The sequence below is a fragment of the Grampus griseus genome (genome assembly GCF_964374135.1).
Source record: "Grampus griseus genome assembly, chromosome: 2".
In the NCBI taxonomy this organism is placed as follows: Eukaryota; Metazoa; Chordata; class Mammalia; order Artiodactyla; family Delphinidae; genus Grampus; species Grampus griseus.
The window spans coordinates 120,356,034-120,644,391 of NC_139018.1; the positions used below are offsets into that span (position 1 = coordinate 120,356,034).

The window sequence follows — 288,358 nt, forward strand, 5'->3', positions numbered from 1 at the left end:
TTCCTTTCCAGGAAAATATTCCAGGAATATTTCCAGGAAAATATTCCTTTCCTGAGACATTGCAGCTTGGCCTCTTTGAATCACCCGGCCACTTCCTTCCTGAGTGTATCTTACACACTCTGGCTGAGGGAGGTGATGGGTTCCGTGTGTGTTGTTGTTGCTTGTTTTAAGTTTTTGTCTATGTCTCTTTCCTTTGTGAGTTGCACGCTAGGAGGGTGAGGTTGGTTCTAAGAGGCCTTTGTCACTGTAAGGGACATTGGGGATGACTTGAGTTTTCTTTGCAAGTTAAAAACCTTGATGGTGAGAATGAGAAGGAAGGTCTCCTTAGGGCCACACACAAGGACCTTCATGTGTACAGGTAAGGCAGGTGAGGAACGTGGAAGATCCGGGAAGCTGGGGTATTGGCCGTGGTCTTGGAGCCGAGGTTTCCTGCCTCTTATGTCCAAGCGCTTTCCTGGACATCCACGGGCAATGTCAACACACCCTCCAGTGCCTGTGGTGGCCAGCCACACCTCTGCTCAACCTTCAGAGCCTGCGCTAAAAACATCTGCTGCCTGTTTCCTGAAAAGCCAAGGGACCTTTGGCTTGTTAGTTTTTCTTTCTCTTTAGGTAAACAGAATAAAAGAGAGTTTCTCAAACTTTCTTGGCTGTGACTCACAGGAGATAATACAATTCACATAGCAACCCCATACACACACGAGTGTACACGTGTATATATATATGCATGTGTGTACAATGTGTGCACGTGTGTATACATTTATCTATAACGGATACAATTTTCATAAGAAACACTCTCTGTATGTGCCCCACATTCACCCTACCTGCGACACACTCACATTTTCTGTATAGATGCATGTAAACATACATAAATGTGTAACTGATGCAAATTTTAGGAAACAACATCAACTCACCCTAAGTGTGATATACTTGATGTGTGATCCAATCCATTTTCCGCTGGCCACCTCCCACTGAGCTATGTCCACACATCAGTGGGTCACAATCGATGTTTGGCAGGCACTGAAAAGGAAGGAGTTGTGTGGGGCCCCACAGTCCCGCACCCAGTCCCTGGGCACCTGCGCTCCACGCAGTCAGCTGCACGTGTGCTTTGGACCTGAGCGCAGGAAGGTTTGCCCCTGCCCATGGGGCAGGCCTGGGAGCGCTACCCCAGACTCAGGATTTCCTAGGGGGCCAAGTGTTTGGGGGGTCCAGGTAGGAGGAACTTGAGGCCACACCTCCAAAGACAGGCGCCCACGTGGCCACATGCGGCACTCGCTGCCCCTCCAAGCGAGCCCTGTTTCTTCTAAATGTGGGTGGTGGTGATAATGATCAAAGCACAGCCAGCTCACCTCGTGTGGCAGGAGGTGCTCAGGGTGGAGGTGCTTCTTCCTAATCATGTTGGGATGAGAGGCCTGGTGGCCCTGCCCACCGCAGTGGGTGGGAGGAGTTGAAGGTGAGGGCAGTGTCAGTTCACCCAGGTGCGCCCTGTGTGTGTGTGGCGGGGGTGGGGGGAGGATGGGGGGACCCAAGAGGCTGTTCAGAGAGACTTTGTCCACGGTTGCTGTGAGTGCCACGTGGCTGTGGAGCCCCTTTATTCCACGCCAGGTGACAGTCATGCCCATCTGAGAAAGTGCCCACGGCCCTTTCTGATGGGCACTTTCTTGCAGGGCTCTGTGGCCAGCGATGGAACTAGATATCCAGACACGACCCTCCCACAGCTTAGGTCCACCCGGGCTGCAGGGACCACAGATGCAAGCCTGCTGCAGGCCGGTCTCCCGGGGAGTTAAGCAACCATGGAGGGGGGTGGTGTGGGGGCTGCAGGGTGCAGGCTGCCCCCCCACCAGCTCAGCCAGACGTGTGGGCACCAGCCCTGGTTCCCAGCCATTCATGGTGTACTGGTGTTCCCCTGGGACCTGACACTGAGTGTGGGCAAGGGTGAGAGGCAGTGAATGTTTATTATCTTTCCATGGAAAGACAGTCACTGGGCCAGATTAGAGATACACCCAACCATTTAACGGCCCCCAGAGCGGCTGCGAGATTTTACACCATAATTGCCCAGAGTGACTTCATGCACGGAGAGGATCTGCTGGTCAGAGGGGCTTGGCAGGTGACCCGGGTGGGGAATGTGGGTGGGGCAGCTAGCTCCCTTCATGCTGGGGTTTGCTCTGGGTGCCTCTGCAGTCATCTCCAGCTCCCCTTGTAAGGGAAGATCCCTTGCTTTAGAGCCCGAGTATCTGTGGGATGGGGTGCAGCCCAGGAAAGAGAACTGGCAGGAGGCAAGCCTGGGGTCCTTTTTCTATGTCAGCCCTGCTCCCTGCTGGTGCTTCCTCCCACTACTGTTGCCACGTTTAGCAAATAAAAATACAAGCTGTCCAGTTATATTTGAATTTGAAATAAACAATGAATACGTTTTTAGTATCAGCATGGCCCCAATGTTGCATGGGTGTCCTGTATTTGTCAACTCTACCTCCTAGACCTTGGGCTCCATGGTAAGACCTTTGAACCCGAAGTCTGTAGGGGCTGGGGGCTGAGACTGCAGGCCTGAGGCAGCCAGGACAGCTCACCAGACAGCAGAGACCTTGTGCAAAGGGCAGATGTGGAAAGAACGGGTCAGAGGAGCGAGATCCCGAAGGCCCTGGACAGAGCCTGAGAGACAGAAGCTGTGCGTGTTCCAAGCCCACGAGCCCTCATGTGGATGGCTGTGATCTCCACCCAAGCTCACTGGAAAGGGTCTCTGTTCCCCAAACCCTGTCCCTCACCAGCCCCTGACCTTGCAGTGGGGTATTGGTCCCCAGGTGCTTCCCCTGGAGGAACAGAGAAGGCTTGCTCCGCTGGCCCCTGTGCCCCCTATATCTGAGGAGCTGGGGCTCTCTAGCAGTCCTGGGGGCACCCCACTTCCATCAGGCCCTGACCCCTGGAACCACAGGACATGAGACTGAAGAGAAAAGGGAAGATTGGGTGTGAGAGGTATGTCCCAGGGATAAACACAGCCCCAGTAGAAAGGCCTGGGTCTTTCCTGCTCCCACACCCAGGCAAGGTAACTTGCTTTTCTTTCACTAACAGCTTGGCCTTAGGGAAAAGGAGGGCCCTAGAACCCTAGCTTCTAGGAGGGAAGGAGGGATATTAGCAGTACATCCCAGCTAAGAAGAATTCTGTGTTAGGGTGTGGGGCCAAAGGCCATTTAGTAATTGTATTACTCAGGAACTTTTTTTTTTTTTTGTAATTACTTGAAGATACAGTTCAAATTAGCTTAAACAGAAAGAGGAAATTTATTGGCTGTGTAACAGGATTACTAGCTTCAGGCATAGTTGGATCCAGGTGCTCACATTGCATCCATAGTCAACATGTCAACCTCTCTGTACATAATTCTATTCTGTCCCCCATCCCCCTTTCGCTTCTTCCTGCAGCCAGCTCCCCCACATGGTCAGAGTGTCAAGCTGGCCATCAACAGCTCCATTTAGACAAGCTAGAGCCTCACAGCAGAGAACTCAAGTCCTTAAGGCCACTCTGATTGGTCCCCTTGGTTGTACCCCCAGCCCAGATGGACCCCTGTGCTAGGGAGGCAGAACTTGGCCAGCCCAGGGTCATATGCCCACTCCTGTGAGGGCAAGAGGGAAGAGTAAGTTGGTCAGACAGGGCAGTGTATTCCCCTGCTAAATTCTCTGCTCACCGTCCTAGTGCTTGTGTTTCCAGCAGGGACCTCACCTGGAGAGGAGAGGAGTGGTCCGTATGAGAGTGGATTCAGCTAACCCTAGTCATTTTACCCAAAACTTCGCTAATTTGACGTTTAACAAGCCAATCAGAAGGCTGTGCATTTATGTCGTTGACAGTTGACTCGGGCAGGGCCTGGGGAATGAGCCAGCCTCCTGCCAAAGCAGAGTGTAGGCAGAGTTGGTCCTTGGGGCTCAGGCCCTTTGGATGGAAACTTCTGTTGCCGAACATCTGGTCTCCCTCTGCTTCCAGTTTCTTGGGAGGTGACACTGCTACCTCCCTTACAGTCAAGGGTCACGTGACTGGCGGTGGCTGTGCACTGTGAGTGGAATGCTGTCTGTGACACCCAGGGCGAGGCATGATTCTCCGGGCCCTATCCCTCTTCCATACACATTGACCAGACAGGAGGTCTTGAGGGGAGACAGAGCCACAGGGTGGGTGCAGCTTGGAGGGCCACCTGCCACTTGGTTAATCGCATCCCTGAGAGTGGCCCAGATCTGAAGTGTACTGTGTGTGAGAAACAAACGTACAGAAGTGAAATAAACCTTTGCTGTGCTCAGACTCTAAGATCTGGGGCTGTTTGTTGCTGTAGCATAGGGTGACCTCTCCTGAGAGTCTTTTGGACAATTTGAGACCTTGCTTTGCTCTGAGATGGCCCCAGTCTGTTCATCCTTTCAGTCTCTCAGGATCTACACCCCTGCCTTCCTTCTTCTCTATCAAATATTCCCAGCTGGCTGATGGGGTGCTCATTTGAGCTAAGGTCTGAATGGCCTATGAGGGTTAATCTTGCCCATCCAACATTCTCTCAACCTTAAACTCTAACCAAACTGAGCATCCTCCGGAGTCCTCTCCCCGGGATCTTTGCTGTCCAGGGCCTTTCCCTCCTGTTCCTGCCATGGGGCCTCGCTGCCCGCTTGGATGGGTGCGGTCATACCAATCCCTTCACACCGGCTCATATCAGGCTCCTGGACGACCTTCCCCAGGAGGTCCATGCGGACCCCAGCCTGGACTCTCCTGCAGGCTGAGCTTGTAGCTTCATCTCGGAACCACGTCTGTGCTCGTCTGCCTCTCGACATACTGGGGCTCCTGGAGGGGAGGCGGGGTCCAGCCTGGCCCCCGGCGCCCAGGGACTTTCACCTGCGCACGGACCTCACTTCAGCAGAACTGTCGATGCGAGTCAAGGGCACTAAGACACCTCCTCCCGCCCAGCTCGCGGCTTCGTGACGGGGTCGGGGGTGGAGGTGCAGAACGCCCGGGGACACCCTGAACCCCGCCGCTCGCTCAGTCGCCGCTTCTGTGGCACTTGCGGCCGCCCACAGGCAAGGCAGCGGGTGGCCCGCGCTAACCTCGCCGACATTTCCTGTCTCGGGAAACGCCCCGCGGAGAGAGCGGAAAGCGCAAGTCTGGGCGAGCGCGGCGCCGAGGTCACGGTGACCTGCCAGGGAAGGCGGTACCTGCGGCCCTACGGGGAGACGCCCGCGCCCCCAGGCTCTCCGCCGCCCCCGCGTGCCCCTGCGCCCCAGCCAACGCGACCTTCCGCGACCCCGCGGCGCCGGCCCTGCTAGCGCACCGCCAAACCGCGCACCCGGCCTCAGCTAAACCCAGAGCCTATTTTTAAACCTGGAAGCTGGCTGGAGACCAGTTTGCAAAGACAAACCTTTAATAGAAAGAGGTCCATGAATGAAAGAAAAAGCAAGGCACGTTAGTGTGGGGACTAGTCAGTGGCCACAGAAAACCCTTGGTGTCTTTTCTGTGGTTCCAGCGACGGGGCAGCTAATTCCCACATAACACCATTTGCTGAACACTTACCTGTACTGGGAGAGGGGCGGGCGATGATAGCGATGGCCGCCGCTGTTTACTGCTTGAGTACGTGCTGTGTGCCAGGCGCGTCGCCAGCCACTTTATGTACATTGTCTCAGAGGTTACCCCAACAACAACTTTTTTTTTTTTTTTTTTTTTTTTTTGCGGTACGCGGGCCTCTCACTGTTGTGGCCTCTCCCGTTGCGGAGCACAGGCTCCAGACGCGCAGGCCCAGTGGCCATGGCTCACGGGCCCAGCCGCTCCGCGGCATGTGGGATCTTCCCAGACCGGGGCACGAACCCGTGTCCCCCGCATCAGCAGGCAGACTCTCAACCACTGCGCCACCAGGGAAGCCCCCAACAACAACTTTTTTTACTGAAGCATAAATACATCAGTCCAAGGCACTTCCGTCTTCGCACAGCAGGAGATTGACTCTTACCCGTCTTCAATTTCGACATCAATGCACTCTTCCCAGTCACTATGGTTGTGTGGCAAACCATCCCCAAACTTAGTGGCTTAACAATGACATTTATTTTGCTCATGAATCTGCAAAATAAATTCCCCTGGGGCTCAGCAGGGAGCGTTGTTTCGAAAACACCCACCTGCCCCCAGGAGGCGTTTTGCCAGGACAGAAATTTTTCTTTGGCCAGAGCCACCTAGGCTTTGCTGGAGGTGGGCAGGGGGGAGGGTGGGGGATGGATGTCACGGGCTCCCAGGGCCTGTGGAGCCACTCTCTTCCTTCATTCTGTGCCCTTAGATTGGAGAGAACAGAGATCAGGAGGTGAGATCTACAAAGAACAAAGGATCCAGTCTGGTTATCCAGAGTTACTAGGCAGTTAAATTAGGATGAATTTAATTAATTAGGCTGACTTAGAAAGGGGGACACATTGGTACCCAGGCCTTCTTCACAACGTGGCTCACAGCCGGGTCTTCCATCGCCAGTGCACTTGGCATCTCTCCTACAGGTCCCAGTCCAGGGTGTTGTGATTTACACTCAACCTCAATGACCCCAGCTGGCCTGGGGCAGATGCAGGAAGGGATGGGGCTCTGAGAGGCCCAGTTGGAGGCCCACAGCTGGGAGGAGGATGCCAGTCCCTGGCCCCTGGCCTGCAAGGATGAGTCTCATCACAGAATAGGCCTTCATTTTACTCATCAAGACTCGATATTTTTTTTTCCTCTTCTAACTCATTTACTTTTGTTTTTATCCTTGTGCATGCCCAAAACACAGTCCTCACGTCTTATTTCTCTTTTTTGAAGACATCTCATTTCTATTCATTCCTTCTTGCTTGGTTATAGAACAGGTGGTGGCCATGTCCTGGGAGTTTGGCTGGGCAGTTTTCTCATCGTTCCTGTCTGTGTTAATTGCAGTTTCCATTTCTCCTGTCATACAACATTTATCTAGGAGAGTGTTTTTTGTTTTTTTTTTTTAATTAATTTATTTATTTTTTGCGGTATGCAGGCCTCTCACTGTTGTGGCCTCTCCCGCTGCGGAGCACAGGCTCCGGACGCACAGGCTCCGGACGCGCAGGCTCAGCGGCCATGGCTCACGGGACCAGCCGCTCCGCGGCATGTGGGATCTTCCCAGACCAGGGCACGAACCCGCGTCCCCTGCATCGGCAGGCGGGCTCTCAACCACTGCGCCACCAGGGAAGTCCTAGGAGAGTGTTTTTATTTTCAGTTTCCAGTGGGTAGATTTTTAGGGTTGAGGTATGATTTGCATTTTAAAAATTAAACAAGTTATTAACTTGTACATTTATTGCACTGAGGTTTTAGGACTTCCGTACACTTTCTGCCTTTTGGTATTTATTGAGATTTTCCTCTATGACCCAATATGTAATCATTTTTTATAAATATTTCTTGACTGCTGGGAAGGAAAGTGGTCTTTTTAAAAATAAAATTTGATGTAGTTATGGCTCACGGGTCACCAGCCTATGACCACAAAGTAATAGGCAAGTCCTTCTTATACCGAAATTATACCCAAACTATGAAGACACAGTGCACCCCCATGTCCCATTGCCAAGGACACAGACCTCTGCAGAAAATGGCCTGTCTTCCCATAACAGTGGAAAGACTGATGGGGTCCATCTGTTCTAAGCCACACTTTGTCACCTGGACCAAGCAGAACTCCTCTTGGGCCCCAGTCTGACCTCCAAGACTTTGTCCTCAAAGGTTAGGTGACCTCTGACTATAACCCCATGGCTCAGACATTTTCCACATTGCTCCAGAAACATCTATTCCTCAGCTCCTGCCCTCACTCTCAACACCAAGAGCTCAAACCCAGTCCAGGCACCTGGGAAAGGGCATCTGCCATGGTGTCCCCTCTACTCCATGCACTCACCAGTCCCCCCAAAAGGTTCCTGGTCCTGAAATAAACTCCTCCATTAAAAAAAGTGAAAAGTTCACATGACCACGGATGTGTCTGAACAAAGCTTTATGGTGCTGAAGGGAGAGGTGGGGGTTGATTCAGAATCACTGCTGCTGACTTTGCAGCCTGTATCAATACTTTATTTTTATTGCCAGTTAATATTCTGTTGTGTAGATACACCAGATTTCATTTAGCTACTCTTCAATGGATGGATATTTAGTGTGTTTGCCTATTATGAATAAGGCTGTTGTGAACATCAGTGTATAAGTATTTGTGTCAGCATATGGTTTCATTTTTCTTGGGAATAGACCTAGGAGTGGAATTGTTGGGCCATACAGGATCTCTATCCTTAACCATTTTAAAAACTGCCAGACCATTTTCCAAAGTGGTAGCATGATTTTACATTCATGCCAGCAGTGTATGAGTGTTCTGATTTCTCCACATCCTTGCCAGCATTTGTTGTGATCTGACTTTCATTCTAGTCAGATCTAGTCTGGTAAGTGTGAAGTGATATCTAATTGTGGATTTGATTTGTATTTCCCTGATGGTTAATGATGTTGAGCATCTTTTTATGTCTTGTTTGTTGAAATATCTGTTTGTTTTTAATTGGGTTATTCGCCCATTTTTAGTTGGATTATTTGACTTTTTGTTGTTAGGATGTCATAGTTCTTTATGTATTCTAAATGCAAGTTCCTTATCAGATATATGATCTGCAGTTTTTCCCCTCCCGTTTTGTGGGTTGTCCTCTTACTTTTTTGTGTCCTTTGAAGCACAAAATTATTTAATTTTGTGAAGTGCAATTTATCTATTTTTTTTCTTTTGTTGTCTTTGCTTTTGGTGCCTTATCTAGCCTAACCCAAGGTCATGAAGATTTATTTCTATTTCCTATGAAAAGTTTTATAGTCTTAGGTGTTTCATTTAGTTGTATGATTCATTTTGAGTGAGTTTTTTGTATGGTGTGAAATCTCAACAACAAAAGGGCCTTCAACTGATGGGATGAGTCCCATCCATATTATGGAGGGCAATCTGCTTTACTCAGGATCTACTGATTTAAATGTTAATCACATCTAAAAGATATATTTATACACATATACATATATAAATAGATATATATATATTTGTAGATAGATAGATATAAATATCTATCTAACTATAGAGAGATATTTGTTGTAAGGTATTGACTCATGCAATTACAGAGGCTGAGAAGTTCTGTGATCTCTCATCTACAAGTTAGAGACCCAGGAAAGTAGGTCATGTAGTTTGAAGGTCCAAGAGCTAGTCCGAGGCTGAAGGCCTGGGGACCAGCAGCACTGAAGGCAAGAAAAGATCAATGCCCCAGCTCATGGAGTCAGGCAGAGAGCCAATCCAACCTTCCTCTGCCTCTTTGTTCTATCAGATCCTCACCAGATTGGATGATGCCTACCCAACTTGGGGAGGACCATCTGCTTTGCTCAGGCTCCCAATTCAAATGCTAAAAATCTCTTCCCAAAACACCCTCACAGCTACACTCAGAAGTAACGTTTAGCCAGAGATAGGAGCATCCTGTTGATCTTGGTTGGCCTCGGTCTGCAGTGGCTTGAAGGATTTCAGTTCCTGGCCAGAGATTGAACTCACAGGCCAAGGCAGTGAGAGTGCTGAATCCTAGCCACTAGACCAGTGGCCAGTGACAAGGCCCTGGCCTGTATGGCTTTGCAGAAAATGAATTTCCACAAAGAAACAGAAAGTAGTGAAACAGGTAAAGCGTTTATTAGGAGGAAAAAGCGTACTTGTGGATAGACAAATGGGAGGGCTCAGGGAGAGAGAGCTGCGCCCTCATGGTAGTTTGAATCACTTATATGGGGCACTTCTTCTGGGCTTCATTTGGCCAGTCATCTTGCTTTGCCTCATTCTGAGTCCGTATTTGGTTTATCTCAGGGTCCTCGCATGTGTGCACGTGCATCACTTAGCCAAGATGGATTCTAGTGAAGAGGCCTATGGGTAGGTTGACATCACTCTCTTTTTGACCTCTAAGGAGCCTTTCTGCGCATGTATGGTTGGGAAGGTCTCCTTGACCTTGAGAATGAGAAATATGTGGTTTCTACCTTTTATCTGGGCAAGGCTCAGCTCCTCTCTCACTCCTGCTATTTTGGAGTATCTGTCCACAGGGGACAAGCTCCAGCGGCTCAGCATGGGACCCATCTATCTCCTGCCTCACTGTGGCCAAGTCAAGGTGACACATACAGTTAATCATCACAATTTTCATTCATTTCCATGTATTTAAAACTTTCCAGTGAGATTTCTTCTTTGATGCATGGATTATTTAGAAGTGTGTTGTGTAACTTTCAGTGTTTATAGATTTTTCTGTTGTGTTTTTGGCACTGAGGTCTAGTCTGATTCCATCTTGGTCATAGGACATCCTCTGTACGACTGTCTGCAAGTTTTAAAAGAGCAGATCGTTCATCTGACCAACTCCTCGTTCTTCAAATGTGACCAGAGACGCCTGTTCTATAGGAGGAGGTTTCAGGTCCACAGGGTGGGAAGCAGCATTGTCTTCATGAGGTCCAAGAGCTGTCATTGTGTCCTTTCTAAGTGGCCTGCAGACAGTGCTGGGTGAATGCAGAACCCTGGATGGTGGGGCCCAGGTGAAGGGTCTGATCGTCCATGTGGGGCCTGAACCCACCGGTATCAGAATGGGGCTGCTATACCACACAGTGTATCAGACTCAGGCTTGGTCTACGCCACCAGCCCACACTCAGCAGTGAATTCAGGAGTGGGAGTCACTGACCTGGGACCTGGGACCCTTTGCTGCAGTGCTTGCACCTGGACAAAGGTCTCCTGGAGCAACAGAATACCAAGAAACTATAAGGGACTAAAAATAACTGTGTGCATGCGCAGTTGGGGCAAATTATGCGCAACAAGATACAAAGAGACCAAAAAAACCCCCAGCTGCCGCTTCTGAAGAGCCAGGAGCAAAAACAGGGTGTGGGGAGCAAAAGTAGGGTACTGCGCATGCCCCCTGCACACAGCACCACCAAGGGGGTGGGCAGATCACCTAAGCCAACCCTCCGGCCTGACCCTGGGCACACCCCTTCCCTCACCCCATATTAGGAATCAGCTCGCCAGTCCCCCCAGCCCCGAGGAGGGAGCTAGCAAAGGAAACTGTTACTTGTTCTCTCTCCTCCCTGCTGCAATAGGGGCCCCAGTAAAGCCTTGCCTGAATTTCTTGTCTGGCCTCTGATCAATTTCTGTTGATTAAGGAGGCCAAGAACCCTGGTCGGTAACAATTGGGTGGAGCCCACCCACAGGCCCCCAGGCAGCAGAAGGCACTCTGGGTCCTGGCTGGAGGCCTCCGCTACCCTCTAGGTCTGCAGGTGGGTCCCAGACCCCGATGGCCTAGGAATCCCACTTGTGGCCGCCTCCCGTCCTGGGTGGCTTGGCCCAGGCAGAGGTATGGAACGTGAGACACAGAAGACAGGCTTGGCTATGGGGCCAACTTTGGGAGGGATGAACCGGAGCTTGAGGGGATAAAGATGGAGGTTGACGAAATCACGCTTAAGCTGGGCCCCGCAGTGACTCTGCTTGCCTCCTAAGTGCGAGAAAACGCCGCTCTTCCCGCGCTAGTGCAGAAGCAGCTTGCCCTTGCCAGCTGCCTCCTGCTCCTCTGGCCGGCGGGTCAGCAGGGACATGGGCCCCGGTGCTCCTCTCAGCCTGGTCCTGGGTGGGGCGAGCTCGGTGGGCATCGACACCGCCTCATCTGGTGCTGAGTGTCTCTCCAGCTCCCCCCAGCCCCCGCCCCCAGGGTGGTGTGGCAACAGGTGGCACTTGTCACCTCTGGGACACCCTGGCTCTGCTCCTTTGGCCCCCACTGGGCATGTGGCTGAGGTTGGTGGCTGCATGGCTAGTGTCTGGCCACTCCTGGCTCTGCCCGCCTCCATGTGCTGGGGCACCAGCAGTGTCACTCCACATGTGTTTGCACACAACTGACTCAGTGCTTCTGCCTGGAGGATTTTATCCTGCAAAGGTACTCGAAATTGAGTGAAGACAAATGACAAAGTCGGGCTTGTGACCAAAGAAACACCTACTGCTCACGAAATGGCCCAGTTTCAGTCTAGGATTGCCCACTCACACAGTGGCCCATGTCTGCTGCCGTAAAGCGGAATTCTGCTTTCGGTGCTGACTTTGACGTGTGCACAGTCAGCTCCCACGGGTGTGGAAGCGCTTGCCCAGGCATCCTTCTCCAGGCTCACGCAGGCCTGGACACCCGGACACACATGAGCTCTGCAGGCTACGGCTGTTGCCTTGGGGTATGGGTGTCAGACCCCAACTCCCTGCATCACTGTTTCCTTTACCTAAATCAGGATTCCATCACTTTTAAGTCTGCTTTCCATGTCCTTCTATCATGCATGTTTAAAATCCATTCACAGTTTTATCAAAACATCTCTTTGGGAAAAAGTGAGCCTGGCATGAGTTGCTTGGGAATTTCCTGTTTATTTACTGAGGCTTCCAGACATACCTGGGCTCCTGTCCCACACGGCACGGCCAGCAGCCGCTTTGGCCTGAGGAGCCATCTGGACCGGAGCTAAGAGCGACTCACCTCAAACCTTCCCACCCCAGCGGCCCCTGCCCACGGTGGACCCCAGGCTGCTGCAGAGGAAGGCACCAGGTGCCTCCAGGCCAGAAGGAAACCCCCACAGGATGCCTTCCAGCAGGAAAGGGGTACCAGCAGGATCTCAGCCTGCAACGGAGCAGGCCTGTTTCCCCCTCTTAGCCTCCCTTGGGCAGAATTGGGGGGACAGCTGTGGAGGAAGAAATGTGCCCCCCATGGTCACAATGTGTGCACAGGAGACCCACAGACCCACAGACCCCTCACCTATGCAGACACGCTGCCAGGCACAGACACGCGCGTGCGCGCACACACACACACACACACACACACACACACACACAGGCACTCACTCTGCTTAGCCAAGCCCTCCTGTACACTCATCTCCTCTTCTGTGGAGGCTGCGTCAGAGCCAGGCTTGCAGCCGCCCTGCCAGGTCCGAGACCAGGGAGCTTTTTCTCTCAGGGGCCGGCAAGGCTGTCAGATGCAACAGCCTCACACCCACGTCCACGCTGGGAGCAGGGAGAGGGTTGGCGCCTTCCCCACCTGCTGCTGCTGCTCTCCTTGCAGAGGCCTCCAGAGCTCTGTCTCAGACCCTGCTGTTCTGCTGTGCCCATTGGCCCATTTCTCAGACTCGAGTAGGTGAATTCCCACAGTCAGGAAGGAGTAGCCTCCGTGTTCCAGGGCTGCGGAGGTCTGAGCACTAGATGGTCCCTCTGAACATGGAGCTGAGGGGCCCTTCAGCCAGTGCATCCTGGGCCACCCAGCCCTCTTTCCCCCAGCCCCTCCAAGCCCACTTGGCCAGCAGGTCTGTCACAAGGCCAAGCCCTCCGGTGATGGGTGACCAGGAGTGATGGGTTCCCTGCTTTCGTTTCCTTTCTCCCAGATTTGCTTCCCCCTCAAGAGCAGGTCCACGACTCAGGGGAGTCAGACATGGGATCATGAATTCTGGTGATGGAGTTTTCATGATGGTTTAATGTCAGCATAAGTGTTGAGGGCCCTTCTCCCACCTCTGTGCCCAGATAGTTGAAGGGACATCTGTCCCTCAGGAGTTGCTAGGCTGGGCTTGCCAGAGAAAATCCTTGATGCCCACATGCTGTGGACTCAAAGTTTATGTGGCAGCCCTGCTCCCCCTAATTCTTATGTTAAATCCTAATCTCCAATGTGACGGTATGAGGAGGTGGGGCCTTTGGGATGTGATTAGGTCATGAGGGTGGGACCTTCATGAATGGGATTAGTGTCCTTATAAGAGACCTCAGAGAGCTCCCTTGCACCTCCTGCCAGATGAGGACCCAGGAAGAGGTTGGCCATATATGAACCAGGAAGTGGGCTCTCACCACGCGTGAACCTGCCAGCACCTTGATTTTGGACTCCCAGCCTCCAGAACTGTGAGAAATAAACACCTGTTGTTTATAAGCCACCCAGGCCATGGTATTCTGTTGTAGCAGCCCAAACGGACTCCTACACCAATTGAATTTGAATGGAAAGTCAATGGAAAATTGTTTTTAGTGTATGTCCCAAATAGTGCATGGGACATACTTATACTAAAAATTGTATTTGTTGTTTATCAGAAATTGAAATTTAACTGGGTATCCTATATTTTATGTTTTCTTTCTAAATCTGGCCACCCTGCCCAGACCCTTCTCTCTGAGGCTCGCTTTTCCTTCACGAAGCAGCTGACTGGAGGATGCTGTGCGGGCCTCTTCCTGCAGGATCAGCCCTGAGAGGAGGTAGCTCCTGGTGGGCCCTCTCCCAGTGTCAGTCCTCCCAGCCCCGCTGGTCTTCATTCTGCCCAGGTTGCCCTCCCCACCCTGTCCCACCCTTGGCCTCCTGGGCCTTGCCTGCAGTACTCTTGAAAGGTGCCCACCCCAGGCATTCCTTCTGCCCCTGCCGGGCCTCTGGTCCTTCACCCTCTCTGTGCTTCTCCCCCAGCAGAGGTTCACTGAGTACTTTCTCAGCTCCAGGCCAGGCAGAGGGGGAAGGGGGAGGGGGGTGGGGGTAGCAGGACCACAGGGCCCTGCCCTCAGGAGCCTGAGTGCCAGGGTGGAGGCTAGGTACTGGGAAGCATTTCAGGGCTCTGCCCCTGGTGATGAGCTGCCAGCAGATATGCTTCCTGGGAAGGGCTTGCTTCGGCGTTTGCAGATGGCCATCTTCTTGCTGTGCCCTCCCTGGGGGGAGGGGGGTGCAGTGGGGGGGGAGAGAGAGGAAGAAGGAGCTCTCTGGCCTCTCCTTATAAAGACACTAATCCCATCACAAGGATCCCCCTCATGACCTAATCACCTTCCAAAGGTGCCACCTCCAAACACCATCATATTTCAACATATGAATTTTGAGGGGGACACAAATATTCTGTCTATAACCATCTATAACAGAAGGCAAAGACAGGGACTTCCCTGGTGGTCCAGTGAGTAAGAATCCGCGCTCCCAATGCAGGGGGGCCTGGGTTCGATCCCTGGTCGGGGGGAACTATATCCCGCATGCATGCCGCAACTAAGAGTTCACATGTGGCAACTAAGGAGCCCGCGTGCCACAACGAAGATCCTGCGTGCTGCAACTAAGATCCAGTGCAGCCAAAATAAATAAATAAATAATTTTAAAAAAAGGACGGAGAAGGATGTCCATTTGCAGCATCCTATGCCAAAATGAAAAAAAAAAAAGAAACTAAAGACGAAGGAGGCTTACAACTATTATCGGACAGCTTTTGCGGGACGCGGGTCACGAACAAGCGTTCCTCACAGCCAGGTCCTGCCCAGGGGCCCTCTGCCCTCTCCTTACTCACTGTTTTCTCTGTCTACTCTTCAGCATCTGGGAGCTCAGCACACCTGCAGGAGTGGGTACCCAACGGGTTTCATCCATGATCACAAAGCACCTGCAATATGGCCACCAGAATAACAACACCTGTGGCAGTGGATAATCACAGCATTAACCAAATGGGAAAGATCCTTAGCATTTTTGGGGCATTATTGTTGGTGCCTTAAAAAATATTCAATGGGATCCTAAACTTGAGACCATTAAAACCACTTTTGAAGCATTTTCCTCTGGAGGCAGTGGTTTGTGATTATATCTATTGCATCTCTCTTTGAGGCATCCAGAAAAGGATTTTTTAACACATGGTGTCAAAAAATCTAACTGATGGAATTGATTATCTTTAAATAAAAAGTTGTTTTTGAAGTGGATGTGTTTTGGTATCGTTATTCATTTCTATTTCCCAGCAGGGAAATGGATGGATTGGGCATTTCCCCAATCACTTGTCGGTGGCAAAGAGACTGGGCTTTATTTTATCATAAACAAAATGTTGTGTTGAGTCCAAACTTCTGATTTAGTTATGGTTGGGTGCACCATAGTTGTTGTCACGTGTGATCACAGATCACAAACTGCAGCAAAATCTAGAACTACAGAATCAACCGGTCTTGGATTTGAAAGGAGAAGTAAGTGGTGGGTTTGCTAAACACAATTTGCAGAGTATTTTGTCCCCTTCTGGGTAAAGGAAACAACACGATGAAAACCCTGTTGTGGGTTTCCTGGCCCTCCTGACACCTCAGGAGAGGAGAGCTTGGGAGACCATCCTTCACAGACTTCCCAGAGCCTCAGGCCCTGCGTGGAGGCCCTGACCACCAGGGGGCAGCGCTGGGCTGCTTGTGGCTCCAATGCCCCTGCTTGGTCTGTCTGCCGGCGGGGCGGGGCGCGGCGGGGCGTGGCGGCCGCAGGCAGGCTGGTTACCTTCTCTCTGCCCCAGAAGCAAATACAAAAGTCACCCGTAGTCTCCAGCTGGATTGCGTGTGAAGGGCAGAATTAATACATTTACTACTGTTGAAGTTTAAAATGATTAATCAACAGATTTAGAATTAGTCCCAGATCCAAAGGACACGTTAGTCCGCCATTTGGGTCAGTGTAGTTTACGCTGCCCAGGACGCATAGCCTTCTTCCTTTTATGGCTTCAAATCTATCTACAGAAAACAAAAAGCAGTTAAAAGCCCTCCAAGACTGAGTCGAAGGTAAAAAATTTACTCCCTGCACTTTCTTATCATCATATGGGTCTCTGTGTACAACTTAAATGCAGCTTTGCACACCGTAAGGACAAAGCCAAAAGTCCTGCGAATGCAGCAAAGCCTTTTTTTTTAGAAGCACAGGAGCCACCAACCACTCATCCAAAGACATCTCCAGATGCAGCTTTGTTGACTTTAGTATTTGTTGTGCCCAGAACGTGTGGTCTCCTCTGGCTCTGACATCCCCTTAGTAACACTGCTGTTGGCCCGTCTCACAGGGTGGACACAGTGACTGGACAGGTGTCACGGTCATCACAGGACAGCAGACCTCCTTTGATTGCACTGCACTTTACTGCATTTTTTACAGATTGAAGGTTGGTGGCAATCCTGTGTTGAGCAAGTCTATACGCACCATTTTCCCAACAGCATTTGCTCGCTTCGTGTCTCTGTCAAAGTTTGGTAATTCTGGCAATATTTCAAACTTTTTCATTATTATTATATTGTTATGATGATCTGTGATCAGGGATCTTTGATGTTGCTTTCTGAGGGTTCAGATGACGGTTAGTATTTTTTAGAAATAAAGTATTTTTAAATTAAGGTATGTATATTGTTTTTTAAAAGACATGCTATTGCACACTTAATAGATTACAGTATACTGGGAACATAACTTTTATTTTTTAATGATTTTTAAATTGAAGTATAGTAAATTTACAACATTGTGTTAGTTTCAGGTGTACAGCAAAGTGATTCAGTTATTTTATATATATATATATATATATTCCCTCAGATTCTTTTCCATTATAGGTTATTACAAGATATTGAGTATAGTTCCCTGTGCTATACAGCAGGACCTTGCTGTTAGTGTGTATCTGCTAATCCCAAACTCCAATTTAATCCCTTCCCACCCCTTTCCCCTTTGGTAAACACAAGTTTGTTTTCTATGTCTGTGAGTATATTTCTGTTTTGTAAATAAGTTCAGTTCTATCATATTTTAAATTCCACATATAAGTGATATCATATGATATTTGTCTTTGTCTGACTTACTTCACTTAGCATGATAATCTCCAGGTCCATCCATGTCCCTGCAAATGGCATTATTTTGTTCTTTTTTATGACTGAGTAATATTCCATTGTATATATATACCACCTCTTCTTTATCCATTCATCTGTCGATGGACATTTTGCTCCTTCCACGTCTTGGCTAATGTAAACTGTGCTGCAGTGAACATTGGGGTGCATGTATCTTTTCCAATTACAGTTTTCTCTGGATATATGCCCAGGATTGGGAATGCTGGATCATATGGTAGCTCTATTTTTATTTTTTTAAGGAACCTTCATACTGTTCTCCATAGTGGCTGGACCAATTTCTATTCCCACCAGCAGTGTAGGAGGGTTCCCTTTTCTCCATACCTTCTCCAGCATGGGAACATAACTTTTATATGCATTGGGAAACCAAAAAAATAGTGCAACGCTCTTTATTGTGGTCAGGAACTGACCCTGCAGATCTCCGAGGTCTGCCTTAGCCAGAAGGTTCCAGATGGAGAAGGCAGAAACAGCGGGGGGACTCAAGGGCCAGCCGTGGGTGACAGACCTCAGCCGAGTGCTGCTCCTCAGGGCGCCAGCCTCCTCACCCACATTCTCTTGTCCAGACAACATCCTCTTGGGTCCAGCACCAAGATTTCTCCTTCCTCACGAATCCAAAAACCTCTGGAGCCGGCCAGTTCCTGCTGTGTGTCCATCCTGGGAGGGTCCAGAGCTCGCTCCGGCATCGCGGGCAGCAGCCCCTCTGCTCTTCCTGCGGTGCGTCGTGGTCCAGCCCTCCCCCCAGGGGACCTGTCTGCTCCATCAGTGGACTTAGCTGTCAGCTTCTGCATTCATGTCCCCTGGTTGGGGTTTAGCCCACACCATCCCACCTGGGGAGCTTTCCTTCGGTGGTGGTCATAAAATGGCTTTCCCTCTCATGTCACTGATCGTGGCCAGCTATTTTCCAAGATCCTTGGACTGACAGGCAAGAAGCAGTTTGACCCCTTGTTTGTTCACACCCCTGCCATCCTCTGAGTTGCTTGCTTGTCCTTGGGGCTCGCCGTCCTCTCCTCGCAGCTCCCTTCCTCGGGCTGCCGGGCTTTCCAGAGGCAGAGGGCACGAGGCACGATGCTCCCAACCCAGGTCCCATGGTGAGTGCTCATTCCAGCAGCTGTGCTGCTTTTACTGAATCTGGAGGTTCAAACATTCAGACCACGCATTTGGACCTGTTGGATGTCAGGGCTCTGCCAGGGTAGAGGGGGCCTCGGGAAGGCAGGACTGTCCCCACTTCTCTGCCAGGGGGCCTTGGCCACCACCTCAGGGCTCGTTCTAGGGCACCCGTCCTGCCAGAATGAGCGTGGGTGCTGGCCTTTGGTCGAAAGCTCAGACAGCGCTGTGCACATCGTGTGTGTTCTGCTCAGACAGGCAGGGGACAGAGGCCAGGGATAGCTGAGTGCAGTGCAGGGAGGGCTGTGCTCTCTTCCTGGGGGGCAGCCTGGGCTGGGGTGGGGACTTGCCTTTGGGGCCCTGTGTGGGGTATGTGATTGACAGGGGGAGGTGAAGAGGTCAGAGAGGATGGTCTTCTTGGCCCCCTACCTCTAGGCCTGGCCAGCGCCACCAGCTGCTGGACACACGGTGTTCCTGAAACCCTCAGCTTCCCCTCTCTCCACAAGCACATCTGGGACAAGCACGAACCTCGGGGCCAGTGGTGCTGTCTGCAGCCCATCCGCTGCTTCTTTGCTGTGGGACCTGGGGAGGAGGCTCTTACTCTCTCTGGGCCATGGTTTCTTGGTCCACCAGCTGCAATGGTGATCCTCCCTGTTGGCGGGAGAGTGGCCAGGCTGTGCCAGCATGGCCCCAAGTCCCCTGCAGGGGCTCCCCAAAGCCTTCCCCAGTCCTGGGACCCAGGGCTGAAGTGGCCACGGCCATGGGGCCACTGTCCCTGTCCATCCTCTTCCCAGCAGCCTCTACACTAACCGGTTGCTGCCCCCTTTCTGCCTTCTCCCCTCCCCGCCCCCCACCTCCCGGGGGCGGGGGGGAAGGAAGCTGGTCTGTCGTATTCATGGGCCGGTCCCCAGCACTGGTGAGCCCAGCACAAAGCAGGCTCCTGATCAGTGTTTGTGTAAGGAGTGTTCACCCTGCCTGCTGGACAGTCGTTTATCCCCTTCTCTGTCTGATTCAACTCTCAGCTCTCTGAGAAGTCTCCCTTACCTGGCGATCCCTGCTTAGAGCCGAGCTCAGCCCCAGTGCCCCGCTCCCAGCTGCTACCTGGAAAATGCAGAGCAGGTAGTCGCCCCCATTCCCTGGGCGGCTGCTTGCTGGGCTCACCTGGGCACACAGGGGAGGGCTCCTCTTCTGCATGGAGGGAAAATGTGCCAGTCACACCCATGGTCTGGGCCCCCTGGGCATCGGGGAAATCAGACAACAGTTCCGATGTCCAGGAGCCGAACACCCAAGCAAGGAGATGCACGCATGTGAGTCTGGCCAGGGCAGAGGGCAGACGGAGCTCAGCCTCCCAGAGAAAGGCGTGTAAAAGCCTGTGTGTGCCGAGAGCCCACGTCCACCCAGGCTGCTCCAGGGAGGGGGGCTGTTGGAAGGCCTTGGGGCCTACTGCATGGGCACCAGAAAAGAAGGACAGGGTATGTTCATGTCTCAGGTAACCAAAACCATTTGCTGGTGGGATTGGAAAACCATACAACCTACTTGGAACACTGTTTGGAAATTTCTAATAAAGTGAAATATACACTCATTCTGTGAGCCAGCAATTTTGCTTCATTTGTATTTATCCAGAAGAAATGAAACTTTATGTCCACAGAACATTCACGAAGGCTCATAGTGACTTTATTCATAATAGCCCCAAACTGGAAGCAACCTGTCCATTAACAGGAAAGTGGATACACAAATTGTGCTACAGTCACAATGCCCAGCAATAAAAAGTTACAAATGACCAATGCCGATACCAATGTGGGTGAATCCCCCAAACCAGTGGAACAAATGAGAACTGGCACCAAACAGTACATATATTGATTCCCTTTGTATGTTTGTAAGGACAGAGCAAATCTAGAGCAGTCTGGATAAGAGCTGCTTTTGGGGGTGGGATGCACTCGGTGTGGCAGGGTGTGAGGGTGATGTTCCGCATCTCGACCATGTTGGTTGTGACCAGGGAGTAGACATTTGTCAAAACGCACCCAACTGTACGTTTGATATTTGTGCCTTTGGCTGTACATGAAATACGCCTCAATAAAACTGATGTTACAAAAAATCACTTTTGGTTTGAAAGAAAAATTCCTTGCTTAAGTAACCACCCTGTAGAGTCACAGCTGTTCATGGACTTGGCAGGTCTGAGCCACTTCACACGTCTGGAGCCCCTTGGGTCCCCCGAGAAAGCCCTGCCATATCACCCGGCTGACACTGCACATCCCTCCAGATCTCCTCCAAGGGGCCTGAGACCTTTCCCGAGGGCAGCTGTGGCCTGCAACTGACAGACGTGTTCTGACAGATGTCTCTTCCCCTGTAACCGCGGGGAGACAGGGATACTTTGAGAATTCAGGGTACTCAGCACTGGCTCTGAGTTGTCACTCATTCCTGGTGACTTCAAAATACCACCGTGGTTCCACAGTCAAAGTGGGGGCTTGTGGAGGTCAGGAGACAAAAAGAGTTTTGTCCCAGGTGCGGGTGTCCATGGCGCTGGTGGGTCTGTGGTCATCTCCCCAGCTTCCAGTGTGTGGTTGGCAGCTGGCTGAGCCCCCACATCAGTTCTCCCGCCTTGGAGTGGATGCTACTTTGGTAGAAATGGGACAAAAGGGAAAGTCCTGGCACTTCCCCTCCCTACCATGAGAGTAAATCAGAGGTGATTAATTTGCATCCTGGAGGAATTGCAGAGATTCGTGGGGCTATCAATGACTCGAGAAGGTTCCTAATGCATCCCTTTATCGTTCCACAGCATGGGCGCTGATGGGTGGCTTTGGTTCTCCCTGGGCATCTGCAAGGACCACCAGGAGCAGTTTGCTCATGTCCGGGGGTGCCTGGGACTCATCCTGTTTTCCTGCCACAGCAGAGCTGGCAGAGGCCCGGCAGAACACCACGCTGGACCCCACAATTGATGTCCTCATGCAGATTGCACCTGCCTCCCTGAGACCCAAAAGAGGGAGAACCCCCCCCCCCCACAAATATTCAGGGGCCCATCCTCTTGACCAAGCTGTGGGGAGACCATGGAGCATTTCAGGACAGCCCAATACAGTGAAAGAGACATCATTATACCTAAGAAAGGCAGGCATGACGTTTGCGGAGACTTTCTGGAGTTTGAAAGCAACATATTGGCCATGTGGGTGTACCATCCCAAAACCTTTACCAAGGAACCTGTAAGGCCACCAGGTGTGAGGGGCCCCTGGACCTCATCTCCTAATAGACCCAGTGACACTCAGTGTTTGTGGCCAACAGCAATGCTACCAGTGGGCAGACCACCGTGCAGAGCACCAGAGTTCTGGACAAGGCCATGCCCTCCTCTGCATGTGACTATTCTTCTCTCCAAGAAAGAGGTCCTGGCTGCTACTGGGTCCTGGTGGGGACTGAACAGCTGAGGGGACATCAGTGGACCACAGTCCTGAGCTCAGTGCATTATGGGTGGGGTGTGATCTGCCCCGCCCTCCCAGGAAGTCGGGTCTATGTGGCTGCAATCTGTCATCTCATGGAGATGGTGTGTGAGAGCCTAAGAAAACCCAGAAGGCGCACGCAGTTGCGTGAACAGGTGGCTCAGACCCTGCAACATGTCCTCTTGCTTGTGGTCTCCTCTCCCGCAATCGATACCTCCTGGGAAGTTCCCAGTAACCAAATGGCGGAGGAGGCTTGCTTTCCGGTGGTTCTCTGTGACATGTTGGCTCCAGCTGAGAGCAGGCTATGAGGGCATTACAGCCCCAGTCTCAAGTGTCCCTGGAAGACGGTGGGGAAGGGAAATCATCCCAGTGGACAGAGCTTGAGCAGAACAAATGGTTATCACTTTTCTGGAATGAAAGACAGCCAGAAGAATTCACCTACACCAGTGATTCTTCCCCTCCCCCCACCGCCTTGGGGATATTTGGCAATGTCTGGAGACATTTTTGACTGTCACATCCAGGTGGAGAGAGCTACTGGCATCTAGTGAGTAGAGGTCAGCCAGGGACTTGCTGCACATCTTACCATGCACACAGGACTGCCAAAAAGAACGATCTGGCCCCAAACATCATTAGCGCCACTGTCGAGGAATCCCAATCCACACTGATTTATGGGCAGGGACAAATAGTTGACTGGACAGTCAGGAACTTGGGAAGAAGAGGATTCAAAGATCGGTGACAAGGAGGTGTGGTGACGAAGGAAGATGTCTGGGGACGGCTCTCCTAGAGCATGGAGATATCATGTCCCATGTTTATGCTCATTAAATATACCCTGTGCAGAGGAGGCTCTCAGGAATCGGTTGGACAAGATGGCAGGTCCTGTGATGTCAGCCAACCCTTTCTCCAGGCTCAATCGGCCCCAGTACAGAGGGACCCATTTGCAGCGATGCAGGCTGGGGATGAGCGAGACTACACGATTTCCCCTCCTCAAGGCCAGCCTGGAGGCCACCCCTGCTGAGCGCGAGTGACATTTGGCAGTGGGGAATGGTGCAGAGCCTCCGTATGGTTCCCTCCCTAGGGTGGCCAGTCAGACGTGGCTGGCTGATTGCGCTGGACCCTTTCCATTATGAAGTAAGGCCATTTCTCTCACTGGAATACATGTATTCTGGATTCAGGTGTGCCTTCCCTGCCTGCAACACTTCTGCCAAAAACTACCATTCATGGGTTCAAAGGATGCCTTGCTCACCATGATGGAGCTCCACACAGTGTTGCTTCTGCAGAAGAATTTCAGCTTCACGGCTATGGGATCACACACAGGGGCTTCACTCACTGAGTATCCAGCTGACCCGGGAGCAGCTGGCCTGATGGAGCCGGGAACAGCCCGCTGGAGATTGAGCGATGGTGCCAGCAGGGAGGCAGCTCCTGCAAAGGCAGGAGCTCAGTCTTACAGATGGACCTCATGATTTGAATCAGCCATGGCCGTACGGTGGGGTCTGTCCCATGGCCAGAACACACGGTCTGGGAGTGGGAGTGGCTCTTGTCACCATTTTGCCTCGTAACCAAGAACCTGTGCTTTCCCGCCCCCACCCCGTTCCCAGGGAGGGAGGGCCTCCTCCAGGAGCCATTCAGAGTGTCACTGGTCTGGAGGCTGAGACCCAGCCATGGGGGCTTCTCAGGCCACCGCCTCAAAGCAGAGGAGGGCGCTATTATTTGGCTGGTGACGAACTTTAATCATCAAGGCAACATGGAGCCGCTGCTACACAGAGGGGTTGATCTGTGACATTCAGGGGACTCTTGGGGGTGCCTTTTATTACATCCACGCCCCCAATAAAAGTTAATGGTCAACTACAGCATCCAACAGGGGACTTGTGATGATTCAGACCTCTCGGGAATGAAAGTTTGGGTTATTTCATCAGAAATGAAAGATCCCAACAAGCTGAGGTCCTGGCTGAGGGCAAAGGAAACCAGACTCATTCTGGAAGGAGGAGGTCAGGAATGTCAGCCATGGTCCCCGGCTGGTGACAGACACGCGGCTTGTCTATTCTCATTTTCCTCCTTGCTTGGGGTGTGTGTGTGTTTGTGCGTGTGTGTGTATACAGACAATACGTGTATATGTACACACATACATATGCATACATGCACATGGGCGTGCATGCACGCACATGTGCACGCATGCGGGCACACACACACACACACACACACACACACACACACAGGACTTGCTCTTTTCTTTTACTTCCAGTATCTCTCAGCGTTGTCCTGGCAACAGTTCGCTACTTGCCAGCTGCAGTTTGTTCTAATTATGTTTTCCCCCACACGGAAGGTCCTGCCGAACCGTGTCCCCCTCAGAGACACCAGCTCTTCCTCCTCAGAGGCCTGCTTCCAGCCCTGGGTGCCCCCCACCCCTCATGCTTGTAGCTCATAACCACCTGGCCCCTGAGCTTTGCCCCCAGCCCTGGGATTAGCTTCACTTTCTCCATGCTGCCTCCATGGGCCCTTTTTGTTCTTTTCAGTCTTCTGATCCCTGTTCAACCAAGTCCCCATATTAAATTCTCTCTGTTAAAATAACTGATATGACTTCTGTTTTCCTAAATGATACACGGATTCCATGACTTGTTGGGGATTTAGAGATCCTTCCCTCAAGTCCCTCATTTTACAGAATCCTTCCCTCAAGTCCCTCATTTTACAAAATTTCAGAATATACTGAAATTTTATAGAAAACTGGGACCTGGAAAGGGGAGATGCCTTTCTCAAGGTCACTGTAATTTAGGGGCCAGAATTTCCTTCTTCCTGTGCAGGGCTCCCACCACCATCCTGTAAAGCCTTTTAAGCACCTCTCAAAGCTGCTGGTGGAGGAGTGTGCCTTTCATGTGGGATTCTCCACCTGTCCTGCAAGAACTAAGTACAGTCTCCTATTTTCTAGTGGAGAAGAACGTCCGAACCAGAAATGGAAGGTGGAGCCCTGGCCGGACGCTGTCCCCAGGGCCACAGTGCATCCCACAGGCCAGCTGAGCATCTTTCCTCTCCCTCTCCTTCTCCTTGTGTGTCAAGTCCACCCACTGGACAGGCTGGGAGTTGCTCCTGGGTGGCCCTGCAGCTGGGAGCGCGGGTTCTTCCATCAGGCAAACTAGAGCTGCAATCTTGGTTTCACCACTTACCTTGCCAAACTTCCCTCCTTGTCTACACAACAGGGATTTTGACATCTAACTCGCAGGGTTGTTGCCCGGATAGAATCCCACGGTGTCCACGATGTGCCTGAGGCAGAGCACAGCACGTGGTGGCCGCCACCACCACCACCACCGCCCCTGCCCCAGCTCCTGGGAGGTGCTCGGCTCTGACTGTGCTGGAGCCCATCGCCTGCCTGGGACAGGCCCGCTGCCCACAGGGAAACAACTTGCTTTCTTTTACAGACACCATGCCTCTCCTGCACAGAAAAACATGTGCAAATAAAAAGCCACAGGAAAATCCTCTTATTCTCTGTGGCCTCCCAGTTGCCGTCTTGCTGACCTCTGGCGAACACACGTCAAGGGAAGCTCTATTGTTTTCATTTTGACAGAAAGTGTCCTGACCATTTAAAAAGGACAGAAACTCTTGTCTCACATAATAAAACTGTGATACCTCGGTTTACATCTCATCTGATTGGAAGAACACTTAAAATAAAAATGGGTAAGGATGGACACCTGTTAGAATCCTCTTCCTCCGTGCCATAAAACTTTTCTTAGATGGTGTTTTACCAGGGACACTGGAGTGGGTAAATAATTGGACTAGCCAGTGCTTTACAAACATGTTAATTTATTGAGTAGGCATCAAAGCTTCTCTCCATGTCAAGTAATGGAGAAGCCGTATCACACGGATTACAGAGCTATTGTTACTTGAAATAATCTTTCATAAAAGAAAGAAATGAAATACAGTTCTTCTATAAAAAGTGCAGTAGTAGTCATTACTGGAAGTTTTCCAAAATGAAAGCAAGATTTACTACATATTGCAAAAATCGGTTTAGTGCTTTAATACTTTACAAAGTAACAACCCAACCACCAAAGACAAGCTCTTACAATGGGTTCCTTCTCCAAGGATAGACCAGATGGAAAAGAATATTTGCATTGAATCAGAAAAGGGTTCTGGACAACTTGGTTGAAGCAACAGGGATTTCTGACCCCTTTCTGACTCAATGTTTTCCTTCGTCCATGGTAACAAGTAAACTGGGGAAACAAAGTCATGTATTTCATCCCAAATCAGTCAAATGAACCAGTAAAAGAAAAAAGAAAGGGAAAGAAACAGAGGAACTACATTCACTTGCCAATGCGTGTTGGAAGGAACCAAGCAAGTACACATCAGCAATCATCAGTTAAAACGAGACACACTGGTCAAAGCTGAGGGTGAACGGGGTTCAGGTTCTGAGTGCAGACTCAGGGGAGCCCCCTGTGGCTCTAAGGGCCCTGTGGGTGGTGGAGGGCCCCGGGCTTCCTCGGGGTGTTGAATGATGACTGGCTCTGGGAGGTGGCGTTTGCCTCGTGTACAGGGGCTCTGGGCCACTTGCCCGTCTCCAACTGTGCTCACGGTGGCTTTACTAGTTTTGGTCACAAGTCAGTGGGGACAAGCTGCCCCACTCCCACCTACCAAATCATCACTCCAGGGCAGGCGTTTGGATTCCATTCCAGGCAAGCAGGAAAAACTGGACGGGCTGCAGGGCTCCTGCCTTGGAGGAAGTTTTGCGAGGGCCCAGGAAGCAGCCCTGGAAAGGTCGCCCTCTCTGAGCACTGGCCAGGAGCATGTCTGCCACACCCGCGTGTGTCAGGGCAGCAATGAAAGGGGCCTTGTGTATTTGGCAATTCAAGCGAAGGGACACACACGTGTGGGCTCACTCACTGTCTGCAGCTGCCGAGGGAGCGCTACGAGGGAGCTCCTGGCCCCCCAAATGGGGGACCCTAAAATATGGCACCCAGAGAAGTGACATCAGAACCACGGAAAGGGAACAAGAGAAGGACAAAGGCTTTTAACCAGGCCACAGTAGGACAAGGGTCCTATAAGAAGCTTGTAACAGTATTTTGCCAACAACTGGTAGAGGAAAACACATATGGCCAAAGGACCTAGAAGTAAACACCAAGGTTAGGTAGTTGGGAAGATCATCCCGCAGGGGTAGGAAGTTCAGAGGGGGAAGCATCCCTCCCCTGCTGGTGGGCGAGGCCACCAGAGGGCCTGGCCGAGGAGGTTGTGTTGTTTGGCTCTGCTATGTCCAGGCTCTGCCCCTGCAGTACACACACACCTGTGACCAAGGGGCGACAGGAGGCCTCCAACTTTGTCAACGCAGTCCCCCCACACCTGTGTTAGCAGCTCCCCTTCCCTGAAGGCCTGCTTTTGGTGACATAAGAACGGGTCCTGCTAGGGGTCAGGCTGATGCCCTTTCCTGGGCAGGGTCATCTGCTGCCACTGAGTTTGCTCTAGGAAGGAAGGCCTATCTCCCTGGAGACACTGTGAAGGCACAGCGTCCTAAGGACCCATTATAAGGGACTCTCCAGAATGGTCCAGGCCCATGACGACCTCATGGAGGGGGTGTGATCACGAGAGGTGCCCTGGAGGAAACTGTCCCCACCTCATCCTGTCCCAGAGGGCCCTCTGTAAACAGCGGAGTACCTTCTCTATGAGGGAGGGCCCCAGGGCAGGCGTTTACGCAGGAGACCCGCCACCATCAGGTCTGGTGCTCACTGCCGCATCCGGCCTTCGTAAACCACAGGCTGGAGAAGCAGCCAGGCTGCTGTATCAGCTAAAATTCTCCCCATTTAGGGGCGAGAGTAGAATCTCGACTTGATAAAGGCTGCAACTGATACTTTTAGGCTTCTTAATAGCTATCAAATTATTGATTTCATTTTCTTTTTTCAACAAGTGTTTATCCAGCACCTAATATATGTCAGGCGCTGTTGTAGGCACCAGAAGTACAGCAGTGAGCAAAACATACAAAAATTCCTGCCCGCGTGGAGCTTACATTCTATGGGGGCTGGAGGGAGGCATACAATGAATGAATGAATGAATAATTCACACGCAGCCCTCAGGTGGCGATAAATGCACAAGAGGAAGACGCGCAGGGAGGCGGCAGGGAGGGTGGGATGTGTTGGCTTATTAAATAAAGAAGTCAGGGACAGCCTCATTGAGAGGTGACATTGGAACAAAGACTGGCAGGTAGTGAAGGGTGGCTGAGGGTGGGTGTTGGGAGAGGACATTCCAGGCAGAGGGCATGTGCAAAGGCCCTGGGCCAGGCTTGTGTCACTGGGGCAGAGGTTGGAGAAGTACAGGGGTGGGAGTGGTCTTTGTCAGAACCTAGTTGTTTCTTTGAAGTCATCCTGCAGTGTCTGCTCTATCACAGATGTTCTCAAGGAGCTGGCTCCACTAATTTACCCTCTTTAAAATAATGGGTTGCTTTGGTCTTGAGCATATTCAGCCTATATTTAAAAAGCCAGTGGTACCTCTCATCTTACATTAAAGAACTGATTGTGCGTGTGTGTGTGTGTGTGTGTGTGTGTGTGTGTGTGTGTATTCTTGAGATGCTCTCTTGGAGGAATAAAAAAGGATAAGCAATGGCCATCATTTTGTACATACATAATTAGGGTGGGACTCTTTTTGCAAGCATCAAACAGCAAAAATTGAAATTTCAGCAAATTATTTTGCAAAATAAAATGGAAATAGTAATATTTTAGCCTTGTTTGGAGATTCTGGTTTCTGTGCTGTTCCTGCAGTGATGTGTGTATTAAGTCAGCCGGTGGGGGGTGGGGGTGGGGGTGGAGGAGCACGGCATCTTGACACAGCACAGACTACACACTTGCTCCCGAGAGGTCTGTGCAGGGCAGCCCCCTCTCTATTCTCTGCTGGGGGTGGGCATGGAGCGAAGAGGAAGGACCGGTTTTGGGGAACAAAGTTACCCACGTGACTGCGAACAGACCATCTCGCACATTGCTCGGAGCAATCATGAAAGTCTTCCTGATCAGGGTGCCTCGGAGCGCTCCCTGCAGCCTCCAGGCCTCCTGAGGGGAGTGTGGGGCCCCTCGTCATCATGTGTGCCCTGTGGGTCTCCTGGGGATGAAGCGCCCTGGGCCCAACCCCGTGTCAGCAGATCCACCGTTAGAATCACGCTCTGGGCCGCTGGGACCTGTGCTGGAGAGTGGATCTGGGCACTGGGGGGACGAGACAGAAACAAGAATGAAGCTGGGCACCTCTCCCCACCCTGGAGCCCCATACCAAAGCGGCCCAGTTCCAGTAGCAAGGAGAACTTATAGTTAGGACTGAAGGGCAAGGTGGGGCCCGGAGGTCTCCAGAGAGCCACCGCTTTAAGGCTTTTTGGAAGGGGGTGACTGCTCCCTGGTGCCAGGGGTGCCAGCCACTGTGGGGCCCTTTCTTGGATGTGCTTGTGCTCGGATGACAGCAGAACCAGACTCTGGACAGAGGCAATGTCACAGCGGCCGGGGTCTGACAAGGCAGGGTCCGCTCAACCACGACACACGTTTTCTTCTTATTTATTATAACCGTTGGAACAAAGAAAAAGAAAAAAGCACTCGAGGAACTTAATTTGTAAAGTCCACACCACAATGAGGAAAACTGAATCGTGTCCTAAAGAAAGAAACCCTCCCAAACGTGCATTACTCCACGTCTCTTAGTAAACATGAAAGACACAGCGAATGGAACACATGGTTTGGCAAAGCCTTTTTTTTTTTTCCTCACACAAATTTCCCACCACTGATGGGTACAGCCCTTTTTTCTTAACCAACGTGAAATATATTTTGATCGGTTAAGTTTATTTCTGCAAAGTAGAGTAGTTCGCAAAATAAGCTTGAAGTCGCTAAGCGAGGAGGTGAGAGCCACGTAGCCACGGCCCTGCCCCAGAGGCGGTGGGCACTGCCTGGAGGATTTCACACCTCGAGGTGTGCCCCCTGCTATCTTGAGTCACTAAATTCCTGACGGTAAGCTACCAGAATTAATAAATCAAATCACTTTGGAAAACATAAAGTTTGTAAAGTAACAGATCCCAACTTTTCAGAACACCACTGGAGCCACTGGGTGGTGATAGGCAAGAAAAAGGTCCACAGTAACTTAGTGAATAGAAAGTATTCATTTAAGAGGAAAGATGCAGTACCAAAATCCAGGAGCAGAAAACAAATCAAGCTTTCCATGGAAAAAGAGGAGACATTTACACAGTTCCACCTTCAGAGGGGATTTGAACAAAGAGCAGAAATCATTTCACCCCCAAGAGCCCACAGCGGAGCCCCACCCAACCTAAAGTTAGCCCCCCAAGGGGGTAACCCTGTGACAATATAAGGGTGTAAAATATTGCTCTCTGGCATATTCTGAAAATAATATAAAAATAATTTCTATAGTACAGTTTAAACTTGGCTTGTAAAATCTCAACATAACAGCATAAAATCTACAAACAGAATACACTTAAAAACGCCTTCCTTTCACAATATATTATTTTTTAAAAAGTCATATACCCAGGTAACGCAGTTGCAGGAAGTGTGAAGCAAATGACTGAAATAACCTCCACTGGGGTTTAGAAGTATCTGGGATCCTTCTGGAAACTTGCTGTCACTTAAGAGACATCTGACCTTTCCAGAAAGGGAAGTTTGGCCAGGTCAGACCGGCTGGGGAAGGCGGCCCACAGGTGGGGCAGCTGCTCAGCCCGTGTCCAGGACCTGTGCCTAGGTGGGGCTCATGTCCTTTCTAGAATCGGAACTGGCCGTCTTCCTTTTCTCTAGCACCCCCAATCCACTTCCTTTTCCTCCTACTCCACAAAGGGCCCCCAAGTCACAGAAGGACATTAGAGGACCTCTTGACCCACACGTGAGAAACACAGCAGTTTCTAATAGTTCCCGTCCAGCCTGATGAACTCATTTCGCCTGAGAGATGTCTGGCTTGGGACCAGGGCTAAAGGTCTCTTGTGAACACTGGGGTGGGGTGGGGTGGGTGGCTGGACCAGCACATTTAAGGGAACAGTGGGCTCTCTCAGTTTTTAACATTGTTTTTAGAGGAAGGATGGATCCAGATCTCTCACAAGAGGAGACGTCTATTTGTAAACGATGTGGACGGAGGGCATCGTACCAGATGGGAGTGACACCCACAGGCGCCCTGCACATGGAGCGGCCGGTGCAGGGGTCTTCCATGTTGTGGGGGGGAGGGGAGGAGCCTGGGGTGGGGTCTGGGGTTGGATCTCAGGCTCTTATTTATGGCATATATGTCAGATGTGGGTGTGGTGGTGGTGACCCTGAAATCCGAGGAGCTAGAACAGGTCACTGTTTTTTGATATTACCTACAAATAACACTGCCTGGCTTTAAAGGTTTTCCTTTTTCCTCTGGTACTACAAATGGACCATTTTTATTCTCAGTTTGCCTTTTTTTTTTTTTTTTTTAACCTGGCAGAGAGCATGAGAAAGATAAAATATTTGCACAGCCAGTTTTGGAAATTTCTGGTTGGCTGTTTTCATGTTAAAAAAATTAAAAAACAAACACGAGATTACTTTCTGCCTCCTTGACTTCTTGTGCGTGTGTGTTTGGTTTCTGAATGGGCAGGGGAGCATTTTCCAGGCTGGCTGTTCCACCTTCTGTGAGATGCAGGGCAGGAACTGGCGTCTACACGTGAAGCCATATTTATTTCCTGTGACCTCACAGCTTTGGATGGCAAAGCAGCTGGTCAGCATGACGTGAAGAATCAGTCCAAAAAGCTGCCACAAACCCTCTTGAGGAGAGAATTTTTAAAAACTACTTTTTTTTTTTTAACAAAAGAAACCCCAGTAATATGAAGGACATGAATGTTAGTAATTACCACACACCGAAAGTATCGTTTAGCACGAAAAGTAAAACTTTCGAAAAATTTAAGACCCTATTTAATAAATCATTTTAAGGAACCACTTATGTAAACCTTGAATAAATTACTGAAAACTCCACGTGCTGTGGACAATTAAAAACAAAAAGAAATTACTCACAGGAGATACTCAAATTAGTTTATTATATCAATAATTCTTCAAACAAGTAAAAACAAAAATCCCCTTCCGTATTTTTTTTTTTTTTTCTGCTCTTTATCTCGGGGGAAAGCATCCTTTCTGGAGAAGGAGAAGCTGGCGCCAATGAAGAGATGGTCTACCTCCTGTGTTTTCTGAAGATACACCCACGGAGAAGCTGGGTGCTTTCTCCTCTCTTTCTTGGGATTATTAGAGGCTATTCTAAGGCTCTCACAGGTTTTAAAGGATTCTTTTGCTAGTGAGGATTTTACCCATCGTATCTGTATTTCTTGGAAACGAGATCTTTCCTTAGTGAGGCAGGTTTAACGCCTCAGTGTCCTTGGCCAAGAACGGTATTCTCCAGAGGTAATCTTGGAAGGAAGACGCTGCATATTGCTGCTCAGAACAGGGTAGCTAAGGACACATTATTTTTTCCTCAAGAAATGTAAGGAGGCACCAAAATAGGGACTGCTCAGGGATGGGGCTGCCCCTCATGTGCTCTGGAGCCACAGTCAGGGTTACCCGCACCCTGCAGAGGGGACCCCGATGGGAGCGGTGCCCCTCCACCTGGCTGATCCCAGACAGATGCGGGTGGAGGTGGAGGTGGGGGTGGGCTTCCTTCCCGGCGGCCCTCAGCCCCTCCCCTCTGGAAAGAGGCGCAGGCCGGGTTTCAGGGCGGCCTAGAGGGGGCTTACACAGTGACCGCAGGGTCAAGTTCTCGCCTCGCTCCTGGGGCACCGATGGTCGCTTCCTAGGGGCCACTCTGGTGACAGAGCATTGAGGAAGTGTCTTCGAAGGAGAAATGTGAGCAGGCTGTCATCTTTGCTCATATATGGTCAACTCCAAATTGTGAGTTCGGAACCTTGCCTTTGGGCCCCAAGGTGTCTTTGGAAAGCTCCTGTCGCCTGAGCTGCCCGGCACCGGGAGTGATCGCTACACCTCACCGCGCCCTGCGAGGTAGGTTGTCCGGTGCCCATCCTACAGACGCCCGCGACTTTGATGGCAGTGTGAATGTCGCTCGAGCCGGGGACTGTGGGAGGAGGTTTTGCTTATGAGATGGAGCCGTGTATTCCTAAAGGGTCACAGGGACCACCAGGGCGCCAGTGGGAGGCCAACCGCCCTGTCCTCCAGGGACCCGGGAGGGGCACAGGTGGGAGCCCGAGGCAGAGCCGCCACCGCGGTCCCGGGGCCGCGCGTTTGCTTCGAAACCCTAGGTGGCAACAATCGCACGCAGGTGACCGCTACATGGAAGAGGTCAGTCGCCGGGTTAGGGAAAAAAGAAAAAAAAAAAAAAAGGCATGTAAAACACTCCCTTCTAAAAACAAAGGGCTGCAAATTTCTTTATTTCTCTTATTGAAGAACAAAAATACCCTTGCAATGGCTATTGAGTTTCCACAGGTACGAGGCAGATGCTAGCTAGCACACCCACTTCCAACAGTATGACTTGTTTCCTATCCGTCTACTACCTGAGTGGCGTCAGTGTAGGTTCAGGCACCATTAGGAACGTTTGACCAAACACGTACACAGCACGGACAGAGGATCGCCGGCCTCCCGGTGGACCAGGGCGCGGAGGAGACACCAACAGCGTGGAGAGGACAGCCCAGCCGGCGGGGCCGCGGCGCGCGCTCAGGGCCGGGCCGCGCGCGCCTCGCGCCGCCGCCGCAGCTCCTCGCGGTAGCAGTACGAGCAGTAGTGCTCGGTCTCTGCGCGTCCATAGAACGCGCAGTTCTCGCGCTGGCAGCGCCGCTGCGCCGGCCCCGCGCCGGGGCCGCCCCGGCCGCCCTCACCGTTCGATCGCGCGGCCGGCGCGTCGGCGTCGGCAAACTCCAGGCCGTCGCGCGCCGCGCCGAAGCCGTTGGTGTAGGTCTGCGACTTGGGCTCGGCCGCGCCCGCCGCCCCCGCCGCGCCGGGCAGGGTTATTGGGACGGCGCGCGCCAGCGACTCGACCGTGTTGACGGTGCGCAGGGCAGCGGCGCGAGCCGGGCTGTAGCTCTGCGACGACAGCGAGCGGTTCTGCTGCGGGTACGTGGCGCACGGCCGCAGCGCGCCCACGGCCGGGGCGCACGCCTCGTCCCGCGCGCCCGCCGCCTGCACGTGGATGACGCTCTGGCGCCCCGGCGCCGGGGGGCTGCGGCCCGGGACCGGTCCGCTGGCACCCGCGCGTCGCGCGCCGCCGCCGGGGCCCGGGGAGGCCGCGCCGCCCGCCGCTGCCCGCGCCGCCCGCGCGCCCGCCGCTGGCCCGGGGCTCGGGCGCTCCTTGAGCTTGAGCACCAGCTGCGTGGGAGGCCCGACCGGCGGGCCCGGCGAGGCGCGCTCCGGGCCCGGCGCGCCCTCGGCCTCTGGCCTGCGCGGCGGCCGCTTGGCCGTGGAGGCGGCGGCGGCGGCGGCGGCATCGCGGCGCCGCTGCTCCTGCTCGGCGCTGAAGCGCTCCTGCGCGCTGGTCAGGTAATAGCCGATCATCTCCTCGTGGAACTGGTGCCGGTGGCTGGTGAGCAGCAGGCCGGCGAATATGAACTTGCGCTCGCCCTGCATGGCGGCGCGCAGGATGTTGAGGCTCAGCTTCACGTCCGTGCTGTACTTCCAGGCATCGCCGCGGGGCCCGCCGCCCTTGTCGGCCGGCGACGCGCCCGCCGTCTTGTCCGTGGGCGACGGCGTGGTCTTCTCCGAGGGCGACGTGCTGGCCGAGGCGCCCGACTCCTCCTTGCTGCCCTTGCGCGCCTTGGCCTTCTTCTCCTTGCCGCGCTCGGGCGGGTCGCTGTGCTTGCCGTTGGCGGAGTTGGCGCGGCTCATCTTGCCGTGCACCAGGCCGCCCAGGCCGCCCATGTTCTTCTTCAGCTTGATGCCCAGCGTCTTGCTGAAGCTGCCCAGCTTGTTGGCCACAGAGTCCGCGCGGGTCTTGTCCTTGTCCTTGCGCTGCTTCTCCTTCTCCTTGTCCTTGCCATTCTTGCCGTTATTGCTGTTGGAGTTGCTGCACACCGAGTCGCGGTCCGAGTCCAGCGAGTCGGGCAGGGACTGCACGTCCTCCCCCGCCGAGGCCGTCGGGGACTCCGGCTGCGCCAGAGGGGCCTGCAGGGGAGAGGGAGGGCAGGGACGGGAGGAGGTTAGAGATCAGTTGGCCCCACGCGGCCGGTGGAGGCAGACCCCGCCGCCGCGGTGTGGCTTCCGGCCTCACTGCCCGAAACCCGAGCTGTGTCCCAGCTTGAGAGTCTCCTGATTCTCGATCTAGAGCCGCTGCCTTCACAGCCCTCGTGGGGGTGAGAAAAGAACACCCACAGCCACGTCATGACATACTCCAAGCAGCTGGACTCTGGAGCCAGACTGCCATCCACTGTCACTCGTGCCATCAGTAACATGGGGTATCGGGACCTGCCTCAGGGAGCCCTGTGAAGTTTAGATACACGTAAACGCTGGAGTACAAAGCACTCTGAGCAGTGCCAGTTTGTCCTGGGTACTGTGTGCCAGGCACTGTCCTCCTTGCTTTTCTCATGAAACTTAAAAAATATTCGTTACGAGCTCCACTTTATGGGTAAGTAAATTTATGTCTGGGGAGGGCCAATTATTTTTAATTTTTGTTTTTTAAACAAATCCCTTTTCCTGGGACTTTACTACTGAGATCACAAAAACGTCAGTCAGATACTTAAAGCGAATCCCTCTTAGCATCTGGAGGCAGGGCCAGCATGGGTCCTCCCTGGGGGAGGGGGCCAAGTGGGGCGCCAGTCCCCTGTCTCACAGCCCTCCCCTCATGGAGGGGAGAACAAGAGGGGAGAGAAGAAGAAAAGGAGGGGGTGCCGAGGAATCGCGCCCTCGGTTCCCTGCCTTTTCCAAGGACCCACACACAGTTTTATAGTTAATTCCGCTCCGTGGCAGCACATCGTGTTCCCATCTCGGCAAGAGAGAGTTTTGTGTTGTGAGTTGCCTACGGTTTGTTTTCTGAGTGGGCGTGTTTATTCCTGTCGGTCTGGATAAAGTAAGGGGACAAAAACTCCCCTAGCCGGAGCGCGCGCCTACGTCCAGACTCGCAGGCACAGGCGCACAGAGGCACGCGTTGCAGCCCAGCCGGGGCGGCAGGGCGGCGGGGCCGCGGGCAAGGCTGGGATGCACTTCGCCTGCCCGACCCGGGCCGAGTGCGCCTGCCGTCCGTCCCGGCGCGCGCCAGGCTCACCCGGGTCTCAGAGGGGATCCGGATCCACGTCACATTCATGTAGCTGTGCAGAAGGTTCAGCTTGGCTTCTAGCGACAGGATCAGGCTATCGAGAGAGGAACACCGAGTGAGATGCGCCCCAGCTCGCCCTCGCGCACCCCGCCAGTGCAGCCAGCCAGCCCTGAGGAGCAGGGGCGCCGTGTCCAGCCCCTCCCTGGGAAGCCCGGAGACAGACCGCCCCGTAGGGCGCCAGGGGAGGGGACACAGGGTAGGGTCTTACTGGGCCAGCCGGGCGTTATCATTGTCGTCTTTCCCCCACTCCCAGTCCTTCCCGGGGTCCACCGCAAAGTGCAGAGGCAGCAGCTTGTGCTCTGAATCCGTCAGGGGGATCACGGCTGGAACGCAAAAGAGAGAGACCCGTGCCAGGTGGCTCGGGGGCGGGGACGGGAGGCTCGAAGTCCCCGTGACCCCCAGGGAAGACAGGAAAAGGCCACCGAGACCAGGTGTCTCCATGATTGAGGAAACCGAATGGAGTTGTACACAGGACCTCTACGCCCAGAGGGGTGTTAAGGCCGGAGGTTTCAAACGCACCATGAACAGTTTAAAAAGTTCCCTCTTTATTGTGGAGGCTGAAGAGCATTTGGAGACCTGGGCTTGACCTGGGTCAAAAGACAGGTGCCGTCCTTGGGCAGCAGACAAAAAACAGCTATTACTGCTTCTGTGGTTTCTAACGAACGACCCAGGCCAGGCCAGACAGCGCAGTGAGCAAGGTCACCTGGGAGGGGGCTTGGGGCCAGGCCCGCCCATCTCCTCCCAGAGAAGGGGAGCGAGGGCTGCCTGCGCGTCTGCTCTGTGTTGCTGCGGGACCCACGGACCCTGTGGCTCTTGCCACAGGGAGCTCACATCCTGTACTAGGTACAGGATGAACAGGTGACATACAGCTCAGGCTGAGGGTGAACAGCAGGCTGAGGGAGCTTTGGCAAGCTTTTCTAGGGCTGACCAGTGAGCCTTCTGGGGAGGGAACGCGTAGGTGGACAAGGCAGTGAGGAGAGATGGGCTCCACACTGCACCCAGGGATGGATTCATCAAAACACACCCCTGCCCTGGGGGAACCTGGGCCCTCCTCAGAAAGGCTGGGCTGGAGGCTGCTGTTTACAGGTTTGTCTGGGATCTGCTGGGAGCTTCTGAGCCTGGTGGGATCAGCTCCCTAGTGACGGGCTTACTCTTGTTGTCAGGGGCAGAAAGAATGCGGGGAGAGGACAGGAGCCATTCCGTTTCTGCCCTCTGGGCAGCAGCGTTGCGTGGGGACTGCACTAAGCTCCCCTGCAGGCCTCACCTGAGCATCAGGCCCCAGCAGAGTAGCACAGCCTGGGGCTCGGCCAGGCCAGCTGCTATGTTTGCTGGAGCTGGGCTCCACGCCAGTGGCTGGTGGAGAGAGCACTGGGTGCTGCCCTGAGTGCTGCCTGGGGAACCAGCCTGCCCAAACGCTGGGGCTGGCACGTGTGGGGGCAGGGCCTGGTGCACCTTCAGGTGTGACACTCAGACCCTGCTGCGGCCTCCACAGGGAGGTCTCGCCTCCGCTGTCGCACCGGCTTAGGAGGCAGTTGTGGCCGGGCCCCTTTCTAGCGGGGGAAGTGGGCTAGGAGCTGAAAGCTCATGGATGGGGGCCTCCCTGTTTCAGGCTTATCCTTGCCTATTCAGGCCCTGGAGCACCTCTTTCCTGCTCCTGTGCTGGCGGCCAGATGTTGCCTGTGCCTGATTGAACACATGGGGCCTCCCACACGCTGCTTTCCTTTGGCACCGAGAGCCCCATCTTTGGGGACACTGAGCCCCCCAGGCACCACTCCAGGATGCACGGGGCCTTGCTCCTTCCTGGGGTTTACCTTACCTTCTCCTTACTTCCCCCCCTCCCCCACCCCATGCTGGTCATGAACCTGGTGTCACTTCCCCAAGATTCATGACAAGGGAATCATGGCAAAAACAGAAAAGACAAATCAATAAACAATAAATACATAAAATCTATGATTGAATACCGTTAATAATTGATTTTCTGGTAAGAAATCAGAAACATTGACTCAGTGCTGCCCTCCAGTTGCTAAAGACACACAAATAATCCTCTTCCTCTACCCCAGCCCCTAACCCCTCATATAAGGGAAACACAGCTTTGCTCCAGAATTTCCTTTTCATCTCGATGTGGCTGGGTGGCACTGTGCTCAGGTTTGGGAGGTCAGGGGCCACTTGGTCTGCCTAGGCCACAAACTGCTCAGTCCAGCCTTGATGTGGCTGTGACACACAGGCTGCCCCTCCCCAGGCTGAGCTGCAGGGTAGTCACACCCAGGGAGGGCTGCAGGATAGCTCAGGACCAGCCTCCCTTGGGCCATACCCAGGAGCTAGTCCCATAGTTCCAAGGGTCACCACGACAACAGAGAGAGGGTTGCCCCGGCTTCCCACCCATGGGTGTGGGCAGGGGGTAGAGGCTCCCTCTGTAGACAGGGCAGCATGGCTCCCTGGAGGGCTTGGTAAAGGCACCCACTCCAGGCGCCATGCAGATGGCCATGCAGATGGCCAAACCAGTGTCCAGGAAACGGGCTCAAGGACTCTTTTAAATAAGCATCCCCTGTGGGTCTTAAAATCAAGCAAATCTGGGAAACATTGTTCTAGAATAATCTGTTAGGAGCAGTTTCTGTGGGTGCAACGTGGGCGATTTGGGGTCTGGCTGTCCACCTTCCCAGGGGAGAGGTGCCTTGAGGGCGCCTGCCCAGGCCCCCACCCTAGCATTAGGAAAGAGCACATGCTTACTCGCACCCATGGGGCGTGAGCAGAAGTGCTGGGGGAAGCCCTGGGCGATGTGGTTGTGGGGTGGGTGCGCCTTCTCCCCTTCACCCCTTCCCACCGTGATGCCTTCTGATCATGGCGGCCCTACAAGATATCAGGGATGCGCTCCTGACTCCCCACTTGGAGGGGACCTGCCCACCCGTCAGGAACACCTGTTTTAGACTTTATCTGCAGGAGAACCAAACTCCTATCACATGAAGCCACTGTGATTTTGGTTTATTTGTTTCAGACAAACCAGCTAAAGTAGTACAGCTGTACAGCCCCCCTCAGCCTCCCTACCAAAGGGCTCCTGGAAATTCCTACACTCAGTAGCTGGGCTGGAACGGACTTCCTGGACTCCCCACCCTGACCCCCCCCCCCAGCTCCCCCGCCCCAACACACAAAGCAGAAGGTTGGAATCACCTGCAGGTGCTAGAGCCTGACCACCCAGCAGGCTCCTGGCAGCCTCTCAGCCTGGATGTCAGAAGGCGTCTTCTGTGCAGAGGGCACAGCTGTGGCCTGCTGGTCAGGGCTGGGGCTGCAGGGCCCAGGAGCCCCACCTGTAGCTGTACAGCCTAGAGCGGCCTCGAAAACAGGCCTCTGTGAGCCTCGGGTACTTTCGTTCGTTGCCTCTGCCTCTCACTTTACACGCTTACTTTTCCCTGTTGGAAACCTGGCCTCACCCAGTGAGAGGGGGAGTGATGCGGTGACTTGCCCTCTGGTGGGAAATGTCAGGAACAGCAAATACTTTTCAAAATAAACCTGCAACCTTTTTTTTCCCCTTTGAAAAAACTCTCTTCTCTCTTTTAACCTGGAAACATATAGGCATCATCTCAAACTAGCCTGGACAAAGGATAACCGAAGCAGCAACCAATTTTCAGTACTTATTTTCCAAAAAAGAGTGGAGACCTGTGGTTTCTGTTTGGGATGTAAAAAGCCAAAGGAGCAATGTCCCACCAGTATAATAACAACAAGCTGGACGAACTGCAGATTCACAACTTTCCTTTAACCCGTCTGAGAGCTGAAGTCACAGGCAACTGGCCAGCCACAGGTGGAAAGACAGGTGCCTTTGAGGAGGGATGGACATGAGCTTAATTGGACCCCACTAAGCTGGACCCCACTAAGAAGAATTCAGCTAAAATTGTTAACAAGTTGGTAAAGGAAGGGTGTAGCCTAGTGAAAGAATACAGAACCTTGGGGGCCACAGACATAAGGGAAATTCACAAGAACTTGCAGGCCCCTCTCCATGGGACCTGACCTGGTGCTCACAAAAAGACTGGCCAGAATTCTGAGAAAGTGTCCTTCACGGACCTTTCCCATCTGCTAAGGAAGGAACTGCAGAGAGCAGGGCAACACACACTGTTGGTCTTAGGGCACTGGGCCTTTCCAGTCACTCCCTCCCCCCAGATCCAGGGACACAGCACCCACCTAAGATAGAGGCTTAATCAGAACAACAGAAACATTACCCTTCTGGGCTCTGCCTCCTGCACCCAGGCTAACAAGCTGCTAGAAAAGGGGCAAGAATATGGAGAGAGACCCTCACCGAGGTGAGGCTCAGCACAAAGGTATAGCAGACAATGAGAAATACCAGCCCCACCATAAACACAAGATACAACTAGAAGGATTTGAAGGCTGGATAACCAGGGCAGCATCAGATCCTGACTAGGCTGATCCAAACCCCGTGCAGCAAAAGGGAAGGAATCAGAACGATATGCCTTAGTCTTTATTGCCCTACTCAAGATGGCTAGCTTTCAACGAAACATTTTCGGCATAAGACAAGACAGGAGAAAACCAACACATTGACAAGAGAAAAGACAGGTGACAGAACAAGACGGTTATGACACAGGTATCGAAACTATAGGGTGTGATTTAAAATAACTGATTAGGGACTTCCCTGGTGGCCCAGTGGTTAAGACTTTGCCTTCCCATGCAGGGGGTGCGGGTTTGATCCCTGCTCAGGGAGCTAAGATCCCACATGCCTTGTGGCCAAAAAGCCAAAAAACATAAAATAGAAGCAATATTGTAACAAAGTTAATAAAGATTAAATAAAACAACTGATTGATATCAACAATAAAACAATATTGTAACAAAGTTAATAAAGATTAAAAAATAAAACAACTGATTAAAAAAATAAAACAACTAATTAAAAACAATTTTCTAATAGAAAAAGTAGATACCATGCAGAATTTGATGGTTAATTTCAGCAGAGAGTAAGAAAGAGTCAAATCGAAATGCTAGAAATAAAAAAACACAATAATAGAAGGAAAGAATGACTTTGAGGGGCTGATCAGTAGACTTTACACACCTGAGGAGAGCAGCTGTGAACAGTAAGATAGGTCAATAGACATTAATCAGATTGAAACAGAAAGAGAAAAAAGTGGGGGGAGGGTTGCAGAACAGAATACCCAAGATCGGCGGGGCAGTATCAGATAGCACCAGATCTGTGTAAGTGTAATCCCAGAAGGAAAAGAGAGACAGAAAAAAACCAGGAGAGATATTTAAATAAATAATGGCTGACATTATTTATCTAAATATTTCCAAAATGAATGACAAACTCTACCACAGATCAAAGAGGCTAAGAAAAAAACAAGCAGGAAAAACAACAGCGACAAATCTGTATACACAGTATATTCAAACTGCTAAAAACCAAAGACAAAGAGAAAATCTTGAAGGCAGCAGGGGAAGAAGACACACTACATACAGAGAAACAATTCTAAGGATCACAGCAGACCTCTCGTAATAAAACAGGTAAGACAGAAGACAATGGAGTTATATCTTTAAAGTGCTGGATGAAAAAACCCTGCTAATCCAGAATTCTATACACAGCAAAAATAGCTCTGAAGCACGAAGGAGAACTTTCTCAGACAAAAATGAGAAAACTCGTCCTCTGTATACCTGCACTAAGAAATGTTAAACGAAATTCTTTAAGGGGAAGAATATGTTCCCAGTAGAAACTTGGATTTACACAAAGAAATGAAAAGTGATAGAAATAAAATAAATGAATTTGAAAATAAAATTCAGCTTTCTTCCTTTTAATTACTCTGAGAAGTAAGGCAAAGAGAGCAATAGTGTATTACATGTTTACAGCACATGTAAAAGAAAAGAGCTTGATAATAATAGCCCAGAGGATGGGAGGGAGGGGTTGGGAATACATTGTCATGAGATCTGTATACAACACATGAAGTAGAATGTTACTTGAAAACAGTCTCAGTAATTAAAGATGGTCACTGTAAACCCTAGGGAAATCACTAATAATTAAAAATACAGGTATAATAGTAAATCAATAGTGGAGATAAATGGAACCATTAAGAAGCTCAATTAACACCAATGAAAGAAGCGAAAGAGCCTTAAAAAACTAAAAATAGAACTATTGGGTTGGCCAAAACGTTTGTTTGGGTTTTTTCCATAAGATGTTTGGAAAAACCCAAACGAACTTTTTGGCCCACCCAATACCATATGATCCAGCAATCCCACTCCTGGGCATATATCCAGAGAAAACCATAATTCAAAAAGATACATGCATCTCAATGTTCACTGCGGCACTATTTGCAATAGCTAAGACATAGAAGCACCCAAAATGTCTATCAACAGAAAAATGGATAAAGAAGATGTGGTGCATATATACAATGGAATATTAGCCATAAAAAAGAACTAAATAATGCCATTTGCAGCAATATGATGGACCTAGAGATTGTCATACTGAGTGAAGTAAGTCAGACAGAGAAAGACAAATACCATATGATATCACTTATATGTGAAATCTAAAAGAAGGGTACAAATGAACTTATGTACAAAACAGAAATAGAGTTACAGATGTAGAAAACAAATCTGTGGTTACCAGGGGGTAAGGGCAGGGGAGGGATAAATTGGGAGATTGGGATTGACATATACACAGTACTATATATAAAACAGATAACTAATAAGGACCTACTGTACAGCATAGGGAACTCTACTCAATACTCTGTAATGGCTTATATGGGAAAAGAGTCTAAAAAAGAGTGGATGTATGTATATGTATAACTGATTCACTTTGCTGTACACCTGAACCTAACACAACATTGTAAGTTAACTATACTCCAATAAAAATTAAATAAAAAAGTAAGCAAAAGGAGACAGGGAAAGAGAAAAAAAGAACAAAAAACAGATGGAACAAATAGAAAAGAGCTACCATTAAATGTAAATAGTTAAAATGTACCAATTAATAAGTGACATTGTCAGATTGGATATAAAAGCAAAACTCAAGTATATACTGACTGTAAGAAATCCATTTTAAATATGAAGACATACATAGGTTAAAAGATACTAATAAAAAAAAAACTGGAGTGGCTCCAGTGCACGGCCAGTTGCCAAAGATATAGAAGAACATTACAGTTCTCCATGAAGCTATCACAATCCTACATGTGTGCATGGGCTTCAGAGTACATGAAGCAAATACTAACAAAAATGAAAGGAGAAAGACACATTCATTGTGGATGGAGACTGCCACTTTTCCCTTAGGAAACGACAGAACAATTAGAAAATCAGCAAAGATATAGAAAACTGAACTATGTCATCAGAGACCTTGAATTAATGGACATTTATGGAACCCAACAACAGCAGAACACACATTCTTTTCAAGACCCCATGGAATATTCACCAAGGTGGAACATATTCTTAGCCAACCTTCACAGATTTAAAAGAATAGAAATCGTAAAAAGTTTGTTCTCAGACCATAACTAAATAAAACTATGTACCCATAACCAAGAAAGATATTTGGAGAATCCTCAACTATTTGCAATTTAAACAGTGTGCTTCTAAATAATCCTATCGGTCCCTAATCCCTGTCCACCACTGTGAAGGTTAATGTTATGTATCAACGTGCCTGGGCTAGGGGATGTCCAGAGAGCTGGTACACATAATGTCTGGGTGTGTCTGGGAGGTGGTCCTGGTAAAGATTAGCATTGGAATTGATAGACTGGGTACAGAGAACTGCCCTCACCAACATGGGCAGGCAGCATCCATTCCATGGAGGGATCGAATAGCACAAAAGAGCCAAGGAAGGAGGAATTTGCTCTCTTTGAGCTGGGACATTGATCTTCTCCTGCCCGCAGACATCGGTGCTACTGGTTCTTGGGCGTTTGGACTCAGACTGAATTACACCACTGGCTTTCCTGGTTCTTCAGCTCGCAGTTGGCAGATGGTAGAACTTGGCCTCCATAATTATGTGAACAAATTCCTATAATAAATCTCCTCTTATATATGTATCTGTATGTATCCCATAGGTTCTGTTTCTCTGGACATCCCTGACTAAGAGAACCACTCATCTGTTTTCCATCTCTATAATTTTGTCATTTCAAGAATGCTATAGATCTAGAATTAAACAGAATGCAGTCTTTGGGAATTGGTTTTTTCCCTTCAGCATAATTCCCTTGAGATCCACCCAAGTAATTGCATGAGTCATAGTCATTCATTTTTATTGCTGAGTAGGATTCTGTGGCATAGACGGTATGTTGAACCATGCAGCCGGGAAAGACATTTGGGTTGTTTCCAGTTTTTGGATATTACAGATAAAGCGGCTATAAACATTTGTGTACAGGCTTTTGTGTGACCATAACTTTTCATTTTTCTGGGATAAATGCCCAGGATTACAATTGCTAGGTTATATGGTAAGTGATGTTTCCTTTTATAAGAAGCTGCCAAACTGTTTTCCAGAGTCACTGAACCATTTTTACATTCTCACCAGCAATACAGGAGCAATCTGGTTATTCCACATCCTCTCCAGCATTTGGTGTCGTCAGTTTTTAAGATTTTAGTCATTCTGACAGGTGTGTAGGGACGTCTTACAGTGGTTCTAATGTTGACCATCTTTTCATGTGCTTATTTGCCATCCATATATCCTCTTTGGTAAAATGTCTGTTCATGTCTTTTCCCATTTTTTATTTGGATGGTTTGGAGATTTTTTTTGCTATTGAGTTTTGAGGGGTCTTTGTATATTTTAGATGTAAGTCCTTTGTTGATAGGTGGTTTTCAGATATTTTCTCCCAGTCTATAACTTGTCTTTCCTTCTTTCTTCCTTCCCTCCCTTCCTGTCCCCCCCCCTTTTTCTCTTTGCAGAGCAGAGGTCCAAGTTATTAATTTCATCTTTTTTGGGGGATCATTCCAATCCCAAAAGACTGCATTCTCTGTATGATTCCAGTTATGCAACATGCTGGAAATGACAAAATTCTAGAGATGAACAACAGATTTGTGGTTCTATTAGTCAGGGATCTCCAGAGACACAGAACAAACAGGAGACATATATAAGAACTCTTGGGGCTTCCCTGGTGGCGCAATGGTTGAGAATCTGCCTGACAATGCAGGGGACACGGGTTCGATCCCTGGTCCGGGAAGATCCCACCTGCCACGGAGCAACAAAGCCCATGTGCCACAACTACTGAGCCTGTGCTGTAGAGCCTGCGAGCCACAACTACTGAGCCTGCATGCCACAACTACTGAAGCCTGCAGGCCTAGAGCCTGTGCTCCGCAACAAGAGAAGCCACCGCAATGAGAAGCCCGCACACTGCAATGAAGAGTAGCCCCCCCTGTGCCGCAACTAGAGAAAGCCCGTGTGCAGCAACGAAGACCCAATGCAGCCAAAAATAAATGAATAAAAAAAAATAAATTTATATTAAAAAAACCCAACTCTTCACCTACCTCTAGGTCCATAGTTGTGCATTTTACATTTACTTTATGGTTAATTTTGAGTTAATTTTTGTATAAATGAGGTTTGGGTTTAAGTTTTTGTTTTTTTTTTTTGCTTATGGATGTCCAATCACTTCATCACCATTTGTTTGAAAAGACTATCCATCCTCTATTGAATTTATTTTGTTTCTCTGTCAAAATCATATTTTGTGGGGTTATTCCTGGGTTCCATATTCTGTTCCATTGATCTCTGTGTCTAACTCTCCGTCAATACCAGGTACTGTGTCAGGAGCTCTACATTCATTACTTACAAGTCTTACACCAGCTACAGGATTTTTGTTCCAACTTTACAGAAGAGGAGGTGAAACTCTGGTACCTAAGTGACTCCAAGCCAAAGCTGGAGCTGTGATTGAAAAGCAGGTCTGCCTTCCTCCACACTGTGTACTTTGTCTTCCACTACTGTGTCACCCTGCCTTTTTTTGAATTATCTGAAATTAGTAGATCGTGAGCATCTAATCTCGTTCATTCATTCATTTATTCATTCAACATTTAATTGCCTCCCAGGTGTCTTGGTGCTGGAGACACAAAGATGAGAAAGACAGGACATCTGGCTTCAAGACATCCAGGATCTGGCCAGTGAAGAACAGGAGCCTCCGAAGGGTGGTCCTTGTCATCCTTCTCCTCTCCCTGCTCCCACCCCCACGGCAGCCTTGGCTGTGGCTCACCAGTGCCTGAGAACAACCTCCAGCGGGCCTGACGTAGAGTCCCTGGCTGCGCGAGAACCTTGCATCCTTGCGCCTCTGGGAAAGATCAGACTTGCTTTATGAGGATTTGCTTCATGAGACCTCGAGGTGCAAAGCAATGGCAGCCCTGTCCCCTCCACAAACGCAAGGAAAGTGGTGAGTTCCTGCTCGATGAGCTGCCCATGGCCTCACGCCCCAGACCACCCACTAGGCTCTGATCAGGATGCTTTCTTTCCCACAGACCCTTTCCCCACAAAAACGTCCCGAGAGACAAGACTCTGAGCGGACTCAGGTTATCAGGAAGCCGGCCATTTCTTCTGGATACGTGTCCTCTCATGCATCAGACTCAGCCCTGGGGGACGGTGTTGAGGGGGGCTTCTCGGAGAGCAGAAGCAGGCTGTCACGCTGGCTGACCAAGAGGTTCCCTCCCCATGTCCAGGGGGCAGGACAGGTGCCTGGGGCTTTGTTTTCCTTTTCTTCTGCAGGAGGATCGATGAAGGCCGTGTCCTGTTCTGACACCACCCATCAGAAGCCTGCAGGTCCACAGGGAGCCTGGGGCAGCCTGAGGGAGAGACGGCACTTCATATGGAGATGGGGGCTGGGCTGATTCAGGAGTGGGGGAGATGGCGGCTGGGGGTGCTCCTGGGGCCACTCTTTCTGTGGCTTAGACACCCTGGGGAGGCCTGGGGGAGCCTGTGTCTGTGCCTCCTGCTCCCTCATCTCTCCAGGCCCCGATTTCCTCGTGAAAGACACTTGGCCAGTTCTTTCCGTGTAGCTGAGCACAGCTGGCATCTCTCTGGAACTGAGTCTCAGGCTCCAGAGCTGATGGTCCTTGGGGTGACGCAGGTGTTGGTGGACAACTGGACTCTTGGGCATTTGATCAGCAAGACCCAGCTCTCTGAATTCGCGTCCCCCTGCAAGGCCAGGACAGAGCTCACGGCCTTGAAGTTCCACACATGGCTCCTGGTCACGTAGGGGCCCTTCGAGATATTCTTGGGTCAAGAACCAACAATGTCAAAGATGACACCCCTCGTCTGGTCCCTGGGCCCTGGGGTGCAGGGTCTGAGCTAAGAGTTTGGATGCCCCCAGAGACTCTTCCTCTTCTCCAACAGTGAGGGGCCTTTGCAGGTGTGGCCCAGGCCTCCAGGGGCCATGCTCGAGGCTACAGCAGGAGCAGCAAAGGAACGGGGCGAGCGGTTCAGCAAGGCTGCCTGCAGACCACGCGGGGAGGCAAGTTGGCTCTGCACGCCCAGGCCGAGTGTGTCTTTTAGTGGCAAGCTGCAAGCCTAGAAGGTGGCTGAAGAGGAAGGAGGCTGATTGCAAAGACAATGCAGGGAATTTGCATTTTTTAGGCACTTTCTGGTTTCTACAAGCCTTCTTGCTACCATGAGTTCATCTGATTCTTATAATGTCCAGTAACAGGTGGGTTGGTACGAAATTCCTCCCATTGTTGTATTCAGACAGGTCCACAGATGGGCCAGTTTGATTAGAATATGACGAAGAAGTGATTTTTAAGTAAAAATCACTTTATTTTAGATGGCTATATTAACAAAATTATATTATAAAATCCATTTAAATGGAATATTTAATAATATTCATAGCCTAAGACCAATTTCTACTTAATAGGAGACAGGTGCTGTTTATTATAAATCAGTCCTGTAAGAAAGAGCACAGTTTGTCGTCAAATAGACTGGAAATGAAATGTCACATTATATATGGTTCGAGAAATCATAAAATATAGATTGGCATTTAATTTAACTATGAGCTGTGCATAAAATACAGATTGAAGACAGAGTTCATGTCCTGTGTGTGGGGTTATTCTGTTTGGCTCCACAAAATTCCCAAATTGCTCAGTTTTGTAAACGTGGGGTGTTGTTTCTAAGTGGCAAGAGATAAAGTTTCAGGCTGCTCTTGCAAAAACTTTTTTTTTTTTTCAAATATCACATTTTGGGTGTGTTGAGTCTGTTTCCAGTAAATAAACTACAAACTCTGGTGTGATCATCCGTGGATGTCAGTCTCAGCCTTCAGAGCTGTCTGACAGCTGCGTGGGCATCACTGTCCAAGCCCCTTGTTCACATCAGCATCCCCTCCTCTGTCTGGCTCCTTAGAGGCAGCAGAACGCAGCTCTCTGGGTCACCTAAGCGGGAACCCCTAGGGAAGGCACAGGGACACCGTGAGGGCACCCTGACCCCCACGTGGCCCCTGGATGTGCCCCAGAGGCTCTCAGGCTGTTTGCATTTAGGAGGAAAAACTATTGAAATAATTACTATATATATATATATATTTATTTAAAAAGAATAGAAACAGATGGTATTAACATCTCCCAGGAAGCGAGGCACCCCTCCCCCACCTTCTCCCATCCTGAAGGTCCCTAAGTCACCAGGTGTGAGTTGCCTTTATATCCCAAGCAAACTTTGGCTTGGGTACCACTTCCCGGACCTTGTCTCTGGGAGATGCCTGTTCCCTGATTATCACCCTGTTTGGCCAAGTCTGCTTTTTGGAAGTCGCACCATCCACCCTACTAACCTGCCCTAGTGACCCTTCACCGGCTGTGACCATTCCCTGGGGATGGCCCTCCTTCCTCAGTGTCCTCCTCTGTCAGGTGGGCACAGAACATGCAGAGGGTCAAGTGTTGCCCTTGGAAAGGACCTAGACCAGGCCTGCACACAGGAAGTGCCTGCAAGTACTGGCGTGACTGTGGGGTGCAGACTCAGCCCAGGTCTGAGTTTTGCAGAGCCATCTGAGGACGTGGCACAGGGAGGCCACGGGCACCATGCTGTGGGCATGGGAGGATCCTTCCTGCAAGCTGCAGAACTAGGGTGCAGGTGTCCTGGGGGCAAAGGACTAACATCCTCCCCATGGAGAAAGCAGGGGACCATCAATCATCTGTGGAAGTTACCACGAAAGTACGGGTAACTGTTATTTACAAAAAGTCCCAAAATGCGCTGGCAAAGCCTTGGCCACTCAGCTTGCCCACACCTGACCAATCCCTCCAGCCCAAGCTTGCCCACTGCAAGGAAGCCCTGCCTTCTCCCCACGGGAACCCCAGCCTGCAGGACACAGCGGGGTTCTTCCTAGAAGCCGGCCAACCTCAGCAGCGGTAGAGGCAGGGCGGCGGGGGAGGCAGAAAGAGCTGTAAGGGAGCAGTGGATTCTTTCCCAACATAGTTTCAACACAGGGAAGGACGAGAGGTTTACAGGACACCTCATGGAATTTTTAAGCCGCCAGGAGCTTGGACACATTCAGATGAGACGCACTGGGCCAAGCAGAAGGAAGGGAGTGGCGGGAAGAAGGCAGTCCCATGTCACATCCTACAACACGTTTTGTCTCATTCTCAGGCTCCCAGAACATCGTTCCTCAGACGCAAGAACAAGACAGCTGCTCTCTCTGGGCCTGTGATGACTGTACCTGTCAGCCTCCATCCCAGGGTGCTGGGAGGTCCGGGGTGGGGGGCGCCCTCCACAAGGTGTCCTTTGCTTGGGGCAGGGCGACAGCTCTGCTCGGCAGTGGGAGACCAGCAGGTGCCCTGGACCTTGATGCTCTGTGTCCTACACCCTTGCCTCCTCCCCAGGCTCCGAGACCACAGGCCTGGTGGCTCGGTCCTGAGCCTGGGCCCAGCTGTGGTCTGAGAGTCTCTTATCTTGGCTTCAGAGAATGATGCCCGGTTCCATCCTAGAAACTGGTGTTACTGTGCTTTCTTAGTCCCTCTCCTAGCCGAGCTGAGGGCACAGGCTGGGACTCTGTTTTTTTGTCTGCCACACTGAAGGAGGGCTGCAGGCAAGAGAACCGATGGGGCCAGCAGGTGCATGACAAAGAGCCCCACCGCCCCCCGGCCCTCCTTCCTAAGGCCTCCAATCTGAGGACACCAGCCCCTGAGTTTGGGGCACCTGGTAGTGGAGCTTGTTATGGCCACTTATGAGCTGTCTCTGGGGCCCAGCTCACCTGGTGAGGCTCAGCTCTGCTCAGACCCATGCCTGAGGCCTGGCTGACCCCGGGATGGAAGGAATTCAACTCCAAGCTCTTACCATGCCAGGTGTGGGCTGTCTGGTACTGTCACTGTCACAAGTGTGCTGTCACACTGAACACTTGTTGAATGAAGCTCCCCGTGGCTCAGGCCCGTGCGGCTGTACACGAGAGAGCTGGAGCCCGCCCACAGCCTGTCCCCTGGACCACGGCCAGCTGCTCATCCCCAGACCCAGACCTTGCTCTCAGAGCAGCTGGCGCCCACGGCAGGTTTTGGGGGCTCTCGACCATGCATACAGTGGGCCTGCTCTTTGTTCTGCTGGGCCTCCCAGTGGGACCACCCCTTCCCCTGGAGAGGAGTCGAGAGACTAGTCATGTTCCAAACATCTGCTGGGACCTGGATCTACAGAGCTTGCAGAATATTACTTTGTAAAAAGTCCGCCACCAGCTACAACAGGTCCCAGGACCCCCACGCATGAGCTGCTGAGGGGTGGGGAGCTCACACACTCTGACCAGGCCCCTGATGGATCTGAACGCAGCATCCGCTGGTCAAGAAGGTGACAGTGATGAACTGAGCCAGAAATAATGAGAAACATGGCAGTTTCTCATTCATTCCCATGGGCTTGAATAACCTGGTATTCTCATTCTGTCTGAATTGGTTTGCTCGGGTGGCCATAACAGTGGAACACAGAGGGGCTTAAAGAGCAGACATTTATTCTCTCACAGTCTGGAGGCTGGAAGTCCAAGGACAAGGTGTCAGCAGAGTTGTTTCTTTTTGAGGCCTCTCTCCTTGGCTTGCAGGTGACTGTCTTCTCTGTGTCCTCCTGCAATCTCCTCTCTCTGTGTGTCTGTGTCCTAACCTCCTCTTCTTATAAGACCACCAGTCACAGTGGATGAGGGTCCACCCTGATCACCTCACTGTATTTTAATTACTCCTCTGAAGACCCCATCTCCAAATACAGTCGCAGCCTGAGGCCTGGGGGTTAGCTCTTCAACACATGAATTCAGCCCTTACCAACACCTCTCCCTTCATGACAAGCCAGGGTACCTGAACTCAGAGGAAGGTCCCGTCACTAGTTCACCAAGGAAACGCAGGATCTCGCCTGATACTTTCCTGCTTTTTATGTTTCCAAGGTGGTGGACCTGAGCTTCCTGGAGAGCTGATGAGGGAGGCTTTCCCCGAGCATCATCATGAATTCCTGGACCGAAGCGACTTCATCATGTTTCTACTCTTTCCAGTGGTGGTCCTCACTGTCCCTCTCGTCCTGTAGGAGCCTCGTCCATCAGCCCAGAAGCCCTTCTGACACTACCCTCGCGGTCTTTGAAGATGCCTTGTTTCTTCCAGGACAAGATGCGATAGGATCTTTGTGCATACTTCCTGCCCCAGATCTGGCCATGCTCTTAGACACCGGAGTTTGGGGGCGAACAGGACCTGCTTGCAGCAGGGGATGGCGGCAGGGCCTTGCCTGGAACAGAAGGTGAGGAGGCTGCAGGCAGGATGGAGGGGCCTGGTCATCTCCAACATTCCTGAAACGCCCCACCTACCCCGGGGGGCCTGCCTGCCCCACAATGTTGAGAGTGTGGTGTGTGTGACAACCAGCCCTCTTCCTGTCTGAGCCATGTCGGGTTTTGGTGACCTGCGGTCGAAGGGGCTCTAACCTGCAACCAGGAAACCCTGTGAACGGACGGAAGCCCCGCACGGCAGGGAAGGGCAGGAAGGAAGAGGATGGTTTCCCACTATCTTTCCTCTCACTGAGCATCCTTGGTCCTCGTAGGCAAGGATGCTATGGGGGTGGTGACCTTAGTGTCTGTAAAGAGCTTCCTGGGAGGCTCCCTGGGGGCAGAGTGCAACGCAGCTTGAAGGCACAGAGCTGGAGACTTTCTGGAAGGCGGAGTGAAAAGCCCCGGGCCAGGCCGAGGTCTCAGTTCAGCAGGGTCAGAAGGCTCCTGCCAGCTTTGGGGTGGGGGGGTTCTGGCACAGAACCAGGGCTCTAGGAGAGAAAGCCTCTGGGCATGAAACTTCCTGGTGGCATTTAGATGGGGGGGGGGGGACAGCAGCGTGCCATCAAGTCAGCCGCGTGGCGCCAGGTCTGTCTCTCAGCAGGACCGCCCCCGCCCCGGCTCTTCCTCCTGTGGGGGCGTGGCCACGGCCAGGACCGCCAGACGCATGCGCCACCCTCACCCAGGCAGCCCGGAACCTGACATCCACGGGCGGTACACAGGGGCCCTGGGAGCAAGGCTGCTTCTCTCTCTGCGTTGAAAGAGAATGGATTTTCTCCTAAGGAGCACAGCACTGACAGCCTCACGCACCACCGCTTTTTAGGGAATTAAGAACCTAACAGCTAACGTGGTTTATTTCCAGATGAGGACCCAAGTTGGTAAAGAACTCATTTTTGCACTTTTGCTCTTCCCCAGATGAGTGGTCATTGCTGGTGAAATAAAGAGGAGAGTCCAGATGGAACTGCCTGGAAACATCACATCCTCTCCCTGATTCAGAGCTGGCTCACTGAACCCCCACCCATCATCTCACCCCCTTCTTCCTCCACTGCACTCATTTCTCAGGCTGCTCTGAAGCCGGGAAACTGCAAGTATAGAGCTCAGCCTTAGTAAGATGCCAGCACGTGTCGAGGGAAGGTGTTCTTCCCAACTGAAATGACAAAGTTTCAAGAAGAGAGGCATTTGGTCCAGCCTGGAATATGGATGTGATGCCTGGAGCTGCAGCACCTATTCTATGACCATAAGGCTGAAACCACACAATAAGGATGGTGGAGCAGGGAGAGGCTGGAGCCTGAGTACCTGAGAATGCCTAGAGCTGATGCACCAGCCCTGGACCACCTACCTCAGGACTCCCTGTTAGAGAAGCAGCTGCAGCAGCCATTTTCTCCTTTGAGCCCCTTGCATCCCAATGCTATTCTGAACTATCTTCTTTTGGGGGCTAATATCATGGCCTTCTGTGGTTGCTTCCATTTTCTTGGCATCATAATGGCTGAGAAGAGAGACTGAGTCTGTTCCCTGAGCAGGTTCCTGACGTCTTCTCAGCTTCTCCCCACCATCCTCAACCACTGGGTAACAATGGCAGAATTGCTAGGATCTGGTATTTGCAGAAAGCCCCTGACAGCCTCTACTGTCGGGCTGGAAGGTAGGACAGTGCCCCACAGGAACCCTGGGGTAGGCTTCCTCTGGTGATGGCTCCCCGGACAATGTCTGCTCTGTTCCTCCTGCCCATGGCAGGTCCTTTCAGGGAGATGCTGGGCACTAATGGTGGCCAGGAAGGGAGCCAGTCAAGGCCTTTAGGTTTATCTTAGAAGCAACATTTAAGGATCAGGGGACAGGCCTGGCTTTGGGACAGGCAATGTCATTTTCAGGGGTGACTGAGGACTTCAGTGTGTGGAAGTGACCATGGTGGTCACTTCATAATTAAGTGGTGATGTCCTTACATGTGTCAAATGAAAAGAGACCAAATGGGAGAGTGGGCGGAAAGGAAGAGGAAGGGCAGAGGACAGGGGAGGGGGGAGGGAATGAGGGTGAGGAAGGGGAGGAGAAAGCTTTCATTTCCAGGGAGATGGGTGTTATTGTACCGGCAACAGATAAGGGGACAGGCTGGGAGGGCACATGGCGCCCCTCGGGCAACGCGGTGAGGATACGGCAGCACCCAGGCCCAACACCATCACGCTCCTATGACATGTGCTTGCTGGGCCACACCACCAACATGCCAGCCACCCACCAGCAACATCCCTGCATCAGCCCAGCACTTCTGCTCAGGTCTATCTGTCTGTTCTTCCCAATTAGAGTAATTGCTCCCCTGCTGAATGGAGCTCGTGACTGCTCGGGAAACCTCCTGCCTTGTGTAGTATGTGGCTTGATGGGGGTGCCTGTCTCCCCTACAAGGTGGTAAGGGCCCCAAGGCAAGGACACTGTCATCTTTGGGTCCCCAAACCTGGATGCAACAGGTGCTTCACTGAATGGGCCCTCGGCCCCCCAAACAAATACTGCATGCAGGACCACTGGACTTCAGGCCAGTGGGAGGAGCAGGAAGCAGGGTTGCGCCTACCAGCACCCACCAGCTCAGTGAGGGTGGCACAGGGGATGTGTCGGTAGCAGTACTTAAAGCCTCAAAGTCTGCAGAGCATCTGTATCCTTTCCCAATGTGTGAGGGCCTGACATGTAGCACAGAGGTTACCCAGCCAGTGGGAGCCGCTTACATGTGCTTTGCTTCTGCTTGTGCGATGGTCGTGAGGACTGAATGGGTCAACGTGCAGCCCTGCACATTGGTCACGTGAGGGCTGTGGAGGCAGGGACCACACTGCTATTAGGAGCAAGCCAGCAGGCGGAGCTGCAGGAGCCCACGACACAGCTGCTCAGAACCCACACTGGGACCAGAATCCACTTATGGGAAAAAAAGTCTTTAGAGGTGAAACCACCTGCACCTCTGCAACGCTCCCTTGCTCGGCGGTAACCCCTCCACATTTGTCCTTTTATTGAAGAGCACCTTCATAATGGCCTTGAAAGCATCCATAAGCAGTATCTGGAAGGCCTGAAAGAAAGCTCAGTGCCTCTGTGAGGAGGGAGCCGGGCTCTGAAGGCCCTGCTCAGCAACTGGAGATGCCAGCCCTGGGACTTTGATCTCTCCCTGACCACAGAGTCTCTGGGAGACTGGATGAGAGGCCCCGCACCTGGCCTGGATCCCTGGTCCTGAGAAGGGCCCTCTTTTTAAAATTTTCTAAATGAAACACAGCCAATTTTATTCAAATTCTCCAAAATTTATACTCGATATGTTAATTGTTTCTAAAATGTTTCACCTTTAAATCATGGATTTATTATTTCACCTTTCTTTTAGAGTTTTTTTTCATTTTTTTCTGTACAGTTCTTCTATAGAAGTCAAAGTCCTGAGTTGCCCAGTTAGGAGCCTCTGACCTACTATCCTGATTAAGTTTCTTCTTAATATTCATGGCCAACATCTGGCTTCTAAATGAAAGGCTTTTGGTCTTTTCAATCACTTGCTGATAGGGTGAGGCTGCAGAGAAAGGGCCCTCCCGTCTCTCCAGAGCCACGGTGAGCTTTGAGAAGAGCTGGAAGCCATGAGGGAGGTGCCAGCTCTCACTGGCCAACACGCAGAGAGACAACAGAAAAGGCAAATGGCACCTAGGCCTTAATGACGAAACATGTCTTCCTATGGCTAAAGTGAGATGTCTGTAACTAGCACAGGAAAAGGACGTGATAGTCCCCTTACAGCCAGTGGCAGCCCTGCTCCCTCTCCTTCTGGACTCACATCACCACAGGATGAGCCACCATGGATTTCCTGGGACCACATCCTATGGCAGGGACCCTGAAACTGGTCAGTCTTTCCTTCTTTTAGTATCCTGGGAGTTCTCTGTCTAACCAGACACAGAAGTGAAAAAGGAAGAGTTTCCCTCTATTTGCTCAGTTAGTCACACATCCGTCAGCAGTTAACATTCCAAACAAAATCCCGCCATTTCCACAGCAGACCCATAATGCATTGACTGAAGACAGGCCCCACATGAGTCTACGTGACTGGTGGTTGGAGTTGTGCAGTGCACAGCCTGTGGGCCCAGCCCGGCAAGCCTCTCTGCAGCACTGAAATGGCTCCTGGCAGGAAACTCCCATGTAATGATTTGAATGGAAGAATCCATCTTTTGATTCAAAAGCTTACTTTAGAGCAGAGGCTGGCAAACATTTTCCGTAAAGCGCTCATTAGTAAATATTTTAGTCTTTGCAGGCCACACAGCCTCTGGGGTTGCTTCTCAACTCTGCTGTTAGGGCACAAAAGCAGTAGCCACAGACAATACGTCTTTGAACAAGTGTGGCTGTGTTCCGATAAAACTTTATTTACAAACAGGCAGTGGGCTGTAATTTGCTGACTCTCTGCACTAGACGGGCTTTTAATTAATTAATTATTTATTTGTTTATTAAGTGTAAGTTTATTACTAGTCCAGAGTTTTAATATTTTGATCGTCTGGTTGGTCTACCAAAGTAGACGGGCTTTTAAAAATTACATCTGAGGGCTTCCCCAGTGGCACAGTGGTTGAGAGTCCTCCTGCTGATGCAGGGGACACAGGTTCGTGCCCCGGTCCGGGAAGATCCCACATGCCGCGGAGCGGCTGGGCCCATGAGCCATGGCCACTGAGCCTGCGTGTCTGCAGCCTGTGCTCCGCAACAGGAGAGGCCACAACAGTGAGAGAGGCCCGCGTACCGCAAAAAAAAAAGAAAAAAAATTACATCTGAGATTAATTACATCCATATAGTATATGCGTACATGTGAAAGGGAACCACAGTGAAAGTTATTTAAGGGTGGCTTGATTATTAATTTGCTTCATAATTTAAATTAAAAGTTGACTGTGGCATTATTTTCTTTTTTAAAAAACTGAAGCATAGTTGATTTACAATGTTGTGTTAGTTTCAGGTGTACAAGCAAAGTGATTCAGTTATACATATATATTCTTTTTCAGATTCTTTTTCCTTAGAGGTTATTAGAAAATATTGAGTATAGTGGTATATAGTAGTTTCTTGTTATTCATCTATTTTATATATAATAGTGTGTATATGTTAATCCCAAACTCCTAATTTTTCCCTCCTCCCCTTTCCCCTTTGGTGACCATAAGTTTGTTTTCTGTCTGAGTCTGTTTCTGTTTTGTAAATAAGTTCAGTTGTATCATTTTTTTTTAGATTCCACATATAAGTGATATCGTATGATATTTGTCTTTGTCTGACATCACTTACTATAATAATCTAAGTTTCTTAGTATGATAATCTATGATAATGATAATCTAACTCCATTCCATCCATGCTGCTGCAAATGGCATTATTTTCAATGATATTTTTTTGCATGCATATGGTAGTTTTAGGCAAAACCTATCATTGCTGAGTGCGCTTCCCAGGGAGGTCTCCATATTCCACCTCCTGCCCCTCCCGGCCCACCCCTTCCCCACCTTGCACTGTTAGGTGGCGGCGGGTGTACCTTGTTCTCTCTGCTGGTCTCTCTGCTCCATGGACACAAGGGCAGAGAAATGCGCTTGGTCGTAGGCAAGAACCAGAGGTGAGCAGTGGCATCTGTTGGGAGGCACCTCCAAGGGCAGGTAAATCCCTCCGAAGGGGATTGGAGCAAATGCTGCAGACACAAACAAGGGTGAGGGCATGTGGATCTGGAGGGGGCGTGGACAGCATCCCTCACCATCCTGGGGGAGGTGACAGGGTGGAGGGAAGGGAGGGCAGGCTCAGGCTGCAGCCCCGTGTGTTGTCATCTGTCACCTACTCCACAGCAGAGGGGCCTCCACCCACCTGGCAGGAGCTCCCTGAGAGCTAGGTGATGCTTGCCACCGATGGATAGGGAAGCCCAGGCTCGCAGGGGCCAGGCCCATTAGACCCCAAGTCCTGTACCTGACCAGGGCACCCTGCTCCACCTGCCTCCTTGGGCAGAGTCCTCCTGGCTCGTTTGTCCCTGCGCCCTGTCAAGCTGCACCCTAGGAACAAGCAGGGCTGAGGGGATTCTGCTGTGACCTGCCGGGCCTGCCTGCTGCCCTGAGTCCGGCCAAGGTGATCAAAACGCCCACCCCAGATGGTCAGCCAGGACGTGTGCTGATGGCCACCTAGAAACCCGTGTTTTCCTGAACGTACTTATTCCTCTCCTGTGTTCACAAAAGCATCTGCACACAGAACAACGTATGTGCTGCTTGAGAGCTTATTTGTTCTAGGTTTTGAGAAGCTCAGTGAGAGCACTCCAGGCCCAAGTCGTGAGTCAGATGGGAAATGAGGGACGGGGATCAGCTCCTTTAGCAACTGGGACACAGTCTTGTTCATTTCCTTACCAAAAGGGGGAAAAAGCCTAAATCCTCACTGAAATACATAACTACTGGAAATACCTGCCCTGACATGGCATCTGTTTTTTAATTACAAAGAACCTTGCCTCTTGGCCTCAGACTCAGTGACTCACTGCCCTTCTGTGGAAGGAAAAGACAGTCGACATCAGGGATGTCTTTGATGAGCTCAGGAATCCTCCCCACCCTTGCTTTGTCTATATCAGTGACCATGGTTCTGCCTCCCTCTCTGCTGAGAGGCAGGGTGGGTCCGCCTTTGAGAGGGCTGCACCCTCCAGGACAGGTGCAAAGGAAGGAAGTGTGGACCCAGCTCTGTGGGATCTGATGAGTACAGGGACCCCGATGGGAGGCCGGGCTCTGCACCCAGAGAGCTGCAGACCCCGGCAGGCCTGTGTCACTGGGAGTGACCAAGGTACTCCCAGCTCCCTGCTTTCTGTGGTAACCACAGCCACGAGAGGCAGGACACTTACACTAGGGTGACCTTCCTGGTCCATCCACCATCCTGGCCCCTCCTGTGTCCCTCCTTTTCAGAGAGCATGGTGCCCTGTGGGCTCCAGCAGAAAGGCTAGAGGGAGGACACCCGTGGAGCCCTCCCTGCCTGGGTCGACCCTGCTTCCTCAAGGCCTCAGCTGAAGGCGGGGGCACATTGTGTGGCCTCTCTGAGCGTCGGGCTCCTCGTCTGTAAAGCGGGAGGCAATGTCTACCCTGGGAGGTAGTGGCCTGGCCGAGGGAGAGGGTGCACATGATTGGCAGTGCAGTGGGTACCGGCCTTGGGAAGTCCTCCATCCCTTCCTCCTTCTCCCCCAGCCCTGGTCCCATCACAGCCTTGCGGATGACTTTGCATTTTCTGCCTTCCTTGTTTCTTCTTTAAGACACATGCGAGGGGCAGGAGGGGACTGGAGTGGCTGAGTGGACAAGTGGCCCTGGGATGAGGCCGGCACTGCTGGAGGGTGTGGGCAATGGGTGGGGCCCGGAGCCCCTCGGGGTTCATCCCCACCCCCACTCAGCCACATTTCTCCTGCCGTGGACACACAGGGTGGATGGACGGCCAAGAGTAATCTCTCCTGGGAATTCCCTGGCTGTCCAGGGGTTAGGACTCTGCACTTTTCGCTGCTGAGGGCCCGGGTCCAATCCCTCGTCGGGGAACTAAGATCCCACAAGCCGTGTGGCACGGCCCAAAAAAAATATTAAACAAATAAAAAAGAGTAATCCCTTCTCTACTGGGAGGAGCCAGAAACATGTGGAGTCGAGGAGAAACGAGGAGAAATAAGACCTTTGTCCAGGCAGAGTAAGGCTCTGTGTCCTTCTGGAGGCTCAGCCATTATGTTGGACTGTCCCTTCCTTACTCGGGATGTTACGCTTTCTGGGTGATGAATAAAATACATCTGTTTCATTATGAGTAAACTTACCTTCCCCGCCTGAGTCCCTCAGCATCGTATCTGCTACAACGACGATGGGCCTCCTTAATATGTGGGCAAGGACGAAAACGTGGAACTCCTCCAGACTCTCGTACACAGGGTCCTCGGCGTTGTCCATGCTGGGGACACAGTGAAGCAAGCCCGTCACTGGAGCGAGTCGGGACAAGGAGTGGAGGACAAAACACCTCCCTGTGGCCCTTCCCTGCGTGGACCCTGGCCGTCGTGGCCAGCTGAGGCCACGGTCCCCCTCCACGCCACTCGATGTTGGCAAGCACACTGAACCCAGCTCTCCACTCTGACCCTGGGGTGGGTGGTCTCAGGAGAGAAGCCGAAGCAGAGAACCTGGCAACGTGGGCAGCCAGCTCCCTTTAAGATGCAGTCTCCCTGGGGGCAGAGGCGCCCAGAGTGTGTGACAACATGGGGGCTGGTTCTCTGGGCGGGTTGACGGGGATGCAGTTGGGGCAAGAGGCATGGACGTTCCCCCTTGGGTTCATGCTCACAACCAGCAGCTTAGGCTGAAGCTTTACCCTCAGGGGGTCAGGTATGCCTGGGCACGTCTGATGGGCCGGTGGGTCCACTGCTACCAAGATCTGTGGGCCTTTCTAAGGGATACCCCGACTGAAGATGGTGGTAAGAAGGCTGCCTTGAGTGGTAGCGGAGGGAGTGACAGAATGCCCAACCCAGGCCACTCGGACCCTCCCCAGCCAGCCCCTGGCTCTTCTCCGAGGCTCAGGGGAAGAGTGGGCTCCAAAACCTGCATCACTCATGACTCTAGGACATGGGCAGAGAACTGTAGCCTAGATGTCTCTCAACAAACAGGCCAGTCCAAAGCGAAGAAGCATGGAGAGAGGAAGGCCAGTGCCCCGAGGTTGATGGGGCCTCTTGGGCACTCCAATGGGGCGGGGCACCCAGAATTAACTGAGGGCGGTCTCTAAGCAGGTGGGGCAGAGTTAGCAAGTGTGGCCCCGCTTGAGAATTTTGGGGTGGGGTGGCCTGGGGAAAGGGTTCTAGGTACATAGCCTGCAGCCAACTGCTTGTGTGGCTTCTAAAACAAAGGCTCTGCATCCTTGGGGATGCCTCATAATCACCTGGGGAGTTTTGTTGTTATTGTACCAATAGTTTTTTCTTGTTCTTTTTCTGGTGACTCAACATACCTTATTTTAAGACTTAAAAAAAATTGGCAGCACCTAAAAGCTCACAAAAAATTTGCAGAGTATAAGTAGCTTTTTTTCCCTTCTGAACCATTTGAAAGTAAATTGCCAACCTGAAATCCCATCACCCGGCAGAACTTCGTGTGCATTTCCTGTGAGTGGGGTTACGTTCCTGCAGATATATTCTCCTACATCACCATCAGAACTGGTAATTCGTCTAATCATGAAGGCAACAATGCATCTGTCACCGTGAAAAACCCCAGTCACCACGTGCCATCTGCCCCAGTTCTGGATGGTGTACTGCATTCAGCTGCGGTGTCTCTTTAGCCGTCCTCAGTCTGGAACATTCCTCAGGGTACTTGACGTTCAAGACCTAGGCCGTTTTGAAGACCACAGGCCCAGTATTGTGTAGAATGTCCATGGTCTGGGTGTGTGTTTCCTCACAATCAGAGCAGATTGGGTTACACTGCATCCTTCTCGTGGTGTCCAGTTGGGTGGATCTCTCTCGTGGCCGTCAGCCAGGCTCCCCCTTGCAGAGCTGCTCCCTTCCTCTCCGTAATTAATAAGCATTTTATGGGGAGGAACTTGGAATCTACAGACATATTCCACTCCTCACCAAGCCTTGATACATTTACTGATTCCAGGCTTCTATTTGAGTCACTGTGTTATAATCCATCCATGTGATTATTTTGATGCTCAGATACCCGCCCTGGTCAGTGGGGCTTGTTCAAGTGGGATCTGTGTCTGTGTGACAGCCCCCGTCATTTTTTAGAGCACATCCTTGCTTTCCAGCACAAGAAGATGGTCAAGGTTGTGAACTAAAAACGCCGCCTGCCATTTCAGTAAACAAAGGCTGTTGCAGCCATCAGCCACTACAGGTGCCCTAATGGTGAGCCCTGAGGGAACTCAGGATGGAAGCAGGATGCCCCCCGCCCCCCCGCAACATCTAGCAGTCAGCTGCGGCAGCCGCCCCCGACGGTGCACACTGAGAGGACTCAGGATGAGAAAACACAGAATACTGGCCACAGAGAGCTGAGGTACATATTGATAGGAATGATTTCAGTGAGCCCAGACTCTTGCATCTTCCCATACACAGAACAGTACTAAATTCCTTAACTTGAGATGTCTGGTTTTCTTTAATTAACAGTAATCTTTTGATGTTCTGACCACCTGGTCTTTGTTACAAAAATGCCTATGTATCCTGGTTCCCCTCCTTACCTCTTTGGAGCAGTCCCTCAGAGTCACCTGACAGTCTGTGTCCCAGGCTTAAGTTCTCAGTTCTGTCCATCGAGTAAAACATAACTTTCAACTTTTAGGCTGTGCATTTTTTTTTCCAGTCAACAAGATTCATCTTGTATCTCTTCTGCTTCAGCCCTGGATTCAGCCATTTCTCCTGTTTTTTTTTTTTTTTTTTTTTTTAAGGTAGTGGATAATGGTGTTTAGAAGCCAAAATATGATTATTGCTGATGTCATTGCTCCTAGACTCAGTAAGTAGAGCTGGGGAACATATGTGTGCATGCGTGTGTACACATCCACATGTGTACACAGACATTTTCATCTGTCATCTATCTATCCATCCATCTATTATCTATCTATCTACCTATCATCTATCTATCTGAAACTCTGAGTCCCCTGATACTCCCAATTCCAATCTAACACCCCAGAGTTCATTCTACTTGTAACTCCTTTCTCCGAAAGTGAGAAACCTGGTTTCTACCAATCTTAAGCTATTTCCTTATTTGATCCTGGTATGTAAACAGCCCCCAACCAATGCTGCTTCCCTTCCCCTGAGTTGCCCTCTTCACTCTGTCTGGCTCTGACACCCTGACCTTGGTCTCTGTGTCCTCTAGGTCCTGAGCTGGGGAGAAAGTGGGGAAGATTTGGGTGTGCATATGCCCCCGGAACTGTCCCGGCTCCTTCCATAGTAAAAGTATTTGTATTCTGAGAAGTGTCCTTCCCACCTTGGTCATCCAGAGAGACTTCTCTGGTCTTTCTGGGGTCTGTATGGCCTCATCCAAAACCTGGCCCAGCTGCCAAAAGGAGTTGGGGAGAAGGAGGTGGGAGGGCCAGACTCAGTGCTGCTCTGGGGCTAGATGTTTCCCTTCTCTGCAAGGGTGGACTGACCTCTAATCCAAGTTGAGTGCAATTGAAAGGTTCTTCCAGAGTTTTGTTTTTTTCCCCTTTTAACGACGTCACTTAGCGTTAACACTGTTTCTGCAAAGTCTCTGAGGTGCAAAGAATGCCCTTTTCCCCTTGGGGCCCTGGGTTTGCCTTTTCTGCCAGGCAGTTACCATACTTCCCTGCCCCAGCCTGTTTCTTTTGGCCTCGTTTGGACCACAGTCTTCTGCTACCCGAGATTTTAGAGCCCCCTGCTCTAGAAAACAGTTGTCAGTTTAAGAAATCATTGGCCCCTTCCCAGCACATCAAGTGGGGAAGATAGAGCTGTGATTTAGTCACCCAGCACTAACTCCACCTCAGTTCTCCCTGGAGAACAGCCTCTCCCTCCAGCCCCTTGCTCTAGGATGACACAATGAATAGCACCTAGTCATAGAAATCAGTCTCTTTGGTTTGTTTTGTATTATGTTGTACAGCATTAAAGATCTAAATACAAAGGATATACAGTCTTGATGAATCTAAAGGAATTTGCTAACTATTTTGATTTTTCAGAGAGAACTACTAATAAAAATCTAAAAGGTAAAAAACCCCACAAAACACCACTCTGCCCACTGCAGGTGCCCACCTTGCTTTGATGAACCTATGGATTTAGGACTGAATTTTTCAGGGAGGGAAGGGAAGTGGAAGGGGAGTGTGTTAAATACACACACACATGCTGAGTCTAACACAATGCTCTCGGGTGTACATTTCCAAACATCCTGGGTAGTTATCCTGTCCAGCCACGGGTATGTGAGGTCAAGGGCCCTGAGCGGGTGCTCGCTCACCCCTGTCACACAGTGAGCGCTCACAGGCAGGTGTATGGCTGAACGAGACAAGCAGCAGCACGGAGAAGACAGAACACAGACTTACAGCCTGTGTACTCAAGAGAAAAATACCCGACCAGCTACGCAGAGGGGACCCACAACAACCACGGTGCAACGTCTGACTATTAGGCACCACTGTAGTGGCGTGGCTTTCTGCTCATGCAAAACTCAAAGCAGGGCCATTGTATTTCAAATGGAAAAAACAGCACATATTTATTGAGTACTTGCTACAAGCTGGCACCATGAAAGGCACTGCAGAGGCCCCCAGGTAACATCTGTCCATCCAGCCATCTTTTATCCCTCCATCCACTCATCCACCCACCATCCATCTGTTCACCTGTCCATCCATCCATCCAAGCATCCATTTGTCTATCTATTCGCCCATCCATCCATCCATCTACCCATATATCCATCCGTCCAATCATCCATTTGTCCATTAATTCACCCATCTACCCATCTACCCATCCACTTATCCATCCATCCACCCATCCATTTGTCCATCCATCCATCCATCCATCCACCCATCCACCTGCCCACCTGTCTGTCTGTCCATCCATCCCAGATCTGTGCTAGGGCTGGAGCATGCAGTTTCACCACATACATCAGGAGGCCTCATGGCCAGACATGGGCAGCAGTGATGGGGGTATAGGCCCAACTGGGAGGGGGTTATGGAGACGAGCCTGGAGCAGAGCGACCTTTCTTCACTCCTGTTTTGGTGTTGAACATGAGAGCCAAAAGTCAACTGTGACTCTGCTCAGTGGCCCAGGAGGTTGCAGAGAGGGTCCCAGCTCTACCCTGGGCATAGCTGGAGAATCCCAATATCCTTCCCTACTTGCTCCAGCTCCTTGTTCCCAGGGTGCAGGGAGCAAATTTGAACTGGGGGTGGGTCCTGGTTCTGTGCTCTCCCTTCAAAACCATGGCCATGCCCTTGTGCTTCAAAAGCCTCAGTGACTATTCCTGTTCATTAAACGCAGGCTGGAACATTGGCTCGACAACTCCTCAGGCTCCTCTGCGGGGCAAATGGGCTCATGACTGGGATGACGCTTTGGAACAGTGACCTGCGCATGTGAGTTACTGTGATGGAGCCCGTTGGTAGAAATCAGCTCCAGCAAAACCAGTCCTGAATATTAACGTCCACTTCTCATCCCAAGGCTTCACATCATCTTCCTGTGAGTTTACTGAGCAAATGCTAGATGCGGGATTGTAAGTAGGATCTCGCCTCTGGGAAAAAACACTTAAAATCCCTAAAATACAACACCTAATTGGTGTTGACTGTTAAGAAGACTAACACGCAATATAACTGCTTCATCCTCACATCTGGGTGTGTCTGAGAGCTTCCTCACATGCTCTAGGCCACAGCACACCTGTTCCCTCTTCTTCAGTGTGTACCTGGGGAGGGGGAGTCAGGAGCATAGGGATACCCCACCCACCCAGTGAAAACCCCCTGAGGAAGACAAGGGGTGACCTGGACAGAGGCTGGGCCAGACCCCCCCTCCTGGTGGGACCAAGAAGCAAGAGCGGTGGAGTGAGGTCCAGATGGCATGGAAGTCGGTGGCAGGAATGAAAAGGCACAGTGCAGATTTGGGGGTGTCCTGGCTTAAACGGCAGCCACAGCCTTAGCGGCCACCCCAGCAAGAGCCCATGTCATGGACAAGGAAACCAGTCTGGGCAGCCGGTGGGGTCTTGCCCAAAGGCAGTCACCCGGCCGCACAGAGGCGCAGCTTGGGTGCAGGCCCCCCAGGACACTTCCCCTGTCCCCCTCCCCAAGGTGAGGTGACCACACCTCCTGTTTTGCTTAGGAAAGTCCTGCTTTATGGGTCACCAATGGCCAGTGGCCACTCTCCCTCCTCCAAATGTACCAATTTGGATAAATTGTACAGTCGTCATCCATGGTGATTATCTATGGTGACATAGTTATCAGTTTCTGGTGTACCCTCCCATCCAAACGTATAAGCACACATGGATGGACCTAGAGATTATCATACTAAGTGAAGTAAGTCAGAGAAAGATAAATATCATATGATATCACTTATGTGTGGAATCTAAAAAATGATACAAACGAACTTATTTACAAAACAGAAACAGATCCACAGACATAGAAAACAAACTTATGGTTACCAAAGGGGGAAAGGGGGAGTGATAAATTCGGAGTTTGGAATTAGCATATACACACTACTATATATAAAATCAATAAGCAATAAGGACCTACTGTATAGCACAGGGAACTATACTCAATATCTTGTAATAACCTATAATGGAAAAGAATCTGAAAAAGAATATATATATACATACAACTGAATCACTTTGCTGTACACCTGAAACTAACACAACATTGTAAATCAACTATACTTCAATAAAAATTTTAAAAATATAAGTACATATGTGTTTGTGTGTGTGTGTGCATACGCGCACATATATAGGAATATGAATGTATGTGCATATTTAGATTCTATACACATACCCTCCCCCTACCTCTAGGTGAAAGGCAGGGCACTACATGGGCTATTCTGACCCTTGATTTTCCTAACAGTACATCCCAGAGAGGCCTCCGTCATAGTATGTGGGTCTCCTCCCCTCTCACAGCTGCACGGCAGCATTTCTGCTAGTGGTGGGACTCGACCTCTTCTCCCAGGCAGGGTTTGGAGCCATGACGACATCTTTGATGAGCTGGCACATAGGTGCAGAGGAGGGCTGGAGAGTCACCCTGAGGGGCTCACAGGGGCTGAGGCCAGCCGGTGCCCTGCTGTGGGCCTTTGTATCCAGTCAGGAACTGTGTCTGCCCAGACGGGAAGCTTTTCCAAAAGATTTCCTAAGGCACAGTGTAGGCTGCTGGGGCCTTACTAAACGCTATGGCCTGGGGATCCAGGACGGAAGGAGGGTGGCACCCCTGGCACTTTGAGGGGACCAAGAGGGTCTCGGGCTCTGACAGGAGCTTCTCAACTGTGGCCAGGGTAGCCTGGGGGTGAGGACTCATTTCACTGCCTAAAATGAATACGCTGGGGTCATTTGTGTGACAAATATTTACTGAGTATCTGCTCTGGGTATAGCACTGTTGCTAGGGGTGTGTGTGTGTGTGTGTGTGTGTGTGTGTGCATGTGTGCACATGTATGCAGGTCTAAGCGGTAGAGACAATTAACAGATGATCAAACAAATAACTATCAGGTGTTAATAAGCACAGTGGTTAAAAAGGGGCTGCTTTATACAGGAAGGTCAGGGAAGGCTCCTGACAGATGAAGAGTTTGGCTTCAATCATATTTTCAATTAGCAATGTCTTTAAAAATTTGACCTGGATTCCACATTTGCAAATGTGAGAACTCGTTAGGTGAACAAACATTCTTCCTGCTTGGTTCACTGGTAAAAGTCACAGCACCTTGAGGAATATTTGTAAGAAAGCCTCCTTTTCCACAAGGGGCCAAGCCCTGACCCTGCGGGGTGGGCACCTCCCAGCAGTGGCATGCCACTCACCTTTCCTTAAAAGACTGACTTAAGTTCATACCTCTGAGACTGTACATCAGGTAACCATTTAGGATTCTAGTAATTTCTGAAAAAGTCCAATAAAATAGAAAGGCAGCAAACATATTATGAAATTATGTAGACACAGCAAGGAAATTATGGAAAGTCAGTTACAAAATGAGCAGCACACAAGAGAAATAGGGGCCTGGGGTGTCAGTCACTCTGTGGGGGCTGCCCAAGAGTCCTTGAAATGGCCCCACTCTCTCAGCCTCTTTTTCTCTTTGTTCAAACAGCCTCTCAGCCTCCATAACCTGTCTCATCTAATGGTGAGCAAGTAAGCTTTTCTTTTATAAAAGGTTAAAGAACAAAATTGATTACTTTCATCACAAATCTCAGGATAAGTTCTTGATTCTTGCTTTTCATGCCTGTTTTGCATTTGATAAGAGCATGGGTTTATGTTTGTGGTCAGTTCCAAGTTCAGATCCTGGCTCTGTCTCTTCTGGGCTGTGGGATGCTGGGAACTGACTTAATTTTCTGAAACTCAGGTTTCTGTCATTGGCCATGATAAGGACAGCTTTGCAGCCCTGCTTGACGCAGAACATAACACATGTGCTCAGTAGACGACATGGCTCTAATTCCTGCCTGATGATGCTATTCTTCCCCATCTCTAGGGAATCCTTATCCTCTAAGAAGGCCAGCCCTCCCTGCACGAGTGTGGGAAAATGGTGTGAGCACTCAACCCACAAGGGCTGGCCTTTGCTCCCCGCCTGCTAATGGCTCAGGTCTGGGCACTGGTGTCATGGGCTCCAGGCAGGAATGCCTCCCCTGGGGGTGTGTGGAGGCACAAGTGCTTAGCTCCGTGCCTGCTGCTCCTGGATCTGGCTCTGTAGGTACACACAGCCCCAAGTGGCCAGCACTGAGCTAGGGTTTGGAAAAGAATCAAAAAGAAGCATTGGGTTGGCTGCACCAACAGGATACTGCAGTCTGAAGGGGAGACAATATAAAACATACACAAGTCCTGCATGAGCAGGGTGCAGGACACGGCTATGTGCACAGTGGTGCATTCTGGCTGGAGGACAGAAAAGGGAGTCCCAGGGAACCAAAAAGTACCTGGAAGATTATAAAAAGAGGGCTTCAGAAAACAATCCCATGAGGTTGTTTATGAACTCCTGGACTCCCCTCTCCCCAACTGTGAGCTGTGCATGCGTGGATCTGTCCTAATCAGTACACCAAAGGCTCTGAGGACTTACTGAAGAGACCCCCACCCAGGTCACAGACTGCATAATGTGAAGCTTAGCCAAATAGGACAGCAAAGGCTTTGAAAACCACAGCCCAGAGAAGGCAGGTTGAAATTTACAGTATGAACCTACCTGATAGAATTAAAAAGTCAACATTTTTCTTAGATTATAAACAAGACTCAGAGTCTCATAAGACCCAAAATGTCCAGGATGCAATCCAAATGTACTCGACATATGAAGAACCACAAAAATCTCAATGCCCAAGGAAGAGAACAATCAAAAGACACCAACTCTGAGTTGGTAGATATCGCAATTATCTGACAAAGATTTTAAAGAAGTCATTATGAAAATGCTCCAATAAGTGATGGAAATTTTAGAACCTAAATATACAACAATTGGAAGAAAAAATTCACTGAGTGGACTCAACAGCCGATTGGAGATGAGAAAGAAAAAGGGTCAGTAAATCTGAAGATGGATCAACAGATGACCCAATCTGAAGAAGAGGGAGAAGAAAAGATTGACAAAATGAGGATTTCAGTGACTTGTCAGTCAACGCCAAAGGTGTAATACTCATGTCATGAGGGTCCAATAAGGAGAAAGAGTACAGTGCCTCTAAAAAGAAAAAAAAAATTTAAATAAATAATGACTGAAAGCTTCCTAAGCTGTGCAAAGATACAAACCTGTAGATTTAAGAAGCTCAGAGAACTAAAGAGGATAAACCTAAAGAAATCCATGGCCAGACACAACAAAATCAAATTGCTGAAACCTAAGGACAGATGAAAAATGTTGAAAGCAGCCAGATAAAAGTGACACTCTCAACAGGGGAACAATAATTCGAATGACTGTAGATTTCTCATCAGGAACCACTGGAAGCCAGAAGAAGGAGAAACAAGATTTTTAAAGGATGTTAAACTAGAATTCAATATCCAGTAAAAATATCCTTCAGGTATAAAGGTGAAATAAACATATTCTCAGATGAAGAAAAGGGGATTCATAACCACCAAATCTCCCTAAAAAAATTAAAGGAAAATGTTCAGATTGAAAGAAAATGATACAAGAAGAAATGTTGGAATATCAGAAATGAAGGAAGCACAACAGAAACAGTCATGATCTGCATACATATTAACAGACTATCCTTTTCCTCTTGAGTTCTTTAATATATATTTGAAGACTCACATTAAAATTATTATATTGGCTGGTGGGGTATTTAAAGTATGTAGATGCAATACATAAGAAAATTAAAACATAAAGGAGAAGATAAGGGACCCATATAGTGACAAGGACTTTGAATTTCACTTGAATTCCAAAAGGGATTGCTTAAAGTATGTATATTGTAATTACTAGAGCCACCACTTTTTTTTTTTTTTTCGGTACGTGGGCCTCTCGCTGTTGTGGCCCCTCCCGTTGCGGAGCACAGCCTCGGGACCCGCAGGCTCAGTGGCCATGGCTCACGGGCCTAGCCGTTCCGTGGCATGTGGGATCTTCCCGGACTGGGGCACGAACCCGTGTCCCCTGCATCGGCAGGCGGACTCTCAACCACTGCGCCTCCAGGGAAGCCCTAGAGCCACCACTTAAAAATTATATGAAGAGATGTTAAAATCACAAAAGTTAAATTAAAATAGAAACTTAAAAAATTCAAATAATTGAAACAAGGAAAGGGGAACATAGGAACAAAAAAAAACACAAAAAGAAAAAGAGAACAAATAATAAAACGAAAAAGCTAAATTCAAGCATGTCAATCATTACATTAAATACAGATTGTTTAAATGCAGCAGTTAAAAGATAGAAATTGTTAGAATCAATAAAAACTATTTGCTGTGTTGAAGAAACTCACTTCAAATATAATGATATAGGTAGGTTAAAGGTAAAAGGATGGAAAATTACAGATCATGGAAATTTTAATCAAGAGAAAACTAGAGAAACTTTATCAATATCAAGCAAAGTAGACTTCAGAGCAAAGAAAATTGCCCCAGATAAAAAGAAATACTACATAATGATAAAAGGATAAGATTCAGTAAGAAGATAGAATAGTCCTAAATGAACGTGGATTTAACAATAAGACTTCAAAATACTTAGAAGAAAAAACTGACAAAACTGAAAGGAGAAACAGAAACAGCCACAAGTATAATTGTAGGGCTACAAACTTCTCTCTTGGTAACTGAAAGAACAAGTAGACAGAAAATCATCAAGTGTATAGAAAATTTGAACAAAACCATCAGTCGATTGGATCTAACTGACATCAACAGAATACTCCATCTAACAAGTACAGAATACACATCTTTTTAAAATGCACATGGAATATTCACAAAGATAGACAATATGCTTACTCCTTAACAAAACTGAACACATTTTAAGTAATTTAAATCATACCAATTATGTTGTCAGACCATAATGCAATTAAACTAGAATTAGTAAAGAAAGACAACAAAAACATATTACACAATACACTTTTAAATAATTCAGTGGTAAAAGAGAAAGTCTCAAGGGAAATTAGAAAATATTTTAAACAGAATGAAAATAAAAATGCAACGTATCAAAATTTGTTGTATGCAGCTAAGCAGTTCTTAGAGGGAAATTTATAGCCCCAAAATGTATACATTACAAAAAAGAAAGATCTCAAATCAATAATCTAAGCTTTCACCTGAACAAAGTAGAAAAATCAGTGTAAAATAAACACAAAGCAAGCAGAAGGAGGGAAACTCTAAAGATAAGAGCAGAAACCAATGAAATTAAAATCTAAAAGTCAATAGGGATAATCAATTGAGACAAAACTGGTTCTTTTAAAAGAACTTTAATAAAATTGATAGAACTTTAGCAAGGTTGACCAAAAAAAAAAAAAGAGAAAGACACTAATTGCTGAATCTGAAAAGAAAGGGAATATCACTAAAGTCCCTCCAAGATATTTATAAGTTAAAAAAGGGAAAATTACAAACAATATTATGCACATAAATTCAACAACTTAGAGGAAATGGAACAATTTCTCAAAAACAACAAGCTACCCAAACCTACTTATTTGTTTTCTGTAACTATTAAAAAAATTGAATTTATAGTTAATAAACTTCTGAAAAGGAAATGTTTGGTTGCAGATGATTTCATAGGTTCAGTGAAGTCTACCAAACATTTAAAGAATAAATATTACCAGTCCTATACAATCTCTTCTAGAAAATAGAAGAGGAGGTAATAGTTCCCAACTTGTTTTATGAGACTAGCATTACTCTGATACCAAAACTAGACAAAGACAGTAGTATATAAAAAGAAAACTACATTCCAATAACCTCCATGGTCACAGATGCAAAAATTCTCAACATAATATTGCCAAATTGAATGAACAAAATAAAAAGTTCAGTACACCAAGAGAAAGTGGAATTAATCCCTGGAATTCAAGGATTCCCTGCAATGGAATCCCTGGTTCAATATTCAAATATCATTCAATGCAACCCACCACATTAATGGTCTAAAGACAAAAAAAATCCACATGATCATATTAATTGATGTAGAAATGTATTTGATAAAATTCAGCTTTCATTAATGACAGAAACTCTTGACAAAAGGAATAGAAAGAAACTTCCTCAACCTGATAAAAGATACCTACTAAAAACCTATAACAAACATCATATTGATAAAAGATTTCTGACTAAGACTGATAACCAGGGAAGGGTGTCCTCTCTCACCATGTCCACTCAACATCATACTAGAAATCCTAGTTAGTGCGATAAGTCAAGAAAAAGAAATAAAAGGCATAGAGATTGGAAAGGAAGAAATAAAACTATCCCTGCCCATAGATGATATGAATGTCTATGTGGAAAATCCCAGGGAATCGACAAAAAACCTCTTATAGCTGATAAATGAGTTTCGTGACATCACAGAATACAAAGTCAAAACAAACATCAAATCACATTTCTATAACTAGCAATGAATAATTGCAGACCCAAATGAAAACACATACACATGTGCATGTACACACACACACACACACACACACATTTACAATAGCTCCAAATGAAATATTCAGGTATAAATCTAATAAAACATGTATGGAACTTGTGTGATGAAAATTATAAAATGCTAATGAAACAAATCAAAGAAGATCTAAATAAATGAAGAGACATATAGTGTCTCCCTAATACATGGAAAAAGATGTGTAAGTAGACTCAACATTTTAAAGATTTCAATCCTCCCCAAATTCACGTATAGATTTAATGCAATACCAAAAAAAATCCTAGCAGGATAGTTTTCAGATATAGATAAGGTGATTCTATAAATTTGTATGGGAAAGCAAGAAAAAAAAAAGACCAGAAATATTGAAAAAAGAGAATAAAGTTGGAGGAATGATGCTACCCAATTTTAAGACTTATTATAAAGTGACAGTATTCAAGAGGGTGATATTGTCAAAAGCATTGACACATATTTCAATGGAACATAATAGAGAAACTCCCCTCAAAACCCATATAAATATTGCCTATTTGTTTCTGAAAAAGGTAAAAGCAATTCAGTGATGAAAGAATAGTCTTTTCAAGAAATGATATTGGAAAGTCGGACATTCATGTGTAAGTAAATGGAACCCTGATCTGTTCTCCATCACTATAGTTTTGCCTTTTGGATAATGTCATATAAATGACATCATACATACAACATATAACTTTTTGAGACTTGATCCTTTCATGCAAGTTGTTGCATGTATCAATAGTTTGTTTTTAATTCATGAATAGTATTCCATAATATTGATGTACTCCAATTTGTTTATCAATGGACATTTGAGTTATTTCCAGTTTTTGGCAATTATGAGTAGAATTTCTATAAACATTTTACATAGAACTTTGTGTGAATGTACATTTTCATTTCTTTGGGGCAGATTTTCTCAATCTTGGCACTACTGAAATTTTGGACCAGATAATTCTTTGTTTTGGGGGGCTGTTCTGTGCATTTCAGAAGGTTTAGCAGCATCCCCGGCTTCTGCTCATTAGATTCTAGCAGTATCCAGCCCACCCTCCAGTTGTGACAACCAAAATATCTCTAGACCTTGCCAAATGTCCCATGGGGGCAAAATCATCCCTGGTTGAGAACCACAGCTCTAGGGTAAATACTTAGGAGTAGGACTGCTGGGTCATATGGCAAACGTATTTTTAAATTTACAAGAATCTGTCAAACTGTATTCCAGAGTTGTTGTGTCATTTTACATAACCAACAATGTGATGTAAAATTTGCTTTGCATTCTCACCACCACCTGGTATTGCCAGTATATTTTCTTTTCGACCTTCTTACAGGTATGTAGTGGTTTTAATTTTCATTTCCCTAATGGGGTCTACATTGTATTCTTCAAACTGAGAGGGTCCTGGTTTTCTCCCTGCCTCCCAGGAGTATAGTGATTGTTGGATATTGCTTGGTAATTTAAAATAATTCCTCTCATTAATTCATCATAGAACTAATGCTTACAAAGGTTTTCAATATTTGGCAAGGAGGAAAGGGAGACTCAGGGAGGCTGAGTTGGAAAACGCCTTTCTGTATGTACATTCACAGAGAAAGACAACTGATGGTAGGTAAAGGTTTAGTCTGTTGTTAATGAAGGCTGGGATCTGAAATGATACTCCCTTGAAACACATCCTGGAATTGGACTAGAAAACAAAGAGGCCTTATTCTATCACTCACAGAAAAGAGCAAGAACCCAATTCTCTATAAACAGAGACAGAGGCTTCTGAGCCAAGGGGTAGGAGGAAAAGCAGGGACCAGGGAACCTGGGAGGCAGAATACCTGAATTTGAACTATGGCTTTTCCACCCTGTAGATTACCCTGGACAAATCATTTTTATCCTGAATCCAAGTTTCCTCATACTTTAAATGAGAGTTACAATCCTTATCTCACAGGGTTACTGTGATGGCAGAATGAGATAGTGTGTGTGCAAATGCACAGCACATAGCAGGCAATTAATACATGTTGAGTTAATGAATAAATCTTTTTCACAGCCTATAAAGACAAAGTAAGAAGTTGAATATATTTAGTCTTTGATTTTATATAATTGTTTTATTTCAAATTAGCCAACCTGGACTGAGTGCCAGGAAGCTGATAGCTTTCTGTCTGATTTATTTCCTTTGATGACATCATTCATGCCATGAATTTAAAGTTAGAATTTTATACCCAGACAAACTATCCACCAAGGGTGAGACAGAATAAAGACAGATTCAGATACGCAAGGACCCAAAAAAGTCTATTTGTAAGTACACTCTTTCTTGAGAAGCTATAAAGCTTGTCACAGTGTATGCTCTGGGAAACTGCAGGGTTCTGGACTCAGGTCTGGCTCTGCATTCCAGCCCCAGCAGTTACAAACTGGAGGTAAGTCAATTAATCTCTCAGAGCATTAGTTTTCCAATGTACAAAGGAGGATGATGCCTAATTTATAAAGTGGAGATAAAGGGTGTAAGGTGGTGACACTTAGGTAGTATGTAAGGCAGGTAGGTGCCCAGTAGAGGTTCATGCCTTCCTCTCTCCAATCCTCACTGTGTCCAGTGCAATCCTATAAGCTGTTTTTGTGTTCCATTCCCAGAGGTCCAGGCTCTGGAGGTCAGGCTGCAGAGTATACAGTGACATATAAGCTCATAGGAAGGATCTGCTCTACAGTCAGAGACTCCTGAAAGCCCCTAAAAGCTCCAACGTTTTCAAGACTCAAAGGAATGAACTTCTAAGGGTGGAATATCAGACACTGAGATGAGCGAGTGTGAGGCGAATGTGATAACCACTACACTATGGACAGTGAGATGAACCAGTGGATAGTCAGGGAAAAGGAACACATTTCAAGTATTTGGGATGGGCCTTTACAACATACCATATAGGCAGCAGGCAGGCCAGCTCACAGGCTGAGTGTGACAATGTCTTAATAAACATTATTTTTACAGTTGTATAAACTTCTTTCCAAACACTTTCAAACCCATGATTTCACCGCCTCATTCCAACAGCATCAGAGAATGTGACTGATTGCTTTCATGGCCACAGAGCCTTCTTACTGCTGTGTGCTTGTCTATTTGCAATGTGACCTTGCCCCTCCTCTTATTAAGGATGGAGTCTCTTTCTCTGCCCAGAGGCTGGCTCAGCCATGGGACTTGCTTTGGCAAGTGGGACATTAGTAAACACGATGCAAGCAGAGAGTTGAGCCGCACCTCCACAATGGGGGCTGCCTCCTCTTCCTGCTCTGATCCATGTTGTAAAGAGCCTGAGCCTTCTCAAGGATGAAAGCCCATCTGGACAGAGGCCCAGCGAGAGCCAGAGCTGTGAACCAGGCCATCCTGGACTATGCAGCCCCACCCACACCAACTGCCAGATGCTGCAGCCCCAGGAGCAGCTCCAGGCAATTCCAGACCAGACTGCTGGCCCCCAGCATACAAGCAAATCCAGTGGGTCTGCTTTAAGCCACCCAGTTTTGGTGTGGTTTTCTCCACAACCATCAAAAACCGATACAGCCTGGCAGGGACGTCATTACCAAGTGCATTTTACATCTGAACAACACGGACGTTCAGAGAGCTTGGGAGACGGGCCTGAGATCACACGCCCAGCCTGGGACTCTAACCCAGGTCATCTGAGTCTGGGCCTCTGGTCGGGGTCCACCAGGCATCCCCCCTTCCTAGTTCTCAGTTGCCTTGAAACCAGATGAAGCACCCAGAGGCCACCACTAACTAACTGCTTTCAGAGATTTTACCGGTTTGGGAACAAGTAATGGATTCCTCCCGTTGCACACACCCCCTCTTCCCGCAGTGTCCAGCATGGGGGGGCAGCGCTGCACGTGCCAGCCAGTGACGGACAACTTCACCTCAGCACTGCTTTCCCTGCAGACCTGCATGACTTAGGCTGGACTTATTTTCTTCTCTCCTCCATGTCTTCCTTTTCCTTCTGGGGAGCAGCCCTCTTCTCCATGGTCCCACTTGCAGCCCTGGTGACGGGCGAGCCTAGTTCACCTTTGGTGGAGGGGCTGTAAACCCCAGCAGCAGTGTGAAGGAGGTCACACTTCACACGTCGTGCCTCAGAGGGTCTCTGGAGGAGCAGCAGCACAGAACGTCTGATTTCTCATTTTAGCCACAGAGAAACATACACGTTTTGATTTGCAAGTAGGAGCAGCAGAGACAACGGGTCCTGTAGTTCTGAGTGCGCCTGCGTGGAAGCCCCCGCCTCTGCCTGCTTCGGCTCTCACCATGTTTGCCGCGTCTGCGGGTGCAGGTGCCACCCCATCTTTCTCACGCATCTGAACTCAGCAGGGAGCTCACACTGGCCTTGCCTTCCTGAGGTCTTGGAGGGCATCCCGCTCTGTGGTCACCAGTCCTGAGCAGCCTGTCCACGGTGGCTCTCTGGCTGGTGGCCCGCCCTGCCCAGACCCCAGCCTGGTCTCCACCCTTCTCCGTGGTCAAGTTGTGGACAGGCATCCCTGCCTCCAGGGTCTCCTGCTGGGGCTTGGCCAGTGAGCCTGGGGACCGGCCACTGTGAGTCGTGCAGGAGGAAGGCAGGAAGCAGGCCAAGCGCATCCCTGGGTCTGGCCCTTGGTCCCTTCCGGCCTCTTCAGATACTTAATCTGGTTGCTTTCTGGAAAAAAAAATGATACTGGGCCAGTGTCCATGCTGGGAGCCGCAGTGTGGTGTCTGTCTCCATCTGTCTCAGGGCCAGGCGGCCAGGGGCTGGCTGGGCAGGAGCAGTGCTTGCACTTGTCACTCACCATGGTGGCCAGGTTCCCAGGGCGTGGGGGGAACACGAGGAAAGCCATTGTAGTTTTTCTCGCCATTGTACCTGCAAATGCACTCATTTGCCCAGCTCTCTCCTTTCCTCAGGATAAACTCTGTGTGGCCTTTCTGGTCACTTTTCCTAGTTCTGTTCAGGGGGCTATCACATCAGCCCTGAGCCCAGCCCACTGCAGGCCTGGCCGGTTCTTCTCTGTTTCTCGCTTCACCTCCTCCCCATTCTCTGGCAGCACCTGTGCCCCCTGAGGGGCCAGCGCAGGCCAGACAGGAGAGGCCAGAGGGCAGCCAAGGCCATCTTGGCTCTCCTCCTTTGGGTGCCCGCTGGGCTTGGGGGAGGTCCTAATGCTGACTCCATTTCCAAGGATGTGCTTTTGCAGGTCTTCAGACCTCCCCCCAGCTGAGGGTCTCTGCCCTCCATTCCCTGGACAGAGGTAGTGGTGCCCCAAGCCAATGGCTGTGCCCGCCCTTCAGGCCTGGCCTCTGGGCTTCTCCCTCACAGGCAGAGTCCTGAAGACAGCGTGGCCCAGGCCTCCTCCCAGGATTCGCGCTCAGTCTCCGCAACCCTGGAGCCCCAGGGATGCTCCCCGTCCCTCCGCTCAGCACGAGGAGGGGACCCTCTTCCCTTTGCCAAGAGAAGACAGAGGCAAAATGCAAAGATGCTGACAACTTGCTCAAGAAAAGTCTCTCTTTTGGACTTTTGCACCCCAAGAGAAGGTGGACCCCCCAGCAGGGGTACACCTCCTAGAAGGAGGAAACAGTCCTGTTCTCTGTGGTGTGACCGCATAAGAGCTCTCCAGGGAGGAGGATGTGGGGAGGTCCCGTGAGAGTGACTAAAAGCCTCTGTGAGGTCTCTCTCACAGAGCTCAAATGTTACCATAGTAACGTGTCAGAACCAAAACAGCCTTGGTTCTAGAAGCTCCCCACCTGTGTCTGGGATCTACCTGCTGCTGTGGGTCCAGGTGACTGTCTGGAGCCCACACACAGCCCTGCAGACTGCAGTTATTGGGCCAGAAAACCCTGCGCCCTCCACATATATACAATGGAATATTACTCAGCCGTAAAAAGAAACAAAACTGAGTTATTTGTAGTGAGGTGGATGGACCTAGAGTCTGTCATACAGAGTGAAGTAAGTCAGAAAGAGAAAAACAAATACCGTATGCTAACATATATATATGGAATCTAAGAAAAAAAAGAAAATGGTCATGAAGAACCTAGGGGCAAGATGAGAATAAAGACACAGACCTACTAGAGAATGGACTTGAGGATACGGGGAGGGCGAAGGGTAAGCTGTGACAAAGTGAGAGAGTGGCATGGACATATATACACTACCAAACGTAAGGTAGATAGCTAGTGGGAAGCAGCCGCATAGCACAGGGAGATCAGCTCAGTGCTTTGTGACCACCTAGAGGGGTGGGATAGGGAATGTGGGAGGGAGGGAGATGCAAGAGGGAAGAGATATGGGAACATATGCATATGTATAACTGATTTACTTTGTTATAAAGCAGAAACTAATACACCATTGTAAAGCACTTATACTCCAATAAAGATGTTAAAAAACAAACAAACAAAACAAAAAAACCCTGTGCCCTGGCTTGGGAGGGCATGGGGTGGGGGAGGATTGGAGCCCCTGGGACCATTTAAAATCCAGCAGAAACCAGACATGGGGCTGGGACACCACCTGCAGAGCATTTCTGTGCCATGATCTGTGCAGAGCGACAGGCAAAGGGATCCTCCCGAGGCCCTGGCACGTGTCAGAATCCTGCCTGCACCTGGGGTTGCCCACCCAGCACCTCTCACAGAAGAGGACACTAGTGACCAGTATGATGCTTACCTGCTCCTCAAACCTTCTGGTCCAAGTTCCATGGAGGGAACTTAAAAAGACCAGGGCGGGAGTTCCCTGGCGGCCTAGTGGTTAGGATTACAGGCTTTCATTGCCGTGACCTGGGTTCAATCCCTGGTCAGAGTTGCGTGTTGTGGCCAAAAACACTTCCATCTTTACAACTGAAACCAAACTAATGGTGAAGGGGTCCTGCGAGGAGGGGGGCATTTGGAGGCACAGGGCAGCTACCATCGGGTTGGCAGGTCTCAGCAATGCCTGAGCGGCGGGCGAGTGGTCAGCTGGTCCAGCATCTTCTCCCCCGACCCCATATCCTCAGGGCGTAAGGAGTGGGAGAAAGAGGAGGGGACAGTAGGGGACACAGACGCTGCCCATCACCTAGGGGCCTCCATGTGGTGGTCCTGCCTCGACCTTGGCAAACCCGAGTCCCTGTGAGGGGCGACAGGGACAAACAGATGTCGTCTGCTGCCTGCCCCCACTCTCCTGCTCTGAGTCCTCTGGGGTCCCAGGGAGCAGCAGCAGTGCCCAGGCCATGGCCTTAGGAGTCAGATGACCCGAACCAGCCATGTGACTGTCCGTCAAGTGCCTCCTGGATGGGAGGACTCGGGGGGGGGGACACAGTATGTGGTGACTGTGACCTGTTATTCTTATCATTACTGCTGTCATTCCCCACATCTTCCCCACCCTGGAAGAGTCACCAAGCAGGATCCAATGTACCAGCGTCTACAGAGCAGCAGGGACTAGAGGGACAATGGGGAAAAGGATGGCGAGTAACCCTTTAGACGCATCCCAGGCAAGACTCAGCAGTGTGGGAAAGTAGAGAGCAGGCCTTCAGGAGTGGATTGAGTCTTTAGGATATTTGTCCCCAAATGTCCTCAACAAGACAGACTTTTGGTGTTGACAAGTCTCCCGATTAAAACAAAGTGACAGGGAATTCCCTGGCTGTCCAGTGATTGAGACTTTCGCCTTCTAATGCAGGGGGTGCGGGTTCAATTCCTGGTCGGGGAATTAAGATCCCACATGCTTCAGGGCCAATAAAACAAAATGTAAAACAGAAGCAATATTGTAACAAATTCAATACAGACTTTAAAAGTGGTCCGCATAAAAAAACACGAAAAAACAAAGTGACAAAACAACCCTGTAGGAATAGTGTTTACAGGTTCCCTTATCATCTCTAAGCCTTGTCTTTGAAGGGCCTCTGTCTGGTGCCGGCCTGGAAAGCGCTAGGTCCTGCTGCAGAGGCTGAGGACCCAGATGCAGAGATGCGTGGGGGCAGGGTAGGGCCTGGGATGCACTGCCTGCAGGGGCTGTCTAGAGCCTCTGATCCTTTCTTGGGTCTCCCGGCTGTCAACAAGCATCCTCTCTTGTGTTTGGCTGAGACTTTTTCTGGGGGGTGACAACCTGGCCCTCGGTTTCAAAAAGCTGGGGCCAAAGGGGCTGCAGCTGCCCTGTTGGCTGCACCTTCATTCCCACGTGGGGACGGTCCAGCCATGTCTGCAGGAAGAACAGCCGCTGCCCACGTGTGCAGGGCAGTAGAGCCTGGGTGCCAGGAACACGCAGGATGTCCCTGGAGCCCGTCTGGGAGACGCTGGGCTCGCCTAACTATCTTTTGTTTCACTGGGACTTCTTAAAGCCAGAAATTAGATGTTCAGATGAAAAAACCCAAATCAGCAGCCTGAGGCTTCAGAGCCTGGTGAGTGCGTGGGCAGTGTGGGCCCTCCCGAGGCTGGCTGGGCGGTGAGTCCCTCCCTGCTGTGGTGTCGGGGGGCACATGTGAGCTCATGAGATGCACATGGGGACTGTGCACACTTTTGCCCAAACATCTGGCAGGGTCCTGCTGTCCCGCCCGCCCCCCCCACCACCTGCCCTGCATCCTTGGTAGAATCTAAGGTCTGAAGGTGGGAGTCGTTCTCATGTCGCCCCCAGCTTGGGGGTCCCGCGTCCTCCCAAACTTCCTGTGCCGCTGGGGGTGGGGGCACGGCCGGGGCAGCACTTACCCCCCGCCCGAGCCGCCGTGCTTGCTGATGTGCGTGCGTGGCTCGCTGGAGGCCAGCTTCAGCAGCTCTGTCCACTCTCGCTCCCACTCTTCCTCCGTGTACACCAGCCCTGACTGGCGCAAAGGGGGGCGGGCTCAGGAGGGGACGGCCACCCCTTACCCCCCACCCAGGTGATCCTGGCCGAGAGCCTCACCTCCCGGTTTCATCGGCCCCTGGGCCTGGGGCACCTGTTAGTGGCCGAGGACCATCCCCATTTGCTCTGACAGAATTTGTTCTGAACCCCCAATCTCCAACCTCCATGCCGTTGGGAGTCCACCCAGCAATAGGGGTCATTCCCAGGGTGAGAATGACCAGTGTAACCTGTACGCGCACCGGGCAGGGCACCGACCACTGACACGTGCGTAGGGACCCGGGCAGACCCATCTTCAAGGGCTTCCAGGCCAGCGAAGGGCCAGTCCTCACCGAGGTTCAGGGATGAGGATTCCCTTTGGACTGAGCACACACACTGGGGCTGGGGCCGTGGGCCATGCCAGGGCCAATCTGTGGCTGCACTGGCAGTGACCTGACGGGTGACCATCTCATTCACCATTCAGGTCGGGACAGCCTTGCAAGTGAAGGCGATTGGTTTTCATAATTACACCAGGACGGGTGGGGGAAATGGACGTCTGGTCGCTGTGGGCGGGGCCTGACTGTTGCAATGGGCTCCTCTTTAGTGGGTCTGAGTGGGGGACGGAGCCATTGCTGCTGATCTCACAAGACATACTTGGCCTCGGGGCCCAGATCCGGACCCTACCCTGGCTTTGGCCACGCATGGCGTGGTCCCGGCTCTGCCACGCCGACAGGTACCTACCTCCTTGTTCTGCTGCGTCTGCTGCCACCTCCATCTTCGCTTCAGGGCCTCCCTCTCGGCCCCCGTCCTCATCATGGTGTAGAGAGCTTTCCGCAAAACCAGGTCCCGGTCGTGAAAGCCCCACATGCCTGCAGCCGGGAGGCCCGTGAGGGGCAGAGGAGAGAGGAGGGACGTGAGGAGGAGGGGGGCAGGCCGGCAGGCGCTGAGACCACCACCGCCTTCCAGCCTTGGCCCCCGCAGCTGTGTGAGCAGACTAGCTCAGTAGCCAGCTGTTCAGTTCTGACAATTAGCAAGCAGCTGCCCTCTGTGCTCCCTTGTGATGTTTCCCGTGGATGCAGGCAGCGGTGAAGGAGCACGGCCCCTCCTTAGAGCAACAACAGTTTCGCTAAGTGCTGCCTGTCTCAGGGGCCCTTGGCAGGCTGCCCTCAACCGCTCAGGTTTGCTCTGAGGGATATAATGTTTGTGGTTCGGGCCTTGTGTTCGAGTGGGAGAGAGCCTGTGGGGACAATCGGTGATGTGCCCTCACACAGGGCCCAGAGCCAGGATGGCAGTCAGACTCCGGCTTCTTCGGGGGTCTGCTGCATCTGATGTCTGTAGCCCTGAGGCATCTCAGCACACATCTGGGGCCCCCGGAGAGCACCTGCTTCTGAAGGAAGTGCCCCTCCCGGCCTGTGCCGGGTGCCCAGGGGTCAATAAAGACAAACCAGCATCTCTGAGTACGCCTTTGGCACAGCTCAGAAGTGGCCAAGAAACCCAACCAATGGAAGAAGCATCGTGAAAGAGAGATGCAGCTCTGGCTACAGGCAGAGAGTGGGGGAATTCATTCATTCATTCATTTGTTTAATTGAATCCCATTAATTCCATACTTATTTCACAATAGGGGTGAGGCACCATTCTGAGTGCTGGGAATATCCACAGCAGCAACCAGGACAGACTGAATTCCTAAAATCCCACGGAGCCCACATTGAGGGGAGGAGAGGCAGGCATCGAATTAGCATGGAACACCCTATGTTGCAGGCAGCAGCACCGTCGGGGGGATGAAGCAGGCCAAGAGGGCAGAGTGGTGGGTGGTTTGGTCACGGCATGAGTGGAGACATTGCAGCAAAGACTTGAGTGGTGAAGGATGGGGCTGAGTCACAGGAAGAGGCCAGGGCTGGCCCCGAGGAGGCCCACGTGGCATACTAGGGAGGGAAAGGTGTCTGGAGCTGGGATGGAGGGGAAGAGGTGGAGACTGGAAGGGTGGACTTGAAGTGAGCTGGGACCCCCCCTGGAGAGCTTTCAGAGAGCAGTGACCCGCACTGACTGCTGATCAAAAGCCCAAACTGGCTGTACATCCTTTAGTGCAAAGACACGCGGATAACCTTGGGCTGCTGCGGGCTTTCTGTCCAGGGAGGCTTTGGTCTTTTTCTGCAGCACAGGCGGAGGGAGGTGGCTATCAACACTCCTTTTATGAACAGGCTGAGCTGAGCTTTCTCATCCCTCAGACCTGCCTGCAGCCTCCTCCCAGGCAGGGCAAGTCCCGGGTCCAGTCTACAGGCCATGGCTCCTTGTTTGGGTCTCTTTTGCAAAGAGGGTCTCCTTGTCCCATACATGTTTGCCCACAAGCCTGACCCCAGGATTACCGTCATTTCTATGTGTGCCCCACACCCTAGGTCAATGCCAGGGCTGGTCAGCAGGTCCATTAAGCACTGCTGGTGAGTGTGGCATGGCCACTTCGGGCAGTCCTGCTCCTGTGGGGTTCAGCAATTTAAGTACAAAAGGGGAACAAAGTACTGGGAGAAAAGAAACAACAGGCCACGAGTCCCAGGCTGAGTCTTGGCCTAGCCTCTCTTGCAGCTGGAGTGAGGGCCACCTGCAGAAGGCTTTCTCTTCCCAGGCAGACCTGGAGGGCCTGCTGTGCTCATGGGGAAACACATGCCATCAGACAGGACCACAGTGGCGTGTGGCCAGCTGGTTTGTGGCCTTATCCACCCATGATCATGCCGGGGACAGTGCCTCTGCATGCTGCAGTTTCAGAAGGACAAAGGCATTTCCATGCCTGAAACTTTGTTAAGAGGCTGCTGGTTGACACAGAGGAGAGATCTCTTCTTTCATTTTCCTTCTCCAGGTTTTATACAGAACAAGATGAAATAAGTTCCATAAGAGGGAGATAGTGAATACATTACGATGGAATAGGACACAAAATGTGTGTGTGCAAAAATATGTTTTTGAAGAACAGCATGGAAAATTCTCAATACAATTTTAAGGGAAAAATGTTGGATTCCAAACTGTGAGCACCGTGAGGTCCTAATTTCACTGGAAGAATAGACAAAAGTGTGGAAGACAATATACCAAAATGTTAAAAGCAGCCATCGCTGGGCAGTGAGATTGCTGATTGTTATTTTACTATGATGAATGTGGAGTCAACAGACAGAAATGCGTTAGTTTTGAAAGGGAGGAGGTGGGTGGGTACCCTTGTCTTCCCCATCACTCCTTGTCAAGTCCATGGAATGTGGGATGTTCCCTTTGCTCTTGGGCTCCATCCTCCTCTGGGCATCTCGGGGCCCTTTCCAGGTCCCCTCATTACCCTCTAAGCCTTTTCAGGCTCATCTCAGCCCACCTCTTACAGAATAGGCCTCACTACAGGTCTGAAGCAAGGTCTGGGGCGTCCTTGCTCTGGGACACAGCATCGGGTTAAGGTCATGTTTACCTGGGGAGGCGAGTTTGACCAACAAGGACCATACTCTCGTCGGAGGGGCCCACCCCTGGAGAGGGTCCTCATACTGCAGGACTGATAAGGCGCCACTGGCACTGATACTGGGGTCCCCGGCACAAATTCAGTTCTGCCTGTGTTGTAAGCCTGGGTCCAGAGGGGTTAAGTGAGCTTCCAGAAAGTCTACCGTGACCTTCCATCATCCAAATATTGCCACCCACACTTGTGCATTTGCTGGTGTCGCTTTTTGTAACCAGGAAGCTCGCATCTCCGTTGGAGGAGGTTGCTGACCTCTCTGTGGTGTATTCTGACTGTGCCGTGTTATTTACCCAAGCAGTACCTATGTCTGTCTTTTTGTCAGTCTGAGTGCATCAGCTGCAGTCAGTGTGGTGGCCCCAGACCTACCCAGCCTCATGCGCTGCTCCCCAGACTTCCTGCTCGAGCCCAACAGGGCTTAGCCCCGACCCCAAACACCATGTTAATTTCTGCCTTTCTGCTTTATCTATGTGGTCTCCCTGCCTGGAAGGTCCTTTTTTATAGTCTTTCAAGTTCTTCAAGTCTCAGTAAAATCTCACCTCCTCCAGGAAGTCCTCTTTGATTGCTCTAGATCACGATGTCTAATGCCCATCCCTGCAGCTCTGCTCAGGCCTCCTTCTATCAGGACAGGTCTTTTCTCGTGTGTGCTCTATGTCCCCACCAAGCCTGCCAGCTGCTTGACAAGAAGGGCAGGAATTGTTGGCTCCATCCCTTGGGGATTCTTCCAGATGACAGTAATGCACGTGGCTCTACTTAGTATATGATTGTCCTTTAATGACGCACAGAGCAGGCCTGGGCACTGCCACCCTCTGTCTATACTGTGGGGCTTACCCAGTGAGGCAGCGTGTAAAAGGCAGTTCCCGTCCCCTGTCGTGGCCAAAGGAAGAAGCCGTTTACAGCTCGTGCACACGGTGGACCACCAGTTCAGGCGACCTGGAACAGAAGCTCACGTTTAGAATCCCAGGACAGGCAGGGATGTTTGCTGAGTAAGCCACAACATTGGCGGATGATTTTCTAGAGGATTCTAGAGAACTTCATTGGTAAGGTGGAGGGTTATGGTTACTTATTCTCAAAAAATATATAGATTTTTTTCCTAAGATAAAAAACGGCCAAATTCTCCCATCAACTAGCAAGAAACTCAAGACTAAAGCCTTCTCTCCTTGAATCTGGGAACACATTTTACACAAAATGTAAAATTTTCCTTTGTGTAATTTCCTTGAACACAGTTTCCCCTCCCAAAAGTTGTTTTTCTAAAAAAATACCATCCTTCTTTGTTGATGCATACACACCTTTGAGAGTATGGTTTATATTTAATTTTTTTAATTGACGTATAGTTGATGTACAATGTTCCAGGTGTACAGCAAGGTGGTTCAGTTATACATACATGTGTGTATATATATATATATATATATATATATATATATATATATATATATATATAAAATTTTTCAGATTCTTTTCCATTATAGGTTATTACAAGATATTGAATATATTTCCCTGTGCTATAGAGTAGGCCCTTGTTGTTTATCTGTTTTATATATAGTAATGTGTATCTGTTAATCCCAGACTCCTAATTTATCCCCCCTTTCCCCTTTGGTAACCATAAGTTTGTTTTCTGTGTCTGTGGGTCTATTTCTGTTTTGTAAATAAGTTCATTTGTATTATTATTTTTTTAAGATTCTACATATAAGTGATGTCATGTTATATTTGTCTTTGTCTGACATTGTAGCTATTTTGGTAAGTCATGTTAAATTTCATCAACACATCTCGAGACTTCTGCTTGCAGGAAGACAGAGTAGACATCCTCTCCACTACCCTTTCTACTAACTACAACTAAAACCCCTGGACATTACGTATAAAACAACATGGGAAGACTGAAAGGTGGAGAGAAGAAGGCAGACTGGCTAGGAACCTCAGGACTTGAGGCACAACCTGGTGGTAGGTGCCCTGGGTTCCTCTTTGCCTCACAAACCCCAGAGTAGATGATAGAGAAGGTTACAATCTGGAAGTAATGGAGGCTGTCAAAAAAATCATGCTCTCTCTAGTCAGAACACCAGGAGAGGGGCCTCTTAACCAGACAGCCACTGCTTAGAAAACAGCTGTTCTATTCCAGCCACACCCACAGAACAAACTGTAGCCCTCCCACCACTCTTCTAGCAGAGGCCAAGTGGGGAGCTGAGATGTCATCCTTGCCAGGCTGCCATGAATCACTCTCTACCCCTCCCCCACTGCCAGGTGGTGCGGAGTCAGCACTTGAACTCTGCTGGATGGTAATGAGGATTCCACCCTTACCAAATGGAGAACATATGGGGAGCCTGGACTTTCACCCCAATCTGATGGTGATGAGGTTCGCCCACTACCGCCCAGCAGTACCAAGAAGCCCATGCCACATTAGGTTCCAGCAGAGGCAGTGTGGAAAACCTGTACGTCCACCCCCATCTGATGGCTGTGAATCAATGGTGTCCTACACCTAATGGAATGGTGTCAGAGAAGGTCTGCTAAAACACAAGATTTAAATGATTCAGAGTCTTATAACTTAATACTCAAAATATACAATTTTCAACTGAAAATTATTTACACCAAGAACCAGGAAGACCTCAAATGGAATGAGGAAAGACAACTAACCAACACCAACACAGATGACACAGATGTTAGAATTATCTGACAGAGATTTTGAAGCAGGCATCATAAAAAATGTCTCAACGAGCAATTACAAACAGGCTTGAAACAAATGAAAAAAAAAAAAGAAAAATGTCAGCCAAAAAAAGTTTCAACAACAACAACAAAAGAAGATACAAAGAAAAGCCAAATTAGGATTTTGGAACTAAAATAATCCAACAATTGGTTAAAAAAATTCAATGGATGTGCTCGATAACAGAATGGAGAGAATAGAAGAAAGAATATGTGGATGACAAGGTATAACATAGAAATTACAGAAACTGAATAATGGAGAGAAAATAAACTAAAAAAGATCACGTGACCATAGTCCCATAGGAGAGGAGAAATAGGGTAGAGCTGAGAAAAGTATTCAAAGAAATAATCACTGAAAACTTCCCAATTTTTGTAAACAAACAAACCTATAAATATATGAATTCAAGAAGCTGAGAAAATTCTAAATGGGAAAAACCCATGGAAATTCATGCCAAAACACATCATAGTCCAATTTCTGTAAACTAAAGACAAAGAAAAAGCCTTGAAAGCTTCTAAAGAGAAACAACTCCTTACCTATATGGGAAAAACAATTGTAATGACAGTGAATTTCTTATCAGAAACCATGGAGATCAGAAAGAAGTGGAACAATGTTTTTCAAGTGCTAAAAGAAAAGAGCCATCAGTCCAGAATTCTATGTACAACAGAAGTATCCTTCAGAAATAAAGGGGAAATCAACACATTCTTAGATGAAGGAAAACTAAGAGAATTTAGGTTTCCAGTAGACCTAATTTAAAAGAATGGCTAAAGGAAGTTCTCCAGACAGAAAGGAAATGACAAAAGAGGAAATCTTCAAACATTAGGAAGGAACAACATGGAAAGAGCAAAAATATGAATGAATACAGAGACTTTCCTTCTCCTCTTGAATTTTCTAAATTACGTCTGACAGTTGAAGAAAAAATTATAACATTGTCTCAATGTGTGTATAAGAAATATTTAAGACAATTATAGATGGTGGAGGATAAAGGAGCATAAAGGCAGGTAAGGTTTCTATGCTTCATAAAAGTGGTAAAGTGTCAGCACTTTATGTGTATGCTTTGATAAATTATGTATATAACATAATATCTAGAGCAACCACTAAAGCCTATACAAATAGACATACTCAACAAATTCTATACAAACTCCTGCAGAAAATGGCCAGTATTACCTTGATACCAAAACCAGACAAAGAAAATACAAAAAAGAGAGAAGTACAGATCAATACCTCTCATGAATATGATACACAATTCTTAACAAAATAAAAACAAGTAGAACTCAGCATTTTATAGAAAAATTACACACTACATTTAAGTGGGGTTTATTACTGGGATGCAAGGCTAGTTTAATATTTGAAAATCAATCAATTAATATAATTCACCATATTAACAGTTTACAGAAGAAAAATCACTTGATCATATCATCAATGCAGAAAAAGCATTTGACAAAATTTGATACTCATTCATGACAAAAACTCCCGTTAAAAGTAGGAACAGAGGGGAACTTTCTCAACTTGGTAAAGAACATCTACAAAAACCATACAGCTAACATCATACTTAAATGTTAAAGACTGAATTCTTTCCCCTTAAGACTGGGAAAAGGTGAGGATGCTCTCTCTCTACCTGCTCTTCAACATAGTACTGGAAGTCCTAGCCAGTGAAATAAGTCAAGAAAAAGAAATAAAAGTAACACATATCAGAAAGAAAGACCTAGCACTGTCCTTATTTGCAGATGACAGGATGGTTTATGTAGAAAATCAGAAGGAAGCTACAAAAAATACTATAACTCATAAATGATTTTGTCAAGGTCACAGAATACATGATCAACATACACAAATCAATGGCATTTTGACATATTAACTCTGAACACATGGGCCTCAAATTTTTAAATATCATACTATTTACAATAGCTCAAAAATTAAATACTGAAGTATAGGTATAAAATAACATCTTCAGTACTTGTATGCTAAAAACTATAAAATGCTGATGAAAGAAATCAAAGAAGATCTAAACAACTGGAGAGACATACCATATTCATGAACTGGAAGACTCTCAACACAGTAAAGATGTGAATTCTCTCTAAATTGATGCATAGATTAAATGCAATTTCTATCGTAATCTCAGCAAGGTGTTTTGAAGAAAGGCAATTATTACCAATTTAGAATTCTATACCCCAGAAAAATAGAAAGAAAAAATTCATCACCAGCACACCTGCAGTAAAGAATTCTAAAGGGAGATCTCCAGACAGAAGGAAAATGACTCTATGGGAGGCAGGGTATACAAAAGGAATAAAGAGACTTGAAAGGGCAAATATGTTGGTAAATATTGATTGTTTAAAGCAATACTAGTAATGGCTTTTGGGGATCAAATTATATGTAGAATTAAAACACATGACAGCAACAACTCAAAATATGGGAGCCTGTAACAAATGACATAAATTCTAAGGTTCATACATTGACCAGAAAGAGGTAAAAGTGCTAACTTAAGATAAATTCCAATAACTCAAAAATGCATGTTGTAAACTCTAATGTAACCACGAAAAGAATAAGAAATGTATAACTAACAAGATAGTAGAGGGGAAAACAGAATGATAAACATCCTTAAATAATTCAAAAGAGTACAAGAAAGAGAAAAAAGAAACACAATAACAAAAAACAAACAGCAAGATAACAGATTTAAACCAAAAGAGCATTTATATTAAATGTGGATGGACTAAATATTCCAATTAAAAGACACTGTCAGCCCTCCTTAGAAACCAACTATATACTGTTGACAAAAGAAACCATAAATATAATGACACAGAAATTTGACAGTAAGTAGGTAGAGAAAGATATATCATTCAAAAATAAGCAAAAGTAAAGCTGGTAAACTTTTACTGCTATCAGATGAAGTAGACATCATTAAGACATGAGATAAAGAGGGATATTTCATTGTGTGGTCCGAGCACATACTCTGAATGATTTCAAATCCTTTGAAATTTATTGATATAATCTTTATGTCCCACCATGTAGTCAATTTGGAAAATTGTTTACTTGAAAAGAATATATATTTATTCTGCAATTGGTAGGTGCCATGTGGTATATATGTAAATTAGGTTAAGCTCTTTATTTATGTTCATCTGATCCCTACTGATTTTTTTGAATATTGATTCTATCATTTATCAAGAGAATTCTGTTAAAAATCTCCAGTTTTGATTTTAGATTTGTCTATTTCTCTTTCGAGTCTGTCAATTTTTGCTTTATATATATTTTAGGCTAAATCTTAGGTGTATACACATTTAATACTGTTATGTTTTGAACTGACTTGACTGTGTTGGAGTTTCCTAAGCTATGGGCTCTGAGCTTTGACACAAATCCACTGTGTGCACAGTATCCCCCCATCCCTGCTTCTGCAACACCCATGGGGTTTGGAGGGCAAGGGAAACTGACATAAACATGGAACTCGTGCTGCTTGCTATGCTGTGAGTGATGAAGTCCTCTGTCTCTGACCCAGGAGTCTCATGTCTTTTGCCAGCATCCTTGAACCTGTGTTGGGCTGACTAGCTAGCTTGCAAGCAGAGTAGGATCTTCACAGTTCTGGACAGTTTTTGAAGATGGGGATGAGATTCCAACAGACACCGGGCTTTCTAAAAGAGAGAGGACATGGGGCCTCTTGGGCTAGGTTAGGAGATGGGAAAAGATGCCCTAGGATCCTGTAGGGAACTCTCTTACCCAGGTGATAGGCAAAGGGCCAGTGACTAAGGGCCTAACAGTCCTATCAACAACTGTTTAGAGGTGAAGCAGTGAGAGGTAGCGCTGAATGGGGGCCGATGCTCACTCCCTTCCTGTGTGACTCCAAGGAGCCCCCAAAGTTGATACAGGGCTTCTGGTGGACCAGACCATGGGAAGTTCATTTGGCTGAACTGCAAAAGTGCTCAGATGTGAAAGTAACTGCACCTGGTTCTCTCCCTCTGTACTTCCTGGCCCCTCCCTACTTCTCTACCCTGGCATCAGCTGCTTTCATGAAAGGTCGTAGGGATGGGGCCCAGGTCTCCCTGCCCCAGAGGAGGACCAGAGGTCACATGTACCTGTCCAAGTGAGCTGGGACACCTCATGGAGGAGAGGAGCTCAAACTTTTATGGCTATGTTGGAGAAAGGTGCCAAAGTCACCATCCCACACAGTCACAGGGGGAAGGGGCATCTGAGTTCAGCTGATGGGGGTTGGGTATGCTCATAGTGGGGAACAGAAGCTCGCGGGATCCTGTGAGCGGTAGCGCCCTTGGGTCTAATCCAGGGCAATCTTGTTGCTGCTTCTACACTTGAATGTACCACAGGGATTAAGTCCACATGCATGGACATCCCATCCCATAAGTGCCAGAGGGGATTCTCCTGATCAGAAGAGCCAAAGGTAGAGAAGGGCCAATGGGGAAAATGCTCCTGCCATTTACTCCTCATGGATGGGTCAGGGTTGCATGTAAGGGCTCTACCCACTGTGTCCGAGCTTTCACCTTGTAGATGGTGACTGCTGGCCTGCACGTCAGAAGCTCAGCCTCGGGGCCTGGACTGTGTGATATCACACCTCAGCCAGCTGGGTTGCTGATAAGTCCCCAAAAAATTCAGGGGCCTCCTTGCCAAGTCAAGTTCCTTGGGATGCTGTTGGGGATTCACAATGCTCAATCCCTCTGGCAGTCAAGGAAAACTGCTGTATCTTCAGCCCCCACACCCCACTGCCAAAAGAAGGCTCCTCCTTAGGCTCTGGGATGAAGATGCAATGTGCCTCAGCTGGGCATTCTAGTTGGTCTTTTTTGACCTCCAACTTGCAAATCAGCCTCCTGTGAGTGGAGCCAGCCTATCAGGCTATGTTGAAAGTGGTCCAGCAAACTCTTGGCATATTTGCTACTTCTGGGGGCCCTTTGAGTGCCAAGTGTCTGTGGCCAGTGCTCTCGCTGACCAGAACCTCTGGCAAGGGGAGGCGGCATCCATCCAGAAGTGCCCCTTGGGGTTTCAGACTTGTCACATCCCTGACATGGCTACCATGTTCATCCCTTTGGGAAAGCTGCAATTAACCTGCTACTGGACTCCAGCCAAAACTGGACATCTCCCCCGTGGAGGCCCGGTGACCCTGGCCTGATATTCCCATTTTGGGGTGGTCAACTCAGCTTCAGTGCAAAACAAGGTGAGAAGTGCCCGGTGAGCATCACTCGTCAGATGCAAATGGTGTATTCAATCACACAGCAGGCCTGGTCACAGCAGCCTCTGGGTTTTACATGAAAAAGTAGCAGCTGCCCCTCTGGAAGAAACTATCCCCCACCCTGAGCCTGAAGCAGAGCTGCTGGCTCAGCAGGGCCCTGGACGCAAGGAAGCCCCTGAACGCCTAGGCTGTGCACTGATGCATCAGCTAAGCTGAGCCTGGTAGTGGTGGCTGGACCATGGTGGCTGTGTGGCCCCAGTGCCAGCTCTGCAGATACCAAAGTGGACTTGGTCATTCTGTCCAGTGGGCAGGGCTCAAGGCTGTTCTCATAGCTCTGGCCAGCACTCCCTGGAGGAAGTTTGCTATGTCTTTACTGACCCTTGGGCTGTTTGGCCTACTGGTTTGGTCTGTTACTTGGAAAACTACAGACTGGTAGATTAAAGACACACTTTTTTGGAGCCAGGAAATGTGATGAGAAATCACACATGCTGATCAAACTATCTGGGTCAGTCTTGTCCACGGGCATGGTGAGGGCCTGTCCTCTGATGAGACTAACTGGAATCAAGCTGCTTGTTGAGGCTGCACCTCTCAGACCACCACCACTGCTGCCTGGACCCCTTGCTGCACTGCACATGGTGACTGCCACCACACAGGGCCAATGAAGGAAGGACTCCTAGGTCTGATGCAGAGGCTGCCACTGCACGCCACACCTGGGACTCCTGCCAAGAGTCAACCCGTTTGTCTTGTGGTGGAGGAGGATGCCCTGCCCCTGCCTGTTCCTGGCGGGCTGACTGTCAGCTTCGCCTCACCGCTGTTGACACTTTTAACAGAGTTAACTCAGGCCACACCATTGTGACCCTTGAAACTAATCCATGTTATGCTTTTGGCTTTCCAGACCACGTTCAGTCTGACAATGAGAAAAGGGAACACTCTTGCACTGCTGGTGGGAATGTGAATTGGTACAGCCACTATGGAGAACAGTATGGAGGTTCCTTAAAAAACTACAAATAGAACTACCATATAACCCAGCAATCCCACTACTGGGCATACACCCTGAGAAAACCATAATTCAAAAAGAGTCATGTACCACAATGTTCATTGCAGCTCCATTTACAATAGCCAGGACATGGAAGCAACCTATGTGTCCATCATCGGATGAATGGATAAAGAAGATGTGGCACATATATACAATGGAATATTACTCAGCCATAAAAAGAAACGAAATTGAGTTATTTGTAGTGAGGTGGATGGACCTAGAGTCTGTCATACAGAGCGAGGTAAGTCAGAAAGAGAAAGACAAATACTGTATGCTAACACATATATATGGAATCTAAGGAAAAAAAAATGTCATGAAGAGCCTAGGGGTAAGACGGGAATAAAGACACACACCTACTAGAGAATGGACTTGAGGTTATGGGGAGGGAGAAGGATAAGCTGTGACAAAGTGAGAGAGTGGCATGGACATATATACACTACCAAACGTAAATTAGATAGTTAGTGGGAAGCAGCTGCATAGCACAGGGAGATCAACTTGGTGTTTTGTGACTGCCTAGAGGGGTGGGATAGGGAGGGTGGGAGGGAGGGAGATGCAAGAGGGAAGAGATATGGGAACATATGTATATGTATAACTGACTCACTTTGTTATAAAACAGAAACTAACACACCAGTGTAAAGCAATTATACTCCAATAAAGATGTTAAAAAAAAAAAGAATGAGATGGGTTTCCATGTGCTGACAATAAGAAATCTTCAAGATATATTAAGCAAAAAATAATAATAATAATAAATAAAAAGGGCACTCAGTGATGGGCTGATAGTCGAGATATGCAATGAGCTTTCCACATTCCCTACCACCCCCAGGCATACGGTTCAGCTGAATATTGGGTTGCCCTCTAAAAAAGAGACTCAAATGATTTCTGGCTCTCCCTCTCTCCTCTTCTGGGTGTGTACCTGTTTTAGTCAGCTCATGCTGCTATAACAAAATACCATAGACTGGGAGGACTAAACAGTGGAAATATATTGATCACAGTTCTGGAGGCTGGAAGTCCAAGAGCAAGGTGCTGGCAAGGGCTCTCTTTCTGGTTTGCAGACAGCCGCCTTCTCACTGTGTCCTCATATGGCAGGAAGAGAGCAAACTCTGGTTTCTCTTTCTCTTCTTAGAAGGACACTAATTCCATCATGGGGCCCCACCCTCCTGCCATCATCTAAACTTAATTACCTCTCCAAGGCCCCATCTATAAATAACATCACATGGAGTGGGGTGTTAGGGCTTCAACATGTGGATTTGGGGGAGACACAAACATCCCATCCATAATGGTGCCTTAGTATGGCAGTTTGTTCACTGTATGTCTGCCCTAGAAAGGGATCATCCTCATTCAGCTCTTCCCTAGTAATGATCAAGATGAACAGTTAGGGGGTTACACAGAGCTGGCCAGCAAATTTAATTCCATCCTGACCATTTCTGGGTTATATTAAAATTGCTTGTAAAATTGTTTCCAGTTTATGAATGGTTTTATCTTATATTTCTAATGTTATGTGAAATTACTAGTGACATATTTGGGAATGAAATCTAATGGTCACCTCTTAGGGCCTTCAACTCTTTGTGAAATTTCAATCAAGTGAGAATGTTTTTTTTGTTGTTGTTGTTTTTTGCAGTACGCGGGCCTCTCACTGTTGTGGCCTCTCCCATTGCGGAGCACAGGCTCCAGAGGCGCAGACTCAGCGGCCATGGCTCACGGGCCCAGCCGCTCTGCGGCATGTGGAATCCTCCCGGACCGGGGCACAAACCCATGTCCCCTGCATCGGCAGGCGGACTCTCAACCGCTGCGCCACCAGGGAAGCCCGTGAAAATGTTTACGATACCTATTTCCAACAAGTTGTGCAAGTACTTAATTAAAACTTTTTTTTTTTTTTAGGAAAGAATAATACTAAGAGGATTGGAACAGTTGGAGGGGCATCGCATTATTTAATAAACCATCTGTCATTATTAAGAATACATTTTAATAAAGGGTGTTATTGTTTCAGTAAATAAATAAGGAAACATGAAGGATAAGAATTGCAAGTAATACTAGAAAATTAAGGCCCTCAAAAGTACATTTAGTTCAGAGTCAGAGAGAGAGTCAGAGCCTAATAGATTACCACATTAACCAAGTTTAATATAATAAATCTTGACAGGGTTTCATTTAAATGGGGTACTTATCAGCTCTACAGTGCTTTTTTGACTAAGATTCAGAAATTGCATTTTAATGATAAGTGAGTTTATTAATATAAAATAATGGTACCCTTATTTCTGAATGAGAACGTATTAACATTACAAAATTAAATAGACCAGCATCTATTACATGAAGACACTGATGCTTATGCTAACAAATTGGTAAATTCTCGCCATGCGCAAGTCATCTTATTAAGGCTAAATGAGAAATGCAATCAAGGGCCTCACGTGACAGTGCCCCTGGATGGCTGGTTGGAGACGTAATTAGAAACAACATGTCTGCACTTAGTAATTTTGTTTTTCCAGACTGCGAATTAGCAACCTGTCTCACCTTACTTTTACAAAGCCCTTTTATAAACAACCAGGCTGGGAGAAATGAAAACTGGGTTGCCACAAAGTGAAAGAAAATGACAAGATTCTTGCTTATAAGGTATGAAACTCAACAGAGTGGCTGTCACACCTAAGAGCCCGACACATCAAATATGAAAGTGGCTGGACCCCATCCATCCTCTGAATGGGATCTGAGTTGGCGGTGGCCACTCGCAAGAGACAGTAGGTGCAGCGGACGGGGTGGGGTTGGGGGCCTGTCATGGAAATGGGGGGAGCGGGAGGGAACATGCTAAGAGGCCTGTGGTCTGCATTTATGACTGACCTCCCATTCTTACTCACAAACCCCTGATCTGTCTGGTGTTTCTCAGGTGAGAGGAGGTTCCCTGCCTGGCCCTGTGGAGAGCCAAGTTTGATGTGTTCAAGACAATCTGTGCAGCTCCATGCCCCTTGGCAGGGATGGGCGTTGGTGTGGCCACAGGCTGCCACTTGGCCCATGAGATGTAACAGGCAATGTGCTGGGCAGCTACTGGGAAATTGTTGGTCACCCTTCAAAAGGGAACATGGGGCCTCTCCCTTGCGGCCCTGGATGATGCTGGGTGAGGATGTGTCACTGGGTGCATCTACAGCCACACTATACCCGAGCGGAGGCAGCACTGACCTGCCAGCCGAGGACAGGAGGGAGGAGCAGAAAGGTGGGTGTGCCTGGGTTCCCCACTCCCCCTCACCCAGGACACTGCGGAGCTGCCAGCCCTGCCCCCAGACTTACTGTGTGTGGGGTATAAAAATGTGGGATGGAAAGGTGGAACTCCCGCAGGCTGTGTTAGGGTCTCTCCTGCTCACAGCAGGACCCACGGTACACCCACCAGCTCTGTGTGGGGTGCATGTTCCCATTTTACAGACAAGGAAACAGACTCAGGGAGAGAAATAAACCTGCCCAGGGTGCACTGACTCTTAAAGGAGCCCTCTCACCCAGGGCAAAATCAGATCATGAACAAAGCTGGTCTAATTCAGTCGGACATGGTTGAGTTTGGGGCAAGCAGTTTTAACTTCTCTGAGCCGCTATCATTTCAAAAAACAGATTCTTCACCAACTAGCAGAGCTGCAGCTCAAGTGAAGTAAGATTCCGCATGCCGTGCAGCGGGGCCAAAGTGTGTGTGTGTGTGTGTGTGTGTGTGTGTGTGTGTGTGTGTGTGTGTGTGTGTGTGTGTGTGTGTGTGAGGTCGCAGACCATTCTACCAGGTTTCTGTGGAGAGACCAGGGGCACCCAGTCCCCCTTTCCGGTATGCTCTTGCTCTCTTGCTGGTTTCTCTCATTCTATTTTTTCTTTGAAAGTTTTAAAAAGGGCTGAGAGCAATACTCCCATCCCTCAGGACCAAGCAAATGCCAACTCTCTGTCATAATCTGCTTCAGCTCATGCCTTTCAATGTATTGAATAAAAGAAAACAACACTAAAGATCAAGTTTAAGTTCCCTTTATGTGCCTCCCCAATTTTCATTCTCATTCCTCCCTCCCCAGAGGGACCACCACATGAATTTGGTAACTTTTTCATTATATAACACGAAGATAATGTCTTTTAAGTCATATCATAAGCAACATTAATATGCCATTAAATGTTGAAAAATGTGTGCTGTGCACAAGGCTCTGCCTCTAGTTTCTACATCAAAACCATGTTATCTTTTTCTCTCCCATGTTTCTTCCCCTGTGGTCTCTGTCTCCCTCCCACCCCCACTCTCTGGGCTCACCAGTGTCCAGGCAGAGCAAGCTTATAGAGGAATGGAATATGGAATAATTGGCTGGGACTCAAAAAATTATTATCACAAAAAACAAAAGAAAAGAAAAGATATGGGACATTCTTGTAGAGAGGTTAAAGAGCCATAATCAAATGCAACGTAGAAACTTTGTGTCTTGAATGAAAAACAAATTAGAAATGAGATTTGGGGGCTAATTGGGAAAATATGAATATGAGCTCTGTATTACATAGCATATTAAGTGAATGCTATTTTTCTTAGGAGTGATAGTGTTCTGGTTTTATAGGAGAATTTTCAGAAGATACATGTTTGCAATACAGAGTCAAATGGCTCAGGAAAAGTTTTATATACTTATTTATAAGTTTTTTATATATATATGTGTATGTTTATATATATATATATATATTTATATATATATATATATATATATAGAGAGAGAGAGAGAGAGAAATAAAGCAAATGTGACAAAACTGAAAATTGGTGATTCTTGGTGCAAGATTTATAGATACTAATCTTCCAACTTTCCGTAGATTTGAAAATGAATGCCATGTGAGTCTGTCCCGCAGTTTTACATGTATGAGTGGAGACATTCTATTCTGGTGCCAAAGACAATTCCTCACTTGTAAAGGAATTGACTCACTTGTCTTAAGTTTTAAAGGATTGGTTGAATTCAGTTAAACATATTTGGGGGGAACCTAACTGATGCTTGTTGGACTGAACCTAACTGATACTTGTTGGACTGAAATTTTCTCCTCTTCAATAGATGAGCTGGAATTTTAACAGTTTGGTTATAATGTTTTACTTTTTCAGAGGCACAGAGCCCTGAAGCTTACAGGTGATTCCTCTGACACATATCATGTCCATGCCCTTTCACACCCATGCAGACAACATTCATAAATCACCATCCTTTTCAAGGCAGACATGCTAATCAATCATCACTCTTCCCACAAAGGAGACAGAAGACCTGCTCATCCTTGATTCAGAGCTTTATGCAATAATGGCCAAAGTTGATGATGATGCTGGAATGAATTATTCACCCATAAAGTGGGCTTTGGAAAATCTGTATTTGAAGAACTGAGACCAAAGGGTCTAAGATAGTGAAGGGCTTGGAGAGGCAGCTGTCAGAGTGGTCAAGTGCAGGAACTCTGGGGGTAGACTCCATGAGTTCAAATCTCAGTTCCACTGTTTCTTAGTGGTGTGACCTTGGGCAAGTTACTAACCTCTCTGTGTCTTGGTCCCCTCTTCTGAAAAATGGGGATAGTAACAGTATTGACCTAATAGAGTTTTTATGAATAATATATTATTTAACATTTGGAAATCACTTAAAACAGGGCTTGACGTATAGAAAGCATCGTATATGTGTTTTTGTTAAAACAGGTTCAAAACCCTTGGTTAAATCAAGGAGTGTATTTACAAATAAACCAATGGTAAATGACTGAATGAACCAATACCCTTTGGCTTAAAAAGTACCTTCACATACTAAGGTCCTTTTGGGGGTAAGCAGGGTTGCTTTCGCATTCACAGAGGAAACATCTAAGAAAAGGAAGCTCTTTTTGTGCAGACTGCCTGGTACTGCTCAGTAAGGTCCACTGGTGCACAAGGAGGTGAGGAGCCATCTAGGAGCTTCTACTGGGCTTTGCTGCAGTATTTTTTTTTTAGAGGTTTTGCTTGTTTCCTTGTTTCACCTCATTGCTTCATCCAAAGCTTCACATAATGGTGTATGGCCATCTGATTCTGAGAGGTGAGTGCCAGAAAGAGAAGACAGTCCACCACTACTTTGGGTGTGAACATAGGTGAACCTTGTTCATTTTCTGACTGACTTACAACTTTGTTCACTTTTGGTTAATTCTTCCCTCCTCCAACCCAAGAGTGACCCTGCCTCATCACCCTCCTTGCACCATCAAACTTCACCCAGGCGACAGTACCATTGGCCATTTAAAATTACTGCCTGTTTGTTTTTTAATTTTATTTCGCTGCAGTACTTTTATTGAATTTTATAGAAGTATCAGTTCATAGCACATTGGGAATTTTAAAAAAAGTGGCCCTTCGGTACACATGGCTTGAGAAGCACTGTCTAGAGGTCATTGGAAATGCAAATTACACTCTTGAATCAAGTAGGTGCCTGCAAATAGCATGACAATTTTTTGGTCTACCTTCATTGTTTAGGTTGTGGTATTTGGAGAAAGAGACTTTAAAGAAAAAAGTTGAGTAGGTGTAAGGGGAAAGGAATCCTGTTAGGAATATAAGGGAGGAATAGGAGCTCAGCTAGCCTTATAGGTACCAAGTCCAAGGGACCAAAGAAAATGACTTTAAACACTCTGAACTATTTCTTACATCCCTACAACCTCCCATGATATTTACTTTTGTTATTCTCTATTTAATTATTCTCAATTTCTCTGTAAGGCTTAACAAAAAGTAATTTAAAATAATAAATTATTTTAAATTGTGTGCATGTGTGTAGAACAGCAAAGACAGTGGGAGAGGAAGGCTTTGTCGTCGAACGTTAGAAGAGAGAAGCTCCCATCTCTGAGACAAAGGGGAGGACACAGGTTTAAAGAGAAAAAAGGATCAGAGAAAATAAAAGTCCTCTGCATCAACAATCCTTTGAAACGTATATCTAAGATTGAAATAAAGTTTGGTAAATCCCTAATGACCAAAAGATAAATATGGAATGGAAATTAGAAATATGCTCTTAACCTGCAACTACCTGTGGGTGGAGACATTTTGCCCATTTAATCACTACACAAGAACCAGAAAAAAGGCCTTGAGGCCTGTGATGTGGGGAATTGGGATTGAGGACCCCTTCCCTACTCCCCCAGACATAAAGTTAGGACCCTCAAACACTATTCCTTGAGTCCAAGGATTAGAAGTAATTTTCCTACTGGCAAAGGAAGCTGAGAAGTACATTTGTCTCTTCTAGACTGGGATTAGCACAGGAGAAAAAAAAAGAAAGCCCAAAACAACTTCTCCCAGAAATGTTGTAATTATTGACTTGGCTCTGATTTGAGCTAAAATTGATTTGTGGCTTGGAACCCCTTGAAACCCCTAATTTCTAAGCCAAGAAATTACCATAAAAGTTGATTATAGGATGGTAATTTCCCTTGGGAGTCTGGCAAAAACGATCAAACAAATATATTGCTCAACGTCACTGAGTACACTCTCAACACAGGCCATACAAGATTCCCACAGATGAATGTCCTGCTCACAACCCCAAATTACAAACCTAACAGGAAACAAGCTATGTAAGAGCCACAGACACAATATCAGCTATTCATAGATATCTATGAACTTGAGGTTAAGAATTGTCAGCTAGAGACTATAAACAAGTATATTTAATATGTTAAAGATATAAAAGAATGAAACAGAACACGACCAAAGAATAGGAGGTAGGTTTGGAAAACAAAAATAGAAGTTAAAAATGGAAGATGACCATTAAGATAAAAAACTCAGAATCAGTTTAATAACAGATTAGACATCACTGAAGAAAAAAATTAATATACTTGAAGATAAGTCAGAAGACATTACCCAGAATGCAATTAAGAGGGGAAAAAAGAGAGAGAGAGAGAATACAAAAAAGAGGTTATGAGACAAGAAGAACAGACTGAAAAGTTCTAACACTACCTAACTGAAATTTGGAAAAAAATGAGGCAAGGCAATAGTGAAGAGATCCTGACTGAGGATTTTCCAAAAGAAATATATAGAAATAAATTCACAGATTTAATAAGGCTAAGACATTTCAAGTAAAACAAACAAAAATAATATGTTCCTTAGCAAATCCTTGTGAAACTGCAGAATATTAAAGACAAAGAAAAGATCTTAGAGCAGAGTTTAAAAAGATTATTCTCAAAGGAGTGGCAGACTGACAGCTAGTGTCTCAAAAGAAACAATGGAAAACAGAAGTCAATAGAATAATATCTTCAATGTGCTGAATGAAAATAACTGGCAACCTAGGATACTATTTCTAAGAAAAATGTTTTTCAAAAATGGGGGTAAAACAAACACATTTTAAAACTAATAAAAACTGAGAGAGTAACACAGAAGACACTCATCCAAGAAAATTCTAAAGGATGAACTTCAAATAGAAGGAGGATCTGATATGTAAGAAGAAATGAAGAGAAACAGAAATGGTAAATATATGGGTAACGCTAAATGAACACTGACTGCATAAAACAATAATAATAATGTCTGATGAGATTAAAAACACAGAACTAAAGTATTGATAAATGACACTAACTTATAAATCAGGAGGGGTGGTGAATAAAATGAATCCAGTGTAAGGTCCCGGTATTATCTGGGCATAGGTTAAGATGTTGATTAACCTGAGATGTGATTCATATGCATGTTAGATTTTTTAAGGCAACCTCTCAATAACAGATAGAGAGTGTATACCTTCAAAACTAGTAGAGGAAAAGAATAAAATGATTAAAAAATAATCAGAAGATTTAAAAGAGGGCTTGTAAAGGGAGAAAAAAACCCACATAGAACAGGGATAAATAGTGGTTACACTAAAAATTACTGCATTCACTAAAAGATAAAAGTTGTCAAACTGATTTTAAGAATAAAGCAACCACATGCTGTTTACAAAAGACACATGTAAAACATAGGCATCCAAAGTGCTAAAGGTTAAAGTATGACAAATGGTGCAAATTTTAACATAAAGAAAGCTAGGATAACTGTATTAATATCAAAGGTAAAAAGCATGACTAGAGTTAAATAGGCACTTCACAATGTTAAGCAACTCAATTCATAAATATGTAAATTTAGTTGCTCTATCTAATAACATATCTTCAGATTTAGATATGATTAAGTATCTATAAAAATAAAAGAAGATACAGACAAGTGTACAATCACAATGGGAGATTTTAACGCATCTCTCGCAGTGATTAAAAGAACAAGTATAAAAAATAGATATATAAATTTGAAAAACACAATTAATGACAAAATGGACATATGCAAAACATATGTTGGGACAATGCAGTCCCAACAGAAGACTATATTCTTTTCAAACACACATGGAAAATTAAAAAATGAACCATATTTTGGGCTATAAAGCAAAAGTATGTACACATATAGACCATGTGCGCTGACCACAGAGCAAATAAGCTAGAAGTCAATAATAACAGTAACTAGGAATATTTCAAAGATTTTCCATATATTTAGAAATTGAGAAACAGTTCCAATAATTCATGGGTCAAAGAATAAATCAAAGTGAAAATCAGAAAAATTTGGGGGGCTGTATAATAGTGAAAACATTACATTTCAAAACTTGTGGGATGTAGCTAGAATAATCAGAGAGAATTAATAACTTTCAATGCTTATAAGAGAAAAGAAGAGGGGCTAAGAATTAATGAATTAAGCATTCATCTCAGGAAGTTAGAAAAGAAACATTAAAAATGTAGAGAGAGGGCTTCCCTGGTGGCGCAGTGGTTGCGAGTCTGCCTGCCGATGCAGGGGACACGGGTTCGTGCCCCGGTCTGGGAAGATCCCACATGCCGCGGAGCGGCTAGGCCCGTGAGCCATGGCCGCTGAGCCTGCACGTCCGGAGCCTGTGCTCCGCAACGGGAGAGGCCACAACAGTGAGAGGCCTGCATACCGCAAAAAAAAAAAAAAAAAAAAAAAAAGTAGAGAAAGACCTTCAAGATGGTGGAGGAGTAAGAAGTGGAGATCACCTTCCTCCCCACAAATACATCAGAAATACATCTACATGTGGAACAATTCCTACAGAACACCTACTGAATGCTGGCAGAAGATCTCAGACTTCCCAAAAGGCAAGAAACTCCCCAGGTACCTGGGTAGGGCAAAAGAAAAAAGAAAAAAACAGAGACAAAAGAATAGGGACGGGACCTGCACCTCTGGGAGGGAGCTGTGAAGGAGGAAAAGTTTCCACTCACTAGGAAGCCCCTTCACTGGGGTAGACGGGGGGTGGCAGGGGGAAGCTTCGGAGCCACAGAGAAGAGCGCAGCAACAGGGGTGCAGAGGGAAAAGCGGAGAGATTCCCACACAGAGGATCGGTGCCGACCAGCACTCACCAACCTGAGAGGCTTCTCTGCTCACCCACCGGGGTGGATGGGGGTTGGGAGCTGAGGCTCAGGCTTTGGAGGTCAGATCCCAGGGAGAGGACTGGGGTTGGCTGCTTGAACACAGCCTGAAGGGGGCTAGTGTGCCACAGCTGGCCAGGAGGGAGTCTGGGAAAAAGTCTGGAACTGACTAAGAGGCAAGAGTCCATTGTTTCGGGGTGCGCGAGGAGAGGGAATTCAGAGCACTGCCTAAATAAGCTCCAGAGACAGGCATGAGCCGTGGCTATCAGCGTGGACATCAGGAGGGGCATGAGACACTAAAGCTGCTGCTGCAGCCACCAAGAAGCCTGTGTGCAAGCACAGGTCACTATCCACACCTCCCCTCCTGGGAGCCCACCACTGCCAGGGTCCCGTGATCCAGGGACAACTTCCCCAGGAGAACACACGGCACGCCTCAGGCTGGTGCAATGTCATGCTGGTCTCTGCCGCTGCAGGCTTGCCCCACATTCCGTACCCCTCCCTCCCCAACCCGGCCAGGTGAGCCAGAGCCCCCTAATCAGCTGCTACTTTAACCCTGTCCTTTCTGAGCAAAGAACAGACGCCCTCAGGCGACCTACATGCAGAGACAGGGCTATATCCAAAGTTGAATCCTGGGAGCTGTGTGAACAAAGAGGAGGATCCCACAGGAGCAGCAGATTAAACCTCCACAATCAACTTGATGTATGCAGCATCTGTGGAATACGTGAATAGACAATGAATCATCCCAAAATTGAGGTGGTGGACGTTGGGAGCAACTGTAGACTTTGGGTTTGCTTTCTGAAAATAATTTGTTTCTGGTTTTATGTTTATCTTAGTTTAGTACTTAGAGTTTATTATCATTGGTAGATTTGTTTATTGATTTGGTTGCTCTCTTCTTTTTTTAAATATATATATATATATATATATTTCCTTTTTCTGAGTGTGTATGTGTATGCTTCTTTCTGTGAGTCTGTCTATATAGCTTTGCTTTTACCATTTGTCCTAGGGTTCTGTCTGTCCGTGTTTTTGTTTTGTTTCTAGCATAGTTTTTAGCACTTGTTATCATTGGTGGATTTGTTCTTTGGTTTGGTTGCTCTCTTCTTTCTTTCTCTTTTTAATTACTTTTTAATTATTATATTTTTAATAATTTTTTAATTTTTTATTTTAATAACTTTCTTTTCTTTTCTTCTCCCTTTTCTCCTGAGCCATGTGGCTAACAGGGTCTTCGTGCTCCAGCCAGGTTTCAGGCCTATGCCTCTGAGGTGGGAGAGCCAAGTTCAGGACACTGGTCCAACAGAGACCCCCTGGCTCCACGTAATATCAAATGGCTAAAGCACTCCCAGAGATCTCCATCTCAACGCTAAGATGCAGCTCCACTCAACAATAAGCAAGCTAGAGTGCTAGACACACTATGTCAAACAACTATCAAGACAGGAACACAAACCCTCCCAATAGCAGAGAGGATGCCTAAAATCAAATAAGGTCACAGACACCCCAAAATACACCACCAGACGTGGTGCTGCCCACCAGAAAGACAAGATCCAGCCTCATCCACCAGAACACAGGCACCAGTCCCCTCCACAAGGAATCCTACACAACGCAGTGAACCGACCTTAGCCACTGGGTGGAGACACCAAAAACAATGGGAACTACGAACATGCAGCCTGTGAAAAGGAGACCTCAAACAAAGTAAGTTAAGCAAAATGAGAAGACAGAGAAACACACAGCAGATGAAGGAGAAAGGCAAAAACCCACCAGACCAAACAAATGAAGAGGAAATAGGCAGTCTACCTGAAAAAGAATTCAGAATAATGATAGTAAAGATGACCCAAAATCTTGGAAATAGAATAGAGAAAATACAAGAAACATTTGACAAGGACCTAGAAGAACTAAAGAGAAAACAAACAATGATGAACACCACAATAAATGAAATTAAAAATACTCTAGAAGGAATCAATAGCAGAAAAACTGAGGCAGAAGAACAGATAAGTGACCTGGAAGATAAAATAGTGGAAATAACTACCACAGAGCAGAAGAAAGAAAAAAGAATGAAAAGAATTGAGGACAGTCTCAGAGACCTCTGGGACAACATTAAACGCACCAACATTTGAATTATAGGGGTCCCAGAAGACAAACAGGAAAAGAAAGGGACTGAGAAAATATTTGAAGCGATTATAGTTGAAAACTTCCTTAATATGGGAAAGGAAACAGTCAATGAAGTCCAGGAAGTGCAGAGAGTCCCATACAGGATAAATCCAAGGAGAAACACGCCAAGACACATATTAATCAAACTATCAAAAATTAAATAAAAAGAAAACATATTAAAAGCAGCAAGGGAAAAACAACAAATACACACAAGGGAATCCCCATAAGGTTAACAGCTGATCTTTCAGCAGAAACTCCACAAGTCAGAAGGGAGTGGCAGGACATATTTAAAGTGATGAAAGGGAAAAACCTACAACCAAGATTACTCTACTGAGGAAGGATCTCATTCAGATTCGATGGAGAAATTAAAAGCTTTACAGACAAGCAAAAGCTAAGAGAATTCAGCACCACCACACCAGCTTTACAACAAATGCTAAAGGAACTTCTCTAGGCAGGAAATACAAGAGAAGGAAAAGACCTACAATAACAAACCCAAAACAATTAAGAAAATGGTAATAGGAACATACATATCGATAACGACCTTAAATGTAAATGGATTAAATCCTCCAACCAAAAGTCATAGTAGAGTGGCTGAATGGATGCAAAAACAAGACCTGTATATATGCTGTCTACAAGAGACCCATTTCAGACCTAGGGACATATACAGACAGAAAGTGAGGGGACGGAAAAAGATATTCCATTCAAATGGAAATCAAAAGAGAGCTGGAGTAGCAATTCTCATATCATGCAAAATCGACTTTAAAATAAAGACTATTACAAGAGACAAAGAATGACACTACATAATGATCAAGGGATCAATCCAAGAAGAAGACATAACAATTGTAACTATTTATGCACCCAGCACAGGAGCACCTCAATACATAAGGCAAATGCTAACAGCAATAAAAGGGGAAATCAACAGCAACACAATCATAGTAGGGGACTTTAACACCCCATTTTCACCAATGGACAGATCATCCAAAATGACAATAAATAAGGAAACACAAGCTTTCAATGATACATTAAACAAGATGGATTTAATTGATATTTATTGGACATTCCATACAAAAACAACAGAATACACTTTCTTCTCAACTGCTCATAGAACATTCTCCAGGACAGATCATATCTTGGGTCACAAAACAAGCCCCAGTAAATTTAAGAAAATTGAAATCATATCAAGTATCTTTTCCGACCACAATGCTATGAGACTAGATATCAACTACAGGAAAAAATCTGTAAAAAATACAAACACAGGGAGGCTAAACAATACACTATTAAATAACCAAGAGATCACTGAAGAAATCAAAGAGGAAATCAAAAAATACCTAGAAACAAATGACAATGAAAACATGATGACCCAAAACCTATGGGATGCAACAAAAGCAGTTCTAAGAGGGAAGTTTATAGCAATACAATTATACCTAAAGAAACAAGAAACATCTCAAATAAACAACTTAACCTTACACCTAAAGCTATTAGAGAAAGAAGAATAAAAAACCCCCTAAAGGTAGCAAAAGGAAAGAAATCATAAAGATCAGATCAGAAATAAATGAAAAAGAATTGAAGGAAACAATAGCAAAGATCAATAAAACTAAAAGCTGGTTCTTTGAAAAGATAAACAAAATTGATAAACCATTAGCCAGACTCATCAAGAGAAAAAGGGAGAAGGCTCAAATCAATACAACTAGAAAGGAAAAAGGAGAAGTTGCAACTGACACTGCAGAAATACAAAGGATCATGAGAGATTACTACAAGCAACTATATGCCAATAAAATGGACAACCTGGAAGAAATGGACAAATTCTTAGGAAAGCACAACCTTCTGAGACAGAACCAGAAAGAAATAGAAAATATAAACAGACCAATCACAAGCACTGAAATTGAGACTGTGATGAAAAATTTTCCAACAAACAAAAGCCCAGGACCAGATGGCTTCACAGGCAAATTCTATCAAACATTTAGAGAAGAGCTAACACCAAACCTTCTCAAAGTCTTCCAAAATATAGCAGGGGGAGGAACACTCCCAAACTCATTCTATGAGGCCACCATAACCCTGATACTGAAACCAGACAAAGGTGTCACAAAGAAAGAAAACTACAGGCCAATATCACTGATGAACATAGATGCAAAAATCCTCAACAAAATACTAGCAAACAGAATCCAACAGCACATTAAAAGAATCATACACCATGATCAAGTGGGGTTTAACCCAGGAATGCAAGGATTCTTCAATATATGCAAATCAGTCAATGTGATACACCATATTAACAAATTGAAGGAAAAAAACCATATGATTATCTCAACAGATGTAGAAAAAACTTTCGACAAAATTCAACACCCATTTATGATAAAAACCCTCCAGAAAGCAGGCATAGAGAGAACTTACCTCAACATAATAAAGGTCATATATGACAAACCCACAGCTAACATCGTTCTCAATGGTGAAAAACAGAAAACATTTCCTCTAAGATTAGGAACAAGACAAGGTTGCCCACTCTCAAAACTATTATTCAACAAAGTTTTGGAAGTTTTAGCCACAGCCATCAGAGAAGAAAAAGAAATAAAAGGAATCAAAAGCAGAAAAGAAGAAGTAAAGCTGTCACTGTTTGCAGATGACATGATACTATACATAGAGAATCCTAAGGATGCTACCAGAAAACTACTGGAGTTAATTGATGAATTTGGTAAAGTAGCAGGATACAAAATTAATGCACAGAAATCCCTTGCATTCCTATACACTAATGATGAAAACTCTGAAAGAGAAATTAAGGAAACACTCCCATTTAGCACTGCAACAAAATGAATAAAATACCTAGGAATAAACCTACCTAAGGAGAAAAAAGACCTATATGGAGAAAACTATAAGATACTTATGAAAGAAGTTAAAGATGATACAAACAGATAGAGAGATATACCATGTTTTTGGATTGGAAGAATCAACACTGTGAAAATGACTCTACTACCGAAAGCAATCTATAGATTCAATGCAATCCCTATAGAACTATCAATGGCATTTTTCACAGAAGTAGAACAAAAAATTTCACAGTTTGTATGGAACCATAAAAGACACCAAATAGCCAAAGCCATGTTGAGAAAGAAAAATGGAGCTGGAGGAATCAGGCTCCCTGACTTCAGACTATTCTACAAAGCTACTGTAATCAAGACAGTTTGGTACTGGCACAAAAACAGAAATATAGATCAATGGAACAGGATAGAAAACCCAGAGATAAATCCACACACATATAGTCACCTTATTTTTGATAAAGGAGGCAAGAATATACAATGGAGAAAAGACAGCCTCTTCAATAGGTGGTGCTGAGAAAACTGGACAGCTATAAGTAAAAGAATGAAATTAGAACACTCCCTAACACCATAGACAAAAATAAACTCAAAATGGATTAAAGACCTAAATGTAAGGCCAAACACTATAAAACTTTTAGAGGAAAATATAGGCAGAACCCTCTATGACATAAATCACAGTAAGATCTTTTTTGACCCACGTCCTTGAGAAATATAAATGCAAAGAAAAATAAACAAATGGGATCTAATGAAACTTAAAAGCTTTTGCACAGCAAAGGAAACTATAAACAAAAGAGAACTCTCAGAATGGGAGAAAATATTTGCAAACGAAGCAACTGACAAAGGATTAATCTCCAAAATTTACAAGCAGCTCATGCAGCTCAATATCAAAAAAACAAACAACCCAATCCAAAAATGGGCAGAAGACCTAAATAGACATTTCTTCAAAGAAGATATACAGATTGCCAAGAAATACATGAAGGATACGCAACATTACTAATCATTAGAGAAATGCAAATCAAACCTGCAATGAGTTATCACCTCACACCGGTCAGAATGGCCATCATCAAAAAATCTACAAACAATAAACGTTGGAATGGGTGTGGAGAAATGGGAACCCTCTTGCACTGTTGGTGCGAATGTAAATTGATACAGCCACTATGGAGAACAGTATGGAGGTTCCTTAAAAAAACTAAAAATAGAAGTACCATATGACCCAGCAATCCCAGTACTGGGCATATACCCTGAGAAAACCATAATTCAAAAAGAGTCATGTACCACAATGTTCACTGTAGCACTATTTACAATAGCCAGGAAATGGAAGCAACCTAAGTGTCTATCGACAGATGAATGGATAAAGAAGATGTGGCACATATACAGAATGGAATATTATTCAGTCATAAAAAGAAATGAAATTGAGTTATTTGTAGTGAGGTGGATGGACCTGGAGTCTGTCATACATAGTGAAGTAAGTGAGAAAGAGAAAAACAAATACCCTATGCTAACACATATATATGGAATCTAAAAAAAAAAAAAAGGTCAGAAGAACCTAAGGGCAAGACAGGAATAAAGATGCAGACCTACTAGAGAATGGTCTTGAGGATATGGGGAAGGGGAAGGGTAAGCTGGGACAAAGTGAGAGAGTGGCATGGACATATATACACTACCAAATATAAAACAGATAGCTAGTGGGAAACAGCCACATAGCAGAGGGAGATCAGCTCGGTGCTTTGTGACCACCTAGAGGGGTGGGATAGGGAGGGTGGGAAGGAGGGAGATGCAAGAGGAAAGATACATGGGGCCATACGTATATGTATAACTGATTCACTTTGTTATAAAGCAGAAACTAACACATCATTGTAAACCAATTATACTCTAATAAAGATGTTAAAAAAGGTTAACTTATACTAGAATAAAGTATTAGTTGTTTATCTGAAATGCAAAAGAAAAAATAAAACCTAATGAGAACATTACAGGAGATGAAAGATCAATATTTCTCATGAACATCGATGTCAAAATTCTAATCAAAACACTAGCAAATCATATTTAATGATATACAAAAGGCATGATATCATAACTAAATGAGGTTTACTCCAGGAATGTACAAGTGGGTAAACATTTGAAAATCAACAATATAATCCACCAGTGTACTGAAAAAAAGGAGGAAAATCATATGATCACTTCAATAGATGAAGAAAAAGCATTTGATAACTTTCAACATCATTTATGAATGATAAAAACATAGCAAACCAGGAATGGAAGGTGACTGCCTTAATCTGATATGTAGTATCTACAAAAATGCTACAGCTAACATCATATTTAATGGTGAAATAGTACAAATTTCACTCTGAGACTGGAAACTAGCCAAGGATATCTGGTATTAACTCTCCAATTCAAAAATTTCCTGGAGGGTCTACCTAATGCAACAAGACAAAAAGAACCACCCCCTACCAACTGGAAAGGAAAAAATAAAACTATCATTCTTTGCGGTTTATAGGTCAGGAACCTAGAAAGTCCAAAAGATTCTACAAATTACTAGAATTTATAAGTAAATTTAGAAAGTTTCCAGAATACAAGATCAATAAATAAGAAGAAATTGTATTTCTATATCTCAGCTGTTGCTGGCATTTGAAAGATGTGTTTTACAATTAAAAAATACATAAAATGCATAGAGATAATCTAATGAATAACATTCAAGTCCTTCACTTTGAAAACTAAAAAATATTTATGAGAGAATTAAGGAACATACCATGACCATGACTAGGAGATTTAACATTGCAGAGATATCAATTTTCTCTCAATTGATCTATAGATTAATTTATATGTAATTAACTTACATAGGTTCCATATTAAATATATAGTTATTCTACATAGAGTTCATATACATTAATTTATATAGAAATGCAAAGGCTGTGAATAGCAAAGACAAATCATAAGAAGAAAAACGAAGCTGGAGCACTTACACTGCATGGTAAGACTTAAACTGTGGTCATTTTGTTCCAAGGACAGAAACACCAGTGGAACAAAATAAAGTCTGAGTCAGACCACACATATACAATCACCTGCTTTATTGTCAAAGTTTACCTTGCAGCATAATAGAGAAAGAATTGTTTCAACAATGGTACCAGGGCAGGTGTGTAAACATATGGGAAAACGGACTTTCACCACATGTCACACAATATATAAAACTTATTTTTAGGTGGGTTGTAGATTTAAATGTGAAAGGCAGGAGTTTTTATGTTCAGAAACCTGGGGTAGGCAAAGATTTCTTAAACCAAAATAAAAGTTCTCAAAGTAAAGAAAAAAAGGTAAATTTTACTACTTTAGTATTAAGATCATCTGTTCATTAAAGTGTATCAGTCAGAGAGTAAAAGCGCAGCCCATAGAGTGGGTGGAGTCCGTGATACACATCTGATAAAGGACTCATATTCAGAATGTGTAAGGAATTCCCACAAATCAATCAAAAAGACAAAGGTAAAAATGGGCAAAATCCTGAAAAGGCACCCAACAAAAGAGGATATTCAAATGGCCAGTAACATGAAAAGGTACTCAACTTTATCAGCCATAAGAAAATAGAAATTAAAGCCACTATGGGACTACCACACTTCCAACACAGTGACTGAAATGGAAAGACAAAAAATGTGGGCTATCCAGAACCCTCAACAGTGGAAGAGTGAATTGGTACATCCACACTTCAGAAAACTATTTGAAAAACTGTTATAAAGCTGAATATATGTAAATCCTATAATCCAGCAATATTGTAATAGGGAAGAAACTTGTATTCTATTACAAATGAATCACTAAAGGGATGTTTCCTCTAAGCTTAAATTATACATAATGGCCCATCTCTGCGAACCCTGCCTCCCAGGTAATGAGCATTAAGCTAAAATACCTCTGTTTAGCTCACAGGAAACATCCTGACCAGTCCCACCTGTGAATAACTGCTGGAGGAAGAAATTAACACCTCCCCTCCGGAGACTGATGGGAACCAGGAAGTGTTTGACTTCACTCCCTCCCCTTTTAGTATAAAAGAAGCCTGAATTCTAACTCAGGCAAGATGATTTTTGGGACGCAAGTCCACCATCTTCTTGGTTAGCTGGCTTTCCAAATAAAGTTGTTATCCCTTGCAGCTGGCTTTCCAAATAAAGTTGTTATCCCTTGCCCCAACAATTCATCTTTCGATTTACTGGCCTATTGTGCTGAGAGCAGTACAAGCTTGGACTCCATAACAATACCACTCCTAGGTATGTATCTTCAGAAAGATATTCATGTGTTCATTGAAAACATGTACAAGAATTCCATAATGACCCTCTTTACAATAATCAAAAATTGGAAACAACCCAACTGTTACGGACTGAATGCATCCCCCCATATTCGTATGTTGAAGCCCTAACCCTGGTGTGGCTATATTTGGAGATGGGGCCTCTAAGGGAGTAATTAACGTTAAATGAGGTCAGAAGGGTGGGGCCCTGATCTGAACAGGATCAGTGTCCTTGTAAGAGGCACCAGAGAGCTCATTCTGCCTCCCTTTCTCCCCCGAGGGTCTTTCACAGGAAAGACCACATGAAGACAAGAAGGTGTTTGTATACAAGCTGGGAGGAAAGCCCTCACCAGAAACAGGATCAGTTGGCACCTTGACCTGGGACTTCCAGCCTCCAGGACTGATAGAAAATATATTTCTGTTGTTTAAGCCACCCAGTCTGTGGTGTTTTATTATGGCAGCCCAGACTGACCGTGACACCAAATGTCCATCATAATATGATGGATAAATAATTTGTAGTATGTGCACATAGGCACATCTTGTTCTATTGCACTTGGCTTTAGTGAGCTTTTTACAAACTGAAGGTTTGTGGCAACCTGCATCAAGCAAGTCTGTCAGCATCATATTCCAGCAGCATTTTCTCTAACTGTGTCTCTGGGTCACATTTTGGTAATTCTCACAATATATCAAACTTTTTCATTATTATTATATTATTACAGTGATCAGTGATCTTTGATGTTACTACTATGACTCACGAAGACTCAGATGATGGTTAGCATTTCTTTAGCAATAAAGTATTTTTTAATTAAGGTATGTACATTGGTTTATTAAATGTGCTGTTGCACGATATAGTATAAACATAACTGTTATACACACTGGAAAACCAAAAAATTTGTGAGACTTTCTTTGTTGCATTATTTGCTTTACTGTGGTGGTCTGGAACCAGACCCAAAAAATCAGAGGTCTGCCTGTACATTGCAACATTAATTATGAGAAAAAATAAACTATAATTACACTTAACAACATGGATTCACCTCTCATACCCCTCAGGGACCAGGAGCGCCCCTGCTCCCCCTGTCACTTCTGAGCCATCTCTCCTCCCTCCAGACTTGCACCCTCCCTCTAGGGACCCACACCAGCGACATGCTGGGCATACTTAGCAGCATCAACTTTCTGTCACTGCCCCTCAGTCCTGGAGATGTGGGACCTTGGTGCAGGGACTGCCGGCCACCTCATCCCCAGTCACTTCCAGGGATTTGAACGAGTACTTCTTTTCAGTGGTGTCCCCAAGCACGCTTAATCCTTGCCCCCAGGTTGCTGTATGTCTGTACTGCATCATGTACTCCACGGGCTCTCTGCAGGTGTGTCTACCTCTGGCAGAACTGCATCTCTGTGCCGGGCTTGGGCTCAGGGTGGCTGATACACACTGGGAGATGGGGTCTGGGGCCCCCAGGCCTCCCGTGTGCTGGTGGGAGGACAGAGAGAAAGTGTGACCTGAGCTTGAGGGAGACAGCGCCATTACACGAGGCCAGGCATGGGGCTGTCCTGCCCAGAGGGAAGGGAACGCACTCCCTTAACTCACAGAAGCCGCTTTATCTGATCTCACTCTCATCCTCTAGACCATAGATTTCTTCTTTTCCTTCCCGTTCACCTCATGATCTGAGATACTAATGTAACTAGCGCTGTCTCCCCACAATGATTCAAGGCTCTCCCTGGGGCTTCTGAGAAATCAGGGAAAGCACGTACATTTTGGGGTGGAAATGCCACCTGAAAAGGTGCCCCTTTGATACAATTCAGTGTTCTTGCCCAAATTCTCCTTCTAAGGCCCCTCCTCTTCACCACCACGCTCACCTTCTAGAAAATATATCCCAGGGTTGATCACCAATGTGTTCCCAGGTCAGGGAGAGGATGCCTTGGAAATTAGCATGTGTGTCAGATGACGCTTCATTATCTTCAAAAACTTAAGCACTAATTAACTGCTCATATATGTCAAATAGGGCACCCCATGAAGCCAGGCTTAACCAGACAGAATCTGCTCCCATAAGACCCTGCTCCTCCAGGGGGGCTGTTTCCCCACCGTGCCCAGGACTCTGGACACAGGAGGGGAAGTACGGTGGTGTGAATTCACCAGCACCGCATGTTTCATCTCGAAGTAATCTTGCACACTAGAAGTCATCCTTCATCTAGAAGGAATCTCCTACACCTAGAATTAACCTTTTGTGATCTGAGAATTAATGCCATCTTCAACAAGGCATCTTCCCTAGACATGCTACCTTTCATTCACATTTCTTATGGGAAATTTATCATTTTCTAAATATCAATTCAGCCCACATATTCAGTCACACTTTTCACATAACTGAATCACAACAAGACTTAGTTATGTGGCTAGGGGATGGAAGGCAAGATTTTAGTGGTTTGATTTAAGTTTGGTCCTGGAAGTTAAGACTCTTACCCAGTTGAGAGCATTCCTGGGGCTGTTAGTCAGCTGTGGCTACTATGGAAGATCACCCAGCTATGGTAAATGCCAGCACCTTCCAGCCTCTGGAGAACCAAAAATGGCCCAGTGCTATTCTAACATCTCCAGCTGGATCCAGAACGGGATGCCCAAGATAAAGGATTTTTTGCAGGAGCAGTGGGATTGAGAATATGGTTCAAAGTTCCTACTCCAAGCTTGGACAGGGTGGTAGTTCACATCTCCCCACACAATGACTTCATTTAAGAACAGAAAAAAAAAAAACATGGGAATGAATACTGTGAATGTTAAAAAACAAGAAAGAAATCTTGAGCTCCTGCAGAGACGAAAATCAGATGAACATCACTAAGGGAAGGCTGTAGTATTACGTAGTGGTGAGGGGCCATTAATCACTTATTCTGCCTTTTCCAAGTAACATGATAACAGGACCACTTAATTTGGGTGGTTACTGCATAGTTTAAAATAAGATGTCATATGTATCACAATGTTCATTGCAGCACTATTTACAATAGCCATGACATGGAAGCAACCTAAGTGTCCATTGACAGATGAATGGATAAAGAAGATGTGGTACATATATACAATGGAATATTACTCAGCCATAAAAAGAAATGAAATTGAGTTATTTGTAGTAAGGTGGATGGACCTAGAGTCTGTCATACAGAGTGAAGGAAGTCAGAAAGAGAAAAACAAATACCGTATGCTAACACATACATATGGAATCTAAAAAAAGAAAGAAAAAGGTTCTGAAGAACCTAGGGGCAGGACAGGAATAAAGACACAGACATAGAGAATGGACTTGAGGACACGGGGAGGGGGAAGGGTAAGCTGGGACAAAGTGAGAGAGTGGCATGGACATATATACACTACCAAATGTAAAATAGATAGCTAGTGAGAAGCAGCCGCATAGCACAGGGAGATCAGCTTGGTGCTTTGTGTCCACCTAGAGGGGTGGGATAAGGAGGGTGGGAGGGAGACACAAGAGGGAGGGGATATGGGAATATATGTAAACGTACAGCTGATTCACTTTGCTGTACAGCAGAAACTAATGCACCATTGTAAAGCAATTATACTCTAATGAAGATGCTAAAAAAGAAAAGATGTCATTTTGCCTGTCACCCATGAAGACACTTAGATGAAAGAAAACAATGGGACAATTCTCTAGCAGAAAGACGAGCACATTTTTGCCCTAAATATGACCCTGTGATTCCCTTTAATATCCCTGCCCTTCTGCAGCCACCCCACACACCCAGGGCCACTGACCTCCCTTCTCTGGGCATCACTGTGCTGTGCACGTGCTTCTGAGATTTCCTCCAATGGGACTATGATGATTTGCTCCTGGTCTGTCTCCCTTATGTTTCTGCCCATGCTCCAGACTCCCTCATCCACCTGGTACCCAACAGTGCACAGGGCTGTGTCAGGGGTGCTGTGGGAGGCCCCTACGATGGGCATATCCCTCCTGCAGATTTCATCCCACACTAACTCCCATATTTGCATCCTTAGCCCAGACTGTTCCTGAGCTCCACACCCACATTTTCAACTGGACAGCAATTTTCCAAGTCTCACCAGGATCTCAGACTTTGCTTCTCCATCCCCCCCCCTCCAAGGGTCTGCATCTCTGCACAGCACCACCATCTACCCATGTGCTAAAGGCAACATTTTCAGGGTCACGCTCGACTCCTCTCTTTCTGCCATTGCCCCATCCAATCCATCAGCGAGACACGCAGGTCTTTCCTCAAAACAGATCCTGCCTTCACATCTAGCTGCTTCTTATCACCTCCACTGCTGCCCCCATGGCGCTGGGCTAACGCAGCAGCTGCCCGCCTCGCTGTTTCTGCTCCTTTTTCCTCTGCAGAGTCCACTCTCAACACGGCAGCCAGGACGTGTCGGTGTGAATCCAAACATGTCACCACCCCTTCTCAAAGCCCTTCTGGGGCTGCACAGCCTCCTTACTGTGAACCCCAAGGCTCAGGAGTGTTCCCTGGCCCCTGCTACCATTCTCTCACCTTCCTTTCCAACCCCTCCAGCCCTCACTCCATCCGCTCCCGTGTCCCGCCTTACTTAAATGTGCCAAGGCTTTGACGGTGTCCATGGCTCATTCCTCCCTGCCCTCAAGAGCCCTGCCTCGTGCTCCCTCCCTCCACTTCAGAGCCCCTACCTCGTGGCCTCACGCCATATTGAGGGCCTACCTTATCACCTTTCTTCCCCACTAGAACTTCACCTCCATGAGGGCAGCAATTTCACCTGCGTTGTTCGCAGCGATGGGACACCCAGCACCTGGATGGGGTGTCTGTGGGAGCGCAGGTCAAGCTTGCCTTTGAATCTGTCTTGGCAGCTGTCCTGCCTACGACTTTAAGATGGAAGGAAGTGAGGCTCCAGGGGGCCTCTCAGCTGATTTGGGATAAGGCGGGGCTGGGCTGACTCACGTGAAAACCTGCACATCTTAGGGCTTCTCTGCCAGATTTGCTCCAATCCAACTCTACTCCCGTGGAGACAGACTCAACACCACAACTCAGAGGTGTCCCCACACTTTCTGACGTCTAGACCTCAGTGTCCCGTGTGTGCAGTAACTGCTGTATGCAGACATCCCTCTGCCTTTGGATCCACGAACTCACTGGAGCATGACACCATCTCATCCTCACTGTGGGGGTGTCCCAAAGGGCTGCCAGATGCTACTTTCCAAACTGAGAGACCCATGATCTCTGCATCTTCTTACGTGTGAATGCAGCAGGATAACCCGGTTGAGAAACAAATGCTTTCTTGCATTCTCATCTTCCTTCCTCTCTCAGGAGGTCAGCGGTTTTATGTCCTGAAAATGTGGCCCTCCTGTTGTCCCCGACTGTCATGGGGTGGGAGTATGTCATGCCCTCCGGGGTTTTAAGGCCCGAGGAGAATGGCACTCCCTCTCCTGTGGGTTCTGTGGGAGGTGAAGCTTCACTGCTCGATACACAGACTCCTCAAACAGGTGGGGCTGCCCACGTGCCTTGGGGAGCTGGAGGACCATTCTGGATACCCACTCTACGCTGGGCTCTGAGGGAGTGGAGCTGGGTCCCTGGGAGGGACAGCTGGACCATAGGCAACACAGGCCATCTTCTTGGCCCATTTTCTTTCTTTTTTAAAAATTTGTTTATTTTATTTTGTTTTTGGCTGTGTTGGGTCTTTGTTGCTGCATGTGTACTTTCTCTAGTTGTGGTGAGTGGGGGCTACTCTCCGTTGCTGTGCGCGGGCTTCTCTTTGTGGTGGCTTCTCTTGTTGAGGAGCACAGGCTCTAGGCGCGTGGGCTTCAGTAGTTGCAGCATGTGGGCTCAGTAGCTGTGGCATGCGGGCTCTAGAGTGCAGGCTCAGTAGTTGTGGTGCACGGGCTTAGTTGCTCCACAACATGTGGGATATTCCCGGACCAGGGCTCGAACCCGTGTCCCCTGCACTGGCAGGCGGATTCTTAACCACTGTGCCACCAGGGAAGTCCTTGGCCCATTTTCTGGACCACATGAGCCCTGGGTTCCCGTCCAGCCCCCGGGGAGGGGGACGTCCCCCACCCTGAGGCCCTAGGACAGAGTTTACATTTCCTTCCAAACACAACTTGAATTATGTCTTGAACAAGTAGATATTTTTCTCTAAAATTTTTTTGACATCTGTATTTCCATCTCCCATGAACACAGTAAATAATATTGATTATCAATGGTTGATTCACAGCGATCCGAGCACTAATTACTGGACGGAGGAATGGACACGCTACACCTGGCCACAGCGAGCAGCTTTTTCCCTACTGTTCCTCGGTGGAGTTCTGTCTGCCCCACGGAGAGTGACAGCAGGGCCCAAGGGGCGCAGCCTGGGCCACCTCCCAGCGCCTGGCCTCCTCACCCAGCTGGGGTGGGGGGCTGAGAGGGACTCGCCGGCCTCAGCCAGTATCTCCACCAGGATCCGGCACGGAAAGAGCCTGAAGGATGATCGGGTCTCCTGCTTAAAGCGTTCAGAGAAGTTGATGGACAGTGGTGGTGGCGGGGGGAGAGGAATGAACGTGTATTCTGCCCTCTGTGATTTTCCAGTCCTCACCTTCCTGCCCTCGTTGAACCCTGACGTTCAGACCCTCCCTGCCCAGGATCACATTCCTGAAGGCCGGGGCACCAGTTGGCCTCCCCAAGGCCTCTTGCGGCACTGACGGGGTGCTGTCCGCAGCCCCGGGTGGGCCACCCTGCTGTCCCTTCTCTCCATCCTCTTGGCACGTGACGGAAATAAGGTACTGTGGGTGAATGTAGCATCTTAACTCCTTAAGTTTGGGTTTGTAAAAGGTGTTTTCCAAAATTGGATAGTTAGGGTAAAATAGCACCCTTTGAAAATGCTGGTCTGGAAGGTCAAATGTAAGTGATAAAAACTAATATGTGATTTATGGAAAAAAACACACAAGAGACCTTCCAAAGGAGCAAGGGCTCCTGCTGAGCATGACAAAGCTGGAGGAAAAGGCTGGCACGGTGGACTCCATGCCCTTTACCAGGACTCGAGCTTTATTTTTTATTTTTTTAATATTTATTTATTTATTTGGCTGCATCAGGTCTTAGTTGAGGCATGCAGGATCTTTTGTTGTGGCGTCTGGGCTTCTCTCTAGCTGTGGTGCGTGGGCTCCACAGCGTGTGGGCTCTGTAGTTGTGGTGCGTGGGCTTAGTTGCCCCGTGGCATGTGGGATCTTAGTTCCCCCACCAGGGATGGAACCCGCGCCCCGTTCATTGGAAGGCGTATTCTTAACCACTGGACCACCAGGGAAGTCCCAGGACGCAGCTTAAATGAGGCAGCAATTATTGCTACTGGCAACGCTTGGGGCTGAACTTTGTCAAGGGCTCGGCTGCCGTACCCTTCAAGAGAAATTAGCTCATGAAATTTTTTCTTTCTTAACCTATACCAATTTTCCCTTCTCTATGAATAGTGACTCTTTGGTTTAAAATATCTCATCTGATTTACTCTCAAAGAGTCATCTTTAAAATAACCAGCCTCCAGAAGGAGGGCTTTAAGATTGCAGGTAATCTAGAGAGGCTGTTTTATGTGTGTCGATCAGTAAAAGACCTGGAGGTAAGACAGAGCCAGGTGTGGGTGTCGGTCTCTGGGTGGCTTCTGGCAGCTGTGCAGCAGCCGAGAAAATGATTTTTCCGTGGTCACAACATCAGATCCAACACAGTTATCAGGATTGCAGATCCTGTTGTCAAAGCAAACACGCCACGGGTGAGGCCCCCGAGCCCTGCGCTGAGACCTGACCGCCAGGTTGCCTAGCACAAGTAAGGCCCCACTAACCACCATCCCCTCTTTACCGGTGTGGATTTTGTGCCCCCATGGGAGATGCACAGGGGCCTGAGAGGAAGGGCGTAGAATCCTCTACATGCATGTCTGAGAACCCCCTGAACGTGTGACTGTGCAAAGATTTACAATGCAAATGATTATGAGCGAGAAAGGGGCCGCGCTTCTCAGGAAGAACCAACATCTGTTGCAGAATTTGTTTGGAACTAGTTATTTTATCCTTAGGCACTCCAAAGAAGACAAGTTTTGGTTTGCTCCCTGAATCTCATCCTCATCAGGATGTCAGAGAAACATTAAGGAGAGGGAAGAAACCAAAGTCAAATTTTATGTTTCCTTAACCTGGAGGCTGGGGTGCCGGTGAGGGTGGGAGAGAAGCAGCTCGGTAGGGCACGTGCCATCTAACAGCTCAGCCTCACCAGGCCGGCATCCGTCTTCTCCACGTCTTTGCAGACTGGAGCACTGAGGCTCAAACAGGTCACCTAACTTGCCTGTGTCCACAGGAATTGACAGGGTCTCTTATTTCTCTCCAAGCACAGGGTCTTTCTTATCTTTTGTTCCACACTCAACTGGGGGCCAGGGATTGGATGGGAAAGGAGAGAAGTAAGGCAAAGCAGCCTACGGTTCTCTTTGTAGGGGTGCTGACCTGGCCAGGCTGTATTAGCGACAAAGGGAACACTCAGGAGATCTGGGCACCACGTGGTCCTTGCTCCACATCCACCGGCTCCAGGCTAGGGCCGGGCAGGGCCCGCAGGCACCGAAGCCTGACAGCGTGTGGAGCTGGATCGCGCATCCCTCTCGCCCCTGCCCCTCCTCCCGACCAGGCGGACCTGCCTGGGGGGTACTTACCCGCCTGCTCCAGAGCCACCATTGTCGCCTGCTCGATCAAGTCTCGCTCCACGAAGCTCCGGAAGTCCTCGCTGTACACGCTCAGGTCCGGCAGCTGGAACGTGTAGATGGGCATCTCCAGTGGAAACTGCTCGCTGCTGCACTCGCTCGCCACGTGGGACCGCGCCAGGGACACGATGGCTGAGCTGGCGTGGGAGATCCCGCGCGAGAGTCGCTTCTCTGTGGGGGTGGGGGGAGGGAGACAAGGGGGGTTGAGAGATGCGGGCCTCTGCATGAGCACTCGACACATCCCACACGTGTGCACACGACACACGCGCACACATGCTCACACACGTGGATGTACACATGACACACATCCCACATGTGACCATATACACATGACACCCCCACCCGTGTGCACACATACACGTGCACACACGACACGCACATGTAAACACACATGACACACTCATGCGGCACACATACACATGTACACACACACACACCACACACAGAGGCACACCCATGGACACCCATACACCCATTACCCGCTGCACCAGCCCTGCCACCCTCCCAGTGTTCTCTGCAGGCCTCCCTCATGCTGGGCTAACATCACCACAACCTGGCACATGGCACTTAGTCATGAAACCACTTAGAAGGAGGCTAAGGGTAAGTCCACCACACAAATACTCAGCATCCTTAAAGATAACCAGACTTGCTTCCTGGGTCTTAAGTTACATGGAATTCAGCTCAACAGAGCTGCCCTCCTCTGGAATGAAATGCTACACGGGAGACTGCCTTTGTTTTTATGCATTTATATATATATATATATATATATATATATATATATATATTTTTTTTTTTTTTTTGCGGTACACGGGCCTCTCACTGTTGTGGCCCTCTCCCGTTGCGGAGCACAGGCTCCGGACGCACAGGCTCAGAGGCCATGGCTCACGGGCCCAGCCGCTCTGCAGCATGTGGGATCTTCCCGGACCGGGGCATGAACCCATGCCCCCTGCATCAGCAGACGGACTCTCAACCACTGCACCACCAGGGAAGTCCACATTTATATTTTTAAAGTGAGAAGCAATCCACTCGGCTTCCTCCACTGAGGCTTGTATTTTAAGATAGGTCATCTTTATTAAAGTTACTCTGGGAGACAGGAGAAGATGGCGGAGGAGTAGGACGCGGAGATCACCTTCCTCCCCATAAATACATCAGAAATACGTCTACACGTGGAACTGCTCCTATAGAACACCCACTGGACGCTGGCAGAAGACCTCAGACCTCCCAAAAGGCAAGAAACTCCCCACGTACCTGGGTAGGGCAAAAGAAAAAAACAGAGACAAAAGAATAGGGACTGAACCTGCACCAGTGGGAGGGAGCTGTGAAGGAGGAAAGGTTGCCACACACTACGAAGCCCCTTCGTGGGCGGAGACTGCGGGTGGCAGAGGGGCGAAGCGTCAGAGTCATGGAGGAGAGCACAGCAACAGGGGTGCGGAGCGCAAAGCGGAAAGATTCCCGCACAGAGGATCGGTGCCGACCAGCACTCACCAGCCCGAGAGGCTTGTCTGCTCACCCACCGGGGCGGGTGGGGGCTGGGAACTAAGGCTCTGGCTTCGGAGGTCAGATCCCAGGGAGAACACTGGGGTTGGCTGCGTGAACACAGCCTGAAGGGGGCTAGTGCGCCACGGCTAGCCGGGAGGGAGTCCGGGAAAAGTCTGGAGCTGCCGAAGAGACAAGAGACTCTTTCTTCCCTCTTTGTTTCCTGTTGCGCGAGGAGAGGGGATTAAGAGCGCCGCTTAAAGGAGCTCCAGAGACGGGCACGAGCCGCGGCTATCAGCATGGACCCAGCATGAGACGCTAAGGCTGCTGCTGCTGCCACCTAGAAGCCTGTGTGCAAGCACAGGTCACTATCCACACCTCCCCTCCCGGGAGCCTGTGCAGCTCACCACTGCCAGGGTCCCGTGATCCAGGGACAACTTCCCCGGGAGAACGCACAGCGTGCCTCAGACTGGTGCAACGTCATGCTGGCCTCTGCTGCCACAGGCTCGCCCGGCTCTGTACCCCTCCCTCCCCATGGCCTGAGTGAGCCAGAGCCCCCGAATTAGCGGCTCCTTTAACCCCGTCCTGTCTGAGCGAAGAACAGATGCCCTCAGGCGACCTACATGCAGAGGCGGGGCCAAATCCAAAGCTGAACCCCAGGAGCTGTGTGAACAAAGAAGAGAAAAGGAAATTTCTCCCAGCAGCCTCAGAAGCAGCGGATTAAAGCTCCACAATCAACTTGATGTACCCTGCATCTGTGGAATACATGAATAGACAACGAATCATCCCAAATTGAGGAGGTGGACTTTGGGAGCAAGATTTATGATTTTTTCCCCTTTTCCTCTTTTTGTGAGTGTGTATGTGTATGCTTCTGTGTGAGATTTTGTCTGTATAGCTTTGCTTTCACCATTTGTCCTAGGGCTCTGTCCGTCCATTTTTTTTTTCCACTTAAAATTTTTTTTCTTAATAATTATTTTATATTTTAATAACTTATCTTACTTTATTTTATTCTTTCTTTTCTTTCTTTCTTTCTTTCTTTCTTTCTTTCTTTCTTTCTTTCTTTCCTTCTTTCTTTCTTTCTTTATTTTCTTTCATTCTTTCTTACTTTTTCTCCTTTTTATTCTGAGCCGTGTGGAGGACAGTCTCTTGGTGCTCCATCCAGGAGTCAGTGCTGTGCCTCTCGGGTCCAGCCAGGAGTCAGTGCTGTGCCTCTGAGGTGGGAGAGCCAACTTCAGGACACTGGTCCACAAGAGACCTCCCAGCTCCATGTAATATCAAACAGTGAAAATCTCCCTGAGATCTCCATGTCAACACCACCACCCAGCTTCACTCAACGACCAAAAGCTACAGTGCTGGACACCCTATGCCAAACAACTAGCAAGACAGGAACACAGCCCCATCCATTAGCAGAGAGGCTGCCTAAAATCATAATAAGGCCACAGACACCCCAAAACACAGCACCAGACGTGGACCTGCCCACCAGAAAGACAAGATCCAGCCTCATACACCAGAAAACAGGCACTAGGCCCCTCCACCAGGAAACCTACACACCCCAATGAACCAACCTTAGCCACTGAGGACAGACACCAAAAACAACGGGAACTACGAACGTGCAGCCTGCGAACAGGAGAACCCAAACACAGTAAGATAAGCAAAATGAAAAGACAGAAAAACACACAGCAGATTAAGGAGCAATGTAAAAACACACCAGACCTAACAAATGAAGAGGAAATAGGCAATCTACCTGAAAAAGAATTCAGAATAATGATAGTAAAGATGATACAAAATCTTGGAAATAGAATAGACAAAATGCAAGAAACATTTAACAAGGACCTAGAAGAACTAAAGAGGAAACAAGCAATGATGAACAACACAATAAATGAAACTAAAAGTACTCTAGAAGGGATCAATAGCACAATAACTGGGGCAGAAGAACGGATAAGTGACCTGGAAGATAAAATAGTGGAAATAACTACTGCAGAGCAGAATAAAGATATAAGAATGAAAAGAACTGAGGACAGTCTCAGAGACCTCTGGGACAACATTAAACGCACCAACATTCGAATTATAGGGATCCCAGAAGAAGAAGAGAAAAAGAAAGGGACTGAGAAAATATTTGAAGAGATTATAGTTGAAAAGTTCCCTAATATGGGAAAGGAAATTGTCATTCAAGTCCAGGAAGCACAGAGAGTCCCATAGAGGGTAAATCCAAGGAGAAATACGCCAAGACACATATTAATCAAACTGTCAAAAATTAAATAAAAAGAAAACATATTAAAAGCAGCAAGGGAAAAACAACAAATACACACAAGGGAATCCCATTAGGTTAACAGCTGATCTTTCAGCAGAAACTCTGCAAGCCAGAAGGGAGTAGCAGGTCATATTTAAAGTGATGAAGGAGAAAACCCTACAACCAAGATTACTCTGCCCAGCAAGGATCTCATTCAGATTTGATGGAGAAATTAAAACCTTTACAGACAAGCAAAAGCTGAGAGAGTTCAGCACCACCAAACCAGCTTTACAACAAATGCTAAAGGAACTTCTCTAGGCAAAAAAGACAAGAGAAGGAAAAGGCCTACAATAACAAACCCAAAACAATTAAGAAAATGCAAATAGGAACATACATATTGATGATTACCTTAAATGTAAATGGATTAAATGCTCCCACCAAAGGACACAGACTGGCTGAATGGATATAAAAACAAGACCCGTATATATGCTGTCTACAAGAGACCCACTTCAGACCTAGGGACACATACAGAATGAAAGTGAGGGGATGGAAAAAGATATTCTATGCAAATGGAAATCAGAAGAAAGCTGGAGTAGCAATTCTCATATCAGACAAAATAGACTTTAAAATAAAGACTATTACAAGAGACAAAGAAGGACCCTACATAATGATCAAGGGATCGATCCAGGAAGAAGATATAACAATTGTAAATATTTATGCACCCAACATAGGAGCACCTCAATACATAAGGCAAATGCTAAAAGCCATAAAAGGGGAAATTGACAGTAACACAATTATAGTAGGGGACTTTAACACCCCGCTTTCACCAATGGACAGATCATCCAAAATGACAATAAATAAGGAAACACAAGCTTTAAATGATACATTAAACAAGATGGACTTGATTGATATTTATAGGTCATTCCATCCAAAAACAACAGAATACACACTTTTCTCAGGTGCTCATGGAATATTCTCCAGGATAGATCATATCTTGGGTCACAAATCTAACCTTAGTAAATTTAAGAAAATTGAAATCGTACCAAGTATCTTTTCCGAACACAACACTATGAGACTAGATATCAATTACAGGAAGAGATCTGTAAAAAATACAAACACATGGAGGCTAATCAATACACTACTTAATAATGAAGTGATCATTGAAGAAATCAAAAAAGAAATCAAAAAATACCTAGAAACAAATGACAATGGAGACATGACGACCCAAAACCTATGGGATGCAGCAAAAGCAGTTCTAAGAGGGAAGTCTATAGCAATACAAACCTACCTTAAGAAACAGGAAACATCTCAAATAAACAACTTAACCTTGCACCTAAAGCAATTAGAGAAAGAAGAACAAAAAAACTCCAAAGTTAGCAGAAGGAAAGAAATCATAAAGATTAGATCAGAAATAAATGAAAAAGAAATGAAGGAAACGATAGCAAAGATCAATAAAACTAAAAGCTGGTTCTTTGAGAAGATAAACAAAATGGATACACCATTAGCCAGACTCATCAAGAGAAAAAGGGAGACGACTCAAATCAATACATCTAGAAATGAAAAAGGAGAAGTTGCAACTGACACTGCAGAAATACAAAGGATCATGAGAGATTACTACAAGCAACTATATGCCAATAAAATGGACAACCTGGAAGAAATGGACAAATTCTTAGAAATGCACAACCTGCGGAGACTGAATCAGGAAGAAACAGAAAATATGAACAGACCAGTCACAAGCACTGAAATTGAAACGGTGATTAAAAATCTTCCAGAAGACAAAAGCCCATGACCAGATGGCTTCACAGGCAAATTCTATCAAACACTTAGAGAAGCGCTAACACCAAACCTTCTCAAACTCTTCCAAAATATAGCAGAGGGAGGAACACTCCCAAACTCATTCTATGAGGCCACCATCACCCTGATATCAAAACCAGATTAAGATGTCACAAAGAAAGAAAACTACAGGCCAATATCACTGATGAACATAGATGCAAAAATCCTCAACAAAATACTAGCAAACAGAATCCAACAGCACATTAAAAGGATCATACACCATGATCAAGTGGGGTTTATTCCAGGAATGCAAGGATTCTTCAATATATGCAAATCAATCAAAGAGATACACCATATTAACAAATTGAAGGAGAAAAACCATATGATCATCTCAATAGATGCAGAGAAAGCTTTCAACAAAATTCAACACCAATTTATGATAAAAACCCTGCAGAAAGTAGGCATAGAGGGAACTTTCCTCAAGATAATAAAAGCCATATATGACAAACCCACAGCCAACATCGTCCTCAATGGTGAAAAACTGAAACCATTCCCACTAAGATCAGGAACAAGACAAGGTTGCCCACTCTCACCACTCTTATTCAACATAGTTTTGGAAGTTTTAGCCACAGCAATCAGAGAAGAAAAAGAAATAAAAGGAATCCAAATCGGAAAAGAAGTAAAGCTGTCACTGTTTGCAGATGATATGATACTATACACAGAGAATCCTAAAGATGCTACCAGAAAACTACCAGATCTAATCAATGAATTTGGTAAAGTAGCAGGATACAAAATTAATGCACAGAAATCTCTGGCATTCTTATCCACTAGTGATGAAAAATCTGAAAGTGAAATTAAGAAAACACTCCCATTTACCACTGCAACAAAAAGAATAAAATAGCAAGGAATAAACCTACCTAAGGAGACAAAAGACCTGTATGCAGAAAATTATAAGACACTGATGAAAGAAATTAAAGATGATACAAATAGATGGAGAGATATACCATGTTCTTGGATTGGAAGAATCAACATTGTGAAAATGACTCTACTACCCAAAGCAATCTACAGATTCAATGCAATCCCTATCAAACTACCACTGGCATTTTCCACAGAACTAGAACAAAAAATTTCACAATTTATATGGAAACACAAAAGATCCCGAATAGCCGAAGCAATCTTGAGAATTCAAAATGGAGCTGGAGGAATCAGGCTCCCTGACTTCAGACTATACTACAAAGCTACAGTAATCAAGAAAGTATTGTACTGGCACAAAAACAGAAATATAGATCAATGGAACAGGATAGAAAGCCCAGATATAAACCCACGCACATATGGTCACCTTATCTTTGATAAAGGAGGCAAGAATATACAGTGGAGAAAAGATAGGCTCTTCAATAAGTGGTCCTGGGAAAACTGGACAGGTACCTGTAAAAGAATGAAATTAGAACACTCCCTAACACCATACACAAAAATAAGCTCAAAATGGATTAAAGACCTAAATGTAAAGCCAGACACTATCAAAGTCTTAGAGGAAAACATAGGCAGAACACTCTATGACATAAATCACAGCAAGATCCCTTTTGACCCCCTCCTAGAGAAATGGAAATAAAAACAAAAATAAACAAATGGGACCTAATGAAACTTCAAAGCTTTTACACAGCAAAGGAAACCATAAACAAGACCAAAAGACAACCCTCAGAATGGGAGAAAATATTTGCAAGTGAAGCAACTGACAAAGGATTAATCTCCAAAATTTACAAGCAGCTCATGCAGCTCAATAACAAAAAAACAAACAACCCAATCCAAAAATGGGCAGAAGACTTAAATAGACATTTCTCCAAAGAAAATATACAGATTGCCAACAAACACATGAAAGAATGCTGAACATCATTAATCATTAGAGAAATGCAAATCAAAACTATAATGAGATATCATCTCACACTGGTCAGAATGGCCATCATCAAAAAATCTAGAAACAATAAATGCTGGAGAGGGTGTGGAGAAAAGGGAACCCTCTTGCACTGCTGGTGGGAATGTAAATTGATACAGCCACAATGGAGAACAGTACGGAGGTTCCTTAAAAAACTATAAATAGAAGTACCATACGACCCAGCAATCCCAGTACTGGGTATATACCCTGAGAAAACCATAATTCAAAAAGAGTCATGTACCAAAATGTTCACTGCAGCTCTATTTACAATAGCCAGGACATGGAAGTAACCTAAGTGTCCATCAACAGATGAATGGATAAAGAAGATGTGGCACATATATACAATGGAATATTACTCAGCCACGAAAAGAAACAAAATTGAGTTATTTGTAGTAAGGTAGATGGACCTAGAGTCTGTCATACAGAGTGAAGGAAGTCAGAAAGAGAAAAACAAATACCGTATGCTAACACATATATATGGAATCTAAGAAGAAAAAAAAAGGTCATGAAGAACCTAGGGGTAAGATGGGAATAAAGACACAGACCTACTAGAGAATGGACTTGTGGATATGGGGAGGGGGAAGGGTATGGTGTGACAAAGCGAGAGAGAGGCATGGACATATATACACTACCAAACGTAAGGTAGATAGCTAGTGGGAAGCAGCTGCATAGCACAGGGAGATCAGCTCGGTGCTTTGTGACCGCCTGGAGTGGTGGGATAGGGAATGTGGGAGGGAGGGAGATGCAAGAGGGAAGAGATATGGGAACATATGTATATGTATAACTGATTCACTTTGTTATAAAGCAGAAACTAACACACCATTGTAAAGCCATTATACTCCAATAAAGAGGTTAAAAAAATTACTCTGATAAACACATCCCACATGAAGATTCCCAGGACACAAATATTAAGCCATTACATGCTTCTCTGCCTGGATTTTCTGTTGTCATGGCAATCTCAAAAAATGATGGTCTTATTCTTCACAGTACATCTCAGAGACAGTGTCTGTCTATCAAACGGATAGTTTTGATTCACCTTCAATTTCATTCTGAGATGAATTCAAGGTGTTTAAGTATGTTGTATTTTGAAGAAGGACGAGAAGAAACAGCAGACCAAAGAGGCCATGTGGTAGAGGATCCGCAGAGCACGTGGGCCAGCCGCTTGTCCTGTGCCTGGTCCAGTTCCCCCAGCGCGGGATCAGAGGAGATCCCCTGCCCCTCTCCCCCTCACAAGCCTTGCTGAGGTCACATCTCTTGCCTTCTGGAATCTGGGAAAGTAGGAACTGCCCCATCCTTCGGGACCCGATGGGTTGCTCAAACACCTGAGGTGACGTGAACCCGCACTTCTCCCAACAGAGGGAATGTGCTGGGCGGGGTCATCCATACGCCTTCTTGGCTTATCAATCAGCACCTATTGCCAATTGATGAGGACCTTGGAAACGTTGTGACTCACAGTGTAATATGATGCTATTAAGCCGTTCCAAATATTAAATATTTGGAGTCTTCACATGAAGACTTCACATGAAGGGAAAAATCTTTTTGAACTAAAAGTAAATTATGTTAAAGATCATATAACAAGAGACATACACTCCTAATTCTAACTCCTCCCAACTACCACGTCCATGAATGCATATATGTAATCACACACACACAGACACACACACAGACACACTCACAAACTGATTCTTTAAACATGAACGCAGCAATCCTTCCTTTGGAAGTATAAATAAAATAAATAAAACAGGAATTACCATGTTCAAAGTTATGCCCCAGAGAAATACAGAGAGCTTTTAAAACAATAGTGAGGGAATTAGAGAATTTCCCATCCCTTGACAAAGCCAACTCAAACATCTATGATTTCGTGTAGCAGAGGGAACTATACTCAGTATCCTGTGATGAACGATAATGGAAAAGAATATAAAAAAGATGTATACATATGTGTAGCTGAATCACTCTGCTGTATAGCAGAAATTAACACATTATAAATCAACTATACTTCAATTAAAAAAATAAATTAAAAAAACCCCAAACAAAGAATCAAACAAAAAAAAACACCATCTATGATTTAGGCCAGGGGATGTGTCTTAACTCTGTTTTCTTATTTTCTGTATTCTTGAGGCTCTGGCATCCAGGGCCTCCGTGAATGGGGAGAGGATTTCCCTACAGAAGTAGCCAGTTCTTAGAGATACCAAAGGACTCACGCAGGAGCACATCTTTCCTATGCAAACCAACCAACTCAGAGCCCATACTCTGGATCACCTTCTTTATCTGGTTCTTACACCAGCAAGCCATGTTCCTGCCCTAATTACCCCAGGCCCAGGTGCCAGACAACGAGAGATGGCCCCTATGCCCCAGAGAGCTGCAGAAATTACTCAAACTGGCCAGTCCTAAGTCTGTTTACCCTGCCTTATCTTTCCCACAGAAACACAATACAGGCTCCTGCCCTTGTTTTCCTCTGTCCCCTTGGCCTCCTGATCAACCCTGGTGCTTCCCCGTGTGTCCCTTCAGGGTGTGCCATGCCTCCTGTTTCTAGGGAACTGTGAGTATAAGAATCTCTTCCCCTAAGATAGCCATGTCCATGTCTGTGTGTCTCACTATACCTGAGTAAAACAAATCCTGGGTATATTTTAAAGCAGGTAGACAAAACTTTTCTAAAAGGGACAGATATAAATATTTTAGGCTTTATGGGCCATACAAGTCGCAGTCACAACTACTCAACTCTGTCTTTGTAGTATTAAAGCAGCCATAGACAGTGAATAAATAATAAATAAATAAAGCAGACATAGACAGCAAATAAATAAATAAAGTTTTATGGGTTCCATTAAAACTTTATTAAAAAAAACAGGCAGTGGCCAGATTTGGTTCATGAGTCATTGTTGCTGATTTAGAATTTAGAATATGGAGGACTGTATTTTCCATTTTAGGGCACTGTGATTTCAGGAAGAATTCAATTAAAGGATATATAGATCTAATGCAGAAATTACAATTTCTATTTTATTAAAAATACATATGTTTGTTCACAAGGCTCAGTTAATGAAATTATCTTATGATAGACTTCTCCTTTTTTTCCCCTTAAATAATATCTGATAAAAATCAGATAGCAGCAGGTATCAGTATAAGGCCCTGATTCTGGAATCTGTGTGAAAACAGAGAGAAGGATCCTTCTAGACCCTTTCCTGGGAGGGTGAGATAATGGTTTAGATTGTTTGCCACTCGAAAAGGGCAGGAACTGCCAAGTTGTCAGCTCTCTGGATTTCCACTGCATGAGAGATGTCAGGAGGCGGTCCTGTGTGGTTCTGAAGGAACACACAGTCACAGAAGGCCTGGGGGAAAGACTGAACCAAATGGTTAGAAGAGGTGGTTCCACCAGAGTCAGAGCTAAGGGCAGAATGAAGGAGAACTTAAGAACAATACAACAAGATCGACAAGTCAGTGACCGCACCTCAGCACCCTCTTCCTAACCCACCCAGGAAGCCCACAGGAGCAGAACAGTGGGAATGGGCTGGGTTCCATGGGTGGGGGCTGAGGGCAGGTGTTCTGGCTGTGCCTTTCCTCTCCCCAGCTAGCCCTTGGTGGCTCACTGCCTGAACCATCACCACCACAGCGTGGGCCAGCCCCACCTTGGCCAAAGCCAGCTGGAAGAGCGTCAGGGCAATGCTCATGCTCAGCTGGGACGGAGCTCCAACCACGATGGGAACAGGTGGGCTGGCCAGGCCTGGAGCCTTCCCTCTTCTCTCCTACACCCCCTGTGAGCTGACAGTTAGAATAGAAGGTGGTAGCCCCTGCAAATGAGCAATTTCTAGAACAGATGAGCTGAGAGGTTCCCTAAGGAATAAAGCCAACTGTGGGGAAGAGAGCCAGTGGAGAACATTTTGAGCCCATATTAAAGCATTCAGAACTCGCCAACTTGAGTGTGCTTCCCCCCATGCTCTCATTCACAGGAAGGCAAACCAGAGCCCATGCCTTTGTCCCTTTCCCCTGATACCATGAGCTAAGATGGCTGGTAACTGCAAGGTGCTGTGTGTTCACAGGGAAAACTCAGGAAACATCTGAGCAGTGCAAACACAGTTACAGAAAGTCCACAAAGTACCCGGGGCTGGAATGCACAGGAGGACATGATTTTAAAGTAAGCCTAGTAGATGGGACTTCCCTGGCAGTCCAATGGTTAAGACTTCACCTTCCAATGCAGGGGGTGCAGGTTCAAGCCCTGGTCAGGGAGCTAAGATCTCACATGCCTTGTGGCCAAAAAACCAAAACATAAGACAGAAGCAATATTGTAACAAATTCAATAAAGACTTTTTAAAAAAATAAAGTAAGCCTAGTAAATATGTTCAAAGAGGGAGAATATGAGAATGTGAAATAGTAATAATAATGAGAAAGGCTAATTTGGAATGAAATAATGTGAATGCTGATTAACAGAATGGATTCATGTGAAGAATAAATTAGGATGTTAGAAGAGCAAGTAAAGGAAATCTCTTAGAAGATGTGAAATTAAGATGCAAGAAGACAATGGAGGAATGGAATGGTTTTAAAGGAAAATAATTTGGACCCAGAATTCTTATTCCACTAAACAAAAATTTAAGTATGTCATGTAAACTCTTCTAGGTACTGACAGCGTTAGGAGACTGATCATGCAAAAATTCTTTTAGAAAATAGTCTTTGAAAAAGTATTCTTTCAGCAAAAGATAAATGTGAGTAAATAAAGAAGTTGATTGTGGTCTAAGCAAGCAACAGAAAGAACCTAAATATGTTTGAGGGCACATGGAGGCAGGAGGGAGAAGATAAAAACAAAGACACATGTCTTTTTCAGGGTAAAATATAGTTGTTGATAAGTTTTAAAAATTAATAGGGAGAAAACCTAAATATAGGTTTTAATAGAACAGGGTTAAGTATAACATAAGGAGAATGTATAACTTTCAAACCAGTTGAAAAATTTAATTAGCCAGAAAAGATAGAAAAGGAGAAAGATGCATACAAAAAGCATGGTGAATAAAACACACAACATAAAGCAGCACAGATACGACAATAATAAAAATAAAGTAAGTGGATTAAATTCACTGCTTAAAAGACAGACTCGTATTGGATAATAAAATAATACCTGATGATAAATTACTTCCAAGAATCACATTTGATATAAAAGGATGAGGAAAGGTTGAAATAACGGCTGAAAAAATGTTATTCCAAATATGAACCAACAGAAAGGCAGAGTAGAGGCTTAACATCAACTAAAACAGATTTAAAGATAAAAACAGGGACTTCCCTGGTGGTCCAGTGGTATGGAATCCGCCTTCCAATGCAGGGGACACGGGTTCAATCCTTGGTTGGGGAACAAAGATCCCACATGCCGTGGGGCAACTAAGCCCGCGCACCACAACTACTGAGCTCATGAGCCTCAATGAGAGCCCGCATGCCTCAAACTACAGAGCCCACGTGCTCTGGAGTCTGCATGCCACAACTAGAGAAGAGAAAACCCCCATGCCACAACTAGAGAGAAGCCTGCTTGCCACAACGAAGAGCCTGCACGTTGCAATGAAAGATCCCGCATGCCTCAGTGAAGATCCAGCATGCTGCAACTAAGACTCAATGCAGCCAAAAATTAAAAAAAAAAAAAAGATAAAAACAATTATGTGGGACAAAGAGACACTCTATATATTGGTAACAAAGCATATTAGAGCCAGATGACCTAACAATTATGGATACATATGCACCTACCAATACAGCCCCAAAGCGTAGTGGAAGGGATGAAGCTAAGAGAAGAAACAGGTCATGAGTATTAAACTTTCTAACTCAAGTGTGGCTTTTCTAGACAACAGAGTAAGCACAGAAGAATAATCCAGGATAGAGATTCCAATGTAGTTTGAATAAGAAGGCTGAGCTAAAAGAAACAGACAACATTGACTCACAACAGTTTGGGAGGGTTGACCTAATGCAATAGGAGAAGTGGAATTCATTGTGTAAATATTAAGAGGAATATTAAATTATTTCAGATCCTATGATTATATATTTAGAAAACCCAAGATATTCTCTGAGAACAAACAATTAGTATTAATAAGAGAACTTATGTAATGACTGGATAAAAGATAAATATACAAAAAGTAAGTTGCTTTTCTCTGTGCCTAAACTCTTAACAGAATGTGAATAAATGCAGAGGTATATGCAATGTTCTTGAATGGAAAAACAATATTACAATATGCTAATTATTCCTAAAATAAAATAAAAATCCAATCCAATTCCAATCAGAATTCCAATTTTAAGGTTACTATGGCAGAATAAATATCCAAAAATAGTGAAAAAGTTTTGGAAAAGAACAGCAGTAAAGGAACTTGCCTTTGCAGAAAGTAATACTATATGAAACTACAAGAGTCAAGTGTAACAGGCTGGGTGGGCACACAAACAGACAGAGTCCAGAAACAGAGCCAAATACATTTTGGGGAAGTTAATGTACAGCAAAGTTGGCATTTTAGTTCAGTGGGAAAGGAATGCTTTATTCAATAAATGTGCTAGAATACCTCATTCTCAATCCAGAGAAGCAAAACTAGATCCTTAGCTATTATTCGTAAAAATTTCAAATTGATTATAAGACCTAAGAACAAAATTTAAAAACAAATATGGGAACATATGCTAGTAACTTGGCACTCCAGGAGAACTTTTAAAGTGAAAAAGGACACTCATTAGCCATGAATGTATAGTAATGTAAACATTCTGTAAGGCAGAATACCCTGTGAAGAGTCATAAGGCAAAAAATGCAGTGGGATGTATATATAGACATGAGTATACATATATATGTACACAAAATGTTTTTAGTCTTCATTATAAAGAATGCTACAAATTGATAAGAAAAATGCAAACAAATCAATGGAGAAATGGGCAAAGTATGTGAACAAGCATGTCACAGAGGGGGAAATCCAACTTGGCTAACAAGCAAATGACAAGATGAAAGTTAAAATACACTATTTTTTGCCCTTCGGAGTAGAAAAACAATGTAAAACCATCATGAGAACACCCAGTCCTGGAAGAATGAAGGGAAACACCCAGTTTCACACATGGTGAACAGAAATGTGTTTGGGAACGAAGTCTTGAAGTTATCAAATAAAAAAACACATATGTTGGCACAGCAAATCCACCTTGGAAATGCCAACCTATAGAAATAACAGCACTAGTACATACAAATTACAGGTATAAACTTTATTTTAGCAGTGCCTATAGTGTCAAAAACCACCACCAACAACAAAATCCAAGAAAAAACAGAATCACGATGAGCAGGCATGGTTTAAAAATGATCATATGCTGTGGAATAAAATATTTAGAGAGAATGTTTGTGATTTATTTTTCAATGAAACAAGCACTCTGCCAAGTGCATTATGTGCATTCGACTCTGATGCGTTTGCACTTTGAACAAGCAAAGTAAGAAGGAGCAGAGAAGACAGAACAAGCTGGGGCCACTGGTCAGTCTCCCTGAGGTTTGGGAGGTGTGGAGAAGAAAACTCTTATGTTTCTTTTATAGATCTTCGCACTGTTTCCTTTGTTACAATGAGCTTTTCTCATTTCTGTAATTAAGACATAGAAAACGAAGCACATCGGATGATGAACGTCAATCTCGAACAGGTTTGGAGGCTTCTATGCTACTTGAGAAATAATTGCAGGGGGCTTCCCTGGTGGTGCAGTGGTTGAGAATCTGCCTGCTAATGCAGGGGACATGGGTTCGAGCCCTGGTCTGGGAAGATCCCACATGCCACGGAGCAACTGGGCCCGTGAGCCACAACTACTGAGCCTGCGCGTCTGGAGCCTGTGCTCCGCACCAAGAGAGGCCGCGATACTGAGAGGCCCGCGCGCCGCGATGAAGAGTGGCCCCCGCTTGCCACAACTAGAGAAAGCCCTCGCACAGAAACGGAGACCCAACACAGCCAAAAATAAAAATAAATAAATAAATAAATAAGAAGACCCCAAGATCACTATTAAAAAAAAAAAAAAGAAAAGAAATAATTGCAGGGAGCAGAGATGTTGGATCTGGAAAAACCAGGACTCCAGGAGGAATGTGGGGTCCCAGAAAAGTGGACACACTCTCCAATTTTTCTGAGGCGGGAACGGAAGCTGTAAAGGAGTATGAGGTGTGGTGCCCAGAGAGCGCCATCTGCCTGCAGCTGGGAGGCGATGACCTCGCCCTTCTGTGTACCCCCACCCCAGCCCCCTCGCAAGCCAGGGCGGGTCCCTCAGCTGGTACCTTGGGCGATGTCGTCCTGCCTGGGCGGGCAGGGACGTTCGGCCGTGTGCGCAGGTGGGGGGTGCTCTCGCTCGGGCTGCTTGGGGCACCTGCCCTCGTTGAACACAGGCGGCAGGTTGGCTGTGTGCACCTGTCGGAGCTGCTCATAGTCACTCAGAGCGGCCGTCAGGTCCCAGTTTTTGCCTGGAGACGAGAAATGACAAGACATTACAATACTGATGCATGAACAATGGTCACATTTTAGGAAAGAATCACGCAAAGAAGGGTCTCTGTTAGCACGTGTTCACTCATGAACTCCCCACCAGTGGTTCTCATTTTTCTTTTTGTTCTTTTCTGTTTTTGGTTTTTCACTCAATGCTTTCTAGTATACTCACAGAGTTGTGCAACCATCCACACTATACGATCCCAGAACACTTTTCATTACCCTGAAAAGAAACTTTTTTTAAAAATTGAAATATAGTTGATTACAATGCTTCAGGTGTATAGCAAAGAGATTCAGTTATACATACACATACACAGATCTATTCTTTTTCAGATTCTTTTCCATTGTAGGTTATTATAAGATATTGAATATAGTTCCCTGTGCTATACAGTAGGCCTGTGTAGTTTTAGTTCTCAGCTTTCGAAGGAGTAAAATGGCCTGACGCGTACTCTCTAAGAGTAGAATTTCACACCCACGCCTGAGATCCATCCCTCTGAAGTACGTGATGTACCTACAGTAGTACATCATGTAGTATCTAAGGATGCTAGCCTTAGATTCACACACCCTGCAGAACATTCCACGCCTCTGAAAACTAAGTCATAGAGCTTAATTTCCAAGGGGAGCAAAACATTGAGTGCAAAAAAAAAAAATAAAAAATGGAAAAGAAGTTCCCAGTGGAAAAAAAAAAAGGAATGAAAGGAATTCTCATGTTTTCTTTGGGCTTTTGCTCAGTATTTCACCTTTTTCTTGAAGCTTAGCTTGGAGAGGGCAGAGCCTCCAGGGGGCTGTGTGGGAGGCTCGGTGGGAGGCAACCTCAGAGCTCAGGTGCTGAACTGGGTGAGACTCCAGGCGGGACAGCTGTGCCCGTCCCAGGCAGCGCTCAGCAGGGATGGGTGCTGGGGGTTCACAGAATGAGGGGGAGCTCATGGTGGGCTGGACTCAGTGTGGAGGCTCTAATCCCTGACTCTAAGACTTAGTGGACTTCTAACAGAAGGAAGGAGGTGGCACACACCGCATCTGATTCCATTAGGCAACCATTTGCTTCTTAAAGATTTTTTTTTTTTGATATGGACCACTTTTTAAAGTCTTTATTGAATTTGTTACAGTTTTGCTTCTGTTTTATGTTTTGGTTTTTTGGCCAGGAGGCACGTGGGATCTTAGCTCCCTGACCAGGGATTGAACCCACACCCCCTGCATTGGAAGGCGAAGTCTTAACCATTGGACCCCCAGGGAAGTCCCAACCATATGCTTTTTAAAGGCAAAGAATTAAAAGCTTAGCTCTAATTTTAAAGAGCGAATAAAATCTTATCCTCTCCCGATTAACTTCAAATTGCAGTATTCACTATATTGACTAACAATACGATGAATTATGCGGTGTAGACAACAGAATGAGGCTTTGAACGTCTAAAATAATATCTGAACATCTTCCTCTGGTCTTTCTACTTTTTTCTGCTGCAGACTTGATACTATCAATCAGAATGTTTAAATTCTATCACATGGACATGTACAATTTAATCATATTTTTTTCCTCCACAGTCAGCTAACAAAGACACCACTGAAGCATCTTTGCACATCTCAGTGGGGAAGAAAAGGAAACGAAACCATCCGGGTTATTCAACAAAACCCTAGCAGGGTCTGGGGGCACTTTTGTAAGTGGTGACAGGTGGGGACATGGGTGGAATGCAGCCCCACTACTGTTAGTAGCTGTATCGTGCAACGTGGCGGTGATGAGAAAGTCGTTTTAGGGGAACCAGCTGAAGCAGAAATGCAAGCATGCACTTTCACTCTTACACACGACTAACAATCACAGTGTACACACACTGCCTGTCTAAGTGCTTTCGAGTCTAAGTGCTTGTGTCTATCAAATGGACATCCTCGTTCCAGGGTGCAGTCCAAGAAGGGCAAGACAAGGCCCTGCCTTAGGGACATTATTCCTTAGCAGGGGCAATGACCTGGGTGGGCACCTTGCCCTAAAGTAGGGCCAAGGGTGGCAGGTGCCCCAGGGAGGGCCAAACCTGTGTCCGGGAGGAAAGTCAAGGAGAGGGGAGGTGGAGGAGAGGCACCCGGATTGTGATCCTATCACGAAATGCAAACACGTTAAATATGGGAGTGTGTATTAGCAATGACACCAGCCCCACAAATCCTGGTTGTGAAGGGAAAGAACCTGCATGGAGAACCCAGGTGTAGCCGGGGGTGTCATCGTCCCTGAGCCCCACAAGGAGTAGGCACTGTCCTGGCTCCTCACAAACAGAAAGTGAGGCTTAGAGGATTGCTACACCATAGTGTTTGCATATGAACCCTCCATTCTGGATCTGTCCACCAAGCTGCATCTCCCCTGCAGGGCTGCCATGGACATAAGACCCAGTCCTGAAAGAGCTGTGGCCCCCCAGCTCCTGCTCTCAGGAGCCAGCCCACTGTGCTTCTTCCACCAACTGGAAAGAGCCTGTTCTGCTGTTCCTGTCTGTTCCCAACAGGAGACCCTTTCGGAGCCCCCTGATCCACGTTCCATCACAGGTGATCAGACCCGAGTATGAAGGCAGGACCACAGCGCTCATGCGTGGCTTCTGTGGACCAGAACTCCAGGGTGGGGGTGTGTTCCCACTGTGTGCCTCTGTTAGAGCATCAGCTGGGGCAACGCCGAGAAGCACGTGTCCAGCCATCAGCAAAGGCCGGTCCGCTCTTCTCTCCCACCCGGGGACCTCTCACTCGCTGATTTTTCCCACTTGCTCTTGCCTACACTGTCTTCTCCCATCACTGCCCTGGACTCCTGTTCACTTTGCTACACACCTGCCCGTATCCTTAACCAGCAAGCATCCTGGTTCTAACCTGGGTCGCACCTCTTAGCAAACGGGGATCCAGTGTCAGGTGAGAGCGAAGATGGAGGAGGGGGTGGCACTGTCCACAAAGCCCAGCTCCCAAACGATCCCCAAATGCTCGATTTCAGATTTTAGAGAACTCCTCAAGGATCCAGGACTCCAGGGTCTGTGCACTTGAAAAGGGTCCAAGAGGCCACTGAGAGGGAAGCAAGCAAGACGGAAGGAAGACAGACACACTCATCAGATGTTTAGGGGGTCAGAGCCCCTCGAGATCTGCTTCCTGCTCTGCCCAGTCCCAAAGACTGCAGCTCCAGACAACCAGGAATGCCAGTGGTGACTGATGTGTGGACAGGGGACACCCAAGGGATGAGCTTGACACTGGAGGGTTGTACAGGTTGTATCTAAAAGCACGAAACCTAGAGGAGAGGGACAGGAGTGGGCCCCTGGTGGCCTGGGAGCAGGGTTTGGTGCTCAGAGAGCATACATTTCAAGATCCCCTTTCATCTTCTCCACTGTAAGTCTTGGAGGGTCCCAAAAGGTGTCGCATGGAGGGAGGATGAGGTGGAAGGGCACACAAGCCCACCATGGTGACACCACCACAGTGATGCAATGGGCTGAGGCCAGAAGGAATCCATAGCCAGGTGACTGGGGTGGCCACAGGCTGTGAGCCCTGAAGCCAGCACACTCATTAGAGGGGGGGATCAGTCCAGCAGAGCAGTAAAGAGCTCAGGCTTTGGGCCTGGACCTGCCTCCTGGCTACTTCTGTGACAGTGAATACAGAATACCACCACGTGAAACCTTGGGTTACATTTCTGAACAATTGGGATAATAAAATCCACCTGATGAAAATTCCTAGGAGGAGTAAGTGAGGTGAGGAGACTACATTTGTAAAGTTCTTAGCACACGGAAAGCAATTAGTGTTACAACCATTTATGATAAGTTTTCACTTATGCCTAACTTCTGTCACTTATGGTTGAGATCCAGCTGGTAAGTGACAGAAGTGAGATTCAAATCCAGGTCTGTCTTGATCAAAACCTAAGCTTTTGGGGCTACAGTTCCTTTGAACCTGACTTTGTTTTGGGAGTCACGGCTCCTGGCTGCTGACCACCCTTGAAACCTCCCTCTCCCGTGGCCGCCCATCATGACTCCATAACAGGACTTGCCCTACTTCCCAGATCCCTCCATCCCCACCTTGCCACTGTTTTCACCTGCTGGGTCCTTGCTCTGTTCCCCACAGACTCACCTGTACTATGTGAAATTCTCATTCAGGTGTCACTTGTGCCATCTCCCAAACACCAGCAAGCCACCAGGCTGCTGGGAGGACACCAGAAGGCCTCTCTCCAACACGACATCTTAACAGACCCCTTTACTATGACTCTAAACACTCCATGTCCCCTTTTCTGGCTGCTTTGCCTTTCCCTGTCCTTAAAGCACATGGATTCCCTCCACTTTTCTTCTTGTTTTTCTTTTCTTCTCTTAATTTATAATATATTCTCTTTTGAAGATTAAGTCCATCTCTATGGGAATAATCATAAATCTAGTTACAGTTTGTATCCTAAGCTTCAAGGCCAAATGTTCAAAGATGGCAGATACTAGTCAACTATCCAATCTCTATTCCTGTCTGATTCTATATGCACAGAATCCTAATTTATTTGCAAGAGCAATTTGCACAGTTAGAAATATTCATTTTTCTCCTGCAGCCAACCTGAGGGTTTCCAGTGATGTTCCAACAGTATTTCTCCAAGGAGAGTATTTCTGGTAGGACAGTATCACTGTCTGGAAGACCTCAAGGAGATGGAGACAGTTGCCTGATAAATGTTTCCTTCCGGGTGCTGCCTCAGTTTTTTATTGTCATATACAGCAGGTGACTGGGGTACCAGCAGGTACAGGTTTTACCCTCTAGCACAGTTTACTGGTGATGTGCTTGTGCTTTAAACTTTTAATTCATTTTATTTTTTATTGTCTTAAGAGGAACATCAAGCAGGGTCTGATCTCAGGTTAAACAGCTTATTTTGTTTTGTCTCTAAAGCTTCACATCCATTAAGGAAAATGATGAAGCAGAGATATATGAGCCCACAGGAAGATGTGAAACAGGAACTGACTAAACTCAGGGAAAAAAGAAAAGAGTTAATTTCAGAGAGGAAGTCCAGTTATAAGGGACCAGACAGAAAACAAGTACAGATAGCATAGTAAGGACCATAAAAATGAAAATTAGTAAAGTGAGCAAAATGAAATAGAAATAAGGAAACAAAGGGTTACAGGGAAATGGTAGATAGAGATTATAGGTGAAGGAAATGCCACGTACACATCACTGGAGCCCAAAGTAAGAAATCTAAAACAATGGAAAAGAAAAAATAATTTAAAAACTATGATTAAAAGAGAAAACTTTTTTTTTTTACCATATGGAGGTACTTTATTATTTCCTTATAATCAGGCAATCTCAACAAAATGGTATGCTAATTAAATTTGTAAAATGCTGCGGTAATAAAGTTTCATGAAATTTTAAGACAAGGAAGAGCATTTGTCACATGAAACCACATCACATTGGACAGGCACTGTGGTTCACATTCTGGGTACTTGTGATTCCCTCTTTTGCTGATTCTCAAAAAGAGAAATTAAAAAAATACATGGTACCATGCATATATATTCTACTTTATCTCATCATTTCAGAAAAACTTATTTGCACACAAATGTAAATACTAAAACAATTTAAAACATATAGTCTTCTCAATATCCTTTCATTAATTAAGAAGAAACAAAAATGGATAGCCATCATAGAGTGATCTTGGGTATCCAATCAGGGAAAAGTGGAGGAAAATCAGGAGCAGAGGAGATGGTAGTTTTTGGAGAGAAATCTAAGACCAGCAATCACAGATTTAGCCTTTCAAAAGAGAGAACTTCTGACATAAATACTTGATCCTACACACTGAAAGGGCACATTGTATATAAGGAAACTGTCCTAGTATAATCAATACAATGATATAGCCTTATAATATTATTATGTTTTAAAGATAAAGAGAATTATTTGAATATTTCAACAAAAAGGAAAAACAATCAGGCTGGTAACATACTTCTTGGCAGCCAAATTCAATGCCTGAAGATAATGGGCCACATTTACAAGATACTGAAAGAAGTAAAGAAGTGCGAGCTAAGAATGTTTATACCCATATAGGCCATTCCTTCATGGATAAAGGCTACAGACAAATCATTTAAAACACGTCTGAGTTCAGGAAATATTAGTCAAATGGATCTTTCTTGAGAAAACTACTAGAAGATGAGTTCCAGCCAATCAAGAATGAATGGAGGTTTGGCAAAGGGAAACTGAGGTAGCACTAAATGTATTTAACTGTACAGCTAAGTAAAAGCAAAGGTACAGATACAAATGACAGAGAAGAACATTCTGCCAAAACAAAAATGGTAGAAAGAGGCTTCCCTGATGGCGCAGTGGTTGAGAGTCCGCCTGCCAATGCAGGGGACACGGGTTCATGCCCCGGTCCGGGAAGATCCCACATGCCGCAGAGAGGCTAGGCCCGTGAGCCATGGCCGCTGAGCCTGTGCGTCCAGAGCCTGTGCTCTGCAACGGGAGAGGCCACAACAGTGAGAGGCCTGCATACCACACACACACACAAAAATGGTAGAAAGTAGAAAGTAAAGTCCACTTACAGTTGCTTCAGCTGTACTACATGGGAGTACAAAATAGTACTTAAAGTCAGCAGATCAAATATAAATATGTGAACATACATAATAGTACAAAGGTAAACACTAGAAACATGTGAACGACATACTACTAACTAAACTGGATGGTAGAAGAGAGAGAGGGAGGAGGAAGAAGATATAAACTAGTTTTATTGAGGCAGATCATTGGAACCAACTATAAGGAAAAGGGAAAGAGGATAGTACATCAAGGTAGCAGTTTTAAAAGTAACCACTAGATAAAAATATAACTTTTAAAAATAAAAAGCTAACTGATTCCATTGATCTATATGTCTGTTTTTGTGCCAGTACCATACTGTTTTGATGACTGTGGCTTTGTAGTATGGTCTGAAGTCAGGGAGTATGCTACCTCCAACTCTGTTCTTTCTTAAGATTGTTTTGGCTATTTGGGGTCTTTTGTGTTTCCATACAAAGTTAAAAAGTTTTTGTTCTTGTTCTGTGAAAAATGCCATTGGTAATTTTATAGGGATTGCATTGAATCTGTAGATTGCTTTGGGGTATATGGTCATTTTAACAATATTGATTTTTCAAATCAAAGAACATAGTATATATTTCCATCTGTTTGTGTCATCTTCAGTTTCTTTCATCAGTGTCTTATAGTTTTCATAGTACAGGTCTTTTGCCTCCTTAGGTAAGTTCATTCCTAGGTATTTTTTTTTATGCAACGGTAAATGCGATTGTTTCCTTAATTTTTCTTTCTGACCTTTTGTTGTTAGTGTATAGAAATGCAAAAAATTTCTGTGTATTAATTTTGTATCCAGCAACATTACCAAATTCGTTGATGAGCTCTAGTAGCTTTCTGGTAGCATCTTTTTCTATATATAGCATCATGTCATCTGCAAACAGTAACAGTTTTACTTCTTCTTTTCCAATTTGGATTCCTTTTACTTCTTTTTATTCTCTGATTGCTATGGCTAGGATGTCCAAAGCCAAGAAATAAACACAGGCACTTACGGTCAATTAAACTATGGCAAAGGAGGCAAGAAACAAGGGAGAAAAGACAGTCTCTTCAATAAGTGATGCTGGGAAAATTAGACAGCTACATGTAAAAAAATGAAATTAGAACATTCTCTAACACCATATACAAAAATAAACTCAAAATGGATTAAAGACCTAAATGTAAGACCAGATACTATAAAACTCCTAGAGGAAAATATAGGCAGTACACTCTTTGACATAAATCTCAGCAATATTTTTTTGGATCCATCCCCTAGAGTAACAGAAATAAAACCAAAAATAAATAAATGGGATCAAACTAAACTTAAAATCTTTTTCACAGCAAAGGAAACAATAAATGAAACAAAAAGACAACTTATGGAATGGGAGAAAATAGTTGCAAATGATGTGACTGACAAGGGCTTAACTTCCAAATAATACAAACAGCTCATATAGCTTAATATAAAAAAAAAAAAAAATCAAAAAATGGCAGAAGAAGCATAAGCCTCTTAGATAGCCTCATCCACCAGAGGGCAGACAGCAGAAGCAAGAAGAACTACAATTCTGCAGCCTGTGGAACAAAAACCACACTCACAGAAAGATAGACAGGATGAAAAGGCAGAGGGCTATGTACCAGATGAAGGAACAAGATAAAACCCCAGAATAACAACTAAGTGAAGTGGAGATAGGCAACCTTCCAGGAAAAGAATCCAGAATAACGATAATGAAGATGATCCAGGACCTTGAAAAAGGAATGGAGGCAAAGATCAAGAAGATGCAAGAAATGTTTAACAAACACCTAGAAGAATTAAAGAACAAACAAACAGAGATGAACAATACAATAACTGAAATGAAAAATACACTAGAAGGAACCAATAGCAGAATAACTGAGGCAGAAGAACGGATAAGTGACCTGGAAGACAGAATGGTGGAATTCATTGCTGTGGAATAGAATAAAGAAAAAAGAATGAAAAGAAATGAAGACAGCCTAAGAGACCTCTGGGACAACATTAGACACAACAACATTCACATTATAGGGGTCCAAGAAGGAGAAGAGAGAGAGAAAGGACCAGAGAAAATATTTGAAGGATTATAGTCGAAAATTTCCCTAACATGGGAAAGGAAATAGCCACCCAAGTCCAGGAAGCGCAGAGAGTCCCATACAGGATAAACCCAAGGAGAAACATGCTGAGACACACAGCAATCAAATTGGCAAAGATTAAAGACAAAGAAAAATTATTAAAAGCAGCAAGGGAAAAATGACAAATAACATACAAGGGAACTCCCATAAGGTTAACAGCTGATTTCTCAGCAGAAACTCTACAAGCCAGAAGGGAGTGGCATGATATACGTAAAGTGATGAAAGGGAAGAACCTACAACCAAGATTACTCTACCCGGCAAGGATCTCATTCAGATTCAATGGAGAAATCAAAAGCTTTACAGACAAGCAAAGGCTAAGAGAATTCAGCACCACCAAACCAGCTCTACAACAAATGTTAAAGGAACTTCTCTAAGTGGGAAACACAAGAGAAGAAAAGGACCTACAAAAACAAACCCAAAACAATTAAGAAAATGGTAATAGGAACATACATATTGATAATTACCTTAAATGTGAATGGATTAAATGCTCCAACCAAAAGACACAGGCTAGCTGAATGGACACAAAAACAAGACCCATATATATGCTGTCTACAAGAGACCCACTTTAGATCTAAGGACACATTCAGACTGAAAGTGAGGGGATGGAAAAAGATATTCCATGCAAACGGAAATCAAAAGAAAGCTGGAGTAGCTATACTCATATCAGATAAAATAGACTTTAAAATAAAGAATGTTACCAGAGACAAGGAAGGACACTACATAATGATCAGGGAATCAATCCAAGAAGAAGATATAACAATTATAAATATATATGCACCCAACATAGGAGCACCTCAATACATAAGGCAACTGCTAACACCTATAAAAGAGGAAGTCGACAGTAACACAATAATAGGGGACTTTAACACCTCACTACACCAATGGACAGATCATCCAAAATGAAAATAAATAAGGAAACAGAAGCTTTACATGACACAGTAGACCAGATAGATTTAATTGATATTTATAGGACATTCCATCCAAAAACAGCAGATTACACTTTCTTCTCAAGTGCACACGGAACATTCTCCAGGATAAATCACATCTTGGGTCACAAATCAAGTCTCAGTAAATTTAAGAAAATTGAAATCATATCAAGCATCTTTTCTGACCACAGCGCTATGAGACTAGAAATCAATAACAGGGAAAAAACTGTAAAAAACACAAACACATGGAGGCTAAACAATACGTTACTAAATAACCAAGAGATCACTGAAGAAATCAAAGAGGAAATCAAAAAATACCTAGAGACAAATGCCAATGAAAACACGACGATCCAAAACCTATGGGATGCAGCAAAAGCAGTTCTAAGAGGAAGTTTATAGCTATACAAGCCTACCTCAAGAAACAAGAAAAATCTCAAATAAACAATCTAACCTTACACCTAAAGGAACTAGAGAAAGAAGAACAAACAAAACCCAAATTTAGCAGAAGGAAAGAAATCATCAAGATCAGAGCAGAAATAAATGAAATAGAAACAAAGAAAACAATAGCAAAGATCAATAAAACTAAAAGCTGGTTCTTTGAGAAGATAAACAAAATTGATAAACCATTAGCCAGACTCATCAAGAAAAAGAGGGAGAGGACTCAAATCAATAAATTAGAAATGAAAAAGGAGAAGTTACAACAGACACCACAGAAATACAAAGCATCCTAAGAGACTACTACAAGCAACTCCATGCCAATAAAATGGACAACCTGGAAGAAATGGACAAATTCTAAGAAAGGTATAACCTTCCAAGACTAAACCAGGAAGAAATAGAAAATATGAACAGACCAATCACAAGCACTGAAATTGAAACTGATTAAAAATCTTCCAACAAACAAAAGTCCAGGACCAGATGGCTTTACAGGTGAATTATATCAAACATTTAGAAAAGAGCTAACACCCATTCTTCTCAAACTCTTCCAAAAAATTGCAGAAGAAAGAAAACTCCCAAACTCATTCTATGAGGCCACCATCACCCTGATATCAGAACCAGAAAAAGATACTACAAAAAAAAATTACAGACCAATATCACTGATGAATATAGATGCAAAAATCCACAACAAAATACTAGCAAACATAATCCAGCAACACATTAAAAGGATCATACACCATGACCAAGTGGGATTTATCCCAGGGATGCAAGGATTCTTAAGTATATGCAAATCAATCAATGTGATACACCAAATTAACAAATTGAAGAATTAAAAACCATATGATCATCTCAATAGATGCAGAAAAAGCTTTTGACAAAATTCAAAACCCATTTATGATAAAGAACTCTCCAGAAAGTAGGCATAGAGGGAACCTACCTCAACGTAATAAAGGCCATATATGACAAACCCACAGCAAGCATCATTCTCAATGGTGAAAACCTGAAATCATTTCCTCTAAGATCAGGAACAGACAAGGATGTCCACTCTCACCAATATTATTCAACACAGTTTTGGAAGTCCTAGCCATGGCAATCAGAGAAGAAAAAGAAATCCAAATTAGAAAAGAAGAAGTAAAACTGTCACTGTTTGGAGATGACATGATACTATACATAGAATCCTAAAGATGCCACCAGAAAACTACTAGAGCTAATCAATGAATTTGGTAAAGTTGCAGGATACAAAATTAATGCACAGAAATCTCTGACATTCTTATGCACTAGTGATAAAAAATCTGAAAGAGAAATTAAGGAAACACTCCCATCTACCATTGCTACAAAAAGAATAAAATACCTAGGAATAAACCTACCTAGGGAGACAAAAGACTTGTATGCAGAAAACTATAAGACACTGATGAAAGAAATTAAAGATGATACCAACAGATGGAGAGACATACCATGTTCTTGGATTGGAAGAATCAGTATTGTGAAAATGGCTATACTACCCAAAGCAAAATACAGATTCAGTGCAATCCCTAAAAATTACCAATGGCATTTTTTACGGAAGTAGAACAAAAAATCTTAAAATTTGTATGGAGACACCAAAGACCCCGAACAGCCAAAGCAGTCTTGAGGGAAAAAAACGGAGCTGGTGGGCTTCCCTGGTGGCGCAATGGTTGAGAGTCTGCCTGCCGATGCAGGGGACACGGGTTTGTGCCCCGGTCTGGGAAGATCCCACATGCCGCGTAGCAGCTGGGCCCATGAGCCATGGCCACTGAGCCTGCGTGGTGAAAGGCTCGCGTACCAAAAAAAGAAAAAAATAAAAAACAAAAAACAAAACGGAGCTGGAGGAATCAGACTCCCTGACTTCAGACTATACTAGAAAGCTACAGTAATCAAGACAATATGGTACTGGCACAAAAACAGAAACATAGATCAATGGAACAAGATAGAAAGCCCAGAGATAAACCCACGCACCTATGGTCAACTAGTCTATGACAAAGGAGGCAAGGATACACAATGGGGAAAAGACAGTCTCTTCAATAAGTGGTGCTGGGAAAATTGGACAGCTACATGTAAAAGAATGAAATTAGAACACTCCCTAACACCATACACAAAAATAAACACAAAATGGATTAGAGACCTAAATATAAGACCGGACACTATAAAACTCTTATAGGAAAAAAGAGGAAGAACACTCTGTGACATAAATCACAACAAGATCTTTTTTGATCCACCTCCTAGAGTAATGGAAATAAAAAAAAAAATAAACTAATGGGACCTAATGAAACTTAAAAGCTTTTGCACAGTAAAGGAAACCATAAACAAGACGAAAAGACAACCCTCAGAATGGAAGAAAATATTTGCAAACGAATCAACGGACAAAGGATTAATCTCCAAAATATATTAACAGCTCATGCAGCTCAATATTAAAAAAACAAAAAACTCAATCCAAAAATGGGCAGAAGGTCTAAATAGACATTTCTCCAAAGAAGACATACAGATGGCCAAGAAGCACATGAAAATCTGCTCCACATCACTAATTATTTGAGAAATGCAAATCAAAACTATAATGAGGTATCACCTCACACCAGTTAGAATGGGCACCATCAGAAAATCTACAAACAACAAATGCTGGAGAGGCTGTGGAGAAAAGGGAACCCTCTTGCACTGTTGGTGGGAATGTAAATTGATACAGCCACAGTGGAGAACAGTATGGAGGTTCATTAAAAATCAAAAATTAGAATTACCATATGATCCAGCAATCCCACTACTGGGCATATATCCAGAGAAAACCATAATTCAAAAAGACACATGCACCCCAATGTTCATTGCAGCACTATTTACAATAGCCAGGTCATGGAAGCAACCTAAATGCCCACTGACATACGAATGGATAAAGAAGATGTGGTACCTGTATACAATGGAATATTACTCAGCCATAAAAAGGAATGAAATTGGGTCATCTGTTGAGACATGGATGGATCTAGAGACTGTCATACAGAGTGAAGTAAGTCAGAAAGAGAAAAACAAATATCGTATATTAACACGTATATGTGGAGCCTAGAAAAATGGTACAGATGAACTGGTTTGCAGGGCAGAAATTGTGATACAGATGCAGGGAACAAACGTATGGATACCAAGGGGGGAAAGTGGCGGGGTGGTGGGGGTGGTGGTGTGACGAATTGGGTGATTGGGATTGACATGTATACAGTGATGTGTATAAAATTGTGTATAAAATTGATGACTTATAAGAACATGCTATATAAAAAAATATATATTATTCAAGTCAAAAATAAAATGTAATAAAATAAAATGAACATATTGTTCGAAAAGAAATGGCTGAAGAAATAGATATTTCTCTAAGGAAAACATATAGATGGCCAACAGGCACATGAAAAGATGCTCAGTATCACTAATTATTAGAGAAATGCAAATCAAAACTACAATGAGGGGCTTCCCTTGTGGCGCAGTGGTTGAGAGTCCGCCTGCCGATGCAGGGGACACGGGTTCGTGCCCCGGTCCGGGAAGATCCCACATGCTGTGGAGCGGCTGGGCCCGTGAGCCATGGCTGCTGAGCCTGCGCGTCCGGAGCCTGTGCTCCACAACGGGAGAGGCCACAACAGTGAGAGGCCCGCGTACCGCAAAAAAAAAAAAAAAAACTACAATGAGGTATTTCCTCACACCCGTCAGAATGGCCATCATCAAAAAAATCTACAAACAATAAATGCTGGAAAGGATTTGGAGAAAAGGGAACCCTCCTACACTGTTGGTGGGAAATAAATTGGTATAGCCACTATGGAGAACAGTATGGAGGTTCCTTAAACAACTAAAAATAGAGTTGCCATATGATCCTACAATCCCACTCTGGGCATATATCTGAAGAAAAGTCTAATTTGAAAAGATACATGCAACCCAGTGTTCACTGCAGCACTATTTACAATAGCCAGGACATGGAAGCAACCTAAATGCCCATCGACAGATGAATGGATAAAGAAGATGTGGTATATATAATACAATGGAACATTACTCAGCCATAAAAGGAATGAAATAATGCCATTTGCAGCAACGTGGATGGACCTAGAGATTATCATACTAAGTGAAGTAAGTGAGAGGAAGACAAATACCATATTATACCACTTATATGTGGAATCTAAAAACATGATACAAATGAACTTATTTACAAAACAGAAATAGACTCACAGACATAGAAAACAAACTTATCGTTACCAAAGGTGACAGCAGGTTAGGTGGGGAGAGATAAACTAGAAATTTGGGATTAACATGGGATTAACATATACTACTATCTATAAAATAGGTAAACAATGACCTACTGTATAGCACAGGGAACTATACACAATATCTTATAGTAACCTATAATGGAAAAGAAACTGAAAAAGAATACATATATATGTATAACTGAATCACTTTGCTATATACTTGAAACTAACACGACATTGTAATTAACTATACTTCAATAAAAAATAATTACATTAAAAAAAGGAAAAAGGGAAAGAGGATAGTACATAAAGGTAGAATTTTAAAAAGTAACCACTAGATAAAAAACATAACTTTCCTAAATATCAGAAAAACATTTAAAAATAAAAAGCTAATAAAATACAGTGAAAGTCATTTAAATATTTATATATTAATAGTAAATATAATACGACAGAATTAAGACCAACCATATCTGTCATAGCAATAAGTTTAAACAGGTTTAATGCAGCTATTTAAAGATAAGAATTTTCATATTACCTCAAAAACAAAGATCAACTTGTGCTGTATATGGGAGATATATTCAGAAAAGTGATTCAGAAAGGTTATAACTAAAGGGGAGGAACCATGGTTTATCAGGCAAAGATAAAACAATAGCAACAATAATAACAAAAGGCAATATAGGGATCATAATCTTATATCAAACAAATAGAATTTAGGTCAAAAGGCATTAAGTAAGATGCGGAAGGCCACTTTATAATGCTAAAGGGTTCAGTCCACAGTGGAGATGAATTAATCCTACTTTTTTATTTTCTGTAGTTTTGAGGTCTTGCTGACCCGGGAGAAATCGCCCTTCTCAGAACGCTCTAATTCTTGGTGATGGCAAATGACTCCCTGCAAGCATGCCTTTCATATGAAGAAGGAGCCAATCCAGAGTCCACACCCCCAACCACCTCCTCTGTCAGGCCCTCATGCTCTGGGCCAATGTCCCCTTTGTGCTAAACACCCAAGGCCAGAGACAGCATATGGCAGCCCCTCCACCCTGGAACCTACTGCAATGATTCACACCAGCCGATACTAAATCCGCCTACCCCACCTTGCCCATTCCTTCTTGCAGAAACCATAGTAAATCCTAGCCCACGTGTTCTCCTCAGCCCCTTTGCCTTCCGACCCTGGTGCTTCTCCAGGTGGCCCTGGGTGCCATGCCTCCTGCCTCTAGGGAACTGGGAGTAAAACTTTCTTGCTTCATGACAGTCATTTCTGTGTGTGTGTCTTACCAGACCCGGTTAAAACAAATCCCCAGCACATATTAAAACAAGACATAAGAAATACAAATATATGCATATTAAATAAAAAGTAGAAACCATATAAAACAGAAGTTACCATGAGACGCTAAGATAAACACACGGACATGGACTAGTAACAAAAGAACACCTGCTGTTTATGGCAATAGCTTCTAAACCCGTGAGACAACCACAACAAAGGTTTGCTTTTTGCTCAGCCCACGAGTCTGCTGTGGGTCCGCCCCAGATCTGTGTCACACCTTCTCACTTCAGGATTCAGGCTGACAGAGCAGCTGCTCTTAAAAACCGCCCATCAGTGTGGCAGAAGGACAGAGATCCCTGGAGCATCTCCAACTAAGGATCAAACACTGGCTCAGAAGTGACACCTCATTTGTGTTCATAACCCCGTGGCCGGAACTAGTCAAAGGGACCATCCAACTACAGGGGCCAGGAGGGGCAATGCACTCATGTCCCCACTAGGGGGAGGCAGAGAGCCAGACATAGTCTGTGAACAGCCTTGATGAAAAACTGACATACATGAAAAATAGCCTTCTTATATAAACAAAAATAAAGTTAGAAGACATAATGGAAGAGAACATTACATTTATGATGGCAACTAAAAGAAAAAATACCAAGAAATGAACTTAAAAGAGATGTGTAAAACATAGGTGTTTATACATAGATGTGTAAACACATAGATGTGTTTCCATAGGTGGAAACATTATAATATCCCTGAAAGGCACAAAAGTAGAACCGCACACACTATGTTCCTAACTTGGAAGACTCAGTATCATCATTTCTTCCTAAGCTAATTTGTAAATTTAATATGATCCTGTAAGAAATATAAGCACTTTTTTTTTCTTCTTGGAATCAGACAAACTGAGTTTAAAGTTCATTTGGAAAACTAAGCAAGAATAACTAGAGAGGCTCTGAAACATAAGAGCAGTAAGGAGGGAGGGGCACTTGCAGTCACCAAACCCACTCCACTGCCTCAACAATTGGTATATGAACAATCAGACAAAACCATGGAATGTAAGGGGAAGTCCTGGAGAGACTTAAATACATACAAAATGTCAAAAGGCAAATGTCAATCTGGGAAAATGTTCGCAACTCCTATCACATACAAGGCGTCATCTCTGAGGCAGTTCTGTTCCCAAGAAAATCTGAGGAGGGGGCACGCTGTGGGGGATGAGGCGGCAGGACTGGGTGGGAGCAGCAGCTGACCCATCAAGAAGGTTCAGTAGGGCCTTGGCTGAATTGGCAGGTGGCATGGGAGTGGGGGTGGCCCTTCAGAGGTGTCCGCAGTGTGGTAAGGGGCCAGGCCATTATACTCAGACATAAAGAAGGCACCACATGGAGGCGCCCCCAGGAGGGGGAGAGTCTTGGGTGAGGTGATATTCTCTGGCTGGGATGTCACCTGCAGAGGCCTCAGCTGTGAGCCCCAAGCAGCTGCGGCTCCCCATCTGGGCACACAGAGCAGATATGACACCCTCTGTTTTCTCCTGTGTGGTGTGTGTGCATGCATGTGCATGTGTGTATGTGTATGTGTTTTGCCCAGAAACCAATAAGAAAAAAAAAATGATTAACTACTCAAAAGACACACAGGCAAAGGACATGAACAGACAGTTCACACAGAAAAAGAATTTCATATGTCCATGAAACATACGGAAAGATGCTTGATTTTATTCACAAAAGAAATGCAATTTACAAATATACTAGAAAAAAATCTGAGAAGTTATTTCACACATATCAGAGGGGCAAAATGAAAAGTTGGCAACCACCTGGTTACCAAGTTAGTGTGCAAACCATCTTGCTCAGCTGCTGGCTGGTGGAAGTATGGAATGATATATCCCCCAAGCAAGACAATTTCCCAGGATTCACCAAAATTACAACACCCTTATCCTGTGATTCAGCCAACCCACTTCTGGGAATTTATCCTATAGAAATAGCTATACACATAAATATGAGGCATGTACAATATGGTCACTGCAGCATTGTTTACAACAGCAAAATAATGGAAACAAGCTAAGTGTCCATCTATAGAAGAATATTTAAGTAAACCACAGTCCACTCCCCTGACATAATGTTCTGTTGTTACATGAAGGAATGATGTGGGTCCACGGGAAGGTCTCCAGCATACACCAGGTGTGAAATAAGCAAGGTGTCAAATATTCATAATGCCACCTTTTGAGTAAGGATAGAAAAATACATATATGAATGTTTACTTGCATCTGCTTACACAAAAACTGGAAGGCTAAATAAGAAACTAATACAAGTGGTGACCCAGGAGTCAGGGAGGAGTCGGGTAGAGGGCACAGAAGGGCGTACACTTCCTCTTTTAAGTTTTGAACTGTTTGAATACATTAGTTATCTAAAACAAACAGTAAATAAAATTTAAAAAGGATTTAAAGTAAATTACCCAGTATTTTAAGTATTTTAGAGTGAGAACTTTTCCATAATGTTTCATCTGCCATATTGCTATAAGTGGAAGATCTTATTTACGTTTGCAGGAAACAATGTCAAATTTCCGAGCCATTAAATGCAGACAGAAATAGAACCAATTGAAATAACCAGTCCTCTAAGCTAGCTGGTAATTATAAGATCAGTTTTAGTTAGTTTATTTTTATAGAAATGTGTAGAAGGAAATTAGTCCAAAGGCTGCCTCAACTAATCTTCCAAGAGGTCATAGTTCACCAGATGCTTGTCCAAATACAAAAAAATCATAATATAACCAAATTATATGACTGATATTTTGCATATAGAAAACTTAAAAAACATTAGTATTATTTTGTATTCCATTGCCAACTATACAGAGGCTAGTACGTGCAGACAATTTAAACAAAGGTTGAAGGACAAGAGATGTTATATTTGTGAAACTTCATTCTCTGACTCGCTGCAGGATGGCTTTTGTGATCACTGCTCTATGAAGCAGCTCTTTTCAAAATGACCAATGACTTTGATGTAGACAAATCCAAGGTCACTGATCTGCCCCCATTCATATAGCTGACCTCTCAGCCTCCTTCTTGATTCACTCTCTTTTTTGGGGTGGTGGGGGAAGCAGTATCTAATGCACAGCATGGTGTCTGTCACTCTCACTTCTTTCAAGACACTACATTCTCTTACTCCAATGGCTGCTCTATTCCTCTCCTTTAACAGCGTCTCTTCCTCCTTCACTAAATCTCTAGATGTTGTCATTCCTCAGTGCTCAAATCTGGGCCAAACTCTGTTGGGAGGTGTCGGAAAAGAATTTTTATTTCTGATTTAAAGGAATGTAGACTTAAGAGGAGGGTTGCCTTGTGCTGTTACTCCCCATTCTTACTGACTGGAACACAGATGTGAGACCTGGGGCTGTGGCAATCATCTTGCAAACATGAGGTAACAAGCATGAACATGAAAAGGACAAGAGCTAAGAATAGCTGAGTGAGGGGAAAAAAAGAAGCTGAATAAGAGTTTGGATAGATTACTGCCAGCAACCAGCTAACTAATATAGAGAAAAGAGTCAGGAGGCCAGAGGACTACAACGAGACCTAAGTGTTGTGCATGAGTACAGGGTCTGACATAGGAGGACGTCTAACTCAGACTTGGAGGATGATCAGAGGTGCTCTCTGGAGGATGTCTCATTTGGCTGAGACCTCACAGCAGAGTAAAAGCTATTTTGGCAAAAAGTCAGGAGCAGGTGAGCAGAGAGAGGATAGCACGTGAGTAAACCTGGAATTATCATCACCTGGCACATTCAAACACTGAAGGCAGTTATGTGTTAGTGAAGCCCAGAGGGGAGAAGACAGGAGAGGCCTGGTTAGGGAAACTGAAGGATGCAGGGAGACGGAGATGCTGAGATAGCACATTCCCTGAAGGGTCTTGTGAAGTTTGCCATGAAGTCTGGCCTTTATCCCAGGGCAAAGACCAGTCACTGAAGCATTCCCCAACAGGAGTGGGGCTGGATCAAATTTTTATTGTAGAAAAATTAAGTATTTGCATTTAAGAACAATCACTCTGATGAAACAGCAGACTGCATTAGAACTGGGCCAAGCTAAAGGCAGAAGGAACGTTAGGGGGTGACTGTAGCAGCACAGATGAGAGATGAGATGCCCCCCCCCACCGGCGACAGTGAGGACGGAGAGGTGGGGGTTCTCCCAGTGTTTGACCCTCAGGGAGGGAGTGGGGAGGCAGGCGTCCAGGGCCAAGCTGACTGGTCGAATGGCTGGCTGAATTACGGTAATCCACAGGTGGAGATGACTCAGCCACTGAAGAGAATGAATGTGCACATACAACTGATGTGAGGGGGTTTCAGTGAAGGATTGTTGACTGAGAAAAGCACTACGATGAAAGTGTGTTCTATACAATCACCTTTGGTGACAGAAGGACCGGCCCTGCCTGGTCCATGCCCAGCATCCACGTGCTTTCCTGCCCCCGCTGTCTTTGCACACCCTGCCTGCAATGCAGGAGAGGAACCCACGGAGCTGTTCCCAGAATCCCCTTCCTGGTTATTGTTCTGGGACGGCCTCCAGTGATAGGTATTCATGCAAGATTTGCAGGAGCACCTCAGGCCAGTTTTCTACAGAGGGTTGCGAGCAGATGCCTGGGCAGAGAGCAGGCGTGAGACTGGCTGGAGGTTTGGGGCCATGCCCCGAGAAGCTCCTGCTTTGGTGATCCAGTCACTGGGTGGGTGGTGGTGGAGGTGCCTGGGACCCCTGAGGCTGCGAGGACTCCCAGTGAGTGCCGGCGACCGCCCTGCACAGCAACCTGTCCTGAGCACAATTTCCTCCAAGGGTACACACTTCTGTGGCTTCCTAACCCTCTAGCTCCCATCCCCCCGGGAATACTGGAGTGGCTTCCATCTTCCCCACCCAATGCTGATGGATACAGGTGGTACTGGATGCGGTGCCAAGAATGCAGAAGTACAGAGATGAGACTGGTTCTCTGCCACTGTGGGAGAGCCAACAGGACTGTGGTGGGCTCCCCTTCCCACTGCACCGGCCAGCATGCTGGACAAAAAGGCGCGAGGGGCTTGGCTCCAGGCACGGCTGTGGAATCAGAGCCCTCACGACCTCCCTTTAGGAACTTCTGAGCTCATATAGCTATGCTGTTGATTCCAAATCTAGACCTTTTTGATGCTGCAAGTGGCTGAGTTGTGCAAGCTTAATTCAAAGCCTTGCCAGGTTTCCCATGAACAAGGTAGGACAGTGAGCAGGAAGGATGAGGGCTTGACAGCTGCATGGGGTCCTGAGAACATTGAGGTGGGTTCTAATGAACGTGGGGGCCTTGAGTCTCCTGAGCCAGCAGAAGCACCCTTCCTCCCTTGACTGAGGCTAGCCCCCTGCTGTCTGAAGACCCAGCAATGACCTTGTCTGTGCAGATGCCCTACAGGGAGATGCCCAGCTCTTTTTAGTTTTCAGATTTGTAACTAGGAAGATGGCCTGGGAAGAGGTCTCACACACATCAAAAGAGCTGCAAGAATTTCACCAGCAGAAATTTGAAGGAAGTGCAGAGGAGTAGATTTTACAACTGTTAAACCAGGACTTGCCCAGCATGTGAACGGCAGAAAAGGATCCTGAGTTGATGGCACAGACTCTGGATATGAAGGTCTGGGAGCTGGGTGAGGACAAGTAGAGCAGGGCAAGTGCCCTGGGGAAGGCATTACAAACACCCAAACCAGAGCCGGCCAGGGGCCAGGTTCAAGACCACAACGGTTTGCAGATTTTCCCCCTTACTTTGTTATTTATCTATCGGTAAGATGAACCGAGTACCCTTCTCCCTTCCATGTCATAGAATATAAGGAAGGCTAAGCGTAAGCTCTTAATTCAGTCCTCAAGTTACAGTTTATCAGAGATGGTCACAATCCAACCAGGTGAGGGATGAGCAAAATTCAAGATGGGTCCAGTGCCTCGTGGACTTCCTGTCTCCACGGTTGGTGGGAAGTGAAGCATTTTTACCTGCATGATGGACGGTGACATTAATGTGCTGCTTGCTCATTTAGATATGCGTCAAAGGATGTATATGGATGGGGATTGGACAAAGGGGTGAGTGCCGGAGAGCCCACTGCCAACTCAATGGCTGCCTCCCCTGCACCCTTCTTTTTCATTCTCTGGAAATGGGGAAGAAGCCTGCAATGACACTTCCCAGATTGTTTTCCTGACAGGTTCCAAGAAGCACTCATGCAAGGTTTGCAAGGCTGCAAGAGGAGCAGCAGGGACACACAACTCCCGGGGTCGGGGGGCTCTGGGGAGTCCTGTCCTCAATAGCCCGTGAGTCACAGCTGCTTCCAGAGGAAGCCCTCCAAGGAGGGCTTTGGTGCTTTGATGCAGGAGATGGTGACAGCAGCCCGACCCCGGTGACATCCCTGAGGTTGAGGGTGACTCCCTTCTCACCTGCTTCTCTCCGTGGTTTCCCTGGCCTTCACTCTCCCAACCCTTCAGTGGTGATGTGAGCATCTAGGTGCCTGTATTAAAATCCATCACACTTGCAAAGCTCAAGATTTCCTGACAGATTCTGACTGTATTCATATGTGTGTGCACACATACATGTACATAAATATGTGTGTATGTATATATTATACATATATATTACATACATATCTGTAGATAATTATTTGAGCTTGGAGAAAAATACAGAAGTATACATATAAGGTTGCTAATATGGGTTTCTAGCAGTTGAGAAGAAGAAGGTATGGGGAACCAAGCAGAAAAGAAATAAATGATATGTATGTTATAATCTATTAATGCAATATTACACATGTATGCATATATGGATGGACATAATAAAATACAGAAAAAATAGAGAACGGTAGGTGGGGTCTGGGTGGATGCTTGGCAGACATTCTGAAGGGCAAGGACATACTGGTCCACCCTGTGCTGTCCCTGGGGGGAGGCTCCTGGCCAGTTACTATTAGGTGCCTGTCATCCAACCCTTAATATTACTCTAGGAGCAAATGCATTTATCCAGCTTCTTTCCTCTAAGATAGAAGGACCATGGAGACATGGGGCTATGGATACAGACCACAAAGGCCACACAGAGAGGGGAGATTGATAACTGGGACCCATCAGCCTCAGCTGAGACAGTCCGTTTCTCTAAAATTAACTAACTTTTAACTTGAATGAATGTCTATATCCTAGACAAACAATGTGAATGAGTCAAATATCTCTAAATTCGAAACACAGCTCTGCTGCGGTAACTGGCAAGCCCTCCAATGACTGGGAGCTGGGATTTCTACATGAGAGCCTCCCAGGGCCGTGAGGAGCACAGGTGTTTGCCCTGGGTGTCCTGCATACTAGCCCGTGTGAGTCCAAGGCCCGTGGGAAAAGCAGCCAGCATTGGGCACCATGTTCTCGTCACAGGCCTGCCTTGACTTTGCTCTGTGACCTTGGGAATCTCTGTCTCCTCTCTGAGCCCCAGTCTTGGCAACCTTAAGGAGAGATGGTTGAAAGTCTAAGGAGTACTCTAAGTCTTAAGATTCTAAAAGTTAGGAAACAATGTAGTGTAGAGGCTTCTGCTGTTTACAGGCGTGGCTGGAAACAAGATAAAGGCACTGGAAGCAGGTGCTCAGTGGATTTGGAAGCAGGAACGAAATCCACACTTTTTACCATCTATTAGAGCTGTTTAAAGAAACTTGACAATACCAAGTGCAGGAGGGGATGTGGGTCAACTGGAAATTCCATACATTGTCATGAGAATGCAACAGGATATGGCCTTTGAAACCGGTTTGTCTGTTCCTTATAAAGTTGAACATACATTTACTCCATGATTTAGCAATCTCCTTCCTACGTTTTCACCCAAGAGAAATGAAGACCTATGTTCACATGAAATTCTGTGATTGTATTCATAAATACCAAAATGGGCAACTGCTCATAAAAAACCCCCGTGGTTCACCCATACAGTGGATACTCCTCAGTAAGGATGAACAAACCACTGATTCATGGAAAAACATAAACAGATCTCAAATGCATTATGCTAAGTAATTGAAGCTCTATACTGTAAAAAGGAAAAAACAAGATAAAAGTGCTAACAACATATACACTATGAATTTCAGACACAAGAGACCAAATCGACACTATTATGGGAAACACTGGCCACAGAGACAAAGGAGTGGGGGATCTGGAATGACCCCAGGGACACAGGCACCTGAGGCTGGACTCTAGACTTGTTCTCTGCACTCACTGTTGTGACCCGTTCCCCTCCCATCACTGCCTGAGCCCTGGTCCCCCATTCCCACCCCCCACTGATGCTACCCTTGTGACCTGTACCCATGGCTCCCACAGACCCTCAGAGGCAATCACTCCCTTCTTTGATCACATCCTGTGTATGGCACTGGGACAGGACACCACGCTCCGTTTGGCCTCCTTCCCACTCATGGTCCTCCTGGGTCTCCTTCTGGATCCTTCTCAGACTCCCGACCTCTGCCTGCTGACAGGCCTCCAGCCCTGGGGCCCCTTCCCTTCCCCATCCATACTCGCTCTCTGGTTGTCCTGTCAGCCTCCTCCCTCTGTGTACTGACTTCCCCTGGATTTTTGTCCCTGGGTCAACTCCTGACTCAGCATCTCACCTTGGAGGTTGCTGTGCACCAAACTGTGTCCCTCCAAAATTCATATATTGAAGCCCTAACACCCAGGGTGACTGCATTTGGAGAGAGAAATGAAGGTTATATTAGGTCATAAAGGTTGGGACCCTAACCTAATAGGGCTCGTGTCCTTATAAGAAGAGATAGCAACCTCAGAGAGCTCTCCCTTTTCACCCCATGAGGGCACAGAGGTAAGGCCATGTGAGGACACAGCCAGAAGTCTGCCAGCCAGGATGAGAGCCTTCACCAGAGGCCGCATCGGCCTCTGCCCAGTCCTGGGACCTACCAGCCTCCAGAATGATGAGAATAAGTGTCTTGTTTAAGCTGCCCAGTCTGTGGCCCTCGGTTACAGCAGCTCAGGCAAATGAATCCAGGCATCCAAGGGCAGCCCAGGCCTGACGTAGCCCAAGCCCAAGGCTTGAGCTTCCTCTGGCCTCTGGCCTCACAGAGATTGACTTTGACATGAAAATCCATGCTGTCAACTTTCAGTCTGTTCTCACTCTCACAGCCCACATCAGCCAATCCTTTAGGCTTTACTTTAAAATATATTCTCTCGATCTAACCCCCTCTCAAAATCTCCACCCTTCCTACCGTAGGTCAGCTGCACCTCTTACCTGGCTTATTGCAAGAGGCTCCTGGCCCCTGCTGCTCCTTTGTGCCCTGCTCACCGGGCAGCCAGAGTGGCCCTTTGAAAATGGAAACCTTGTCATATTCCTCTCCTTTTAAACCCCAGAGACTTCCAATAACTTTCCAAATAACTCCTCTCTGTCACCCCCAGGTTCTTTGCTCTCTGGCCCCGGGGCACCTGTGACAACCCTGTGATGTCACCTCCTCCTCTTGGGGATGTGGCTGCTCTGGTCCCCTAGCTAGGACTGTCTGGCCACAGGGCCCTGGAACTTGCTCTTCCTTCTGCTTGGAATACTCATGTCCCAAACACCAGCACTGTTTTCTCCTTTAGCTCCTTGAGGTCTCTCCTGAGGTACCACCTCAACAGCGAGGCTGTTCTCGGCCATTCCCTCTAAAATGCCATAGACTCTGGGCCCCATGGTCCATATATAGGAATTCCTATATCGAGAGATGCCTCTGCACCCACCACATGCCCAAGGAGCCTGTAAAAAGCGTGCATGGCGGCCTGGGTCATAACAGCAGAAACAAGAAACAGCCCAAATGTCTATTGAAAGTAGAATGAACCAATGAACATTTCGGTCTCTTCAGACAATGGAGTGCTATGCAGCAAGGAAAAGTCAATTAAACTTCATATAACAGCCCAGAGGGATCTCAGAGGCATACTGTTGCAGGAAAGAAGCAAGTCCCTAAAGATTCATATAGTCTCAGTCTATTTATGTAAAGTTCAAAACGTGCAACTTGAAACAGAGTATCGACTAGAGATACAGACACAGTGGGTAAAACCCTGAAGATGCACAAGCGATGCAAGTGAACCCACAACCCAGGTGGTGGGGACTGTGGTGGGGAGGGGCAATGAGATGCAGTTGGGGAGAAACCCACAGAGGGCTTCCAAGTTCATGACAAATTCCACTCCCCCATTTTCAAAGCTGGGTGCTTTAAAAGTGCATTCTTTTTATAATTAATTCTGATAAATATGATTATGTATTGTCTCAGTATTTAATAAAAATAACGTACTAGTTAGTGTAGGTTAAGCTACGGTAATCGGCAGCCCCCCAACCCCGCCCCTGTTCAGTAGCTCACAGCGGAAGGTGTGTTCCCTTCACACGCAGACTCCATATGGTCCCCCTGAGATCCAGGGGCCGCCTGTAACACGTGGCCCCCAAGGCTACCCTGGGGACCCTAGCCCCTCAGTCAGAGGGGGTAGAGTCCAGAAGCTCACACATTTGTCCCCTGCTCCACTGCGGTCGCCCCTCAAGCCTCATCCCCTCAGATGGGCTGTGCTGGCCATGACTGTCATTGTCATGGCCCTTACATGGTGGGAACCAATCACATGACTGGTCCAAGTCCAGGGGCCTGGGGGATGGAGGTCCCTCTCAGGGAGAAGGGGGCGGATTTTGGCAAACCACAAGATGTCCCTACTGCAAACATTTGAAAAAATATGTCTATATATACAACAAATCCTGGGCATGTATATGTGTGCATTACATCTGCACATACGTGTATGCATACATATGTATAAGAAGAACTGAAAGAGGAGATGGCCAAACATCGCTGGGATTCTCTTTAAAGGGTATGATCATGAGTGATCTTATTTCCTCATTTTGTTGTATTTTCTTAATTTTCTTTGAGGAATTCATACTAATGTTTGAATTAATTTAATTAGCATTAAAATGCAGGCTTCAGTTTACCTGAATGCTGGGTAAACATGACTTGTTTGTCTAGGTAATTAATTGGCTCCCTTTTGGTTTGTTTTGAACAAATATGCACATGTTCAAAAACCAAAATGAATTTTGAACTCAACCACTTTGGGCAACTGGTTAAATAATATAGAAAAGTAAATGAAAACATTCAATTTTAGCATCGAGTGATGAGTATTTTGTGTTAGCCTGTAAAGTAAGTGATAAGTATTTTGTGTTAGCCTGTTAAGTAAGTATTGAAACTACCAATGTCACAGTGATGTGAAATATAATCTAGTTAGTATATTTTAAAACATACTAATAAAATAATTCTGAAAAGACAACCTTCAATTGGGTCATGCATATACAGCAACTGAATGAAAGAAAGACAATTTCTATATACACAGCAGATTTGTTGAATTACTCCACAAACGAAATTATTACATTGTTGTGTGAATACATAAATGACTACGAACTTACAGTCCGAGAAGTTCTGTTCTGGGGTCTCACACACTCCAGAGCTTATAAACAAAGCATAACTTTCTAGCATTTCCTGGGCTCTGTACACTCAGGACACAATTAATCTAAACAATGATGCAAGTGCATGATGAAACAGCTTCAGAGAAGCTGAAGCAACATCTAAACCAAACAGCCAGAAGCTCAGGACAGGGACTGCCCCGATGCTGCACTACGAGGAGTCTTCAGCAGACCCCCAGCTCCTGAGACATCCCGAGGTGCTGATGATATAAATGTAAGGACCCATGTGTACCTTTTTTTTTTTTTTTTTTTTTTGGCTGCGTTGGGTCTTTGTCGCTGTGCACAGGCTTTCTCTAGTTGCGGCGAGCGGGGGTTACTCTTTGTTGCAGTACACAGGCTTCTCATTGAGGTGGCTTCTCTTGCTGCAGAGCATGGGCTCTAGGCACACGGGCTTCGGTAGTTGCAGCATGTGGGCTCAGTAGTTGTGGCACGCGGGCTCAGTAGCTGTGGTTTGCGGGCCTAGAGCGCAGGCTCAGTAGCTGTGGCGCATGGGCTTAGTTGCTCCACGGCATGTGGGATCTTCCTGGACCAGAGCTCGAACCCGTGTTCCCTGCATGTTGGCAGGCGGGTTCTTAACCACTGCACCATCAGGGAAGTCCCCTCATGTATGCTTTTAAGAGGCCAACAGGGCAAAGGTAAGACAGACGTGAGCTGATGCTGTGGACTGGAATGGCTGAGAGGTGTGGACAAAGAGCCAGAGGGGGGTCTGCACAGAGGCCGACACACCCATTATTCAAGAGCGGGGAGTGCAGACTTCCCAGAAAAAGAGGAACAGCATATATGAAGGCTCAGAGGCTTGTAAAATCACCCTCTGCCAGAGAATTGCAGAGGTGTTGGGGGCTCCAGAGATGTGGGGGCTGATCAAGGGAAAAAGATATGAGCAGCAGGCAGCCGGGGCACAGGCGAGCTTTCCTGGGCAATGCTCTGACATGTGTGCAACTCCCAGCAGGAGACCGTCCAGAGGCTACCTGGGAGTCTCTACTCAGAAGAGGAGGAGCGCAAGGGGACTCCCAGGGAGACAGGGATGGAGCGGAGGCTTCGGTGTCGGGTGATATTGCTCAGCAGCCCGGGGAGTCTCGAGGTCAGGGAGGTCTGAAGGACAGCAGTGGCTTGGGGTCTTACAGCCACAGGCTCAGTCTTATCAACAGTGAGCAGATGCTGGGGGAAGGTCTGCAGGGAATGCAAAGCAGGCAGGCTCTCAACGGCTAACGGTGTGCTCAATGGGGCTGTGTTTAAAACAACTGGATGTGTAAAAACATGAGTTAGGGCGGGCAGGCTTTGGAGCTCCGCGGTCTCAGCCTGCAGTGAAGAACCAACCAACCTCGGAGGCCGTCCTTGGCTCACTGATACAACAGGGGTCAGCGGGGCTGGGCTGGGCTGCAGGCTGTGACCAGAGAGGACCAAAATGATACTCTCCGGTGAAGTTTAAAAAATGCATAATTTGATTTCAGTCTCAGAAGGATTATTTTAAGGATCACTTGATTTGGAAGACAAACAAATGAATTCCGTGGGCATCTTGTACCCAGTCACACACCCCGCCTGCCATTCTGCTTGGTGTCTAAGCCACACCGTCCCTACTATCACTTCAGTTAAGATGGAGACCTGGCCAGCTAAAACCTCATGCTGCAGACAGCATCCTTGGGGCTCAGGCTTCTCACCTTGTCTGCAGCCAGTCTCATGCTTCTTACTGAAATCAGCAGCAGCAGCTTCATCAACTAAAGTAAGATTTCCTGGCCTTTAATCTTTTTTTAAAAAAACATGTATTTTATTGAAGTATACTTGATTTACAATGTTGTGTTAATTTCTGCTGTACAGCAAAGTGATTCAGTTATACATATACATATATCCTTTTTCAGATTCTTTTCCATCATAGATTACTAGAGGATATTGAATATAGTTCCCTGTGCTATACAGTAGGACCTTGTTGCTTCTGGCCTTTGATCTTGAAATCAAACTCTTAGAGGAAAACATAGGCAGAACACTCTACGACATAAATCACAGCAAGATCCTTTTTGACCCACCTCCTAGAGAAATGGAAATAAAAACAAAAATAAACAAATGGGACCTAAGGAAACTTAAAAGCTTTTGCACAGCAAAGGAAACCATAAAGAAAACCAAAAGACAACCCTCAGAATGGGAGAAAATATTTGCAAATGAAGCAACTGACAAAGGATTAATCTCCAAAATTTACAAGCAGCTCATGCAGCTCAATAACAAAAAAACAAACAACCCAATCCCAAAATGGGCAGAAGAACTAAATAGACATTTCTTCAAAGAAGGTATACAGATTGCCAAGAAATACATGAAGGATACTCAACACTACTAATCATTAGAGAAATGCAAATCAAACCTGCAATGAGTTATCACCTCACACCGGTCAGAATGGCCATCATCAAAAAATCTACAAACAATAAATGCTGGAGAGGGTGTGGAGAAAAGGGAACCCTCTTGCACTGTTGGTGGGAATGTAAATTGATACAGCTACTATGGAGAACAGTATGGAGGTTCCTTAAAAAAATACAAATAGAAGTACCCTATGACCCAGCAATCCCACTACTGGGCATATACCCTGAGAAAACCATAATTCAAAAAGAGTCATGTACCAAAACGTTCATTGCAGCTCTATTTATAATAGCCAGCACATGGAAGCAACCTAAGTGTCCAACAACAGATGAATGCATAAAGAAGATGTGGCACATATATACAATGGAATATTACTCAGCCATAAAAAGAAACGAAATTGAGTTATTTGTAGTGAGGTGGATGGACCTAGAGTCTGTCATACAGAGTGAAGTCAGAAAGAGAAAAACAAATACCGTATGCTAACACATATATATGGAATCTAAGAAAAAAAAGTCATGAAGAACCTAGGGGGTAAGATGGGAATAAAGACACAGACCTACTAGAGAATGGACTTGAGGATATGGGGAGGGGGAAGGGTTAGCTGTGACAAAGTGAGAGAGTGGCATGGACATATATACACTACCAAACGTAAGGTAGATAGCTAGTGGGTAACAGCTGCCTAGCACAGGCAGATCAGCTCGGTGGTTTGTGACCACCTAGAGGGGTGGGATAGGGAGGGCGGGAGGGAGGGAGACCCAAGAGGGAAGAGATATGGGAACATATGTAGATGTATAACTGATTCACTTTGTTATAAAGCAGAAACTAACACACCATTGTAAAGCAATTATACTCCAATAAAGATGTAAAAAAAAAAAAGAATCTGGATACTGATATTCATAAAATCAAAGACAGTCGAGTCAACTGTCCAAAGGAAAGATTCAGTCCTGAAAATTCCAGTCTGCTTCGCTGACCTTCTAATGTTGGTGCCTGTCCACCCTGAGTGAGGTCCCGGCTCTGTGTTCTGTGCCCTGGAGCTGCACAGTCGTTAAGAAACAAATTTACAAAAAAAAATAAGAAGAAGAAGAAAGAAAGAAATTTACTCCTTTTGGTTTAATTGTTTCTGTTAAAAATTCCAGAGGTAGCAGTTTAAAACTGAAATCAAACTGAATCCTGGAGAGCTAAGAAGTAAATCACTTTATGTCTCTTGGATGTTTGCCAACCTAGCCTCCAGAAGTCTTAATCTGTGGTTTCTAAGAAAGCCTTCTAGCTTTTTCCATCCAATCCTACCAGGAGGTCCACCAGCTCCCTCCCACAGTGTATATGTACCCCAAGGCTGGAAACGGAGTCTGCCTCAGCCACCGGGGTCCAGGCGTCACACCCCAGCCAGGTTCTTCCCTGGGGAGCGAGGGCCCTTGAGGAGGACTGGCCCCTCAAAGTGAGCCATTGAGAGCACATTTAAACAGCTGCCCCGGGCAATCAGCCGTCTGCACGGCTGAGAGAGGAAGCCTGCTTGGCCTCCTAGGATATTCTCTGCTTATGCAGATTAATAGTCAAGTTATAACCATGTAGGGACTGGGATTCGGAAGTGCAGTGGCTTCACCCTTCTCAGGTTCCCTGGTGGAGAAGGCAGGGCGTCCAGGAGAAGCAGGTGAGGGTGATGGCAGAGTTGGGTTCAGGGTGGGGACCCATGGGCTCTGTAAGGCCTGAGGGCCAGGATACCACACCTGCCCAGCAGGCCCGTGCGTGTACTCTACGGGATTCAGGAGGCACCTACTCTGTGCTGCTTAAGCATTCTGGCACCAAAGAATTCCCTAATACAGTGAGAGATCCAAAGAAATAAGGAAGGAGTCCTGAGGCCCTTTGGAGGACGGCATTCTCAGTCATTGTAACAGCGAGGTCAGCCCCTGCCATGGGCCTGCGTGGCTGCCGTGTGTCCACAGAGGAGCGAGGCAGCCCAAGCATGGAGTGGGTGCCGCAGAGCCGCAGGATTTTGTTTTGGGAGTGATGAGACCATTGGCAGACTGGCAGCTGCAGAAAGAATGTTCTGACATTCTTGACTCTTTTAACATATTCGTGGCATCTATATACACTGTGGAATGAATGCCCAGATTCATGTTGAGTTTAATGGTTTTAAGTGCCCACGTGTGTCACCACGGCCACAGCAAGACCTAGACCACGTCCATCACACCAGGAAGGGGGCACATCCTTTCTCAGTCCCTCAGTGGTAGCTTCCTATCGCTTCGTAACAAATGATCACACACTTCGTGGTTTAGGCCAGCATCTACTGATGATCTCAGGGTCAAGGTGTGGGCAGGGCTACATCCACTCCCAGGCTCCTCCGCATTGCGGTGGGATTCAGTTCTGCACGGAAGCAGCATGGAGTCCCTCTCAGGAGGTCACCGTCAGCTCCCAGAGGCTCCCTTGTTCCCTGGCTTGGGGCCCCTCCTCCTTCTTCAAGCCAGCGATGGTGGGTGGCGTCCTCTACACACTTCAGATTTCTCTGACCTTTTCTCCCTCATCGAACTCACTGCCTCATAATTCTGCTTTCAAGCGCCCTTGAGATGACCTTGTGCCCGCCCAGAAAATCCAGGAAATCTCTCTATTTTAAAGTCAGATGATGAGCAACCTGAGTTCGACTTGCGAAGTCCATTCCCAGCAGCACCTGGATCCCTGTCTGACTGCAGAGCAGGGAACGGGAATTGTGGGGGCATCTTTAGAACTTTGTCTATCACATAGCTACTGTGTTGAGCTTCATCTAAATGGAATCCCGCAATAGGAACTCTTCTGTGTCTGGCCTCTTCGCTCAGATTAAGGTCTCTAGGATTTATTCATGTTGTAGCATCAACAGTTTATTTCTTTTTTATTGCTGAGCAGTATTCTGTTTTGTATAGGTATATCATGCTTGGTCCATCCACTCACTTTTGGAGGGGCATTTAGTGGTTTCTAGATTTAGGTGATTATGAATAAAGCTGCTATGAACATTCAAGTACAGGCTGTTTTGTGGACATCTGTTTCCATTTTTCTGCAGTAAACACCCAAGAGTAGAGTTGCTGGATCAAGGGGAAGGTGTATTCCTAATTTAATAAGAAATCACCAAACTGTTTTCCAAAGTGGTTTATCACTTTGCTCTCCTACCAGCAACACAAGACAGTTCCATTATTCTGCATCCTCCTACCACTTGGTATTTTTTTTTTTTTTAAAGATATTCACCACATATTTCTTCTTTAGGTCTTTTTTTTAAAAAATTATTTATTTATTTTTATATTTATTTTTGGCTGTGTTGGGTCTTCGTTTCTGTGCGAGGGCTTTCTCTAGTTGCGGCAAGCAGGGGCCACTCTTCATCGCGGTGCGCAGGCCTCTCACTATCGTGGCCTCTCTTGTTGCGGAGCACAGGCTCCAGACGCACAGGCTCAGTAGTTGTGGCGCATGGGCCTAGTTGCTCCGCGGCACGTGGGATCTTCCCAGACCAGGGCTCGAACCCATGTCCCCTGCATTGGCAGGCAGACTCTCAACCACTGCGCTACCAGGGAATCCCACCACTTGGTATTCTTAGTCTTCTTAAATTTAGCCATTTTGGTGGCTGTGTAGTGATACTACACTCTCTGTGTAGTATTTCTATCACTACACAGATAGAAATCACTGTGTAGTGATTTCAAGTGACTGACTTGAAAATCTTGCCATGTGCTTACTGGTCATTCACATATCTTCTTTTTTGAAAGTCTTTTGCTCACATATTTATTGGGTTATTTTTATAGTTAATCTTCAGTTGCTGTTTATATATTATTGATATTTATAAATTATATATTATTTTATACATTTATACATTACTAATAATTTGCAGTTCTTATATGTATACAAGTGCTTTATCAGATATGTTTCATGAATGTTATTTCCCAGCTTGTGACTTTGACATTTAACAGTGACTTTTGATGCACAGACTTCTGATTTTGATGAAATTCAATTTATCCTTTGTTCTCCCCTTTACCATTAGTACCTTTTTTGGCCTCTCTGAAGCATGTTTGCTAACTCTAGGGTCATGAAGATTTTCTCCCCCATGCCTTCTTCTAGAAGCTTCATAGGTTTTGCTTCATGTTTAGTCTACAACCTACCTTGAAGTAATGTACGTATATGGTATGAGGCAGAGGGTCAAGGTTCTTTTTTCTTTCTTTACTTTTAAACATAGTATTGTATAGGTGTTCCTGAACCTATTGTTGAAAAGACTTTCCTTTCCTTTCCCGTGGTGACTTTTCTAAAAACACATCAGTTGACAATGTTGTGGGTCCACTTCCGGACTCTATCCTCTCCTGTGATACATGGCTCATCTCTCCTCGCGGTCCCTCACTGCAGCTGGAAGGCAGGTACTCAAAGTCCTCCAGCTCTCTTCTCCACTGCAGGGCTGTCCTACCTCAGGTCCTCACAGACTCAATGCCATCTCAATCAAATTCCAGACAATTGTTTTCATTTGGGAACCTGACAAGCTGAACCTAAAATTTTTATGTAAATGACTCATATTTTACATTTTACCCTGAAGAGAAGAGCAGAGAGAAGGAGACAGAGGCTCAAAGGGCTTGGATTGTGGTCCTAGCGGAAGGGCTAGGGCTTCTTGAAGGGAATTCAGCAGGATTTCCTGATGGATGGTTGGATGGTGGGGGGTCAGGAAAAGTAGAGGAGCTCTCAGGCTTTCAGAAAAGCATGACGATTGTCTGCTCTGCCACGGCCTGAGCTCGGATGGGCTGGGTGAACCCTGGAGGTTCCAAGGGAGCCAGAATGGGTTTGCCGGGGACGTGGTTGTCGGGGACCCAGTGAGCTTAGTGGTTCTGCAGCAGTGATGCTGTCCCTAAGGGAGGCTCAGGCACTTGGCCCTTGTGGCAGCCAGAGCAGCTCCACCCATCTGACCTGTGGGCATTCCCTAAGATTTTAGTCAAAACCACATTCAGAGACCTTCAAGATGGTGGAGGAGTAAGACGTGGAGATCACCTTCCTCCCCACAAATACATCAGAAATACATCTACATGTGGAACAACTCCTACAGAACACCTGCTGAACGCTGGCAGAAGACCTCAGACTTCCCAAAAGGCAAGAAACTCCCCATGAACCTGGGTAGGGCAAAAGATAAAAGAAAATATAGAGACAAAAGAATAAGGACGGGACCAGCACCTTGGGGAGGGAGCTGTGAAGGAGGAAAAGTTTCTATACACTAGGAAGCCCCTTCACTGGCAGAGATGGGGGGCGGCGGGTGGGAAGCTTCGGAGCCATGGAGGAGAGCGCAGCAACAGGGGTGCAGAGGGCAAAGCGGAGAGATTCCCGCACAGAGGATCGGTGCCGACCAGCACTCACCAGCCTGAGAGGCTTGTCTGCTCACCCGCCGGGGTGGATGGGGGTTGGGAGCTGAGGCTCAGGCTTTGGAGGTCAGATCCCAGGGAGAGGACTGAGGTTGGCTGCGTGAACACAGCCTGAAGGGGGCTAGTGTGCCACAGCTAGCCGGGAGGGAGTCTGGAAAAAAGTCTGGAACTGCCTAAGAGGCAAGAGACCATTGTTCCGGGGTGCGCGAGGAGAGGATTCACAGCACCGCCTAAACGAGCCCCAGAGACAGGCGTGAGCCGCGACTATCAGTGTGGACACCAGAGAGGGCATGAAATGCTAAGGCTGATACTGCAGCCACCAAGAAGCCTGTGTGCAAGCACAGGTCACTATCCAGGATCCTGTGATCCAGGGACAACTTCCCCGGGAGAACACACAGTGTGCCTCAGGCTGTTGCAATGTCATGTTGGCCTCTGCCACCTCAGGCTCGCCCTGCATTCCATACACCTCCCTTCCCCCCCGCCCCCCCGGCTGAGTGAGCCAGAGACCCCTAAAGAGCCGTTACTTTAACCCCATCCTGTCTGAGAGGCAACAGACACCCTCAGGCGACCTACATGTAGAGGCAGGGCCTATCCAAAGCTGAACCCCCGGAGCTGTGAGAACAAAGAAGAGAAAGGGAAACTTCTCCCAGCAGCCTCAGGAGCAGCGGATTAAATCTCCACAATCAACTTGATGTACCCTGCATCTGTGGAATACCTGAATAGACAACGAATCATCCCAAAATTGAGGCAGTGGACTTTGGGAGCAACTGTAGACTAGGGGTTTGCTGTATGTGACTGACTGGTTTCTGGTTTTATGTTTATCTTAGTTTAGTATTTAGAGTTTATTATCATTGGTAGATTTGTTTATTGATTTGGTTGCTCACTTCTTTTTTTCTTTCTTTTTTCTCTATTTTTATTACTTTTCACTTTTTTATTTTAATAACTTTATTTCTTTATATTTTCTTTCTTTCTTTCCCTCCCTCCCTCCCTCTTGCCCTCTCCCTTTCTTTCCTTCCTTCCTTCCTTCCTTCCTTCCTTCCTTCCTTCCTTTTTCTTTCTTTCTTTCTCCCTTTCTTCTGAGCCATGTGGCTGACAGGGTCTTGGTGCTCTGGCTGGGTGTCAGGTCTGTGCCTCTGAGGTGGGAGAGCCGAGTTCAGGATATTGGTCCACCAGAGACCTCCAGGCTCTATGTAATATCAAACAGCAAAAGCTCTCCCAGACATCTCTATCTCAACGCTAAGACCCAGCTCCACTAACAACCAGCAAGCTACAGTGCCGGACACCCTATGACAAATAACTAGTAAGAAAGGAACACAACACCACCCATTATCAGAGAGGCTGCCTCAAATAATAATAAGGTCACAGACATCCCAAACCACACCACCGGACACGTTCCTGCCCACCAGATAGACAAGATCCAGCCTCATCCACCAGAACACAGGCAGCAGTCCCCTCCACCAGGAAGCCTAAACAACTCACTGAACCAACTTTAGCCACTGGGGGCAGACACCAAAAACAACGGGAACAACAAACCTGCAGCCTGCAAAAAGGAGACGCCAAACACAGTATGTTAAGCAACATGAGAAGACAGAGAAACACACAGCAGATGAAGGAGCAGGGTAAAAACCCACCGGACCAAACAAATGAAGAGGAAATAGGCAGTCTACCTGAAAAAGAATTCAGAGTAATGATAATAAAGATGATCTAAAATCTTGGAAATAGAATGGAGAAAATAAAAGAAACGTTTAACAAGGACATAGAAGAACTAAAGAGCAGACAGACAACGATGAACAACACAATAAATGAAATTAAAGATACTCTAGGGCTTCCCTTGTGGCGCAGTGGTTGAGAGTCTGCCTGCGATGCAGGGGACACAGGTTCGTGCCCAAGTCCAGGAAGATCCCACATGTCGTGGAGTAGCTGGGCCCGTGAGCCATGGCTGCTGAGCCTGCACGTCCAGAGCCTGTGCTAGGCAATGGGAGAGGCCACAACAGTGAGAGGCCCATGTACCGCCAAAAAAAAAAAAAAAAAACGAACAAACAAACAAACAAAAAACCTCTAGAAGGAATCAATAGCAGGATAACTGAGGCAGAAGAACAGATATGTGATCTGAAAGATAAAATAGTGGAAATAACTATCACAGAGCAGAAGAAAGAAAAAAGAATGAAAAGAATTGAGGACAGTCTCAGAGACCTCTGGGACAACATTAAGCACACCAACATTCGAATTATAGGGGTCCCAGAAGAAAAAGAGAAAAGAAAGCGACTGAGAAAATATTTGAAGAGATTATACTTGAAAACTTCCCTCTATGTGAAAGGAAATAGTCAATCAAGTCCAGGAAGTGCAGAGAGTCCCATACAGGATAAATCCAAGGAGAAACATGCCAAGACACATATTAATCAAACTATCAAAAATTAAATACAAAGAAAAATTATTAAAAGCAGCAAGGGAAAGACAACAAATAATATACAAGGGAATCCCCGTAAGGTTAACAGCTGATCTTTCAGCAGAAACTCTGCAAGCCAGAAGGGAGTGGCAAGACATATTTAAAATGATGAACGGGAAAAACCTACCACCAAGATTACTCTACCCAGCAAGGATCTCATTCAGATTCGATGGAGAAATTAAAAGCTTTACAGACAAGCAAAAGCTAAGAGAATTCAGCACCACCAAACCAGCTTTGCAACAAATGCTAAAGGAACTTCTCTAGGCAAAAACAGAAGAGAAGGAAAAGGCCTACAATAACAAACCCAAAACAATTAGGAAAATGGTAATAGGAACATACATATCGATAATTACCTTAAATGTAAATGGATTAAATGCTCCCACCAAAGGACATAGACTGGCTGAATGGATACAAAAATAAGACCCATATATATGCTGTCTACAAGAGACCCATTTCAGACCCAGGGACATATACAGACTGAAAATGAGGGGATGGAAAAAGATATTCCATGCAAATGGAAATCAAAAGAAAGCTGGAGTAGCAATTCTTATATCAGACAAAATAGACTTTAAAATAAAAACTGTTACAAGAGATAAAGAAGGACACTATATAATGATCAAGGGATCAATCCAAGAAGAAGATATAACAATTATAAATATTTATGCACCCAACATAGGAGCACCTCAATACATAAGGCAAATGCTAACAGCCATAAAAGGGGAAATCGACAGTAACACAATCATAGTAGGGGACTTTAACATCCCACTTTCACCAATGGACAGATCACCCAAAATGAAAATAAATAAGGAAACACAAGCTTTAAATGACACATTTAAGAAGATGGGCTTAATTGATATTTATAGGACACTCCATACAAAAACAACAGAATACACTTTCTTCTCAAGTGCTCATGGAACATTCGCCAACATAGATCATATCTTGGGTCACAAATCAAGCCTTAGCAAATTAACGAAAATTGAAATCATATCAAGTATCTTTTCTGACCACAATGTTATTAGACTAGATAGCAATTACAGGAAAAAAATCTGTAAAAAGTACAAACACATGAAGGCTAAACAATACACTACTTAATAACCAAGAGATCACTGAAGAAATCAAAGAGGAAAAAAAAATACCTAGAAACAAATGACAATGAAAACACGACGAGCCATAACCCATGGGATGCAGCAAAAGCAGTTCTAAGAGGGAAGTTTATAGCAATACATTCCTACAACAAGAAACAAGAAACATCTCAAATAAACAACCTAAACTTACACCTAAAGCAATTAGAGAAAGAAGAACAAAAAAATCCCAAAGTTAGCAGAAGGAAAGAAATAATAAAGATCATATCAGAAATAAATGAAAAAGAAATGAAGGAAACGATAGCAAAGATCAATAAAACTAAAAGCTGATTTTTTGAGAAGATAAACAAAATTCATAAACAATTAGCCAGACTCATCAAGAAAAAAAGGGAGAAGAGTCAAATCAATGGAATTAGAAATGCAAAGGAGAAGTAACAACTGACACTGCAGAAATACAAAGGATCATGTGAGATTATTACAAGCAACTATATGCCAATAAAATGGAAAACCTGGAAGAAGTGGACAAATTCTTAGAAAAGCACAACCTTCTGAGACTGAACCAGGAAGAAATAGAAAATATAAACAGACCAATCACAAGCACTGAAATTGAGACTGTGATGAAAAATCTTCCAGAAAACAAAAGCCCAGGACCAGATGGCTTCACAGGCAAATTCTATCAAACATTTAGAGAAGAGCTAACACTCATCCTTCTCAAACTCTTCCAAAATATAGCAGAGGGAGGAACACTACCAAACTCATTCTACGAGGCCACCATAACCCTGATACCAAAACCAGACGAAGATGTAACAAAGAAAGAAAACTACAGGCCAATATCACTGATGAACATAGGTGCAAAAATCCTCAACAAAATACTAGCAAACAGAATCCAACAACACATTAAAAAGATCATACACCATAATCAAGTGGGGGTTTATCCAAGGGATGCAAGCATTCTTCAGTATATGCAAATCAATCAATGTGATAAAGCATATTAACAAATTGAAGGATAAAAACCATATGATCATCTCAATAGATGCAGAAAAAGCTTTTGACAAAATTTAACACACATTTATGATAAAAACCCTGCAGAAAGTAGGCATAGAGGGAACTTTCCTCAACACAATAAAGGCCATATATGACAAACCCATAGCCAACATCATTCTCAATGGTGAAAAACTGAAACCATTTCCTCTTAGATCAGGAACAAGACAAGGTTGTCCACTCTCACCACTATTATTCAACATAGTTTTGGAAGTTTTAGCCACAGCAATCAGAAAAGAAAAAGAAATAAAAGGAATCCAAATCGGAAAAGAAGAAGTAAGGCTGTCACTCTTTGCAGATGACATGATAGTATACATAGAGAATCCTAAAGATGCAACCAGTAAACTATTAGAGCTAATCAATGAATTTGGTAAAGTAGCAGGATACAAAATTAATGCACAGAAATCTCTTGCAGTCCTATACACTAATGATGAAAAATTTGAAAGAGAAATTAAGGAAACACTCCCATTTACCATTGCAACAAAAAGAATAAAATAGCAAGGAATAAACCTACCTAAGGAGACAAAAGACCTGTATGCAGAAAACTGTAAGACACTGATGAAAGAAATTAAAGATGAAACCAACAGATGGAGAGATATACCATGTACTTGGATTGCAAGAATCAACACTGAAAATGACTATACTACCCAAAGCAATCTACAGATTCAATGCCATCCCTATCAAACTACCAATGGCATTTTTCACAGAACTAGAACAAAAAATTTTACAATTTGTATGGAAGCACAAAAGCGCCCAAATAGCGAAAGCAATCTTGAGAAAGAAAAATGGAGCTGGAGGAATCAGTCTCCCGGATTTCAGACTATGCTACAAAGCTACTGTAATCAAGACAGTATGGTACTGGCATAAAAACAGAAAGGTAGATCAATGGAACAGGATAGAAAGCCCAGAGATAAACCCATGCACATATAGTCACCTTATTTTTGACAAAGGAGGCAAGAATATACAATGGAGAAAAGACTGCCTCTTCAATAAGTGGTGCTGGGAAAACTGGACAGCTACTTGTAAAAGAATGAAATTAGAACACTCCCTAACACCATACACAAAAATAAACTCAAAATGGATTAAAGGTCTAAATGTAAGGCTAGACACTATAAAACTCTTAGAGGAAAACATAGGCCGAACACTCTATGACATACATCACAGAAAGATCCTTTTTGACCCACCTCCTAGAGAAATGGAAGTAAAAACAAAAATAAACAAATGGGACCTAATGAAACTTAAAAGCTTTTGCACAGCAAAGGAAACCATAAACAAGATGAAAAGACAACCCTCAGAATGGGAGAAAATATTTGCAAATAAAACAACTGATAAAGGATTAATCTCCAAAACTTAAAAGCAGCTCATGCAGCTCAATATCAAAAAAACCAAACAACCCAATGCAAAAATGGGCAGAAGACCTAAATAGACATTTCTCCAAAGAAAATATACAGATTGCCAACAAACACATGAAAGGATGCTCAACATCACTAATCATTAGAGAAATGCAAATCAAAACTACAATGAGGTATCACCTCACACCAGTTAGAATGGCCATCATCCAAAAATCTACTAACAGTAAATGCTGGAGAGGCTGTGGAGAAAAGGGAACCCTCTTGCACTGTTGGTGGGAATATAAATTGGTACAGCCACTGTGGAGAACAGTATGGAGGTTCCTGAAAAAACTAAAAATAGAGTTACCATATGATCCAGTAATCCCACTTCTGGGCGTATATCCAGAGAAAACTGTAAGTTGAAAAGATACATGCACCCCAATGTTCGTTGCAGCACTATTTACAATAGCCAAGATATCGAAGCAACCTAAATGTCCAACAACAGATTAATAGATACAAAATATGTGGTATATATAGACAATGGAATATTCACCATAAAAAAGAATGAAATAATGCCATTTGCAGCAACATGTATGGACCTAGAGATAATCATACTAAGTGAAGTAAGTCAGACAGAGAAAGACAAATATCATATGATATCATTTATATGTGGAATCTAAAATATGATACAAATGAACTTATTTACAAAACAGAAACAGACTCACAGACATAGAAAACAAACTTATGGTTACCAAAGGGGAAAAGGAGTGGAGGAGGGATAAATTAGGAGTTTGGGATTAGCAGATACCAACTACTATGTACAAAATAGATAAACAACACTGTCCTACTATATAGCACAGGGAACTCTATTCAATATCCTGTAATAAATCACAATGGAAAAGAATTTAAAAAAAGAAAAAAGAAAAAAGCTTGCAAACAACTGCCAGGGCAGCACGTAAAGGAGAGCTTTACCTAAGGTGCACGGAGTCAGGAACTGGCTCATGCAGGTGGCCAGAAACATGGGTTGGGAGAACAACGTGTGGCTCCCACTGGGGAATCCAGGGGAGGGCGCCCAGGGCCGGGTCAAGCACCAAGCCCAGGCAGACAAAGCCTCGCCCCTCACCTCCACTCGTTGGGCTTTAGATGGGCTGGTGGACTGGAAAGCAGGTCCTGCCTGAGACTGTCAGGCCCAAGTGAGCCTTCGAAGCAGCCAGAAGCTTCTGTGAGCAAGACCATGAGGAGCAGGTTAGGGAGGCAGCTGAGGAGGGATGCAGGGCAGCACAGGAGGGAGGCAGCTGAGGAGGGATGCAGGGCAGCACAGGAGGGAGGCAGCTGAGGAGGGATGCAGGGCAGCACAGGAGGGAGGCAGCTGAGGAGGGATGCAGGGCAGCACAGGAGGGAGGCAGCTGAGGAGTGCTGAGGACGGGGCTCCGGCCTGGGGGTTCAGTGTGGCTAGAATGTACGAGCCACAGGAGAAGGCCCAGTCTTCTATATTTGTCTGTTTCTTTGCTTTTGAGTTTGTTTGTGATGGGAGGGATTTGCATATACCTACTATGTGTCAGGAATTGTGCTACTTTACACCTGACATCTCCTTGAATACTCATGACAGTCCCGCTGTAGACAGGATGATGATGGTGATGTCTGCTTTGGCTTTGAAGAAAACCAAACAGCTTAAAGAAATCAAGCAGCATGGTAAGCTCACACAGGTGCAAGGAATGTAGCCCCACCTGGAACCCAGGTGTGTAAAATGCTCACTCTCTGGACCACAACTTCCTGTTGCCTGGGAAGTGAGAAGGAAGACAAATGGGGCCCCAGGGGCCCAAGAACAAGAGCCAGTGTGGACAAGATTTATGTACATATTACATTCAGATTTTATATTCTATGTTCTGTGTGTTTCCCAAATTACCTGTCACTATGGTAGAGAGACACAAATTGAATTCTTAAGGTCCAGAAACAGCAAATTGTACATAAGCACAAAAGTTATGTGTGTGTATCATTTTAAAATATACATATGTATACATTATATATTTATAATATATATACATGTTTTCAATCCCAACTGAAACATTTACAACCTATTCTTTTCCTCTTTCTGTCCAGATGAGGCCCTTACTCTGCTCTTGTTCACACAGGGCCCTCGGGGAGTGGTCAGAGGGGACAGGGAGGGGCCAGGACACAGGATCAAAGGCAGAGGCAGAGAAAGGGCTGACAGATTCATGGTGCAGAGTACGCTCGTGTGTCCTGTGTGTGTGTTGTGTGCATGGGGTGTATTGTGCATGTGCGAGTTATTTGTCGGGTGGGGGTGGAGTGGGTATGGGTTTCTGTCTATGGCATGTGCATGTGCAGTGAGTGTATGCCATGTGTTGTGCTGTGTGGCATGTGTGAGGTCTGTGTGTAGACTCTGCATGCATTTGTGGTGGGGGTGAGGGGGTGTTTTGCATGTGTGGTATGTATGGCTTGTATGGTGTGTGTGGTGTATTATGTCCCAGATTGCATAGCATGTGTGGTGTGACTGGTGCATGATACGTATGTTGTATGTTGTGTGTGCACATTGTGTGTGGTGTGCATGTGAGATCTGAGTGCACAGTGTGTGTGCACAAAGGGGCATGCGCACCCATGTAAAGTGTGCATGCATGTGAGATATATGTATGCACATGAGATGTGTGCATGTGTCATGTGTGTGTGATGTGTATTATGTGATTAGCGTGTGTGCTGTCTGGCAGGGGTTGAACAGTGGGTGTGCAGGGTGAATATGTTGTGTGGTGTGTGTGTGTGTGTGTGTGTGTGTGTGGTGGGTATGGATGGTGACTGTGCAGTGCGTGTGTGTGTGTGTACTGTTGCATGTACACACTTAGCCTCCTGGGGGGCAGCTATTACTCTGTCTCCCTCAGGGCAGCCACAGACATGAAGGGTCGCTGAATCGTGAAGGATGTGGGGGATGCACTGGATGCACAGGGGTGCGCTGGGGACTGCAGCCACGCATGCATTCAGTCGCGTGGGGCTGCCTGCATTTGAAACCCAAGCTGCCCTCCTCTGAGTGCCCCACCCAGGCCCAGATGAGCAGATGACTGATGCTCCTCGGTAGCCTCTGAGCCTGCATCCTGAAGGGGCGGGGCCGGAGGCAGTTCTAAATGTGCACACACACCAGCAGTGTGGACCCTGCACGGCTGGGGCACCTTCATGCTCACCCACCCCCATCACAAATCTGCTGGGAACTGAGGCCTGAAATCACGGAATGAACTGTTGAAAGTGGAGAACGATCAGTTAGTTTTTCAGACTCGTTTTCTGGAAGGGCTTAATCTATGCCTCGGGCCAAACATTCCATTACTTAAGTCAGGAACTCCGATAGCTACACTCCCGTGTGGTTGCCCCAGTGCTGCATGAAGAGTCTGCCAGCCTTGGTTCTGGAGTAGGGCCCTCCTCCCACCCCACTGCCTTTCTCCAACCACGAGAAAGACTGTGCTGGTTGCACATGGGCAGGAAGTGATGAAGGATGAGGCTCACGCCCCCAGTACTGAGCTATCTCCGTGGCGGCTATGGGGAACCCATGAATGTCACACCATGGGAGCAGCGCCAGTATCAACATCAGTGGGCCTTTCTGGATATTCTTAGAGTCCAGTCTCCATTACAGAAGAACATTATTAAGAACACAGTTCATTTATCTCAACCAAAGTTAAACATCTAGATAAGCCTCCACCAAAATCACCGGTTTGAATCCAGTGGTCCACATACATCCTAATATTCCAGTCATGGATGCTCTTGGCTTGCAATGTTTGGCCCAAGCAAATGCAGAATAACCTAGATTTCACATCAGCACCTCTTGCTAGATCCACAGAGTTATTGTGAAACTTTACTATTTTATCATCTTCACTTGCAAAGCCCTGGCAAGTTGATTTTAGCCTCAGGGAGATACAAAGTGCTGCAGACCTGGGGTAGGCTTTTAGAGGCGTCCAGTTATAAACACACACACACACAAACACACAGAAGTAGAGAGTTGGAAACGTGTCAAATTCCTCTCAACATGGGAAGTCACTTAGTACTGTTGGTACATGGAGTTCTTTAAAATAAATTGGTCAGAATGCAGATGGCTAACAAAATGAACTGAATTTTCTAACATTACTTGTAAAATGTAAACCATGGCAGACAATCTGTGTTCGTGGTTTTGAAAAGTTCCCTTTACTGCCAAAATGTATGACATCTAACAACAATGGAATTATACATCCTGTACACAATTCATCTGTGTAAACAACAATCCTGTAAAGCTACATAGCTGATGTTGACATCTGTCACATTAACTGTCTAGTGTACAACTTCTGTTTTGGAAGGCAGTAGTCCATCTGGAGATTAAACAGGTAATATTTACAACCACCCTTTTCCACATGTGAGTTAAGTAATACTATTCTATTTCAAGAATAGCTATATAATGCTGACATCAGCCAGTTTGGGATTCTTTGATTAAAAAATATCATATACAAAACTACTGCATGCTTATTCTAATACTGAAGCATTGATCAGTGATATCACAGTAAACAAACTCAAACCATACTTGGGAGTTTTGTTTCTGGCAATGGAGGACTAGGTTGTTTCAGACCAACACTCACATTGGAATAACTAGAAAACGTGGCAAAATGTAAGAAAGAAGGCTGTTAGGTGACATCAGAGAATACAAGGGCAGTGAAGAATTTTAAGGCTAAGATCTGGGAGGAGGCTGAAGATAGGAGAGGTGAGCCTTGCACTGAAAGCCACTTTCCCCACTGCGGGTATCACCAATGATGAGAGCAGTGGCGAAGAGGCTGAAAAGGTGAGCAGAACTTTCAACAAATCTGGATCTGGGAAGACAAAAACTAGAATTCAGGGCCCATGGAGAAGAACAGACCTTGGTCAACACCCTGGGCTTTCAGCTGGGAACTGAAAGGATGGTATCCCAAGAGTCAGAGTGAACTAGAAGTAGAGCAGTCATAGTATAGAAATAAGTCCAACTTCAGATCACTTAAATCTCTGATTCTCTCATTAAAGTGGTCTTGCATTGCTAATATCCCCATCCAAACTGCCTGAAATAAACAAGTTGAATCACCTCTGGAAAATGATAAACCAGAGCCTAAATTTGTATCGCAAATTTTAATATCTAATCCAATATCCAGCATTTGTTAAAATGATCAGGATTATGAGAAATTAAGACAGGACAGAAAAATAACAGAAAATCAAACAGCAGGAACAGAAAAACAGGAGATCTAGACAAACATATATTTTAAAATAATTATAACAAATATGTTGAAATTAAAGAATTTTGGCAGAGAACTGGGAAATACAAAATAAGCCAAGTGGACCCTCTGGAACTGAAAAATAGAATAACTAAAAATAAGAGCTCAATGGGTATGTTTGAGAGCTGACTTGGTACACACATAAAGAGAATTAATAAACTGGAAGACAGGTCAGAAGGAAAACTCCAGTCTGAAGCTTGTGTGTGCATGTGTACGTACAGACACACACATACACATATGCATGCACAGTCAAAGTGGGAGTGGGAGGGTGGTGGATGAGAAATATAAGTGTAAGTGCATAAGCATAAGCACAGACAAGGAGCATCAGATCCAAAATACATATAATTGAGTCCTAGAAAGAAAGAATACAGTATAGAGGATGGGACAGAAGCAATATTTTTAAAAAGATAATGACAGAATTTTCTGAAATTAATGAAAGATACCAAGCCACAGATTCAGAAGCGGTATGAACCCCAAGGAGGAAAAACAGAAGGAAAACACAAGTAGGCACATTTTAATAGAACTGCTGGAAACCTAAGATGAAGAACAGAATTTTACAACCAGGAAGAGAAAAAAGACACATTACCTTCAAATGAGCAATAAGGAGATAGACATTGACTTCTCAATGGAATAATGAAGTCCAGAAGAAGATGGAATGATATATTCAAAGGGCTGAAAGAAAACAAATGCCAGTCTAGATCCTTATATCTTGTAAAAATTATCTTCCAAAAGTAAAAGCAAAATTTAAAAAAATCCAGGTAAACAAAGTCTGAGAGCATTTATTGCTAGTGGACCACAGTAAGGAAAATACTTAAGGGTGTTCTTTAGACAGAAGGAAATGATCCCAGATTGAAGCCCAGAGGTACAGGAAAGAATAAAGAGCAGTGGAAAGTTTCTAAATGTCTAAATGAGTACTGACTCCATAGAGAATAATGTTTGCTTTATGGGGTTTAAAATAGAATCAAATTACGGGACAGCATTAGCATGAAAGACAGGAGGGGGTAAATGGAGTTAAATTCTAAATTCCTTGAACTATCTGAAGTGTCATAGAGGCACTAATTTAAGGGGAACTCTGTTGTCGAGGATGCATGTTATAATCTCTATAGTAACTGCTAAAAGAATAGGAAGGGATGCATGGCTAATAAACTAGAAGGGGAAAATTGATAATAAACATTTTGATTTATACAAAATAAGCCAAGAAGGATGGAAAAAGGGAACAAAGAACAGATTGGAAAAACAGAAAAAGTGCAATGTTAGATCTATAACCAAATATATCACATCCAGTGTAGGTAAACGAAATACTCCATGTTATAGATAGATTATCAGACTGGATGAAAAAAAAACCCTAATTATATATTGCTTAGAAGAGCTACATCTTAAATACAAGGTGTCAGGAAGGTTGAAAGTAAAAAGATAGAAAAACATATGTGCAAACACTAACCAAATGAAAGCTAACGTAGAAATACTCATTTTGGAAAAGTAGATTTTAAGGAAAATAAAATTTTAATAAAGTTAGAAGAAAAAGTGTTTATCATTCTAAAGGAGTCAGTCCAATAGGAAGATGTGACAAGACTGAATGTACTTAATCTCAAAGTATACAAAGCAAAAGCCAACAGGAAATAAAGGAGAAATATACACGTCCACAATCACAGTTGGAGGTTTGAACAAAGTGCTTCTTCAGAACAAGACGATGAAATTAGTATAGATTTAAATGCAGCCTATAGTCGGCTCCTCAGCCATGGGAATCCCATGCCTCACACTGCAGACATGTGGCTCCAGCGTTTCGGTGTTGCCCTTTTTGGTGTGAGCGATGAGGACCTAGGGCCTGGCACCTCTGGCTACTCTTCCTTTCACTGTCTATGTAAGTAATAAACTGAATCCAAAGGTGGTTTGTTGTATCTTTACCAGATGAGTCAGTCAGTGCTTGCCCTTGTCTTGTTTTGTGTGTGTGTTAGAAATCAACGACAAAAAGATAAATAGAAAATTTTCAAAAGCTGGGGAATTTAGCAGAAATGTCTAGCCTTCAATATAAATACATGAAAAGAAGAGGTTGAACTGAACATCAATAACCTAAGTTGGGGGTTGGCAAATTATGGCCCGTAGGCCAATTCCAGCCTGCCTGTTTTTGTGCGATGCACGGGGTAAGAACAGCTTTTACATTTTTAAACAGTTAAAAAAGAATGTGACAGAGACCATACATGGCTTGCAAAGCCTAGTGTGTTTACTATCTGTCCTTTTGCAGAAAAATTTGCCAATCCCTGATGGAAGTATCCATGTTAATTAGTTTAAAAGAATAGCAATTTAAACCAAAAGATAACAAAGGAAGGAGAAAAAGGAAAAAAAATGGTTAAAACAAAGAAAAATCAGTGAGTTGATAGAACTATAACCAAATATAGTAAGCATTTATAAAGATAAGACCAGAACTTCAAGAAATAGACAACTAACAATAGAAATAATTAATAAAGCCAAAAGGTTGTTCTTTGGAAAGACTTAACATAATCAATAACCCTGGAAAGACGGATCTATCTCTCTCTCTCTGTCTCTCTCTCTATCTTCATCTATATGCAAAAGAAGCCAGACACACAAGAATATATATTGTATGATTCCACGTATACAAAGTTCAAGAACAGAAAAAAACTAATCTAAGGTATTAGAAGCCATGGTTGTGGTTACCTGTGGGGAGAAGGAAGGTTAGTGACAGGAAGAGGGAAAGAAAGGGACTTACGGGCTACTGATAATGTCATAGTTTTTGATTTGTTATCAGTGATGGTTATCAGTGATGAAGTATGAGAATTCATTAGACTGTATACTTATAATTTTTGTAATTTCTATGTGCATACAATACTTCAATAAGAACCTTTAAAACATTATTTTTTTGGTTTTAAATTGCAAATCCTTTGTAACTGACTTTGTACCAGGTTTTGCACAATGTGACATGTTAGGTGGCTACTTAGAATACATTTGATTTTAAAAGCGTCTGGGGATAGAAACTAGAAGAATGGGAGCAAGGGGAGATGGAGACGCTTTCCACTGAACAGCATTTTGTCCCTGTTAGGGTTTGTATTATGTGCATGCTTTACTTATTAAAAAGAAATGAACTATTAAAAAGCGGGGGAAAAGTTATTAATATGCAACAAAATATAAATAGCATATTTATAAATATAAAAATATAAATAAGTATGTAGTTTTATACACTTGTACCTTTTAAATTAGTCTATTATGATTCATTCTTAGTCCAAATTTAATACCAAATTAAAAGCAATGGTCTTTATTCTTATAGGCCTGATTATTATCACCAAAATAATTCTGGCAAGAAGAAGAGGGAAGTATGCTAATAGCTCCAAAATCATGACATAAACATTAACAGTTCACAACAAACTGTTAGAGGAACAACCATGACTAATAAGGCAAATGATACACAGTGATAGAATAAAACTTCCTAAATATCAGGAAATAAAAAGAAAATGAATCTGAAACTGGTCTTTTCCAAGGGCTTATCAGTAGTCCATTGGGATCTTTCCAGATGGACTTTGGCACATCTAGTCCTCAACACTGAAATGAAATAAAATTACATTGTGTGAAGGGCATGAAACTGCCATGTGTATGAAGTATTGATAATTGCCCTCTACTGGGACCCTTTTATGTGCTTGGTGCTGTACATACATGATTTCATTTAATCACACCACCATTTTACATCTGTAGAAACTGAGGCTCAGATTTAAACTCCTTTGTCCAGTGATCCTAGCAGGCCAGGAAGTGGTGGACTAGAACTTGGATACAGGATAGTCTAACCAACTTCAGCAAATGTCACAGAAACACTTCAGCTGATTGATATTCCAATCAGCCCTGACAACAATTTCCCTCCCCTGCCAGTAGCTGTTTCTATCTTCTTCCATGTATGGTAGCAAGACTCCAAGACAGCCCCCCAGAGATCCTACCTACTGTTACTTACACCTTTGTGCCATCCCCTCCACATTCTACCAGGGTTGGTTTGTGTACCCAGATATGGCAGAAGTGATGGGATGTCTCATCCAAGATTACATTGTGAAATACTGTGGTTTCCACCTTGGGGTCCCTCTATCCCTCTCCCTCTGTCTCTCTTTCTAAATCAACTCACATCTTCTGAGGATACTCAGGCATGTAGTGAGACACTGATGTCCCCCAATAAGCGCCAGTGAAGAGTGGAGACCTGCCGGCTACCATGTGAGGAGCCTGGAGCAGATCCCCCAGCCTGTCAAGCTTCAGATGACATAACCCCAACTTGACTGCAACCTCATGAAAGACAGAGCCAGGACTACACAGCTAAGCCATGCCTGGGTTCTTAGTCCTCACAAATGGTGTGAGAAGATATATGATTGCTGGTTTAAGCTGCTAAATTTTGGGATTATTCAGTATGTAGCAATGCATAACAAATACACCATGAAACTAGACTTTGATGACATAAACATTCCTAATTTTAAGAAGAAGTGCTGCAGGATATCATTACATGTGCACCAGAATGGCTGAAGTAAAGAAGACAACAGTACCAAGTGTTGGCAAAATTATGGAGCAACTGGAACTCTCATGCACCATTACAGTGGGAGTGTAAAACAGTACAAACATTATATGAAAAGGTCCTGCAGTTTCTCTAAAACTGAACACATACCCACCTATGATCCAGCTATATCTACCTATGATCCTAGATAGCTACTCCTATGTATTTATCCAAGAAAAATGAAATCACATATCCATAAAAAGACTTGTACAAGAATGTTTGTAGCAGTTTTATTCATAATAGCCAGATCTGGAAACCACTCAGATGCCCATCAAACAGTGAACAAATAAATGAACTGTGGTATATACACATAATTGCAAGACCGCTCAGCAATGAAATGAACTACATGAATGCACAACACAAATGAATCTCAAAATCATTCTCAGTGAGATTAACAGACACAAAAACAGCACATACTGATGATTTGATTTTTGTGAGGTTATGGAACAAGCAAAACCAATCAAGATGGAAAAAAGTTGGAACAATGGTCACTGGGGGTTGAGGAGATGTGGGGATGAGTTTTGACTAGGAAAAGGAGTGAGGGAACTTTCTGAAACCATGGTAGTACTTTATATTTTGTTAACAGTTTGGGTCACACAAGTGTGTGCATTTTGCAAAATTTGTTAGTGGTACACATAAGGTTTGTGCATTTATTGCATGGATTTTACTTAAAAAAGAAGCATAAACAAATATTGCACCCTAGTCAATGGTATTTAAGGTAAAATGTAAGTGACATATCTGCAACTTATTTCAAAATACATGAAAAATTAGATGGATTGATGGGTAGAGAGAAGAATGGAGAGAAAATACATGTGATAAAGCAAGTAGAATAAGACGGGTAGTTTTATTTTTAATTGAGTTTTGAGAGTTCCATACACACATTTTAGAAACAAAACCTTTATTAGATCTATGGTTTGCAAGTACTGTCTTCCAACGTGTGGTTTATCTTTTAGTTTTCTTAACACTATAAAAAGAAGTTTTTAATTATGATGAAGTCCAATTTATCATTTTTTCTGTTATGAATCATGTTTTTGGTTTTGGTCATATCTAAAAAAATCTTTGCCTAGGTGAGTTAACTAAGATGGCAACACAGGAGTCTTTGGAGCACCCCCCCCCCTTCCACAGATGCACTGAAAGTACAACTAAACACAGAGCAATGCCCTCTGAGAGAGATCCAGAAATAAGTCATGTGACTCACATATCCAGTGAACAAGAAAATACCCACATTGAAACAGGAAAAAAAGGCTAAGACACAATCCTGCCATAAACCCTACCTTAGCACTGTGTCATACATTTGGGAGGGGAATCCCTAACCCCCAGCTTCTTCCTGAGAAGCAAAGGGTTTGGACCCCACATTTAGCTCCTCAAATTTTAATACTCCCATCTGAGAAATGGACCCCCCCAAACACCTAGATGTGAAAGCCAGTGGGGCTTGTATCCAGGAGACCCACAAGACTATAGCAAACAAAGAAGCAGTTCTTAATGGGCACCTCACTGTATATATCCCCTCACCACCAGGACTCAGTGCAGAGGGAGAAGCAAAAACGTCCATCTCCCAGTCTTTGCCTGAAAGGGGTCTGTTTATCTGTGTACTTTAAAAGCTGCTGCCTGAGGGCCAGGCTTCTAATTTAGCATGCATCTAGGGGCCAGCTATGATGCTTCCTGAAGACCTAGGAAGCTGGCACACACCCTATCCATCTTCTCCCTCCAGCCCACTCCAAGTCACCAGTATCTCCGTGGAGGAGCTTGTAGCCTCATCTGCACCCCAGCTTCTATGGCTGCCACCTGAGGGATAGGTCCCTGGATTGTCTGGATCTGAGAGCCAACAGGGCTTCCACTCATGAATTTCATAGGACTAGAGAACGTGAAGTAGTTCTTAACAGGTTATCATCCCAAGGCCCGGTACAGAGGGAACAAAGCTAAAATGCCACTCTCTCAGTCTTTCCCTGAAAGGGGTTTATCTGCATATTTTATTAATTTTTTTTTTAATTTTTATTTTTTTGTGGTACATGGGCCTCTCACTGTTGTGGCCTCTCCCATTGCGGAGCACAGGCTCCGGATACGCAGGCTCGGTGGCCATGGTTCACGGGCCTAGCTGCTCTGCGGCATGTGGGATCTTCCTGGACCAGGGCACGAACCCGTGTCCCCTGCATCGGCAGGTGGACTCTCAACCACTGCACCACCAGGGAAGCCCTATCTGAGTATTTTAAAAGCTGCTACTTGAGGGAGAGAAGGTATCTAGGGGTTGGAAGTAATCTTCCCCAGAGACTGGGAAACTGATGGACACCTCCCCCACCTTCTTCCTCCAGCCGGCTCCAACAATAAAACCAAGACACCAATATTTCCCTGAAAGGGACTTGTACACATGCCTAGAGCCCCATATTTTGTGGCTGCTGAATGAGGAATGGACCCCAGGATCTCCTCACTCTGATAGCCAATAGGACTTACATTCATAAGTCCCACAGGACTGTAGCAAATGAAGAAACAGTTCTTAATGGGTACAGGAGCACCCCCCACCTCCACCCCACCCCAACACACACACACACACACACACACACACACCATAGCTACATACCCAGGCTTGGCACAGAGGGAGCAGGAAAAAATGGCTCTTCTCTAAGTTTGTCTCTGGAAGGACCTTAACTATATACTTCCCCAGCAGGTGCCTGTGGGTCCAGCTTCTAATTGGCCTGCATCTAGGTGCTAACTATGATCCTTCCCTTGGAACACTGACAGGTCTTGGCACATTCTCAACTTCTGGGAGCCACTAAGAACAAAAAGGCAGCTTGGAAAAATCACCAAGTTTTGAGAGACAATTAAAAGCTTAGGCTGGGCTGAATGGTAAGATTCATCTAACTACACAAGACCACCCTGCCAAGACTGGGGGAGGTGGTTGTTTTATCTAATGCACAGAAACTAACACAGAGAGTCAAGGAAGATGAATAAATAGAAGAATATGTTTCAAACAGAAGAACAACATAAATCTCCAGAAAGAGATCTTAATGAAATGGAGATAAGTGATTTACATCATAGAGAATTCCAAATAATGGCCATAAAGTTGCTCACCGAGGTCAAGAGAGCAACACCTGAACAAAGTAAGAATTTCAACAAAGAGAAAATATAAAAAAGTACCAAGCAGAAATCACAGATCTAAAGAATACAGTAACTGAACTGAAAAATTCAGTAGAGAGGGTCAACATCAGACTACATCAAATAGAAGAAAGGATCAATGAACCAGAAGACAGAGCAGGGCATTCATCAAATCAGAGGAGCAAAAAGAAAAAAGAATGAAAAAGAGTGAAGAGATTTTTGGGGGATACAATCAAGAGGATCAATTACACATTACAGGGGTTTGAGAAGAAGGAAGAGAAAGGGGCAGAAAGTTTATTCAAAGAAATAATGGCTGAAAACTACCCTAATGTAGGGAAAAGAACATCCAGATCCAGGAAGCCCAGAGAGTTCTAAACAAGCTCAATCCAAATAGACCCACACTGAGACATATTATAATGAAACTGTTAAAAGTTAAAGACAAGGAGAGAATCTTAAGAGCAGCAAGAGAAAAGCAATGTGTTACGTACAAGGGAATCTCTATAAGACTATCAGCAAATTTTTCAGCAGAAACTTGCAGGCCAGAAAGGGGTGGGATGCTATTCAAAGAGCTGAGAGGCAAAAACTGCCATCCAAAAATACTCTACCCAGCAAAGTTGTCCTTCAGAATTGAAGGAGAGATAAAGAGTTTTCCAGACAAACAAAAGTTGAACACTTTCATTACCATTTGACCAGCTTTACAAGAAATGTTAAAGGGAATTCTTCAAGATGAAACAAAAGAATGCTAATTAGTAACATAAAATATATGAAGGATAAAACTCACTAGTAGAGGTAAATATAAAGTTAAATTTTGAATATGCTAATTTTGTAATGGTGGTAGGTAAATCACGTATAATTCTATCATAAAGGTTTAAAGACAAAAGTATTAAAAATAACTACAACTATAATAATTTGTTAATGGATACAGAAGTATAAAGAAATTTTGACAAAAAATATGAAATGTGGAGGAGTGTAAAAATGTAGAGCTTTTGCATGTGTTCAAAGTTAAGTTGTTTGAGCTTAAAATAGACTATTATAAATACAATAAGTTTTATGTAACCCTCATGGTAACCACAAGGCAAAAGCCTACAGTAGATATGCAAAAAGATAAAGTAAAAAAAAAAAGAATACCATTATAGAAAATCATCAAATCATAATGGAAGCCAGAAAAAGAGGAAGAAAGGAACAAAGGAATTTTTTTTAAGAAACCAGAGAACAATGAACAAAATGGCAAAAGTCTCTATCTATCAATGATTACTTTGAATGTAAATGGACTAAGTTCTCCAATCCAAAGAGTAGTTGAATGGATGAAAAAACAACACCCAACTATACATTGCCTATAAGAGATTCACTTCAGTTTTAAGGACATACATAGTCTGAAAATGAAGGGATAAAGAAGATATGCCATTCAAGTGGAAACCAAAAGAAAGCTGGGGTAGCCATACTTAGACAAAAACCACTTTAAGTCAAAAATGGTAACAAAAGACAAAGAAGGTTATTATATGATGATAAAGGGGTCAATTCATCAAGAGGACATAACATTTGTAAATAACTATGTACCCAACATAGGAGGACCTAAATATATAAAGCAAATATTAACAGATCTGAAGGGAGAAAAATACACAGCAAAACAATAATTGCAGGGCACTTCAGGATCACACTTTTAACAATGGATAAATCATCTAGATAAAAAACAATAAAGGAACATCTGGATTTAAACATACTTTAGAACACATAAGCCTAACAGACATACACAGAACATCCCATCCAACAGCAACAGATCACACATTCTTCTCAAGTGCACATGGAACATTCTCCAGGATAGATCATACGTTAGGCCACAAAAGAAGTCTTAAAAAATTAAAAAAGACTGAAATCATGCTACGTATCATTTGTGACCACATTGGTATGAAACTAGAAATCAATTACAAGAAAACTGGAAAATTCACAAATATGTGGAGATTTAAAAACATGTTCCTGAACAACCAATGAGTCAAAGAAGAAATCAAAAGAGAAATAAAGAAAATCTTGAAACAAATGAAAATGGAAACACAACACACCAAAACTTATGATTTGCTGTAAAAGCAGTTCTATGAGGGACCTTTTTAACGATAAATGCTTAAATTAAGAAAAAAGAAAGATCTCAATTAAATAACCTAACTCTACACCTCAAGGAACTAGAAAAGGACTAAAAGTAAGCCCATAGTAGAAGGAAAGAAATAACAAATATCAGAGTGGAAATAAATAAAATAGAAACCAGAAAAACAATAGAAAAAAATAAAGGTAATTTAGAGCTGTTTTTTAAAAAGATAAACAAAACAGAGAAATCTTTAGCTAGACTTAAGAAAGAGAAGACTCAAATAAATAAAATTTTAAGTTAAAGAGGACACATTACAACTGAGACCACAGAAATGCAAAGGATCATAAGAGGCTGCTATGAACAATTATATGCCAACAAATTGGACAACCTAGAAGAAATGGAAAAATTCCTAGAAACAAAACTTATCAAGACTCAATCATGAAGAAATAGAGAACCTGAACAGACTAATTACTAGCAATGAGACTGAATCAATAATCAAAAACCTCCCAACAAAGAAAAGTCCAAGACTAGATGGCCTCATTCATGAATTCTAGCAAACATTTAAAGCAGAACTAATGCCAATCCTTCTCAAACTCTTCCAAAAAAAACAGAAGAGAAGGAACACTTTCAAAATCCTTTTATCAGGCCAGCATTACCCTGATACCAAAGCCAGACAAGGACACTACAAGAAAAGAATATTTTTGACCAATATCCCTGATAAACATAGATGCAAAATTCCTCAACAAAATACTAGAAAATTGAATTCAATAATACATTAAAAGGATCATACACCATGATCAAGTGGGATTTATTCCAGGGATGCAAAGATGTTTCAACACCCACAAGTCAATCAATGTGATACATCACATTGATGCAATGGAGAATAAATATCATAACATGGATATCTATATCACCAATGGATCATCTCAATAGATGCAGAAAAAGCATTTGACAGAAGTTAACTTCATTTCATGACACAAACTCTCAACAAAATTGGTATAAAGGAAACATACCTCAACATAATAAAGGCCACATAGGGCAAGCCCACAGCTAACATCATACTCAATGGTGAAAAGCTGAAAGATTTTCCTCTAAGATCAGGAACAAGACAAGGATGCCCACTTTCACCACTTTTATTCTGCATAGTACTGGATGTCCTAGCAAGGGCAATTAGACAAGAAAGAGAAATAAAAGGCATCAAAATCAGAAGGAAGAAGCAAAATTGTCTCTATTTGCAGATGACGTGATCTTATATATAAAAAATATTATATTTATAAAGATTGCACCAAAATGCTGTTGGACCTAGTAAACAAATTGAGTAAATTTTCAGGATACAAAATTAATATACAAAATCATTTGCATTTCTATACACCAACAACAAATCATCAGAAAGGAAAATTACAATAGCATTTATTTAGGAATAAATTTAACCACAGAAGTGAAAGATCTGTACACTTAAAACTATAAGAATTTGATGAAAGAAACTGTAGAAGTCACAAATAAATGGAAAGAGATTCCATTAAGTTGGGAGAATTAATATTGTTAAAATGTCTATACTACCCAAAGCCATTTATAGATTCAATGCCATCCCTATCAAAATTACAAAGGTATTTTCTACAGAAGTAGAAAAAAATCCTAAAATGTGTATGGAATCACAAAAGACCCTGAATAGCCAAAGCAATCCTGAGAAAGAACAAAGCTAGAGGCATCCCACTTTCTGATTTCAAACTATATTACAAAGTGACAGTATTAAAAACAGTATGGTGCTGGCATAAATGCATACACATAGGTCAATGGAACAGAATAGAGAGCCCAGAACTAAACCTGCATTGTATAAGGTCAACTAATTTCAACAGGGGTGCCAAGAATACACAATGGGGAAAGAATAGTTTCTTCAATAAATAGTGTTGTGAAAACTGGACAGCCACATGCAAAAGTATGAAACTGGACCACTATCTTACACCATATACAAAAATCAACCGGAATGGATTTAAGACTGGAACCTAAGACCTCTCAGGAGAAAATTAGAGAGTTGGATCTTTGACATTTGTCTTGGCAACGATTTTTAGATTTGGCATGAAAATAAAAAATAAACAAGTGGGACTACATCAAACTAAAAAACATTTGCACAGCAAAGGAAACCATCAGCAAAATAAAAAAGCAACCTATTGGAATGGGAGAAAATATTTGTAAACTGCATATCTGATAAGGAGTTAATATTCAAAATATACAAAGAACTCCTATAACTCAGGAGCAAATCCCCCAAATAATCCAATTAAAAAATGTACAAAGGGCCTGAATAGACATTTTTCCAAAGAAGACATACAAATGGCCAACAAATATACGAAAAGGTGCTTGACATCACTAATCATCAGGGAAATGCAAATCAAAATCATGATGAGATATCACCTCACACCTGTTAGGATGTCTATTTTAAAAAAGACAAGAGATAACAAATGCTGGCAAGGATATGGAAAAAAGAGAACACTTGTGAGCTGTTGGTGGGAATGTAAATTAGTATAGTCACTATGGAAAACAGTATGGAGGTTCCTCAAAAAATTAAAAATTGAACTACCATATCCGGCAGTTCAATGGGATCCGGCAATCCCATTCCTGAGTATTTATCCTATGGAGACAAAATCATTATCTCCAAGAGACACCTGTACTCCCATGTTCATTGCAGCATTATTCACAATAGCCAAGATATGGAAACAACATAAATGTCCACTGATGGATGAAAGGATAAAGAAAATATATATACACAATAGAATATTATTCAGCCTTAAAAATGGAGGAAATCCTGTCATTTGCAACAGCATGGATGAACCTGGAGGGCATTATGCTAAGTGATATAAGCCAGACAAAGACAAATAATGTATGATCTCACTTATATGTGGAATCTTAAAAAAAAATTTGAACTCATAGAAACGGAAAGTAGAGAAGTGGTTTTCATGGGGTTGGGAGGTGGGGGAAATGGGGAGAGGTTGGTAAAAGGGTACAAACTTTCTGTTATAAGATGAAAAAGGTCTGAGGGGTTAATGTATTATGTGGTTCCTATAGTTGATAACACTGTATTGTATAACTGAAATGTGCTAAGAGGGTAGAGCTTAAATTTTCTTACAAAAAAAGGAAAAAGGCAAACAGTTGATGGATGTGTTAATTAACTTGGTAAGGAAATCCTTTCACAGTGTATACGTATATCAAATTATCATGTGTGCACTTTAAATATCTTGCAATTTTATTTTTCAATTAGATCTCAATAAAGCTGGAAAAAAAACTTTGCCTAACCTAAGGCCATTAAGATTTTCTCCTATGCTTTTTTCTAAAATATTTTTGAGTTTTAGGTGTTACATTTAGGTCTATCATCCATTTTGAGGTAATTTTTGTATATGCGTGAGGTATAGCTCAAAGTGGGTTTTTTGGTACATGAATATCCAATTATTTCACCGTCATTTATTGAAAAGATTATTTTTTCTGCACTGAATTGCCTTCGTTTCTTTACTGGATTTCAGGAGTCAATATAAATGAGCTATTTCTTGACTTACCAATGTTTCATTGATCTATTTCTCTATCTGTATGCCAATTCCACACTCTTTGGATTATGGACCTTCATAATGATTCTTTTTTTTTTTTTGCGGTACGCAGGCCTCTCACTGTTGTGGCCTCTCCCGTTGCGGAGCACAGGCTCCGGACGCGCAGGCTCAGCGGCCATGGCTCACTGGTCCAGCCGCTCTGCGGCATGTGGGATCTTCCCGGACCGGGGCATGAACCCGTGTCCCCTGCATCGGCAGGCGGACTCTCAACCACTGCGCCACCAGGGAAGCCCCATAATGATTCTTAATAACAGATATTGTTAGCCTGCAACTTTGCTCTAATTTTTCAAAGTTCTTTTGTTTATTCTAGGTTTTTGCATTTCTCTTTGAATATTAAAGTAGCTTGTCAATTTTTACAAGAAAATGCCTGCTGAGATTTTGACTGGAATTGTGTTGAGCTTAAAGATCAATTTGGGGAGAATGACATCTCAACAATATTGAGGTGTCATGGATGTGCAACAACCCTCCTTTCATTTAGGTCTTTAATTCTCTAAGCAATGCATTCTAGTTTCAGTGTATAGGTCTTACACACTGTTGTCAGATTTATCCCTAGTATTTCATATCTTTTGATGCTATTGAAAAAGTTATATTTTGAAATTTCAATTTCCATTATTCATTGCAGATATATAGAAATGGAATTGACATCTGCATATTAATCTTGTATCCTGTAACACTGCTGAACTCACTTATTGGTTCCAATAACTTTTTGTAAATTCCACTGGATCTTATACATAGGTCATTATGCCTTCTGTGACTAGAGATAGCTTACTCTTTTCAATCTGGATGGTTTTTGAAATTATATTTTCTTGCTTGACTACACTGGCTAGAATCTCCAGGGAAATGATGTATACAGTGGTGAGGGTTGGCATCCTTGTCTTGTTCCTGGTCTTAGCGCGAAAGCATTCTTTCTTTCACCAGTAAGTATCTTGGTAGCTGTAGGGCTTTTTGTTTGCTTATTTGTTTGTTCTGTAAATGCTCTACATTAGATTGAGAAAGTACCCTTCTATTCCTAGTTTTCTGAGAGTTTTTATTTATTTTTTAAATCAGGAATGAATGTTGGATTTTGTCAGACTCTTTACATTCCTATTGAGGAGATCATACAGTTTTCTGTGTTTTGGTTTGTCAATATGGTAAATTACATTGATTGATTTTTGAATGTTAAATTAGTTTTGCTTTCTTGGGATAAAACCCACTTGGTCATGATGTATTATACTTTTTATATATTACTGAATTCCACTTGCTAAAAATTTGTTTAGCGTTTTCATATTGATCTTCACGAGGAACATCTGCTCTGGACCGTTTGGTTTTGTATTAGGTACTACGGCCTCACAGCATCAATTGGGAAGTATAGCTCTTCTTTGATTTTCTGGAAGAGTTTGTGTAAAACTGCTATAATTTCTTCTGTGTGTGGTAGAATTTACCAGTGAAGTGTCTGTGCCTGCAGCTTTCTTTGAGTGAAGGCTTTTAACTCCAACTTAAATCACTTTAAGAGATAGAGAGATATCCAGGTTATTTACTTTTTCTTGCATCGGCTTTGGTAGTTTGCACCTTTCAAGGAATTTGTCAAGTTCATCTAAGTTGTTGTAATTATTAATATAAACTTGTCCATAATATTCCCTTATAATACTTTTAGTGTCTATACAATCTGTACTAAGGTAATTTCTCATTCTTTATATTGTTAATTTATCTTCTTTTCCCCTGATTATCTGGCTAGAGGTTTATCAGTTTTATTGATCTCAATGAATTTACTCTTGAGTTCATTGAGTTGTCTATTATTTTTCTCTGTTCTGTTTCATTACTTCTGATATTTATTGTTTCATTGTTTCTGCTTACTTTGGGTTTAATTTGCTCTTCTTTTTCTAGTTTTTAAGGTGGAAACTGAGGTCATTGATTTGAGGCCTTTCTTTTTTTCTAACAAGGTTAGTGATAGAAATTTCCCCTATGTACTGCTCATTTCTTCAGTTATTTTTTTCTGTCCCTCACGCCCCTTTTCAGGAATTTCAATTACACATATTTTAGGTTAACTGCACTTCTTCCACAACTCACTGACATGTTTTAAATTTCTGTAATTTTATTTTCTCTGTCTCATTTTGGATAGTTTCTATTGTTATGCTTCTATGTTTATTAATCTTTGTTTTTCTGTAATATTCAATCTGCTCTTAATCCCATTGAGTTAATTTTTAAACTCATGTAGTTTTCATATCTGGAAGTTTGATGTGGGTCTTTAAAAATATCTTCTACATCCTTACTTAGATTTTTGAACATACAGAATACAATTTATTCAACTCTGCTGTTTTTACAACTTTTAATAACTCTTAACGTCCTTGTCTGATAATACTACCATCTATGTCAGTTCTAGGTTGGTTTTGATTGAATAATTTCTCCTCATTATGGGTCATACTTTCCCACATCTTTGCATTCCTGCTAACTTTTGATTGGATGACAGACAATGTGAATTTTATATTGTTTGGTGCTGGACGAGTTTATATTCCAATCACTATTACTCAGCTGTGTTCTGGAATGTAGTTACATTTCTTGGAAACAATTTAATCCTTTTGGGTCTTGCTTCTATGGTTTTAGGTGTGACCAGGGCAGTTTTTATTCCAGGGTTAATTATTTGCCATTACTGAGGCAACACCCTTCTAGAAATCACACTTGGTGCTTTTGCTATTTGATGGGTGGGCACAGACACTGTACTTAGCTCTGTGTTGCTGGTGGGCACTGTTCCCTCTAATCTTAGTTGGTTCTTTCCCCAGCTGCACATAACTTCCTTACACACATGCCAAGTAGCAGAGGCAAACCCTTGGTACATCGCTGGCGTTCTTCCTGTGCATCTCTCTCCTCTCTGCTCTGATCTCCTTCACTCCCCGACTCTCAGCTCTGACTCATGACAGGCAGTCTGCTGGGCTCCATCTCGGATCCTTCTCTCCACACCACATCCTGGAAACACTCTCAAGGCCATGAGCTCGGCAACCACAGGACTACCCTTGTATGCTTCCCATCTTTCAGGGATAACTGTCCTTCATTGTCTATAGTTCAGTGGCTTGTTTCTTACACACTGCTCTCTTCTCTTTTCTCAAGCATGAGGGTAAGCCCATTTCCTAATGCTCCATCTTGGCTGGAAGCAAAAGTTTCCTGATGCTGTTTTTAAACTATTGTTATGGAAAGTTGTATAAGCATCCAGAAATATATAGAAGATTATTATGAACACTTGTGCATCCATCACCCAGTTTTAATAAATAATCAGCTCATGGCTGATCTTGTTTCATTTCTAATCTCACCCATTCCCCCACCTCCCAAATCCCAGAGTGATATCATTTCATCCATCACTATTTCAGTGTGTGTATATTTCTTAGCATAACCTCAGTAACAATATCACACCTAAAACTAACTGACAATAATTCTTTAATATCATCAGGTATTGAGCAGTGAGCTGCTTGACTAGGGGGCAGGAAGAGGCTGGGAGAGTGGCAGTGAAGACACTTGGAGGGGGTTAAAGGGACACAGATCCTACTAACTGCATCACATACTCCATTAAGAAGTCCACCCACAAGCTGCTGGGGATGCCTCGTCAATGAAATTCCATTTAGTCTGCGTTACTGAGTACACAGGACTAGGAGCCCTGGAGGAACATGCCTATCAGGGGAGCAAGGTAGAAGAACACAAAAAGGTGGGTAGCTCAGGTGGAGACATCCTCCAGAAAGAGCGACATGGATGTGGTTGGCTTTCCAGAGAGGAAGCATTTAATTTCAAGCAGCCAGTGATGGTACCTGGGGTTACAATCTTCCCTAAGGGAAAGGAAACGAGGGATCTACTTAATTGATTAGCGTGCCAGAACAGAACTACCACACATAGTCCTAATGGTCTCAGTTTGTTTTCACAAGTATTTAAATACACTCACCCGTCTAAGGAGAAAATGTTTCCTCCTGAATGGGACCATGCCAGAGGAGGTGTCTTGGAAATTGGATCCTGGAGAGGACTTTTTTTTTTGGTTATTTCAAATACGACTAATCTGGGGACAGGACAGTAGGGGGAGGAACCTGTGGTTTCATTTCAGTAATCATTTCTAGATTCAAAAGTAATCCCGGCTCTGGCCAGAGGCCATCCGACCTTCTCCTCTAATTCCCACTCAGGATTCACAGTCACCAGGCTGCTTTTTTCTTCCCACTCAGGGACGTGGGACTTGCTCACAGCAGCCCTCTAATCATGCAAATTTGAAAAAAGTTAGAGCAGTGAATTCTCCTGGTAAATCAGGTGACGTGTGTTCAAGACTGGGCTTCAGATCTAGCTTGACTGCAGAGAAAGGATGCTCTGGGTAAAACATGTGGTGAATCTGGCCTTGGGACACTTTTATTTCTCACTGTAATTAAAAGTGTGACCATTCTGGCGCCCACTTTGGTTTCCTGGGTGTTTAATAAGTTAGCGTGGCTCTTGGAGCCAAAGCATCCTGGGTCAGCCACGGCGACTGGCCAGGCTCCAGGCAGAGGGCCTTTGGGCTCCTCCCACCTGTGAAATGTTCCATGGCAGCCTTGTGGGTTTGCTGGGAGTGGATGATCAGCTGTCAGGCTAAGGAGAGACTTCTGCTAAACACATGCTCCCCTGAGTTGCCTCCATCTCTCCCCCATTTCTTGGGTGTATGCTTTGGAGCATTACTGCATTTATCCAAGCCAGCAGCTGCTGTCCCTGTATCATAGGAACATTTTCAAAGGCCAAACGTAAAGGTTAATGGAATTACCTGTCAGTATGACTGGCAAGTGATTGGGAGTTGCCTCTCCATACGAGCTGGACCACCATTTGCATATTTCCAAACTAAATATACTTCAAACCCGAGGAACCCAGTACTGGAAAAGGGTATATTTCCTCATAAACAACTTTAGAAACTTTGGTTATCAAGTTACCAACTCAACTGGTAAACATACATGCATTTTAAAATACGTGGACAGCTTCCCTACGTGCATATATAGTTTTGAGAATACGATTTAACTCACTTGTCACCATGGTCCTTAATTTTGAAAATTCCACAAAGATTCTGAAAAATTAGACTAGGGACAGGTGAGATGTTAATTTCCAGTTAATGTTTTTTCTAAAGGCAGCCTGGTTTCTTTGCTCAAGGATGTTTGTCCCCCATGGATAGCAACATAAGTGAGGCATGGAAAGAATACCTTGGTAAAGCTGCAAGGCCTGAAATTCACAGTTATTGTAAAAGTGTAAGAGTCGCTTTCTCTTTAAGTAGGGAACTGACACTTCAAGAACCCACGTGTTTGGCCTCCCACTCGAAAATCTTTTTAACCAACTTTTAATATATGTCAAGTGGCCAGACAGTGCCTGGCACATGAATGTTAGCTATTAGTTCTAGTTTTTGAAGAGTCTTTGTGGTCTCTTGAAGTGGTATTTTATTTGAAAAGTTAATTAGTCACATCATAAAATGGGTTACTCAAACATTCCTCCAGTGATTCATTAAAATTCTTCCGAATGGACATAGCATGCGAAATGCTGCTATACTCTACAAGGACACAGTGGGTACAGGAATCAATGGTAGGTGATCCGGTTTTGCAGGAAAAAACCTGGTATTTAGTGTCACAAGTGGATTCACATGTGGTTCTGCTACGTCCTGACTGTAAATTCAAGGAATTTTCTTGGCCTCGGTTTTCTTGCCTACAATGGGAAAGCTAAGACTTTGTTAATGTGTTGCAAGGATTAAATAAGACATCACATTTAAAGAGCCTAGTGTCTGATATAGAACAATGCCTCATAAATGCTAACTGCTGTCATCAATGCTACTGTCCTTGTTTTTAAGAACTTCTTTTTCTTTATATTTTATATATCCCTTTAATTTAATCAGGAAAACTCCCTTTAGATTGGTTCCATTATTATCTTTTTTAAAAAACTGAAGTATAGTTAATTTACAATGTTGTGTTAATTTCAAATGTATAGCAAAGTGATTCAGTTATACGTACATACACACATATATATATATATGTATTTTTTCTTTTTCAGATTATTTTCCAAAGAACTTCTAATTTAATGAGGAAAAAAAGTATGTGATCAATTATCAAATAAGACACAACCAAATATCTGTTGTAATAGAAGTCTACAAAGTTCTGAGGAATGGCAAGGAATGACCAACTCATTCCAACTGTTCCTAGAAACTTCTTTCCCGGGTATCCACTCTCTCATACCTCAAATCTTTGTTCAGATTCCATTTTTTTTAGTGAGGCCTTCTCTGACAACCTTAACTTAAAATTGCACCCATACCCACACCCAATACCTGCTCCCCTTATACGGGTTTCGTCATGGCATTAACCATTAAAATACCATCTAACTCATTTATGCTGTTTATTGTTTGTCTCCATGCATATGAGGATTTCCTTCTGGTTGCTTGTTCCTGCTTCCCAGCAGCCAGATCACACTACTGAGGGGCTAGCATGTGCCAATGGTGGGGGGACAAAGTGGGCAAAACCTGGAAGGGTCCTTGCTGTCATGGAGCTTGTGGTCTAACTTGGAAGAGGAGTAGAATAAAGAGTGAGACAGAGTGTGTGTGCGGGGGAGTGGGCAGCACTAGACATGAGCTTAAACACAAGCACAGAGGTGTATGGTGTGTCTGGGGAGAAGGATGGTGAAGGGATGCAGTGGGAGATGAGGTAGAAGGGATGGAGCAGGGCTGGATGCTGAAGGGACCTGAGTGGCTTGTGAAGGAGTTTATTCTGCAGGTAGAGGGGATATCAGAGGAATCTGGGAAACAAAGTCACCCAACCTGACCTTTGTTTCAGAAGGACCACTTGACCAACTGGCAAAGGGAAGCCAGCGGCCAGGTAAGGACACACCCTTTCACCCAGAGGCTGATTGTTGTTCACTTCCTCTGCCTTTGTCTCTGCTTATCCCGTTGTCCCTATCCTGCCTTTTTTGCCAGATTTCTATCAGCCTCTGCTACTCTTTCTTCTCATTGGCCTTCCTCTGCTGTACTGTGATTCCCATCACTGTGTGTTTTTAACTTTTTATTTTTTAAAAAAATTAATTAATTAAAAACACAATTTTTTTTACTTTACTCTTTTTAAAAATTGAAGTATAGTTGTTTTACAATGTTGTGTTAGTTTCAGATGTATAGCAAAGTGATTCAGTTATACATACACACACACATATATGTGTAGGTATATATACATTTTTTCAGACTCTTTTCCCTTATAGGTTATTACAAAATATTGAGTATAGTTCCCTGTACTATACAGTAGATCCTCGTTGGTTATCTGTTTTATGTATAGTAGTGTGTATCTGTTAATCCCAAACTCCTAATTTATCCCCTCCCACCTTTCCCCTTTGGTAACTGTAAGTTTGTTTTCCATGTCTGCGGGTCTTTTTCTGTTTTGTAAATAAGTTCATCTGTATCATTTTTTAAGATTCCACATGTAAGTGATATCATATGATAATTGTCTTTCTCTGTCTGGCTTACTTCACTCAGTATGATAATCTCTAGGTCCATCCATGTTGCTGCAAATGGCATTATTTCATTCTTTTTTATATGAATAATTGAGTAGTATTCTATTGTGTGTATATATATACCACGTCTTCTTTATCTGTTCATCTGTCGATGGACATTTAGGTTGCTTCCATAAAAACACACAAATAGTTTAAAAAACACTACAGAGAGGGTCCATGTACCTTTCACCCAGCTTCTGCCATCACTGAAATTTTTTTACCCTTAGAAAGATCTGAGACCTCACAATGAAAATAGTTTGTTCTTTGAAACACTAACTTTTAGAAAAATCTTGACCCAAATACCTTTGACAATTTAAAGAACCCACCATACGTAGGTAACCATGGCCTTCCCACTTGTAAAAACAGAAGACAGGTTCCAGGGTATATGAAGGAAGGACATCCCACTGCGTCTCTCCTACTGAAAGCATCTATTCACCTGCTACTATTACTTCGTTATTACTTCACCTATTACTTCATTATTCAGAGAAGTAATGAGAGCAGGCAGACTGAGGAAGAAGACCACAGAACTGGTGGTGAGTTTATCATTTTTTATTTCCAGTCTCTCTGACGTGAACTCAGTGCAGCCCAGAACTCAGAAGTGGGCATTGGTTCCAAGAGGAGACCTCTCCTCTGGCTCAAGAAGCAGGAAGGGGGTCTACAATGTTCAGAGAGAGTGTAGAAGTCCCTTATTTATCTTTTTTTTTCTTAAATTTTTTTCCTCAGTTCTCTTGTGCCCCAGACCTCAAGCAATCCTGTGGCAGCAATGGGAGATGGCAGGAAATCAGAACAGGAAGGCAGAGAACCTTCCTCTCTAATCAGAGGAGCTGTGGATCCCAGCGGGTGTGGCGAGCCCCACTGCTGTTGCTCTCTCTCTGGCCTCTGCTCAGCTCTGAGGTGGGTGCAGTCAAATCAAGTGTGCAGGAGTGCGGGGCACACACAGCCTCAGGGTGCTGGCTGAAGGGCTGGAGAGCAGAGTCCCAGGGACGCAGAACTATCGAGGCAATTATGGTAAGGCAGGAGCTTGGGAAAGCAACCCCTTAAAGTTGTTTATGAACTCTTGGGCTTACCCCTGAACTGCACATGTATGGATCTGACCCTAAATAGACTCCAGAGACTTGGAGCAGTAAAATATGGGACAGACGACTTGCCTAAGTCCCAGACTGGCCAGTAGGTGGTACATACACCAGACAGATCCAACAGCACTTCTCAAAGACTTGAAGTCGAAACCACGATCCACAGAAGTCTTGGGGAACTGAGGACTTGTGGTCTGAACCCTACTGGGTTAATTACTTCCTAAAACAAAAATAACAATATCTGCCATAAGATTTAAAAAACAACCAAAGTCTCAAAACATAATATTCAAAATATCTAGGATACAATAGAAATTTACTCACTATACCAAAAAACCCAGGGAAATCTCAATAGCAATGCTGGGATGCCATAGATATTGAAATTATCTGACCAAGACTTTAAAGCAGTTATTATATTTTCTAACCAGTAAGAGAGAGCAAACACTCTTGAAAAATACAGAAAGTCTCAGCAAAGAAACAGAAGATATAAAGAAGAATCAAGTGGATATGTTAGAAATGAAAAAATTCAACAACTAAAATAAAAAGTCATTGGATGGGCTCAGTAACAGAATGGAGATGACAGGGGATTCAGTAAATTTATAAGTAGATTAACAGAAGTTATCCAATCTGAAAAATTGACGGAGAAATGACTGGAAAACAAATTGTGTAGAACTGTAGGGACCTGTAAGACAATAACAAAAGGTCTAACCTTTATATCATCCAAGTCCCATTAAGAGAGGAGAAAAATGTGCAGCAGAAAGAATCTTTAAAGAAATAATGGCTGAAAGGCTGGTTTACTACTAGAAGGCAATCAATGCAATACATTACATTAGCAGTTTAAAGAATAGAAACAACTCAATCATATCAGCTGATGTAGAAGATGCATTTGGAAAAAACTTAACAACTATTCATGATAAAACTTTCAGCAAACTAGGACCAGAAAGGTATTTCCTTCACCTGACAAAGAACATCAACAAAAACCCATTCTATATAAAGCTGAAAGACTGAAAGCTTTCCCTCTAAGATCAAGAACAAGGCAAGGATGTTCCCTTTCACCACTCTTAATTCAACCTCTAACTGGAAGTCTTAGCCAGTGCAATAAACAGGAATAAGTGAAGAATAAGAGTAAGGTAAGAAATATAAATAAAAGGCATACACATTGGAAAGGAAACAACATAATTGTCTACATAGAAAATTTCAAGGAATACACACACAGACACACACTCTTGAACAAATAATTGAGTTTAGTAAGATTGCAGGATATGAGGACACCATGGAAAAATCAACTGCATGTTGATTATATACGAGCAATGAACAATTAGAAACCGAACTTAAAAAAAATACCATCTACAGAAGTTCAATTCCTCCCTAGATATAGATCTTACAAAATACGTACAGGATCTGATATGCTAAAAACTACAAAATGTTCATGAAAGCACTGAAATAAGGCCTAAATAAATGGAAAATATAGCTACACTGACTTCATGGGTTGGAAGATGTAACATAGTTAGCATTGATTTATAGATTTAACATAATTCCAATAAAAATTCCAGCAGGAAACTTTATAGATAGAGGTAACCCAATCTTCAAGTTTATATGGAGAGGCAAAAAATAGGATACTTGAAACACTTTTGAAAAAGAAGAATAAAATTGGAAGAATCATGCTGATTTTAAGACTCACTATAAAGCTATGGTAATCAAGACGGTGGAGTATTGGCTAAGGAATGGACATATCCATCAGTGGAACTGAACTGGCATCAATAAATAGTTTCCTACAAATATGCTCAGTTGGTTTGTGACATATGTGCAAAGGCAATTCAAAGGACGAAGGATAAGCTTTTCAAAAACTGGTTTGAACAACCGGTCATCTATATGCATAAAAATGAACCTTACCCTAAATCTCACACGTTATACAAAAATCAACTCAAGATGAGTCAGAAATCTAAATGAAAGCATGAAAGTATAAAACTTTTAAGAGTTCACACAGGAGAAAATCTTCATGACCTGGTTATGCAAAGGTTCTTAGACATGTCATCCAAAGCATGATCCATAAAAGAAAAAAAAATGATAAATTGGACTTTATCAAAGTTAAAAACTTCTGCTCTGCCAAGGGCACTGCTCAGAGAGTGACAAGTCAGGCACAGACTGGGAGAAAATATTTGCAAATCAAGTATCTGACAAAGGATTTATACTCAGAATATATAATGAACTCTCAAAACTCAACTATAAAAAAAATAGCAACCTAATTTTGCTGAGAAATAGGAAAAAGGCTTGAACAGATATTTTGCCAGGGAAAATACATAGATGAAAAATTATAACATGAAAAAAACTCAGCATCATTAGTCACTAGGGAAATGATAACGAAAATGATGAGGAAATACCATTCTAAACCTACTACAATGGCTAAATTCTTTTTTAAAGAAGCCAAGAGCTGGTGAGGATGTGGGGCAGCTGGCACTCTCACACGTTTCTGGTGGAAATGCAAAACGGTATTGTACTCTGGAAAACAGTTTGGCAACTTCTTTTAAAGTTAAACATATACTTACCATGTGAACCAGCAACCCCTCCCCTGTGTTTACCCTAGAAAAATTAAAACTGTGTTCACAAAACCCCTGTTCTCAAGTGTATCGCAGTTCTAGTCTAACTGTAAAAACTGGAAACAACTGAATGCCCCCTACAGGTGAATGGCTAAACAGTCCATGGTCCATCTCTACAATGGGTACCACTCAGTAGAACAAAGGAACAAACTATGGATACGCACAACAGCTCAAATGAATCTCAAAATAATTATGCTGAGTGAAAGGAAGCCCGTTTAAAAAGATTAGGTTCTGCGTGACTCCATGTATACAAAGTTCTCGAAAGAGACAAAGCCAAAGTGATAAAAAAAACAGAGCAGGGGTTGCCAGTGCCCAGGGTTGGGGAAGGCACAGCGTTAAAGAGAGCAGGAGGGGTACTTGGGGGTGATGCGACAGTTCTGTGTTCTGAGAGCGGTCATAATAACACAAATCTATACACATGCTTGAATTCTTAGAACTGTACACAAAAAGTCATTTTCCTGTATTTTCCCTTAAAAAATAAGATTAAAGAAAAAAGAAAAGAGTTGACAACTCTTGCTTCCAATTGAAGCCTAACCAGATCTCAGCAGCGAGGTCAGCACCAGTTGCAAAGAGGGCAACCACGGACAAGATCTTCTGCTACTGTCTGAGCATCTCTACACGCTGCTCACTCCACCGGAGCATTTACATCACAACTCCTAATGTTTACGATCGCCCTGGAAAGTGGGTTAGGCTTACTGTATAGAAAAAAAAATTGAGGCTTAAGGGAAATGAAATAATTTGCCCTGCATCTCATAGCCAGTAAATGTTGAGTCTGGACTTGACCCCAGCCCTTGTTGCCAATCTCACTGTAAACCTACTTCTCCATATGACTGCTCACTGAAATTAAGAAAAGCAGTGAAAGCTATCAGGGAGACATTGGAACAGCACTTTGATTCACATATATCACAGATATTCTCTAAGCATATTTTATTGTAAACCTCGAGTTTGTTTGAAATTCTGGGAGGTTCAGGGAAATTTAAAAACTACTGCCATTTAATCAGAAACCCCCAATAAGTGGCTAATTTTCAATAGGCTTGAATAGTTACCTCCAGTCATACAAATCTACAGTAATTCATATTTTTCCCTAAGTGAATGAAGGAATCATTGTGACTTAACACGACTTGGCCAAGTATTTGCTAATTTCACAAGCAGGAATTTATACATATGAAGCAAAGATTAATTGTTTAAAAATTTTTCCCTTTCACACACAGGACTCTCCTAAGAAGCTGTCATTGGTTCTTCCCACTTCTTCCCTTCACCCCACCACGAAAAAAGAAATTTCAAAAATACACAAAGTAAATCCATTTTAGAGACTGAAACTAAACATTACTTTTTATTTCATTATGATTATAGCTGAATAACTATCTCAAAACATTCTAAATATGGACTATGCACATTTTTCATGTAGTGAATGATACCTACTCTAAAAGCTTGAGGATGAATTTGCCTTCTTGTTTGTGAATTATTTTCAACTATTTTATTGGCTATTAGTTGTTTTTTCACCAAAAACTTTGGCCTAAAGTATTTTTGTCTCAGCTAAGACAAAGATAAGAAGCTATGGTCTCCAATAAAAGTGTCTTTTTGAATGTTCTCTAATTTCTGCTTTACTAAATATCTTTTCTTTAAAAAATAGGTATTGGTAGATTTTGACTCGGTATGTGTAAGCTTTAATGCAAAGCAAAGCTTAGCTAATGCCTTCTGCTCTTTTACTGTAGAGAGTTGGGTGATCTGTTCCATTCCCCAAAGAAAAACAAGAATAACAAAAGTGATTTCATCATCCACACCTCCTTTTGCTTTTTTAGGAGTCTAAGTACCACCCTCGTCAGGTAAGAGAAACCTTCTTATCTTTTGTCACTGGGTTGGGGGGTGGGCTGGAGGAGGCCTACCTTCCAGCAGGTCTCTGGCCAGACCAGGTTCTGCCCCCGTGGACCGAACAAAGTCTGACAGGACTGCGTCCATATCAAGAGTCATAGGATCGTGTAGAAGGGCCGCCCAACACTCAGCCGAGGTGGGGTTTGGAAGCAGGCTAGAAACCATCCATCTGCAGGAGAGAACAGAGAGGCAAACATGATGGAGAGAAGAAACCAGTTCTGCTTGCTGTGCCACATGTTTGAGCCAATGTGGGACATTGCCTGATTGCCTGATGTGTGACAATAAATAATAAAAGTCAGACTCAAATGTCTTCCCTTTGTAGCTGCCACAGGAGAGAGGGGGCATTCCCAGCTCAGTGCTTCCTACTTTGCGTTCTATTTCAGTGACTACCGATTGGAAAGGTTGGTCTAGGTTGGTCTAGAAAAATTAAACATCGGATCTTAAGATTCATTTGGAGTCGCTAGATTTCTAATCCCCTTCCAAGTTATGCAGACGTGTAACACTTCCACAAATGTAATTGTGTTGCCACTATATCCCACCTACGCCTTTATCACTGACCCATCCCTGTGCCCACCTCAGCCCTCCCCCTCACTTGGCTCTCAGGAAAGATTCCACATCAATCCAGAGTCGACAGAAATACTACACTTGCTGAAGAGGACAAACCGTTCGCCAACTTTCCAAGAGTTGTCATTCTCACAACGACAATCCAACAAAATTCATAAAGCTCTCAGATTTCCTAGGCAGAATAATCCCAGGTAGGGGGATAAAACAATGCCCTGCAGCTTGACCACAGGCCGACGGTGCCAGCCGGCTGCTGGGGAAAACCAACCAGCACACAGCATGTGAGGGTGACTCCCACCAGTGAACCAGGGCCACCAGTGGTAATACAGACATGCTTGATAAAGCACAAATGCACCCTCTGTCTCCTTCAATAAGGGGTTGGTCCACCACTTGACTTTGTGAATAAAGTTGTATTGGAACCAGCCACGCCCACTCGTTGTACTGTCTGTGGTCGCTTGTGCACGTGGCTGAGTCGAGCAGTTAAAACAGAGAAGACCACAAGGCCCACAAAACCAAACATACTGGACTTCCCTGGAGGTCCAGTGGTTAAGAATCTGCGCTTCCACTGCAGAGGGCATGGGTTTGATCCTTGGTCGGGAAACTAAGATCCAGCATGCCATGCAGTGTGGCCATAAATAAATAAATAAAATAAACAGATCAAATTAAAATTAAAAAACTAAACATATTTACTATTTGGACCTTCACAGAAAGTTTGCTGAGTAAAGATGATGGAAAATGTTATCCTAATGAATATGTAATTAACTTTACATGTCGTGGGGTGAGTTTAAATCCCATGCTATTGATGAGTGTCCCGTTCCTTTTTCAAGATAAGCACTTGGATGGGCCCTGCTCAGAGGGCTAGGTCTGTGCCGACTGCTGCTGCTTTAGAGCCAGAAATGCTGGCCTAAACTCAGCCCCAGCTCTGCCCCTGTGATGAGCTGTGTCATGCTGTGTAACTTCTCTGAGCCCACCTGAGCATTTGTAAGAGTTGGAGAAATACGCTCGTCGAAGGTGCCAGGATGGAGGAACGAGACAGTGGGGCCTGTGACCTCAGAGACATTCACTGTTACTACACCAGCTTGCACATGGCTCTGACTGGGGTGTGATTTTTGAGTTGGTGTGGCTCGAAAATAAGAAAATGCTTTGACCTAATGTATATGGCTCCAATTAGAAGATTGCTGTCTTCCTTCTCTCCATGTACCGGGGCCTCGGCCAGGAGAGCCTCTTCTTTGGTCACTGCCACCTGGGGGACAAAGCAGAAGATAAGAGCATGTTACTCTCCTGACAGTCAGCCAGAGGCTGAGGCTTTGCTTCGTGTCACAGGAGGTGCACCTGGGGCTCGGCTGACTGCCTGCATCAAGCCCGCTGCCTTCCTGGGCCCTACAGGCACCTACTTACTGGGTGGCCATCACCTCCCACGTCTGGGGGCTTCTGCAAGGGGGGTGGTGTCTCAAATTTCTTCCTTGTAGCAAGTACTTACATTTCAGTGAGGATCCCTTTCCCATTACAGAGCTGTTTTCAACCTTAATAGTAAGCACCCCATCAATACATTGAATCTTGCATGTTTTTTATTGTTGTAACACATACATAACATGAAGTTGACCATTTTAACCATTTGAAGTGTGCAGTTCAGTGGTATTAAGTACATTCTGCATTATTGTGCATCATCGTCACCACCATCATCTTCAGAACTTTTTCATCTTCCCCAACAGAAACTCTGTCCACATTAAACAATAACTCCCATTTCCCCCCTCCCCCAGCCCCTGGAAACCACCACTCTACTTTCTGTTTCTGAATTTGACGGCTTCAGGAGCCTCCTGTCAGTAAATCACATAATATCCGTCCTTCGGTGACTGGTTTATTTTGCTTGGCATGGTGTCTTCAAGGTGCATCTGTGTTGTAATAGGTGTTGGGACTTCTTTCCTTTTTAAGGCTCATCTTAGTTCAGGATGCTGTCACAAAATGCCACAGACCGGATGGCTCAAACAAGGGACATTGATTTCTCACAGTTCTGGAGGCTGGCAAGTCCGAGATCAAGGTGCCAGCAGCTCCGGTGTCTGGTGGGAGCCCACATCCTGGCTTGTAGATGCCACCTTCTCCCTGGGTCCTCACGTGGCAGAGTGAGCAAGAGCTCTGGTATCTTCTCAAAAGGGCACTAACTGTATCATGGGGGCTCCATCCTCATGACTTCGCCTAAGCCCTATCACCTCCTGCAGGCCCCACCTCCTAATACTATCACATTGGGGGTTAGGGCTTCAAAATATGAATTTTGGGAGGTCACAGAATGCAGGCCACAACAAGGCTGAATAATAATCCACCATATGGATGGATCACACCTTGTTTAGCCATTCATCTGTAGCTGGACCCTTGGTTGTTTCCAACTTTTGGCTGTTGCGCATAACTCAACCTAAATCATTTCTACACTTACACCAGGTTGCCAACCTGGGACCAAGACCGGCTTTCACCAACGCTGCAATGCAGATTCATGCTCACACCTCCTCCTCTGTGCCTTGTCCTCCACACAGACAGAAATTAAAGGGTGGGCTTCAAATTACCTTTTCGCCACATTCAAGTACAAACATTTGCGCGCAAGAGGCTAATGTGCACGTCCCCTTGAAGACTTATTTCTTAAACCTAATGCCACTGAGGCCACACATTCACGCACTGTGATGACACAGGAGGAGCCAGGCCAGTGGGGACACGGGCTCCCGGCCACCTTGGCCGTCCTCACCCCCACTGCCCCATGCCAGCCCTCCAGAGAGCACTGCTAGGCCCCTCGACCTGCCTTGCATGGCCAAGGCACCCGGGCCCATTCTAGCCCTGTGAGGGCCTGGGTGGCCATATATCTTGGCCCTTGGACAGAACTTCTCTGAGGGTCTTGCCTCCTGCCCTGGGGACAGGGGTGTGTCAAGCTGTTCCCGCTGTGGCTTTGCCTTAGGAGACGCAGTGCAGTCTGGGGATGGGGCTTGGCCCTGGAATCAGTCTCTCGGTGCCAAAGTGGCTCCACCACCACTGCCTGTGTGGCCTCAGGTACACTGTTTAAGTTTACTCATTGGTGGATTAAAATCATAATAGTACCTCTTAGCCGATCTAAAGTTTGAAGGAGTTAGTGCATGAAACACACCGGCCCACAGCACATGCTCAGTAAAAGTGAGCTATTCTCCAACTGGTGATGATAAGGACAACACTCTCCTGCCCAGGTCTCCACTGAGGAACCGAATTGCTGCCTCTGGAAGCACTGAAGAGCTAGCCTGGATGATAGAGGGGATGCATGTGTTCTCACTGCTCTCGCCCAGTCCCGCTGGAAATACCAGCAGGTTTGCTAATTGATTATGTGTAGGCATGGATGCAGACAGGCAGGTGCTCATTCCCGAGAGCACCAGAGGCACGGTGTGCCCCTACCTTGCTGAGTATCACTGTTCAGACACAGGCAGGATGACAGGCACCCTCCTTCCTGGCTGTGCCCCAGTCCCTGAGTCCAGGGCAGATGGATGTGGAGGCCTGGAAATGCACAGTGGGACTCTGTGGGGAGCCCAGGCAGGGGGGTCAGGGGAGTTGCTTCTGCACCCACCATCCAAGCTCATCCTGGAGCCTCCGGCCCCTTCCCTGCAAAATACAGCGCTTTGGTTAAGTGAGCTAAGGACACTTTCTGTTGTAACATCCTGTGGTTTGAATGTCTCAAAAAAGAGAGAAGAGCAGAAGTTTCTGGTTGTTATGTGAAAATTGATAAAAAATGAACCCGAGAGTCCTTCCTTCCATTTCTACATAGCCATGAACTTGCCCTTCTCCTGCTCCCGGCCGCCCTGTGAGGACGACTCCACGTGGGCGGGGGTGTCTCTGTGGCTTATGCAGCAGGTACAGTGAACACAGCATTGTTCCCTTGAGGCCATCCATGGTGGGGGGCCGCCAGCTGCCAGCTCCCTTCCCGAGGGCCACCTATGTGCCTACAAGGGGGCTGTACCCTTGGCTCTAGTCACAAACCACCAGCATGGGGGCAACTCTCTGAGAATCAGAAGAGTCACTAACCATGTCCTGAGGACCAGGCCCCTGGCTAGGCATTTTCCTAAAAACATTTTGGGGGACACGCTCTTTATCCTTGAGTAGGTATTTTAAAAAATAATTTATGTGCTCTTTAAAAATATATGTTATATATTTTAATAAATGATTTTATTTATTTTTTTAAATTGAAGTATAGTTGATTTACAACGTTGTGTTAGTTTCATACGTGTGTATAGCAAAGTGATTCAGTTTTACATATATAAATATATACATATGTATATTCTTTTCCAGATTCTTTTCCCTTATAGGTTATTATAAGATACTGAGTTTAGTTCCCTGTTCTACACAGTAGGTCCTTGCTGGTTATCTATTGAGAAGGTATTTGCATGATTCCTCTGTGTGTGTGAGGTGATGGAGGTTTGAGAAGGGAGAGCTGGGTGGCGCTGAAGGGATGTGTCCTGGTCTTCCTCTTGGGACAAGAGCTGTCCTCGGCCTTTTACCTTCCCCTCAACAGGCAGTGAGACTGAGGTGGCCGTTCTTCTGCTGGGAGCCCTGCGAGGGTCACCCGGGAGCCCAGAGCACAGAGGTCCTTCCCATGCCCTTCTGTCTGGGCAACTGTAGCCTGGCCTAGCCTGTCACAACCCCTGGCTCCCTCACTCCCTCCCAGGCCCCTGATTCCCTGAGGCCACAGTCCTTGGGAGGGTGTCCTGCACACTCACAGGTGCTCTGGTCTGTCTGTCACATCGAGGATGTCTCTTGTGCGGCTCCCCTCAGCGTCCTGCCTGACTCCTGACCAACCAACCACAGTCGTGCTCGGTCCCAGCGGTGCTACCCTATAACCCCTGTGACAGTGTAAACTCTGTCACGCTACACACGCAGGGATCCCAACTAGATAGGACAAAAGCTATTGCCACGGAGACACCCTCTTAACACGCAGATCTCTCTTGCGTGCGCACACACACACACACAGAGGACTGTGCACGTCACATGTGGAAGCTGGGGGCCAGGCTTATCCACAGGCTGGGCTATTCCACACTTTGGGAAATATTGCTAAAATGGAAATAATGCTAAAAATGCACTTCCCTCACATTTTATTATGCATTAGGCTTTTGTTCCTTATTAAATCAGCAAGTTGATGTCAAGTTTAAATGATAAGCTCCTTAAATGATAAGGTTTATATAACCAAATAGAGTAAAGAACCATCCAACTTCCTAGAAAGCACTCCACACATTTATTTGTTTGCTTCTTTCCTTAGGTAAGTTAGTTTCATTAAATATGAGAACGTGGGCCAGTTTGGGATTTCTCCCTGAGAACTCCCAAGGTTTCGAACCAACAAATGCACAACACCAAGAGTGAACCCTGATGTACATTATGAACCCTGGTTGATGAGGATGTACCAGTGTAAGTTCATTGATTGTAACACATGTATCACTTTGGTGTGGGATGCTGACAGCGGTGGAGGCTCCGTGTGTGGGGACAGGAGTTATATGGGAACTGTCCATACTTTCTGCTCAACTCTGCTGTGTACTTAAAACTGTTCTAAAATGTGTCTGTTAAAACTAGTTTATATATAGTTTTCTATCTTTTCCTTTATGCTTCTGGATTCTGACTCTTAATCTGAAAAAAATATTCCCATTACCAGATTATAGAGGAATTCACTCATGTTTCCTGCTACTAACTGAAGGGTTTTATTTTTTTATATTGAAAGTGCTGATGCAGTTGGACTTGATCTTGGTGGATCAAGTGAGGAATGGATCCAATTTTATCATTTTCCCTGTCTATCCAGCTATTCTAATACCACTTAGGAGAAAAAAACCCATCAGTGGGGAAGCCCCTCTGATTTCAGATGTCTTCATCGCTATATGGTAGGTTTGCATATGCAATTGGGTCTATTTCTGTATTTTCCTGTTATACTTATGCCTAGGTATCCATAAAAGGTATCTTTTCTCCCATTATGTGTGTTAACTGGTTATCATATTTATAAACAATGTTATTGACTTCTGGCTGTTAAATTTATATCCTGCTCTTTTACTAAATTCTTAATTAATGTTTGTAGAAATTTATCCATAGGGTCTTTTTTTTCACTTATTTTTGGTTTGCTAGATATACAATCACGTCATATGCAAATAGAGATTGTTACTCTGAATTTTCAGTTCTTAAGCCTCTGTTTTCTCTTACCTGATCAAATTGACTAATTCAATATAATATTAACTATTCATAGAGGTAATGGGCATCTTTGTTTTGCTCCTAACTTTAGTGGTATTGCCACACTGAGTAAGATGCTGGCTGCTGGCTTTTGGGCTATACACACATGTGTACATATGTTTAGAAAGTACCCATATACCTTACTGAATAGTTTTATCATGGATGGATGTTGATTTTCACATGATATTTTTCTTAAGATCTATTAATAAACTTCTAATAGTAAACCTTACTCATACTTCTGGACTAAATCTCCTTTAATCATTCATTGGTATTTCTTTTCTTGTGTGTTTTTTTCTTTAGCTTGCTAGTTTTTATTTAAAATTCCTATGTTGATATTAATGCATTAGCTTGATACACGGTTTTTATTTTTATGTGCAATCTTTGTCAAGTTTCACAGTCAACATCCTACACACAGAGCAAAATCAGATGTTTATCTTCCTTCTCAATTCTCTTGCAATAACCTAAGTAGCATTGGAGTCACCTAATATTTGAATGTTTGGCAGATATTCCCTGTGAATCAATCTGTTACAGATGCTTCTTTTGGAGGGAACCCTTTACAACTTCCTCTACTTTTTTTCTATGGAAATTACCCTGTTTAGACTTTCTATTTCTATAGGATTCAGTTGCGTTAGACTGTACTTTCCTACAGATTTATTCCATTTCATCTTAGCTTCCAAATTTATTTGAAAGGAGTTGGACAATGATAAACATTCTTCCCATGGGTATAAATCCTCTCTATAGCTAAATGAGGAAAATAACTACGATTTGCCAAGGGCCCAGGATGATGTTGAGTATACCAAGGGCTTTATGGGTGGGTTAACTCTCATTCAGACAACAACTCCGCGAAGCAGGTGGCTCTGTTCCATTTTACTGAAGATCAGAGAGCCCAGTAGCAGAGTAATGATTCCCACAAAGACCCACTTACACCTAAGGTTGCCATTCACCAACCCTTTATAATGGTATGGGGTCTTCAAATGTTCTCATGTCCAAATGTATGGTGCCTTTGAAACACAGTATGTGCATCGATGTATGATCAGAAGTAAAACATTTCCTTAGTAGACACTCAATCACACCTTTTAATGATTTTTCTCCCAGGATGGAAAGATGGAAAAAAGTCTCTCCGAAAATTTATACTTTTGGTAATAGTACTGAGTGTAGGATCTACTGCGGTTTTCTATTGTGTGCATGGAAATGACATGTTAATAAGTGAAATCTCTAATTCTTCAACAGTTCTTAACATGAGAACAGACGTACAGCTGTCATCACATTCAAGGCTCAAGATCCCCAAAGAGTTACAGACTGCTTTTTCCATGCTGCTTCCCACACTGAACTCAAATTAAAGACAAGACGATTCTTAGAGAAGCCACAAGAAATAATAATCACTAATTTTGAAGATAATACTTGAACGTGGAAGAACATTTTTAAGGCCATGAGACATGGTGGTACTTATTCTGACCTGTAGAGGACAGCGACATCCCTGCAACTGTGGAAGGTGCCCACACCCAGGAATGATCGCCTTCCAAGGGCACTTGGATGTAAGAGCATATCTGCATCCTTGCAAATCTCCAGCAGAGCTTCCCTGCACAATTCAAGCCTCCAGCACTGGAATGCTTGCAAGACTCCCTTGCTTTGAAGGATTTATGCTTTTATTCTCCAGCCTCACAAATCTAGCTGTTACACAGGCATAAAATCTATGTCTGAACCAGACTAACGTGGCATCAACAAGCGTTTAAAAAGATCCAAACAACTCACTAATCAGGTTTATACTTCTAATATTGATTTCAATCATTTTATTCAGGTCTTCTGGGAAACGATGTACTTGCTATCGAGTTAAAAGAGTCTAAAAAAAAGCCTAAAGGGTCAGGCTCCTTCCATGGCCTCATGACAGGAGAGGAACACTTCAAGCAGGTGTATAGGTCCTGGGCTGCCACTGCTGACCTACTTGCCTCCTTCTCTCTCTGAGCGTTGTCCTGGAGGGCAGGGTTCCTATCTTTTGCATTAACATCACCATGAGCTGGAATATATCAGATGTTAAATAAATCTGCTGAGTGAACAAACAAAATAAAAACATTAAATCCAAGTTCCTACTCCATTCTGATGGGTAGACTCGAAAATAACCATAATTCAACTCAGACTAGTATAAATACCATAATATGATTTATAAGCAAAATCATTAGGGTACTAGAAAAGGGGCAGTTCCTTCTGCCTGGCAGAATGAAAAAGGCCAAATGTAAGATGAGTTTTTGAGGAGGATTTAGGAAGGCTGAAAAGAAGACATTCCAAGCTCGGTGAGCACCATGAGCACAGGCCAAGAGGCAAAAACACACTTGTATGTCCCCAGATCCAGGAATACCATGAGTAGGAGAGCTGTGGGCATGGTGACTGCAGGTAAAGGTCAGGGTCAGACCTACTGGCTGTCAGGATGAGTATCTGGACTCTAACATGAGGCCAGTGGGAAACTGCTGGGAGTTTCTGAGTAGAGAATGGATAGGTGCTGTGCTAGGAAAACAAAGACACAAAAATTTGGTAACAGAGTGAAAAATGGATCAAGAGTGTAGAAAGAAATGGAAAGGTACTCATTCATTTTCTTAGTAGACTTTGTACCAGCCTACTGCTGGAAAAGTCTTGGTTTATCAGGTCGCAGTGGAGAACCCTTGAGTTTTGGAGACTGACAACATTCCTAGTACCAGGGGATGAATCAAAATGGGTCAAAGCCCGTTGCTGGTAATCTCTCCCCCTTGAGCTGGGATCCACCAATCTGGGTGCAGCCACACTGAACGATTCTGGTCTATGTGATGGAGACAGGAGTCAACCGGGTTGAGTTTATCGGAAAGATTTTGCTTCCCTAATAGAAGGGGTCAGGCTTAACTGATAGTCCTTTCCCACTTGCCTTTCCTCCTCCTTTCTGCCTTAAGCAAGGAAATACCATCTCCAAGAATACCTGCCATCTTGGGTCTATGAGGTATTGTAGAAAGTCAGAGGACAAGACGCAAAGTGCAAGGTTGGTGGAGTTACAAGTCCATCCCTGATGGTATCACTGAACATTTGCCCAGGCCCTAGACCTTACCCCTCTGGACTTCCCATCATTCTTCTCATATGAATACCTATTTGTTCAAGCCAAATAAGTCAAATACTTGGTGATTTATAGTGGAACTTATTCCTAGTTGCTACATGAAGAGAAAATGATTCAGACGTCAGAATTAGAAAAGAAGCAACAGAAAAGAGAAAGTCACAGGCCAATGTCATTTATAAACATAGATGAAAACCTTAAAAGATTAGCAACTGAATCCAACTGTAGAAAAAGACATAAAAAGACAAAGAAGGGCCCTGGAGTCCCAGCCCCATCGAGGGTCTTTGATATTGGAGTAAGGGTACAGGGAGATTCAGTTGGCAGGAAGGCAGTCCTGGGGATTTGTGGAGTTGCCATCCCTGAAATGCTCACTCCAGACTCACGAGAGAGAAGCAAATTCCCCTCTTATTAAATCCCCTATTATTTTGTCTCTCTGTTACTAACAGCCAAACATATTAGCCAAATGCTAATATGCTATATTAACACTTTCCAGAAGAAAAACCATATGGTCATCTCAAAAGATGCTGAAAAGCTCACATCCTTCATTATACTAACTCGAAACAAACCAGGAATAGAAGAAAACTTCCTTTACTTATTAAAGGCTATTCCAAACTTATAACAATGATCCTACCTAATAATGCAAACTTTAGAAGCAATGCCATCAAAGTTCAGAACAAACCCATGACCAAGTCTTAGAACAAACGAGAACATTTTAAATGGCTGGAACGAGACCAACACACAAAAATCAATACCTTTTTTACATACTAACATTAGCCAGTTAATCATTTTTGTAAAAAACAAAAAAGATCCATTTCATTAAAATTTCTATAATTAACTAGGGATCACACAACAAACATGAGAGAAACTTTTTTTTTGGACAAAAAACAACCTTTATTGAAGGAAAGAAAGAAAAATAAATGGACGGGAAGACTATATTTTTAAGATTCTAATTCTTACAATAAATTCAATGCCATCACAACAGAATTTTTATGGAATTTGACAGTTTCTAAAACTTAGAAGAATAAAGAAGCAAGAAATTCCAAAGAGCTTTTGATAAAGTTCAAAGTGGATGCAGAAGTGTGTTCCACCACACATCAAACATAAAGTACTTGATTAAAGTAGTGTGGGAAGGGGCAGACAGAGATCAATGAGAGAGGATGGAAAATGTGTGTGTGTGTGAGAGAGAGACAGAGACAGAGACAGAGAGAGAGAGAATGGGAGAGAGAGCTCTCCATGCTACCCACACTGGGCTGACATATGGCAAAAAATAAAACTGTACTTTGTTAAAGCACCAGGATTTGAAGAATGTTTGTCGTAGCATTTAGCCTACCCTGACTCATACAGAAAGCCTTCTTAAGATACAAACAGCCCATCACAGAAAAATTTGATAAAATGAATAACAGCAAAAATGCCAAATCAATAAACTTCTGAATGACAAAAAAATCCTGTAAAAACTTCAAAATTAGATAGAACAGGAGAAAATTTTGGAAAATATATAATAAACAAGGGATTGACATTCAGAATAGATAATGAACATATCCGAATAATTAAAGACACACAGAACAAGAAAAATTTGGCAAATTTTATGAAATGTGCAGTTTACAGGAAGCTCACATGACAAATCAGTATACGGAAAGATAAGCAACCTTAGTAATAATGAGGGGAATACAAATTAAACAGTAAGATAACCATTAACCATGCCTGCCCAACCCCTACCCCACCAGAATGGCCCCTCAAAAAATTAAGTTTGAAAAGATCAGCTCTGGTGAGGTGAAATGGGTCCTTTTTTTCCACTGCTAGGGGGAATATATGGGGCTCATGGTGAGGTCAGTAGAGGGCATTTTGTTCAGTATATAATTTTTTAAATGTGAATAACCTGTAGCTCTGTACTTCTGCCTTTTGGTATCTTCCATAGAGTCAGCCTTGCTCAAGTGCACACGGATGTGTGAATAAGGATGTTCTTTGCAGCACGGCTGGAAATATCCAAAATGATTGTCAAAGGGGAACGGCTGCATCACCTATGGCACCAGGACATGACCTGCCTCAGAGGTGTCAATATGAAAATTTCTCTAAGGCACATGAGAATGTCCATGTATTATAGAGTAATTAAAAGTAGTGAAGGGAAAAAGAATCTCATGTGTAGGAAAATGTCTGAAGGAGGCACAGCCCTCCTTTTACTTTCTGGCCTTCTGAGCTCTCTGCCCTTGTGCTCATATAATACACATTACTTGAAGCACTATTTTCCATGGAAACTATTCAATTAGGTAAGCAAGAAATGACAGGTGGGCTCAAGTATGCAAGCAGAAGGGAACAAGAGAAAGGAAAGGCTCAGATTGGTCAGGCAGTGATGGGAACTGGAGAAGCAAAGAAGAAAGGCCGGGCCGATTGGACCTGGGTGCTGCCATTCTCTGCAAGAATGACCTCTGGACGGTCACTAAAGCCCCTTGAATCTACTTCCTCATCTATACAGGCGGGAATATACCACACCTTCCTTAGAATTTTGTTAAGATTAGCTAAAATAAAAATATTACCCCTTCCTCCCTCCCTTCCTTCCTTCTCTATTTCTACCCACCTACATATCTGCCTACTCACCTATCTACCTACCTGTCTACCTTTCAATCTCTCTCATTTTCTGTTTGGCTACCTATCTGATTATATGTTTATCTATCTCACTATATATTCATATAAATATCTGTCTTTCTCACTGTCAGTCTACCTCCCCTTTTCCTGATTTTCTATCTATCTTACTACTATCTGTCTATCTGACTATTTATCTAATCTAGTAACTGTCTGTCTATCTGCTGGTCTCTATGTCTGTCTGTCTTTCAACCCATTTGTCTATCTACATATATATGTCTGTCGACGTATTCATCTGATTTTCTGCTTTTATCTGTCTGTCTGAATGTCTGTCTGTCTGTCCACCTTCTTCTATCTTTCTCTCTCTCTCTACATGTTTATGTCTATCTGTTTTACTGTCTTTCTGTCGATCTAATTTTTCTGTATCAATCAATCTATTTATCTATCTCTGCCCTGCACAGTGATTGACACAGACTAGCGCCTCATTAACTGTTAGTTTATCTTCCCCCTTCATTTCCCTTCATATCTTTATTTCTACATTTCCATAATCAACTGCTGTTAACTGAGCCCTTTCTCTGTGTTGTGTGCCAGGCATACAATCCAAAATCAGGCCTGGGCTCTGCCTTCAAAGAGTATTCAGGCTGGTGGCTGAAAGGAACAAATTAAAGAAGCAGTGACATTATGTGGTGCTTAGTGCTATGAGAGAGACAAGCCTGACCTACGTTGGCATGGAGGAGAGAATTAGCGGGGGCTGAGGAAGCCACCTCTCATCTGCAAACCACAGAAGAACTAGGAATTCTGCAACTGAAGAGGAAGAGACCTGGTCTTCATGTGAGTGTGGGTGGAGGAAGTATGGACAGAGCCAGAAAGATAGAACAGGATGTTTACAGGCCTGGAGATCAACAGAGCAAGTACATATTCCAGGAACAAAACTGTAGGGAGCTCACAAAACTCAGACAACAAAAGAGACCAACCATGGCCAAAATAAATGGTGAGATGTACTGTTTGCATGGATTGTAAAATACAATACAGTTGTCAATTACCCTCAAATCATCTACAAATTTAATGCAATCCCATTCAACATCCCAGCAGGATTCTTTGTAGACATGGACAAGCTGATTCTAAAACTTATATGGAAAGATGAAGGAACCAGATTAGCCAAAACAATTTTGAAAAAAGAGAAGTTGGAGGATTCATGCTACCCATTTAAAAATGCATTATAAACCTACTGTGGTCAAGACAGCATGGTATTTGGGAAAGGATAGATACACAGTTCAATGGAACAGAACACAGACAACTGAGATTTTGTATGGGGATGGGGAGTGATGGGGAGGGATGGGGAGCGATGAGGAGGGATGGGGAGGGATGGGGAAGGATGGGGAGCGATGGAGAGGGATGAGGAGGGATGGGGAGGGATGGGGAGCGATGGGGAGGGATGGAGAGGGATGGGGAGTGATAAGGAGCGATGGGGAGGTATGGGGAGGGATGGGGAGCGATGGGGAGGGATAGGGAGGGATGAGGAGGGATGGGGAGCGATGGGGAGCAATGGGGAGTGATGGGGAGCGATGGGGAGGGATGGGGAGGGATGCGGAGGGATGGGGAGGGATGAGGAGGGATGGGGAAGGATGAGAAGGGATGGGGAGCGATGGGGAGGGATGGGGAGGGATGGGGAGGGATGGGGAGCGATGGGGAGCGATGGGGAGCAGCAGATGAAGTTTGCTTGCTCGCCGCTCACCTCCTGCTGTGCGGCCCAGCTCCTAACAGGCTGCAGACGGTTAACAGTCGGTGGCCCAGGGGTTGGGGACCCCTGGTCTAAGGGACATTTAGATAGAAGTTCCAGTGAGCTGGACATTTACACTTGGAAGTTTCCAGCATACTTACAGTAAGTGAAACAAAGGGAATAGATGTCATCGTTCTTTTCCATTAAAACATAATTAAATTTCACAAGCACAGGAGAATTTCAGCTTTTGGGCTTTTTAACAGGCTCCTATTAGCTGAATATTCACGTGTTAGTGACCAGTAAAATTCAGTCTTATCTAAGTTTCTATCTCTCCAAACAGAACAAGCCAGTTTACCTAAACAAAGGAACAAATAAATAAAAAGGAAAAAGACATTTATAGACATCCATCAACCTGGATGGCTCTGAACATTTTATAATACCTGACATTGAGATAGGTAATTTTTAAGAACCCAACCAGCTTCCTATACTAACCTGACAAATTTATGACCTGAATGTGTTTAAGCTACCAACTGTGTTCTTTGGATACCTGAGTTCCAATCTTTAGTCACTACGAACACTTACCTTAAAATACAAATGCACACAGCCCTGCAAATAAACTGGGACAATCAATTTGGTCCCCGGCTCTCACTGCTTCACCTTTGAAATGAAATGAGGATAGCAATTCCTGTTTTACACGGTGATTCAGTTATACATATATATATCCTTTTTCAGATTCTTTCCCCTTATAGGTCATTATAAGATATTGAGTATTGTTCCCTGTGCTACACAGTAGGTCCTTGTCATCTATTTTACATACAGTTGTGTGTATATGTTAATCCCAAACTCCTGATTTTATCCCCCACCCCCTTTCCCCGGTTGTAACTGTAAGTTTGTTTTCTATGTCTGTGGGTCTATTTCTGTTTTGTAAATAAAAAAGAACTCGTAATTTTTAAAAGGTTGTTTCTATACTTAAATGGATGCATACGAAGTTAAAGATATGGGATCAACTGTTTGAGTTAAGAAAGAAATGGCATTTTTAAGCAGAAAATATATATGTCCAACTCCCCCGAGGAAAGAATGGTGAAACCAGTTTCACTCAAACACGAAGCGTTGGATCAAGACCAAATAAGAAGCATCGCAGCTTTGGAGGAAATGTCAGAGCAAGTTTGAGGCAACTGATTTCAATAATTCTTTTTCTTTTTGCTGGGAGGACAATCCCCCAGGCACTGCTGACCATCCCCCCGCACCCCGGGCAGCCTGGGGGTCGTGGCCACCCTGCTAGAGAGTGGGAGTGAACACCTGACCCTGAGACCCTGGAACCTCGGAGCCCACAGGCTTACGCTTCACATGGGTGGAGCACAGCATCCCCACCCCACGGCCCTACAGTTTGGCACCCGTGGGCAGAGCCTGGTCCCCCAAGTGGACCTCAGGCCCCCTGCTCCGCCGCCCTTCCTCATGGTCCGGATATGCCAGCTAGCCCGGGGCTGTTGCAGGGTCTGTCCTTCCTGGGGAGGTGTGGGTGTGTGTGACACAGACAAATACAGTGCCCTGCTCACACTTGCCCCAGAAAAACGTGAGCTCCTATAGGACTCAGGCAAGCAGCTGCAGGAGAGGACTCCCCCTGCCACCCCAACCACCGCAGCTCCTGTCAGGGACGAGGAAGAGGAAAAAAGGGAGTGGGAAGAGAGGGACTCAGGGTCCCGGCCCAGGGCTGCCAGGGAGGCCCCCCGCGAGGCCCAGGACCTGCCAAGCTCTGGGAGGAGGCTTCTCCAAGAGGGGCTTCTCCTTGGCTTCAAGCCGCATCCTCAAGCACACTGGCTGGGAGTGTGCCTCTTACACAAAACCAGGTAACTCAGGTTTCCAAGTGGGCAGAAATTCCCCAGAGTGCACTTTGGGAAATGGAAAAAAGGCAGCCCTGATATTTCTATCCATGTGTTCAAATGAAACTCAAGTAACCAACAAGGACCTCCTGTATAGCACAGGGAACTGTATTCAATGTCTTGTAATAACCTATAATGGACGAGAACGTAAAAAAAGAATATATTTATTTATATATATATATGTATAAGTGAATCACTGTGCTGTAACCTGAATCTAACACAACGTTGTAAATCAACTATATTTCAAAAAAACAAAGAAACCCAAGTGATTTCTTCTGTGTTTCTGTAGAAGCAGAGATTTGATTTTCGAATGAGCTTCACCCATCCCATCAAGAATTATGTCACACCTGCACCCTAGTCCCTTCCCCAAGGAGCTCATCCCAAGGGGACACAGAGACAGGCAGAGGGTCCCCGGCTCGTGAACGGCTAAGAAGGAGGAAAATGGAAGGAGGAGTTGGGAGACTTCAGGGGAGCTTTGGGCGGGGGTCCATGCCCCACACAGAGGTGTCACCCCCGGGTCTGTAGGACCTAGCCTTTGCCCTGGCTAACCATGGGCCAGCCAGGCTGGCATCACCCCAGGAGGCAGGAGAAGAGGTGACACCACAGAGACATCCCACAAGCTCAGCCTGACAAGCAGGAAGCACACTGGACGCAGCCACAGGCATCCTTTATCAGAGCAGCCCTCGTCTGCTTTTAAGAATTGTGGGGAAGGGTGCCAAGGGGGAGAACTGGTAAACAACAAGGTCCTACTGTATAGCACAGGGAACTATATTCAACAGCCTGTGACAAACCATAATGGAAAAGAATATAAAAAAAGAAGGTATATATATGTATAACTGAATCACTTTGCTGTACAGCAGTAATTAACAAAACAGTGTAAATCAACTATACTTTAATCAAAAAAAAAAAAAGAAAACAAAAGCATTGCAGGGAAGAGAACAAGACAAGTAAAATGTACAGAGGAAGCATTCTGAAGATACTCTAGCTAGAAGTGTTCTCCAACAGCAATCTTTTTTTCCCTCCTTAAGACCCAGTCTAATCCATGTCCATGTGTAGCTTGTAAATCACATGTATATTCCTAAGCTATTTCCTTGGTAAAATTTCTAAAACATTCTCAAGGAAGATTCCATGGCCAGAGAGCTCAATAAAACCATGGGGACTTAATCTAAACAGAAAGAAATCTAATAACCTTCAGACAAGAAGTCCAATTAGTAACCTGTGACTGAAACGCAAACAGACAGCAGGCCAGGGAGGTCCAGGCATGGGGCAGGGAGGAGGGGAGTGTGATGGAGAGCGTGAGGAGTAACCAGAACAGTGGTGGAGGCACCTCACTGGGACATTGTTCGCTGGTGGATGCTTCCTGCCATGCTGAGTTTGCTTCTCTATGCAACCTCCTAACCGCAGGGACTTACGATTATGAGCACTTATGAGCGCTCAGACCAGGGGGATCCTCTGCTCTGTTGTTCAGGTTCATCAGCCTTTTGGCCAAAGGTCTTAATCAGCTTTCATGGCTTACAAACCATCTCAGGGGTGGTGCAGTACCCAATGGGCACTTAGCCATCCTCCCTGCCTCTGTAATAATACCCGGTGAGCACCAACCATGGCTCCAGACCTGCCGGACACCTCTCGCAGGACTTACTCTTGTCTCCAGAATTAACGACAAGGGCACTGAGGGTTTATGAGGTGAAGCCTTTGCCCAAGGTCATCGGGTCAGTGTATGACAGAGACAAGGGGCACACCTTAGATGGTCTGATTTCAGAGTCCTTCTCTTGACCACCCAGATACTCCCTTGTGTGATATCTCACAGCCGTGGAAAAAGCGAAAAATGAAGGACTATGTGACAGGAAAGAGAGTCTGATGCACTGATTGAGCGATTGGGTGAAAATTATCTGGGAAAGGGAATATTCCCATGGCCTGAAAAATCATAATACAACCAGCAATGGATGCTAAAGCCATTGGGTGAAAATTATCTGGGAAAGAGAATATTCCCATGGTCTCAAAGCTCACCCCACAGACTACTTATTAATTAGAAAAGAATAAATACGGCAACATCATAAAGGAGAGCTCTGGCAGAAATCACCTTAGCCAGGTGAACCGTTCACTACCAATACCAGGTCACGATGAGGTGGTGGGACCACTGATGTGAGGCAAATACACGAGATGTCTACCTGGAGCTAAGCATGAGGGCAACAGTCAGACAACTGTGAGATACTCTACAAAACAAATGGCTTAGATTCTTAAAAAAAAAGTCAGCATCACAAAAAACAGTTTTGGTTCAGGTTTAAAGAGACATAACCAGATTCAGTGCATGTCATGTAATTGAATTCTAGATAATGGAAAACAGCTATAAAGAGTACTTTGGGCAACCAGGGGTATTTGAATTGGGACTATATATTAGATAATATTACTTTATCAGTGTTGACTTCCACAGTGATAATGGTATCATAGTATACCTTTAAAGAAGACAATCTATGAACTTAGGAGATATATACAAAGTATGTCATGATGTCTGCAACTTACTTTCCCATGATTCACATGATTCAGAGACAAAAGCTGAACACACATCCATAACACACAAATCCATATTTACAATCTCTCCATGTGTGTATGTATCTGTTCACGTGTGTATTTGGGTAAACATCTGGTAACTCTGAGTGAAGATTATATGTATTCACTATACTATTTTTCCATTTTCCTATAAATCTGAAGTTTATCAAAAGAAAAGTAGCCAAAATAGTAAGTGAAGATATTTGTTTGAAGAGTCATAAGGCAAAAGAATTGCTATGCTCTGATATCAGCTAGATAAAAATTCTATTTTTGGACAAGAACAAAGAACATTAAAAATAAAAGCAATTAATATGTTAAGATGAGATTTTTGTCTTTTGTTTAAATGACTCGTAATATTTTAAAAATCAATCATGATAGCTACAGATGGCAACAAAGTTGCTTAATAAATTTTGCATTAGTGTAAATCAAATCACCTGTTGGTCATTCACCACAGCCACATTCTTTTTAAGGGTAATGTTTACTATTCTAAACACAAATCCTAATGCAACACGAAATTCATTTCACAATTTCCTCTTGATGGACTTTAGTGGATAAATTAACATACCATTCCTCCCTGGATTTAAACCTGATTTTCAGGTCATTTGTTCCCAGGACCACTACAAGCTCTGTTGTTGGAGATGTTGACTGCACTTGGTCCCCCAGCACGGTCCCAAGGGACCCCATGAACACGGGACTTACTTTTCAGACACTGAGATTCTCTGGAGGTGGGTGGCAGTTAGGCACCGGGGGCAACGCGGCATCGTCCCTGCTGGAAATGGCCCATTATTGCCCCAGTGAATGGCGTGAGATCACAGCCCCTGAGAACTCTGGAAAAGACAAGAATAAAAGAGAATATTCACATTCCATTAAAAGTGAGAATTTGAAATTTAAGAATTTTTAAAATATTTTTAAATTTGTATATTTCAAATTTTAAAATGATTTAAAATATTTGGTATGAACTTGAAATGCTCTTTTAAAAATTTTTAATTAACTTTATTGAGAAATAATTACATACAATAAAATACATGTATTTTAACAAAATGTGTACAACTGTGTAACCACCACCACAATCAAGATAGAATTTGAACTTGAAATGGTCTTGATAGTGAATCTCCCTTCTTCACACACCATCCCACCCTTTAATTTTTAAATAAATACAGGCATTGGGAGGTAGGTCAGGATAAATGGAAAAGTATCCCAGGCAGGTGTCAACTCACAGAAGTGACTGTGAGGTCAGAGCCATGAGAAGTTCACAGGCTATGCTGATGTTCCAGGGCAGGTGCACAGAGGCGCTCACAGACAGAACCCCGACTTCTGACATCCCAGGAGAACCTCAGGTGGCACAGTCCACGGGGAATCGCAAAGTTAGGAAGCTGTTCATCATCCTTGCCAGGATCGTGGTGTGATCCTCAGGGAATTTGAGAGGTCAGGCTGATGACCACTCCTCATTCCTGGTGGGGTGCACCAGGATCCAGTGTGGGGTCAAAGTGTTATTGATAGCATCCTGAGTCAGGAGGGTCCCTGTGGACCATACCTCAGTCCAGGTGAGTGCAAGGTGATCCCCAGTGGTGATGGGGTGGTGTTATGAACAGCATCTTGACGCCTGAGATCCATTTGCTTATCTGCAATGTGGGGTTTTCTTTCAGGCATCAGACCCCCAGGATGCTTGTGAGCTAGGAGGGCCATGACTGCACAGGTGAGGAGAAGGAGCTGGGTCACCTCTGTGCACCCTAAAGAGACTACATCACATGGGGTACAGGGATGGGGAGGGATGGGGAGACTATACCACATGGGGAGGGATGCTTTCCTCCATGTTAACACCTAGGTTCTGGGTGAAGTCTGAGGATCTCACCTGCATCTAGGGATTGCCCCTGTCAGGGGGTGTGCCCAGAGCCTGGGGATGGCCTATCCTTTCCCTGCAGGTCCTGAGCCTCCAGACTCCCAGCTGGTTTCTCCTTTCACCTTTCCCATCCACATGGATAAATCACACATCTTCATAAACCTAGCTGAATTCTTAAACAGACATGGGAAGACACTAAATGCAAAAGAATGAGAATCAGTAGCCAAAACAATCTTGATAAAGAAGAACAAAGTTGAAGGTCTCACATTTCCTGATTTTGAAACTTACTATGAAGCTATAATCATCAAAACAGTGTGGTCTGGGCATAAAGACAGCTATATAGACAGATCAATGGGATAAAATAGAGAGTCCAGAAATAAACCCTTGCATATATGGTCAAGTAATTTTTGACAAGGGTGTCAAGACCATTCAATGAGGAAAGGACAGTCTTTCAATTAACCGTGTTGGGAAAACTTGGATATCCACATACAAAAGAATGAAGTTGGACCCTTACCTTACACCATATATAAAAATTACCTCAAATGGATCAAAAACCCTTTATGTAAGGTCTAAAAGTATAAAACTTTTGGAAGAAAACATAGAGGAAAATCTTCATGACGTTGGATTTGGCAATGATATCTCGGGTATGTCACCAAAAGCACAAGCAACAAAAAAATTGGACCTCATCAAAATTAAAACCTTCGTATCAAATGATACCAACAACAGAGTGAAAAGGCAACCCATGAGATGGGAGAAAATATTTGCAAATCATATATCTGATAAGTGATTAATATCCAGAATATATAAAGAACTCCTACAACTCAACAGAAAACCCAAACAACCCAGTTTAAAAATGGGTAAAGAACTTTAATAGCCATTTCTCCAAAGAAGATATACAAATGGCCAATAAGCACATGAAAAGATGCTCAACATCAGTAATCACTAGAGAAATGCAAACTGAAACCACAATGAGATACCACTTCATAGCCATTAGGATGATTATTAAAAAAGCAAACAAATAGAAAATCACAAGTGTTGGTAGGGATGTAGGGAAATTGGAACCCTTTTCCATTGCTGGTGGGAATGTAAAATGGTACAGCCTCTATAGAAAACAATATAGTGGTCCCTCAAAAACGTAAACAAAGAATTACCATATGATATAGCAATTCTACTTCTGGGTTTATCTGTTCAAGCAGAGACTTGAACAAATATTTGTACAGCCTTGTTGATAGCAGAATTATTCACAATAGCAAAAAGGTGGAAGTAACTCAAGTACCCATCAATGAGTGAACACATAAACAAAATAAGGTCTATCCATACAATGAAGGAAATTCATTTAAGCGCTATCATATGATATTTGTCTTTCTCTGTCTGACTTACTTCACTCAGTATGACAATCTCTAGGTCCATCCATGTTGCTGCAAATGGCATTATTACATTTTTTAAAATATTTATTTGGATGCACTGGCTGTTAGTTGCCGCAGGTGGGCTCCTTAGTTGTGGCTCCAGGGCTCCTTAGTTGAGGCTTATGGGCTCTTTAGCTGTGGCATGTGAACTCTTAGTTACGGCATGCATGTGGGATCTAGTTCCCTGACCAGGGATTGAAGCTGGGCCCCCTGCATTAGGAGCGCGGCGGCTTATCCACTGTGCCACCAGAGAAGTCCCCTCGTTCCTTTTTTATGGCTGAGTAATATTCCATTGTATATATGAACCACATCTTCTTTATCCATTCCTCTGTTGATGGACATTTAGGTTGCTTCCATGTTCTGGCTAAAGTAAATAGTGCTGCAATGAACGTTGGGGTGCACGTATCTTTTCAAATTATGTTTTCTCTGAATCTATACCTAGGAGTGGGACTGCTGGATCACATGGTAGTTCTATTTTTAGTTTCTTAAGGAACCTCCATATTGTTCTCCATGGCGCTGTACCAGCTTACATTCACACCAACAGTGTAGGAAGGTTCCCTTTTCTCCACACCCTTTCCAGCATTTATTGTTTGTAGATTTTTTGGTGATGGCCATTCTGACCAGTGTGAGGTGATACCTCATTGTAGTTTTGATTTACATTTCTCTAATCATTAGTGATATTGAGCATCTTTTCATGTGCTTTTTAGCCATCTATATGTCTTCTTTGGAGAAGTGTCTATTTAGATCTTCCAAAATGTAGAAAACAAACTTATGGTTACCAGGAGGTAAGGAGGGGGAGGGATAAATTGGAAGATTGGGATTAACATATACACACTACTATATATAAAATAGATAACTAATAAGGACCTACTGTATAGCACAGGGAACTCTACTCAATACTCTGTAATGGTCTATATGGGAAAATAATCTAAAAATGAGTGGATACATGTATACATATAACTGATTCACTTTGCTGTACACCTGAAACTAACACAACATTGGAAATCAACTATACTCCAATAAAAACTTTTTAAAAAAGGAAGGAAATTCTTACACTTGTTACAATATGTATGAACCTTGAGGACATTATAAGTGAAATAAGCTAGTAATAAAAGGACAAACATTGTATGATTCCACTTATGTGAAGTAGCCAGAGTAGTTAAATTCTTAGGGGCAGAAAGCAGAATGGAAGTTGCCAGGGGCTGGGAGATGAGGAATTGTGAGTTAGGATTTAATGGATAAAGAGTTTCAATGGGGTAAGATGAAAAAGTTCTAGGAAGGGATGGTGGTGATGGTTGCACAACAATGTGAATGTACTTAATACTACTGAATGGACACTTAAAAGTGGTTAAAATGGTACATTTTATCTTATGTATATTTTCCCACAATAAAATAGTTTCAAAATAAACAAACACACAAAAGAATGAGAATCAAATTAAAGATTGTTCCATTGGCCACACAGCATTCAAAGAAGTATATTTTAAGACTGGGTGTGAGGGGAGTAAAATTTGGAACCTAGGACTATGTAGACAAAAGGTGATGTATGTATGCAGGCACACAGAGGCTCAGAAAATTCATTGTCCACAGACTCCTGAAAACATTTACAGAGAAAATACTCAAATAAAAAGAAAAATAAATCCAACAGGAGAAGGTGAGATACAATAGCAATGGTGAGTTAAAAGAAATGGTAAGTTAGTATTTATTTAGATTAATCAACTGATTTTTATTAAAAACTAAAGGTTAAAAATAAAAGGACAAAGTGAGTTATCTTATTCTAAGATTAAAACTGTAAATCTTAAAGTAATATTAATAGTCAACAAAATAAAATCAATGTGTAAGGCTAGTTTGACTTTATACATTTACCACATTATAAATTAAAGAGAAAAATCAGATGACCATTTCAAAAGATATACACTGATATAATTCAACATTTATTCATGATAAAAGAAAATATCTCTTAGCAAAGTAGGAATAGAAAAGAAGCTCTTTAACCTAATATAGGATATAGTTCAAAAAACGACTACAATATTACACTTAATGGTGAAATGTTGAATAATGCTAACTGCCTTTCCTTTAAGATCAGGAATAAGATAAGGTCACACTATCACCACTGAAGGTCACCAATCTCCTGGAAGTCTTAGTCAGTGCAGTAAGGACACATAAATAAGTTAATTAATTAAAATAAAAGGTATGAGAAGTTTAAAAGAAAGGAGAAACCTGTCATTATTTGTGGATAATATGACTTTATACATAGAAAATAATCTTGCTGATAAATCATTAGAGTTAATAAAAGCTTTCAGATATAAAATTAATACACAAAATCAATTGTGTGTATGAACCAAAAAGATTTGAAAATCAAGTAAAAAATGCCAATTATAATAGCATCAATATAAAGTATGCAGGACTGAATGCAACAAAAAGTGTACAGAAACCTCATGGAGATAAAGTATGTCTGAATAAGTGGAGATATAGATTAGGAAACATTATACTTCTATAGGTTCAATATAATTACATTCAATATCTTAAAGGGCATGTGTGTAGGAGGGTATGGGGGGTGTGCACATGCGTATGACTTGCAAATTAATTCCAAAGTGCATTTAGAAGCTCTAAGTCCAATGCACATCGAAGAAAAAGAGTGAGGTGGAGAAAGGCCCTACAGGGTAACCAGACTCATCACAAAATGACAGAAGTTAAGACAGTGTGTCATTGGTACAGGGATAGACACATAGAGAAGCAGCCCAGAATAGAAAACCTGAAAAAGGATCACATATATATGGACATTTAATACATGACAGATGATTTTACAGATCAGTTGGAAAAGAACAGACTTTGCACAATACAATGTTAAGACAAGTTATTATGCAAACTGAAATAATGAAATTGGACCCCCACCATACCAAAAATAAATTTCTAAGTTAAGGCTAAACTACATAAATTCTAGAAGAGAATATAGGAAATTTCTTATGACTTAGAGGAAGAATTTTTTAAATAAGACTAAAATAGCTGGGCTTCCCTGGTGGCGCAGTGGTTGAGAGTCCGCCTGCCAATGCAGGGGACACGGGTTCGTGCCCCGGTCCGGGAAGATCCCACATGCCGCGAAGCGGCTGGGCCCGTGAGCCATGGCCGCTGAGCCTGCGTGTCCGGAGCCTGTGCTCCGCAATGGGAGCGGCCGCGACGGTGAGAGGCCCGCGTACCGCAAAAAAAAAAAAAAAAAAGACTAAAATGGCTAAAATAAATTATTAACTGCTTCGCGTGAAAAGTATTAAAACTGTTAAGAAAGTGAGTAGACAGACCACATACTGTGAGGAGATATTTACCAAACATATCACTGATTGAGGAATGGTACTCAGATGATTTAAAGCATTCCTAAGATGTAATAAGAAAAGACAAACAACCCAATGGAAAAATGGGCCATCGAAATAAGTAGAAATTTTGCAGAAATGCCAAGAACAAAAAAGTGATAGACACGGACAAAATTCTGACAATCTAATTTTTATGAAAATAAATGAAAAATAAGACCGCATAGAGATAATAGCTTATACCTATCAGACTGGGAAAAAATTTTAAATGAACAACGCCACGTATGGACAATAATATGGAGAAAATGTAACTTTCTTTTGATGCTGGTCAAAGGCAAACGTTGTGCAATTGTTTGTGGCGCAAACTGCACGTCCTGACCTAGATGTAATGCACTTGCATCCCAGGAACTCTCCCACATCCTTTGATCCTCACACGCATGCACCAGAGGGCAGACACAAGCTCCTATGAGCACAGAAACCACCAGATGCTCATCAACTGCCGAATGGAATCCGAATTTCAGGGAAAATGAGTGCATGACGGCTACAAGTATCAACATGGCTGGATAGATAAGCTGTATTAAGGGAAAGAAGCAAGCCACAGAAGGATGCACACAATCCACTTATATAAAGTGCAAACAGCAGGCAGATCCAGGCACTGTTTAGCTGGGCAAGCTAGACGGTCCCGGACTTACAATGGTTCCACTTACATTTTTTCGACTTTAAGATGGTGTGACATTTATATGCATTCAGTAGAAACCATACTTCAAAATAAAAAAAAAATTGATTTTATACTGAAGTATAGTTGATTAACAATGTTGTGTTAGTTTCAGGTGTACAACAGAGTGATTCAGTTATACATATACATGTATCTATTCTTTTTCAAATTCTTTTTCCATTTATGTTATTACAGAGTACTGAGAAGAGTTCCCTGTGCTATACAGTAGGTCCTTGTTAGTTATCCATTTTAAATATAGCAGTGTGTACATGTCAATCCCAAACTCTCAATCTGTCCCTCCCCCCATCCTTTCCCCTGGGTAACTGTAAGTTCGTTCTGTAAGTCTGTGAGTCTGTTTCTGTTTTGTAAATAAGTTTGTATCTTTTTTTTTAGATTCCCCATATAAACGATATCATATGATTTTTGCCTTTCTCTGTCTGACTTACTTCACTTAGTATGATAATCTCCAGGTCCATCCATGTTGCTGCAAATGGCATTATTTCATTCTTTTTTATGGCTGAGTAATATTCCATTGTATACATGTACCACATCTTCTTTATCCATTCCTCTGTTGATGGACACTTAGGTTGCTTCCTTGTCTTGGCTATTGTAAACAGCACTGCAATGAACATTGGGGTGCATGTATCCTTTTGAACCACGTTTTTCTCTGGATATATACCCAGGAGTGGGATTGCAGGATCATATGGTAGCTCTTGAATTTCGATCTTTTCTCAGGCTAGCGATAAGCAGTACAATCCTCTCTCGAGATGCTGGGCAGTGGCAGTGAACCACCCCATCCCAAGGGTAAACAACCGATATACTTACAACCATCTTGGACCCAGACAGCCATTCTGTTTTTTTGATTTAAGTACAGTATTCAATAGATTACATGAGATATTCAACCCTTTATTATAAAATAGGCTTTGTGTTAGAGGATTTCGCCCAACTATAGGCTAATATAAGTGTTTTGCGTATGTTTCAAGGAAGCTGGGCTAAACTATGATTTTTGGTAGGTTAGGTGTATTAAATGCATTATTTATTTGTTTATTTATTTTTGGCTGCTTTGGGTCTTTGTTGCTGTGCACAGGCTTTCTCTAGTTGTAATGAGTGGGGGGGCTACTCTTCATTGCAGTACATGGGCTTCTCATTGCGGTGGCTTCTCTTGCTGTGGAGCATGGGCTCTAGGCATGCAAGCTTCAGTAGTTGTGGCACATGGGCTCAGTAGCTGTGGCTCATGGGCTCTAGAGCGCAGGCTCAGTAGTTGTGGCACATGGGCTTAGTTGCTCCGCAGCATGTGGGATCTTCCCGGACCAGGGTTCGAACCCGTGTCCCCTGTATTGGCAGGCGGATTCTTAACCACTGCACCACCAGGGAAGTCCTTACATGCATTTTTTTTTTTTTTTTTTTTTTTTTTTTGCGGTTCGCAGCCCTCTCACTGTTGTGGCCCTCTCCCGTTGCAGAGCACAGGCTCCGGACACACAGGCTCAGCAGCCATGGCTCACAGGCCCAGCCACTCTGCAGCATGTGGGATCTTCCCGGACCGGGGCACGAACCCGTGTCCCCTGCATCGGCAGGCGGACTCTCAACCACTGTGCTACCAGGGAAGCCCCTTACATGCATTTTTGACTCGGGATATTTTCCATTTACGATGGGTTTATTGGGATGTAACCGCATCATAAGTTGAGGGAGATCTGTGTAAACATAGGTGATTTAGGACAGGGGTGACCTCTGTGGGTTGGGGACGGGGGACATCCATGAATTCTGGGGTACAATCGTGCTCCTCCTGTGTGATGGGTGCATGGCTGTGTATTTTGTTCTTTAAACCATTCCCATAGTTTTCAATGCATTTTCTTTGTCCATATGCTATTGTTTATAATAAAAAAAAGACGGAAAGAAAACAGTCATATGCAGAGGAAAAAATCCTAAAAGGTCCTTATGAAAAAGACTAATAACAAAGGTATAGGAATCATCTGAAAAACCTATAGAACTTCAATGAAAAACATGAATGGACACCCAATAAAGGGAGAATATTTCCTGGACAAGTAGACAGTACTGCAATATCAATTAGTCTGTAATTAGTCTTTAAAACCAGTAGAATCTCAACAAATTTCGCAGCAATCTTACAAAGCCACTTCTAAGATTCCTAGAGAAGGAATGTCAAGGCCAGGTGAAAGAGAAGAGGGCTAGTTGTACCAAATTTTAATTTTACTGACTTGCTTCGGACCACGAACCTGTCAGTGTAAAACACCCAGTGGTCTGGACAAACAACCAATTTGTTTCTCAATACATTTGGGCCCAAGACGAAAGGGGAAGTAACTAGGCACTAAACTGAGTTGCAGAGGCAGATCCGCTAGCAGACAGCCTGGGCACAGCCCTGGCATCCTTGGCGCTGGGTCCTGGAGCCTACAGAAGCCTGTGCCAGGCATGGAGGTGGGTGGAAAGGGACCCACAGAAGCGGGACCACATGGGGCTGATCAATTCTGCTCTCAAGCCTCCACAGAGAGAGGTGCCTTTGTCTGAAGTGCCAGGTGGGATAAAAAGTCTCCCACAATAATATTTCAGAATCACGTAGGCAAACTACTGAGTACTATTGAGTATTATATATAGAATGGATAAACAATAAGGTCCTACTGTATAGCACAGGGAACTATATTCAATATCCTGTGATAAACCATAATTGATTGAAAGAAAATATATATATATATATAAATGAATCACTCTGCTATACAGTAGAAATTAACACAGCATTGTAAATCAACTATACTTCAATAAAATAAATTTTAAATAATTTATCCCCCAGGTTCATCATCCACTTCATGCTAGTGGATGGCATAGAAACTCTAGCAGAGGTGATGATTATGATTTTTCACTGCAGCTCCTATTTACTGAGCACGTACTACATATAAGGCACCAGGCTGGATGCATCACAGGATTTCTTTTAATCCCACAAGAACCCGGAGAGGGAGGTCTCCCGTCCCAGCTTGAATGTCTGTTCTTCATGAAGCTTCTCTGTTCCTCCCAGCATCTCCTGGGCTCCCAGAGCCTGTGCTCCTCGGATGCCTGGCTCGCTTGCTGTAAAAACGCAGGGCCCTCCTCCACACATAACCTTCACCCACATGTATTGGGACAGGCTTTATTTCTTAGCCTTCCTCAGAGCTTTAAAAGAAAAGTGAATTTCTATGAAATGGGCTTTAATTCACACACTGACCACTCAGTTCTTCTGCCACTCAGGAAGGCACAGAAAAAATGTGGAGGCATCAGTCCTCCTGGAACCCAGTTTGATTTCCAGTTCTCTAAGGGAATCAAAACTTGCAGCATGTCCTGGCTAAAGTTTCAAGAAATTTAAATTCAGGAAAAGTCTGTAACAACTTCTGGAAACAAAAGGGAGATTCTCTTTTTGTACCGTAAGATATTGCAAGCACAAAATATGTCTGTAATAAATTATGTAAAGATTTGGGAGGCTGAAGTACTTTTCAACATGCAAGTTCCTCTAGAGAGAAATGCAAGAACATTGCAGTGACTTAAAAGCAAGTTTAGATCAAGAACACAGTGAGGGGAGAGAAACGCTATCAGCCAAAAGGAAGGGTGTTGATGCTTTGCATGCACTTTAGTCCTGGAAGACAAGTTTCTAAAATCAAATAGCCATTTTAGACCCGTATTGCTGTCTTGAAAGGCAGGATGTGGCTGGCTTGGACACCGTGATGGTGAGGCCCTGGGAAGCCACTTCAACTCTGCTTCATCTATTACCATGGGCTTGCGCTGTCCCAAGGGTCCTGGTAGAGACCGATAGGGAGGGCCCTCTGAAAATACTCCGGGGACGGAAGGGGGCTCACAGCTGTAAGGTGACATTATTCTAAAGTAAAAATATATGCACAGAGAGGGGCTAAAGATGAAAGAAGACCAGGCACGCTCCCAGGCCTGACTGCTGGCAAACAGCAGGTGAAAAGGAGCTGCGGTCACCCAGTAGGGTAGCCAGGCTGCCAGCTGCCCAGAGGCTGCCCGATACACTCCAGGTGGCCCCAGGCAGGTCACCACACACAGGGGCTCTCTGGCCTCCCTGGGGGTGGCCTCTTCCCTCAGACCACCCAGACCCTGGTGCTTCCCACTCCCACCTAAGTTCTGCTGTGTTTTTCCATTGGGTTTCCCTCTACCTATCCTAACACCCCTCTGCCCTTCACAAGCCAGGGTCCCTTCAAGTCCCTTATCCTGCAAGAAATGTTTGCTGATCATTCAACCAGCAAACTTTCACTGACCACCTACTTTGCGAGGAGCCATGGGAGGTGGGGTATAAGCAGGTTGGATATTTTCCCTGAAGACCCTATGCCTTGAAACAGGAGAGCGGCTGGGAGAGCAAAGCCTGCAGGGCAGTCTGCTCCCTGCTGAGCCTCAGGGGCCCAGAGAAGAGAGAGGAGATGCTGAGCTTGGAACCTACACCCTCAGGAATTCCCAAGAGAAGGGGCAAGGATGTGGTATTTACTGAGTGACTGCTCTGTGCACCTGGACTAGGTGTTCATGAGTTCCCTCAGGGCATTCTCACGGCTGCAGCTGAGGAGGGGGCTGGCGGGGGGCACAGACCTCTCCTTCCACTTCACCCTGGAGGAGAATTCTCAGCAGCGTGAACTGTGCCTGCAAAGACGATGCCCTGCATGCTTCCTGACCCCCCTGCCAACCCCACACTCAGCTCTGAGATGGATAATACTTTTTCTTTCAGCTTTTCCCCCCTACTTGCTTTAAATTGCCTAAGCACACTCACCATGTGGACTTCACACCAACCTTGAGGCCCACTGGTGGTTCAAGGTGACAGCAGAATGCCAGAGAGGCCCCCTTCCCTCTGCCCTGCCTGTTTCCCAAGGCAGCTTCTCCTCATCCTTTGGCTTTAATGTTCCCTCCTCAGAGAGGCCTCCCAGGACCACTCTTTATAAAGAATTCGCCCCGACCTTTATCCTCAATGACTCACCCTCTCTATTTTCTGTGGATAATCTACAATGACCCTGTTTATCAGTTTACTCATACGTGGGTCAGCGACGATCACTAGGTGGGTGTCCCAGGAGGGCCGTGACACGGGTCACCACACGGGGACACTGCATGCAGGCCAGAGGGCTTGCTCTGGGCCTAGGACTCCATCCAGGATGCCAGCTGCTTTCCTGGTGGGCTCTGCCGGGCTGGAAGGCATCAGGACAACCCATGGGCACCCATCTCTGTAGGATTTGAAATGACTCTCTCGGCTCGGCAGAATCACTCCTACACCCTGCTCACGCTGCACCAGGTTCACGAAACTGGCCCTGAGCAATCTGCCCTTGACAGTTTTCCTTTCCTTTAACAATCTAAAGCATTTCCAGTGGGTGCATCTCAATTTCACATTTCCACTGTTTATTACCTTGAAATTTCCCCTTTTTTCTAAAGTCGAAGCCTTGCTTTTTCAACTCAGAGCCAGAGTTTCATCCTTGTAGGAAGGGTACAGGAGGTGCTCAGTGAATGGCAATGAAGAAACCCTCCAACCTCTAACAAGATGTGTCAGCAACCTTTACATGGGTCCCACTCCAGTGGAAGCCACTCTGCTCCACCAACCTGGCTGTCAAAGCAGTGATATTGATGCAGCTGCCGGGAGACTGTACTCACCCGTGTTCCCCAGCTCTGCTCCCTGCAGCATCGCAGCACTCCACCCAATGGTCCAGAAGCCAGGCCAGTCAGCTTGCTCAGGACCACACAGCAAAGCACCCAGCTGTGCCCAGCCACTCACTCCGTTCCTGCCCTTCCAGCTCTGTCATCCCTGGGGCATTGTTTTTTGTTTGTTTGTTTGAAATTGGCAACCTACAAGCATTTTATTATCAAAAGGAACAAAACGGGTGCAGCATGGGAAAAAGAGGGGGTCCTTCTGTCCCCTCAAGGGTGGTGGGCAAAGGAGACCCCAGGGTCTCAAGCAGGTTGGAATCAGACAGAAGTACAAAAGTGGTCACTGTCCAGGCAATATTGACCTGCCAGACATTTACCTCCTCACACACATCTAGGGCCACCTGGAATTGGGCATGCATGGGGCTGCAGGGCATGCAGTGCCGCTCTGCCCTGGAAAACCTGACACGGGGCCCTCTGAGAGCAACTCACAGACAGAGGCAAATGTCACACCTGCTGGTCTCTGGGTCCTAGCTGTTGCCTCTTGTCGCCTAGAAGTGAGCCCTTCAGCCCCTAATTGCTTCCCCCACGCCTGGATCTGGGAGCAGGACAGGGTCCGCGAAGGGAAAATGCCAGGCCAACCCTGTCGGGAGGAGCCCGCTAGACCAGCCTGTGCCTCCACGTGGCCACAGAGGCCCAGGGTCTGTGATTTTAGGGCCTCGGGGGTGACTGCAGACCAGGTTTTGAGAAAATCAGACACAGAGCTGCTTGAAATGGAAGAGTCTTCTGTTTGACCTTGAAGCAGAAAAGGGACTTTTTGAGCATCTCCAACATGCCAGCCACAGTCCATTTGCTCCATCCTTATATTTGACCATAATTCTGTGCCACAGAGGCTAGCATGCCTACTCTAATGACCACCTCTCCTGGGCCTAGAGGAGTTAAGTAACCTGACCAGGGTCACACAGCAGTAAGTCACCTAGAATCTGAATGCAAGTCAAAGCTTTGACATTGTGCCTCTTCTTGAGATGCTCTGAGATGCTAATGATATTTTATCCTGCTGTTGGAAGGCCATGGTCAGCTCATCCCCATGTTCCTGGAGCCCCAGAGGTGTTTTGCCTGCCTGAAGGTCCTTCTGTGATAATCAAGCCCACAGGCCTGTTACTGCTCCTCCAGAGAGGGCTTTGCTTCTCTCCCAACAATAGCAGCCAAACGTTCTTCTTTCCTAACCTCTCCCTTCTCCACCGGGGATATTTTCTATTTCAAAATGGTTGAAATTACACTGTGACAATTACATTTCTTATTCAAGATGAAAATTTTTTTCACATCAGGAATGAAAATGGTTATTCTCCTGTTCTTTATTAAACTGGGACATTTTCACATGGAAGCTAAGCAGCGGAAACACTTTTTATTCTAACATCTTGACCTTTAGCAACCTTTGATACCTTTAATTTATGTTGTTTCCCTGGTATCGTGACCTCTGCTGGGAGACAGGCAAGAGCGGTGAGGCTCCCCGTTGTGGCTGTCCCAGAGGAGGTGACCCTCCTTCAGGACCCCACCCTCCCACCCCAGCTCCTCTGCTTCCAAGATGACCCGACCCACCTGCACGGAGCAGTGGTTCCCAAAGTGGGTGCCTGGACCACCGCATCAGCATCACCTGGAGATTTGTTAGAAATTAACGTTCTCAGGCTCCACCCAGAACCTGCTGAATCAGAAACCCCAGGGGGGCTGCCTATCGGTGTTTTCACAAGCCTTCCGGTTGGAGAACCACTGAGCTAGCCACTGCAGACCCCCTGGGCCTGGCCTCCACATATTCCATCCCCTCTCTCTTCTCACGCAGTCTCAGGAACTCATCCTTTTTTGGTTCCCAAGAGACCCACCTTCTGCAATTATCCCTTTGCCCCTCCCTTCCCAATACCTTCAAGCTCCTCCTCTGTGCTAGTTTTTTTCCTCAGCTTGTTTCAAACATAATGGGGGGTGGGGTGGGGGCTCTTCTTGAAAAGGCATCTTTTATTTGACCTCCTGTCCCATAGAGACAACTCCCTCCTTGCTGTATTACCTTGGCAACTTATTTATTCTTTTTATGCATCACGTTTTCCTTTCTAAAAGTAGGAGTAATAGTACCTGTCAAACAGATAAGGTTGTAAGAGTTTAATGAGATAACATTAATAGAGGGGATGTGCTATGGGGATTAATTCCACTGTCTTGGAATCAGCCTCAGCGGTTTTGCTGATGTAAGAGGTGTATTTAATGCAGCGATGAATATTGGTACATTTTTTTGATCCATGGCTCCAAGGTGAATTTCAGGGTGGGTTGGGCCAGCTTGTCAGCATTGTTTATGGATAACAGTGAGATGGATGGTTTTTATCTAGTTTCAGTGAGGTGGAGGGAGGGCTGTGATGCTGAAGCTGGTCTTGTAGCAATAATGTGCCTATGTGACTGGCGGGGTATAAGAAGTCCCAGCTGAGACTCCATTTGGGCTGCCTCATTTTGAGGCGTTCCTTGCAACCACCTATTATTCCAAGAGAGGAGTTACATCTGGCCTCCGCTGCAGGGGAGGCCAGTTGGAGGGAGCCTCTTCCTGGTAGGCAGCCTTTGGCTCCAAAGCAGTCCTGACCTTCATATTTGTTGCTGTATTACATCCTTTCTCAGCAATAACCTGTGGACTCGTAAGTGTTGTCGTTTGGGGCCTTACGAGTCTTCTTCAGCAACAGAGTGCTGTCTGGCTGCCACTGTTAGTATAGGTGACATTACAGTTATTTTTCCTTCTGCCACATTATCAAACACAATTCCTTGTCAAACTGCTCACAAGAATTGTTGTACATTGCTTTCTTCATCCTTTCCTCCATTCTCTGCTCTCCCATCTCCCCTACCCAACTCTGGATCTTGTCCCTACTACCCAACCGAAACCAGAGTCACAAAAGTCACCAAGTCACTAACCTTTCAGCTCTTAGTTTACACAACAGAACACAGCTGCCATCTGGAACTATTCTTTATACACAATACCATCATCCTTCATGATCTGATCCCTCCTCATCTCCCCTCTACTTCAGTTTCTCTCAAATCCCTTTTTCCAACAAACTATGCGTGTTCTCCCAAATCTGTCCCTGGCTCAGCTCTCCCCTTCAGATAACTGATTCATTCAGATGACTCCCAAGTTTCTTGTCTTGTTTTCTTTTCTACCCTTCAATTCACAACTCCCTGAAAGTATGTCCACCTGTACACCTCACTGGTACCTCAAAGTCAAGAGAACTTATCTTCCTTGTAAAACGTGCCTGTTGACCAGATCAATCAAGATTTAAAAACTGGATTCTCCCTTCCCTTCTCCCTCTCCATCTCCATGGGCCCTTTAGGTGTCTCTCTTTCTCTATGAGTTAGTCTTTCCTATCTTCTCTCTTTTCTTCTTTGTCTCTCACCTCTCCTCTTTTCTCCCCAACCTGGGCAACCATAAAATCCTGACACTGATAGAGAATGGCCTTCTTCCATTTTCCCTGCTTATTCTCTTGACACCACCATCACTGGGCTACCCGACTTCATGCAGTGGTGTAACAGGGTGGCTTGAAGAGTTGCCTCTGAGACCTCACACCTTGCCAACCTGAAGGTATAATGAGAAAGAAGATATCTCCATTGTAGTCTCAAATGTCTCCAGGAAGATGTTTATTAATTACAAATGGTAACTTTATACTAGAGACACTTGGCAGATACAAACTTAATCAAATGATCAAGGTTAATGCAATGGACTAAATGTTCACGTTCTGCCCCAAATCATATGTTGAAAATCTAACCCCCAAGGTTATGAGGAGGTGAGGCCTTTGGGAGGTGACTAGGTCATAAGGGTGGAACCCTCATGAATGGAATTAGTGCCTTATAAGAGAACCCAGGGAGCTCTCTCACTCTCTTTCGGCCATGTGAGGATACAAGGAGAAGCTGGAGTCTGCAAAATCTCTCATGAATTTAGATGCAAAAATCCTTAACAACATATTAGCCAACAGATCAAGCATATATAAAAATAACTATACACCATGATCAAGCAGGGTTTATTTTAGGGATGCAATGCTGGTTCAGTATTTGACAGTCAAGTAATGCAGTCCACCATATTAACAGACTAAGAAGGAAAATTACATGATCATATAAAGTGATGCATAAAAAATTTGACAAAATTCAACACCCCTTCAAGGTAAAAATTCTGAGAGAAATAGGAATACAAGGTAACTTCCTCAATTTAAGAAAGAGTATCTACAAAAAACTACAACTAACATACTTAATGGTGAAAGTCAGAATGCTTTTCTGCTAAATTGGGAACAAAACAATGACACCTACTTTCATCACTCTTATTCAATACAGTGCTAGGTGCTCTAGCCAGTTTAACAGGTAGGAGAAGGAAATAAACAGTGTACATTGGCAGGAAGGAAAGAAAACTTCTGCTACTTCTGGATGACATGATGTTCTATGTAGAAAATCTCAAGGAATCTACAAAAACTCCTAGAACAAAGAAGTGCAGAAGGCAAGGTCCCATGATACAAAATCAACATACAAAAATCTAGTGTATTTCTCTATGTTATCAATGAACATGTGGACACTGAAATTAAAAATACAATATTATTTACAATTACTCATTTAAAAATGAATATTTAGTTTATGTATAGGACTTGTAATTTGAACACTACAAAATAATGATGAAAGAAATCGAAGATCTAAATAAATGAAGAAACACAATGTGTCCATAGCTTGGAAGACTCAACATGCTAATACTAATGCACTAATATGAAGGTGCTAATACTCTTCAGATTGTTATACAGATTTAGTGCAATTCCCGTCAAAATGCAGCAAGATTTTAGATATAGGTAAGATTATCATAATACTTATGTGGAAAGGCAATGGAATGTGAATAGTTAAAACTATTTTGAAAAAGATGAATAAAGTGGGAGCAATCAACCTACACAATATTAAGGTTTACCATACAGATACATGGTGAGAGAGACATAGAGACTGATGGAAAGAATAGAGAGCCCAGAAATAGACCTACACAAATACACCCAATGGATTTTTATCATGGATAAGAGAACATGCAGTAGTTTTCCTTTCCATTTCTAACAGAATCTCCCAGGTATCAGGAGATTACTTCCTTCTAGATCTTCCTTTCTCAGGTCAAGAACCCTTCAGACATGGTCTGGCCCACAGGATTGAGAAGTCCAGGTCAAGAACCCTTCAGACATGATCTGGCCCACAGGATAGAGAAGCCCACTGCCTTGACTAGTTGGGACCCATTTCTCCCATTCTGTTTACTGTAGCTTCAGAAATTGTCATGAAGCTACTGGTTATGAGACTGCTCTTCTTAAAAAATTTATTTATTTAAACATTTTTTTATTTTAAATTTTTAAGGATTTATTTTATTTTATTTTTGTTGAATAGCTGATTTACAATATTATATTAGTTTCAGGTGTACAACATAGTGATTCAATATTTTTATAGATTATACTCCATTTGAAGTTATTATAAAATAATGGCTGTATTTCCCTATGCTATGCAATATGTCCTTGTTGCTTATTTATTTTATATATAGTAGCCTGTATATCTTAATCCCTTACCCTTATCTTGTTCCTCTTCCCTTCCCTCTCCCACCGGTAAACACTAGGTTGTTCTCTATATTTGTTTCTGTTTTGTTATGTTCATTTGTTTGTTTTATTTTTATATTACATATAAGTGAGAACAAAGAATATTTGTCTTTCTCTGTCTGACTTATTTCACCAAGCATAATCCCTCTAGGTCTATCCAAGTTGTTGCAAACGGCAGAATTTCATTCTTTTTTATGGCTGAGTAATATTCCATTGTGTGTGTGTGTGTGTGTGTGTGTATACACACAATGAGTAATATTCATATATATATATATATATACACACACACACACACACACACACATACACCCCGCATCTTCTTTATCCATTCATCTGTTGATGGACACTTAAGTTGCTTCCATATCTTGCATATTGTATACAATGCTGCTAAGAACACTGGGGTGCATGTACAGTATATTTTCAAATTACAGTTTTCTTTTTCTTTGGATATTTACCCAGGAGTGCAATTGCTTGATCATATGGTAGTTCTATTTTTAGTTTTTTGAGGAACCTCCATACTGTTTTCCATAGAAGCTGAACCAATTTACATTACCACCAACAGTGAAAGGGTTTCCTTTTCTCTACTTGTTTTTTAATTGTTATTCTTTTTTTTTAACATCTTTATTAGAGTATAATAGCTTTACAATGGTGTGTTAGTTTCTGCTTCATAACAAAGTGAATCAGCTATACATATATCCCCATATCTCCTCTTGTGTTAAATAGCTGTTCTTTGTTTCTTTGATTTTATCTTTCAACCTAAATTTACTGTTCCATTATCATCAGTATTGAATTTCATTGGATTAGATTTAGCACACCACAACTCCTGTCTATCAGAAGTCATCTGGACTCCTTTTGGTTCCACTTGTTGGCCTAACTCTGCATGTTTGCCCACCCCTGCTCCATAGCATTTACGAAACAGCTAGACAGGAAGGAAAACATGGCCTTACAGCAAACTACTAAAGACCAATTTCTAGGCTTAACTAAATGACTAACAGAAAATGTGTTCTTTGGTCATGGCAATGGTAAATCAAGGTTACATTTTTCCATCATTATCATAGGACTGCCATGAGGCATTTACAAGAGCAGAGAGTTACAGCTTGAAGGGACCCTAGAAGTAACCTAAAATCCAACACCTTCATTTTACAAATGGAAAACTTGACCTCAGAGGTAAAGTGACTTCTCCACAATTAACAACAGGTAGTTGACAGTTTAGGGATTTGAACCCAAATCTCCTGAGTGCAGTTTTTTGTTTGTTGTTTGTGTGTGTTTTTATTTAATTTAGTTACATTATGCTACATCTTTACTAAGTGCACTGCAAAAATTCAGATGTATGATGTCTAGCATCTCCCCACAAAAACTCTATCCAGAGAGAAAATGAAGTAGGAACCTACACTCACCTGTAGTAACACCACTTCAAGCTGCCCTCCTTCCTTCTGGTCATCTGTCCCAGAACATTATGTTACTTGGACATCACTGCCATAATTTTGAAGAATCAAATTTTTAAAATAAATTTATTTATTTTATTTACTTTTGGCTGCGTTGGGTCTTTGTTGCTGTGTGTGGGCTTTCTCTAGTTGCAGCGAGCAGGGGGCTACTCTTTGTTGCAGTGCGCGGGCTTCTCATTGCGGTGGCTTCTCTTGTTGCAGAGCACAGGCTCTAGGTGTGCAGGCTACAGCAATTTCGGCACATGGTCTCAGTAGTTGCAGCTCGCGGGCTCTAGAGCACAGGCTCAGTAGTTTGTGGCACCTGGGCTTAGTTCCTCTGTGGCATGTGGGATCTTCCTGGACCAGGGATGGAACTTGTGTCCTCTGCACTGGCAGGCAGATTCTTAATCATTGCGCCACCAGCAAAGTCCCCAGAATCAAATTTTTATTCTTCCTCTTAAAACTCCTAAAAATTCTTAGGGTACTATCAGAGGAAAATCTCCTGGATACCTTGTTGATTTCACACATTAATTTCCACATATCTGTAATCAGCACCTGGTCCTTGGATAGTGTACTCCAGCTTCTACTTATCTGTAGGTACGGTATAGAGAGAGGGCCTAGTAATTTTCTTCCTTATTTATAACAAATGATGCTAACAACTCATTAAACATTGTTTTCCCACAGGAGTGTGAGAGCACAGGATCTAGTTTGGCATATGGCACCCAACTGCCTCATCCTAAGAGTTGGCACCCCTGGATGCCATGTGTCTTCTATGTCAAATTTCAATTCAAGAGGTTATAGAATGTGTTTTCTAGTTTTGAAACATAATTTCAAGGAATTGTGACTTTTGTTCAAAAACTTTAAGTTCTAAATAAACGAGAGCACATGCATAAAATAGAATATTGAGACACTGAAATTGAATTTTTGAAGTTTTAAATGCCATGGGGAAACAACAAGGAAGTAAAAAAAGTTACAAGAAAATCATATATAGCATCACCTCAAGAATGTAAAAGTGCAGATATAAAAGACCAAAAGAAAATATGCTAAAGGCTTATCATGTAGCCAAATCTGCCAGTCTATTTCTTTATCATTCTGGGATTTCTGTCTGACTTAAGAAGGCCTTTCTGGATAGCCTTCCTAATATTTATTTGTATGATGTGACTTTTTACCCAACATTCAGATTTAAAACCCATCTGAAATTTACTCCTCTATAAGGCATATTGTTGGCATCCAATTCTATATTCATCCAACAACATCGATTAGGGCAAGATATTTATTAAATATGCCATCTTTTCCCATTGAGTTAAAATACATCTATGCTTCAATCTGTTTGCAAAATTGCCCATCTCTTTCAGTGATTTTTATTATTTTTTCATTTTGTGTCAATACTATACTATTTGGACTAGTATAGTTACATAATACTTTTAGGATATGACACAACTCTCCTCTTACTATTCTTTTCCAAGCATCTCTTGCCAATATTTATGGGTTTGGGCTCAGCTAAAACAAAAATCTAAGGTACTGATTGAAACTGTATATTGCATTTATATATTAACATCAAAAGGACTGATGTCTTCAAATATAGTTTCCCCATCTATGCACATAGTATATTTCTCCGTTAGTTAGATTTTAAGTCCGTTATTAAAAATTTATATTTCCATACTTGTTGCCTTTGGCATGCATTCCTAGGGCAAAATAAAAATACAATATACACAAAGTAAAAAAGAGTCAGATAGATTATTTTCAACACTCAGCCCAAAAATTAGACTTCCTGATGTACAAAGAGCTTACATAGTTGATAAAGAACAACAATCATAATTATAAACTGGTGCAGCCACTATGGAAAGCAGTATGGATGTTCCTCAAAAAATTAAAAATAGAACTACCATATGACCCAGAAATTCCACTTCTGGGAATATATCCCAAAGAAATGAAAACACTATGCTGAAGAGATATATGCACCCCCATGTTCACAGCATCATTATACACAATAGCCAAGACATGGAAATAACTAAGTGTCCAAAGAAGCTGTTAGTTGTGTATACACACACACACACACACACACACACACACACATCCTCACAATATATACAATGGAATTTTATTCAGCCATAAGAAAGAAAGAAATTCTGCCAATTGGGACAACACAGAAGGACCTTAGGACCTTGAGGGCATTATGCTAAGTGAAATAACCCAGATGGAGAAAGACAAATACTGTATGATCTCACTTATATGTAGAATCTAAAAAACAAACAAACAAAGAAACCCAACCAAACTCATAGAAAAAGCGATTAGATTTGTGGTTTCCGGAGTTGGGGGTGATGGGTGGGAGGATTAGGGAAAGGTGGTTAGAAGGTACAAACTTTTGGTTACAAGATAAATAATTACTGAGGTTGTAATGTATGATATATTTGAAAGTTGTTGAGAGTAGATCCTAAGAGTTCGCACCACAAGGGTGATATTTTTATCTGTGTGAGGTGCTGAATGTTAACTAAATTAATTGTGGTAACCATTTCACAATATATATAAGCCAAATCATTATGATGCACACCTTAAACTTATACAGTGTTGTATGTCAATTATATCTCAATAAAACTGAAGGAAGAAAAGAACAACAGTCATAGAGGATAATGGGCAAAAGCCATTCTTGTAAAAGAGGGATTGGGGACAGCTGATGAGAGTATGAAAGAAGACACCACCTAACACACCTCACAAGCAATCAAGGAGATGCAAAGCAAAACACAATACTTTCGTTTACTAATCTGATGAGATTTGCAAAACAATAACAACAAAAAACTCTAATTTCCAGTGGTGGTGAAGATGTGCATCTCACACATTACTGCTGGGAGTGTAAATTGTAAAAGGATGTGCCAGCATAGGCTAAACATTAAAATGCACACATCCCTTGAATGACACTATTAAGATATTATCTTACAAAAGTAAAGAGTTCTAGTACAGAAAAAAGCTGTATATAAAAGGCTCTCCCCATCCTGTGCCCCCAGCATCATTTGTGATAGCAAAAGTCTGATCAAAGATAAAGGATGGGCTTCCCTGGTGGCGCAGTGGTTGAGAGTCCGCCTGCCGATGCAGGGGACACGGGTTCGTGTCCCAGTCCGGGAAGATCCCACATGCCACGGAGCAGCTGGGCCCGTGAGCCATGGCCGCTGGGCCTGCGCGTCAGGAGCCTGTGCCCCGCAATGGGAGAGGCCACAACAGTTGAGAGGCCCATGTACCGCAAAAAAAATAAATAAATAAAAATAAATAAAGGATGTATAGTTATCCCTATAAAATCCTTTGTTTACTTCTTTGATCTAATTAACATGGGGAAATAGGGTTTAAAATGAGAAAGCATGCAAACGAAACAGGACCTCAGATGAAGACATGTGACCCTCATACTTGCTGCAAGGTATTGGTCAGTGAGTGAAGTCTTCAGTCTCAGACCAACACAAGGTATAGATTAGAACAATATGGCTCCTCTCAAGCACACCCAGCTTGTAAGAATGGAATAAAATAATTTAACAAGGTGAATCTCTAGTTCCAGGACAAGATAGAGTAGAAAAAAAAAAACCTGGTGGTGAAAAAGTATTTGAAGAAATAGTGTCTAAAAATTTCCCCAATTTGGCAGAAGACATAAATCTGCAGATTTAAGAAGTTGAGCAAACCTGAAACATTATAAATCCAAAGAAATCTATGCCAAACACAAAATAATCAAATTCCTGAAAATTAAAGACAAAGAAAAAACCTTGAAAGCAGAGTAAGAGAAATGACATCTTACCTATAGGGGAGTATAATTCAAGTGAATGGATTTCTCATCTGAAACCATAAAGACAAGAAGCAAGTGGAATAACATTTTTCAAGTGCTGAAAGAAAAGAACAGTGAACCCAGAATTCTATATCAGCAAATGTATCCATCAAGAATGAAGGGAGAATTAGGGCATTATCAAAGGAAGGAAATCTAAGAGAATTTGTCACTAGCAGACCTACCTTAAAAGAATGGCTAAGAAAGTTCTTAAAATGGGAAGAAATGATAAAAGAAGGAATCTCAGAACATCAGGAACAGAGAAAAAAACACTGGAAAAAACAAAAGTTTGAGTGATATATGAAATTTTTCTTCTCCTTTTTAAAATTATTTTTGATAGTTAAAGCAAAAATTATAACACTGCTTGATGTACTTCTCAAAGTTCTATATAGAGGAAATATTTAAAATAATTATAAATAGGAGACAGTAAAGGGACTTAAACGGTGGTAAAGTATCTACATTTCATTCAAGCTGGTAAAATATCAACACTAGTAGACTGTGGTAAGTTATGTATACATAATGCAACACCTAGAGAAACCACTAAAATTCAAATAATTGAACTTATACAGAAGGTGTTCTCTAATCACAATGGAATCAAAATTGGAAGTCAATAATAGAAAGATAAAAGGAAAATATCCAAACACTTGGAAAACTGAACAACACACTTGTAAATAATCCATGGGTCAAAGAGGAAGTCTGAAGAGTAGTTTTAAAAAAATGAATTAAAAGAATACTAAAATACAACATATCAACATTCGTAAGACACAGTTAACACACTGCTGAGAGGAAAATTTACAGCACTAAATGCTTACATTAGAAAAGAGTAAAAATCTCCACTTACTAATCTAAGCTCTTGGTTTACGAAACGAACAAAATAAACCCACAGCCAGCAAAAGGAAGAAAAGAATAAATATAATAGAAGTCAATGGAATTGAAAAGAGCACAATAGAGAGAAATCAATGAAACAAAAAGCTGGTTCTTTGAAAATATCAATAAAATTGGCAAGACTCTAGCAAGACTGACAAAAAAGAGAAGACATAAATTACCTATAAAAAGAATGAAATGAAACATTGCTACAGATTCTCAGACACCAAAAGCATAATAAGGGGATATTAAAAAAACTCTATACACATAAACTTGGTCACTTAGATGAAATGGACCAATTCTTTGAAAAGCACAAGCTACCACAACTTACTCAAAATGAAGGAGATAATTTGAATATTCCTATAACTATTAAATAAATTTCATTTGTAATTTCAACTCTCCCCAAAGAGAAATCTCCAGGCTCACTTTGTTCCTGAAGAAGTTTAAAGGTTACTACCACACATTTACAGAAGAATTAATACCAATTCTACACAATATTGAGTATAGTTCCCCGTGCTATACAATAGGTCCTTGTCGGTTATCTATTTTATATGTAGTGGTGTGCACATGTTAATCCCAAACTCCTAATTTATCCCATAATTAAAATAAAAAAATAAAATAACTAATAAATAAAAGAAAAAATGAAATTAATAATGAAATAATAATAAAATGATAACCAAATTTGCCATTTTAACTGTTAAGCTTCCAATTCAGTAACATTAAAAAAAATATGAAATACTTCACAAATTTGCATGTCATCTTTGCACAGGGCCCATGGTAATTTTCTCTGAATCACTCCAATTTTAGTGCTACCAAAGTGAGTGCTGGCCAACTGACTTTTGATAAAGGTGAAAAAGTAATTCAATGGAGGAAGGAGAGTCTTTTCAAAACATGGATATGTTTGCAAATTGGATATCCATCAGCAAAAAGACAATAAAATAAGCAAAAACCCCTCAACCTCACATTTTATACAAAAATTAAGTCAACGGAGCATAGATTTATATGTAAAACAAACCTATAAAATCTTTAGAAGACATAGGAGAAAAATCATTGGGACCTGGGGCTTGGCAACATCAAAAGCAAAATCAATAAATCGGACTTCATCAAAATTTAAACCTTTTTGGTCTGAGAAAGACCCTTAATGTTAAGAAGATAAAATGACAAGCTACAGAGAAAATACTGGGAGAAAATACTTGTAAACCACATACCTGACAAAAGACTCATATCTAGAATATATAAAGAACTCTCATAATTCAACACTATAAGAAAAACATTACAGTTGGAGCATGGGCTAAAGCCCTGAAGAGACTAGATATAAAGAAGGGCTCCAAAGAAGACGAACAGATGGCCAAAAAGCACATGAATAGATGCTCAATACTGCTAATTATTAGAGAAATGCAAATCAAAACTACAATGAGGTATCACTTCACAGTAGTCAGAATGGCCATCATCAAAAAGTCTACAAACAATAAATGCCAGAGAGGGTGTGGAGAAAAGGGAACCTTCTTGCACTGTTGGTGGGAATGTAAATTGATACAGCCACTATGGAGAACAGTGTGGAGGTTCCTTAAAAAACTAAAAATAGAGCTACCATATGACCCAGCAATCCCACTCCTGGGCATATATCCAGAGAAAACCATAATTTGAAAAGATACACGCACCCCAGTGTTCACTGTGGCACTATTTACAACAGCCAAGACATGGAAGCAACCTAAATGTCCATTGACAGATGAATGGATAAAGGAGAGGTGGTACATATATACAATGGAATATTGCTCAGCCATTAAGAAGAATGAAATAATGCCACTTGCAGCAACATGGATGGACCTAGAGATTATCGTACTAAGTGAAGTAAGTCAGACACAGAAAGACAAATATCTATATCACTTATATGTGGAATCTAAAATATGACAAAAATGAACTTATTTACAAAACAGAAACAGACTCACAGACTTAGAAAACAAATGTATGGTTACCAAACGGGAAGGGGGCGGGCGGGGAGGGATAAATTAGGAGTTTGGGATTAACATAGCCACACTATTATACATAAAATAACTAACAAGGACCTACTGTAGAGCACAGGGAACTCTACTCAATATTCTGTAATAACCTATATGGGACAAGAATCCAAAAAACACAATGGATATATGTATAACTGAATCACTTGCTATACACCTGAAACTAACACAACATTGGAAATCAGCTATACTCCAATACAAAATGAAAATTAAATTGAAAAAGCCAACAATTAGAGCTAATTAATGAAAAAATAAAAAAGTAAAATAAAGGCTTTTATGTTTAGAACCAGCACTGCTACTGCAGCCAGTATGTAAATGGGGCTCAAGATGATTAAACAGCAACACCCAGGCCCTGTGCCCAGAGAGGTTTGTGGGTGTAATCCAGAGAAGACCACAGAGAGGGACACCCAAAAGGGACCAAGGTCAAGGTGTGCAGACATGGGATCTTCCCTGTTGCTGAACAGAGAGGGGAAGGGATTCAAACCAACCTTTCAGCACTGCCTGCACCAGGGCATCACCAATAGGGACAGGAAGAGTCAGCCGTACCTACTTGAAGCACTTAAATTTGAACTTGAGCCTATCTTTGCAGTTATGGCATCTGCTCCGGAGGACTGCTGGGTGGAGTGGACAGGCTGTCCTTGGAGGTTCTCAGTGCCCAAATCACGGGTTCCACAATGCCTTTTAAGTGAGTTTCCTATGGTAGTGCAGTGCCAGGCAGGGTTAAGCTGCCAGGAGCTCCTCTGGAGACGTGTGACATACAGGAGAGGGCCAGTGGGTGGCCAACACTCCAGTACAGAAGGGTGTAGCCAGCAGGGCAGAGGTACCCCACCTCAGCGATTCCATCTCCTTTGAGAAGAAGGGGTCACCATGATCACGGGACCACATGTCCGGTCAGTACTGCACTTCCCCCAAAACCAAGCAGGACCCTGTGGGGCTCCTGGGCACAAAAGCCTTTCTGTGTCCCCCATTTCTTGATTACAGGAAATAGGCTTCATTCAGCCTCCATGACCTTCTCTGAGTTCCAAGAGGCAGGTTCAAACAGTTGCTAATCAGGGAAGAGAGGGGATGCAGAGACAAGGGAGTATCAATCCAGAAACAATAGTGCAGCCTTGGGGTAGGGTCCTGGTTTCCCCTCAAGGGATATACATAACAATATCTTTGAGCTGTTTTGCAGATACTGAAACCCCCACCAGGTGGAAGTTAACTGTATGCTGCCCACAAGCACATAGACACCAGACTGGTTGGAACCAGAAGGTTGATCTCCCCACCAACCAATCAGAAGAATGTCCATGAGCTGATCACGCCCTCTTTGAACCATTACTATAGAACTTCTCACTACCCCCTCCAGGTCAGGACACACAGTTTTGAGGGCATTAGCCCTCTGTGGCCCCCTTTGCCTGGCAAAGCAATAAAGCTATTATTTTCTACTCCACCCAAAACTCTGTCTCCAAGATTTAATTTGGTGTTGGGGTACAGAGGCTGGATTTGGCTTCACTCCCACCACCCCCAAATGAGCTGGCACTGCAAAGGAGCTGCATTTGTGGATGAACCATCTTTTATTACCTATATTTGATGCTCTGGCAACTTGGGGCCTTGCTGATCCTGGAGGGCCACCCAGGGCCAATTCCTAGAGATGGTAAAGAACCCATCCTCAAAAAAGTCCCTTCCTATACAAACAAACAAATTCAGAGCCCACATCCCCAGCTACAGACTCTGCTGGGGTTTCACACTCCAGGCCACTGTCCCTGCTGCCCTAATCACCCCAGGGCCAGGAACCCGATAACTAGGGACACCCCCTAGGGCCCCGAACCTACTGAAACTATTCAGACCAGCCAATCCTAAGCCTGCTTACCCTGCCTGGCCTGGTCCTTCCCATGGAAACCACAGTAATGGCTCTTGCCCACATTTTCTCCTCACTCCCTCTGCCTTCTGACTTCCTGGTGCTTCCCCCTGTGGCCCCCTGTGCTGTGGCGTGCCCCCTCCTCCAGGTAACTCTGAGTCACAAACTATCTTTCCAATGGCAGTCATCTCCTGATCTGTTGCTTTACTATGCCTCAAATTATCTATTAATTCACTATATTTTAAAGTATTGGATTGGCCAAGAAGTTCATTTGGGTTTTTCCATAAGATCTTAGGAAAAACCCGAACAAACTTCTTGGCCAACCCAATCATTTGTCCTTGAGGTTATGACTGTTAAACTTCACATACTCAACCTCCCTTTCTATACCATGTGGCTCCATTCTTCACAACAAGACTTTTGGGTTGCTTCATCAAATCCTGAGTTAAAGGGGACCCTTTAGAATACTGAGAGAGATGGAACCAACTCCCAGCTTGGTTTACAGAGTACGAAGGAAGTCAGCAGCCTGTCCCAGGGAATGAAGCCCACATGCAGGGTGAGAGACCCTGGGCACCGCAGCAACAGGGGTGGTTAAGCGAGGTGTGAAAGGAAAAATGTTGCCTGCCATATCAGGAAACAGAGGATGTTGCAGCCGTCAAGCCATCACATTACAGCCTCCCCGGGGTTGTGAGCCCTGAGGGAACTTAGGATGGAAACAGGATGCCCGCCATCAAGCAGTCAGTCACTGCAGCCACCCCTGATGGTGCACCCTGAGGGGACTCAGGATGAGAAAACACAGGATACTGGCCCCAGGGAGCTGAGGTGCATATCAAAGGAATGATTTCAGTGAGCCCAGACTCTGGCATCTTCCCATATACGGAAAAGTGCTGAATTCCTTAACTTGAGATGTCTGGTTTTCTTTAATTAACAGTAATCTTCTGATGTTCTGACCACCTGGTCTTTGTTGCAAGAACTCCTGTATGTCCTGGCTCCCCCCTTCCCTCTTCAGAGACGATACGTCGCTCAGAGCTACCTGAGAGGCTGCCGCCCAGGCTTTAGTCCTCAGTTCTGTTCACCAAATAAAACATAATTCTCAACTTTTAGCTTGTGCATTTTTTTCCTAGTCAACAGAGGTCTAGGTCAGAGTCTGGGGGCACTGAGTTTCTTCCCATTCTGATTGTAGTTTAGTCAAGGGCACACACAGGAGGGGAGTGTTACTGTGACCAAAACAGAACGAGAAAGGGCAGTGAGGGAATGAGCCTTATGCTAAACCTTGTTAACTGATTGGTTTGTGAGCTGATGAAAGCTTGATTTCCCAAACCAGTAATGGGAAGCATTCCAACCTAAAAAGGTGTGAAGGATGAAGAAGGCAGATTATCCAGCAGGCCCTGGACTTAAAGGGGAAGTGAAGTGGGCGGCAGGCTCTCAGTTACTACATCAGGGTGTAGCCCAGAGTGATGTCATTGCTTTCCCTCCACTCCCATGGAGCAGCTCCCCAGGGCAGCAGCCAGTGCTTCTGGCTATAATATGTTGGGTCCCAGCATCTCACTTTTTTCCCTGTGCTTTAAACCACATCACCTGGTCCTAAATCCCTGCTCAAAATTGTTTTCCTTCCTTTCTTTCCCTCTCTCTCTTGCCTTACCTTAATCCTTTCTTTCTATTTTATTTATTTATTTAATTTTTTATTGAAGTATAGTTGATTTACAATATCAACTATAGTTGATAGTATAGTATCGTTGTTAGTATTGGGTATACAGCACAGCAGTTCAGTTATATATACATATAAATTGGGTGGACCAAAAAGTGCCTTTGGTTTTTTAAGTAAAAATAAAAGACACATTTTTTATTTTCACCGAGAACTTTATTGAACAACGTAGTCACCCTTTTGTTCCACTACCTTCTCCCATTTTCCAGGCAGCCTCATTATTCCATCTTCCCCAAACTTTTTATCTTTTTGAGCAAAAAACTGTTCCAGGTGCCTTTTACAGTCGTCCAGGGAATTGAAATTTTTTTCCATTAAGAGAATTTTATAAAGACCGAAATAAATGGAAATCCGAAGGTGCAATGTCTGGTGAATAAGGTGGATGAATCAGAACTTCCCAGCCAAGCTGTAACAGTTTTTGCCAGGTCATCAAAGAAACATGTGGTCTTGTGTTATCCTGATGGAAGATTATGGGTTTTCTATTGACTAATCCTGGATGCTTTTTGTCGAGTGCTGCTTTCAGTTGGTCTAACTGGGAGCAGTACTTGTTGGAATTAATGGTTTGGTTTTCCAGAAGGAGCTCATAATAGAGGACTCCCTTCCAATCCCACCATATACACAACATCACCTTCTTTGGATGAAGACCAGCCTTTGGTGTGGTTGGTGGTGGTTCATTTCGCTTGCCCCATGATTTCTTCCGTTACACATTATTGTACAGTGTCAACTTTTCATCGCCCATCACAATTTGTTTTAAAACCAAAACGTTTTCATTATGTTTCAGTAGAGAATTGCATGCGGAAATATAGTCAAGAAGGCTTTTTTCGCCTAACTTACGTGGAACCCAAACATTAAAGCGATTCACATAACTAAGCTGGTGCAAATGATTTTCAACATTTGATCTGGATATTTTGAGTATGTTGGCTATCTCCCACGTGGTATAACATTGACTGTTCTCAATTATTGTTTTGATTTGATCACTATCAACTGGTCTACCCAACTGTGGAGCACTGTCCAGTGAGAAATCTCCAGTACAAAACTTCGCAAACCACTTTTGACACGTTCGATCAGTCACAGCACCTTCTCCATATGCTGCACAAATCTTTTTGTGCACTTCAGTTGTGTTTTTACCTTTCTTGAAATAATAAAGCATAATATGCTGAAAATGTTGCTTTTTCCTTCCATCTTCAATATTAAAATGTCTACACAAAAATTCAACAATTTTGATTTTTTTTAAATGCACGCTGATATGACAGCTGTCGCATGTAATCTAACAAAATTGTTTTGAATGAAGTTAAAGACAACTAAGTGCTACTAGAGCCATCTTCTGCAAAAAACCAAATTTGGCCCACCCAATATATATATACTGCTTTTTAGATTATTTTCCCTTAGAGGTTATTACAAAATATTGACTATAGTTTCCTGTGCTATACAGTAGGTCCTTGTTGGTTACCTATTTTATATGGAGTAGTGTGTATATGTTAATCCCAACCTCCTAATTTATCCCTACCTCCACCCCCCTTTCCCCTTTGGTAACCATAAATTTGTTTTCTATGTCTGTGAGTTTCTGTTTCATAGATAAGTTCAGCTGTGTCATATTTTAGATTCCACATATAAGTGATATCATATGATATTTGTCTTTCTCTGACTTATTTCACTTAGTATGATAATCTCTAGGTCCATCCATGTTGCTGCAAATGGCATTACTTCAGTCTTTTTTATGGCTGAGTAATTCCATTGTATGTATGTATGTGTGTGTGTGTGTATATATATATATATATATATATATATATATATATATATATATACCACATCTTCTTCATCTATTCATCTGTCAATGGACATTTAGGTTGCTTCCATGTCCTGACTATTGTAAACAGTGCTGCAGTGAACTATGCATGTATTTTTTAAAATTAGAGTTTTCTCTGGACATATGCCCAGGAGTTGGGTTCCAGGATCATATGGTAGCTCTATTTTTAGTTTTTAAAGGAACTTCCATACTGTTCCCCTTACCTTAATTCTTATCACCACTCTCCATAATTCTTTAAACCTCACTTGATATAAATCACCTTGAAGCCACCTGACTCTCCAGGGGGAATAAATTCTAAATTGCACGATGATATCTGTAAAACCTTCAGAGTTTTGAAAAAGGGGAAAGAACAAACTCAAGAATGAGAAATGCTTTACCTCCTTAATGCTTCTTAGAGCAAGATATTTTGCTCCCTAGCAAACATGCAAAATGCCCCTGGTTTTAAGTTTGAGAGCTGATCCCATGGTTTGCACTGAGGTTCCAGGAACATAATGCACATTTGAGGTAACTAGAAATAAAGGATAAATAATGCATTTTGTTTGTGTCATCTCCGATTAAGATGCACCACTTGCATTCTTTAAGGCTCTCCCTGTGGGTAAGTTGTGAGTGGCTGGGAATTCACATACCAGGACAGCGGCCTGAAAGAGGATTTTTCCTCCCTCCCTCAGCAGCTGGTTACTGTTTCTCTATCCACTTCTTTGGCAAAGGTTGCTTGAGCACCTACAAATGCAAGCAACTGTGCAGCAAAGAGCACAGCTCTGCCCCAGGGCACAAGGTGGGGTCCTGCCCTGAAGGCTCTTGTGGGTTTACAGGAGGCCCGTGCCACACAGGTGTGACAGGCCCTGTACTCAGGCACCTTGGCCTCAGGCAGTGCTGATTAGGGAGCTAGCTACCTGCCCAGGTAAACACTCCAGGAAACTGAATGAGCATGACTTGGGGGATATAATCAAAATACAACTTAATTCTTACCTCCGTCTGGCCTCTTTAAATATATTCAGTTGGGGGAACTCAGAAGGGGTGTTCCTTCCACTGGGTGAGAAACTGGCTACCCCCTCACCCCCTGATTTACAAACACAACCTGAATCACAAATGGACTGTCCTCTGTTCTCCTGGTGTTAATCTCTCAGGATGCATTTAAGGTCAGCCTTCCCCTCTGGCCCATGGTTGGGGCTCCCACCTGCTGTTAAGGGGCCAGGCCTGGCATCTTTTGCTGTTTAGAGGCAGAAGGAGGGTACTGCACACCCTATCCTGTGTCCCAGGCCTGGCAGATGTTGAAGGCTCACTTGCCCTTGTGGGCGTTTTTATTTGTTCCTCGGAGATTCCCAACATGGGGTCACTTGCAGTTTCCTTGACATAAGTTGCCACATGCCTGCTCTAATGGTAGCGTGTAGCAACTTCAGCTATCTTAGGAATCTGACGTACATCTCTGGCTTCTTGTTGTTGGGGTGCTTCCGCCCCTCCAAGTGGCCCCAATAAAAGGGCCCAGTGCGACCAACATAGCCTCCAGGAAGGTGGGTTGATCTCTTTCCTCACCCCATAGATGCTCAGGTGAGGCCCAGACCCTGGTCCACTCTGCTGCCAACCAAGAGATGGCACCTTGTTCTCCAATGTCCCCACTGATCTTCAGCCTAAGGGCCTTGAGTGAAAGGCAGGCACTTCCTCATTCCCCCATTAGACAAAGGGGCTGACACCTGCATTCTAATGGCCTTTGCAAACACTTCTCATCACAGAACCCCTTCTCCCACACCTGGTTCCTTCCTTGGATCCCTGATCAGCCTGAGAAGTCCAAAAACCAAGGGAGTGATTCTAGCTCATTTCCTTCCCAGCTTGTGAACCTTGGCCCGGCGCCTCACTTTGGGATGCAGTAGCTGCCACACTTCCACACCTGTGTCTAAACTTAAATATTGACATCCTGTTACAGGCGGCTTTACAAAGGAGGTCATACTTGACTGAAATGGCATAATAGAGTATTTGAGAGATTTGTTTCCACAGGAAAAGTGCTGGGTCAATGGGATGGCCATATGAGCACATGTATCTTGATCCCTATTTCACAGCATACAGAAAAACCAAGTCCACATTGATAGTATTTCTGAATGCAAAGGGTAAAACAATAAAACTTCTAGAAAGTAGTATAGGACACCTTCCTAAATTTAGGATGGGCAAAGATTTCTGAAACAGGATGCCAAACTACCAACTATTAAAAAAAAGTGATAAAACAGACATATAACATTAAGAACTTCCTTTTGCTCAAAAACATTATTAAGAGGGTAAAAAGGCAAACTACACAGAGAGAAAAGATCATTGAAGTCCATATAATCAAGAAAGGGCTGGTATTCAGAAAATATACAGAAGAAGTTAATAAGAAATAGTTAAATGCAATAGAAAAATGAAAAGATACCTGAACATACACTTTACAAGAGGACATCTGAATGGCCAAGAATCAATGACAATTTGCTCAACCTCATGAGTTATCAGATAAATTAAAATTGCAATTAGATACCACTGATGACTAAAATTAGTAAAACAGAAAATACCATTGATGAAGATGTGAAGCAACTGGAGCCCTCCTATGGGGCTGATGAGAGTGTAATCGGTTCAACAACTTTGGAAAATTACTTAGCAGTGAGACAGGAGGAAAAGGGGCAGGACACAAACACTAGATAATGAAGAAGGGGCGCAGCTGTTGGGATGCGCTAGGCTGGAACCAGCTGAAACCAAGGTGGCTTTGAGAAGAGTCCAGCCATTGACCTTTAGCTCATTATACCTTCAATGTAATACTAAAAATCACTCCCCCTTAAAGCCATGACAGTTCCGAGGAGGACCATAGAAGGCAAAAACTAGGCAGTGGCTCAACTCCTGGGAAATCCCCACCCTACCCCAAAATAGCAAGAATATTCCTCCTACTTGTTACCCTATGAAATTACTTAACCCCTAAAAACCTACAACCCCATGCCCTGGGGCCGCTCTCACTTTCTGAGACAGTCTGCATTCTGCCTATGGAGTGTGTATCTCTATAAATCAACTTGCTTTCCCTTTGCTCTGGCTCACTCTTTCCTGCGTGAAGCCAAGAACCTGGTGGTCATAAGGACTCCTGCAGGTCCCAGGATGTGACATCTCCCTCTCCTGCAACAGCAGGATCTACCAAAAGCTGATCATTCGTATACAATATATATACATACTGTATATCATACATATACAGTATGACCAGCAATTTCAGATCTTGGTATATTTCCAGCGAAGATGTATACATGTATACCAAAACATAGGGAAGGTATTTCCACAGCAGCATTACTCATAGAGAACTAGAAGCAACCCCAATGATAAACGATGGTAGAATGGGTACATGGGTGTATATTCACACATGGACAAATAGCATGTTAGCAGCAGAGTATGAACGAATGACCCAGTGGTACACACAACAGACATACTATTTGACTCATCACATGAAGTTTAAAAATAAGCAGAAGTAATCTACAGGTTAGAGGTCAGGACAGTGGAGAGAGTGGGTATAGGAAAAAGGAAGCAGGGTGAGGAAAAAACACAAGGGGGCAGAATGGCTGCAGATAATGCTCTATTCTTTGGTCTGAGAGGTGATTATGAGGCGATATTTGCATATTGTAACTCATTCTGATGTGAGTTTTTCTGTAGGTGTATTACACTTCAATAAAGAGGATGGGCAATAAGGATCTATGGACCATAAAAGAACTCTACGTAAAGTTAATAAATAGGCTGACGAAGGGCTTCTCCAATTTTGTCTGCACACGTTTTTGAAAAACAGCCTTACTGGCATGTAGCTGGACATTTGCTAGTATGCTATTGATCGTTTCACTCAGTTTGAATGCTTTTAATCACATCAGCAAACCAGTCGGCCCCTTCCTCCAATCCCTTCTCCACACAGCCAGAAAGAACTTGAAAAGATGAATTTATGTCATGGCTTTCTCTGCCTGAATCCTATCAGTACTGCACTAAAATAAAACACAAACTTTTAAGCCTTCATTGTTTCTTTTGGTTCTGCAACTTGTGGCCATGCCCACCTCTGCAGGCTCACCTGGCTCCAGGCTCTCCTAGGTCAGCACTTCAGGCTGAGCCTCCCATCCATCCCCAAACAAGCCAGTTGATTTCTTCACCCCTTCTTGCACTTGTGATTGACTTTGTCAGAAGAGCTTTCACAGCGCTTCCCCTCCTCCTCCCTTTATTCCAAGTGTCTGCTTCAATTTCACTCCTGCTGAGAAGACTTCTTTGACTCCCCTGTCTAAACTACCCTCCCCCTCATTTTATTGCAGGACCAATTACTTCTTCTGTAGCACTATCATAATCTGTAATAACATTGCCCATCCATCCATCCATCCATCCACCTGTCCATCTGTCCATCCATCCTGTGTATGCTCTCTCTGGAGAATTTAAGTTCTGGGAACTTGCCTGCTTTGAATCCCCAGGACCTAGCAAAGTTCAGGGCATGTAATAGCTACTCAGTAAAAGCATGCTGAAGAAATAAATGAAAATTAAAAAGGGAACTAACCATTCAATACATTCCTCTGCTTTATATCTGAGCACTTTCCCCTTTTGTTAAAATCTAAAGTGACTCTTGAAGAATACGTAACTATTGATATTTTCATTCAACAAAATTATATTGAGTCCCTCCTAATTCAGCAGCGTGTTGCACACAGAGGGTACACTAAGACACAGACACTGCCTACGTTTTAGTGGTGGAGTGAGACTCCATTACATTATTTTGGTTCATACTGGTTTGTAAAGAAGTTACATAATTGTAAAAAAAAATTATGAAAATGAAAACAATCATCTTTTTTTTTAGTCAGAAACTCAAAGAAGCAACCAGAGAAAAAGGCTTAGAAAGGTTTACTGGCAATTATTCTGACCTACCAATTTTTTAAATATTGCTTAATTATTTCAATAATGCAGTCTGTATTAACACCTTTATTCTGTGGTCTAAAAGGAGATCATGTTGTTGAGATGCAGTAGCAATGATACAGGATGATATGATGCAGGAAGTGACAGTGGGTAGGACCTTCACAGAAACGGACATGGCTGGAAGGAAGGGCTAGCAAACTTGCAAACACACCAGCATTAGCACCAGCAGAAGGTGTTGTGGGCAAGAAGGGACACATGCTCTGATGGAGCTCGAATACCTTCCTTACCGCCTCCTGATAGACAATCTCCCTGCCCCGAAACACACACATCTAGTTTCAACATAGCAGCCACAGGGATCCTGTTAAACCTAAGTTGGATCAAGTCCCCCTGACCAGGACCCTCATCCCATCTTACTCAGAGGAAAAGCCAAAGTCCTACCACGCCTGGCAATGTTTTGAATGACATGGCGCTCCCCTCTGGTCCCCTCTGCTTCCACCCCCTGTCCCCCCAGTCTCTCCCCTCCCATCCCCTCCTGGCTGTTCCCTGAAAATGCCAGCACTCACCAGCTGCAGGCCTTGCCCATCTCCCCTCTTCCTGGACATCCCGACCTCAAGCCTCCCGGCTCCCTCCTCTCCTCCTCCAGATCTTCACAATCAGCTCTTGGTGAAGCCTTCCCAGACCTCCTTCCCTAAATGTTCATTGTGAGTCCTCACTGCTTCAAATCCCCCTTCTCTGCTTTATTTGTTCTCTGCAGCCTTGATCACATATATTGCACACATACATGTTGTATTTATTGTCTACTGCTCTCATTAAAATGTAATTGCCACGAGGACATGGAGTTTGTTTGTCTATTCATTAATACACAGTGCCTGGCACAAAACAGGTACACAATACATATTTTAAAAATCAAATTGAAATGCAATGAGTTCTATATTTCCAAGGATGTTTCTTATTTGTTCTTCAGCTCTTCTATCTAGAGGAGCAGTTTTCAGGATGTCTAGTGTATCCTATCATGGAAAATCTATGGCACGTTTTCTACATAGAAAGAAAAACTGGTGGCCTTAGGCTGTTCTTCACTCTTAAGTCAGTTTGGAAAACTGTCAATGGATTGTTCGTCTCTAAGCAAAGGAAATCCAACAGCATCAGGTTAGAAACAATCAGACTGATTTGTTCTTTTTTGCTTTTAAGTTTAAATGCTAAAACATTTTGTACCCAGAGACTAATTAAGAAATGTATCTGCTCCCTGTAAAGGCTTAATAAAAATGTAAATGGTAATAATATTAATGGTAGATTAATTAAACATTCTAAAACAGAGAAGGAATTTTGGAAGTGTTTAAAGTTACTGACAAGACACTTGCAGACAGGGAGTCGGGTGATTCACCCACATTTTAAAGTAAGTTCCATCTGTATCACATCCAATAAAGTCGCTATTTGTTTCTATATAATCAGTGTGTGTGGCGTATGCATGCTCACGTGTGTGTATGTGCCTGTGTGTTCTCTTGAGATACTCAGGATGCAACATGACAGTACAAAATGAGATGGTTTTACAACGGGAGAGAAAGTGCTAGAACAATATCATTAAGTTCTGGCAAAGTCAAAGGCGATGCTGCTTCACCTGCATGTTTTGTAAGAACGTGGAGCCTTTAGGCTTCGAATTCTGTCCTGTGCAAAGTAAGTGGCCTCAGGCTGCTCCTTCCACTCTGGTGTTCCCGTTCCATCAATATCCCTTTCATACTCTCCTGCCTCACAGTCTTCAGCCACCGTTAGCCTTTTACAGCATTTTTCAAGAACAAAAGTTGAAATCGATTAAAAAAACCTAACTCATTTTCTCCAGCATCATTTGGGAAAGACATTAATTACTCTGTCCAACAAACTAATGATTTTTCTATCCTTGTGATCATTACTTAGTTTCCATTTTCTACCCATACAATTAAAATTCTCCCTTAAATTAACGGAGGCCATTGAGAAGTCACAAAGCCCAGTGACAGCTGCTGTACACAGCTTGCCCGTGTCCCGAGTTGAAGGCAAACGCTCTGCCCATCAGCCTCCGCATTGACGCCAAGGCTCCCTGAGATTAGGACCTGTGTCTTTGTCATCAGATTCCCCATTCCTAGTACAGCATCTGACTTGAAGGAGGTGCTAAGCAAAAATCTGTTGACCAGCTGACTGAGTGAATGAATAGATAACTGAGAAGAGGTGGGATCGCATGTGTAAATGGTAGATGAAGGGAAGTTCCACCAGCACAGAGGCTGGCCTCAGCCTGTGGCAAAACCTCATGGTCCCTTGCACGGATGCTGGGCATTGAGCCCAGACGTGCCATGGGGCTGCAAAATGCCCTGCAGTCCCTCTGAGATCAACAGAGGGAGGGGAGAAAGTGCTTCACCCAGAACCACCCGACAGGAAGCGGGGGAGGGTGTGGAGGTGGAGTCTGATGGGCAGGGAGAGGGTGGCACCAAAAACACCATGAGTCGCTTCTATTTCAGCAACCCCGAAACGGCTGTGACGTTTCTGAGGCTGACATAACTCCCATTTTGAGAAAATCTGGGCTGTCCTGGGCCCCACAATGAGTGTGTATCCTGTGGCTGTTACCCAAGGTTTCTTGGAGGATGTTCCTGGATTTCCTGGAACACGGGCAGCTCCTCCTGGATGTCCACTAGCTGGCCCCCAAAGTGCTCCCTGGATGGAAATTGCAGGCACGCAGACCTGCTTCTGAATGAATGCACTTTCAACTTAGCAAACGCATAGCCACGTGGCACGGAGTGACAGTCTGCACGGAGCGGTGGCCCTGAAGGCCATGGTGGGACAAGGTGTGGGAATGCCGGCTTGAAGGCAGCCTGCAAAGGGGGCAGCTGTGGCCCAGGGAGAGTGACCAGAACTGGCCCAGCTGCCACCAGCCAGGGAGCACGAGGACACCAGAGAGTTAAACTGTGCTACAGAGAATTATAGTCTTCTCAGAACCTGTTCCTTGTCATTCCTTGTGGTTATTATTATTATTATTATTATTATTTTTGCGGTACGCGGGCCTCTCACTGTTGTGGCCTCTCCCGTTGCGGAGCACAGGCTCCGGACGCGCAGGCCCAGTGGCCATGGCTCACAGGCCCAGCAGCTCCGCGGCATGTGGGATCCTCCCAGACCGGGGCACGAACTCGTGTCCCCTGCATCGGCAGGCGGACTCTCAACCACTGCGCCACCAGGGAAGCCCTATTATTATTTCTTAATCACTTAAATTGCATGTGATCATGTAAAAATAAAATCAATTATGTGGGGCAAAAACAAAACTCTTCCTGTACTGGGGTCCACTCCTGACTGCAGAGGAGATCAGTCAAGAGCGTGTCAGGGGCCGCCAGCATTGCGGGTGCCAGGCTGCTGGGGGGCAACACTGGGGCTGCAGGATGCTCGGGCAAAAGGACCCCAGCAGGACCTTGTCCACGCCTCATCTTACAGGACCCAGGGCTTTCAACTGGCTGTCAAAAAGGAAAGTTCTGGATGCCTCGCCTGACTGTCCTGGTAGCTGTGACTCCAATCCCGGTGCCCCTTGACAGCAGAGTGGTTGGAAAGAGGGCAGGGAAGATGTTGGTGGTCAGTGGTTCCCAGAAGCACCTCAGCACCTATCAGGACAGTGAAGCCTACGATGGGAGGCAGGCCTGTGGGGGGAGAAGTCGGGAGGGTGATGGGTAAATGGAAGACAAAGGATGCGGGAGAACAAGAGCGAGTGGGAAAAGAGGCAAGGATCAGGGCCTTGTCTAGCTACCTTTGCCTGCATGGGCAGAAACGGCTGGAGGAAAAATTCCTGTAAGTGGGCTTGCTGGGTCAAAATGGAATTAGATGTTACATTTAGATAGATATTTAGACAGATAAATTACCCATCATGAATCACAGCCCCGTTTATATACCACCACCCACTAACCACGTGAAGGCTTGGCCCCCGGCACCCACACCAAGACTGAGTGTCTTTACTCTTTTAAATATTTGCCAACCTGGTGAACAAAACGTGGTACCTCAGACTTTGTTTTTGCTTTTCTTTATTTCCTTCATTTGCATTTCCATGATTACTCATGGAACTGATGAACTTTTCACTGGTATATGGACCATTTGTATTTCTTCTGTGAATCTCTTCTGTATATGCTCTGATTAATTTTACTTGTTTAATTTTCTTATTGATTTGAGGCACTCTTTGTGGATCATGGATATTCAGCTTTTAATTACTTTCCCGTGATTGGTTTGTCTTTTCATTTTTTATGATGACTTTCATCTACAGAAGTTGAAAATTTAATGAAATGAAATCTGCTATTTCTCTTGAATGGCTTGTGAGCTTGGTGAGCTGTGTGACTTGCTTAGACTACTCTTCCCCCAAGTAAATGCTATTCTCTGGTATTTCCTTTGAATAGTTCTTGTAGTTATTTCCCCCAAATGCTCCCATGCTAACGCATCTGGAATTAACGTCTGTAAGTGGTAAGAGACTGAGCGAGGCAGTTGCTTCCACTTGGATGGCCATGTGTTCCCACACAGTTAAGTGGTGCATCTTTTCAGCCCTGATTTAAAATGTCACGTTTATCACACACACACACAAAGATGCCTTTGATGCAGCCCTAAGGACAAAAGGAATGGGTAGTGGGAGCCGTGGTGGGGCAGGCGAGGGCTTCAAGGAACTGAGAGTAAGTTGAATGTGTGTGTAGTTCTGTGTGCGATTGTGTGGTTGCGTGTGTGTCTGTACATGTGATTGTATGTGTGGTTCTATGTGTGGTGTGTGCTTGTGTGTATGGGGGTTGTGAACGTGTGGGGCTGTCAGGGGACTGTGTGTGGTGTGTGTGACTGTGTGTGGTTTAGCGTGTGCATAGTTGTGTGTGCAGCTGTGTGGTTGTGTGTGTGGATATGTTTGTGTGTGAGAGGTGTATGATTGTGTTAGTAGTTGTGTGAGTGTGGTTTTGTGTGTGTGTGTGGTTCTATACATGTGAGTGTGTGTGTGAGTTATGTATGTGTGGGTTATGTATGTGTGGGGGGGCTATGTGTGTGGTGTGTGTCGTGTGACTGTGTGTGGTTGTGTGGTTCAGTGTGTGTGGATATGTTGTGTGTGTGAGGGGTGTATGATTGTGTTAGTAGTTGTGTGTGTGGTTTTGTATGTGTTCTGTGGTTGAGTGTGTGTGACCGTGTTAGTAGCTGCATGTGTGTGTGTTTCAATGTGTGTGCATGCTTATGTGTGTGTGGGTTGTATGTGCTGTGTGTATGGTCGTGTGAATGTTTGTGTGGTTGAAGGTGTGTGTGTGTGTTCAGTTGCATGTGTAGCTGTGTGGTGTCAGCTAACTTGTCTCTTTAGTCCACGGGTCTGCAGACTCAGGGAAGCTGCATCTGGCTCTTACAAGGTGACTGGAATCACACAGAATCCCTGACCTTCAGGCTGAGGGGATTTTATTTTTCTCAGCGGGAGCAATTCATTGGATATTTGCATGGGAAGACAACTGAGCCAGATCTTTGGTGAGCAGAACTGCGCTGCGGCAGGCAGGGACCCTGCTCACTAATCTCCGCGTTTCTCCTGTTCCCAGCCACCAAGCAGAAGGGCATCCCTGGCCCCCAGAAGTGACGTGTGCACTTATAAGTTGCTTTGGTCAGTGACACATGAGGAGAAGTGACAGGTGTCATTCTGGGTGGATGTATCTCATTGTCAGTCCTTCTCTTATTCCCGCTGCCATGCCTGGTGACCTTCTAGACGGCCGCGGCTCTATCAGCGTGAGGGTGACGTGGAGCAGGCTCCCAGCACGGCAGACCTGTGACACAGACCTTGCAGGTGACATCCCTGAGATCTGGGGGCTGTTAGTCACTGTGTCTAACTAATTGCTGTGCTAAGTCTTTCCATTCACCCCACGGCTTCAAACATCCTCTCTACGGAGGACTCTACGCTTTAACATCCTAGCACACGCCTCACCCCGAGCTAGGAACCCTGGGTTTTCTTTTTTGGCTCTGCCTCTCTCAACCTATGAACTTTCCAGTGCCCAGGGCTCCATTGTGGGCTCCTTTCTCTTCTCTGTCTGCACCCTCCCCCTGGGAAATCGATCCCACACCAGGCTTGGGAAATAGCATTTCTGTACCCGTGTTTTCAAAAGACCAGCGAACACCAGTCCAGGACAACCCATTTCATTTCTGGATGGTGCCTGTGTTACTCTGGACTCTCAAAACTCAATACAAATATTGTCCCTGCCTCCTGAATTGCACTCTCGAATTGAACAATAGTGCCTACCATAAGAAGATCCTTGGAAATGTCAAAACACGCATACACGCACAATTTGAAAAAGAGGTTGGAGCAAACGTAATAATTCAAAAAAAAAAAGCTTCAACAGTGTAACTAGGAAAGAAATAAAGTAAGGAAAAAAGAAGGGAAAGGTAGATGCAGCAGCTTCATCACGTCAAACAGAAAATGCAAAACCTGAAAACAGAATGTTGTCCTACGTCATCAGGAACCTTCTCCAACAATCATATTTGAAAAGCAACAGAAAAAACTGAAACAAGGACCTACTGTATAGCATAGGGAACTATACTCAATGTTTTGTAATAACCTATATGAGAAAAGAATCTGAAAAAGGAGGTATATACATATATAAATATATATATGACTGAATCACTGCGCTGTAACCTGAAACTTACACAACACTATAAATCAACTGTACTCTAATAAGAAAAATTTTAAAATAAAACATTAAAAAAATGAAAGCATTGAAAGGCTTTAGAAATCTAAATAAATAAATAAATGCAGATTTTCATTTGCTGATAGAGGCTCTTCTATGCATAGACTTGAAAGTTTTTCATTTGGATATGACCTTTTTATTGTACAGATTTACAATCATGGAAACTTGGTTTGAAGTTGTAGTGGTTTTGAGATTCCCTTTCTACCACAAACTGTTATGCTGAATGCCCTTACTTGTATATTCTTAAGCTCATATGAGACCATGATTTTGCTTCAGAAAAAAAAAAAAGGAAGAAGAAAAAAAGGAAAGATGCGAACCCAGCCCCCTTTCTAAGACACATATTCCTCAGTGAATGTGCCCTCAAGGACACAGCTCATGCAGGACCACAGTCAGCAGGACCCTTCAGTGGGGGAGACCCAATTGCTGCATTAAGTCACTGCCCCTGCCAGCCATGAGCACATTCTGGAGGCAATCTGAACGCTAGAGGTGGTGGCAGCACTGCCAAGGCTCCCTTGGTCAACAGTTTGCAATGGGAAGATGGTTCTCATGGCATGATGAGAACCAGTTTCTGGGAAGAGCTGCCTGAATACAAGATAGAAAATGGCAACAATAATAGAAAAATACACTCAGCCTACCTCACTGTGTTATATCAAGAAACAAAAGTCTTCACTTACAACCTCGCATCAAGCCTACGATCAGAATGGTGAGGCCGACAGAGGTGGAGACAGCAGCGTGTGGGATGGGCCACCCTGTGCAGCCTGCAGGGGTGCCGGGCCATCCTGGACTTCTCACCCTGGAATCCCATACTCTTGGTGGTTCATCCCTCTGCCTCACCCCCATGTCCCAATGCCGGGCACAGAGCAGCTGTGATGACCCCCACTTCTGCTCTCTATTCCTGCCCCCACCATTCTGTCCTGCATGATGTTTGAAATCAGATCATGTTTTCCCTCACCTTAAATTCTAAAGTGGACTCTTCGTAGATATGGAATCAAAATAGAAGCTCCTTTCCACGACCTAGGACCACAGGTCATCTGGCCTCCGGCTACCACTCTGAGATTTCCCTTCACACCATTTTCCTTCCTTCATTTCACTCACTACACTCCTGCCCCACCAGCGTCTCCCCTCAAATCCTCTACACATGCTTCCTCCTTTGCCTGCAATTTTCCTGCATTGACTCACACACACATCCTCATGTCCTATGTCACTTGCTAAGAGGTTTCCCCAGGTTAACGAACCTAAATTAAGTCCCACCTGTATCTTCTCATAGAACTCACTTTTTTCCTTTACTCTGCTTCACGTTAATTGCAGTATGTGCATGTGTGTGTGGTAATATCTTTATCCTTCATTGTACTGGAAGCTCCAGGAAGGGCTGGGCCACGTCTGTTAATCTCCATTGGGAACCAGTAGTTGGTCCAGTGTCTGGCACACAGACACCTAGAAAGTGTTGAATAGGGATAAACATATTGTTTATTGGATAAATAGATAATTGAAGTTTGTAGCTGTGATGCCCATAGGTTAGCAAAACAGCACGGACTCTTGGGCCTGGCCTGTGTCCTAACTCTGACACTGAGTGTCGTGAGAAGGAAGAGGTAACAGCAAGGAAGTTCAGTGCCCAGTGCATGGCAGGCAACTGGTTACAGTCACCAGTGGTTGCATTACAATTGAAGCTTGAATTTAGGGTAGCAGGGAAGGCGAGAACAACAGGCTGAGGGCAGGGGTTGCTGAATGTGGCCCTTCCATGTTTTTTGTTTTAAAGTTAAAACAACATAACAGATCTGACACCTGGTGTACCTTCAAGGGCATTCCATATGGTGCCCGGAGGGAAAAAAAAAGTACAGCTGAAATTGGGTTTTGGGACTTCCTTGGTGGTGCTGTGGTTAAGAATCCTCCTGCCAATGCAGGAGACATGGGTTCGATCCCGGGTCCGGGAAGATCCCACATGCCACGGAGCAACTAAGCCCGTGCACCACAACTACTGAGCCCATGCACCGCAACTACTGAAGCCCATGCGCTCTAGGGCTCATATGCCACAACTACTGAGCCTGCATGTTGCAACTACTGAAGCCCACGCACCTAGAGCCCATGCTCCACAACAAGAGTAGCTGCTGCAATGAGAAGCCCGTGCACCGCAATGGAGAGTAGCCCCCGCTCACTGCAACTAGAAAAAGCCCGTGCGCAGCAACGAAGACCCAACACAGCCAAAAATAAATAAAATTAAAACAAAATAAAATTGGCTTTTATTTTCATTCTCTACTTTCAGACTTTAATCCCCTGCTTCCTGTACGCTTAATTCCACCTCGCTTGCATTCCTGGTGGGAGCTGGCTCCTGTGCCTCCCCCAGATCACAAGCACCCTCCCATCAACACAGCTCGCCCCCTCCCTGGACCACAAGGCCTCCTCCAAAGCCCTGTCACAGTTCCAGCCTCCCATCCATTGTCTGATCTCTCAACCAGGTCGTCCACATCTGCCCCACCACTTTCCTCTTCATGTGCACAGCCCTCTGCCCTTTGTTTTCTACATTATTTCTCCCACTGGGTCTCATGTGCTGTATTTTCACTCTCCCATGATACCAATGATCCCTGCCATGGAGTGAATGTTTGTATCCCCCCAAATTCACATGTTGACGTCCTAACGTCCATCGTGATGTTAGGAGGTGGGGCCTTTGGGAGGCAATTATGACCCTCATGACCTATTAGTGTCCTTATAAGAAGAGACCTGAGAGAGATGATCTCTCTGTTTCTGCCACATGAGGACACAGCAAGAAGGCAGCCGTCAGCAAACCAGGAAGAGGGCGCTCACCAGAACCCAACCCTGATATTGGACTTCTAGCCTCCAGACTGTGTACAATACATTTCTATTGTTTAAGTCCCCTAGTCTGTGGTATTTTGTTATAGCAGCCTGAACTGACAGAGATTATTTCTTGTACTTCAGGTTCTTGTCTGTTATGGTATTTTATTCTTCTTTTCTCCTCCAGGTCCCTGTCTCCCACTGCATTTTTTTTTTTTTTTTTTTTTTTTTTTGCGGTACGCGGGCCTCTCACCGTCGTGGCCTCTCCCGTTGCGGAGCACAGGCTCCGGACGCGCAGGTTCAGCGGCCAAGGCTCACGGGCCCAGCCGCTCTGCGGCATGTGGGATCTTCCCGGACCGGGGCACGAACTCGTGTCCCCTGCATCGGCAGGCAGACTCTCAACCACTGCGCCACCAGGGAAGCCCAGGAATAATTTTTAAATACTCCAGAGTACTCTGTTCTTAACAAGGCCTGCCTTCCAGGAAAACTATTAACCAGAGCCTAGCCTGGGTATTATCAGAGCCTAACTGACCTGTGGGAAGGGGAATACACAACTCCAGCCCATTCTAGCCATCCTGCCCCACCTAAGGGAGGAATAAAAACACAGAGAAACACTTGCAAAGTTCAAACTCCAGAGGCACAAGCTCACTAAAAGACTGAGCCCTCATCATAGGACTATACAACACTTCCTCACCTCCCACACCTCATCACCATATTACTAAAAGCCTATTTACAGGCTTCCCTGGTGGCGCAGTGGTAGAGAGTCCGCCTGCCAATGCAGGGGACACGGGTTCGTGCCCCGGTCCGGGAAGATCCCACATGCCGCGGAGCCTGCACGTCCGGAGCCTGTGCTCCGCAACGGGAGAGGCCGCGACGGTGAGAGGCCCGCGTACCGCAAAAAAACAAAAAAACTTAACAAGATAATATTTCAAAATATGGCAAAAAACAAACATAAAAAGGTATCTATAGACTTAGAAAGATAGTTGTAACACATATTTCAGCAAAGTGCTAATATCCCTCTAAAAAAACTATTAAGATAAAGACAAATGACTCAACAGAAACTCATGCAAAAGACATGAAGAGGCAAAATACAGAAAAATAAAATCCAGAACGCCAAGAATGCGTAAAAAAGATGTCCACTCCGAGCAGTACATGAGCTGCTCCTGAACAAACAGTGCAAATTTCCAACACCATATCATTTTCAGACAGACTGGCAAAGAAGCTGGTGATGACATCCACACGCAAAGGGACTGAGGGAACTCTGCACATTTTTGCATTTTTGGTGGAAATGTAAATTTCTAAGCCCTTTGGGGAAAGTTATCTGAAAACAGCAATTCAAGTTCAAAATATAAGAGCTTTTTGACACAGTGGTCCCATTTTGGGAAATATATCTTACAGAAATAAAAGCGGTAGTATATTAGAAAGTGTTCAATAATATCTGATAAAGAATTCTGAAGTGGCAGAAAACTGGAGAAAATCAGAATTCTTCTCAACAGAGAATAACTGGATAAATTGGATGGGTTTTTATGTTTAAAATAGCTAAATCAGACTTGATTTGTTGATCTGGAAGAACATACGTGACACACAGTTTGCCAAGGAAAGGAAGCTTCAGAGTAACATGGATTACGTGGAATCATTGACATCTGGTTGTAGAAACAAGTGCAAAAGCCTCTTCTATATTTATCAATAGGAGCGCAGGTGTAGCTAGCAATTTGTATACAATATCTATTAGCAAGAAGTATAAATTGGGTGGCATTATTAACATTTTAAAAATGCTTTTCACTGTTTCACTGGCTGGAAAACTTCTATTACATTTGTGATAAAAAAAATTTGAGAGCATTTCTGCAGAAAGTGACGATTTGCCAGAGAAGCCAAGTAACAGGGGAATTTCAAGGAAGCAATCATTGGTTAAGGAAAAGCCAATAAAGGCTGAGCCTCAGGAGAAGGTGGGCAAGCCCTGGTACCCCAGAACAGGCACAGGGGGAGGAGGGGGCAGGATTTGGGGCAAATGATGAGGATTCCATGGTGTTGGAGGCCACTGCTGTAATCATTAACTTCCAGCTCTGTAACTAGCATCCTCACTGTAAAGTGCAGAGGTGAGGGATGTGGTTGAAAGCAGACTTAGTCACAGAGGAGGGGAAGGTTTACCAGGGCTGCTCTAGGCCCCTGGACCACCCCAACAGTCCACCACAATTTCAGAGGGTCCTAGAGGCAACCTGATAAGAGCAACACAGTGAGCCCCATAACCTGGGCAATCTGGGAAGATTATCTGCCCACCAGGAAGATATCAACAGCTTTCCTGGGAGGAAAGGACCAGTGCTGGGCCACTGCTGAGGCCCTTTACTGTGGCACATGCATGCACTGTCAGAGGCGTACCTCTGTGATGTGCTGTGCATCGTGAGCCTTGAAGTACAGCCCAACCGAAAGCATAACCCCAACAAGATGATGCTTCCTGAAACAGGATGCAGAGCCCCAATGCCTGCCTGCCTGCCTGTGGCATGTGACCCCCACAGACAGACCCTGGTCCAGAGAGGCGCAAACATGATGCATGGATATCAGGGCAGGCCCCGCACCTGCATCATTTAGCCTTTGTGCTCCGACAGTCTGGGGGCGGAAAAGCCAAGAAGCCGTCCTAGTTTTAACACTATTTGAATTGTTCCTCAGATGAGGATTTTAAACTTCCATTTACACCTCCCAGGCTCGCTGAAATCACTCCCACACTCATGCCAGACTCCCACAAATGCCACATTGATGTGATTGGAAGCTGAGTGCAGTGGTCCCTGGGGAAGCTGAGGACTGCTGGGGAGGGGTGCTCGCCACCGGGTGGGGGCTTCAGAAGGGCCAGGGACTCGTAAAAACACTCATTCCGGAGGAGCAGCCCAGACTTATCAAAGGGAAACTTCTGAGTGTGGGGTCTATAAGTACCAGAGGTATTTTTTTTGCCATTTACCTGGAACCAGTTGTCTTTGGAAGCCAATGAAGGCCCTCATCATACTGGTGAGTGTGTGAAGCCAATGTAGGAACTGATAAACACCTGTGCGTTGGCTGACTTCTATCAAAAGGAGAATTCGAGGCCCTGCGTCTCAGTCACACACTTCAACTACTGGATTCAGTTTCCCACAAAACAACTGAGTTTTCATCCTTGCCTGTCCCCTTCCTCAAAAAGCAAACCACCCCCCGCCCAAATGAAAAACACACAAAAAACAAAACTTAAATAGAGTATCTTAAAAGTGTTCACAGGTCATTGTAAAGTCCAGGAGGAAGATAACAGCGTTGGTTAACTTTAGGCTTTGACTAGTAAAGTATGCATGCTGTCATTTCCATGGTAACGTTAAAATAAGAGACATAAGTGTTTATAACTTTCAAATAACTGAAAGGGAAAAAATGCAATTCCCACATTTGTTCACCACTATCTTCTGAGTGCCTATACTGGGCCAGGCTCTGTTACAGGGCCTTGAGATGTGCTCCTGAACAAAATGGGCAGAAACCCTCCTGGGGCTTCTTTCTAACAGAGGCAGAGACACAAACACATGGCACCATAATCGGCAGGGTGACAGAAGCAGGCTGACCACTATGAGAGAATAGAACACGGTCAAGAGCAGGTGGAAGGCGAGAGGTGGTCAGGGCAGGCCTCACAGAGAAAGTGATTCTGGAACAAGGGCTTGGAAGAGGTTAGCTGTGCGCCTGGCAGCATAAGAATGTCCAGCCCTGGGACAGGCTGGAGGGGCCCTGTCTTGTCAGAGGACCTGCAGGCGGTCAGGTGTCTGGAGCACATGGAGCAAGGGCAGTGGGCAGTGCTGAGGCCCATGCACCGTTGTCAGGGAGCAGGCGCCGCAGGCCTCCATGATCCCCTAAGCACCATGGACAGTCCACGCAAGGAGCCAAGGCAGACTTTGGAGGGAAGGGAAACTGGCTGATATGCTAAGAGGCTCGCTTTGGCTGCTGCTTAGTGAGCAGATGGCGGCAGGGGGAGGGCGGGGAGTGGGAAGAAGGACAGAAGCAGGGAGATGAGTCAGTAGGCCACAGCCTTATCCAGAGGAAGGAGGAGATGGTCTGGGCGGGACAGCAGCAGTGGGGGTGGTGAGAAGGGGTTGAATTCATGCTATATTTTGAAAAATCGATTTTAAAAAGAATCCAAAAGAAGGCAATAAACAAGGCAGGGGGCGGGGGAAGCAGATGTAAAACAAGTAGAAAGCACAAGATGAGATGAATAGATTTAAACCTAAATGTGTCACTAATTAAATTAAATGTAAAGACACCAGATGCTCCAGTTAAAAGCAATAAATTGGCAGACTGAATACAAAATCCAACAATATGCTATTTATAAAAGGCTTCTAACATGTAAAGATACAGAAAAGATAAAATTTTAAAGGTAAGGTAAAAAATACACTATGCAAATTATATTCACCAGAAAACTGGTAGAGCTATGTTAATATCAGAGGTAGAAGCATTTACTAGTGATAAAGAGAATTACTTCCTAATGATCAAGTCAAATATAAGAGTGGGGACATAAAAAATTTGAATGTACTTTTGACAAACTTCACCTAACAGACATATAGAATTATATTCCCAAGAGCTGAAGAATATAAAATGTTTTTAGTGTGCATGGAACATTTGCAAAATATTTATTATATTATGGGACTTAAAGCATATCACAAGAAATTTCAAAGGATGAATTCACACAGACTATGTTCTCTAAGGAAACAATTAAGTCAGACAGATAACTAGCAAATTCCCATATAGTTAAAAAATTTAACACATACAAATAACCATAGGATTTACTTCAAAATGATATAGGAGGTTGGGGTAGATGTAGGGAAGGGTATAGAAAAAAACAAGATTGGCCCTGACTGGATAATTATAAAAGCTGGGTGATGGGTACACGGGGATTCATTATACTATTCTGTATACATTTATAGGTATTTTATATTTTTCATAGTTAAATGTTCAAAATGTAAGTAAAATAAAGTCAATGGAAAAAATCACTATGAAAAATAAAATGAAATAAATAACCCAAGAGTGAAAGAAATCACAACTGAAATAATATTTTGAACTAAATGAATCAAAATCCTTGTGGGATACAGTGGGATACAGTAAAAGCAATAGTTAGAGGAAGTTTGATTGCTTTCAGCGTAAAATGAGAAAATAAAAAGGACCAAAAAGTCATGAGCCAGCAGCCATTTCAGTAAGGTAGAAAAAATTAGCAAAATAAACACAAAAAAATTAGAAGACAATAATAAAGACCAAAACAAATAGATGGTAGATAGGATCAACAAAAATCAACCATTAGTTTTATGAAAAGAATAATACTACTGATAATACAAATTATCTAATATCTAATATGAATACTGTGCAAATAAATTGGCAAATATAGACAAAGTGGAAAAATTCCCAAAAAATGAAAATAAAAATAAAATTACCAAAATTGACTTTAAATAATAGAAAACCTGAGTAGTCCTATAACTGTTAAAAAATTAAATTAATAGACAAATATTATTCTTTTTCTAAAAAAGAACCGCCAGGCCCATATGGTTACCTCAACAAAATGAAGAAATAATTCAATATTACAAAATCTAATCGAGGGTACAAGAATAAGAGGGTACAATTCTCAACTCGTGTTATGAAGCTGGCACATAAACTCAGTATGAAAATGTGACAATGGTAGTAAGAGGAAAGAAGAATAAAACATTACAGGGCAATCTCGGTCACAAATATTGATGATATACATTTATTATATAATAGCAAGAAAAACTAGCATTTGTCACAGGAATGCAAGGATGGTCTAGCATTATAAAAAATGACATCAATGGATTAAAGGAAAAAAATCAATCAGATAATCGTATTTTAATACATGTATGCAGAAAGAGCATTTAAAACACTGAAGAAATTTCTTTAACCTGATGAGTTTCCTTAAAAAGAGAAAAAGCACAAATATTCATATTTGTAAAATGCCAAAAGCTTTTCCTACCACAACAAAATAAAACTAAATCCAAACATAAAAATAAATAAATTAAATGTTAACGGACTATACTCAAGTTGCTCATAGATCATTCATTTCAGTTAGAAGTCAGAGATTGTTGTACTATATAAAAAAGCAAGACCTGGGCTTCCCTGGTGGTGCAGTGGTTAAGAATCGCCTGCCAATGCAGGGGACACGGGTTCGAGCCCTGGTCCAGGAAGATCCCACATGCTGCGGAGCAACTAAGCCTGTGAGCCACAACTACTGAGCCTGCGCTCTAGAGCCTGCAAGCCACAACTACTGAGCCCACGTGCTACAACTACTGAAGCCCGTGTGCCTAGATCCCGTGCTCCTCAATAAGAGAAGCCACAGCAATGAGAAGCCCGCGCACAGCAACAAACAGTAGCCCCCGCTCGCCACAACTAGAGAAAGCCTGCATGCAGCAGTGAAGACCCAACAAAGCCAAAAATAAACAAATGAATTTATAAAAAAAAATTAAAAAATCAAGACCCAACTCTATGCTAACTATAAGAGAATCATTTCAAATATAAAGACACAGGTAGCTTGAAAGTAAAAGCATGGAAAAATATATACTATGCAAATTGTGAGCACAAGAAAGCTGGAATGGTTGTATTAATATCAGGCAAAACAGACTGCAAGAAAAAATGTATTACTAGAGACAAACATTTCATTATGATGAAAACATCAGTTCACCAGGAAGATGTAACAATGATATATATAAATATACAACTTTAAAACACATAAAGTAATATATAAGACTAAAAGTAGATATAGGCAAATCCATGACCATAGTGGATGATTTTAATATCTCTTTCTCATGGAATTGCTAGAAGAATTAGGTAAAAAAATTAAGAAGAATACAGAAGATCTAAACTACACCATCAAGAAATGACTCAACTGTCATTTTCAGAACACTCAGTCTGCAGAATATAAATTCTTTTCAGGTGCAAAAAGAACACTCATTTCTTGGTGGACAGGCCATACACTGAATCACAAAACGTGTCTCAAGAAAATTCAAAATGCTGAAATGCTATAGAGTATATTCTGTGACACTAATGGAAGCAAATTGGCGATCAATACCAATAAAACGTCAAAAAATTCTCAAATATTTGGAAACTAACACACATGTAAATAATTCTTATGTCAGAAAGGAAATCACAGGAAATTTAGAAAATATTTCAAATTGGAAGATAATGAAAACATACCATATCAAGATGGGACAAAGGAGAAATCACAGGGAAGTTAGAAATACTTTAAATTCAAAGATATGAAAAACATTATGAAAATGTTGGTGATGTAAACTGCTTTGAGTAAAATTTATAGTATTAAACATATATAAGAAAAGAACAAATGCTTAATATTAATGACCTAGCTTTTCACCTTAAGTATCTTTTATAAAAGATAAGAGACTCAAAATCAAAGTAAGCAGAAGGAAACCACAAAGAGCCGAAATCAATGAAAAAGAAAGTAAATAAAAAAACAGAGAAAATTAAAGAAACTAAACTTTGGTTCCTTGGAAAGGTTAATAAGATTGATAAACGTCTAGTAAGATTAATAAGAGAGAGTGAGAGACAGTGAGAGAGAGGAGAGGAAATAAAAGGGGGCTAGAACCTTAGGTTCTACAGACATAAGAAGGATAATAAAGGAATATTACATATAATTATTATAATAAATTAGATAATTTAGATGAAATGGACACATTTATTTAAAAACATAACTCAACAAAATGTGACATAAGATGAAACAGAAAACCTGAACAGCATAGTTTATTCTGAATCTGCATCTAACTATTAAGGAAATGTATTCATTATGAAAATTCTTACTTTATTTTGTTTAATAAATTTATTTATTTATTTGTTTATTTTTGGCTGCGTTGGGTCTTCATTGCTGCACGCGGGCTTTCTCTAGTTGTGGCGAGCGGGGGCTACTCTTTGCTGCAGTGTGCAGGCTTCTCATTGCGGTGGCTTCTCTTGCTGCGGAGCATGCACTCTAGGAACACGGTCTTCAGTAGTTGTGGCTTGCCGGCTCTAGAGAGCAGGCTCAGTAGTTGTGGCCCATGGGCTTAGTTGCTCCGTGGCATGTGGGATTTTCCCAGACTAGGGATCGAACCCGTGTCCCCTGCATTGGCAGGAGCATTCTTAACCACTGCACTACCAGGAAAGCCCCCAAAATCCTTACTTTAAAAAAAGATATAGATGATCTCACTTATAAATTCTACCGAACATTTAAAGGAGAAATTAAACCAACCTTACATAAACTCTAAACATAGAAGAGAAGGGAACACTCCCAAAGTTGTTGTATAAGGCCAGGCAAAATTAGAGACAAATATTAAAAGAAAATTACACCATAACCATCATGAACATAGGCATAATCATTCATAACAAAATACTAGTTGAATCCTGCAACATATAAAAAATATCATGACCAAATAGAGTGTATCCCAAGAATGCAAGGTTGGGTTAACATTCAAGAACCAATCAATATTATTCAGTATATTAACAGAAAAAAAGAGGAAAACATTTGACTACATTCATCAGTTATTCATGATTTTTTTTAAAAAAAAGTCCTGAAATCTTGGAATAAAAAGGAATTTCCTCATTGGATACAGTACATTTATATGAAAAAAATCCTACACCTACCGTCAATGGTGCAATATTGAATTTGAATTGAATTTGAAGTGAATATTGAATTGTTTTCCCCTAAGATTAGAAGCAAGGTAAGCATGTCCAGTCTGAACACTTGGATAGATGCCAGAGCAATAAGGGAGAAAGGTTGAAAAGGAAAAGTTTCTCTTTTCGCAGATGACATGAATGTCAGTATAGAAAATTCTAAGAACTCTACAACTAATAAATGCATTTAGCAAGACTGCAAGTTACAAGGCTGATATATAAAAAATCATTTGTATTTATATATATTAGCAGTAAATAGCTGGAAAGTGCAATTAAACTAAATCAATTCACAATGGCTTTGGAAAACATAAAATAATTAGGAATAAATTTAATAAGAGATACCAAGATTTTCTATACCGAAACGTAAAACTTTGCTGAGAGAAATTAGAGAAGACCTAAACAAATGGAGCAATATACCATGTTTGAGGATTCAAAAAGTCAGTATAATGGTCATTTCTCCCAAAATTGATCTGTAGATTCAATGCAATTCTATTTAAAAATTCTAGAAGGCATTTTTGTAGAAACTGATAAACTGAGTCTAAAAATTAAATGAAAATTCAATTGACCAAGAATAGCTAAAATTATCTTGATAAAGAATAAAGAGGAAAGTCTTATAAAACTTCAAGAATTACTGCAAAGCTATAGTAATAAAAGCAGTATGATATGGACATGAAGATAGATATGCAGACTAGCGGGACCAAATAGAGAGTCCAGAAACAGACCCACAAACATGCCAAAGCAACTCAGTGGTGAAAGGAAAAACTTCAAGAGATGGTACGGGGAAGAGCTACATTTTCATATGGAAAAAAAATGTTCCTCAACCCTACCTAATACCACACGTAAAGATTAATTCAAGATGGATCACAAAACTAAATATTAAAGCTAAAACTATTAGAATAAAATGTAGGATTATATCTTTGCAACCTAGGGGAAGGTAAAGATTTCTTAGGACATGGAGAGCAACAATCATAAAAGAAAAGAATTCAGTATGTTAGACTTGATCAAAATTCAAAACATCAACTCATCAAAAAGCACTATTTAGAAAATAGACAAATCATAAACTAGGAAAAATATTCCCAAGACATATACCTGACAAATGACTTATTTGCAAGACATATACCTGACAAATGACTTATTTGCAAGACATATACCTGACAAATGACTTATTTAAAAAAACTTCTATGATGACAATGAAAAGAGAAACAGCCCAATTTTTAAAAAAAAAATAGACAAAAGATTGGAAAAGAAACTTCAAAGGAATATACAGAAATGTCAATAAGTGCATGAAAATGTGCTCAATATCATTAGTTATCAGGAGTTATCAGGAGTTAAAACCACAAACAGATACCCCACATGATACCCACTAGAATGGCTAAAATTAAAAAGTCTGCCAACATCCTATGTTGGTAAGGATGTGGAACACCCAGAACTCTATTATAATGCTGGAGGGAGCATGAAGATAATGCAACTAATTTGGCAAATATATGGTATTTTTTTATAAAACTAAGCACACACCAACCCCGTGACCCAGCAGCTCCACTTTTTGGTATTTATGCAAGAGAAATGAAAATATGTGTCCACACAAAGTTGTGTACAGGAATGATCAAAGCCACAATATCACAACCTGATGTCCATCTACAAGAGAATGGGTAACTGATTTTGGCATATTTTTACGATATAGTACTTGCTACTCAATAATAAAAAGGAACGAACTTTGGCTACATGAAGCCACGTGGATGAATCTCACAAAAGCCAGAAATAAGAGAAATCAAAGTATTACATGAAGTTTTACACTTGGCAAAGTAAATCTACACTAAAAAAATTTAGGAAAATGGTTGCCTCTCGAGGGTACTGACTGGGGCAGGTCACAGTGAAACTTTCTGGAGTGATGGAAAACTTCAATATCTTAATAGAGCTTTCATTTACACAAGTACCTGCATTTGTCAGAATTTACTGAATTGTGCAATTAAAATGTGCATTTCACTTATGTAAATTTTACCTCAAAAATACTGCCACACAAATACCGAACTATAGTTAGTTGGTTTATTTTTTTTTCCTTTGGTATTTAATGGCAATTCTGATACCACTTTCCATATATTCTAGATTTGAGCAAATAAGTAAATATATTAAGGGACTTGAAAGCAAGGTATCCCACTACTGGTCAAAGGAGTTACAAATATGGAAAGGGTATTAAAGATTGGAGTTGAAAGTACTAATATAAACTCTTGTTTTTCTGATAGATGGATAAATAGTTCCACACAGATATATACATTTCCTAATTCTGACAAGGCCTAGAAGCAATTAGCATATCCACCACCCATGTCTTGATTTATGAATAACATTCTCTAATAAATGGAAATAGAACTTCCAAAAAAGGTTGAGTTCCGAGCTGGAGCATCATCAAATCATGATCTTGGAATACTTTGTCACATAGGAGAGGAAGGGAGCATTAAAATAATGATGGGCACAAATCTAAAGGACACAGAGCTCAGTTGAAGGGACCCCCTATCCGCCAAATCTGGGGCAATTTGAGCATTAAAATAAATAATGGTAGTAACACAATAAAACCCATTAGCTAAAATAAGATCCACAAGTCCATACAAATAGATGAATAAATAAATGCAGAAGGTACAGCTCTTCCATACAGAAGATGTCAATATAGGACAAGTGACAGAGTTAGAAATTCATCAAAGGGTGCTAAAACTAGAAGACAAAATTTTGATTAGAAAAATCCTACTAATTACAAAGGGAAAATAGTAATTTTACAGGGGAGAAACCTAGCTACACAACCTTACCCAAGCGACCAAAGTTAACCGGTAAAGGGAGAGATCAATATCACATGTCTTTTGATATAAAGGACTAGGAAGGATGCAAGACCCCTTCTGTGGTATTACTGAAAAAAATGCATAACCTGACTAATAATCAAAAAACTTCAACAACCCCAAATTGGGGACATTCTGAAAATTAAATATCAAATCAAGATAAATAAAGGTTTAGGAACTGTTCCTGATTAAAAAAACATACAATTAAGTGTAACCTAAGATCCTGAATTAAACCCTCGACCAGGAAAATGAAGAGTTATAATGGACATTACTGGGAGAATTTATAAAATTGAATATGGACTGTGGATTAGATAGCAGAATTATACCAATGTTAAATTTTCTGATTTTAGTAACTGTATTCTGGTTATGTAAGATAATGGCCTTCTTTTAGGAAATACACACTGCAGTTTTTCATGATAAATGGGCTTGGTATCTCTAAGTCTCAAACAGTTCAGAAAAACAGTTAATAGATAAATACATATATAAATATATATTCATATACCTACAGATACCTACATATACACATATCATATTATACAGAGAAAGGGAGGGAAGGAAAAAGGGTAAGAGGAAGGCACAAATGAGGTAAAATATATACAGTCGTAACTGGTTTATATGGGTAAAATATATGTGGCAGTTCTTGTACTTTTCTTGCAACTTTTCTGTATTTGTAGAATTATATAAAAATAAAATTTATGAAAAAGTTAATTGTACTCATGAGACTAAATTAGGACAACAGCATAGAAAACCATTTGGCAGTACCTATCAAAGCTAAACATACAAATACCTTGTAAACCAGCAAGTCCATTCCTAGGTATTTACTCAATGGAAATACACAGATACAGTCATTGAAAAAGCAGGCACAAGAATATTCATAACATTATTAATAGTATGGGATTCCTTTGCATCAATATATCACAATTTATTTATGCATCCTACCCTCAATGGGCATTTAGACTGCTTCCAGTGTGGGGCTATTACAAACAATATGAAAAGGTACTGAATTTCATGTTATCAAGGAAAAATGACACTCAAACTTCTACCACATGAGCATAAATTTTAAAGTCTGTTAGACCAAGTTTTGGTGAGGATATGGAGCAAAGAGATTTCTCTTTGGAAAACAGCTTGGCATTACCTAATTTAAATTAGGTAATTACCCAAATTACCTAGATTAAAATTTAAGACATGTATACCCTATGAGCCAGCAATGATGCGTTTCCTTCTGAGGATATGAAGGCATCAACACACATGCACACTCAATTTTTATTAATTCTGAACCAACCTGAGCTCAAGTATAAGCTGGGATAGCCTTATACAAGATAAATGAATTCCATGAGACTGGTTAAAATTGACCAACATTTGAGATTTTGATGAAACCTGTAGGCCTAATGATTATTCAGCACCCCTCTTGCTTCTAAGAAGCACACGAACAAGAGAGCAGCAAAGGTTGTGTGCTGGATACATGGTGGCCATCATCGTTGCTCCCTGTTGTAGAAATGATGGCGAGAACCCATTCTTGTCCTCAAAGCAGACTTCTCCAGCTCACCTCAAGGAGTAACTGTAATGCCAGAATAGGGGAGACTGAGCAGATGGAGAAGATAGAGGTGTGCACTGCATGGGGGCTCTTCACCCTCCATGCCTGTCAATGCCAACGCAACCTCCCTGTGGCATCATATTCACCCCCACATCCCATCTCCCACTGCTGTCTGGGACAGAAGCAGATCCATTAAGGCTGCATCTCCAGGCACCGTCCCATGTGCTGAATCTCTGGGACTCAAACTGGAGCAAGTGTGGCCAGGGTTCTAATTCTTCTGCCCTAAAACCTGGGCAAGTTACTTAATTTCTACTTCTGCAAGTTGAGGATGGAAATGGAACCTTCCTTACAGGGTTACTGAGGAGATAAAATTAGGTAATATATGTAAATATGTCAAGGGTGCCTGGCACAGAGAGAGGACGTGACAGAGGTTAGATCTTATGGCATCACTCCTAGTGCTACTGCCCTTGCTGCCACTGGAACATGATAGTCCAGGGGATGCTGCAATATTATTTGAGATAACCCTAGGTATGCAGACAGAAGAGACAGAGACAGACTAAACAACAATGCAAGATGGAGTTTGGGTACCAGCCTCCTGGTCATTTCTGGTCTCTTGCAACATTTTCCCTGGAATTGTACCATGTACCCTGGCTCTGAGGCATAAACCCAAAGTCAGTATAAAATGTCAGTTCAGTTTCTAAATGTACTTATGGGTCACTGTAATCTGGGCAAAATATTATTTTACATGATAAATTAGAATTTAATGAGGAAGACCTTTAAACTAATTCTGTAGAATGCGTTGAGCCTTTGTATAGAGATAGCTCATGAAAATAAAGAGGAGGATGCAGAGCGGCTTACACAGATGCAGCTGACCCACTGATGACTCTTCAGACAGCAAGGCAACACCCAAAACAATGGCTAGATTCTCCCTTGAAACAATTGCAAACATACACACTGTGCCAAGTGGTTTGAAGTACATTTGAAGAATTTTAATGGAACACACAAAAAGTAATGTCTTAGATTTTTATTTTATACAAATCCAAAAATGCAGGGTTTTGCTTAATTTTAATGTTGGTAAATTATCAACCTAAAAGGTCATGCTGTCAAGTT

The 288,358-nt window shown here is 44.2% G+C and overlaps 1 protein-coding gene across 2 annotated transcripts; it reads right to left on the bottom strand.

The window, feature by feature from the left end:
- Positions 1 to 33,656: 33,656 nt before the first annotated feature.
- On the bottom strand, positions 33,657 to 209,587 carry OTUD7A (OTU deubiquitinase 7A; the record flags this gene model as incomplete). Of its 2 annotated transcripts, none has more annotated exons than XM_082649197.1 (11): positions 33,657 to 35,096; positions 36,193 to 36,277; positions 36,452 to 36,566; positions 57,328 to 57,477; positions 59,593 to 59,720; positions 80,967 to 81,079; positions 81,817 to 81,944; positions 85,376 to 85,477; positions 121,530 to 121,748; positions 137,208 to 137,390; positions 209,433 to 209,587. In XM_082649197.1, 11 exons carry the CDS (start codon positions 209,581 to 209,583, stop codon positions 33,657 to 33,659), a joined length of 2,814 nt encoding a protein of 937 aa, XP_082505323.1. The 2 variants fall into 2 exon arrangements, with proteins under 2 accessions (XP_082505323.1, XP_082505324.1); XM_082649198.1 differs by having other exon boundaries at positions 80,967 to 81,058; positions 209,433 to 209,583.
- Positions 209,588 to 288,358: the final 78,771 nt, after the last annotated feature.